This window comes from Periplaneta americana, chromosome 10 (assembly GCF_040183065.1).
Source record: "Periplaneta americana isolate PAMFEO1 chromosome 10, P.americana_PAMFEO1_priV1, whole genome shotgun sequence".
Lineage (NCBI taxonomy): Eukaryota > Metazoa > Arthropoda > Insecta > Blattodea > Blattidae > Periplaneta > Periplaneta americana.
Window position 1 is genome coordinate 181253284 of NC_091126.1, and position 239881 is coordinate 181493164.

The 239881-nt window shown below is 36.0% G+C and overlaps 1 protein-coding gene and 2 long non-coding RNA genes across 7 annotated transcripts; 2 read left to right on the forward strand and 1 right to left on the reverse strand.

The window, feature by feature from the left end:
• The first annotated feature begins 14578 nt into the window (after window positions 1–14578).
• On the forward strand, window positions 14579–54752 carry LOC138708220 (uncharacterized). Its single transcript, XR_011334641.1, has 4 exons — window positions 14579–14678; window positions 37456–37526; window positions 51542–51620; window positions 54218–54752. It is a non-coding gene; the product is annotated as an uncharacterized lncRNA (long non-coding RNA).
• A 16432-nt stretch (window positions 54753–71184) lies between these two features.
• LOC138708219 (PP2C-like domain-containing protein CG9801) lies at window positions 71185–202888 on the reverse strand. 5 transcript variants are annotated; one of them, XM_069838548.1, is made up of 10 exons: window positions 202772–202888; window positions 202490–202623; window positions 170402–170634; window positions 148162–148644; window positions 116444–116754; window positions 103076–103277; window positions 98583–98755; window positions 86727–86977; window positions 86289–86469; window positions 71185–75230 (listed from the first exon to the last, which is right to left on the reverse strand). In XM_069838548.1, exons 1-10 carry the CDS (start codon window positions 202790–202792, stop codon window positions 75159–75161), a joined length of 2061 nt encoding a protein of 686 aa, XP_069694649.1. In that variant the 5' UTR covers window positions 202793–202888; the 3' UTR covers window positions 71185–75158. The 5 variants fall into 5 exon arrangements, with proteins under 5 accessions (XP_069694649.1, XP_069694650.1, XP_069694653.1 ...); XM_069838549.1 differs by having other exon boundaries at window positions 202741–202824; XM_069838552.1 differs by lacking the exon at window positions 148162–148644 and having other exon boundaries at window positions 202772–202883.
• A 33957-nt stretch (window positions 202889–236845) lies between these two features.
• LOC138708221 (uncharacterized) lies at window positions 236846–237341 on the forward strand. Its single transcript, XR_011334642.1, has 2 exons — window positions 236846–236937; window positions 237029–237341. It is a non-coding gene; the product is annotated as an uncharacterized lncRNA (long non-coding RNA).
• The last annotated feature ends 2540 nt before the right edge of the window (window positions 237342–239881 follow it).

The window sequence follows — 239881 nt, forward strand, 5'->3', positions numbered from 1 at the left end:
ACGCGGCTTCGATCCCCACTTGGGCTGATTACCTGGTTGAGTTTTTTCCGAGGTTTTCCCCAACCTTAAAGTGAATGAGGTAATCTATGGTGAATCCTCTGTCTCATCTCGCCAAGTACCATCTCGCTATTACCAATCTCATCAACGCTAAATAACCTCGTAGTTGATTCAGCGTCGTTAAATAACCAACTAAAAAAGAAAATATGGTACATTGGACCATTTTTATCTAATCTTAACAAACGCACAGTGTATTAGAACGCAAGTCACTAGCTGGACAAAATTAATATTTTCTCTGCATTTTAACGGATTGTTATGAAACTTTGTACATACCTTACAGGTGGTACATATGTTTTGTGTACAAACTCTGATTACGTTTGCACAAGAAAAATTACATCTTTATAGCGGGTGCATTTAGACAGAATTAATAACTTCTTTCCTATTTAACAATTTTTTATAAAGCATTGTACAGAAGTTACAGACTGCATATATTTTTTGTGCACAAATTATATGAACGGTTTAATAAGAGGAACTGCTCCTTTATACAAAGTCTGATTATGTTTCTATAAGAGGAACTGCTCCTTTAGAGTGGTATATTTAGACAGAATTAATAACTTCTCTCTTATATCATATATTTTTATGAAAATTTGTACAACAATTAGGCCTGTAGCATACAGCTCTAATCAGAGTTTAAACACAAAATATATGCTACCTGTAATTCCTGCACAAAGTTTCATATAAATCTGTTATGTGGAGAGAAGTTAATTTCGTTCAAATGCACCCCCAGTAAAGGGTACTTCCTCTTATGGAACCATAAATACAGTTTGTACACAAAAAATATATTGTACCTATAACTTCCGTACAATGTTTCATAAAAATCTGTTAGATAGGAGAGAAGTTATTATTTTTGTCCTAAACCACCCCTATAAAGGGGTAGTTCCTCTTACACAAACGTAGTCAGAGTTTTTAAACAAAAATTATGTGCTACCTATAAGGTCTGTACCAAGTTTCATAACAGTTCGTTAGAATGTAGAGAAGTTATTAATTTTGTCAAGATAGATTTGCGTTATTGCACACTGTGACAGGAGTGTTGACGCACCGGCCCTGTATAAACGGACTAGCTCAAATGTGAGAATGGCTGCCATTTTTTTTAAACAAGCTCTGTTTCTGGAGTAGAGTGACCGTCTTATGTGACAATCTATTCACTACAACCATTGAATAATTATTAGCTTATTTTGCAACATACTGCAAATGTTACGTTACAATATTTCAACTAGGATGAAGCAAATCGTTAAAGTGCTGCTGTATTAGGCTTTACAATACATTCCACAAAATAACTTAATCATCATTCTATAGAATTCTCCGATCGTCGGCTGGCTACCTAGGAACGAGTTTGCCAGAGGTTGCCAGCTCGACACCCGGGTACGCAGCGACTCTTAATATAGTCTGCCGGTGTGGGATTGTGAATGCACTTAGCTTCAGGATTAGCGCAATGGATCGTAACAGGTTACAGTGCTGGGTCATAGTGCCCCCCTCCGGTAAATTACATGCAATTTCATCCACGAATTAAGGTAACTAATAATCTGACAACAATTATTATTGAAGTCAAGTACTTATTAATGAGTAACCCATACTTCATACTAAGAAAGCTCTTTATTTTATAAACTAGGCTATATTACCTAGAAGACCACATTATGTTAAATAGTAGTACAAATTTCTACAACTACTTTCAGTTTTCCTCAGGATACTTACGAAAAGAACAATCTGATCGTGGCTATAAATAAAATTAAAATGTCTATATTGTGCAGAGTGCAGGACCTACTGCGTGGCAGTGGGGTGTCCACCCAGAGTACAGACGAGAGAGTTTTAACTCTAAAGTAGCCTAATTTATATCTCGTTACGAACTGTCCATGAAAAATTAAATTCAAATTATTATTGTTTTGTATTATATTCCACGTAGTTAGAAATGCTCACGCTCCTATAGAAGAGAAAGACGACCATATAAAGGATAGCTTCATTGAGGAATTGGAACAGACTTTTGATCAGTTGCCTAGATATCACATGAAAATTTATTGGGGGATTTCAATGCTAAAGTAGGACGGGAGGATATTTTTAAACCGACTATTGGAAAAAAAAAAAAAAAAGCCTACACGTAACTAGTAATGATAATGGAGTTAGGTTAGTCAACTTTGCCACATCAAAAAATTTAATTGTCAAAAGTACAACATTCCCCCATAAAGATATGCATAAATATACTTGGACTTCTCCAGATGGATTGACACATAATCAGATAGATCACATCTTGATAGATAAAAGAAGACATATTAGTATAGAAGACATTCGAACCTTCAGGGGGGCAGACTGTAAATCTGACCATAATTTGGTACTTGGAGAACTAAGAGGAAGAATACCAGTAGCCAAGCGAGTAGAGCAAAAAGTTAATATTAGAAAATTCAATATTCCGAAATTAAAGAACGAGGAAACTAAGCAACATTATCAGGTCGAAATTTCAAATATGTTTGCCGTATTACAAGTTCCGACGAAGTTGAGGAAGAGTTAGATGTTAATAGCGTGTGGGAAAATATCCGAGATAATATCAAAATTGCAGCTGAACAGAGCATAGGTTATTATGAAAGAAAGAAAAAGAAACCGTGGGGTTTCATGAAGATTGTCGCATGGCAGTAGAAAGAAGGAAACAGGCAAAATTGAAATTCTTATAGGATCCAGTTGAGCCGAATAGAGATAATTATTTCAATAAAAGACGGGAAGCAAATCGTACACTTAGGAATAAAAGGAGAGATTACTTGAAGGGAAAACTGAATGAGGTAGAAATAAGTAGTAAAAATAAAAAAACATTAGAGATTTATATAAGGGCACAAGAAAGTTCAAGAATGGATATCAGGCAAGGGTAAACGTGATCAAGGATGAGAATGGTGATTTGCTTTCAGACTCTCATTCAATCCTGAACAGATGGAAAAACTATTTTGGACAACTACTAAATACACATAGGCCAAACAGAAATGATCGGGACGAAATTCAAATACAAACTGCTGAGCCATTTATACCCGAACCCACACTTTCTGAAGTCGAAATTGCGATAGAAAATCTAAAAAATTATAAGTCTCCAGGTATCGATCAAATTCCAGCAGAATTAATACAAGAGGGTGGAAGCGCATTATCTAACGAAATTTATAAGCTTGTACTTGCTATTTGGAAAAAGGAAATTGTACCAGAACACTGGAAGGAGTCCATAATCGTACCTATCTTTAAGAAGGGGGACAAGACTAACTGTAGTAACATTCGAGGAATATCACTTTTGTTGACGTCGTACATAATTTTGTCCAATATTCTTTTGAGAAGATTAACTACATATGTAAATGAAATTATTGGTGATCATCAGTGTGGTTTTTAGCGTAATAGATCAACTATTGTTCAAATATTTTGTATTCGACAGATAATGGAGAAAAAATGGGAGTATAAGGGTACAGTGCATCAGTTATTCATAGATTTCAAAAAGGCATATGACTCGGTTAAGAGAGAAGTTTCGTATGATATTCTTATTGAATTTTGTTTTCCCAAGAAACTAGTTCGATTAATTAAAATGTGTCTCATTGAAACGTACAGCAGAGTCCGTATAGGTCAATTTCTGTCAGATGCGTCTCCAATTCACTGTGGGCTAAAGCAAGGAGATGCACTATCACCTTTACTTTTTAACTTTTGTTTAGAGTATGCCATTAGGAAAGTCTAGAATAACAGAGAGGGTTTGGATTTGAACGGGTTACATCATCTGCTTGTCTATGCGTAAGACGTGAATATATTAGGAGAAAATTCACAAACGATTAGGGAAAACACGGGGATTTTTCTTGCAGCAAGTAAAGAGATAGGTTTGGAAGTAAATCCCGAAAATACAAAGTATATGATTATGTCTCGTGACCAGAATATTGTACGAAATGGAAATATAAAAATTGGAGATTTATCTTTTGAAGAGGTGGAGAAGTTCAAATATCTGGGAGCAACAGTAACAAATATAAATGATACTCGGAAGGATAATTAAACAGAGAATAAATATGGGAAATACCTATTATTATTCGGTTGAGAAGCTTTTATCATCCAGTCTGCTGTAAAAGAATCTGAAAGTTACAATTTATAAAACAGTTATATTACCGGTTGTTCTTTATGGTTGTGAAACTTGGACTCTCACTCTGAGAGAGGAACATAGATTAAGGGTGTTTGAGAATAAGGTTCTTAGGAAAATATTTGGGGCTAAGAGGAATGAAGTTACAGGAGAATGGAGAAAGTTACACAACACGGAACTGTGCGCATTGTATTCTTCACCTGACATAATTAGGAACATTAAATCCAGACGTTTGAGATGGGCAGAGCATGTAGCAGGTATGGGCGAATCCAGAAATGCATATAGAATGTCAGTTGGGAGGTCGGAGGGGAAAAGACCTTTGGGGAGGCCGAGACGTAGATGGGAAGATAATATTAAAATGAATTTGAGGGAGGTGGGATATGATGATAGAGACTGGATTAATCTTGCTGAGGATAGGGACCAATGGCGGTCTTATGTGAAAGCGGCAATGAACCTCCGGGTTTCTTAAAATCCAGTCAGTAAGTAAGTATTATATTCCAACTTTCATTAATAAGGAGCGGATTTCTATGTAATTAAATATTATTTTTGCGTGTGATAAAACACAATTAACAAAGTTAAAAATTCCGCACATGATGTTTCAAGTTTAAAACCCGAATTTTATTTCACATAAAAACACATATTTTCACAAAAAAAATTATGTAAATACATATTTTCAGGAAATCTATTATAAACACATAAATCTTGGATTTTTTAATTAAATAATTTTTTAAAAGAACTTTTAAACATTTTAAAACTAAATCAATTATTTCACTCAGAAGTACGTTATCTTTTTAAGAATTCTTGGTTGCTTCGTGTTTCTAAGCGCTGTGTGGTGTATCCGTCATCCATTTTTGTAATAGTATCGCCTCAAGTTCTGAGAACTGCTAGGCAGCATATCAATGTTATTATTAGAGAATAAATTAACATGGACAAGAAGGAAAGATCTTGCAACACATAATTAGGTATGTTTATTGTTGCTGAAGATGATTTCATTCCACGCTTTGTTTGTGAAACACAAGAGATAAGAGCTCGAGTATGAATATTATTTAATTTAAACAAATCTCTCGCCTCTCGCTCATGTCCATCAAGTAAGGCAATAGGTCTTGTTGTGATTCCCTGTTATCGGACTTCGTCAATCGATATCCTTCAAGATATACTGAAAGATGGTTGTTTAGAAAATGATTTGGCCTTCCTATTAGCAAATCTAACCTTTTTGTGTGACACCATAAAAAAAACTCGAAACATCCGAAAACCTGTTGTCTGAAACAGGAAGGTGCGTGCCGTGGAAATTAAACTAGACTCGCTACCAGGTTTAGAAGTACAAGTACTAAGGGACAAATTCCAGAGTGTGTTTGGGAAAAACAGTGGATACTGTATAAAAAAATGTGTAAAGTTGCTCAAGTATTGGAGGGTGTGCCTGTACGTGAAAGTGACGGTGTTTGTGTTTTTGACATTCCTCTTTTTAAATATGCACGTCTGACGTCCTGTGTTGTGGAAAGATCGTTTTCACAGTATAAGTCGTTGTTCAGAAATAATCGGCAAGCATTTGTGATGGAGAATTTGGAGATAACCTTTGTTGTTCACTGCAATTCTCGGCCAACTGCTATCACTCAAGTGTGTTTGGTGAGTACCTAGTAACATTTTTTTTTTCCAAGCTTAGTGTTTTTTTTTTGTCATATTAAAAAATATAGATATTTTTTTATATTTAGCAAATATTTTTGTACTTTTTAGCACACAAAAATAAATATATTTAAATTTTTAGCACATAAAAATCCGCTCCCTATTCATTAACACTAGTAGGATGGCATAGGTCTCCTACCTAAAAGGACGGCAATGAATCCAAACGACTCAAGTGTTTAATTTGAATGTTGAAGGCTTCTTAACCCAAAAATGTGTTTGTCTTTTATGTCACAATAAATTATAAGTTACTGATTTCGACGGTGATATTTATGATCATGATGATGATGACAATAATAATAATAATAATAATAATAATAATAATAATAATAATAATAATATACAGCAGAACCTCGATTATCCGTCATCCTATTAACCGACTGGCTGATTGTCCTACTGTCTTTCTCTCACTCCCCCCCCCTCTTTTTGCTACAGAAACATATGAAGTATAGGGGAGACCTGTCTATAGTGGTCCCCCGGGGTAAAGTGGTACCCTCTACTTATCTCTCCAGTTGGTGCTGCCATCTCCGTTTAGAATTTCGTAGTACATCCTTCTCTATCCAGTCATTACGTACGTGTCTGCTGAAGTGTTTGGACGTGTTAAATGATAAGATACAGAGAAAATTCCATTTTTTGAAGATCTGATGTAAGGTAAGCTTCCTGTTTCATAGCACTGTACGTTCTGTCATTAGGAGAGTTACTATATAAAGTTATTGCTCAAGTAAGACCCAGTTCTATACTACATATTTCAATGTTTATCGAAACTATACAAGATGGTATCCATCCCTAGCCATGACTTTGTTTAAAATAGAGCGGTCGGGGTAACGTGGTCCCCATTTTTTCTAGAGGACCATTTTGCCCCAGAAATTGTTAAATTCGTGACTATTTCTTTGTTGTTGCAGAATACAGATAAAATGTCTAGAAATCGACCCCGCAAAACTTCCCAATAGAGCTGGAGTCCAACAAAAATACGCGAGGCTATCAGGTGTGTTAGGAAGGGTGAAATAGGCTGCAAAAAAAGCCAGCAAATTATTCGGAATTCCAAGAATGACTCTCAAGAGAAGAGTAATGAACTCGAACCAAGACACAGTTTTAGGTCAGTAAACTTTTGGAGAGGCTTATCTACGAGAAGCAACACCTACAAATGCAGTAAATGGCTTCAAAAATGTGGATTATATCCTCTTGAGCAAGATGTTTTTGATGATACGGATTTCGCTCCATCGTTGCCTACTGAAGGCCTCTCAATCATGTAGAATCTTCTAACGATTCAGAAACCTTGCCTGTTGACCCAGTTCCATCCACATCCTCAGATACGCCTAATGATGGTTCCATTATCATTCTTCCTGCAGAAATTTCTCCCCAGCCTAGTTCATCCTTCACAGTAAATCTGGAAGTTATCAGTTCTCCACCCAAATCCACTATTGCCCGTTCCCGAAAGAGAAAAACAGGTTCAGCTGAAATCCTGACCAGTAGTCTGTATAAAAATCAATTGGCTCAAGAGAGAGAGGACAAAGGAACCAAAGATAAAACTAAGAACAACAAACAGTCCACAATAAAGGGAGTGCGGAGAAATATTATGAAAAATAATCACATAGAAACTAAGAAACAGCAAAAGAAAACGACGAAGGTCGCTCTTCGTTAAGAAACAAGCAGCGAGGAAGGAAGTGATAATGATGATGCGGAGTGCATTTTCTGTAAGGACACATAGGCTATCTCAGGTCAACCGGAGGTGAAGGATGGATACGTTGTTCATCATGCTTAGAATGGGCTCACGAGGAATGTGCTGTGTTTGAAGATGATGGCAGCGACGATTTCAAATGTGATTTCTGTGTAAATAAACTTAAAAAATAAAAAATAAATATTATCTCGCACAAAGATTAGCTTGTGTTTAGAAATGTTTACAATAACTTCTTTATTATCCTAATTCTACTTTCAATGCTATGTTATTTTTTTTTAACTAACACAGGTTTTGTGTATGAATGTTGACAGCGTTCCTTTTTCCATTGTGCTATGTTCTACTTTCACTACTATATTTTGTTTTTGTCTTTTTTCAATATGAATTAATGGTGCACTATTCGATAAAAACGCTTAATATACATTTTTTTGTCGAAAAAATTCATAATATAACTGTTATCATTCATTTAGAAGTATCTTTATTTTTGGGGGGCCACATTACCCAGGACCTGGGGTAAAGTGGTCAATGTGCAGACGAACAAAAAATTCTTGATTGCATAAAAAATTGAATTAGTAAACAATTCGTAATGATTGCATTAAAAAGGGGAAGGAACCGTCTTTTTAGTAGCAAAGATTGTGAGAGGAAAACAAAGCTAATTTACGTTCTGTAGCTTATTTTCTCTTAAGGTGACCACTTTGCCCCAGTCTCCCCTATACTATTGTACGTTGTATTAGTATACGCATTTTTTCTAGAGAGTGTTATTACAAGCATTTAAATTTACACAGTTTTGGTGTACTGTTGGAGTTGTCGTACTCTGCAACTTCTATATAAAATATTCCTAGGCCTACTATTACCACTACTACTAGGCCTACTGTTACTATTACTACCTACTAAGCCTACTGTTACCACTATTCCTAGGCCTACTGTTACTACTACTACCTACTAAGCCTACTGTTACCACTATTCCTAGGCCTACTGTTACCACTATTCCTAGGTCTACTGTTACTACTACTACCTCCTAAGCCTACTGTTACCACTATTCCTAGGCCTACTGTTACTACTACCTACTAAGCCTACTGTTACCACTATTCCTAGGCCTACTGTTACTACTACCTACTAAGCCTACTGTTACCACTATTCCTAGGCCTACTGTTACTACTACTACCTACTAAGCCTACTATTACCACTATTCCTAGGCCTACTGTTACTACTACTAGGCCTATTACTACAATTCATTAATTTCTCTATGTGCTTTTTAATAAAAAATGATAACACTGATAACATTTCAGTTTCTGAAAATAAAACAAACGGCAACCTTAACATATTTCATTCCAGTAAACTCTATTTATTATTGATAATTCCTTCCAATCCCTCTCTCTTTACCTTCTACTAAAGTCCCGACAATATACGTACAGTAATATATTTTCTCCAAACTGAATACGAAATTAAATGCACTTATTATTACAGTTTCATTTCAACAGTTAAATACATACAGCTATTGGCATTCATTTGCCATAAATGTTATAGAAAGCATTCTCTTGGCGGTATAGCCAGTGTTACGTTAATACATTCTTTCTTAAGGTATTTTTAGAGTATGATGCAATTCATCGAAGCTGGGAAATGTCATTTTGAAGTTAATTGAAATAAATTGATTCCTCCTTGCGCAACTAGTTAAGCAATACCTAAAAATAATAAATGCAATAAAGGACTGCTGACTATTGGATGTACTCAGTGTCTTCAGCCGCACCACATTGACGCCACACGAGCGGATGAAAGACGGACGGAAGGATTTGAGGTGAACAGTCGCCATAGATGCTATCACGTGCAGTGCTAGTGTACTTCGAAATGCAATTATTGATAATTATTGAGGATGGTGTCAAGTAGCACCGAAACAGCTGTAAGCCACACATGCTTACATAATTAACACGAGTAAGATCGCCATTTAATCAATTATTTACTTTCTACCGGGACATCACTTTATTTTTACTTGCATTTTTATTGTATCTGTGTTTCTGAATGTACTTGACTACCACCCATTTCACTAATGTTGTTGATCCGTCAGCCACACAAACTTACGGCTGCTGTTGCATTCGAAGTCTGCTAGCAGTGAAGTAAACAGTACAGAGTATAGTGTGTTTCAGAAATATGGTTGCGTTTCCCATAGAAGGAAGAGCCTATATTATTGAAGCTTATTTTCAGGGCAGGTATTTTTGGAGATTAATTTTATCATTTGTGTTTTTTAACATTGGTGTCGGCGGAGATTGTTGGAATTGATTTGTACTCTTGTTGGATATTAATGGAAATTTTGGAAAATACAATTATTTTGAAATTGGAGTATTAAGTCAGTATGAATATTACTTTCCAAATAATTAACATTAAAGGTTCATTGGATTCTGGTAAAGGTGCGGTATGGCCAATAGACAATATTTGTTGGATTGAGACTGTATTAACACACATTTATTAAAAACGAAAAAACTTGCAGCCCTCAAATTAACACTTTCAAATTATTAGTGAAATGTTGAATTCTCCGTCTTTTGAATTCACTAATGTAATCAGAACACCTGGAATACCATGTAATGTAGCCCACTTGAATGTGCAACAAATTCAATTGAAAAAAATGTCCGAAAAAAGAACTCAGAATATGAAATTCGCTATAAAACGACACAATAATAATAATAATAATAATAATAATAATAATAATAATAATAATAATAATTCGCGAATGTGTTCACATTTCGCTATTAGAACTCTATTTCGCGATTTGTCGTGATTGTTTTGTCCGCATATTATTAATCACAATCGCTTAATTCGTAAAGATTAGTAAAAATCTATTGTTTATCTATTATGTAGTGATTTTCGCGATCTCCGTAAATACCCTCACCTGCTTATTTCGCACAGGTACGGTGTATAGCATGACTGAAAACTTTATTTGTGTGGACTGAGCAGAAGTGAAGATTAGAGTTACCCAAAGTACGGTAACATGCTGAATAAAGTAGCCAATATATAATGAATAAAACCGCCTGAAGAGTTGAGTTTGTAAAAAAAAATGTTACTACTCTACCGTATTTTGATAAAATATCGTAAAAGCAATGATCAAACTAAAAATCCTAATATAGTATTTCCCTGTAACATAAATGGATACACTACTTTTCTCTCCTCCTATAGCTAGTAAGATGATTTGTTTACATATTGCACTAGCAACACCAAACTCCTGTAATGGAAGGGGGTAACAGTGTTTCCGAATACAGCCAGGTTAATGTTAAAAATGTTGGTAAAAATAAAGTGATGTCCCTGTATAACATTTATGGCATCAATGCCAATAGTTGTATGCACTTAACTGTTGAAATGAAACTGTAATAAGTACAATTAATTTTGTATTCACTTTGGAGAAAATATATTACTGTACGTATATTACCGGTACACATTTCCTTTCTGCGTCGGAATGTTCCATGAAACTGAGAAACAGTACACAATAAATTTCATACTACGCTGAACATTTTTTGTTTCTGTCCTTGTACTCTTCATTTTGAATGTCCTAAATATACCGTATGGCCTTTTCTCATTCTCGCTCACAAACACCTCAACGTCAACTGCCTCTACATCCATATCACCCATTGAATATAATCACAATGCGAAATGCACCACTACAAGTTAAAAAAATTGCAACAGCCAGTACTACAATACACGTGTGATATGTTGACTGTGACTCAAACAGACTTTTTTTTTACTTGGTTATTTAACGACGCTGCATCAACTACGAGGTTATTTAGCGTCGATGAAATTGGTGATAGCGAAATGATATTTGGCGAGATGAGGCCGAGGATTCGCGATGTATTACCTGACATTTGCCTTACGCTTTGGGGAAAACCTCGGAAAATACCCAACCAGGTAATCAGCCCAAGCGGGAATAGAACCCTCGCCCGAGCGCAACTCCGGATAGGCAAGCAAGCGCCTTAGCCGATCGAGCTAAGCCGGTGGCTTTCAAGCAGACGTTACAGAGTGTTTTTCTCGGGGTACTACCGTTTCCCTCTATCTTTCCACCAACACTCTCCACCTTCCTCTCATCTATCATCTGCAATTGTCAAATATAGATAGGGTGAAGTTCTGGGGGTAGTAGGGCCAAAGGAAGGTTATGGGGCTCGTCATCCCGTATGCCTGGCTCTATCAGCAGCCTATCTGTCAGCCGACGATGACAGGAAGGGCTTGGTGCTCCAGCTCCTGAGACTTCTCAGGCTACTCGTCCGTGAAACGGGACCTAGTTCTATTAGGGGCTGATGCAGGATGGGCCACCTGTCAGCGTGAGATTCACGAATGTCACTCAGGTCACCTGTCAGATTTGGACAATCGTCCCAAATAGGCCTATAGACACACAAAGGGCCAAAACATGCCTAAAGTATCGAGTCCAGCTCTCGTAAAAGCCAAGATGTGTCGTCTGGACACTCGCTCGTGTGGCTGATGCAATATAATTCAATAGTCCACAGCGAACTTGCGGCCACCGTGCGGCGCGGCGTCCGTTCCGCTATGGGCGATGCGGCTTGCATGCGGAAACGTTCCGGTGTGAACTGCTACATTTTGCGGGCGCCGCACGGACTATTGAATTATATTGCATCAATCACACGAGCGAGTGTCCAGACGACACATCTTGGCTCGATAACTTAGGCATGCTTCGGTCCTCTGTGTATCTATAGGAATAAATGCGATGATTGTCCAAATTCGACAGGTGAATCCGATGCTGCCTCAGCCCCTAATAGAGCCTGATAAGCAACAGGGCCGCAGCCCCAAGCCCTTCCTGTCATCGTCGGCTGACAGATAGGCCAGCATACGAGTAGCCTGATGAGCCCTACTATCCCCACAACCTCACCCTAACCTATTTTTACTATTGCAGATGATAGATGAGGGGAAGGTGGAATGACAGAGGGAAACGACAGTACCTCGAGACAAACTCTCTGTAACGTCTGCTTGAGTCACAGATGCGGCTCAGTCGACATATCACGTGTATTGTAGTACTGGCTGTTGCATTTTTTTAACGTGTAGTGGTGCGTTGCGCATCGTGATTGAATTCAGTGGGTGATATGGATGTAGAGAAATTTGACGTTGAGGTGTTTGTGATCGAGAATGAGAAAAGGCCATATATTTATGACAATCAAAATGAAGAGTACAAGGACAGTAACAAAAAATATTCGGCACGGTATGAAATTTGTTGTGTACTGTTTCCCAGTTTCATGGAACATTCCGACGCAGAAAGGAAATATGTTAATAAGCAGTCCTTGTCAAACATTTCTCGCATAACCCTATACAATAACACATAAATTATTTTAATTTATAACATTTACTTTTTTACTTCATTAATTTCTCTATGTGCTTTTTCATAAAAATGATAACACTCATAACATTTCAATTTCTGCAAATAAAACACACACTAACATTAATATATATCATTTTAGTAAACTCTGTTTATTATTGATAATTCCTTCCAATCCCTCTCTCTGTACCTTCTACTAAAGTACCAGTAATATATTTTCTCCAAAGTGAATACGAAATTAAATTAAATGGACTTATTACTTATTACAGTTTCATTTCAACAGTTAAATGCATATAACTATTGTCATTAATTTGCTCTATGTGTTATAGGAAGCAATCTATTGGAGGTACAGGCAGTCTTACGTTAATACATTCTTTCTGAAGGCATTTTTCAGAGTATGATACACTTCAACGAAGCTGGGAAATGTCATATTGAAGTTAATTGAAATAAATTGATTCCTCCTTGAGTTAATCAACGCATAAAAAGTTCCATGTAATAAAGGACTGCTGACTACTGGATGTACTCAGTGTCTTCACCTTTACTAGCACTGCACGGCGATGAGCATCTATGGCGACTGTCCACCTCAAAGCCTTCCGTCCGTCTTTCATCCGCTCGTGTTGCCTCAGAATGGTGCGGCTGCCGCGCAGACATTATGCTCGTGTGAACCGGGCCTAAAACAAGTGATGCTCTATTAAATTGTAAAATAATTGTTGTAACCGGACATGACCTGACCGGCTATACTAAAGTTTACATTATATTGGAGAACTTAAAAAAAGTTCATTAGTAAGAATGTACCTATCTGAACAGATTCCATGTCTTATAACAAAATAAATCACTAATAATTGTCTCTTTTTCACGCATATAGTAAGCTTCTCTGTCTACGACTGAACCGGAGCTAGAAGTGTTAGGAAGAACTCATGTTTATGCATTCCTAAATATAGCTTGCCGCTGATAAAACAGTGAAAGCTATTACTCACAACATTCTTCAAATGTTAAGGAACATGTATTCATATTCACCTATGCCCAACTAAAAACAAGTCGAAATTTGATTTTTGTCCACCTAGATCGGGAAAATTGCACATTGTGAGGCGGTTCGAGTTCGAGTCCCGGTCAGACCTGGGAATTTTCATTGGAAAACCCATAGTGACATTTGTAGCGGACAAGTGCGCAATTGGGGTTTTCTCGGGGTTCTTCCGATTCCCATATCAGGCATCTACATCATTTCCGTCAACATTTTTCCATTTCGTCACCACTCCATAGCATTGCCCGATCACCGGCTGGCGACGCACGGAGGGGGCTGGCCTAGGTTAACTGCTCGAAACTTGGGTACGCAGCGAACATTAGTGTAGTGAGTCGGTTAGCGGAATAAATGGTGACAGGTCGCAGTACTGGGTCATAGTAGCCTACCCCTCCAGAAAGTCCATTCCAAATACTCCCGTCCTTCTGTAAACAACGCATTACGCAGACCCTTTCCTACCTACCTACGCATTCATATGCCAGGATACGGTAAAAGCAACGAAATATGTTTAGATTTCTCTTAGGACACAATCAAATTGACAGTCCCCGATCCGTTTCACTTGTCATTTTATTGTGTGAGAAACAAATCGTCTGAGTGGGTCGCCATTATGTGTTCTTAATTTAAAATAAAGATACATTAATTGTTTACTAACAATTATTATATTTCGTGTGAATCAATCCCGAACAAGCAGGCACATGAAGGCGGACGGCGCTGCGCGCGCAGGTGTGTCGCTGACAGTTATAGCGCGCCCGGGGCTCGCACCTTGTATTGACACGATCTCAGTGTTGCCCGGACGCAGCGCCGAGCGTCACGTTGTCAGCTGGTAGCGGCCCGCGGACTAGAGCTCGCTAATCAAAGATGGCAAAAGGAAAAGGTAAGGATCGCCGTGTTGCTTTATAATAGAAACGGTCCAACTCGTGTTACACCAAAATTACAGTTGTAAGAAGCTGTTTACGCTTTATCAGCAATTTATTCCCAGGCTGATAAAGAAGTCCTATCGGGCTGTCTGACACATAAGTAGGCCTATACAGCATTATACATTACTGTACACAGAAATATAATTAAAATTAAATTAAGTATCACATACATTGTGACTGCTTGAGATCATTCCAACACTGCCGTGGCAATTATGAAGAGCTCAGGGTGTTATATTTCAGTTCGCTCTGACGCCGCGCCGTAGCTATTTCAAGACAAATTTAAGTATTAGTGGTCAATGCATTAAAATAGATGGATTTGCAGCAACTACAGGCCCTACGTGTGCCGAGTAGAATTAGTAAAAATTGCGAGATGGCCCACGCCGAACAATTGCGCGGTACTTTTATGGAACAGTCAATGAACAAAAAGATAATGGACCCATGAAAACAATCAATATAACTAACACTTATATCAGGATAGATTATCTCCAGTATATAAGTCAGCGGTTCTTAAACTTCGTGAGTTCGATGATGTGCGTTTTGCCCGACCCATTAACACATTAACTTTGTTCTTTTGTTTAGTGCGAGGTAAGAAATTATTTTCATTACATATGCCATTTATATTTCACTTTCCAAATTGTTACAAACTCAAGTTTAGTTTACAAACTTTGCAAAAATTAGCTCTGTTAATAATAGAGAGGTTATACTGTAAATTACATGTTTATGAAAATTTGGATACATTTATTGCTCGAATTGCATGGTAACGTATTACTTTTTCATAATGAAAGTTTATTTTGAAAGCCCATCGCGGAACTCAATATATAACCGCGAATCTGATCTAAGGCACGCGTTACAGAATGAGCGCGCGCTGGTTCGAGTCCTCATGGGGGAGGAATTTCGGCCAGTGCATAAAACCGGCGATCACCCAACATCGTGGTCAATTTGGAAACCTAAGATAGCGAAATCCGGTTTCGAAAACCGGGGGGTAATCATGCTGGTCACTGGTCACACGTGAGTTCGCGTAGAGGTGTTTGACTTCTCGAGCGACGAAGTGGCCAAAAAAAAAAAAAAGCGAGTTTTTTATGATTCTGAGAAAAAAATTAATTTTCAAAGAAAACTGCAAATCACACAAAATAATTTTTTCTACAATTGTTTCTGTAGACTATAATTTTCTAAGAAACGAGAATAGGAAAGATTTTGGGTTTGTTACAATGAAGTTTACACACTTTTGCCAATAGAGCATAGTAGCCTAGATAAAGAAAGAATGTACTTACTATATTATGCTTTTCCAAATTGCGCTAATTTTGGAAGCTGTTAAATACCCACTGACTGGCTCCAGTTGAATCCGACTAATAATGCAGCGGTCGTTTTCGCTTTGAAAGAGCTTGGATTTGATCATTTAACTTAACAGAGTGTAACGGCACAACTGGCAGAGACGGAGTACGCTATGCATCATGTACTTTGATTTTACTTCTTAAATTACAAAATAGTTTTTGCTAAGGTTTATAAGCAACTTGTACAAAAATTAATTAATATTGTATAAATGAACAGGAGTGAGCTGTCCGCATCTGAAAAATCAACCATCAGTCGGTTTGAACCTGTCCCTAAAACTAAGTGCAGAACATGTGTCTTGAGGTACAAAAAAAGAAGTGATCCCATAGAACATTCATGTGCTCGAAGACATATAAACAATACTAAAATCATAAGCAATGTAAGACGTATTCTAAAGATGTTTCAAACTCAAACTGAAGAAAATGGACACATTGTCTACTGTCCGATACTGTTAAACAGGAATTAATTTCATAATTAAAGGGGACAAAATTCTCTGCCCTTTTAGATGAAATTACTGACATAAGTAATAAGATGTTATTGTGCATTTTAGTTAGACGTATAGGCCTATATTACCCAATATTCAAAACACAACTTCTGGACCTGATAGCTATAACAAAGGACTTCATGGTTTCTTCGAAAAATTCATGGCTGATTTTGATTCAGATTTTGCTAATAAAATTAGTTATTGTTCAGACAATGCTAGTTTAATGTATGGAAAGTGTCATTTAAAACATACCTACTAAACACTGGCGCAGTGAAGGGGTGTTTTGGGGGTTAAATCCTCCCAAAACCCCATATGAAAAACGAAACGCCGTTGAAGCTCTACAACATTATAACTGTGACTTATTTCCAGCAATACACAACCTGTTCACATTAATAGCAACTGCACGCACTCCTGAGAGCTCATTTCCATTACTAAGAAAACAGCATAAGGGAGGAGCTCTCATGAACAAGTTACTAAGAATGAAAATGATGTGCTCTAAGAACTGGCTAGCAAACGCAGACGGATGGAATATACTGTGTTTGGCTTGAAAGTATAATAAGATAAAACTATCTGTCGGTCATTTCGTCGCAGTTTTCTTTATTTCAGCGCATAAATACTTTTCATTTCATCGCATGGCATCAGTGTAATGAAAATTTAAATCTGTGATGACTATTCTCGACATCCCATACAGGATATCTCGTTCCAAGTGTATTGTTCATGCCGATTCAGGATGAATAGTTCCCTGAGTGTTTGCCCATTCCGTTTTTTTTTACTGTCATTCCCATTTAAATTTCTCAATTAAGTAGGCCTTTCCTCACATGTAGGGTTGCCAACTTTTTTTTAAGAAAATACTGAAGACTAAGAAATCGACAAAATTTCACATAGAAAATAGACAAATTATTCAGTTCAGTTACTAAAAGCAAACTTTATTCTACACTTCGGGACTCTTACAATTAAGATAATAATAACTGAAATCGACTGCAGTTTTCAACGCTGATTTGATTAGACGAGTCGTGCTCCTGTTTCGAACATCTGTCCAATTGTTCAGGAGTTGAAACATCCTTTTTATATGAGCATTACTACTTGGTATGCTTAGAACAAAACTAATCAGTTTTTCTACATTTATAACATTAGCATGGTTTGATTTTAAACGTGTGAGCACTAAAACCCATTTCTGGCAAGCATTACTTACTTACTAACAAATGGCTTTTAAGGAATCCGCAGGTTCATTGCCGCCCTCAAATAAGACCGCCATTGGTCCCTATCCTGTGCAAGATTAATCCAGTCTCTATCATAATATCCCATCTCCCTTAAATCCATTTTAATATTATCCTCCCATCTACGTCTCGGACCCTCCAAAGGTATTTTTCCCTCCGGTTTCCCAACGAACACTCTATATGCATTTCTGGATTCATTCATATGTGCCACATGAACTGCCCATCTCGAACGTCTGGAATTAATGTTCTAGTTACGTCAGGTGAAGAATACAATGCGTGCTGTTCTGCGTTGTGTAACTTTCTCCATTCTCCTGTAACTTCATTCCTCTTAGCCCCAAATATTTTCCTGAGAACCATATTCTCAAACACCCTTAATCTCTGTTCCTCTCTCAAAGTGAGAGTCCAGGTTTCACAACCATACAGAACAACCGGTAATGTACAGTGATCGTTTTATAAATTCTAACTTTCAGATTTTTTGACAGCACACTACATGACAAAAGCTTCTCAATGGAATAATAACAGGCATTTCCCATATTTATTCTGCGTTTAATTTCCTCCCGAGTGTCATTTATATTTGTTACTGTTGCTCCAAGATATCTGAATGTTTCTACCTCTCCGAAGGATAAATCTCCAATTTGTATGTTTCCATGTCGTACAATATTCTGGGCACGAGACATAATCATATACTTTGTATTTTCGGGATTTACTTCCAAACCTAACGCTTTGCTTGCTTCAAGTAAGATTCCCGTGTTTTCCCTAATCGTTTGTGGATCTTCTCCTAACATATTCTCGTCATCTGCATAGAAAAGAAGCTGATGTAACCCAGTAACGGCTCGAGCCTGAAAAAGTAGATGAAACACAAAATTGTTGCAAGGTTTCCAAAGCCCATGTAGGCTAGTTGCATTGATAATCGGAACTCTATGTAACTAAAGTAATTCCCTACCATAAATTCCCATGATATTCAATCGTCGAAAGTGAGTTCATTGTATTTATTTTTGCCAGCTATCAATGCACTTATCGGTACATGTAAATTAAGATATGCTTATTGCTTACCTATCTTTTGTACACTGAGTTGATCCTCCTTCCTTCAGGGCTCTGAACCTGCCAATAACGTTCTCATGGGAGGGCTGTGATTCCATCATCTTGTCCAACACATCTTTTTGGAGCGAAATATTCCCTAACGCTGACAATTTCTTCTGTGACATTGAGTTTCTCTGTTTTGTTTTTATTCGTTTTAAACACGAGAAGCTCCTCTCGACCGATACGCTAGTAGCCTATATGGTAGTATTAAAATGAGGGAATATAACTTATACACTTCTCCAAATACATCTTTGTTGACATAGTTGTCACGAAGAAGTTCTAGCACTTTCTTAACTGGTATATTCCTATATTTATTGTTCTGGTACAAAAGCTCAAGTTCAGGTTTTAGAAGCTGCGTCTTTTTCAATGTGCTGAAATAGCTAGTTTGCAGTGAAGAAAGCGGATCATGTGGGAAGTTTCTACTATAAGTGTCAAATTTGAAAGTATCAGCCAGGCCGACGAAAAGAAGTTTATCTAAATCAAGGGCGGTTATTTAGGTGAATTAGGTGAAGTGCGACTTCACCTATTTACGCGTAAAACACAATTTTATCTCGTATTAATAATTAATTCTAATTATTACCGGTACCACATTCTAAAATAAAAAAAAAGTTTTATTTTCAGTCGTTATCAATAATGTTTAGTTGTATTAATAGTACCTGTAACCGTCCACTGAATAGAATAATGCCAACTGTTACGAGCGCCGAGCGGTGTCTATTGGAACTTACAATACTGTAGAGGTGAAATTATTTGGGCTCCCATTCTCATACAGCACTTGGTTGCCATGGTAACGTGACGTCACGCACTAAAGAAAGATTGCATGAGTGAAGTGCGTTTCTGAGTTTTTCAGTTACGGAGAATTGTCAAGACTTGTAACCAGTTTGCAGATCTAACGTTACAGAAGGGTTGAAGCTAGTCTCCAAGGCCGGGGGCTATTGTTTAAGGGCTGTGAAATTTGAGAGTATATACTACCTGACTCGAGAATACTATCCTGACAGCACCTGCAGAACATTTTTGCGTTCGTTTTCAATAGAAGTATGTCTGAGAAAGACAAGTCACTCCTCTGCGATTCTTGGGCTGAACACAAGGATGAACGCATACTTCAGGAGGCTTCCGGGGGGGGGGGGAAACAAGTTTATTTAAAACTCATTCCACCGCAGACTACGCAGTAGATATGAATTTTTCACAGTATAAAATGTACGCCAAAAGGATCACGGACTGCACAAAACTACGTTTCAACATGCCACAGCCCAAATGCATTCGACAATATACAATCATTTGTCTGCGGAGATCTATCGACCGATGCTGCATTACGCATCGCAGTCGGCTGGATCCCATAGTGGCATCCCTGTGTAGACATTCAAAGGTGTCAAAAGAATTTTAAATTATAGTTTATTTAACGACGCTCGCAACTGCCGAAGTTATATCAGCGTCGCCGGTGTGCCGGAATTTTGTCCCACAAGAGTTCTTTTACATGCCAGTAAATCTACCGACGTGAACCTGTCGAATTTAAGCACACTTAAATGCTATCGACCTGGACCGGGATCGAACCGCAACCTCGAGCAGAGAAGGCCAGCGTTATACCGACTACGCTACCCAGGCCGATTTCAAAAGTGTCATCGATGTGGCTTTCAACACTGATGTTCTTCTTGAGTGCGCATTCGATAGGTGTACCGCTGTTGCATTTTGCGGTAATGCTAATTGCATTCATCATTTTATGGAATGCACTCACATGCATTAATATTTGCATACATGCACGACCTGACTGTTAGTAATGCAGTTATAGACGTCCTGTGCGAAGTGGCATCACGCGCAACACGACTAGGGGTGGACACACAATACTTTTCGTCGTTGAATTTTTCTAACTCGCAGCACTTTTATTTTAGTTTAGGTAATGATTGAGAACATTTAAAGTAATAAACAGTAATGATACGATGCCCCGGAGTAAAGAAACAAACATTTATAATAGGCAGATCGGCTCTTAATGTTTCGACTGCTGAGAGGGTTCGATATTCAGTCCTTTTCGTATTTTTCAATTTCGAACTTCGATTCCAGGTGATTCTAAAATATTCTAATTAGTAATACTTTAAATTGGAGATATGCAATTCATCGCAACATCATAGGTCTATCAACAAGAATGTTCCGCAACAGTAGCTATAAAAGATCGAATTTTACCGTCGGTAACCATTCACGATTTGAGTATCAGAAGCACATAAGAGCAAAAGTCAAAGATAGCGAGAGATTTAAATAGAATATATCCAACTCCATGCGGGTTATTATCGATCTTGCTTGGTTTACATCACAGTCTGAATCCAAATTTTTTCTTGGTCTACCTAGGTTTCGATGTTCTCATGTTAGTGTCACTAGATGTGATATATTCAGAATATATTGAGATAAATTAATACATTTTGTTAAAATTTTGCGCTATTTGTTCTATAAAGATACGTTGCTTATTCCGAATGAAACAAAACAAGTAAATTATTTTGAAAGATAGGATATAACTTGTGTATTAAGAAAATGATGATATAGGAACTATAATAAGAGCAAATGACTCGATAAAACATCATCCAAGACTGGAATAAACGTTGGAAAGTAGAAATAAAATAAATAATTACCATAACAGGTTGACAATACGTGTTTAACATATAATTATCATACGAAGACTAAAAGTCGTAACATTCACGTGATGATGTCAGTGAACGTCATACCCACCCTTGATTCTGCCTACGAAACCATTAAATACCTGTCACATGTCTCGACTGTTATTTTGGCGGCCTCAGCGAAAATAAGCGAAGTAAGTCAGAATCCTATGTGCTGGTCCACTGTCAGGACCGGCGCTGCGCGTGTTGGAACCCGAGGTTCGAGGTCTTCCTCGTAGGAACATGAGAAAGAGTAATCTCCCAGTCTGTGTCACTGTAGAGGCGAGACAAATACAAAGTTTAAGTAAATAAATAACTTACGATACCGACGGATGGGTCTCGGGTGGACATCTAATCTGCATACATTACACTATTCGTATAATTTATTTAATCAGTGTATAAAGTTTGAAAAAGAAAAATATTTGTGCATCTTTAAGGCAACATGCAGAGCTCTATTGCTGAGTAGTGGCGCCAAAATACGATTAGCTGATGTTGGGCAGAGAAACGTATGGAGCACTATACGTACCGGTATAGTAGAATATAAATTCGTGGTTTGATTTTGAGTACAATAACGAGAATTCGCGAGTCCGAATAAAATGATGGCTTCGTATTTTTAATTGGTTATTTTATGACGCTTTATCAACTGCTATGGCTATGTAGCGTCTGAGTGAGATGGTGATAATGCCAGAGTCCAGCGCCAGAAGTTACCCAGCATTTGCTCTTATTGGATTGAAGGAAAACTCAAAAAAAAAAAAAAAAAAAAAAAAAAAAAAAAAAAAAAAAAAAAAAAAAAACATGAATCAGGTAACTAACTTGTCCCAACCAGGATTTGAACCGGGTCCGCTCGTTTCACGGTCAAATATGCTAACCATTACTCCACAGCGGTGGACGGCTCCGTGTTATGTTAATCTCTACTCTGTAATTAATTGTATTGAGTGGATAAAATAAATAAATAATGAATGAATGAATGAATAAATAAATAAGTAAATGAATTATAAATAAATTTCCCTAAACTATAGATAATAAATTAGGAGAGTGTAGTAGAAACACAGTCTAGTATATAGTCACGAAGCTCAATACGTAGTAAATATGCATCCGTAGATAGCTCCTAACCACTAGGATCGCTACTATCGCCTCATTACAGACAATGCGAAATAGTATCTGCACAGTCTATTGTACCCAGTACCCTCATAAACTCAAGCTTCGTGACTGTCTATACTAGACTGTGCTAGAAAGTTGAGTGAGATGACACAGATAATGAAAATAGGCGAGGAATATGGCGGAGGAGACTAGCCAGGATAGCGAAGCATAGCATGGAGAAAATAAGTGAGATAAGAAAATGTAATGCACGTAAGAAGCAGACATAATAACGATCCGATTGGATAATGGCGTAGTAAGGATTAGCAACAAGTATTCTTAGAAACAGAGTGTGTTCGATATAAGTGAACTGGAAATCAAGAAAGGAGTTGTAAAAGTGTCAATTTTGAATGAACTAAGTTAAGTCATTAGCGTTTAAAGGTGGAATGCTGATCAATTTAAATGGGGACAGAAGTAAGAGATTATAGTAAATAGTGAATGAGTGTAAGGGAAAGAGGAGGATACAATAATGAGGGAATATAAGTAAGAGATATGAATCTAAATTATAAGAGCGTCTACAAAAGGTATATCTGTAATGAATGTAATTGTGGAGTCATTCCAGGTCAAATCGCACAGCAATAAAACACGACCTTCTCGTAAATGGTCGAATTGTTTTCATGAATTCCAGACATCAAATAAGGAGACCCGTATTGTTTTATTTTCACAATTATTAATTACCTACATGTATTTGTGTAGTTATGACTATTTGAAATTACGCAAATTATGCGCGCACTGTTACAAAAACTCACTTGGAACTCTGTGTCTACATATAATTGAGATTTGCGGTTTGGCGCATTTGAAAGACTAAATACAACACTTTTTATTACTTTAGACTTATCACAAATAAATTTAAAATTTGGCCTAATTTTTTAATCACTTCTTTTTCAAAGCAAAATTACTATATTAAATAGCCAAGTTAAAAATCTGAAGAAAAAAAAAATATAGACTTGTTCCCTGATGTATCATCTGTAAACTACTGCATTTAGAAATGTGGGGATCTGCACACATACATTTATAACAATTTATTTTCCGGAGGCATGCACGCGCTCGCGATTCCCAGCTAATGAACTGCTTGCGGCCATAGGCTAGAAGGCTGCCCGCGGAAAGTTTTACGAAATCCCCCGTTGCATATAATAACTGATGTCGCCACACTACACAACAAATGCATTCATTCATCAAATGATTAACACCTTAAGGAACAGTAAATATCTTATCTAAATTTATGTTAGTATTGTCAGCTCAGCTAAGAGAGGGAACCCTTCACAATGCTTTATGTTTATACTGTAATATAGTCAAGTGTTTAACGATAGCAAGGCTGGGTAAGGCAGTAAACTTTATGGCAGGAGACAAAATGTAGAAGAGAAAAATAATCAGTCAGGGTTTGAATTTCATGGAGTGACGTGACTTCTATAGCCTACAACATGAGTGACTGTAAAGATCGCGTAATATATAACAAGTGTTTAAATCCATTTGATCTTTCTAATCACACTTTTAAAAAGAAAAATACACTAAAACGGGTGAGTCGCGGTTTACTGATAAATCTTAATTTAAAGGAGTCTTTGAATGTTCGAATATGTGACTCGTTCCGTAAAAAATCTATCAACTTCCGGTTAGGTCAGGTGAAATTATATGTGAAGCCGGTAGTCCTTGTGATATTAATAAACATGAATCAAATGAAAGTGCGGACAGAGAAAGTGATTATTCCAGTTGTTCTTCTAGCAGTTCTATGGATACAGCCAAGAAATCAGTAATATTGAGGAATTAAACAAGAGTATGATGTCAATAGAATCCTCTATCAAGAAAATAAAACAACAAAAACGATACCCCGGTGAAAAGTTTAAAAAATGTAAAAGGCTCCCTAGCAAGTAAAGTTTTTCATGTAGAAGATGCATCGTCATCTCTTCAAAAGTCAGCCATGTTTTATTTTTGACGGACTGCAAAGGAAATGTAAAACCTGAAAATTACATAGTTATTGCAGACTTTTCCGAAAATTATTCATTTGTAATACAAGATTCAGTACAAGGTGTGCATTCGAACAAATGTCAAGCCACAATACATCCTTTCGTAGTATATTTCAAAGAAGATAGAGAAATTCGTCACAAAAGTATCGTTGCCATCTCAGAAAGCATGAAACATGACACCGATTCCTTTCACTTTCTTCAATCCGAAGCAATCAATTTCTTAAAGCAAGAATTCAGCGATATGAAAAAAATCATCTACTTTCCCAATGGATCAAGTTCACAAGAATTTTAAAAATAATTGCTTACATGAAGACGATAATGGAATTAGCGCTGAATGACACTTCTTTGCAACGTCGCATGGTAAAGATCCATCTGATGGCATTGGAGGAACTGTTAAAAAACTTGCCACGAGAGCCAGCCTATACAAGATCCTATAACAACACCAAAAAATAAATTATTCGATTGGTCACAATAAACATTTCTAACGTGTCATTTATATTTTGTCCATTGAATAAGCACAAAAACCACACTGAAAATTTGCAGGCCAGATACCACAATCTAAAACCAATAACTGGTACATTAAAATTACATTCTTTCATTCCGTTGTCAAAGACTGAAGATTTAGTAAAATAATTTTCTTTCGAGAAAGAAGGTAGGCGAATGAAAATTTAAAGTGTAGTGTGAATGAAAACAAACGTACAAATATTTAAAGATATCATAATAAGTAAATTAGCAGTGTTTCCTCGAGTGACTTGATCCATACTGGGTGTAATGTTGCAACGTTCACTCGATCATCCAGCACCAATAAACCTCCCAGCGCGCTTCAACGCTTCCCGTCCACTGCTGCTGCACTACTGCTACACATTGTTTCGTAAGTAATTAAATTTCCTTTAAACTATTGGAGATCCCATTGTGATTTTTTCTGAAATTATTAAGAATACTTCAGTGCACCTAGTAGGCATTTTTTTTTTTTTTTTTTTTTAGATTTTTAATACGGCTATTTCACGTTGATATCTAACTTTTAAAAACTGAATCATAAAAAAAAATTTTAATAATAATATTAAAATTAATTAGTAAATATTTAACAAAGGACAGTACTTTAAGCTTTTAAATGCATTTTTTTTTTAAATACTAACATCAATATCCTCAGAAATATGACGCTTTACATGTTGCATTGTGCGACATTTTTAATGAATTTTAACATGTAATATTTTAAAAGCATGTGGACTTAGGAGGAAATAAAAATACACTTGTTGGTTTATTAGACCCATAGAGTTGTCAAAAAAATATATAAACGCAATCAGAAATATGAAGGTCAAAATTTGTATAATTTTGTGCGATTTGACATGGAATGACTCTGTGGCACCGCATACAAATTACACGTTGACATCAAATATATATCGTATCATATTACTTAAAATAACACATTTATTTAGGATACAAATTAAAAAAAATAACTTAGGAGTACACTAGTCAGGGCTATTTTTTGACTTTAGGTGGTTTCCAGCTATATAAATTAAGGTTTTTAGCTCTAGATTGACATTTTAAGTTTATCTTGCTTCAGTAGGGCGCTGTTTGCAACAGTGATGTCATAATTGTTGAATGTGAAAAGTAGGCAGAGGCGCAGATGGCTACACGTCAATATGCGCGGCGTTATATAAAAAAATATACAAGTATTTAGCAAGTCTCATTTTGGACGTGATATGATTGTCTGTCGAACGGGATATCTCTTTAGCTTTATTGAGATTCGTTCTGCAAAAAAAAAAAAAAAAAAACCTGTTCACATGTGTGTTTCCAAATATATAAATGACCTTTTCAAAAGGGTACGCAACTGAGGGAAGCGGGAACGATTAAGTGGTTGGTAAAAGATACAGTTGAATTGTTTATTTCTAAAACCCCACAAGTGACAAAAACAAAGCTTTTGGGAAATCAATAAAAACTGTTTATTTTCATTACTTTTATTTTTATTGTCAAAATGTATTTTATGCTCGACCATGCCGAAATGTAGTAATTATACACCTGGTAGTAGCCCTTTAATGCACCTCATTAAAGTACACCTATTCATTAAAGTTCAGGTGTTCAGCCAATGACAAATCACCTTTGTGCCATTATAAAACCGCAAGTATCGATTATTCTCGGATATGCAATCGAAAAACAATTAGCGAAAAGTCACGGAGGCTGGAAATCCAATACTGTCGCAGAAGGTTATGTTCTGTTGCTATAATAATTAGCGTTAATTGTAAATAATATTCAAATAAATTCAATTTGTCATCTCGTTTTTCAATTCTAAATCAATTTCCAGGTTATATCAAGACTAATGTTCATCTTATTCTCTACGTTATATCAAGGTCAATAACATTCGGCCTCGGAAAAGATCAATACTTTCGCGTCTGCGCACATCTCACAATTCAGGTCAGTTCGCTACTCACTTACATAACCATAATATGAATACTTTTGAATAATTTCAAGTTAGAAATATGGTCGAGCATAAAAAGTCGTATGAAACTTGCCTATAATGGTAATTAAGACGCTCGTATAAAAATTATGAAACTCGCTTGCGCTCGTTTCATAAACAAACATACTTGTGTCTTAATTACTACCATTATAGGCTCGTTGCATAATGTACTATAACGAGTGATATTAGTTGCTAAATATGAGGTTTATTCACAATTAATTGTGTTTTATAATATATGTATAAAGTCCCCCCAAAAAATTAATTAATTAGGATGTTATGGGGCATTTCCAACAAACAAACTGAAACTAAGCAAAGAATTGCCTTTTTCGAAGTATCAGAGTGAATAAAAGTAAGTATGAACAAACTTTATAATCTATGTAAAAACTACAGTATAAAATCACAAAAAAGTAAAGTTTTTTCTGTTGCAACAGACATTTTTCTTATCAGGACTTATTATTTTTCTAGTCTTCGCTTCCACTTTTATTATTACCTTTGTTGGTGGTAGGCCATGTGTACAGTTCTGTGTAGAATCCTTTCACTTCATCCGGTATGTACTACAAAATCCTCTTAAGGACCACCATTTGTTTAACATTGATTGGTAGCGTCGAGCTGTTATAAGCTAGGTCTGTTGGCAGTTCAACGGTACATTTTCAGCACAAACACTTTTCTCAGGAATTCGAATGGTGAATACTTCTGCTGATACAATGCTGTCAATTAACTCTTTACAAAGAACTTTACCTTTTTGTTCATTGCAGTGAAAAAACTCATCCACCTTCAAAATTTTAAAATATACTTTCTTATCCTTTGGTACACCACGGCCATAAGATGACTCAGACAAGCTAGATAGCACAGTCTAATATATACAGTCGCGCAACTTCAACACTTTTTTTGCCAACATTCACGACACTAGCGCTCAAGCGGCAGGCAAGGCACTGGTCATAGGGTTGATATAGCCAGCACGTGTTTTAAAGGTATGCGAGATGTTATAATAACGTTTTAATCATGCGTCGGAATAAAGGCAATGTGTGCAATGACGAAAATTGCAGTAACAACAAGTTTAAATCTCCGAATTTGTCGTTTTTCAGATTCTCTAAAGACCAAGAGAAAATCATAACTCAGTCATAACCTATAATCCACGCTGTAGGTAGCCTACGTATTGTGTTCTATAAAACATTTATTAGTTATCAGTTACCTATTTGTTTGTCAGGAAGGAGAGTTTAAATAAAAACAAAGTAAATACCTAATTAATTAATTTTTACAGTATATTATTTTTTTTTGCAGAGATCATATGTATAAATGTGTAACCATTCCGATTTTGGATAACGTATCTACAGTTTTTAATGCAAGTAATTCCATAATTTTTGTATTCGTGTTTTTTCTTTATATTTTTCAAAAGTTGAATTTTATATTGCATTCAAATAGGGATAATGGTGTTAATTTTTTCAAGAATTCATGGCGTATTATAATCCTTTTGCAAAATATTCACTTCTTGAATAAATCCAGACTGTGTCGATAAAATTTCTGATGTGTTGGTGTAGATTCATGTGGCAGACGTATTAAGTTCTCAAGAAATAAAAGAGCCTCTTTAAATTTAATATAAGAAGCAATCTTGTCTGTAATAATTTGCATGACTGTTATTGGTGTTGATTTTACATTACCAGTGATTATTTGAGCCGTTCAGAGCAGATGTGGTGTAAGTCAAAATTAGGTAATGAGGTTTAAAGTAAAAATTCTGTAAAATACAGCACAAAGTAGCAATTAATATATCCTTCGTGCTATTCACTGACTACTAATAGTTTAAATAAATTAAATATTAACTGCTACTTTGCGCTGTATTTTACAGAATGTTTACTTTAACCCTCATTACCCATTTTTGACTTACACCACTTCTGCTCTGAAAATAAAATTAGGCCTACATTTTCTGAGTTAATTGAAGTTACAATTTTTTCAACAAAGTTGTGTATTCATTTGTTCTAACCTACGTCATAATAACAGTAAGTGCATGTAAATTACGTATTATATAGGTAGGGTAAGTTAAAATTAAGCTTATGTGTGAAAACTGGAAATGTAATGTAAAATGCGGTAAACTTTCCATAAAAATTTAAACCATAATATCAGCACTATTAGCGACTCAAAATAATAATAAAAAAATTGAAAAATAATGAACTTCATAAATCAATGTCTGTCAAATTAAGGTTTAAATCTTCCTCTTTTTATTTTTAAGTTTACCTCAGCGGCCGAGTTTACCCCAATTTGCGGTATGGAAATAGGGAAAGGAGTTCACCGCACGATGTACCCTACGAGATATGCCCTACAATTTTGACTCTTCTCACAGGAAATATAGAGTTCCAATGGTTTATAAATATATTTAGGAATGAATTAATTAACCGTCCACGTACAAACAATTATATTATTTCAAACCATGATACGTGATCAGGGCCATAATTCAGTTGTAAGGAGCAGAAAGAATTACGTTTATTCCCAGCTTCTGAAACTTGTAGATTAACTGCGTGTGAAATTCTTCCAGGATTCTAAAGTGGAATTAGTAAGAACGGTAAGAACCGTATACACTTATTGTATAGCATAAAAATATAAAATAAATTCCGCAAAACCCGTTTTCTGATGTGTTATCATATGTTGTGTGCACACTTTTAACTTGCCTGCCGCTAGAGGGCTACTGTCGCGCCAGCTGTCAAATGTTGGCATATTTTATACGTATGAGTTGCGTGACTGTATCTATTAGACTGTGCTAGATAGCTTATAAAATTTTCGCTATGAAGCTTTGAAGTTAACCACATCATTAGCTGTGACTTGTTTTACCTTGAATTTAAACGAGTTCTCAATAATCCTCATTAGCAACATTTTCATCACTTGAAGTAACGATCTTGTAAGAAAATATTCAAAATAGATAATAATAGTAAGGACAACACTTAATCGGCAATAGACAGAACAGTATACTAATCCGGCTGTGACTGAAATCAGCTGTTGGGTGCAACAGTGCTGCTGTCAGCTAGTGTTGCAGACTACTGTTGAAAACTCCAATCTTGGAACTTGCGATGTGAGAAAGTGGGGTTAAGCGAGGAATAAAAAACAACAGATAACGTACTGCACGTGTTCAATAATACAAGACGTTCTGAAAATAATTTCATCCATCGTAGACTGGAGATCGAGATATCTCGTGCAAATAAATGAATTTCGGAGCAAGAGACAATCGATTTTTTATATAGACGAGACCTGGGTGAACAGCAATATAACATTTCGAAAATGTTGGCAAAATGAGAGTGTAAGTGTCCACACGAACTGAAAAGGATTCTGTACACACATTGAAAATATAGAAAAACAATACTGGGAAAAAGATGGACTCCAATCATAAGCAATTAATAAAATTATCATTAGGCTTGTAATGTTGGGGACCGATTATACAAGTTGACTGCAGCATGGTACATAGGCCGGGGACGTAAGCTAGTACGAATACATTGACTTGGTTCTGCCATCGATTACGCGAATAATAAGGTGCACATAAACCAAGCCCCTACAGTCTCGGCTGCGCGAAACGAGGAAACCGGGGCAAATTGAACGCTGCGCTTGCCGCCATATTGTTGGAGAGCAGACAAATAATAGCAGTGCGTAAATCACGCAATTTAACGCTATGAAGATCTAAAATTGACATATTATGGCCATTTTCGACGTTTAACGTAAAATTAGGACGAAATAAACATATTCAAAGTTTCATTGATATGTGTTAGAACATTAAAGAAAAGAAAATACGTATGCAGCAATTTATAGAAAACATACTGATACATCCATAAATAGGCCTACACAATACAAATTATAGATTGTATAATTTTACGATAATCAGTAAATTGTTAGGTTTCAGAGAATCTAAAATTATATTAACATATTAACTCTTAGATCACAAGACATAAATATATGCACCTTGATTACACAAGTTCTTGTTATAATCAAATTCCTAAGTGAAATAAATATGCGATAATCAGTATAGACTTCTTGTTAAGTTTTAGAGAATCAAAAATAAATTATATTACCGGTAAAATATAATATGCGAAGGTAGCCAAATTACATTGAATTCATTCTTCAATTAATAAATGGAATGCTATCAATTATAAAAAGTATCGGTTCCTAATACATTGCAAACAATAGGTAACGTGAAGACCTAAAAAGTAAACAATCACTTTATGCAAGATAAAAAAAAACCACATACTTTTTATGTGTGGATTTTTTACATATTGTATTTTTATTTTAAATAAATAAAACATATATATTATCATTGCTTGCGGAGTGATGGTACATAATTTTTATGCACATATGCAATATCAATAAGATGCCATTCCTTGCTTTTGTTAATAAAATATATCCGGCAAAATGTAAAAGAGTTATTTATAGGTGAACTCTGAATCATAAATTCACAAAGCGAGGCTTAGCTATTATAGCTATTTATTTATTTATTTATTATCTGTATATTTATTTATCCATATATGGATCTTGAATGAAAGTTTATTATCTTGCAGATAAATTCATTTACATAATAAAAACAAAAAGTTATCTTTCCACTAATGTTTTAACATCTGATGTGTAAGTCTAAATAATTCACTCAGTGGGATTTCTCTACAGTCTGATATACCTGTACTAACAATTAAGTATTCTTTATTGTCGTAAACTACTGATTGATTTTTAATGATATTGATATTGTAACAACAGAAATAATATTATATCGTACCTTTTGCAAATAGCTTGGAAAATTAAACAGGGATGGTATTATCGCCGCGCTCTCATGGTTAACATTCGGCAGGTCTTTGAGCGGCCTCATGCGTTCGGCAGGTCTTTGAAATTTAATTGTATTATTGTTTTCAATTTCTTGTGTCGCCGCTCCAATCACTCGCCTCAATTTCAATAATGTAACCAATAAGCTGCTTCAATTATTATTAAATGACACTTCCTTGTCTAATCCACGTAGACTAAACCCGAGGTTGCAATGTCTTGTGCTGAGGACGAATATTAAGGTATGTGATTAAAAATTATTATTAAAGAGTTATTATTAAGAGTTAAGAAAGCCAACGTACTCGTATATGAAATAATAATAATAATAATAATAATAATAATAATAATAATAATAATAGCCATTTAACACTATAACAAACTAGTGCGTATTCTTATCGAGAAAGTAGACGAGACAACGTGACGCTTAGAGTGAAACCTACAGAGCAACAATCGGTCGGCAAAATTATTTTTTTAAACCACACCGCACGTTATTGTATGATGCCGACATGTTAAGCATGAGTCCGCGGCGATAATATATCATCTTTCAAAATTATATTGCCATTACTTTCACACTATTCACTAAAAATACCCGAGACAAAACAAAGGACAAGTATGACAATCTTGTTTACCGCTCTATTTCTACCAGTAGCATGGCGGCGTAAACATGCGCAGACTGGTTTCAATTTTGGACAGCACACCAGCGCTCTGTGTGAGTCTAGTATACTATTATAACGTCTTTGACATAAACAAATCTGGACAACTCTAAAAGTGAATATACTCTATATAACATTACAAAGATATTTTTGCGCACCTTTCGTTATGTGTTCAAGAATTATCATAGAATTATTCATGGGTTTGAGTTTCCTCCTTTCTTTTCTTGTGCTACAATGTCTCGGTATATAATATCGCTTGTAACCTCGTATATTTGTATTACATAATTTACATATAATATTCCCGCCATTCACTTAAAAACACTCACCAAATTCCGTTGCAAAAATATGCGCCTGAGAAGCTTCAACCTTCGGTATTGTTATTCAGCAGGTACACTGTTTACGCATGCTACGGTAGTGACCATAGACAAATAGTGACTGGCGAACGGAGTATTCAGCAGGCACACTCTTTATGCATGCTAGAGTACGGATGGTGAACGGATAGTCAACTTGAAGTCACTGTAACGCAGCCTATCGGTCCCCAACATTACAAGCCTAATTATTATAAATTTAAGGGAGCTTACGACAGTGGTAGTGATAGTGATAACATTAATAATACTGATGACGGTGATGGCAGTAGGGGTAGTGAGAACAGTGACACCGCACCTGAATGTGACGCTGACATGAGACTTGCTCAACAGCTTTCGCTATGAGGTAGGAACAGAACACAATTTTTACACAGCTGGTAGCAGGCTAGTATTACTAATAGGGGTCACTATCGCGAACTGTAGGGTCGCGTCACATTCCTGTCAGGTTCCAAGATTAGAGTCTTCAACAGTAGTTTATTTGAAAAACACCATAGGTATATGATGTTAGTTGTGGGGTTTTTACAATAAATGCATATTTCTTGTTCATTTTTTTACACGTTACAGTCATGCTAGATATAAGTTTTTTATATCAAAAGATGCGCATTCATGCTGGTAATCAAAATCCACAAAAAACGTATTTTGTAAAAAAAAAAATGTCGGCTGTGATGTTTTTACAATAAACGATTCAGTTATTTGTCACACACGAGACAAATGAGTTCCAATTTCAAGTTTGGCGGGACATTTGGTTTGAAACTGAAAGACGTGTGTACTCAGCCCTGCTATACAAGACCCTTGCTGCCCCTCTTACAGCAACCCGTGCACCTGGCTAGAGTGAGCGAGCGTGAGTACTCATTGACATGGCTGTTATAGATAATACAAAAACCAAGAGAAAATCATCTGCCGATTCTTGGGCTGCTGTGTGTTTCTGATGTCAAATAAAATTTTCATTCACTATATTTCAAGTGCATAATAACCGATTAAATTGACTCGTAGATACTGTACACATGAACAAAATTCGACCAACAGTTTAGGCAAAATCACTCTCCACAGACAGACGGACTGAATGTATGTGCAATGTGGAAAAAGTGAATTTCGGAAATCGATTTCATAACATCACAATGCTTTCACATGATCTTGTGTAGTGTGACGCTATACAGTATGTGTTGCGGGTGTACAGTTGAAGTAATTGTTGTAACTTCTGTTCCTATAAACAAACATGAAAAAATCTCGGTAGTACGGTAGGCCTACCTTCTTCGTTGTATGTGTATTAATTTGAGCTTAACATACATGTTGCTATCCTGACGCAAGTGACCTTCGCAATTCCGTGCCAAGATTCAGATCCAAAAATACGTATTATCGCCATGATGAAAACCCACGATCGACGAACTTCCCCTACCCCCGCAGCTGTATGCTCGAGCGAGTTCAAACATATCCCTCATATAAATCATCTCATATCACTTCAAATGTAGCCCTACAGCATGCAAAACTACTTTGCTATAGAGCGTTCGGAGTTGAGAAAATACCATTTGGTGTTCTTAGGGGACATCATCCCACTTTGTATTAGGCCCATAACTAAAATAAGTATTTACATATTTTCTAACATATATAAAATAACAGCAGTAAATAAATCTATTCAATTTATTCGGTTATTGAAACTAGAGTACAACAAACTAATATATAACAATATAAAGCTCTTATATTTGAAGCAATGCTTAGTTACAATATTGACATTTATGTTAGAAAATACGTACGGTAGATAATTTATTTCAGTTACATTACAAAGAGGGGTGATGTCCGCTAAGAAGACGTCTGTATACCAGTGGCGTATACTGGTTAAAGGGTTTGGGCTACCGCTGACCCTATTATTACACAAAATATATCTAACAATTACTTTAATTTTAATTACTATGGTAAAACTAATAATACAAAATTATTACATTATGTTATATTATAAACTTTTTCTTTTGTAATTTCCTTGGGCTACCGCCGGTAGCCCGCAAAATACGCCCCTGCTGTATACTGGCTTTTAAGGAACCCGGAGGTTCAATGGCCGCCCTCACATAATACGCCGTTATTCGAAATTCCGACGCTCTATAGGAATAATAAGATTTCTTGGCAGAGGAGCGTGACTTGCTTACAATTTATTATTATTACTACTACTACTACTACTACTACTACTACTACTACTATTATTTTGTCATTGTTATATTTCGTGCTCTACGAAATATAACAAAAGGTAGACTCCTAGTAATAAAACCAACAAATCCTTGGAAGGGCACACCCATACTTCTTCATACATCACTGTTACTGAATAACCACCATGCTTTCAACTGAGGTGTATCAGAAACGGGTTATAAATGTGTCAAATTATTGTTGTTTTCAACTACACTTTTTATACAGAGTGGGACATGGGAACCAAGTGTTTTTGGAATGGCCTGTACTCAGTCATTATGAAAGGGAGAGACGTGCGGCATGTAACATTCCATTCCGTGGCTCATAGCATTTCACCTGCAGTCGGCATCATGGAGCAGTGGACGCATGTTTGCGTATGATTGTTTTGTTAGAAGTGGCGAGTCGGTGAGCTCGATACGGCGTGAGTTTTGCTACAGATTCAATATTAATCGCAATGATTCTGTTCCCGTGCGTGACACAATCTTATGTTGGGTTAAAAAATCTTAAAAAATCATAAAAAATAGGCGCAATACTAAATAATAAATCGCCCGGCCCCCAACACAGAGTCCGTACTCCAGAAAATTTTCAGTCAGACAAACGATAATGCGCAGCCCAGGCCGCTCTGCTCGAAAACATTCAGCTGCTCTTGGAATCAGCAATCATACGGTAAGACGGATTTTGCATGGCGATTTACATTTACACCCAAACAAGATGGGTGGTTTCAGCAAGATGGGGCCACAGCGCATATCTTCAGAGCGTAAATGGCAGTTCTTTGCCCCCTGTTTTCCAATCGTCTCATTTCGAGATTTGGTGATGTTCCATAGCTCCCTCAGTCCCCTGACTTGTCCACGTGATTTTTTTCTATGTGGGTACATAAAGGCACGTGTTTACGAGGATAAGCCTCGAATATTAGATGAATATAAATTATTAAAGGACACAGTACGTCAACACATCACTCAAATCAACAGAGATCTCCTGGAATGAATAGAGGTGCATTTTCATCAGCACCTTAAACAATGCGTCAACACAGACGGACATCACATGCCAGATGTAATTTTCCGCTCATAATTGAAATGGTATGTTCTCACAAACGTTATTCTACCAATAAAATGTGTTGAAAACAAAAACTGTTTTATGATTATTTTAAAAACACTTGGTTCCTATGCCCCACCCTGTATATAGCCTAGAGTGGAAGTGAAATAACCTTGCAGATTAAAAGGTACGATAGAGCAGACCTACACTTAAATGAATAGAAAACCTATAATTACATTTTGTGATTAAATTTACGGTTAATTAGAAAATTAAGTTTGAAGTTTCAGCAGTCTGGCAACATCGCCGCTAACACACTCTTCTTGTGATAAGATGTAAAAGGTAAACGAACTCTGTATGTCTCGGTAGGTGAGCTACTCTCTGCCTCGACGTTGACACTTGCTCACATCGTGCAGTGGCCTGAAATTAGGGACTTTTAAAATTAAATTTACACGAAAACCGTCCACACTATTGAAGTTCGCCAGAGGGATAAATAATTCTTTATTAGATTTTCTATCGATATAGACAAAAATCATGATCCTACTCGCAATAATTACTGATTATGAGGGTGCTGAACATTTGGGGGGGGGGGAAATTATCTGAAAAAAACTATGAACTTTCCACGAATGTTATATTATAGTTTTTTGTTACATATAACATGAGCTATTCACTCTGAAATTCTACAAGACTATTTCACTTCCACTCTGTACATACGAATTGAACTGTACGTAATGTCATTAATTTCAGGAGATTGTTTTTTGAGATATTTTAAGCAATAACATGTAATAAAATTTTGCTCGTTTTTGCTTTCTTTTCGAAATAAAAATTGCTTTATATGGAACATTTCATAGAGTGTTTTGGGAAAACCATTGATTTAATTTCCAATATGCTCTGTCAGTTTAAGAGCGCAATGTATTATGATAATAAAAAATTCGAATTTTTGTCCTTTAAATGTACAGAAATTTGATCAGAGAAAATGTAACATTTTCAAATTCATTTTCAGAACGAAAAGTTACATGTTGAGGCGGATGATTGGAAAATTAGTATAAAATTCTGGTCTGTGGATAGAGTAACACGGGGTCCCCGGGAAACTGCCCACTGCGCCCATGCGTTAGGATGGCAGGCCCGTTAAAGGAAGATAAATCTTCACTGTCTATGCCGAGAATCGAACCATGGACCTCTCGGATGGCTGTGGCTTTCATGAACTTCAATACAAGTATAAGTTGGCAAATATTGTATTTCAGTAGGCCTACATTTTTCTTATTAACAGTACGATTTTACACAAGAATGGATGGTAACCAAATTTAATGACAGAAAAAAGTTCGTTCACACTCTGAAGCAGGGTTAGGTAAACAACAGTCTGGACTGCTCTGTGTGGTTATGTCGGACCTCTATTGCATGACGTAAGCTGCAACTAATTTATTATAATTTTTTCAGGAGGCGGCGGTGGTGGCGGCGGCGGTGGTGGTGGTGGTGGTGGCGGCGGCGGTGGAGGCAAGGGAGAGGACGTAAGTAATGAGTGGCATTGTATTTCACATTTTCGTAGTAATTAACTTGATAAGAAATAGAAATCACATATAAAAACCGCCAATTTTATAAGTCGTGGTTCGTGTCACTGTTAAATGTACAGCAACTCTATTTTGGCTGCACACTAGGGTTAACATGATAGTAGCAACCGGCCGGCATAGCACAGTCGGCAGAGACGCTTGCCCACTCATCCGGAGTTGCGCTCGGGCGCATTACCTTGTTGGTTTTACAAATCCCAAAGCGAATGTCAGGTAAACCATGGCGAATCTTCGACCTCATCTTGCCAAGTTCCATTTCACTTTCAACAATTCCATCGACGCTAAATAACTAAGAAGTACATATAACGTCGTTATAATATATAACCAACTAAAAAAACGACAGTAAGTGCAAGTTTACAGTACTGTAGCAACAGTGACTTCATAACATTCAGTGCAGGCCTGCTTAGCTGCACACAGATGGTTGATCCTTGACGGAATCGTTGACAGTGCAAGCCTAATTTCTTTATCGATGGAATTGAGTCTCTCCCTCTTTGATGTTTTAATTTCAGTTAAGGTCAAGAAGCCCACTTCACACATACATGTAGTTAAAATTGGCAATAACATATTATCTGCCATCGTCGGAGATAACTGGATATTCACTCCTTATTGATAATCAAAATGTTTTCAAAGGCACTTCGAGAAGTTTTAACCCATTACTGCATAAAGTTATTAATGACTTGAAAAATGCGTTTCTGAGTTTAAGTTTGCTAGTTTGTGACTTAAGAATGCATTCTTACCATTTTTATCTTTATTTACTTTCTGGGATAAAAATTAAGGACCGTCCCATAAATAGGACGCTATGCATAGTGGTCAGTGATGCAGTAGCTGAATAGAATAGCCCCTCTTTTAGTTCAAATAGTATTTATGTATTTATTATGTAGCAAATACATATACACATATTAGAATCAGTGGTTCAACTGGCCTCCTCACACAAGCCTATGTATTACACAACACTATTTTGTGTGGTAAGGGTAGAAACATTTAGGGTGGAGTCCAATTTGACACTTGCTGCAGATGGACTTTGCTTTCCCTGTACAATTAGCACACCTTAGCAGAGTTTCATTTTCAACTGGCCAGTGGTGTTGACCATCAAATCTTATGTCTCCTGATGGAATGGGAACAATTTTTCCTTAGTGGGAATTCACCCCATGCCTTTTCAGTACTGTAAAAGCCAGGAGACGGCAAAGGTTGAGGAGCGGTTCTGAAGAGTTTTGAGGCTTCATTTTTCTGTACAGAAACCAAGCATTTACTATGGCAACATCAAGAAAATAAGCGAAGATGGACCACCACTCTGTTGTTGCCGCTGTTACTAACATCAGTACTGCCAACGCTGGTGCTGCTGTTTCTGTGCTAGCACTGGTACTGCTGTTGCTGCTAGTGATGGTGCTGCTATTGCTGCTGCTAGCGCTGGTGCTGATCGTGGTGATTGTAAAAAAAAATTCGTAGCTCTACAGCCCATGAAGGGCCAAGACCGAGCAGCCTGCTGCTAGTCTCACGTCCACATGCCGAAACAGAGGTGGACAATCATCCAACCAGAATGGCGGTATCGTGTGGTTAGCACGATGATTCCCCCCCTAGCCATTACAGCTGATTTCCGAAACCGGATTTTCGCTACCTATCGTAGCTCCACAAATGCATGATGATGCTGGGTGGGCACCGGTCCCATACACTGGCCGAAATTTCATGAGAAAATTTCTTCCCCCATGAGGACTCGAACCAGCGTGCATTCCGTAACGCGAGTCCAAGGCAGGATGCCTTAGACCACGATGCCACAGTGCGGTACGTTGGTGGTTATAGTAGTAATAATAGTACTTGTAGTTGTAGTAGTACGAGGCCTTCTACCTGGAATTGCCTTCCCTGTCTTGGAAATGTTCATATATTAGCTTCCTTCTTTTCGGACGGCAATAACTTGTGCGAGAAACCTCAGCTCCATTTTTGTCTAATGTACTTTCAAAATCATTTGTTGCAGCTTTTATGTTAGAAGACTCTGGCATACTTTCATCAACAATGTCATCTTCATTATCATCATTACATTTTTTTTTTTTTTTTTTTTTTTGTAATTCCGCTTTACTAAGTAGCATTTTACCGCCAAGGTTATTCAAATAAGCCTCATGCTCGTCGTCCGATTTATCACTGTATTTATTTGTATCATGGAAATCTTCTGGAGGGGTCACATATATTAGACTCTCATTATTATTATTTTGATTTTCAATTAACCCCAGAATTTCACTCACGGTTAGATTAGAAATAAAACAATGCAATCGAAACCATATACATATTATAGAATACTACAGGAGTACACACTGCATGGCGTCCTATTTTTAGGACGGCACTTTATTTCACCTTATACCTAGCAACATATAAGAAAATTTTATTGTTGTTATATACCACATGAAAACTGAAGTATTCAACTCATTATGTGAAAATAAAAATCAGATTTCTGTGTCACCATTACAGAGTAACTAAGAATGAACTGACACGTGGTGCGTCACAAAATACTGTTATCCTGCCATGTTGTCAAAAATTAGCTGGTATGAACAAATGTTCGCGCGGAATTCAAACACTGCAACACCATAATACAATGTAATAATTTACCTTCTAAACAATGCCTCCAACTGTACTAAACAAGAAAAAGTTCCATAGTAATCAGCATTTTACCTACGTCCCATTTTTAGGACGCTATGCAGTAATGGGTTAATGTCAGTGTCCTGTCTGCTTTTAAATCTGCCAGTTCCTCTTGCACGAGTATATTATTCGGAGGATTGTTTGAATCCACAACGAATGGATCACGAACCCAGTCGAAATCTTGAACACTCTCTCCAAAATAATTCTTTAACTTCTGGTGCAAGATTACTAAATGTTCTTTAATTAAGTCCATCAACACTTTATTACCGTCAGCAAGGGGCCATACAGTTGGGAACATCTCAAACCACCGATAATCTGTATCCACAAATTCACTTTAGGCCTATTCACAAAACCTTGAATCTCACCCATACTAGTCAGAATATTTTCGTTCCTACCTTGGATTTCTCTGTTAAGCTCATTCAAATGTACGAAAATATCGAAAAGATATGCCAACTTAGATACCCATTCATCATCTGCAAATAAATCCGCGTACTTATGCCCTCAATAGTAAAAAATTCAAGTACGGCACCTCCTCTTAAGTTCAAACATTCGCGCTAACACTTTACCTCGTGACAACCATCGCACTTCTGTATATAGCAGGAGTGTAATGTGCTCTGATCCATTTCCTGACACAAAAAGGGAAAAAAGCCTCGTATTTAGGGACCGCGATTTGACGAAGTTCACGACTTTTATTACTTCGTCCATCACAATTTTCAGAGGAGATGGCAAAGACTTAGCAACAATGACTTCGCGGTGAATGAGACAGTGGTTGCTCTGTATGTTAGGCTTTACTTCACGTACTTTTGCCACTCGGCTCTGTGTGTACAACCACTAATGCAATCCTCCCATGTTAATTCATTATGGACCACATATTCATTAGTTGTACGAAATATTTCTTCACCGGTAGCTCACTCGGACAGTTCTTTGCAAAAAAGTAAATTACTTGCAGTTACATCCCCATCAATTTAACGAATGTGGGAAAGAAGGTGTGCGTGACCGCCAATATCAGTGGACTCATCGATCTGAAGTGACAACTTCTGACTGCCCTTTATTTTCTCCTTCATAATGTCTTCGATGTCACTGGACGTCACTAACTCGGCAGGTATGTAGGTTCACGCACTTGTGGGTTTTACGAGATACCGAATGGCCTACATGCAAAAATATATTTATGAAAACAATTTAATTTTAATTTAATTTAAATTAATTTTATCAATATCTTACAGTAACAGGTAAAAGTTCGCGTCACACTTTTCACCTTGGGAAGGCACACCGGTTGCGGAACACTGGTCTAGGTCGCACCAATGCCTGAGCGTTACGAAGTGCTTTCCTTCGGATCACTGGGAAGCATATAAGGACCCAAACCATCAGAAATAGTCTTCACGGGATGAAGATGCATGCAAGGTGCCTGTGGCGTATACCGGCACTCAACTACCATCATCGCACAGCTCGTTTTTGGTGGGCAAGAGAGCATCAGAGATGGGAGCAAGAGAGATGGGGTTCTGTGCTATTCATAGATGAGACAAGGATTTATCTAAGACCTTATTCAGGAAGATTCAAATCTGGAAAGTACCTAGTTATGCAGCCCGCACCCGCCACCCCGTAGAATACTATAGGCAGGGAGGTGGAAGTATCATGTTTTGGACATGGCTTACGAACACCCCTAGTGCCCATGATAGGCAATATGACTGCAGTGAAATATTGGAGAGAGATTGTCCGAAGTCTTGTCATCCCCTATAGGGAACATTTTGGTGTAGATTTTATCTTTCAAGGCCACATCGAGGAAAGTACATAACTGAACGAATTCAGGCTGCTGGGATTGACCTGCTTACTCACCGAATATGGATCCCATAGAACATGCCTGGAATCAGCAAACAATGTCATTCGTCAACCACCTGTTCAAACCCTCCACGAGCTCAGAGAGACTGCAATCCTGGAATGGGATCGTCTAGATCAGCAGTACCTCGAAACCTGATCGAGAGCATGCCAAGGCGCATCAAGGCACTTGTCAGAACCAGAGGCGGCATGACACGTCACTAAAACAGTTTCTCTTAAATGTCCATATTGTCAATTGCGTGTAATTGAACTAACAGCTAATTCTCCTTACAGTACTATATCTTTTGTTTATTTATACCTCAATAAAAAGTTAAAAGTATTTTTTTTTTATTTTATTATATATGGTTGAAGGAGTCACAGGATTTCATTATTCAAACTCAATTAAAATTGGAATATGAAAAGGCTCTTACAGTCTGTTTGGTTCCAAACTTTTCTTGATGTGTAGGATAAGATCACTAGTTCCGGATCAAAGTGCCTGTACTGTCAGTTTCTCAAGTTAGTGGTAAGTGTCTCTTGTTGTACATTTGGTAGCCATGGCAGCACGGTTCCTTGGAAGTTTGGAATGAGAGAAGCCATAAATTATGACGCAGTAGTGTTTTTTACAATTACTAGCAGAAATTTGAAGAGAAAAATAAGATAAACAGATTTGCAAAACTGTAATTATTTATGTATATAATTCAGAGCCTCCAAATTTTCTCAAAAGATGGTCATAGATATATATTTTGCAGAGAAAAATAAGGACTTCACTTGAAGCTTTCAGTCTTACCTTGCAACGAGGTAATTAGCAGGCTGGGGTGCACTTCTATTTCATATTCGTTTCGAAGTAAAATGTTGGGGTTTTAAGTGTACATAAATGTCTTAATACGTTTTGAATAACATGCATCTCATTTTTCTGGAGAAAATTTCGTTTTGGCGAGAGAAAGTTATCGTCTATTTTCTAATGTTTCTTCATGACACAACGCACATATTCCAGCACTTGAATGTTGGTGTTTTCGAGTCACTCAAATAGTCTTTCTCTGAAGAAAGAATGCACGAAACTGATGCGAGAAAATAAGAAAAAAAAAACCTAAATAGATACGATTTCTGCAATGTACTAACTTAAGGATGACAAAAAGCAATTAGTCAACTCTAGACAATGTTTTGAGTGAGTTTCGAGGAAATAGTGTCTGGCCTTTGGATCCTTCTGCAGTCAATGCTCTCATTCGAAAAGCAGTAATGACTCCACTCTTGTTCATGCTAGGCAAAATGATGAAACACAACCCAGATGCTCATCTAATGTAAGAGAAAGAGGAAACTCTCCTGCCTCTCCAGTGGTTCAGGTGATAAAAGAATGTTTTGCACTGGAAGAAGACAATGCCAAATACTCAAGAAAAATTACAATCACAAAATGTGTAACTTCACTTGAGTTCTTGAGAGAAATAGAAGCAGAAAAGCAAGTTGGATGCAATGTGAAAGGTGCAATTTGTGGTACCATCAAACATGCCAAAATTTGTCAAATAAAGCTTGACCAAAAAAATTTCTATATGTCAAATGAAAACAGTAGTGAACAATGAACCGCACAGTTTAATTACATCACTCTAATTTTTATGTAAATTGTTTCAAACATGTAGGCGTAATTTTGCTCTCTACAAAGCAAAATGTATTTTTTAATTTTATTAAAATGTATTTTCCTTCAGTTTCCGTTAATAATTTGAAGATGTACCATCATGGAAATAATATCCAGAATTTTGATTCTCAATTAGTTCTGGTCACTAGTTGTGTATCACGTTGCTTATCTCATTTGTGGAGTGTTATAATGTCATGCGCCTTACATTTATATGATCCTTGTGCTCTTCTGTATAAAAGGGAAATGTTTTTCATTAACTGATCCTCAACTAGTGCCGGGGGTTTAGTTGTGGATCAAATGCTACTTTTTACTTTTTCAAGAAAAATATGTACTGAATTGAAATTGTTGTAAATGTAAACGACTTTAAAGTATTGTAGAGAGGTCAATTAATAAACTGTAGGTAAAATCGTTACTCTCTGTCATTCCCATCTCCACAATCGGCCTGTATGCTTTGGTAGATCCAGAACTAGTGATCTTACCCTATATCTATACTAATAATAAATCTGTAACCAAAATTTTTCTGGTAATTTTTGCTTTTCCAAAAATTATTGGTGTTAACATGTATATTTAACCATCCTGAAACCGAAAATCGCTTTCTTTTTTGAAATTTTTCTTTGTATGTCTGTCTGGATGTTTGTTACATTTTCATGCAATAATGGCTGAACCAATTTATATAAAAATTAGAATATAAATTAAGTTCGTTGTAACTTAAGATTTTAGGCCATATAGCATTCAAAATAATTGATTTAAAAGGGACGTTATAAGGGGGCCTGAATTAAATAAATCGAAATATCTCCCTTCTTATTAATTTTCAGGAAAAATGTTATATAACAAAAGTTTCTTTAAAAATGATTTCCGATAAGTTTTATTCTGTGTAAAATTTTGATAGGACTGATATTTAACGACATATATAAGTTTTAAAAGAACAATGCTTTTTATGCCATTGCCACCTCACATTATACGAGTAATAAAGATAAAACAAATGACTCCATTTATTTAAAATGGCCTTCGACAACCATCAGATTAATATTCATACAAATGATATTCATATGTGTTTATTATATATTAAACATTATTATAAAGAGAGAATGTATGTTTGTATGTGGCAATCTTAGGAAACTATTTAATTGATTAGGATATTTTGTTATTGGGTTATTTTACGACGCTGTATCAACATCTCAGGTTATTTAGCGTCTGAATAATGTGAAGGTGATAATGCCGGTGAAATGAGTCTGGGGTCCAACACCGAAAGTTACCCAACATTTGCTCGTATTGGGTTGAGGGAAAATCCCGGAAAAAACCTCAACCAGGTAACTTGCCCCGACCAGGATTCGAACCCGGGCCACCTGGTTTCGCGGCCAGACGCGCTGACCATTACTCCACAGGTGTGGACTGATTTGGATAATTCTTTCATCATTGGAAAGTGTAGTGTTAGTTGGGAGGCCGGAGGGAAAAAGATCTTTGGGGAGGCCGAGACATAGATGGGAGGATAATATTAAAATGGATTTGAGGGAGGTGGGATATGATGATAGAGACTGGATTAATCTTGCTCAGGATAGGGATCAATGTCGGGCTTATGTGAGGGCGGCAATGAACTTGCGGGTTCCTTAAAAGCCATTTGTAAGTAATAAGTAAAGTACAATTATTTTCCATTACTACAAAGGAGAGTATCAGATCTGAATTTATTTTCAAATCACAAGATCAATATTCACATTCAGATTTACCATCTGAAATAGCTGATGTCGTGACAATATTTCAGTGCTTCTTTGCTTGGTGAGAGGGTTTCATATGGATACGATAGCCAGTGGCGAAGCTATGGTAAATACTGGTAGGCTGAAAAAATCTGCTTACCTTGTATCTTTTTATTGAGCAGATGTGTATCGGCCTTTCTATCAAATTTTTTGTGACACAGACACCACAAAATGATGACCACTCATTTTCACCCCCAAACAGAACACAGGTAAAACAACTTAACTGTCTTAGCCAAGGATATTTCTTATACCATGAAAACTGAAAATTTATATTTTTTTCTTCCTCTGTTCGCTATTTTAATATGTAAATGTGGTGTTGATTTCCTATCTTTGTAAGCACATTTCGTTTCGTACGCCCAACTTGAAAACGGTTTCTCTTTTAATTCTGCAAATAATGATCTCAATGTTCTCAGTATGAGCCACTTTACACAAAATTAATATGTAAAAAACAATATATATATTGTAACTTTATTTCAACTCAACAATAGGATTTTCACTCAACACAGTAACACAGTATTCGTTAGTGCACTCCACTGACGACAGTGACAATTTACTTGGACTATTACGAACAACAATGAACTGTTAATCTTAACTAATATTTACAAAGCACTATTTACAAATCAGAACTGTCAGTTCTCAGTTCACAGTTCTTCTAGCTCAGTCACTCGAGTTCACAGTATCTCGAACCACAGACCTTCAGAGACAGTCCACTGTACTCGAACTCAGGTCCCTCCAACTGCGGTCCACTGCACTCGAACTCAGGCCTTCGGATGCTGACACAGTTGCGGACGCACACTCAAGTCGAACTCCGGTACACAAGACTGGCTAGCTTGCTCTGTTCACTGGCTTACTCACTGAACTAATCATGAATCACACACACAAATGTCCGAGTTCCCTCGCGCTTCTTCTTTTATAACCACAGCGACGTAGCCTGGAAAGTTCGAATTCCCGATTTTTCCACTTCAACGGACTTCTCGAAGAGTCGGGAGGGTCCGTCCCCCCTTCACTCCACATGCAGCAGTCGCGCGCGCACATTCCCTCGCTGCGTAGGCCCTTTCCCCTCTCTTCTCTCTGCCGTGCGCCGTCCCTCAGTGCTCCGTGGAGCCCGCGCGATCTTCTCTCTTGCGGGACGCTGGTCGTGAGTTCGAATCTCACGTCGCTGTCACAATATATATATATATATATATATATATATCCCTCTCCCTCTCTCTCTCTCTCTCTATATATATATATATATATATATATACCTGTCCCTCTCTCTCTCTCTCTATATATATATATATATATATATATATATATATATATATACCTGTCCCTCTCTCTCTCTCTCTCTCTATATATATATATATATATTTTATATTAAATTAAACTCAACAATGCAGCACTTTCAGAGAAAAGCAATATAGCGCAACATAATATTGCGACAAAAGGCTAGCCTCATCCTGTACGGAGATGTAGCAAATCGATATCCCTTCCCAGATCCCCCCTGAAGCTTGCGAGTCAAGGTCATAGCCATGCCTTTAGAGACTTTTTACCTTAAGCCTTGCTGCTCACACTGCTCTCTCCATACTGGAATGACTACCAACTGTGAACTTAATATATGAAAGGATCTGAGTGCAACCAAGTGTTACAATATATTTTTATTACTAACTTACAGGCCCACTGTTACCAGGAATAACAACTCAAATTTTTTGGCCAGGCTAAGCTCAAAAGCCTCTTAAGAGCTTTGCCACTGACTATAGCACATCAGATGATCCCCAGCAGGTAGTTTCAATTTTCTTTCTTACAGGGTACAAGGCGAGTCTGTTCAGTGTTGCGTGTGAGTCGTACTATATGTGATACCCAAAAAGGTGATTCCTGTTGTATCACTTACTTAAAAACTTTCACTGGGTGAAGATAATAGTGCAGATAACTGCATGGATCAAAATAAAAAGAACATTTAATGAGATACGTGATGATAAACAAGAATAAGAGCTACAGAATTTCCTTCCTTCCTATAAGAGATACAAAGTTGTAACCTGATCTTCATTTTGGCCACTTTATGCATTACGCAAGAATATATGTTCAACCATTGATGATGTTATGGATATGGCAAGAAAAAGCTGTCCATCTACCAATTTCATTGTCTCTATAGAAGTTGGAACACAAACTTACAGCTGGCAGAATAAAATACACACAGGAGTGAGAAATATATGCCTAATTTGACACAAATGATGAACCATTTTGAATTCAGAGGATTGTACTGGTACAGTGTATGCTAAAAAATCCATTAATTCGAAAGAGGTAACGTACAGCATTATTAATGGTGACTTGCCCTCTGACTTCAGAGAACCTGAAATTATTAAACCTAAAGGACTATATTAGCTTCGATCGACAAAAAATGTACTTCCAAAAATTTAGGCCTAGATCTTTTGTATCATAGAAACAAGATATGTTGTCTCTTATTTCATCTCTTCATCTGTTCCAAGACCAGCAACTACACAACCAACCACATCAGGCGTGAAAACGACTCCCATGAAGACAATGAAAGGGAAGAAACGAAAATCACCAACACCACGAATATTTTGTCATTCAACCTGTGGCTACTGCAAGGAGTGAGAGCACAGAGATTCACAAGTGTAGATGCACTATAGGCCTACTAGTACTGGTACATTGACAGAGGTCTCCAAATGGAAAAATTTACACTGTGTATTCGGTATTTCAAATATTTACTACATATTTAGTTATTTGTGAAGCAAAAATGTTAGTAAATATGAAAAAACTGTGAACACCGTAACTTCCCATTAGATTAGTAGTAATTTGCGTTAAAACAAAAGAAATCTTTTACAGGCTGTACTGTAAAATTGACTTTTTTTACTTAATAAAAGTTCTTGCTACTTTTAGATTTTTAAAATGCTTTGGAACCGGATTCTTCCATTCTTAGTACTTGAAATACATATCAAGGAATATTAAAACATTAATTCATAACCCGCCAAGTGGTCCCTTTTCATGAGCACATACTCAAATTTCGTATTGTTCTCGCTAGAAATCTGAAGATGATGACACATCACAGCCATGGGTGCCGGCAGGGGGGATGCAAGGGGGTGCAAATTGCACCCCCTAGGAAATTAGTAGGCTATGCATGAAACTGTGGTAGTAGGAAATCATGAAATTTTTAAAATATGAAATTTCAAAATTATTTTATTTTCAAATATTAAATTTTCAAAAATTACATACCACCGTACATTTTAATACACAAAAATACACAATAGTATTTTGGAAAATCCACTATAAGAAAAGAAAGTTAATTTTGCAGTCCAATTTATTTGTTACATTGTCGATAAATTCAGTGTTCTCATGCACAACCCACTTAGCCTCTAGATCGATTCCAAGTTTTGACGAGACGTAACGTACTAAATGAGTGTTCGATGGCACATGTTGTCACCAGAAGAGTTAGACCAATTTTTACAGTCTCTGCTACAGACGGGTAAAATGGTGTTGCTTCCCAAATCAATCTACATACTCAATCAGGGTTGTTGGCTCATTTTTTCACAGTTCATACCATGTGGTAGCTTCAACGATAAAATTTGGTACAGTACGTAAACACTATTTATGTTTTTCGCAACAGCTAGAAATGACACTTTATCTATTTTTTCATTTCATCTGGATGGAGCTGCATAAGTGAAAATGCTTTCTCGTGCACATGAGAGAAACGATCTCTCAGAGGACAAATAATAGAGTCCAAAGTAAGGGATAAAGATTGCTTTTCTGAAGAAATCTTCTACATTTTCAGAAGGATGGTTCGACCTCTGTGTTTTCCAACCACTCGAGGAAATTTTAATTCAACATCTAGTTCTTCGCAAACTTGTTGTGCTTGCTCATAGATAGTTTTGAACTCTGTTGGGGCATTATCGCGATGAGACTGAAACGCATTCATTAGTTTTGCTGCGTGATCGTTCACATCCATTATGTTCATGTTCACTTGTTGAAGCTGGTTCCATACAGGTTCAAGATTGGAGAAAAAAGCAGCAATCATTAGATCGGATTTGTTGCAGTCTATACAATTAATAAGCTTTGTTCTGTGTCTTCGAGTTCATTGCGTTCTCTGAAAGTTCTTTCAAAGCTTTTACAATAGTGAGAAAGTTCTCAGAAAAAAATCTGATACTTTTGTATTTTTCTGACCAGCGTGTTTCATAAAAAGAGGAATATTGGGAATCATATTCCGCTGTAAAGTACTGTCTCTAAAAATTTATGATTTCTTGTGTCATCCCAGAGGTATTTCTCACTTCACTGTCATCATTAAGATCACTGATGACCAGATTAAGTATCTGGCTGGCACAATGAAAAAACAGCGCCATAGGATATTTATCATTAGTTTCATTGCAGCACAACCGTCATACTCAACTAGCTTGTTTAAATCCAAATTACAATTTTCAAAAAACAGGATAATGATTTCAGAAATAGATTTTGAATCTCGATTTTACAGTGGCACATAACCTAATAATTCCTCACAAATTACCAGTTTCTTCTTTTCTTGATCACATTCACAGCGCAAATAGTGAACACTGATGGACAATTGCTCTCTACTGCTGATATCAGCGGTCTTATCAGCCAATACCGAGAAAAAAGATGAATGTTCTACCTCTTCAATTATTTTCAGTACATCAGCACAAGTTTCAATTAATTCATTTTGGATCTGATGTGATATGTATAAACAGTTTTTTCTCCCTATTCCAAATGTTTCTTTAAAACCTTGTCTCCGAATTACATTCTAAAATGCAACAGATCAGTAAAAACAGAGCTCTCATCCCTTTCCTCACGAAGAGGAAGATCATGCTTCCCGCAAAACAAAACTGTTGATATGATAGAACAAAGTTTCACCCTGTTGTGATATGCAGAATGCAAAGCTTCGTGAGCACTTGCTTGTTTTCTGTACATAACATTCTGAAAGACACGATCGCACCGCGATGCCACTGACTTGCAGCATGAGCTTGTGAAACTTCGTGAAACATGATATTAAATATTAAGGCAAGGGGAGACAATAAATTGTCCCTGAAGTCCTTGTTGAGCAGCAGGTCGAAACAATACACATAATCGATAAAGAGGCCCTTTAGCTATAGCTAAGTAAGCTAACAATGGATATGCTCTCAGCCATTCGGATTGTCCCGTATGTTTAACTTGGAGCCCAAGGCTTATTTAATAATTTTAGACGAATTTCATCTCTAGCAGGAGAATTCGAATTCAAATATAACCCTGTCCAATTCGTCCGATTGTCGATAGGATCGATTAACACTCGAATCTGAATGGAGAGCGAGTTATATAATTATAGTATTTGTAGTCGTGGAGGTGAAACAGTTAGTTGAGGTTTCTTGTTGATTATCCCCATCCCTACTGATTGGTACTTAGAGTTGGAATTCGAATGTGTGTTGTAGAGGTATTATCAGTCTTTTCTTTTTTACACAAAAATCCCTTATGTCGCTCATCTTACTCGATTCAATTTCATTAATTTTATTCCTCCTTAACACTAAAATGGTATACTGTACACACATAAATATTCACACACTACTCATGTATCTCTGGTACAAAAGTGAACTGAACTATTGTTTACATTAAACAGAGATAACAGTCTTCTATTAGTAGGTAACCACGCACGCACACTGTACGTAACAACGTGTCTGAGTACTAAGTGACGGTGACGACATGCAACACTGTTGTCAAACAAAAAATTAAGATTTCCACTACGAATGAATTGAAAAAAATATACAGGGGTGTGATGAGGATCAAGGTGACCGTGCTATAATGGGCTAATATATAGTGTGGCAAATTCAAATGCTCTAACCTTAAATTACTGATCTTGGATATAGTGTACTTTTTTGTGTGCTGTCTGCAACCCCTTCTTGGAATTAATTCTGCCGGGGCCTGTGATCACAGCATAACCAGTCATTAAGGTAAAACAAAAACACAGTGAAGTTAAAATAATTTTTTTAACAAATATAGGCCTACATATCATTAACAAAATAATTTGTAAATTACGTTAATACATAATTACTAAATGCAGTATGAATACTGGGTAATCAAAGCTACAATCCAGATTAAATCCTTGAATAATTTCATTCTATATTAGAAATACTACATGCAATTTGTATTTCATTACTTTATTACAGAAAAAAGCCTCGGGTGGTGGCAAAGGAGGTGACAAAGGTGGCGGTGGCAAGGGAGGTGGTGAAAAAGGAGGCAAGAAAGGTATGTCTTCAAATTTATCAAATGAAATTATTCTTTTCATCCTAGAATTTCAAAAGAGAGTACAAGTGATTACTTCTCCTGCAGCAGAGTAACAGTTCCTTACACTTCCATTAATAATTTCATCAATTCAATCATTGTTTCAGTCATGCATTCATGCTGGTAGTTTGTTCCATTCTCATAGTAAATTTCTTAGATGATATACCGGTACACATTGTAAATATAATGAGACTTTCTTTGTCTACTAACTTCATTATGTTATAGTATGATACTTTTCTTTCTTTCGTTTAAAATATTAATTTGCACTTGATTCTTTTCTTGTATCATAATTTATTGTACTCATTCTAATACAATCCTCAGAGTTGCTTCTGAATTTCTTATTTCTGCATACATTAAGGGTAGGATGGAACAACCAGATACCAGTAAGTCAATTCTCTTCAAAATGGGGGAAAAACGAAATTATAGATTCAATACCTTACTGGACAAGTAAATTAAAAGTGAAAAAGAAAAAAATGCATTGAGTAAACGAAGTTTCAAATATACTTAATGAAATAAAGCTTGATGTGAAGTCCAACATATCATTAACATCGAAGGAAAGACAACCAACTGTATAAGAAAGAGTTATGGCAACTAACAGAACTCTGTATCAGTTCATATTTATGCTAAAATAGTTATAATTCATTGTTGTTTTAATTATTTTTATGATAACCTCTTAATATATAGGGTGTTATAGGGGTAAAGGTATATATAAATAACAGTTTATAATGCGAAAATTTTACATTATAATTTTGTAATGTAAAGCACAATTGATAGAAAACCTCTGCCACACTTGCTGTCACCTGCTGCGCAAGCACGTGAACGGAATGAGGACACCTTATGCATCAATCATTTCCTTGTCAGTCGAGATGTGGATGCTTCCAGTCAAGTAGAAGCTTCAAAAGTTATCATCACATCGACATGCTTCAAAGTACCTATAGCAAGCTCGCAATAAATGCAGGAACCACAATAATAGATGCGAAGTTAACAAGACATCAATATAATGTAGTAGTAACCAAAGACAAAAAGATTCCCAAATACAGGAAAAAAAAATGTTGCTATCTGGACAAGGAATCTATTTCCAGTACGTCAATGTCTGTTAACATGAAATTGAAAGCTCTTCTGGACCATACCATTACCCAACTGATTAAGTCTCAAAAAGTAACAGATTTTTTCGATGAAAGGTCTTTCAACAATATGTCACTAATAACAATGTAAGGAACTGATGGTACAGGCACCACCGAGTACAGAAGCAGAATTTGGATAAAGATGACTATACTGTTGCCTCCATATTTATGACTTCTTTAGTACCATTACAATTTTATTACGAGGTGGAAATTTCAGAGAAGCGAATTTCAAATAATTTTGCACAATTCTCGTCCTTCATCAACTCGGTACTGCAGGGTTTTGCGATTTTTCTTCGAGATAATACTGTAGATGAAAAGAAGCGAGTTGAGGAAAGTATAAAAACTCTAACACCAACAGATATTGAATTCAAAGGCCGTAAGTGTGATGTTTATCACCACTTAATATTTGCCGTGATACCATAGATGGAAAAGTATGCAATGTGGTAACCAAAACTACATGCAAACAACCACCAAAGATATGAATGATTTAGAGAAGTATGTATCTGGACCAGTTAAGGAAGAAAATCTTTCCATTTACAAGGGTGGAGTGCCTGCTTCACTTAGCATACATGCTGCCAGAGTTAGAAGAAAAAAAAAACATATTGTAGCAACAAGAAAAGAAAAAAGAGATTTGCAAAAGAAAGCTAAGGATGAACTGGGCTTTGTGATATATAAACCAAAACAAGGAATCGAAAACACCAATTATGGCACTATGGCAAGGTGCTTCTTTGAGAATTCAAATATTTCCACCTGAATAACTGAAATCGATGAAGTAATTATAGAGTGCTACATGTCACATCATGCAGTCTAGCGACAGCAGTAAATTGGTTCTCTCACTGTTTCACATGACTCCCCTTGTTTTTCCCCAGTACTACACCAAAACTTTGGGAGCAAAAAACTCTTGAACAAACTGTTTCTTTCCCCATTTCATACCTCTAATAGAAGCCTCTTTTCATCCTGGATCGAATGATACCACTAATTCGATTTCGAAAAAAGAAAATTGACTTACCTGGTTTTTTTCCCCCTTATCCTTCAAATATTCTTTGTCTTTCTATCCTTCAACAATGTTATTTTCCTTTTTTTTGGCCTGACTCCAAGTTGGGCATATACGTTGATGTTTATAACACTGTAGGAGGAGGGTTCGATCCGGTGCTGTGGATTGAATTCGGCATAGCTCAGTGGTCAGAGCGCTTGGTACGTAGAACCAAGGACCCGGGTTCGATCCCCGATGCCAGAGCGAAGTTTTCTCCTCAAATATTAATTGCTACACAATAGCTTATGTACCTAGAACAATAATAAATCTTACTTGAAGTGTTTCAAAGACAACTGAAGCATGCTAGTTCTCCAGTGTATCTAGACATTAAAACTTTTTAAGTGTTATGACGTAATTAGATTCTCCTTCAAATTAAAGAATCTATTTTTCATATTTATTTCCAGGTGGGAAGAAATGATAGTTGTCAACATCCGATGACATCATCTTGGCAAGACTAGCAGTCATCGGTGTCAACATTGGGTGTTGTGTGTCCTGTGTTCAGAAACAAACTGTTTTTATTTCGTGTGCAAGCAGAAGTTGCAATGGGACTTGACGTGCTCTACTCTGAAATTACAAACAAACCTTGTTCGATTGTTCTGAGTCTGAACATGGTAATGCTTCTTCTTAAAATTCAAGCTCTCATTTTTAAATTGATTGCGGATAACGTCAAGCAACCATTGCAGTACAAACTGAAGACTTTTGCAAACCAAACAAATGTAGTGTTAACTGTTAAAGCAAAATTTTTAACTTTGTTGAATTAACAATTTAGCAGAAATCAAGAGAAGAAGAAACAAATTATTTTCCTATTTAAAATAAAAACTGAGGACTGGCGTTATGTTGGAATATCTGGTATGATGTCATCCACACCCTATTTTTGTTATGAAATCCATATTAAGTTTTGTAATTTTATTGAAGATTAAAATATCTTTTTTTCTTTTCTGCTCTTTGTTTCAAACAATTTCCTACTATTAATTCCTCTCAAATAAAGAACAAAAGCGTAAATATATTCAGTCAATACCAATATAGGCTAGACTATTCAAAACTGAGATTTCTTCCTTACATAATTCGATTCAGAACTTAAATAAATACTAAATCACTGTTATTAACATTTCAATCATGCATTCCCGAAGTTCATGAACATACAGTAGGCTGTATAAAGAGATTATAAGAAGGAAATTAATCAAAGTTCTACATTCGTATGGTGCTCTGTCTTTGAAAGATAATTGAAATTTTGAATTCTGTGAAGTCATAAACTGTATTTCTTCATCATACTCCAAATATGGATCTATTTCATGTTTAATTGTTTACAAAAACTTTATAAACTAATTACATGGAAACAATGAACAAAAAATACTAAGTTTTGCAACATTCATATTTCCGTATCATATTTTAGTCAGGAGTTACAAGTGGTTTCCATTATAGAGATGTTTAGATTAATATTTTAATGAAATAGTTATTTTAAAATTCCTTAATTATTGCTGAATAAATTGCTCATTTAATAAAGCAAACTAATGAATTTAATGAACTCAATTTCACATTAATTTTAAAGTTTTATTTATTTTACATATTGTTACCTTAACTCCAAAACCTCGGAACTCTCTCGAAGGTCGATTATCACTTTTTGATCATTTTGAAAGTATTCACAGAGAAAGAAATTAAATGTTTTCGTAATAGCCCAATATTAGCACTAGGATTTTAAATTAAGCTTCACTGCTTTGTCAGTAGATGGATCTGCGGATATACAATTAAAAAACGCGCAAAATGTGAAAATCGACATCCAAGCAAATTATGAAGTTTTGGAATTAAGATAAAGCTATGCTATTTTTAACATAGTTTATTTCTTCTGTTTAAAAAATATAACAAATGAAATAAAGTTTAAACGTGATATTTTTAGCATGCATATTATATCCAGTATATGCACAACACAATCAACATTTTTGGATAGTTCTATACAACCAACAATGCTGTCTGCATTCAAAATATGGTATATCTGACAGTGTCGACTGTTTTCAACAGTTTTCAGTACCAAATGATTAGTCGCTGATGCTAGCAGTGTTCTTATATTAGTTGCGTTTTGTCTAAACAATGTAATATTTGGAGTCTTTCCCCCATGATGAACCCAGTGAACCGAAATGTCTTAAACTCTCCCCCAAACTTTGTGACTTAAATGCAAGTTCAAATGTTTCTAATGTAGACAAACCATTTGGTATAAATGCATCATTATCTCCTCAGTTCCGTGACATAAAGAAATCACGTATTTTATTGCCAAGCTATTATTCTAAAGAATAATAGGTTTATATAATTAAAAATCTTCTGCAGTTAAGATTTACAGAGAGGGTTGAGTTGAAAATGTATCATGATGCACCTAGGGACATAAGCCTGTATGGTAGAATCTAAGACAGAGTTTGTGTGCACTCAAAGTTGGATTTCTGGCATCTTGTCAGCCCACTTGAGGTGTGTGGATATAAAGGGAAAAGTTAAGACGATAAACAGTTTTTCGTACTTGCAATATAATTGCAGACATATGTGACGTCATAGAAGGCCTATTACATCTTCCAACTTCTTGATCGGGAAAACAGCGACTCTGTCTGTAATAAATCAAAGATTATAGCAATTGTCCCTAGGTACAACCTGTCCTTTGGTAGAGCACCTTCCCCTACTTGTTTCAGGCAACAAAAATGCAAGCAATAAAGAAACAGTAAGTAAACATTGTTGAGACTTACATGTAGGTCTAATATTGTGTTCTTAGAAATTTCAACGGCTATCCCTATTTTTTTTGTACCTTCCAATACAGGTACATGAAGAAAAGAAAATCGCGATGCAGTGTGTCGTTCATGTATATAGTAAAAGCAAATGGAATTGAAACAAATGTATGTAATATATTATATGTTGTATATATTCTTCATCAAACGTAAATAAGCTTACCTTCATGGATTACATTCCAGCTCTACCAGAATAAAGATTATCCAGAAGCAGATTAAAGATGGCTGCACAGCTCCGAACAGTGACCAATGAGGCAAGCACAACAAGAGACCCAACAAATATGGGACAGAATCTGTCGAAATTTTCATAGATGAACATCCTCAATATCAAAGCCACTATAGTAGTCAACAAAATCCAAATAAAGTCCATTTAGATTGTGAACTTACCATTAAATCTCTCTTCACGGGGCATTATCGCAAGTAGTGTGATGAAAAGGGGAACCACAGTGAGTTTCAACAAATTCCGACGAATTTTTTGTGAAAATTTTAATATTGGATTTAAGTTACCGAAGTCAGATACAAGTGCCACTTATGATAGATTCAATGTTCAAACACCAGGATAACTCCAAGAGATGAATTTTTTCTATCTGCACTTCAGACACAAAAAAAGTGAATCTACAAGAGACAGCTGCAGCCCAAAACAAAATTAAGAAACTATCCCAAGAAGTTTTGCATAACCCTGACAAATACCATGTAATGAAAGTGATATAATTCTATTTGTAACAATGTATTATCTTGTTTAAAATTATAAACTTCTGAAAAACATCTTCATCCAAATATCAATTATTATTTCTTTGAAAACTTCGTTATAAAATCTTTGCAGCAACACTGCCTATCCCACAGGTTTGCACATGTAATAATCAGTGGCGAAGCGTGAGGTCAAGACCAAGGCGTGCACTAATCAATTGAAGGGAAAGGACATGGGTAGATACTTGATTTTAACATCTGCTTTTCAATGGAGATGACGGCAAGTCCACTTAAATGGTATTCACTCATCGTACTGCGGGCATAGGTTTTGATACGTTTCAATGTGGAAAACGATCGTTCTACCCCAGCTGTTGTTACAGGAATGGTAAGAATGAGATTGCACAATTTATACAATTCGGGCAACACTTCTTGGAGTCCATTTCAAGTTATATAGTCTAGAATTTCGCGGATACTTTTCATGTTCTGAAATGTAGGTTTCTTAAAGATGACATTACACTCACTTCGAAGAGAAACTGTCAAAACAACTCCCGTACGTTTCTTGAAGGCTGGTTAAAGCAGACGTAGGAAACTCATTTTCGTACTGCAAGAATTTCGAAGAATCAAGACGTTCAATGAATTTTAACGATGCAATATTTTCAAACCGAGTGTTCATTTGCATGGTAATGTCAAGAATTTCGACATAGAGTCTACGGAAGGAAAATGTTGGATCTGCTGGGGTGTCAAGAACAACTGCCCTTTTTCTTCTTGGTGGCTGCAGTGGACCAGCCATCACAACACTGCGATCATAGCAATCGTCGAAATTATTTCTCATCTCCGACACAGTTTACTCATTCCCATCACTTTCTTAGAGCAAAACTCAATGTCCATGTGTTTAGTTTGGAATATCTTATAAAGGTGCTCAGTAAGATCAAAAACTGTGAGAAGAAAACAGTTTGTGAAATCCTCTAAAAAAAGCAAGGAAACATTGGATGCAGCAACATAATCACCATCCCAACAAGTTGGATTTTCTAGAATTGAATTAAAAACTGCAATGAAACTCTCATGGTCGCTTTTGATTACCTTGATCAATCTTTCATTATAGTTCCAATGAGTCGGTGCTACTTTGGGTACATGACGGCCGGCAACTGGGTTCAGTAGAATGTAAAAAGAAAGACGTTAGACCGCTAAGGGTACTGAAAAATGTTTCACACTCTTTTATATAGTTATTATCACCGCGGTCTCATGCTTAACATTCGGCAGGTCTTTGAAATTTACTTGTATTATTGTTTTCAATTTCTTATGTCGTCGCTCCAATCACTTGCCTCAATTTCAATGTCAAACCAACTGCTTCCATTATAACATGACATCTACTTGTCTAATCCACGTGGACTAAAACCGAGGTTGCAATGCCTTGTGCTGAGGACGAACATTAAGGTATGTGATTGAAAATTATTATTAAAGAAATAATAGCCATTTAACAATATAACAAACGTGTTTAGTCTTATCGAGAAAGTAGACGTGACAACGTGACACTTAGAGTGAAATCTTCACAGCAACAATCGGTCAGAAAAATTATGTTTTAAAAGCACACCGCACTTATTGTATGATGCCGGCATGTTAAGCATGAGGCCACGGCGATTATAACAGATTGAGTGAGAACTAGGTTAAGCCTATGGGCTAGGCAATGGACAAAGAGGGCATTTGGAAAAGACTGTCTAACCAACGCTTGTGTACCATCCAGCATTCCAGAAAATACTGCAGCCCGGTGATATGCCTGAGCTACAATTTTCTTGGAACAATTCAGATCATTAACTACTGCCATGACATGGGTAGCTAAATGAACTGCAGAACGATCTTTACTTACGCCTGTATAACCCAGAAACCTCTCCTGAATGTCTCCAGATGGAGACACGTATCTGATAAATTAGAAAGCTGTGACTTGGACACATCAGAGGCTTCGTCTAACAGTATGGCTATAAAAGGAGCAGCTTGAATTTCCTTCCTGATGGTCCCTAATAAAACATTACAAACACATTGTACGATATCGTTTTGAATGTCGTTGGACATGCCAGAAAAAATTGTTGAGCTGCTAAGATGCTCAGCTAACAAATTGTCATACTCTGCTATCAAGTTAATGAGCTCAATACAATTTCCACGTTTAAGTAAATCGAGGTTTTCTTGATGCCCTCGAAATGGAAGTTCCTGAGACGTGAGGAAACACACGACACTTATTAAACGCTTCAGTACTTTGCGGTTCCTCTTCACTTTTGCATTGTGGTTTTCAACCGTCAATTGTCTGTGTTCATTTAATGCAATATCTACACGTACTTTACCAAATTCTTTATTTGTAAGATATGCATTAATATGACTGACAGATTTTTCAAGTCTCCTGATGGCAGTGTGTAGGTTGTTGAGGTCACAGTAGCCGGTACTGGTCCATGGTGATTTAACGTCCGAAATTTCGAACAGTAAACACGGCCAGGAAAATAGCTTTTTTAATTCTTCGCACCCTGTCAACCACGTGTGTTGTTCATAGAGTTTTGTGTTAAAATGACAGTTTATTCCTCTCTTATTACAGCTTATTAAGTTCGTTAATTTAGGTACTGGTCTGTCCCAAGAAAAAATAATTTGTTTTTCTTCGAAGTTCAATAATCGAAAGGGTTTTGACTTCATTTTGCAAATGTCACATTCACATATCTCGTTACACTCACCCATCTTTACAAAAAATAACAGTACACACTTCACTATAAGAAAAACACTTTAACACTGCACTGTGCAAGACTAACTGAATTCAAATTGTGGATAGACACAACTCAAGGCTTCTAGAATGGTGAACAATAATTCCGTTTTGGTCATTGTACTGAAAGTGTCAGTGTCGGGATAACCATGAAATTGTATGGTCCAACTAGCAGAAAAGTGTGCGTTATTCCACAGCATGCAGGGTGGAATCTGCTTTTCTGACAACAAGAATGATGGGTTCTCACATCCTTACAAATTCCTTTCTTTTGTATTGGCGAAGGTCAAGCCTTCAAGGCTATAAGGCAGTTTTGCCAGAGATGCATGCCTTGCATATAACGTAGTGCAATCTAACCTGGGCGGACTTCAGCGTCATTCATACATAAGTTTGCAGTCTAACATGGACAACTTTTAAACTTGATATCAATATCTGTATGAAAAAAAATAAACAGAGCACACATTGTCAAACAATATGGGGCATGCACTGCTCTGAATATTCGCCAATGGTAATAATATAATTTTTATTTTAGCACGTTTATACAGGTGCTACTGTAAAAGAAATCATACATACAGGGTGTCCCATTTATCTTGTGCACCTATTATAACTTTTTTTTGTTTTGATAGGTATTGGAATTTTTGTTTTTGAGTGTTATCTTAGAACAAGAGGCTAACATGAGTGTGGAGATTTGGTGCATGTAGCTACATTATGGTACAAGATACACGTGACATCATCAATTTTTCAAATAGCACTACATACTTTAATCATGTTACATTGATTACACACATTAAGACGAGTTCAAAAATGTATCACAATGTCACCTTCCTAATCAATAACAACAAAACGAAACAAAAACGTACTTCCAATGTGATAATGTTATGCTTTGAAAGTCACAGTAATGTTCCAAATGGTGACCATTCACATTAATGCACATTCAAAGGCATTCCCCAAAAGATCTTATGACTGCCCAGCATGTTGCTGGCTCAATGGACACACAAGCCTGCTGAATGCATTGCTACATGTCGTCTGGTGTTGTCAGAATGTTCTAGTACACACTGTCCTTTACAGTTCCCCACAGGAAGAAGTCGAGTGGCGACAGGTCCGGAGAACGTGCAGGCCACCGTACGTGGATTGTGGCGTCGACAGTTGCTATGGCTTGTTACATGTTAAGACAGCAAACACACAACACACGATGTGTACGGATGTCAGTCGTCTTTCGTTTTGTGTAAGTTAATGCACAAGATGAATGGGGCATCAAAACAAACGCCACATTCTTTTGGCATTCATTTTGTATTTTGTTGTTATTGATTGGGACTGTGACATTGTGATACATTTTTGAACTCGTCTTAATGTATGTAATCAATGTAACATGATTAAAGTATGTAGTGCTATTTGAAAAATTGATGACGTCACGTTTATCTTGTACTATAATGTAGTTACATGCACCAAATTCTACACTCATGTTAGTACCTCGTTCTAACATAACTCTCAAAAACAAAAATTTCAACACCTATCCAAACAAAAAGGTTATAATAGGTGCATAAGATAAATGGGACACCCTGTATAGCATCCAATAGAGTGGATGTGAACATTTAATTAAAAGAATCCACATTGGTCTAAAAAAGAATTACAGGCATTTTAAAGTTTCAAATGCTGTTTTCTACATAATATAGAATGACGGGTTAGGGCAGTGCCCCGAGGTTCAGCACATGATGTGGTTTGGAAAGAATCATTTCATTTATTTAATTCAATGGGGTAAGAGCATTAGCTGTTTCCCACAGCTGTTTTGAGAGCAGTTATCAAACAGGAATAACCCGTGTGATGAGCAACATAAGCTCTTTACAGACACACGTACTTCCGCTGAGTGTTAATGTGCGTGCACGAAATTAAAGACATTAAGATAAGTCATAATCACATAATTGAGTCTTGTTTGTAACTTTTAAGACAGTTATCCTTTCAAAGTGTCCATTTGTACACTATTGTCGGAAAGGTTCTTGAGACCTTTTATTAGAGCAAAACTGACTTAACGTCATCTTTGCCACTTTCGTAGTATTATCAAATCTTCAATTTGCGTGTTCATTCTCACCACAAAACAGCTTTATCCTCCCGCGAAGAAGAAATTTAGACTTCGCGTCCGATAGTACCATGGGATCAGGAGAGGAAGATCCATTACCAATGAACAGAGACAGTAGACCAACAATACATCGTAAATAGACAAATATTGTATCTCTATGTATCCTTTAAAGTTCTTCAAACTTGCAGACTTAATACGAATTAGACTTCAGTTACTAGAAGTGCAAACTTCTAATAATTTACGAATAGGAATCCTTGTAGTCCTATTGTTCTATGATAGCGATGTCAGAATCCTGACAGTGTAACATAGTAGAATAATGAGGTAAAGAATGTAAGTGAACCTCAGCTCGAACCCATCCATCGTCCTTGTGGAATAATAGATGAGGAGGGCACGAGAAAACCTTTGTCCCTTTCTTAGTGGTGCTTTCAAGGGAAAATTGTCACCATTGGATTTCTCACACATCCATGCCTTACTTTTTGTATGATTAATGTTGAATCATGTTTCGTCTAAATGCACAATACTTCGACCACTTGCCCCTTTTCTAGCTTACTTAAAATTCATTTGCTTCACTGTCACATAATATCATTAATTAAATTTAGCTGTGACAAACCCTTGTGCTTATGTATAAGTGGTGGACTGTAATGACTCTTAATGGCACCTGCAGTGAAGGAATCGATAGTAGTCTTCTTTGGTGGCCTATTATGTCGCTTCTTATTGAGGTTCGCACTTTCGTTTCTGATTTACGAATTAAGCATTCTGCATACAAAACAACGAGACACATCGGAAGCAGCAGTAGTTCTCTCCATGATCTCCGCAACAGATATTGTAGGTGTTCCATTTGTGGAGTGTCGTTTCAAAACGTATTAAATACATCCTCGGTCGAAATTTAGTTTGAAGCGATTTCGCATAGCTGAGACGGTATTCTTTAAGACCCTGATCTCATATTGGAGCAATTCGTATTCTTTCCCGCCTTTTTTCTATGATGAAAATTGTGTGTTGGATCAAATCGTATTATGTACAACTTCCATGATGTGTCGGATCAAATCGTATTATGTGCAACTTCCATTAGTTAAAATCTGAAATGGACAGCGTTGGCCAGGGTGTTGTATCTTCCCACCATTATTGAGTTTCCCGCTGTTTTACAACTTTGTGATTATCAAGGTATGTACAATAGCAAAATCTATTAAGAGCAGTAAGGGAACCAGAGAGACGAGAGGTGGTGCCTGAAAGAGAGCACTATATGTGGCTAAGAAGAGGGAAGTAGTGTAATGTATCTCTAAATTAAGAGCAAGTGGTCCACACCTGTGGAGTAACGGTGAGCACGTCTGGCCGAGAAACCAGGTGGCCCAGGTTTGATTCCCGTTCGGGACAAGTTACCTAGTTGAGGTTTTTCCGGGGTTTTCCCTCAACCCTATATGAGCAAATGCTGGATAACTATCGGTGCTGGACCCCGGACTCATTTCACCGGTATTATCACCTTTACTTCATTCAGACGCTAAATAACCTCAGATGTTGATAGAGCATCGTAAAATAACCTACTATAAGAAAGAGCAAGGGAATCATATTACAATAGAAGTAAAAGTCAGAGACTTTATTTGGCTTCCGACTTAAATATTACAAAGCTCTTCAAAATGTACAATAAAAGTGTTAATACCCGACTTAAGAGTAAAAAATTTATTTATTTTTTTTTTTTTTCTCCCCCCAAATATTTCTCGGACAGAATTCAATAGGCTATAGGATTTTGTACACTGGCCAATGATGAATGCAGTTATTGCGCACACATGCTGTTCCCAATAAGAAACTGCGATGATACACTGAAAAAGACTAGGCTCTTAGTCGATTTAGGCGCACATAAGCTTCGTGCCAATACGTTCCATAAAATTATGAGAACAGAACCTAATGAGACACAGTCATTTTTCTTCGACTTACAGCAACTGCAACCGCTCTCGAAACTCAGCATAGGTGAAGTATATTATTCAAGACAATTAGCTTTCTATACTCTCAGTGTAACTGATAAAGCTTCACAGAAGCCAAATTTCTTTACATGAAATGAAGCACAGGCTGGGCGGGCGCTACTGAAGTGGCATCTTGTGTCACTACATTTATCAGTGAATTTAATTTCGACAGTTCATCAAATGTATTAGGCTGTTCACCGATGAATGATATATAAATGATTGAAGAATAAAATATACAGGGTGGGAAAAAAAGTCCCATTAGTCCATATTATTTTGTGTCATGAGAATAATGGGGAACATACTGACTCTTTAGATACTTAGGTATACACAGTTAGTGTACAGTGGTTATTTTGTTTGTATGTTTGAATTATGACCAGAATTACATCAATAGTGTGCATATTCGAGGTATTTCAGATATTTAAGGGGATAACGGAACTTTGTGCTCACCCTGTAGATGCCATAATTATTTAAAATTTATATTCAATGTGAGTTAGAGATCGACCCGGGTGGCCGCACGATCCAAAGTATGTCTCTTTAGGCAGCTCCGTTCGAAGGGTTGCAGGTAAGAAACTCGCCGTTCTTTATCACTATTTTCCAGCAGAAAGCAATAAGAACTATTGATATATCGTCCTACGTAGTATGCTGCTGTAAGAACCACAGAAAAACTGACAAATGACAGGGCACAATTCAGCGTGGTTTATAGATGCAAATCGTATTATGTGACAAAATCGCTTCAAAATGTATTAAATACACTGTGTCGGTGCAAAACGTATTAAGTGCAAACTTCAATTGACAATATCATGCAATAGATTAAACAATCAGTGTCAGTGTTTATTACATTTGGTGTCATTTCACAATGCCTAAAAAGTGACATTAAGATATTTAAAATTTTTCCATTATCTTAGCCGTGAAACGTTTTTTACGTTTCGTGTAAAATTTGTTTTTCTGCATTTAATACAATTTGAAACGACACTCCACATTTTTAATGCCAGAAATTCATCCGTAAAATATAAATATTAATGGACATTAAGCACAACCTGCCGTCCAGAAGGTTGCAATGCTTTTCTCAAATTGCAAGCACGAAAGCAAACACTATCCCCTAATATATCCACAATAATATTACTCACTTGCATTATAGCACATTCCTAACCAGTTTACCAGTGAGTGACAACTGTCCGAGGATTACCGTAAGCTGTTTAAGGAACAAAACACTAAGATGACATACCGGTACCCTATTGTGGCATTCCCTCTCTTTTCAGTGAAACAGGTGGTGTGAGTACAAGTGTTCCTTTATCTTTCTAGAACACTGTGCCAACTAAAACCTTACGCACTTCAGTAATGAATAAAATTAAAACTGCAGTAAGCATAAAACTTATAAAATTCTCAACGACTTCAAGTAATTCTACATAGCATTTCATTTAGTATCAGTTTACTTTTCTTTAAAACCTAAAACTACCAATTAATTCCAAAAAATAAAAACATGTTCAATCAAGCTTCTGCGGCCTTATTGTTACCAAAGAATCTCCTTTATATTCCCTACAAGTATCAAAAGATCTCAGAATGGAGAAGCTGCAGAATTTTAAGTAAATATTTTATCTTGTCCCCTTGAAGGACAAAGACAGATTGGTATTTGATAAACTGTTTCTACCAATAATTTAGTGTGAGATTTGTGCGTGAATAGAGCTCGTTTGTACGTGGTGATTCTGTTCTGTTTCTAAAGAACATCGAACATTTAATCTTCAATCCAGCAGTGTCTCGTGAACAACTTTTGAATAAGAAACTGCATGTAAGAGTCTAACCACTGTCCTGATGTTGCACTTAATTAAATGTAACTCCACTGCTTCATTCCATACAAGCTGACTATGCATATAAAAAATAACGCAAAATCCTTCCATGCTCCAACCGCTTATTGGTTTCTATGTTCCCACCACCTGTGTTGGGTTATGTTCAGGGTTCGAAATGGACATTTTCACGAATCGCAACGCTGTGTTGCTTTCGTGGACTTGGTGTTGTTGATGACGACGGAATTAATGACTCCGAGCATCAGTATATGCACACATCAATAATTAATATAAACTTTTCGGACACATGACTTGGGAATGTTCATTCCTTTATACAGACGGGAACCACGAATGTTAGTCACTTCATTCATATACCGGTATTGAATAAAATGCACATAGGCCTATGTTTAATAATTATTTACTTCGACGCGTACATTATTCAGACGAAAGAAAATGATTTATGACTGGAAACTCTGTTTCGTCAAGTCTTTGAAATGGATACTCAGGTCGCATTTTAAACAATAAGAAATTAGATCCTGCCTAGCAGTTGAAAAGTTGAACAGACCGGATAGACATATTCAACTGACCATGCATCTGAAAATATGTGATTCTTGTCGCGTACGAATTAAAAAAATATCTAGTGCAAATTCAATACCAGACACACAACCATACCACGCATTTTTACCAGTCCAAAACAAATTATATCAGCAAAAGTGTATTCTAATTCAGATACTCAAAAATTTTTTAAGATTACTCATGTGTAAAAGTATTTGTACCTATGAACTATGACGTAATTCTAGTGTATTATGAACAATTATTAATGACCTCTGTTACGTAATAACTTGTCATATTAAGGGTGCACAACTTCGGCGAGTATTAAATGTAATAATAGTTAATTCATATACAGTATATTCCATTGCTTCTCCATCTTCAAAATTTTCGCATAAACGAAGTTACATATGAGGGTTGATTGGTATCTTTAAAAAAACTTGGTGTAATCATAACGAAAAGTACGCTTAAACTTTTTTTATAACAAACGGTAGTATTACAAAAGCAAATTTCGCTATGAAAATATGGTAGCGACAGAAAGAATATGCCAATGACATTATTCACGTGTGTTCTGTTTTAACAAACTTGCAGCCTTCAATAATACAATGAAATATGTTGTAAAGCATTAGTAATAATATCACATCAACTATCATAATATGCTTCGCATGTAAACATTCTTCCCTGTTCTGTGCAAATTAACAATGGAAATAACTTTCCTGTGAAGATGTCAATATTTATGTCCAACAACGTTTTGGCAAGTAATAATAAAAATAGAAGTTCCGTGCAGTGAGTGTATAGTCTTAATTGCTGGTCCCTCCAATCCATGCAGGAACTGACATATTATATTTAAAAATATTTCGACCCCGATCAAAATAAACGAAATAAAGATGTCATGTGAAATTCGAAATATTTCGAGATTTTGAAATTGCGGTCGTAATTGTTTACTTCAATAAGAGTACTACGTAAATGAAGTTACTGCAATGATAAATGGTGAAAATAATAATATAATAGTGATGAAGATGATAATATTCTTACTGCCTATAATTATTTTATGCTTACAGCTAATTTTACTTTGTAAGGTAAGAGGATTGCCATAATGAAACTACGTTCACATGTCACTAACGCAAAGATTATTCCCCCCTTCAAGTGAACTTTTTTTAATAAGCTGCCTATAGGCCCTATTTATTGACTGAAAACTGCACTCAATAATATCGCACATTTCTTCAGTTTAACTATCAAAACATATATAAACACCAACTGAAACGAGTCATACTCTCTCCTATGAAAACTTAAAAACACTGTCATGGCAAGGTGCCACTGTACTCGGACCAAGGTAACGTAGAAACCAAGCACGAGTCACTGAACTGAAACACTGGTAATCCTGGCTGTCCCAGCTGACTTTAGTTGAGTTGGGATACGCACACGTGGCAAATGTAGTTCATTGTATAGTAGTACATGCATGGTTCCTATACATAGAACGGTTTTACAATGGTCAGGATATTCATCCCAATCTATGAAAAAAGTTTGTAAATCGATCTCTGTATACACTGGTAGGTATTTAAATACAGCTCCTGTACTTGTCTACCTTTCTTGTAGGGAAGAAAAATTTTCTGTCCATTTTATTTAAAGTATTGTCCCAATGTAAGAAATCTAAAAAAAAAAAATAATAATAAAAAAAAAAGTACGTGACTGCTCTAATAACTGAAAACGCATGCTTATCATAGTAGATTATGTCAGGTTCATTTAGATGATGTCATTGTATGTAATTGAATAGGAAAAGTGTATTTACATACATACTTCTATGACTCAAGTAGGGAAAGTCCAAAATACAAAGTCAGATTTTGTTGACTATCTATGCACTACTTTCTCAATATATTTTTTTTAAGTGTTTACATAAAATATTAGCTTTTTTTATCGAAATTGATAATTCAGCATACCGAAAAAATTTCTATTTAAACAATAGTACAGTAGAATTCTTCGTATTCGGCAACTGTGGAACAAAGATAGTGCTGGATAATTGGAAAATACGTTTATAGGTTATGTAAAGACATACTGTACTGCACAAACATTTTTTTCCATATTGAAATTTAGTAATTTTCATATAGGTATTTAAAAATAAAATTTTGAAATACATACAATGTTTATTTTTAGTACTGAGTACGGTAATGTACATTCAGTTCATAATTATTGTAATACAGAATAGCGTAAAAAAATACTAAATGTTTTCGTAACCTTATGACAATTTTAAATGGCAGTCAGGTGAGTCATGTGACGTGGAGAGTAGTGTAGCCAACATCGCAAATCTGAAGACGATGAAGTAATGCTCGATGATTGGAGCATAAGAATGTGCCGCTTGTGTTTCACGAAATCCACTGTGCAACAGCAGCGCTTAGTGGTAATAGCCATGATACTGTCTATCACTCGAATGAAATTTTTGCGTCCTGTAGAAAGAGAATTTCATTTCCTATTTAGACTCATCCAATACCCCTTCAAAACGGGCGAGTTCAAGTGGTAAATTTAAAGACATCATCTCTGCACATTGCTTGCAAGGTTCAAATGACAGCTTACCGATGTTACCCAATCTACTCCAGGGACATAATTTTTTGTCTATGTTTTCACACGTGAACAATATAAAGAGTAAATAGGATATGCAGCATGTGCAATCCATGAAAACCACTCACATCTTCATCCGACTCTTCCCTTTTGCATGAATATTTTTTTTTTGGCCTAGCCAAAAGTGCTGTTGTTTTGGTACTGCCGGTTATTTGGGTGCCAGATACAAGGGATTTTACAGCACAATTATTATTGTGGCTCCTTTTGGAAATTTGTCAACTTTTTTATGAACTGAAGTATGACAGCATTAGGAATATGATAGAAAATTCCCTAGGGTGTCTCCGAAAACAATATCAGAGAATGTCTAAATTGGCTTAGGAAACAGGATCAGTCCTTTTGTTTCATGTTGTGTACAAGGCAAATAAATCTTTCGTATTTCTATTATAAGCCATAAGCTGTACATAGAAGTGTCTTCTCAAAGTTAACACTTCGAAAAACTAAACTCTAATGTATGTCAGAACAATGTATACATTTCCTCATGCTTTTGAGTAAGAACTGGCTTCTGCTGTTAATTATAATGCTGTAATAGAATAATTCCATCTGATATTTCAACCTGATAAGCATAGTATACAGAGTGTCCCATTTATCAGGAGTGGATCAGGACAGCACGTATGCACATCTCCTTTTTATGTTAAGTTAGGTTAGGTTAGGTTAGAGTAATTTTAATTGTATGCTTCACTCGTCATTTCAGTTTGAAAAGAACTTAACCTAACATAAAAAGGAGATGTGCAAACGTGCTGTCCTGATCCACTCATTTATCTTACTCATTCAAAATAAATTTTTTCTTAGGCGCCAAATGAAAAACTGTTTCAAACGAAAGTTGTTTAAGTACAATGGGGAATTAATACTATGGACATATCTTTCCTATAACCCTGTTCATAAAGAAGATGCGAGTAAAGACTTCATTTCTTTAAATGGCAACATGTGTTTTTACTCGAGGAATCATTTAACCTCTTGAAGACCTGCCCAAAAATGTATCACAGTGTAGCCTACCATTCTTATACACAAAACATTGAGGGACGCAAAAGAATATAGAATTCATAGTGTATGTACCTACTGCAAGTTCGAAGTAAAATATCACTTTGTAGTACTTCGGTACACCCAATAGTAAAATAGAACATTTACATGTTGTGCTCCTCCGGAAGTGGCGAACACTGGAATTAATGCATAATTAAAATCGTTGAATGCATGACTCCATAGATTGTTCTATGTTGCCTACTGAATGGATGTACAAGCATGAGTAACATTGACGTTGCTGAAACATTTCAATAGACAACTCCCCTCCCCAAAAAAATTCTAGTAGCATAAGGTCAGAACAACAAGCATGCCAACTAATTGGTCTACCACATCCAATGCACCTACCAGGATATTTTCGGTACAGAAAATGACGGGTTAAGGTGTCATGTGCTGGGCATCCATCATGCCAGTGTCACATAGTCATTCTGTTCCTCGAATGTATGGCCTCCAAAAACTCAGCAAAAGGTGATTCTTATGAACCTGGCATATCATCTGCCATTTAGGTACCATTAATAAAATTAAGCCCAATAACGGTATTGCAATGCTACAAAGTGTGATTTTACTTCGGACTTGCAGTAAGCACGTACACTATGAGTGCCATATTCTTTTGCACCCCTCAGTGTTTTATTAGAATGGTATATTGTGACGTATTTTTGAACAGACCTTGAAGAGGTTAAGTAATTTATCGAATAAAATGTACATGGTGCCATTTAAAGAAATGAAGTCATTACTCATATTTCCTTAATGAACAAGGCTATAGGAAAGATATGCCCACAGTATTAATTCCCCCATTTTATTTAAACAACTTTTGTTTGAAACAATTTTTCATTTGGCACCTAAGACAAATGGGACACCTGTATAATAATTACCCCCACCCCTACAATCGACAAATGCACATCGCAGAATTCAAGATCACCAGTAGTTCAGGAGACACTGATGAAGACGTGACATCACGTCGAAATGAGCCGTCTGTCGAAGGTATATACCTTTTTTAAAATTTTAACACTTTTTAACGTGTGACTAAGTAATTTTATGTTTTTAACAAACAAAGTGTTAACGTGAACTTTAATCAATAATAATTATGTTTTAATGTTGCTGCTGTTGTTGTTGTTGTTATGTTAGGAATCTAAAAGAGTTTTACTCTGTTTCACCTCTAAAATATTCAGAAAATTAATCAAAATACAGAATGACAAAATAACTCGTCTTTCAATTAACATTTATTACTGTTTTTGCCCCACTCCTACTGTCACTGCCACCAATGTTGTTGTCAGTACTTCAACAGATATCAAAGCTTTGCAGCTCAAGGTAAACATAATGGTCGTTAAGTTAATTTTAACTGCACATGCTTAACAACATACACAATGGATTCATTTGTTAAGCATAATAAAATAAGAGAATTCAAACTGGTCAAATTCCAACTTCAACAAATTAACTCATTTTCAATAACAAAATAATAAGAAAGCAGAACTGACATTTTTATACAGATTTCCTTTTTCCTCCTTCTCCCCTCTTCCAAAGATCCATTATAATACAAAATGTATTTTCAGTGTGCCCCAAGAGAAAGAGAGTCTAAAAAAAATAGGTTTTGTTTAATTTTTTTCCCCACTCATTTTTGCTATTCTATCATTAGAGTTAAGATGAGCATTTGTGAAGTCTGCTACAGGATGAGAACCATTGCTATCAATAAATAATCTTTAAAATATTTACATTCATGTAGCTATTTCATTTAACAGAAATACTATTTTTTAATACATAATATATTACAATAAAATTATATCTCATATATATATATAAACATTTTTCTTAAATAAAAAGAAATACTTGGTATCTATCTAGAAGCGTCTAAAATATCTTTATGTTTTGATTTACATAAATTGTAATGGAATGCACATTACATTGCATTGTTGGAAGATCCAAGGCTTGCCACCATACTTTGAGGAGGAACACAATGCTGCCAAATGGAACGTCACATCTTAAAAAATGTCAAGATAATTTAGAACTTCTATTTTCTGAACCTGCACACACTGTACAATGCAACGAATCATACGGATATTTGAGCTGCTGGGCAAATAAAGCAAGGAACTCAGCAAATACACTTAAATATGTATTTTCTATTTTTTACTGCTATCATCTACCTCTGAAAATATGTTTGGTGTTGTCTTTGTGTCAATTTCTCTAGAGATCCTTGCTTATATAAATACATCTCCCTCGCTCTTTACACACACACACACACGCACGCACGCACGCACGCGCACACACACACACACACACACACACACGCGCGCATGCACACAGTCGAATCACTCTTTTACACCTTTTAGGGGAAGGACATCAACTGTGTAAGTAAATGGAAAACACAAATTTTTGGAATGTAAAAATGGAATTCGACTGTATGAATATACAAAATTATTTCTGCAGTCTTCAATACAAACACACCCAAACAGATAAAAAAAATAACTGCATGGTAGCAAGGATAAGCAGAGTGAAAGCAAGATAGCTGGATAGCAGAGTACTTAATGTAGTAAAATCATTCAAATGCTCTTACACATCACAATTAATAATTACAACCAACAATGTCATAACTATTCAAATTGAAGATTCTTTTCCTCATAAAGAAAACAACAAACACGCACAGGGTGGAAGTGGAATAGCCTTGCAGATTTTCAGAGAGAAAAACTCATGTTTTAACAAAAAACTATATCACATGGGTGGAAAATTCATAGTTTTTTCAGAAAAAAATATTTTTTCCCAAACGTTTAAAACCTCTTATTTGGCAACTATTGCGAGTAGGATCGTGATTTTTGTCCATATCGATAGAAAATCTAATAAAGACTAATTTATCCTCTAGTGTATTTCAATAGCGTGGACGGTTTTCGTGCAAATTTAATTTTAAAAACCTCATTCCAAGCCAACAAGTGACAACGCTGAGATACAGAACAGCTCACCTCTTACATGTGTACCACGAGTAGTGATGCTGCCGGACTGCTCAAACTTCCAACTTAATTTTCTAATTAACCACAAAATGTAATATAGGTTTCCTATTCATTTACCTGTACCCTATGTCCCTTTCAATCTGCAAGGTTATTTCACTTCCACCCTGCACGCGCACACACACGCACGCACGCAGTGAAACCTCGATGTAACGCGCCGGCATATAACACTTTCATGAATACAACGCTCCCTTGGTTCGTGAGGCAAACTTCAGTCTTACCTGTTTCCTCCCCTCCAGACCGGGAGAAGCAACGAAGCCTGCTCAGAGCACTGTGTAGTGTGTCCTTGCATTTAGCTGTGTTGTTCGTGTGTTTGAAATGTCAGGTAAGAAAAGAAAGTCATTTTTCGTTCCGGAAAAATGCGAAATTTTTAGAAAATAGAGCGAGAATGAAACTCTGTATCAAAAAGATTTTGCTGCATCATTGGAGATCCCAGCTTCAATAGTAAAAAACGGAAGAAAAATAGAGGAAAATGCAAATCTAGGGGTTGCTAAAAGGAGAAAGTTGAAGTCAGAAAAGTATGCAGATCTGGAGCACTGTCTTCTCACTTGGTTCCATCAAGCAAGAAATGCCAAAATTCCAGTAAACTCCCCTGTCCTACAAGAAAAAGCAATGGAGATAGCTAAAGAAAAGGGTATCCAAGGTAACTCCCAATTTTAATACCTTTGATACCTATTTCTTTAGCTATCTCCATTGCTAAATGTTCATAAAGGGGTCATTATAATGTTTACTCATACTGAAAATTACTTTACAGATTTCAGTGCATCTAATGGTTGGCTTCGAAAGTTTCGACTACGTCATGGCATCAGTGGGGAAGCAGAGTCAGTTGATGAAACTGTCGTCAATTCTTGGACTTCCCTTCCTGTAAGAAATCTTATACAGAGTTATTTACTAAGTGACATTTATAATGTTGATGAGTTAGGTCTTTTCTATAAACGTATGCCAGGTAAGTCTCTAGTCTTCAAAAATTAAAGCTGTCATGGTGGTAAACTAAGTAAAGAGAGAGTGACTTACTGTTTTGTTGAGTACTAACAGTAATGGAACTGACAAGTTGCGCCTTCTAATGAGAGGGAAGTTTGCAAAGCCAAGGTGCATTAATTCATTGCCGTGTGATTATTCTTCACAATGTCGAGCTCGGATGACTGGAGAGAGGTTCGCATCATGGCTCCAAGACTGGGATAAACAGCCGGACATTCAGAAGCGTAAAGTTCTTCTTTTTGTAGACAACTGTCCAGCTCATCCAAAAGACATTCCTTATCCAATATAAGATTGGAATTTCTTCCGCCAAATGCTATAAGCAAACTCCAATCTCTCCATCAAGGGGTGGTCAAAGACATGAAACAGAAATATCGGAAGCGTTTGATTCAATGTTATCTGTCATTCATGGACAGTGAAGATTCTCAATCGTCTATCACTGTTCTCGATGCAATGAAATGCATTGCCTCAGAATGGCAGGACCTGTAGTCAAAGATAATAGAGAATTATTTCCATAAGGCAGGGCTCAGAGACCACTGCATCGCAAACAAATTTCTGATGTTCGTTTTGATGAGTTTGTTGCTATAAATGACAATCTTGCCATTGTGGAACAGCTGTCAGTGACAAAAATAGTCGCTAACCACACTGATAATCTTGGTGTAACTAACAGAGAAGATGAAAATAATGACGAGGCTGTTTCCATTACTTCGTCTTTGAAATCAGCACTGTCCACTATAAAAGACTATTCGTCATCAGAGTGCATTGTATAAGAAGAGTTGACTTCATGTCTTACCACAATTGAAAATGCCATTAACAAGGAATAAAATGCTCTATTATTAAATCTGCAGTAAATAAAAATATATCCAACTTGCAACATTCATAATTAATTTCCCCCGTATAACACTTTACTGTAATTTCTCCCTATATAACGCTCTACTGGATATAACACGGTCTCTTGAGGGAGCGTTACATCAAAGTTTCACATACATACATACATACATACATACATACATACATACATACATACATACATACTCCCTATTTCTTCCATGTTTCTAGGTTAATCCTGTTTTTCACTTCATGCAAATATTATTATTTTATATACAGGCTCTTAGCTCCCAATTTATGACTCATAGCTGCCTTTCTTTCTCTTGCTATAATAAAGCTTTCAATGCACATCTTCACGTTCAGTTTGACAGCACTGTGTTCTACAGAACTGTCTCCACCAACAGGTCGTCATCACTGGCATTTGGGTCTTCGTCGGTTTTATACACTCCAACCTGAAAACAAAACAAAATCTCTTTATTAATGGTAAATTTCCTTCCTGTCATATTCCAGAAGAGACTTTTGAGTTCCTTCAGGCCTCTCCTAACATTCACTTTGCGAGGTTGCTGTGCTCTAACATGATAAATACACACACACCACAATAAAAATTAACAATAGCTTTATTAACAGGATGGGTAGAACTTCTGTGAGAGCAGATATTACAAGAATCAATAAATGTCCAAGAGAAGAAATAGCAAGTTTGAAGTGAAAAAAGAACTTAGAGTAAACTAGAATAAGAGTCAACTTGAAACTGCAGAAAAAATAAATATATGAAGCAAGCAAACAAGCCAGTTCGAAATGGAAAGGTGTAAACACAATCAACAATGAATGCATGCACAAGTTGGTATTTGAGTGTGACTGTTACATACAGTAAATAGATTTTCGTACTCTATAAAACAAAACTAGTCCCAACAATGACAAGAGAAACCCTGCCGTCCAATAGTCAGAGAAATTAAGTATTTCATAGGTTGAAAGTCTTTCCTGACATATTTACATTTCAATCAGTTTTGTCAGGTATATTTTAAAGACATATCTCCTGAATTTTCAGGGCTTTGGTCATGCACCAAAATTACGTCTAGTCACATTGACCCTACTTCCTTCCAGTGAATGAACGCAAGACTAACATTCCAGCTGTTTAGTGCGAGTATGGCAAAGTCCATACAATTTTTTTGGGTCATAAACTGTGATGGGTTTGAGGGAAGTGAAAGTACAGAAGAATTCACAAGGCAAATGAACGACCTTGCAGATGCACTCAACTCAAAGACTCTCTCCTCTGCCCTGTAAAAAGGATCCTTTCGTCATAAAATTTTAGGAAATATATTACACATAATTGACAGTAAAAGAACACGTTCGCCTCAGAAAGAACCCTTGAATCACTCAGAGTAACAATTCAGAGCACTCTCGAAATATCCGCTTCTTATGGAATAGCGGATTAAATATATTCTGACAGCAAAATTTAACCAAGATCCTCTAGAGCGACATTTCAGAATTATAAGATCATTATCTTGTGAGACCATCCCTCTATAGCTGCACATGCTTCAATCTATGTTATAGTTAAGAATGTGCTCTCTTCAAGTGTAAATTGTGAACCCTAATTGAACCTCCTCTTACTTCCTTTATGAATCAAATGCGCACCCTTTCGAGAGCTACAGAAGAAACAAATAAGGAGTGTAAAGTGGCCGCCTTGAACAAAATCAGTGGTAAGTTGGTGATTGATGATAATCCCATTGAAATGTACGATTGGGAAAGTAATCTGCCTTCTCTTACACAGAGTGACAAGTTAGCAAAAGAGTGCCTTGTGTATTATTTAGCTGGTTATATCGTCAATAAAGCAGCCAGATTTACTGACTGTGTGTTCTGCGTAAATAAGCTTCGCAGTGCATCACTAAGAGAACAGAATGTCTCCGCTTTCATTAAAATTAAAGATTATGGAAGCTCGAACTCTTTTCTAACGCACTGTCGTACGCCTGACTCCTGGTCGTTCCTTTCCGAAGAGGAGTGAGGAGAAACGGGAGAGACGGGACAAGAGGGCTGAAGCTTGGTTTTGGGAAGGTGTGATACCATGATGCTGAAGAAAGTACTCTGTTACAGATATAGGTGTTTATTTAACAATTTGCGTACTTCTATAGTTCGTGAGCAGGGGAAACGGGAGTATTGAAGGTACATGTTTAATTAGTATTTTATTTTTTAATAACACTTTGGTTGTAATTAACATAGAACTTATTTTAGTAACCCAACAAGTATAATTCTGCTTTATGTGTACAGCTGAATCTGGTTTATAATTATATTAAGTTTGTTTATTACACTTCCACAACACAAGAGGTTTCTAATCGAGCATATGAGGCTGTAATAACGCAAACATTGTTAATTTAATATTCTCCGATAAGTGGCATACAACTAGTTAACGTAGTGCTATTAAATTATTTTTATTTACAAAAAAAATAATAACTTAGATACGGTATCTCAAAAGTTCAAAACTTGCACTGGCATAGATATAATATCGAAGCTTGATTTGTAAATCTGAGTTTCACGTAATATTTATTGCTCCCCTTGGATTACGAATGAACCAGATACAACTGAAACTAATAGGTAAACAGTAGTAAAAAAGTATTGGTGAAAATATAGCGTCCCATTTGATATATCATATTGTGCTTTCTTGTACATTGAAAACTATAATTTTGTGTCAAAATGTACTTACAACGTCACAAAAATGTTCAGTTTTGCAAAGCTGCACTTTTTTTTTGCGTACTTCTCTCTTAAGCTTGCAGAATGTTTCAGTTTACTGTTGATTATTATACTAGTATTTACGATTCAGGAGTGTATGATATAGTTAATGTAGTAGTAATACATTTTTAAAATAACTAAAATGTTGTGATAAACTGTAACATTGGCTTAGAGTGTAAACCTGCTAAGTAACAAAAAGGTAATTTTACAGGGGAAACAAAAAACTGATTAAAAATTAACTCTGAAACTTAGGACCGAATCCAATATGTGACACATATTTTGATTCTGTTCGTTAATAGATGAAAAAGAAATGTTACAATATAATGTATTTTTATTTATATTAATTTTTGTAATTTAGCAGGTTTTTGTAGCTAGGAATTTTTTTTAAGTATGAAGTTAGCAGGTTTTTCAAGAAAATTAAGCAAATGAATTAAAACTGTTGTTTTATTTACCACAGTATTTCTATTATTTCAAACGAATGATTTAACATATAATCAGCCATGAAAATAAATAATTTACATACGTCTATCTTATCTTTGACATTCTTTCAGTCTTTCTTTAAAAAAAAAAACTTCTATTCCAGACAAACTTAACAAAATTGAAAGGAAAATACAACGGTAAATAAACATTCTCTTTTATTGTTATAAAACATTCTTAAAAATTAACTGAAAATTTTCTTCTTTCCTATTCTAATTCTCAAAATATTCACAATGAAAAGTATGAATTACGTAAAAGTAAGAAAGTCACACTACAAGAAACATTTTCTACTGAATAACAGGTAAGTTATCTAATTCCTTAACTATAAATTGTTTTCAGTCTCCATTTAGTTCAATCATGAGGTAATTGGTCATAATACTGGCGGTAATCTTCTGTTAAAATAGTCTTTAAATATATATGTGTGTGTGTGTGTGTGTGTGTGTGTGTGTGTGTGTGTGTGTGTGTGTGTGTGTGTGTGTGTGTGTATCTAATGCTCTTGATTTAACAATGAAGTCATCATCCTTCTTGCTTCCCAATATTTTGATGGAAGGTCCACAAATGTCCTACGAGTTTCACAATTAGCCAGGTGCTCCATCTCCATGTCCTCTTCTCTGGTGCACAGTAAGCATTTAGGTGAATTCAGTACTCCAATACGATGGAGGTGTTTACTGAGTCTTTAAATATTGCAAGTCTTCAAACTTTCTTACACAGGTCTTTTTTGGTGAAGATTTTGTAAGTTTGTCTGATGTCAATTTTCTTTGCGGTATTATTTTCCAATCATCTGGGAAACTCAATTTGAATAATATGTCGCCATTTGGGGTATAGCGAAGAGCTCTTATGTCAGTAACCTTAGGATCGCCTCTAGCATGACCAGGGCGAATGCTCTTACAAAATTTAACCTCATCGAATTTTTTTAAGAATTCATTACTTAAGTATGTCACATCATATGGACTGAGCTTTTTTTGGCTGATCTGCAGAATTCTATGCAATCTGCTGGTACACTTATATTTTTGTTGAGCCCGTTCAACTGTGGAATAGATGCAGTCTGCTTCCATTTGGGTGCGTTCAACCTTCAAGAACTCTTGCTCTATAAAAAAGTTGCCTTGCCGAAGATGGTTACAATCGTTTGAATACATCTAGAACAACAGAAACCCCATTTTCGAGTCGCAGAAAACGTAAATCAAATAAACTAATAAAATTAATAATGAAACATGTAGCGGCAAACATCATGCAAAATACTTGCTAAGTACCGAAATGTAACGAAAAAACTACTAATCTCAGCACCTAGAGAATTAAAAAATTGAAATCGAATACTAACTGAATTTCTAATTGCTTTGACACTAAAGAGTAATTGAAGAATCATAATTATACACACCTCTGCAATATTTCAGTCATTAAAAGCTTGAATAACAGCAATAAACACCAAAAACTTGTTTGACTACATGAGAATACGCGCAAAGATTGAACACACTATCTACAAAGATAGTCGCTATGGAGTTAGCAGCAAGCATTGAACGAAGTGGATTTGGCTGTTTTACTCATCACGAGTTTATATATGCTTACGAGTTGAATTGTGCCTAGCTATTATTCCTACACAATTCGTCATCTCGTTCCCTTTCGAATGATACTAAAATCTAATTTGAGACAAAAATGGATTTAGCAGATATACACTCTAAGCCGACGATAATATACTTTTATATAGTGGGTATTTTTAAAACATTTGCATTGACTCTAATAGCGCTCCTGAAACTGCGGTCAGAAAACAGAGCTAGCGCCACTCTGTGACAAACCGCTGGACTAGTGGAAGTATTGTCACTTTCTATTCTACCCGTTCTTCACCTACAATAAAACTATAGCCAAATGATGTTGCCTCTCTCCTTTACCAATACTGTTTTAGTAGGCCTATCTTAAATGAAAACATGAGACACCCAGAACTGTTTTGAAACTCGTGCGCAAGACAAAATAGAAACTGTACAATATTGAGATTGATTCATGCTATGGTGAATAAATTTCGTCGACTTGATTCAATAAATAGGTCACTGCTACATGAAGTGTGGTAATGACATGATGGAAGCTCAGCCTCACGTTCTCATACAGACTGAAGTGTCCTTTGCAATACATCCTTCAACTGAAATTCTGATTGTTAAAAGACATGCAAGATATACTCGTAATGGAGCGTGGGAAGCCCACATCATTGCTGTCGAGATATTTAACACGTTTGTCAAACAAGAAATCGGATTAGAGCAAGCCTACATTAGCCCACTACAAATACGACCTGCAGGTTCAAAGCCAGGCGTCAAAATCTATTATGAATCCCTTACCACATAAACAGTGAAAGGAATTGTTGTTTCTGGAAAAGCAAAACTAGAACAATCTAGTTTTGCCATTCTCATTTTGCAAATTGACCACAAGTCCTCAATCGGATTGATATCGGATTATTTGCCTGGCCAGGGGAGTATCTGTTTATCATTTTGGTTAAACTGAGTAATACAGTATGATATTCAGTGAATGACACGTTGCCAGATCTTGTTGAAACACACCTTTGCCATCCGGAAATGATTTCTGCTGTGGTAAGACTCTAGTTTCCAATATGCGAATATACTTGTCATTATTCATCATTATCTTGATAGGAATTAATGATCCAGCCCCTTTGTGTATAAAATAATCCCAGAACATTAGTCTTGGAGTGTGTTTCAGTGGTTGTTGCAGATGAGCTGATCCTTTACAAATGTAACAGAGTGGCCATGAACCTCGAAATGAGATACATCGAAAAAAAAAAAAAACCTTCTTCTCCAGTTATTCGTTGTTCAGTTTTTATATAATTTTTCCCATATTAAGCGTTTTTTGCACATGTCAGTAGTTAGCAGTTGCTTTTTAATGGCTTACTAGTCTTTGCCCAACTTTCAAAAGTCTATGATGCACTCTTGTAACATAAATGCCTACCCTGGTTGCAGCTATTAACTCGCAGGTTAAGTTGACAGCAGATAGGAAAAGTAAAATAAGTTCCAGACTAACAATTAAAAGGTCGTCTTGCAGTGAAAAGTCTTCCTTTTCCGGTCACATTTTTCTTCTATCTGGGGCATGACGGATCCCAATCTCTCGGTATCGTTTCAGGATGGAATTAACAGTAGCTAAGCTGACAACAATGTGCCTTTGTGTCATGGAAGTGTGCTCTGCTAATGTTACAATGTTAGAGCATTTTGGTGAAGCTGTATCCACTTCTGAAGACGTGAGAACGAACACAGCAATTAATTAATAATAAGTTTTCAACACAATTAAAATGCTTTTGGGGACGAAAATGGGAGGAAATAATTAACATAAGTTAATGAAAAAATATAAAACCCAGACCTCCAAAAATGAATGTCTGCTATATTACAGAACTCAATTAAGCAGGACTGTGCAGCTGAAAGAAAACGCTGAAAATTGTCGTATTCAGATTAATTTGCATGCTACTGTACAACAGAACTTTCAGAATTATCAAGCAAATTTTCAGAACAATGATGGTTCAAAAACACACAAGACTGAAGGCTTATAAAATTTTGGCAAGACCCACATTCTGTACAGCCTGTTTGCAAACGAAATGAAGAAACTGTTAAAGAACTCAAAATAATTCCTATAGCTGAATATCTCCGTGACTACAGACAAAACTTGGTTACAACACGTTAATAGAATGCAACATTCCGGGGTACCAAAACAGATGCTCTGGTACATTCCCAGAGGAAGAAGATCTGTGTGTCAGTTGGTTAAAGAGTTGACTGAGGAGATGATCTCTGTCCTGAGGTCTTTCAAATCCACGAGGAAGCCCATCCTGAAAAGGACTGTTTGACTGGGTGTCATGTTGGATTACCATTCAATATTGGGTCCAATACCTCTCATTCGCTAAACCATTCTCGGTCTCAAGGCAGGGGTAACAGCTGCGTAGCATTCGACCTGGGCTTATACTAGAAATTTTAGTATGGATCTGTATAACACGGCTGAGTGGTTATGTGGGTGCGAAAATAAAAATGCCTTTTTTTTTGTTTCACATGTTCGATTATGCAAACCAGTGACAATGCATGGACAATTACAGGTGTTAGAGACTTATAGATTTTTCATGCCAAAGTGAAAAGCACAAATCAAGCCAAACTCACGTAAACAGCAGAACTGAATTTGCAATATTAGCCAAAGTATATATCAGATCCCAGTGAGACACTTGCTACCAATTGAAATAAAGGAATTTGACGAAGAGGTATCACAAAATCGTTATATACTTGGTAAGCTGATAGACTGTGTAAAGTTCTGTGGAATGTTCGAGCTCTCATGAAAGTGCGAATTCCAAAAATCCTGGGATTTTTCGAGATCTAATTAATTTGATGTCCGAACTTGACGTTCTCTTAAAACAGCACATAGAAAAAACAGAAAATATTTTCCTTAGGCCTATCAAAAACCATTCAAAATGAGTGCTGGACTCGGTATACGAGATATGTCTTCACTTGATTCGGAATGAATTATCACAGACTAATTACATTGCTATTGAAGTGATGAAAGTACTGACTGTGCCATATTATCTCAACTACTTTTTGTAATGCGGTATGAACTAAAGGGGAACATAAATGCAAGGTTTATCAGTTTCCTCGAACCGAAAAATCATAGTGCAGAAGGAATAAGCAACATCATTTTCTCTGAATAAAAGAAAATGAAACCTAACCTAACCTAACCTAACCTAACCTAACCTAACCCCTGAAAAAGTAATTGCGAAAGGTTACGATGCTGCGCCTGTTATGAGTGGGGTTCAAGTTAGGGTAAGAGCTAACTGAGAATGCCCATTCTGTTCACTGCAATGCTCGTCAGCTAAATTATTACATATAAAGATGTATTATGGGTAATATGCAAGTAAGAATTTTTTTCAGTATTTTGGAAGGATTTTCCACACCAAAACGCACTGCTGCTCTTGGCGAGAATGTGAAAAAAGCGCGTTCCTAGTTGTCCGCAAACCATAACATGGAATTTCAAATCAGTGTATGACAACTGTTTATGCTTACAGAAATCAAAATTATAGCTGATGAGAGTAATGAATATAAAACTGTGCATAAGGCTGTGGGTCTGAAGAGGCTATTACATGATGATGGAAATACGTTCAGTCTTTTCATAAAATCAATAATTATCCCACTGAATTATTATTAAATGGGGTTCACATCACGAATCAAAATGAAATTGTTAATGCATTTGCTAGTCAATTTAAATCTGTTCAACAAAATTATAACTTCGGAAAATGTATTATGTGTCCTTTCTCGTGTTAAATTTTACATTACCTCGTTAACATGTTAACAAGGTAATGTAAAATTTAACACGAGAAAGGACACATAATACGTTTTCCGAAGTGATATAGTGTTAAAAGTTGTGTAATCGAGATGTAAAATTATAACTCTAATATCATTACTAATGATTCTAATATTGCTGACTGTTTGCCCCTACCTAAAATTATAATCGATGACAACTAAAGCCATTAAAAAGCTGAAGCCTAATAAATCTAAAGGTACTGATAGCATTCCTAATTTTATAATAAGGGATGCTCTAATATTCTCATACCTGTTTTAACTTTTTTATTCAATCTTAGATTAAAAACAGGAATTTATCCTTCACTTTGGAAGGAAGCATCTATTATTCCTGTTTTTAAAAATGGTAATAAAAACAGTGTCACTAATTATAGACCTATTTCTCTCCTAAATAATTTTTCTAAAATTTTTTAAAAAGTTATTCACAAACACATTTCATTTTATGTCAAACATGCCCAACATGGTTTTACTACTACTAATTTAGTTTCCTATCTCAATCTCATTATGCCTGCAGTTGAAACTCAAGGTCAAATTGACTCAATTTATTTTGATTTTAGCAAAGCATTTGATGTTGTTCCTCACAAAATTTTATTAAACAAGTTAAGTAATTTTTGTCTCTCCACTAACTACGTGAATTGGTTTGAAAACTATTTAACAGATTAGACAATCTTTTGTTCGACTAGGTAATTCTCTCTCAGATCCATTTAATAGTTTATGTAGAGTTCCTCAAGGTTCTACTAGTGTGGCTCAATCGGTTAAGGCACTTGCCTGCCGGTCTGAAGTTGCGCTCGGGCACAGGTTCGATCCCCACTTGGGCTGATTACCTGGTTGGGTTTTTTCCGAGGTTTTCCCCAACTGTAAGGTGAATGCCAGGTAATCTATGGCGAATCCACGGTCTCATCTCTCCAAATACCATCTCCCTATCACCAATCTCATAGACGCTAAATAACCTCGTAGTTGATACAGCATTGTTAAATAACCAACTAAAAAAGAACTCTACTTTGGAGCCTCTCTTATTTTTATTATTTATAAATGACATAAATAAAAGAAAAAGCTCTAGCTACCTTTTATTTTCAGATGACCTCGAAATCTTCTGTAAAATTAATAGTTTGGCTGTTTGTCAAATTCTTCAAAATGATATTAATTCAATTGCACTAGGGTCTGTTGAAAATGAAATGAAAATTAATGAATCCAAAACTTTTGTAATTTCCTTCTCACGGAAAAATACTTCCTTACAATTTAATTATTCTCTTAATGATGTCATAATTACTAGGAAAGATTGTATTAGAGATCTTGCTCTCTTACTTGATTCTAAATTATATTTCCATGATCATGTGCAATATGCAGTGTTTATACCCCTTAGTCTAATTAGATCTTCCACTTCGATGTGTCTATTAATTTTATACTATACGTTGGTTAGATCCAAACTTAATATGCATCTGTTGTATGGAACTCCATTAGTGCCACTGACTCAGCTAATTGGAGAATATTCAAAGAAAATTTATTTCCTTGTATGCTTATAGAATTTTACCTAATTCCGATGATTATAAATATGAGATTAACTGCAAACATTTTAATTGCTGAAGTTTATTTGCCAGACGTCAAGATCTTGATTATTTATTTTTTTGCAAAATCATGTAGGGTGATATTGATTATGAATCTTTTTTAAGCAATATCAGTCTTCGTATTCCTGCTAAGGGTTTAAGATTTCATAAATTTTTTTACATTAGAAATTCTAAATCTCTCTCTCTCTCTCTGACCAGCAAATGTATAAAATATGATAATTTGCATGGATTGAACTTTGATCCATTTAATGTGTAATATATAATTTTTGGAGTTTTTTGTCAGTTGTTATTAATTTTTGTCTTTTGTTTAGATATGTATTATAATATTATTCTCTTTATCTTTTATATTATTTGTATTATATTCAATTACTGTATATGATTCCACCCTTTCATTTTCATTTTAATAATTAATCCTATGTACTTTTATTGTAATTTCTATCATTATTAATGTTTTTGTTATGAAATTGTTATGTGCTGAACTGTTATTGGCACATTAAATATTAGTAAACAAATAAATAATAATAATAATAATAATAATAATAATAATAATATTATTATTATTATTATTAATATTATTATTATTCTAAGTGTGACAGAGCTTTCTCTGCTTTAACATTAATTGAATTATAACAAAGCTAGACAGTTTCATTCTAGAAACATGCACGTAACTTTCAATAATCCAGTTAAAAGACGACTTCGAAAAAATGTCAATCATCTTATGTATAGGCTAGTCTTCGTAATTGGCTTAATATTATTATCTTGAACAGAATTGTTAATAATAATAATAATAATAATAATAATAATAATAATAATAATATTAGTCTAATAATAATTTGGCAAGATTCGAATAATTAATATGTGAGTAAAATATTATACATATTAACAATGTTTAAGTTTAGTAGGAAAAATTATAATCACTACATTATTATCTGGCAGTATGCATTAACTTCTTAAATTTATTTAATGGATCACTGTTTCCAATACTTATGCTACCATGATTGAAATTGAATTCAAAAAATTTGGATCACACTGCAAGAATGATTTATTTTCACTTTGTAAGTTTAAAAAGAAGAGTAGTTTATTTCAAAAATAATATATATACTGCACACAAAGAATGTGTCTGGAAATGAATAAATGTAATCACTGAAGAAGTAATAACTGTTACTATTGTGATAAAGTACCTGACACATTAGTTTTGACGTGATGTGCACCATTCTCCAGCGCTATCTTCTGGTGGGGTGTGTTCATGATTGTGTCGAAATTAGTCAGCCAGGTAATTTACCATATTAACACAGTAAAGCAGTGATTGTACAAGATATAAAAGAATGTATCCAAGAATGAAGAACTGTAATTAACTAGTATAAATTATATAATAAAGTGTCCTGTTTCTCCACATTCTAATCCATGTTCCATGGTTGTTAACCTCACTAACCTGATATGCCACCACTGTGGCATGATCCAATTTGCCAGGAACCATAGCAATTTTCTCGCACACTTTCCTGCGTCGTGACCGCTGCTCAGCTCGACTCAGCTCAGTCAACTCAGTGCTGCCCTCTACAGTGGTGTAGTATAGATCTGGATCTTCGAGAATATGACGCTTGGCAGCTGTCAATCTGCCATCAAACGTTAAAAACAATATGAATTAATATACTGTCACATCATACAGACAAGTGATGCCCACATTTCTTAGACAGGACAAGACAAGTTCTGTTTAGTATGGATTCTCCATTTTCTTTACAATAATTATAGTTAGAACTGTGAAATATGGCAGAAAGACCTGAGGTTAAGATACGAGGTAACTCTAATTCCAGCCAGAATCTAAATCAGTGTGTTCAAATTGTTAAGCAAAGCCTTGACTAAAGTCTCACACCTTGTAGCAAAGTCTAGAAGCATTTCACACAATGTCTTTGCATCTTCACATGGCGGTCCATTTCCAGAGACTCCATTCTTCAGTAGGTCATCCATCCTCAACAACGATAATTCATGACGCTGATAAGCCTGAACCGTGGGGAGGGAACTGGAAGAAGGGAAATCTCCAGAAGTCCCAGACACCTTCACCGTGCTGGAAGAAGCCTTCAGATTCAAATTATCTGATGGTGGAAGCACGGCAAACTTGCCGACCTAGAAACCATAAACCCCTTTGCTCATTATAGTGGTTGATGAAAACAAAAATAAAATATTATTTTCAAATTTACATTAGTTATTACATTAAAAATGAATTACGTGTGCTGGCACAGTGGCATTAGGTTGCCATGGCCGGTATCGTGATTATCTTGACTACCTGGGTTCCACTCAATGGATATTCTAATCGTCTGTTATAGTTTCAGCTCATGCTGGCTGTCTTGTTAAAAGTTAAGGTTTCTTTGCAAACAGTCTGTACTGTTCTGCCTCCACATTCGTTTTGTCCTAAACTGGGTCAAATAGACTGATTGCTAAGAATGGAAAGAGGTGTTATATGAATAAATATAATTTCTAAATTCCTGTCACCAGTCAAGTCGATTTCTGTAATTATTCGACTCTGCTATGCTTGATTCTACACCAATCGGTGATCGCAAAAGCATGACTTCAAGCAATGAGTAGGTCATCTCCCTATCACACCCGTGATAAAAGGAAGTTAAAATTCATAAAGTTCATTTGTTTCTGTGTTCTTTCCTCGCCAAGACTGACAAGGAAAGTTCACCAAGTGATAATGGAATTTCACAACGATTTTTCCCCCATATTGTTCCATCTGAAAGAAGAAATCTCCCTATAAATTTCCACATCCGGAGAAGGCCTAGCTTTCGAGGTATGAATTTTCAAAATAATCGCTTGACACTCATATAAGTCTCATATCTCCATTGCCATCATGAAGAAGAAAATGTTCAAGGCCCCAAATGTTTATGCATTGCTCTCAAAATCAGGGAAGCTTATGAAAACTCACCTCTTCAAGTGGTTTCAAGAAGTATACTTTCCACCTTTCAGTGATCACAGCATTCTTTTGGTAGACAGGCTATAGAAAGAATAACTCCAGAAGATAAAACGGTGAAAGTATTAACAATAAAATTCCAAAGCACCCAACTCCGATTGTTCAGCTTCTTGATGTTTATGGCTTTAGGTCTTGGAAAAATTTCATTTGGAAGTTCTTTGATAGTGTTTTGTTACCGGTACTTGGCACGAATATTATATTGCATCAGAGAGATAATGTGATTAAATTGCAGTCCTTAATGCATAATCAGCTTTCATCTCCTAGATAACAGTATCTAATTTGTTTAAATATGGCTGGCATAAGGTCGGGTACTTTGACAACAAACCTGATAAATTCATCACTTTTGCAGAATTTAGTTTTCACGTCGATGTACAGTACTGCTGTACAGCAGACTGTGAGAAACTTATTTTTCTGAAATGTTCGTGGTGCAAAGATCCACTCCACGTTTTGAGCATTTTTATAACGATTTCTACTATTGTGATCAGTACAGTGAGTAATTTCAGGTATGCTTACATTTCCTTATCATTCCTTCATAGACTATTCTATTGTCAATTTCATGAATATTATGCATCTGGTATGTCATTTTCATAACATATTATTTAAGGATATTTTGACAGTACAGTATGCCTGATCTGTCAGCACATAGCAGTGTTTGCATTAGCTGTTATAGTTCTGAATTTAAGAATTTGAAAAAATCATATCTCGAAAACTAGGCTTTCTCCAGATGTAGAAATTTATAAGGAGGTTTCTTATTTCAAATGGAACATATGGGGGAACAATCGTGAAATTCCATTATCATTTGGTGAGCCTTAGTTGTGAGTCAAAATATTGAGTCAGTGTGGTTTGGAACAAGTTAACCACATTCTTCAGTGAAAACAATCGGCACCAATTCGAAATTAGGTAAAAAAGTTACACAGTGTCAATCCAATAACTTTTTCAGTCGCCTAGCTCTGTAACTGATGAAATGAACATAGCAACAGTTCTTCATCACTGACACATATCTTTTCTAATATTCCAGATTATTTTAAGTATAATTTAATACTTTCGTGATATTCGTCATACGAAATTTATTTTAGTTTTTGCAATATGTCTTAGATGCAGAAGCAGCTACCTCATCAAGGAAGACAAAGACTAGTTCATAGCAATGAATTCAACACATGGTTTCCTCTTCCCTCGTCTTCCCTAAAAATACATCCATTAAGCAGTGCAAAAATTAATACATTATTAAAAATAAAATAAAACCCGTATTTCCCCTTGAAGTGTGTTCCAAATGCATATATATTTGGAAAATTTCTACTAACCAACAGAACCTAACCATAATTCAGTCGTGTCTATTGACCCTCTGAAATTCAGCCCCACAATGCAGCAAAATCCAGAGCTAAAATAATCAAATGTACTTCACACATTTTGATTATAATTTAAAATAAAGATTTACTTCCAACCACTCTGAATATACACACAATAGGAATAAACATACATTGATTGTGGTTAAAGTTACAGAAACCATTCAAATTATCACAAATACAGATAAGAATACCAAATACTCTTCTTTCAGATTTAATTTACTGACCTGCTCCTGTTCTGCAGAAGAACAGATATTTCATAACATTGCATGCAGTGTGTAAATAAGCATCCTTGCAAAACTGGTGATGTAGCATAAATGCTTTAGCTATGATAATGCACCGATAAGAACTGTGAAAAAGAACAATATTTCCAGCCTGTAGCATTACTGCTTCAGCTTGGGTTCTGAAACAACTCAACTGTGGAAACTTGAACACTTGCCTGCAACATTTATTCATTTAAATTTGAAAGGCTGTGGACAAAATAGAATTTGCAATAGCATTAATGCTCTACTGAAAACAGGCAAAAAAATCTAAGAGGTCAGACATTCCATGCCAAAGTGGACACATACTTTAAAACAAAAATCTTCAAGATATACTTCTTTTGTGTGTTAGTCTTATTAAAAATATATGAAAGTGTTGGGTAGTACTTGAAGAAATTTGAAAAATTTATATTTTTATATTTTTGTGCTTATTAGAATTTGGTATATTAATCTGTCAACACTTGACGTGCAGAAAGGTTAAATTGGTGGACCTGTAGCAATAACAATAGTGCTTTTTTTAACAACTTACTAATTGAAACACATTATTAATTTGTTACTCAACAGTGTAATTTTCGTGGTTTGCAAAGCAATAATTTTCATATGAATCACAAATGAATTATATCTACAACATATTCCCCCTCCATAACAAAAAGGTAAGAAAGTTTCCTTTATATATACTATAAACATTAACAAATTATTTCGAATGTGCATTTAGATCAAACAATTTAATCTTAACATAACCACAAATGTTAATTATGCTTGATCTTAACTATGAAATTTATATTGAATTTTAAAATACTGTAACATATTAGGTTCGACCAAGAAGGTGCCATGGCAAATAAAGCAGAAGATTCAGAGAATAGTGACCACGAGAGCGGGAGCGAGCAATCAACTAATGAAGATGTATTGCAACAGCGTGGAAATGTCATGCTCCTCCAAGAAACCACAGGAGGTATTTTCGACTGGTAATGAGGTACAATCGTTTCTATTTATTACTTCACGCTCTTTGATTTGTGTTCTCAATTACATCATCGTACATACTAGACACAAGGAGGACATCTTTGTACCATCGTGGAACATACTTATTCCAGTAATCCATTACACTCTTTAGTTCCTTGGCCACACCTGTTACTCTGGGTGTATGCAGAACAATATTTTTTGCTCTCTGGCACATGCTCTACACTTCAAACTTGGAGAGTTACGCAGGTAGGCAACCAGAGGGCCCATATGTTTTAAACAATGAGTCCAGCAGTGTTGTAAAAAAGACTAGCTGAACCATTTGTGAACTCTGGCAGGAATGTGACCATGGAACTGGTTTACATCTGTTGGTCTGGTGAATGAACTAGTGAGTGAAAAAATCTCACAGCTGTTGTAACAACTCGAAAAAACGAGAGAGAGATAAACACAAGGCCAGGACCAGTCAAGAGCAGCCTGTCTGCTTTCGCGGAAGAGTCAATGCTAGTATCGTTATTTTTCACAATGGTACAGAAACGTCCTTCTTGTATCTAGTATTTACAATGATGATGTAATTGACAACGCTGGTGAGAAGACGACAAATTAACGAAAGGTGGGGTTGATGTGTTCGATTAACTTTAAGCTTGAGGTAGTCACTTCGTGTGTTTTACACTATGATGGACATTGCTGGAATAAATTCTCAAATAATTTTTCCAGCAAACACAGCTGATAACTTGAAACGCGGCAATTACATGAAGACTTCAACCTCAGATAACAAAGCCTCATCCTGAGACAAGTGCCACAGTATTGGGGATTAACAGAGACCATAGAATGAGACTGAAGAGAAAGGTAGATCTTCATGAGGAAATGTCCTTAGTTGCAGATGAAGCAGGTACGGCAAGAGACATAGTCAAATGTGGGAAGAAAAACAGAAAGACAAAGGTATGATGTGCAGAGTGTAGTCAACCTATTTGTGGTGAACACACAGTAACTCTATACAGTGGATGCCAGTGGCAGTGAATAAGGGACTATTACTATACCTTTTCTTCAAGAGTTAGATTCTTTATTGTAATTTGTTAAAACCAACATTATGTTTCATGTTTATCTTGTTTCACTTAATCCTATAGAAAAAATAGGAAAACAATAATCAAAACAGTTTAAAATATTTAATGAAAATGTTAAAAATAAGAAAATATTGTTTAATTTTGTTGTAAGTTAGTAACAAAATTGTTTATGCACTTTGTAAATAATTGTAAAATTATAATAATGGCTAAGCAGTGGATAAAACAAGCATAAAAAGATCATATTACATATAAATTACCCAGCAGAGAGACAAAAAAAAATAGTGAGTGCTGTATTCACCCACAACCAACCATGTTGCAAAATGGAGCGCAACCAATGAAGGGTTAAGAAAGGATATCAGGCAAGGGTAAACACAACCAAGGATGAGAATAGTGACTTGTTTGCAGACTTTCATTCCATCTGAACAAATGGAAAAACTATTCTGGGCAACTACTAAATATACAGATCATCATCATCATCATCATCATCATCATCATCATCATCATCATCAAGTGGGGGTCCTACGGCTCCAGCAGCATCCCACTCTTTGTCGCCAGAGAGCTCCATCTTGAACATCGCTAAGCCTTAAATTCCTCTCCTCCATCACCCTTTCCACTCCTTTCTTCCACTGTGGCCGTGGCCTCCTCTTCTCCTTGTTCTATCCAGCAGTTGATAATTGAACATCATATATGGTATTCTATAATGATCCATCCTAAGCACGTGGCTATAACATAACAAATGCCTCCTCTCAATGTTATGAATATTAGTGTCCTCTTTCTTCATTCTGTGTCCCACCAACTAGTTGCTAGCAAGGAGGTGGTAAGTCCAGTAACAGGGTTGCCATCTTTAAGCATCTGGACCTGCTTCAATACTGCATTTCCTCAGTATTAGGTGGAATGGTTATACCGCCATGACTTGGTCCCCAGAGCCTTGTTCGTACACTAAATGGGATCAAAAGAAAAATGAAGATATCCTTCAAGAACTTAATGTGTCATCAAAACTGGACTATATCTCCAGATATCAGTTAAACTGGAAGGAACACATCTCAAGAATGGTTTCATCCAGGATCCCTAAGGCAATAATGAAGTATCATCCAAATGGGAAATGGTCACTTGGTCGACCTACGAAAAGATGGCAAGAAAATCGAGTTCTCAGGCCGTAACAGTTCTTTTGGGACTAGTACTTGACAGGATGATTATGATGATGATGATGATGGTGTTAGGAGAATCAATGAGGGGATACTTTTATGCATCTTATAATACATATTGCACGAGAATAAAAGTTAAACTGTGCTAAAATTTTATGTATTTCACTGAAATATATTTTCTAAACTCAAAGTAGAGATCAGTTTCCCACATTGGCAGTGTCCCAACTTGTGAGGCGAAACCAATCAACAAGCAGTACGTAGCTCATATCGGCGCAGCAGCATCCTTCCAGGTAGACCACGCATGACTTCTGGCCTGGCGATAGTGAGCGACGCCCCAGTGTCCACCAGTACTCTGCATGGACAGCCTCTTATCCATCCATCAGCAATCAGCCCATCGTCGCATCTTCTGTTAACCGTCTTCAAGATCAGCTGAGGGGACGGTGATGACGGCGCCGACATGCCCCTCCTCGCATCAGCCCCTTCTAGTTTTCCTGTCTGTGGCCAGATTGGTCGCAGTCCCTCCCTAAGTGCCCAGGTTCGCCGCAGGACCAGCAGGTGGGCACTCCTCGTCTCCGTCGTTCGAGTGACTTCGGTTTGCATTCCTCGACGTCGGCCGCCACGACGCTCCTAATCCGGTGCGGTGCTGAGACGTTCACTGTCAACTTGGCCGCCTCCATCCTGAGGGCCGTCGGTTGAGCGTCGTTGATGGTGTGCTGCTCGGCCAAGAATAGTTGTTGTCTGATCTTGGGGTTGCGGACTCCGCAGCAGAAGGTGTAGGCTGCCTCTCCAGCGACGAAGCTAGGAGATAGGCCCCTGAGAGCCTTATGGGCCAGTTGTGTCATCGCCATCGCAAATTCTTGTAGGGAGTCACCTGACTGTTGGACCCTCGTTTCCAGTTGGGTCCTAAATGCTGCCGTAAGTTGATGGTCACCATAACGTCCCTCCAAGGCCTCCATTATCTCTACAGCTGTTCCCTTTTCTGGGACACTGTGGAGGATCTCCAACGCCTGTCCCTGAAGCGTGGCCAGCAGTGTGTAGTTTTCTCCGCTGGCATCCAGCCATTTTGCTCCGCGATAGCCTCGAATTTGCGTCGGAAAATCGGCCAGGACGTCGTACCGTCGTACTTCGGCGTCTTGATGTTCGAATGTCTGGCTGGAGGCATTGATTCCACAGGGCCACTATATGGGGTCCTTAGTTCTGTTGCCAATTTTTCCACAGCCCGTCGAACCTCTTTGGCAACTATCTGTTTATGTTCTCTAGCCTGGCGATCCACCAACGCGAGTATGTGCTTGTTTTCCTCAGCATGTTGAGCCATTAACGCGGGTATGTGCTTGTTTTCCTCAGCATGTTTACTGAGCAACTCACTCGTCTGCTCTTGAGGGTGCTCGAGAGTGTGAATTTTGACGTCGAAATGATATACGTCCTGTCTTAGTTCGGTCACTGTTTTATTTACAGTTGGAGATTTTCGTTTAGTTTGTCGAAATCGATCTTAAGTTCATCTTTCACGATGGTAACAATTCCATCCACTTGCGTCGAAACGCTACCAATTTGCGTAGTGACGTCATTAATGTGCTCGTTCATGTTGTCTTTCACTTCACTGATGTGTTTGTTCATGTTGTTCATGTCACTTTTCACTTCTGTGATGGCTTGCAGGATCTGCTGTAGCGTAAGGTTATCCATTATGTCCACAATATTCCACTTTTGACACCAATGTGTAACTTTTAGTCTACTTTTACCACCACACACCCGACAACAATGTGGTTTTTATTTCTAATAATTCACCCTACAACAGTGGGTATTCCACTCAACAGCTCAGCTCTGAAGATGACCACAACACAGCAGTCGAAACGTCAGCCACCAACACCAAGACAATGTGGTATAAGCCCCGAAGTTATCCAGACCATGTACACCAGCCGCGGAAGCCTACGCGAACACTTATTAAATATATATTTTGCTTATGCTCAGTCCGTCTTATCTTATAATTCTCTGGGGCAATGCAACCTGTATTGAGAGAGTTTAATTATTCAGAAACGAATATTACAATTTACAGTACATTTAATTAAAATCAAAGGGAATGAGACATTTTTAGAAATTCATTACTTACTTACAAATGGCTTTTAAGGAACCCAAAGGTTCATTGCCGCCCTCACATAAGCCCGTCATCGGTCCCTATCCTGTGCAAGATTAATCCAGTCTCTATCATCATATCCCACCTCCCTCAAATCAATTTTAATATTATCCTCCCATCTACGTTCGGTCTCCCTAAAGGTCTTTTTCCCTCCGGTCTCCCAACTAACACTCTATATGCATTTCTGGATTCGCCCATACGTGCTACATGTCCTGCCCATCTCAAACGTCTGAATTTAATGTTCCTAATTATGTCAGATGAAGAATACAATGCGTGCAGTTCTGCGTTGAGAAATTCATTACTTCTCTATTTATTTATAAATCAGCTTTTTACAAAGCAATAGCGGAATATTTAAATTACATATTGATGTATCCGAAAAATATAATAATAATAATAATAATAATAATAATAATAATAATAATAATAATGGATATGATGTGAAATATCATTATTGAAACTGTATCATACACGAATATGAAATAAAGTATTCATTGAAAACTATGGGACGCCTGATTATTCAAAGTCTCCCATAGTATTACAACTCGTTGCCTGTGGTATACCTTGTGGAGGCTGGCCGTATTATGGGTCCCCATGTTTTGTTTGGTACGATCCCAGCCTCCGCAGGGAGCACTTATCAAAAGCATACAGCCTCTCTATAGTATGTAACTCGTTGCAACATTTCAACTCTGATGCCCTATCATGACTATGCCCGGATGGCTGCAGACACTGGCTGAAAGTAGAAGAGCGAGATGGCGCCCACACAGTCCAAGCCATTGCTGCCCAGCCAAGCCCGGAATGGGATAGCGCCACCATAAGTAGGGAGCAGGTGGAGGACCCAAACATTAGACAGCTACTGCGTGATGTGGAGTCCGGTGGGCCGATATCGCCAACGGTAGCACCACTTACAAGAGCTACTGGGCCCAGTGGGAATCCTTCACGGTCAAGGATGGGATACTGAAAAGAATTTGGGAGTCGGCCGAAGCAAGGTTAAGGAAGTGCTGGAGGAGACTCATGCTGTGACTGGAGGCCACCTGGGAGCCAAGAAGATGCTGGACAAGTTAAGGCAGAGATTCTACTGGCTTCATCAGAGAACCAACACAGAACAGTGATGCTGAAGGTGTGACATATGTGCACCAGGGGAGCCATGCAGCAGTACAACGTGGGAGATCCTTTTGAGAGAATCGCCATCGACGTTGCTGGACCGTTCCTGGCCACAGATCGAAGGAACCGCTACCTGCTAGTAGTCATAGATTATTTCACAAAATGGCCTGAGGTGTACGCGATTCCAAACCAAGAGTCTTTAATGGTGGCAGATGCACTGCTTGACAACTTCATCTGCTGATTCGGTGTATCCCAGGAATTGCATAGTGATCAGGGGTGCAATTTCGAGTTCAACCTGATGAGAGAATTGTTAAGAGTGTCTGGGGGTGCATAAAACAGGACCACTCCCCTTCACCCACAGTCCGATGGCATGGTGGAATGCTACATCAAAACCGTAGAAGAGCACTTGCGGAAGGGTTGTGTCCAACCATCAGTGAGACTGGGATGCCAGAGTGCCACTATTCCTCTTGGCCTACCAAGCTTCGCTCCACGATACAACAGGGATGACACTGGCCAACATGGTCTTCGGAAGGGAGCTGCGCCTGCCCTGTGATCTGCTGTCTGGCACGCCACCCAGCGCCGACCAGCCAGCAACTGACTATGTGGCAGAACTGACCGAGAAGTTGGAGTCCATCAACTGGCTAGAGAGCATCTCAAGATGGCCAGCGACAGGATGAAAGTGTGCTACGACAGATTAGCCAACTCTGTGGGATTCCAGGAGGGCAATCTAGTTGGCTGTATCGATCAACCAGGACCAAAGTGAAATCGCCGAAGCTGCAATGTGCCTGGGATGGACCCTACCACGTGGTAACCTGGATCAACGACGTGGGCGACAGCCCACAGGGAAGATGATGGTGGTGCACCTGGACTGACTAGCAGCTTACCAAGGGACTGTTGTCCGGGATGGACAGTCCTAAGAAGGGAGCAATGTGGCGCCATTCCAGAATGTTCTGGTTGCCTCAGGAAGTTGTGCGCGCATCTAGCAAGAAGAAGGTGCGGGGAAACTCGAACCTGTGGTATGGAGCGAGGGGGGAGAAAAGCTACTGTGACTGGGCAGAAGTAAGGAAGCATCTAGAAGCGGATTTCTATCGAAGATTCTGAAAGCCACGCGAATCGAAGATTCCAGAACATGTGGGGTAGTAATAAAAGCGCGAGTAGCTGACAGAGGGATCTCTGTTGTTCTTCCTGTATTGTTGCTGCAGTTCAGGATACCTCTGTTCTTCCTGTATTGTTGCTGCAGTTCAGGATATCTCTGTTGTTCTTCCTGTATTGTTGCTGCAGTTCAGGATATCTCTGTTGTTCTTCCTGTATTGTTGCTGCAGTTCAGGATATCTCTGTTGTTCTTCCTGTATTGTTGCTGCAGTTCTTCAGGATATCTCTGTTGTTCTTCCTGTATTGTTGCTGCAGTTCAGGATATCTCTGTTGTTCTTCCTGTATTGTTGCTGCAGTTCAGGATATCTCTGTTGTTCTTTCTGTATTGTTGCTGCAGTTCAGGATATCTCTGTTGTTCTTCCTGTATTGTTGCTGCAGTTCAGGATATCTCTGTTGTTCTTCCTGTATTGTTGCTGCAGTTCAGGATACCTCTGTTGTTCTTCCTGTATTGTTGCTGCAGTTCAGGATATCTGTTGTTGTTCTTCCTGTATTGTTGCTGCAGTTCAGGATATCTCTGTTGTTCTTCCTGTATTGTTGCTGCAGTTCAGGATATCTCTGTTGTTCTTCCTGTATTGTTGCTGCAGTTCAGGATATCTCTGTTGTTCTTCCTGTATTGTTGCTGCAGTTCAGGATATCTCTGTTGTTCTTCCTGTATCGTTGCTGCAGTTCAGGATACCTCTGTTCTTCCTGTATTGTTGCTGCAGTTCAGGATACCTCTGTTGTTCTTCCTGTATTGTTGCTGCAGTTCAGGATATCTCTGTTGTTCTTCCTGTATTGTTGCTGCAGTTCAGGATATCTCTGTTGTTCTTCCTGTATTGTTGCTGCAGTTCAGGATATCTCTGTTGTTCTTCCTGTATTGTTGCTGCAGTTCAGGATATCTCTGTTGTTCTTTCTGTATTGTTGCTGCAGTTCAGGATATCTCTGTTGTTCTTTCTGTATTGTTGCTGCAGTTCAGGATATCTCTGTTGTTCTTCCTGTATTGTTGCTGCAGTTCAGGATATCTCTGTTGTTCTTCCTGTATTGTTGCTGCAGTTCAGGATACCTCTGTTGTTCTTCCTGTATTGTTGCTGCAGTTCAGGATATCTCTGTTGTTCTTTCTGTATTGTTGCTGCAGTTCAGGATATCTCTGTTGTTCTTCCTGTATTGTTGCTGCAGTTCAGGATATCTCTGTTGTTCTTCCTGTATTGTTGCTGCAGTTCAGGATATCTCTGTTGTTCTTCCTGTATTGTTGCTGCAGTTCAGGATATCTCTGTTGTTCTTCCTGTATTGTTGCTGCAGTTCAGGATATCTCTGTTGTTCTTCCTGTATTGTTGCTGCAGTTCAGGATACCTCTGTTGTTCTTCCTGTATTGTTGCTGCAGTTCAGGATATCTCTGTTGTTCTTTCTGTATTGTTGCTGCAGTTCAGGATATCTCTGTTGTTTTTCCTGTATTGTTGCTGCAGTTCAGGATACCTCTTTGTTGGCAACTGATGATAAACTATACGAAATGATTGGGCATTTTCCACATGTTTACATTCTGTCACAAAGAAACATATACCATTCAACTCACCCCTGCAGTTATTTCTTTTATTTTAATACAGGGCAGAAGAAAAAAGTAAAGATTAAACAACTCACCACCGGATCAAAATTATCAGACACTCCATCAGAGGTAATGAAGACAATATCACCAGGCTCCACTTCTGTCATGGAGCATGTTAGATTGTTGAGCTCTGGATTCTGGCCATCCACTGGTCCCAAAGCTCCCAGGGCATCTCGCATGTCCCGCATGCAGTGGATATCATGGGAGCCTGCCAAAATAACAAATCTGCAATGCCTGTCCATTTTTACTACATACATACAGTAATCCGTGGTATGACAACCCATGAAGGGTTAAGGTCAACCAGTCCACTGCTACCCTAACATCCAATTGCCTCAGCAGAGAGGAACGATCATCCTACCAGTATGGAGGTACCATATGATCAGCATGATTGCTACCTAGTGTAACCCACCAAATTTATCACAATGCTGGGTGGGCACTGCACAGTGGTCAAAATCACGAATCTAGAAAAAAAATAAGTTTGGTCACTCTTGAGGATGTAAGTAAAAATGGTTCAATATTATTCGAAACATGTAGCCCTATCATTATCAAGTCTTTAAACAAGAGTAATCTAAAATATTACTGTGTGGCAGAGTCTAAAAGTTAAATGTTTAGATGCTGACTTCAAGCCTGGTGTCAAGACTGTTATTGTCATTGTCAGATAAATTAGTGGCTGCAAGGAAGTGTGAACAAGAGGAAGCTCCCATTCCTCCTGAATTTTAAAGGCATGTATGCCATTTCGATATAATAATTATACATTTACTGAGAGCTGTGTCTTTCAATGTTAACTAGTATTCGTTAGGGGAAAAATTAAATTATTATTTTTATTCTAGAGCCTCAAACCAATTATTATTTTTATTCTAGAGCTTTAAACAGAATTTAAAAACATATATAGCCGAACATATCGATAAAACTTTAGTATATAGTACAAAAACTTAAGGGCTATAAGAGGCCTTAAACCGCAAAGTGCGTGACTTGCGCCTTGCCTTTTAAAGATATTTGTCATTCCTTCTAGGTGATTAACAAGAACAATTCCTGCACAGGACTTGCCTTAATCGAAAAGAAAACATCCGTCAGTATTGTACCAAATCGACACATATGGACCAAAACCCTAATAAAGTGTAAATAGGATGTTAATTTAAAGATATTGAATAAATTACACCACTGAACTTAGTTTATAATTTTATGCGTTGCTCTTACACAATTAGACTTGAAATAAAAGTTAAATATCTTACATTAAATTCGTTTGCTTAACAACAGGGATTTTGATGTTTTCATAATAAATACTAAAGTTATCATTTACTATTATATAAAAATTCAGAACGGTCCTTCACTTTCTATTTCTAGAGGAAACCACGATGTCTCAAACAGGAGTCAAATTACGGATGGAGACTCATATGGAACTCTTCCAGAAGGAAAGGTTTATAGTGAATGACTTATGTAATTAAGTAAAGGACAAATCAGAATATTACAGAACTGCAGTGATAATATTGCCTAAAACTAATTTTTTCAATTCTGAAGTAAAATCCTTGCCTGCTGATCCGGAGTCACTTGGGCATGGATTCGATTCCAACTTGGGTTGATTACCTGTCTAGGATTTTTCCGAGGTTTTCCCCAACCATAATGCGAATGTCAGGTAATCTATGGCGAATCCTCGGTCTCATCTCGCCAAATACAATCTCACTATCACCAATTCCAATGATGCTAAGTTACCTAATGGTTGATACAGCGTCGTTAAATAACAAAGTAAAAGAAGTACGAAAACGGTTAGGATTTTTAAGATCTGACTTCCAGACATTTTGAAACCAATGTGGTAGAAAATGTGGTAGGTTTGTACTAAAATGCCGAAAATGTTTCAATTCAGAAATACATTTCCCGGAGTCTGTTAGGAGATTATTACGTTCACACAGTACCACAGACCCTACACCTGCTGCATCATCTGTTCGAAGACCAAGAAAACAATTTTCGGAAGACAGTTTAAAAATAAGATGTAGATTAGTACAGTCATTGGTGAAGGAGAAATCAAAAGAAGTGTGTCTTGCAAGTCAGGTCTCATTGAGGAGTGCAGGGATGCAGCATCTGTAGTAAGAGACAGAAGAGAAACCACTTCGAAAAGGGACACAAGATATAAAAAAAGCCTACTTTCACCATGTTCACCGCCAATACAAAATATCCACGAAGTACTGTCAAACTCACTAAACAGCAATACATTAATATCTCAAAAATCTGTTACATAGAAGACAAGAAATTATGATGGTGTCGTGTATAGTTCCTGGGGTAGCTCAGTCGATAGAGCATTCGTGCACTAAGTGAAGGGTCCCGGGATCGATGCCTGGCCCCAGAACAATTTTTCCCTTGAAATTATTCAAGCCTGCTTCACAGGGAGCTTCTACCTGAAAGCCAGATTTGCAAAATGTAATTACAGTTTGTATACAAAACAATTACCTGTAACTAATGTACCTGTACAAAGTTTCATGAAAATCTGTTACATATGAGAAAAGTTATTTTGTCCCACTAGATTTACGTTTTGGACCACTGTGCACGGGACCAAAATTATACAGGATGGAAGTGAACCTATTACATTAATTCATAGAGCTAATAGATGAAGTCAATGCAAACATGTTTTGTGAAATAAGATTTTTGATATGTCTAATAGTTCGGAGAGTACTAAGTGTAATGTGTTGCAACACTGTAATGCACCTTGAGGTCACTGCTCTGCAGTGCTCGTGAGTAATTGTTCACTCTGCAAGATTTGCGAGAGGAGGATGTGAACAAAAACGTCTAGTCACCACTGGCACTTATCCCACTTTTATTTGTAGGATTGTATGTGTTTCTTTTCTCACTGGTGCTTAACCCATTCTTATTTGTAGGATTGTATGTGTTTCTTTTCTCACTGGTGCTTAACCCATTCTTATTTGTAGGATTGTATGTGTTTCTTTTCCCACTGGTGCTTAACCCACTCTTATTTGTAGGATTGTATATGTTTCTTTTCCCACTGGTGCTTAACCCACCCTTATTTGCAGAATTGTATATGTTTCTTTTCCCACTGGTGCTTAACCCTCTCTTATTTGTAGGATTGTATGTGTTTCTTTTCCCACTGGTGCTTAACCCACCCTTATTTGCAGAATTGTCTGTGTTTCTTTTCCCACTGGTGCTTAACCCACTCTTATTTGCAGAATTGTATATGTTTCTTTTCTCACTGGTGCTTAACCCACTCTTATTTGTAGGATTGTATGTGTTTCTTTTCCCACTGGTGCTTAACCCACTCTTATTGGTAGGATTGTATATGTTTGTTTTCCCACTGGTGCTTAACCCACCCTTATTTGCAGAATCGTATATGTTTCTTTTCCCACTGGTGCTTAACCTACTCTTATTTGTAGGATTGTATGTGTTTCTTTTCCCACGGGTGCTTAACCCACCCTTATTTGCAGAATCGTATATGTTTCTTTTCCCACTGGTGCTTAACCCACTCTTATTTGCAGAATTGTATACGTTTCTTTTCCCACTGGTGCTGAATAGTTTCTTATTTGTAGATTTGTACGTGTTTATTGTCCCATTGGTGCTGAACCCACACTTTTTTGTAGGATCAATCCCTTTCATGCGAGGAGGAATCTACGGTTTCAATAAAATCCACTAACCTATCAATGATAGCTTTTATTCATAATTCATAATTAGCATTGGCCTGGTTGGCTCAGTTGGTATAGTGCTGGCCTTCTATGCCCGAGGTTACGGGTTCGAGCCCAAACAAGGCCGATGGCATTTAAGTGTGTGCTTAAATGCGAGAGGCTCATGTCTATAGATTTACTGGCATGTAAAAGAACTCTTGCAGGACAAAATTCCGGCACACCAACAACACTGATATAACTTCGGGAGTTGCAAGCATTGTTAAATAAAACATAACATTTCTAACATTTCATCATTAGCCTTCAGTCCTTGTTGTCCATAATGTCTTTTCTCCAATTGAGAAGAGAAATGCAGTACTGGTGCCATGACCACTAAATTTCAATACAGTGGATACATTCTAGTTTATCTCTGGAAAAATTCTCAAGTTTTTGAAACATAATAAAAAGACTCACAGATAGACATTATGCATAGATATTATGTACTCCATTATACTTCAAATCTTTGTAAATTGCAAATTTCTGTAGATAAATTTTGATAACCATTAAACTTACAAACGTCCATTTTATCCAATTTCACTATCATGAATTAGCAACAATCAGAATCCATTTGACAATGAAAAGTGTCAATGCATAGTTTTGTTTTTGTAACTTAATGATTAATGTGTAAGTCACTAAGTTCCTCTTATCAACATGAGATTTATATTAAAAAATGTAAAAAATGTTATGGGGTTTTATACATTCTGTAGGAATTGTATCAAACACGAGTTCAATTCATTCTTTTGGTGACATGATTAAGCTGAAGTTTTTTTAATAGGCATCTCCACTTTTCAGCAGTTCTTTCTAATGCTCTATTCTGTCGATAAATGAGTGCACACAAATTATTTATTATTTTAAGTTTACTTACTCACCTTTTGTAATTTCCCTTACACCATGTTGTGCACTGTACACATATGAGAGGCTATCACCAACATTGCAGATGCAGGCAACAAATCTATCTGAATCTGCTAATGGCAATACTAGGGCTGTAGTAAGCGTAGTCAACATTCCAGATTCTTGAAGAATTAGACTATGTGCAGCATGGAATGAGCGTAGCAATGAGACAAACACCTCCTGTTAAAGAAGATGGAGTTAATAAATACCACATTCACATCCTGGGCAGACAATAATGCATACTCGATTTACGGTGCAATGAAAACTTAAATGTAAACATAACAGTCTCATGCAAACAGAAATATAAGAAATACAATTTAAGTGTTCAGAATGGAAAATACATTCTACTGGTTCTCGATAACTACTGCTGATTCATGGAATGAACTGTGTGCAGTTCTGTTTACTCAGATGCTGTGCTGCCCTGTCCTTGCAGGTACGACGAGAGGTTTATCTTATATCTTCCTTTACCATATCACTCCTATCATTTGATTGGCTAAATTATTCACTCCAACTTAAATTTAATTGGAAAGCTTGAGGATAATGATATTGTTATAGTTTCGTCTACATGAACGTACTGCCAACAATTACAATAATACAATTTTTCTTAACTTTCATATCAATGCAATGTTTATGTTAAAGTCTGCATTGTCAATGAGGTTATGTTTTTTTAATCATATTTCCTTGTTTTCCGGTGAAAGTAATAGTGACAATGCAAAATCTGTTAGCAATACCACAATTAGCGCCAAGAATTACATAATGAAGAATGTAAACTACATTTATTGCTTTGGCAGCAGGACAAAATTTAACATTTCCTCGCAACCAATTTCATCAATTGACAATATCATTTAGTTTGTGTTTACATCACATCATTGAGATTGTATTGTGAAAGTAACCTCACAGCCTCAGAAGAAATAAATAATATTATATCGGTATAAATATCAATGGCCTAGATCTAGTACCATGTATGTCATTTTTCCTAAATTTTCAAGAGAGACATGAAACTGTTTATTATTTATACATTCTATTTGAACCATTGAAAAGCACAATAATCAGTCAGAATACTACATTATATAACAACTGCCAATATTCATTGTGATTAGGCAGTGTCGAAACAATGCGTAAAAAAATTCAATATATTTTTGTGTGTGTGTGTGTGTGTGTGTGTATGTGTGTGCGTGTGTGTGCGCGCGCGAGCGCACGCGTTTTTTTTTTTCAAAACTAGAGGGCAAAATTTGAAAAATGGGTTCGTAATATTTAGAGAAGAAAAATAGTATATCATCTTTGTTCCTGCGAAAACTCCTATGTGCAAAATATGAAATTTTTCAGTAGGAAGGAAAAACACATTTATTCATTCTATGGAGTGGTACATAGGAGGTTGTGAATTCTTACATTTTCGAAAGAAAGAAATATAATTACATATAGGAGATTTTATTATTTGCTGTATCACTATTCAAGTTATTTAATAGAGCAAAAATCTGAAAATCGATAAATATGTCACATAGGAGTTATTGCAGGAATGACGACGATATATAGACATGGGTCTGGAAACTTTAGCTTCTGACTAAGTTTTATATGACAAATCTATTGACATCACCTTAGAGATAATGTTCCAAATATCCAACTCCTCCCTCACAAATCATCTCACTGATCTTCAAACATTCCTGGTGTGGCATTCATGACTAGTACAAAAGCTGGAAAATTAGGATTAGTACTACACTGTTGTAAGAATGTGACAAGGTCCGGGTCTGTGCACACTGTTGTTCGTGCAAATCTCTCCACAGAGTCACACAAGCAACATTCTTCTACATTCGTACCCTTTCCAGGATTCTGATCCACAATATCCAGAACCTCTTTGCTCCCTTGTCAGACTAGGGTGACAGTTCCTTTAAAATATTTTTCTATCTAGACATATGCGTCTTGGGTGTTATTCCTGTTAGAAATGACGTAACGTCGTTACAGTACAGGTGGGAGCTACACTCTGGGCCTCCATGGCCTCTTAAGGGGATACCTTTGCTTTGCTTTACTTTACAAAGCATTACCACCACCTCAATACACACAATCTTCAACAACGGAAAAGCTTCAAAGAATGATTTGAATACTCAAAATTATGCTTGTGAAGCTGGGAAATCATTTGTAGGAGGTAAGAAATTATGTTCAAAATCATTCAACCTAGACAATTCCTACAAATTTTAACACAGGTTTGCATGAATCTCAGATTTAACTACACCAAATAATGTAATGGGTTATATTAAAATCTTACCAGATGGCCTGTTAATTAAGAAACTAAGAATTTCCAGACCTGTTTTTCTTCTTCAGGTATTACGGATCCATGACTCTTACCACTGTCAGTTGAGATGATTCTTCAGATTATTTAGGGTGGTCATTTCCAAACTTTGAAAATTGAGGACATGTATACATAGGCTAAAACATTTATGGTGAGAACCTGATTTACGAAGAAACTGTGACTCACTCTCTGTTGAATGGCCAACTTTATATTTTATATTTCTGCCTTTTACTAGCAGCCTCCAGATGTCGTCTAATGTCCAGGAATTTTTTGTATATGGCTGAGAAATGTTTGCAGATTTGGAGTTCTGCTTTAACCAAATCCACATGTAGACAGTTTCTGTTGTTTGTCTATGCTAAGGTCATCATAGAAAAAAATCTTTCAATATGAGCATTGCTGATCGAATGGAAAATATATAGGCACTCACCTTTTTCATATTTATGAGAAGGACTTCTCATTTACTAAACAATTTCAAATAACGATCTTCACTACAGTAAAATCCCTCGGAACCGGAACCAAATAACCAGCAATACAGTAGCGTGCAAATTAATCCAAACAATGTAATTACTTATGCAAAAACACTCAAACGGGATAAAAAAAAAGGATCTAAGACATACCTCAGTAATCTATGTGGCCTCCCTTGTTCCTAATAACAGCTCTGAGACGATTTGGCATGGATTCCACTAATTTCCCACAAATATTCATTTCTTCATCACGAAACCATACACCAATGAGGGCAGAAATCATCTTCTCCTTTGTAGAACAATCCATTTTTTGCATTCTTCTTTTGCAAATTGACCACAAGTTCTCAATGGGGTTGATGTCGGGTGAGTTGCCTGGCCAGGGGAGTAGGCCTACCTGAATATTCTTCTTGTTGAAGAATTCTGTAGTTTTTCGAGACGTATGGCATGGTGCCAGGTCTTGTTGGAACACACCTCTGCCATCCGGAAATGATTTTTGCAGCTGGGGTACGATTCTGGTTTCCAATGAATATATTTATCAGAATTCATAATTCCCTTGATAGGTATTAATGCTCCAGGCCCTTCATGTGTAAAACAACCCCAAAACATTACTTTAGAGGGGTATTTGGGTGCTTGTTGGAGATGAGCTGCTGTTACTTTTTCGGATCCTTTCCGTGCGTAAGAAACACGGTGGCCGTGGACCTCAAAATAAGACTCATTGGAAAGAAGTATATTCTTCCAGTCATTCACTATCCAGTGTTGATGTAATTTTGCCCACATTAAGCGTTTTTTGCACATAACAGGGGTTAGCAGTTGCTTCTTAATAGGCTTACTAGCCCTTTGTCCAGCTTCGAAAAGCCTACGCCGCACTGTTGTGACGTGAATATTCGCCCCAGTGGTAGCCATTAACTCGCGGGTTAAGTCGACAGCAGTTAGTCTAGGATTTAATTTACTTTTCCTGACAATTAAACGATCATCTGCAGGTGAAGTCTTCCTTTTCTGGCCACAGTTTCCTTTTTTCTGGGGTGTGATGGATCCAGTCTTCCTGTATCGTTTTATGATCGAATTAACAGTAGCCAAACCGATGTGACATTCTGCAGCAATTTGCCTCTGTGTCATAGAAGAATGCTCTGCTAATGTTATAATTTTAGACCATTTTCGTGGAGTTGTAACCATTTGTGAAGACGACAGAATGTACACAGGATTGCAGATTGAAATGCTTATAAGTACAAAACGACAGGCAAAATGTCACATATTATAAAAAAAATAATAACAACAGACCTTCAACAATGGAATTACACGTACTACAGATGACAATTAAAGCGGTATGAGCAGCTGTGAGGCCAACAATGACAGAAAATGTAAAAATATGTCGTGTTTGGATTAATTTGCACGCTACTGTACCAAAAGCAAAAAAAAAGTTTAAATCTGTCATATGAGGAAGTTTGCACGAACTTTCATTTTCAGTGATATTCGAACCTAAAATTAGTGTATTATTTGCATTGTGTGATGTGTTTTAATAAAGAAAATCCATACAGTTTTTATGTTTATTTAATTATGTTCCGACCATCAGTGTTGTCACATTAGAAAGTTTGCACGAACTTTCATTTTCAGTGAATATTCAAACCTAAAATTAGTGTATTATATGTGTTGTATGATGTGTTTTAACCCTTTGCAGTTGGATGTAAATACCGCAGTCAGTCTGCGCGAAAAATGTGTCGGATGTTTCCCGCCATGAAACTGCAACGTGGATATTGCAGTGGCGGATGTCACCCGAGATGGGGCACGGATTTAAATATCGCAGTCACTTTGCGCGAGAAATGTGTCGGATGCTACCCGCCATGGGATGCAACGCAGATATTGCAGTGGCGGATGTCACCCGACATGGGACTCAAAAGGGTTAATAAAGAAAATCCACTTTTTTTATGTTTATTCAGTTATGAGCAAGTGATAGAGAAATAAGCTTCACATGGATGCAGTTTCAACATTTGGCAGCATGAAATACGAACTTTTCTTTTGTATTTATTCAATTATCCGGAACTAGCCTGGTCCCTTTCATGTCGGATAAGAGGGATTCTACTGCATTACTGTCTCCAAGGCCTCAACCACATCAGAGAATTCTCCACACATATATCCGAATTTGTTAAACTGATTTTTAATACTATCATGAAAGTTGTTTTCAGTGACGTCATTAGCTTACATACTGAAGTTATGCAGAATGACTCGGCATCTAATGATTAATGGTGTCTGTGAACAATTTAGCACTACGACTGAGAAAGAGGATGTATATCTTTGATATTTCACAGGCATTTCTTTCATATTTGAAACATTCCCACAGAACCTTGGGACACTCATTCTTGCATACAGTCTGGAAATAACTTTTTAAAGCCATTCCGCACTCAATTATTCTTTCAATGGATGGCAGAAGAGAGAGCCATCTACTCACATGTCTCAAGAGATTACAGTTATAAATTTCCACAAATTCGTAAGTGCTTGTAATTGTGAAATTCTGTTAGCCGAAGTGCTGAATTAACTGCACACTTTAAGCACAATATTTTCAACATCGATTTTTAGCTGTCCTGTGGCAAATCTTGTTGCAAAATATGAGCTACAAATTTAGCAGCAGTAATCCTTTTTTGAGTTGCCTTTAGTTTTTGATAATACTGTTGTGTTTTCCATAGTTTGCACAGGCAATGTCAGTAGAATATGCTGACATCTTAGTCACATCTAGGCCTGGTAACTCTAGATAGCAATTGATTCGTTATGACCTCTGCTGTTTCATTATCATCATTTTAGAAGTCCAGTAGCACATGTTGAATTCCATCTTCGAAATGCAAATATCTCAAGTATTGGAAAACACAATACATTTCCGCAGATAAGATGATAGTTGAATCATGAAAAAATACCCACAAAACTGGGGGGTTGTCTTATATGGCAGGTACAAATAAGAGACCTTAAAATTCAACACTGAAACCATTACAAAATACAACAAATCACATTTGTCGTCCAAAGCAAAGAGCTCGTCAAGCACTGTTGAGAGCGTGGTCATCTGAGTCCATTCTGAATGTGTCGAGTCGGTTTCTACTTCGTCATCAGTATTTCATAACAAATCTTCCTCTGTGCTATCCATAGTGTTAGAAATTCTGTATTTTTTTTAGGATTTTATCACTGTTTCCACTTTCATTTTTTTCCATAAGGGTTGATAGATTGGGGGTCGCCTCAAAGAACAGATACAAGCTAAAACCGTAATATTGTGCTCGAAATTTATACCTCGTCTAATCTGAAGGTCGTCTCATATGTGGATATATATGGTAATTCCATGAAAAAGTGAATAGAATCTTAAAAAAAATAATATACCATTATATAATTTCCCTATTAATTGATTCTGTAATAAAAAAGACTATATTACAAGAATTGGAAAAAAAAAAGATTTATTTATATTTTTATTGACTTTATACATAGTTGAAGTTGATAGCCTGTGTATAATGTTCTTGTATTAGGAAAAGTCAAATTGGCATATCTATCTAACTTTCTGTACAACATCAATATTGTCTACTTTATCTACACGTGCTGTTGTACATAGTTTGAACTCATCAGTCAAGCAATAAAAAATTGTTGAGGTAAGTTTCTTAGCTATTATAGCACTTAATAAGACAGTATGTATTGGTGCCACATCCATAACAAAAAAAGTGATCAAGTTAAATATATTACTACATAAACTAAAATTAATGAGTTTGTTAAAATTGGCAGAAGTAAGGCTAGAAATGAGTTCATCATCCCAAAAATAACGCAATGTCAATTAAATTTTAAATGTTTTTTTACCATGTATTTGCTGTCAGACCCGTAACAAATAAGCCCAGGAGGAATTGCAGTGTTGCTTGCTTGTGGTGCTATCCTCATGTGAGTAGGCCTAGGTTAGCCTAGTTACCTAGGCCTTTGAAATAATAATATAATAATAATAACATATACATAAAAACGTTACATTAAAATACCCCGAAAGAGAAAAGCTCGAGTTCGGGGACAGTTCCGTTACATAGATACACATACTTTGTAGACAAAATACTTAAGAAAAAAGCTCACATAAAGATTGTAATAAAATTAGTAAATAATAATACTAATAATAACTGAGTGAAAAAAGAGACGATGTTTAGATTGATGGATTAATATTAAATTATTATTAGTAGTATAATTAGTGCAGGTCATGTTGATATAGTAACCAAGATAAAATAGAAAAATACACTTAGGATAGAAATAAACTTGTTTTACAATACATGGTACATAATATATATATACAGGGAAGTCTGTCATATAAATTTTTTAATTCTGGATCTGAAAATTTCATTGCTTAAAGTAGTCAATTCTGGATGAAATTTTATTATCGAATTATATAGCCGTGGACCATAATTTGTACTGTGTAGTAAAGCAGAAGGAATGTCCAGAAAGAGAAAATCTTGCTTCCACGCAGGAAGCACCTTAGCCAGAAATGTCGCCATTGGGTTCGTATCAGTCCATTCAGTCACTCAGAAATGAATTCATATTCTTTCCAGACATGTAGAAAAGGGTCAATTTAGGGAGAGACTGAATTCTTTTTTCTTTAAATTATAAATCAGTTTGACCAATGTTACTTTTTAAATGGAGTTCTCTGATATCCTAGGAATTTAGTCTATGGCTCTAAGCATAAGTCTAAAAATGTTGGTTCTTTCTTAATGGTAATAGCATTGCAGAGTAGGTAAAATAGATTTATTCAATAAAATCCCAACAATAATGCAACTTATTGTGAATATCTTTGTGTGTAGATGCATCCTGTAAAAGAGTTGCTGCTTGGAGAAAAAAAAAATAATGGCTGATTCTGACTTGAAGGAAGTTTATTTATTGAAAGAAAGTAGAAAGGATGAAGAAACAAGAACATTTGAATTGTTATCAGATTATAAAAAGTTAAAAGATAAATGAGCAAAAGACAATGCTCGTCAGAAGGAATATCCAGAAAGAGAAAATCTTGCTTCCACGCAGGAAGCACCTTAGCCAGAAATGTCGCCATTGGGTTCGTATCAGTCCATTCAGTCACTCAGAAAAGCTGTCAGCAGAGTGAAGAATTCAATGGCCAAAAGTCCATCAAAGCAGCAAGCTGTTCTCATGAAATTAACATCGGAAATTCCACCTGCGTTTAAGAACACTGAAGGCAGCAGCAAACATGGGTCCCAAAGAGCTACTAGAAAAGGAAAAATTGCACTCATGTAAAACTTTCATTGCCGAAATACTCCTGGGAAATGAGATACAAAATCTGTCAAAGATCCAAAAACAGGCAAATGACACATTCTCCAGAAGAATTACGTGGTTGTTATTGTAAGGGAAGCCTTTCAATTGTTTATGGAAGAAAACGCGAATGACAGTGAAAGAGTTGGGCTAAGCAAGTTCTACGCATTACGACTTCATGCGCTCCCATCCTCCAGTTTACAAAGTCTGTCAAAGATCCAAAAACAGGCAAGTGACACATTCTCCAGAAGAATTACGTGGTTGTTATTGTAAGGGAAGCTTTTCAATTGTTTATGGAAGAAAACGCGAATGACGGTGAAAGAGTTGGGCTAAGCAAGTTCTACGCATTATGACTTCATGCGCTCCCATCCTCCAGTTTACTTCACAATGTCTGCATCTGCCACTATCATGCAAATTTCGGTTTTAGAAAGTTGAACCACATTGATGATCCCCAATAATTTCATCTACATAAGGAGTTAACCTCAAAAGAATATTAAACAAAATTTTGTATGATGTCAATAAAGGTGATATTTCTCGAAAGTTACTACAGTTAGTCTTGTCCCCCTTCTTAAAGATAGGTACAATTCTGTAGTGTTCGGGAAAAGTGGCACAAGTCAAAAATGTTAATTTTACAGGAGAAGGAATAAAACTGTCTTGTCACTGGTTTATGTCGATTTGATTTTCTTCTGTATGAATTATTGTACTGGAAGAAATACTTATGTCTCTTTTCTCAAGCGAGCAGATGTTCCGTAAGTTGTCAATAAATTAATAAAAAATGTTTGTGGAAACTGACTTATGCCACTTTTCCCATGCATTGCAGAATTAGAAAATCAATTCAGTAAACTAGACTGGAAAAATCTATAAATTCCATTCCATCCAACAGGTTCTAATATCAGCAGGAAGATGATTCCAGAGTCGAGAGGTGTAGATTGTGAACAATTGAGAATAATGACATGTCGTGTATTAAGGATCTGAACCTGTTAATCTCGGATCTAATGGCTAGGATAGTATCTTATGCAGTGAGGCAGCTCAGAATACGAGGAGAAAAGAGACGCAAATTTAATTACTGCTGTTTTACATTGTACAGCAAATATAACCCAAAATATTACACATACTTTATTATTCCCGATCAAATTTTACTAATCTGTTAAAGCAAGAGTGCATTTACAATAAAATAAAAACATGATGCATCAATGCAAATTTACTAATTTAGGCGGCACTTTGAAATATTTAACTTGAATGAACAAAATAATTTTGGGTGCTACAGGGTATGCAGCACTTCTTCACACTAGCTTTCCAAATAATTCAATAATTTTCCACTTGTATGCCATTAATATTTTGTTGGAATTTTGACTACAAATAAAATTGTTTCAACCAACCATCATTCTTAATATAGATTTCAAATTCTTAGCATGTTACTTCAATCTGCATTTTACAATTATAAAAATGTAACAAAACTCACTATATGAAATATAAAAAGGAAGCATGACTGAGATATGTGAACACAATGTGTCAGATATAAGGGAAAGCTTCACAGCTCAACAACTGAGATTGTTGTTCTTATGCGGGAGACCCAGTTTCGTGTCTATCATGTGTATGTATCATTTTAAAGATTACGATATATCTACTGCAAATTTAATTCCATTTCTTTCTAATTTTATTTCGAACATGTAGCTTAGTTATATACAACACATCTATTTCAATTTGGTGTTACTGCTTTGGTTATAAATACAGATTCTGAGTAAGTACACGAACATTAACTGTGACATAACTGAAGGCAGTAATCAACTATTTTCTTAATTTTTAAAGGTAATGGGCCACCAAGTACATAGAAATAACGCTCCTAAATAAGTTGTTCTTCTTTAAAGACAGGTTGGCGACTTGGAATATCTGATTCCACTGCACAATTTTGAACGAATTCAAACATCTGTAGTTGCAGACTGAAACCCATTCAAATTGAAGTAAATGCCCAATATTCTGCATCATCTTGTTTATGAGATGCAGGGCACTTTCCTAGATCATCTCACTGATGACCAATGAATATTCTGCGTTACTTTTGTAGACAAAAATGTTTTTTATTTGGTTTATTTTACGACATTTTATCAACTGCTATGATTATCTAGTTCTGAGTCAGATGAAGGTGAACTGCCATCAAAATGAGTCCAGGGTCCAGCGCCGAAAGTTACCCAGCATTTGCTGTTAATGAGTTAAGGGAAAACCCCAGAAAAAACCTCAACCAGATAACTTGTTCCAACCCCACTCGTTCACAGTCAGACATGCTAACCACGGCAGTGACGACAGAAATGTTAATCAAGACTGGAGTAGGGTAACAGAACACGAGCAGCATATACAATCCTAAGTGCATGACAACCTAACACTATATTGGTGGCAATATATCTGACACACAGGATAACAATCATCCTGTCCACACTGGATATCAGTTCAATCGATAACCACAAAGTTTGCTCTGTACGAGAATGCGTAGCTTCATGTTGTCAATACAGGCTGTCACGGCATACCTCATATAAATTGCTTATTTGTAATTCTATGGTGTTTTGTTTTTTCTGAGAAAGGATTATATTTATTTATTTATTTTAGAAAAAACATATTTACATTGTATCCAGTCTATGCTTTAATTATTGCATTATTATTGTTACGAAAAATAGTTTCCTTAGAATAAACAGTTTATATTTAATGACAAGGGGAAGAACTATTCATTTGTATTGTGTATTTGTCCCTCACAAATAACAATAAATGTTAATTAGTTTTAAATAGATTAATGCAAATTATTTAAAACAGAGAAAAAGAAAAAAAGACAAAATAAATCTATGGATTTCAACACATATCACTATCATTAAAATGTGTTTATCTTCCTTCTAGACAAGGTATAGGCGTAAGTGAGGGGAAGTAAAAATGACCGAATTCACTCCTTCCACAATATTTCGGATGTGTAACTACTGTGCATGAACTTGGCTTGGATGTACAAAAGTAATGTGGCATGTCATTACATTCAACATTTCAAATCAAGTCAAATACGTAATATAGGCATTCATATGGTCACTACAGCATAGCACTCATAAATAATTACTTATAAGCTCTAGATCGCCTATAGTGTTTGGTCTGGTTGAGTCTGTCTATATTAGGATGAACACTATTATTACATGAATGTAAAGCAGTTACGAGATGATAGAAAAAAAACTCGCAGACATACGTGGATTCAAAGATTTCCAGCATCTTAGCTGTGAAATTACGTATGTTAGGATACTTATCATTACGTAATATTGTTCATACACAATTCCTTGCCAGTTTTACCTGAAATTTGAAAAGGGGTACCTACTGTTTTCTATGAATCGCCTATGTATTTGACATGCAATAAATTGATCAGACTGCATTTTCAATTAGTGGTGATTGTGGGTTGTTGGCTTTTCTATTAACAAGTTATTTTTTGTAAATTCTTGAAAACTTTCTCACTATTTCTACCTCTGCAACAAGTTAAAATAAAATAACACATTCTTTTATCACATGTAACAAATATTTTAATATAAACCATTTTTAATAATGCTATTTTAAACTCTTACATATAAGTTTGTTTACCAAAATCCTTTTTATGTTCAAGATCGAAGTGCTGTCTGGTATTATGTTTTGTATAAATCTCAACTGAACAGTTGAGGCATCGAGCTTTTCCTTTATTCGTAATAACAAAACAGTTTTGTTACAATGCTTCTTGGAAAATAAAACGAAACCTACAATTTATTCGCCATATTCTAACACTTCACACATTCCTGATTAGAATGCTATGGTACTGAGTTCAACCTCTGCTTACTGTATGTACACGCAAATGGGCAGAATATTTGTGGATGGAGAAATGAAGGGGCGGTGTATACAGTGTCTGCGCAGGAACACAGTGCCCATGCCTGTCCTACACTATCGATACAAGACAGTAACTTATGTATTAAGAGATATTTGAAAATACGGCAACAGTTTCTCAACTATGAAGTGGTGCAAGTGTGAATAGGGTCTTCACAAACTTGCACAAAGTAGACTTAGAATTTGAAATCTGGTCATTTTTTTGTCTAAGGCTATACACATGCACACACAGACATTGATTTAGACAACTATATCTAAAGTACTTTAAAATTCATTCTAAGTGTTGGTCAGGTATGTTATCGAATATGTATAGATTTTATTTTTATCTGGTATAATCAAATGACTTGTGTAACTGTTTATTGAAATTTGATAAGTCATTTGATTGATATCACGTAAAATAAAACATAAATACCTATATCTAAAGTGTTCAGAAGATGAACAATAAATACTGCAAAGTTTCCCACAGTTTAAGGAGATATTGTTAGTTTTAATATGTGTATGATAAACTTAATAATTTCCAACAAAATACTATAAAACTTGAAAAGCCTATTTAAGTGAAAGGGCATAAACTTTGACTGTGCAATAACTTAAAATTAATGGTCAGTGCATTAAAAATCACAGTGGAAATTAGCTCCTTATTTCAGAAGTTGAATTCGAGTCAATAATATGTAAGGGAAAATGTAAATGTTCAAAGGAAACCTGTTTGGCTATGGTATGAAAGACAACAAAATGGAAACAAAGAAAACATGAAAGCATTCACATCAACAGAAATCTCAAACCGGATATAGTGCTATTTGAGGAAAATATAGTTCACATTGCAGACTCAGAATTGTTTATGATCTCCACTCTTGGCCGAGAAATATAATTGTGAATATTTCAACACTGAAATCGAAAAATATGACAATAAAAAAATTAATTTTTCTAGTAAAATATGATTATACGATAAAAAAAAACAATTAACAATTATCCACATTAAACTATTTAGGATATTACGAGAATAAATTTGACATACTAGCAAAATTTCTAAAATACAAAAGGTCAACAGAATTAATAAGTGTCAAATCCTCTACAGTCCAGAAATATACAAGAAGTGAAGTCTACAACACTTTGGCAACACTAATACTCTCATAGATCACACTAAAGTACGACAGAAAAAAATATCTTGCACACTGAAATTAGGTTCTGAAGGATTGTGGATTATACAAATTGGATACTAGGGAAAAAAGTGTCGGTAAGAATTAAAAATAAAACATACTGTGTAACAATTGACAAAAACATCACCTCAAAATGCATAAAGTGTATCCAGAGCTCCTACATTACTTTGGTGATGAAGATAGCAGCGTAACAGATGTCACATTCTCATTAATTCAAAAAATATTTTCAGACTGAAGTTGGTCTAGGCAACAACAAAGTTGCCACTGATTTCCATTAATTAATAAGAAAACACAACTTTACTTTGAATCCTATACACTTTAACTTACAGTAGTGTTCGTAATGTTGCCAGAAGTGAATACTGCTTTGTTCAGGTAGTCTATGCAGCCATGAACTGCACTTCTTGCAGCGATACAGGCCTTTTCACCCCAATTCACTCCATCCGCAAGTGCCAAAATAGCAGAATTTTTTCTAGCCACAATGCCAAAACAGTCAGCTATCGGACTTCCTGCATGCTGCTTTGTGAGCGGATGTCTCTCATAAAGAGTGGTGGCAGCACCATATGCCCTAGAATGGGGTCGAGACCAGTCTAAAACTCCTGCCACATCAGAAGACGGAGAGATAATCTGTTGAACTCCATCTGCAGAGAAATATTAGTGAAATGTATTACATTATGAACAACCTTACAATTTTACACTAAGTCATTCCTCAAATTAGAGGTGACAAAACACTACATTAGTCACTATTCTGCAGTTAAGTGATCCAGTCTTCATTCTGCAATATATTTGGTGCAGTACTACAAAATATCTTGTTACAACTTTTATTTAGATTCTGTGGCCAAAGATATTTCAATATATAGAGTGCGCCATGACTAACGTGCAGAACTTCGTTACTGTGGCATGGCTATGTAAATACTTGCTTGCAGAGGATTGGAGTTTGAAAACTGTGCTTCATCATTCTAGAAGTAAACAAGCAATGGGCCAACCTCTATTAGTTGCATTTTAAGGGAATGAGTTTATTAAATTCCGTCAATGATGCTGTATACATTTTCAAATAGTGAGTATGCAGGTATAATTTTGTGTATGAATATTACAATGGAACTGGTGATTTCCATAGCTGTCAATGTAGTACATATATTTATTTTGTAAAATAATTACAGGGCTTAGTCTGTTAAAAACTGGTTATATTCAAACCTAATAAGGAAAAATATAATATTATACAAACGTTAGAACATTTCAGGAGGAGAACACAATGGATTCAGGAATGGGAGTTCATGCTGTGATATTTTACATTGAAACTTTGGCAGAGAACCATCGAAAAATGCAATATAGAAATGCATTGTGCATGTATTGATTTGAAGAAAGCTTTTGACAGAGTAAATCGCAAAAATTGTTAACTATATTAGCAAGTCATCGAATTCCACGGCACATTATTCAAAACATGTATAACTTATACAAAGTTGTTTCAATTCTAGTTAAAATTGGAGATAGGTTATTGGATAGGAGATAAATTTTTAATGGTAAGTTATCGAACAGGAGATATATTTTTATGATATCAGTCGAGGATGTGTACTTTCACCTCTCTTATTTAGCCTAATATACATTAATGCCATTATGACAACTGAGGCCTACAAGACTGACAATACAGAACAATTCACGAAGATGTTGCAATACTTTAGGATCTGATTTCTAACATCATGTGATGAAAAAAGTTCATATTAAGCAGATGACATATTTTTAAAATTGAGTGAGATACACTCCCCAAATATTAAACATAAATGTAAAAACTAGCATTAAGGTTATTATAAATTCATTACAGAATATTCACGTTATTACTCACCTGCAGCAGCACAGAGTGTGAACTGTGTGCACTGCAGTTTGCTACAAATCTCCTCTTCTCGTGTGTTCACTCCTACACTGCACACAACAGTCTAATGGGATTAAATTAGGAAATCTAGCTCTCCAAGGACAGGGACTGCCATGGCCTATTCGAAGTCCTGGGAATCTGTCATTTAAATAATCCACTACTTCCCGTGAAAAGTAAGGGGGCGCGCCGTCATGGTGGAAGTGCAATAGTCGTCGCATATGCAATGGCATTTTCTCCAGTAATGGATGTAATTCCTCAAGTATTAATTGCAAGGACACTTGTCCCATAAGCAGAGGTGTCGGTTTTTGTTGACATGCGATAAAAACAAAAGTCTCTTTTCATACATTTGTTTGCAATATCTTTGCGTATTTCGAGCATTAGAACCTTTTGGATGTAAATTCAATTCACGAAATAAAGCGAATTTTTTTAATAACACAAAATATCGGAGTTTTTGCGAAATATTGGCACATTTATAATTATACAACAGTTAATTCGCGAATTTTAATGCTCAATCATTTTTCACGTGAATTTTAGTGTCCATCTTTTTCAATTATATGGTGATGCGCGCTTACATGAAGTGGTGTGGTCAGGTGTTGTCACGTGCTCAAGTGTTGCCAAGCAACAGCTCGAGCTGTGATGTCACAGCTTCACACATGAGGATGCATGCTAACCGAAAAACGGGTCATTTGTATTTGTGTTCTGTGGAAGCAGCATCTATCTCTTGTGATCACACGTGGGTGAAAAATAAATTACGCCGAAACATAGTACTAGTTGTGTCGACAGAGCTAGGGAATTTAAGTCTGAAGGGTTAATTGTTTCTTCCTGGATATTACTAAGCAAATTTTTTAATTATCATTTAGATTATAAACGTAAAGATGCGTTAGATAAACACTGCCAGTCCCATAAACACGTGAAGTGTAAATCTCCAGCTGGTCAAGCAAGTGAATCTCGAATAGCAACTTTAGAAGAAACACTTAACCATGTAAAACAAGTGAAAGATTTAAAACAAGAATTTACTATGGACACAGTGGGGGCTTTTATGAAATCCAATATTCCAGTTGAAAAACTCGATCAGCCTGCTATTAAAAATTGGATGAACAAATACGTGTGTGGTACAGGCGAACTACCTTCAGCAAACAGACTCAGACAACAATACATCCCTTTAGTTGGAGGAAAGAAGAGAGAAGAAATCAAAAGTGACATTAAAGAGAAAGAGATTTACTCTTCTGTGATGAAACAACTGATAAGAATGGAAATTGTTTTATCAATATTCTGATTCGGTATCCACAGAAGCAAAGACATATTGCAGCTTCAGTCATTCTTGATGCAGCCAATGCTGAAAACTGTACCAATGCTATTCTTGATACCCTGCAGAAATACAGTGTTGAAAGAAAGCATGTTGTTGCTATTGTAACTGATTCGGCAAGGTACATGACAAAGTGTGTTCTTACCCTGCAAGGTCTTGTTGATAACTGAAGTCACGTTCAGTGTTGGGCACATAAAGTTATGAATGCTTTCTTAAACACCAGGAAAAGGAAAAATAAGTACTTGCAATTTCTGAAGGAAAAATATGAAGATTCAGATAATAACTGGAGTCCACTTTTTCATTAAAGCATTCACTATGGAAATTCAAACAATTAAATTGGAGGCAGTATTTGTTGCTGAAATTTGCCCACTTATAACAGATCTAATTAAATTCTTGGAAGGATCATCTTATCCAATGATCCATGTCCTTGCAAGAAAACTCAAAGACAATGAAGTGAGACAAACTGTTAAGTAATGGTGTCTACGGTAAAAATATTCTCAACAGCTCCCATCCCAACTGAAGACATTACAAACAAAATTTGCACATGCTTCACAATCAGTTTTGGCGAAACTGCAGAGGTTTAAAATCATGGATCCAGCCAAGAACATTGTGGAATCTGTAAGAGCATTGTTTGATCCCCGCACACTGCAAAAACAAAGTCTGCAGAGGAGCTATCTGCAATACAGAAGACTGTGCCATTTTTAAAGAAGGTACAGTCGCAACAGTTCCTAGAGGTCCACTAGGTGCAGTCAAGAAGCAGCTTAGAAAGAACTGTGTTGCAGTGGACGTAGCAGGAATCCTGAATGATCTGAAACTGTCTCACAAGAAATATGCAGCAGCTGCCATTAGATGTATTTGGTTTCCCTGTTCTAATGCAGACCCTGAGAGGTCTTTCTCAAAGTACAACTTAGTAGTCAGTGATAGGAGATTGACAGCAGCTAATGCAGAGATACTCACAATGGTTGCATTTGAGTAAGGCATGTTAATAAATTTATATTGCATTAACCTAATAAAAGTCATATTACATGAATTCTTTAAAAATATTTAAGATATTTATTTTTTTCTCTTTCCCAGAATTGGAACTAAATAACTAATTCTCTACAGGCATAGATTGTAGCCTGCATCTGCTTATATATGCATTATATTATTTTATTTTGTCAGTTACATATAATACTGTTTTTAAAATAAGATATAATTTGTGTGTTGTAAATATATTTAAGACTACATTACAATGTAATTAAATCTCATTTTGATGCTCCAGAATATTCAGCCACGAATAAAAACACAAAACATATTTTACATAAAATTTACTCTGTCACACGTTAAAAGCGTTAAAATTGTTAAAAAGGTATATACCTTTGACAGACGGCCCGTTTCGACGCTATTTGTCGTCGTCTTCAATGTCTCTTGAACCACTGCTGATTTTGGCTCTGCGATGTGCAATTGTCGATGGTAGGGGTGGGGGTGTGTTGCTTCTATGGTGGGGGTTGGTTGTCTGTATGCTATGACGTACTATGACGTCAAACAATGTGTGCGTATTGAACTGTAGTTGCGTATTAAGTATATATTGTGGGTGTGCTATTGTATTCTTATATATTTCGTATTGTTCTAGGATGTTTAACTGTGAACTTTTTGGTGTGATGTGTAAAATTTCCGTATCTGTTTCTATATTATTGTAGTCATGATTATTGTCGATAATGTGATCTGCATAATTTGATGTAATGTAAGGTTTGGTTATAGCTTTAATATGTTCGTTGTATCTTGTATGAAAGGATCTTCCTGTCTGTCCTATGTAAAAATGTGGGCAACTATTGCATTTTAATTTGTAAACTCCAGTTGAATTATATATATTTGAATGTTTAGTGTGGTTATTTAAGTATTTCTGTGTTGTGTTATTTGTTTTGTATGCAATTTTGTACTTTAGTTTTCTGAATGAAGTTGCAATTTTGTGGGTATTGGTATTGTGATATGTTAATGTTATGTATTTATTCTCGCGTGCTGTTTGTGTTGGTTTGGTCTGTTTTTATTTTGCCTTTTTTATTAGTGTGTCTATTATGTTAGGGTTGTATCCATTGTCTTGTGCTATATATTTTATTGTGTTTAATTCTTCAGTGTAGTTGTCATTGTTCATTGGTATATTAACGCTTTTAACGTGTGACAGAGTAAATTTTATGTTTTTAACAAAGTGTTAACGAGAACTTTAATCAATGGCATATTTTACATTTAAATTCAACAAATAAAAAATATATAAAAAAAACACCATTTTCAAATACCCCTATCCATAAGACAACCTTCGAAAATGTATGAACCAATAAGATTATTGTTCAACAAACCACGTCACATATTGCAACTGAAGTGGTGCTGGAAATTCTTTAGTGAACTGTCCGAAGACAGATCTGAATCTTGTGACACCAATAAGGCAACTAAGCCAGAAGATAATGTTATAAGGTGGCCAGTTCCTTTCCCCCCTCCAGTGCATACATCGCCAATTAGTAACACATTACACTAATCAGACTTCCTCTGACACATATCGTCAAGTGATGTACTGACTGAAAATAGATGTACACCTTAAAAAAAAAAATAGAAATGAGAAGGCTCGGGGAACTTAAGTGGCGATCGACAGACCTTGGTAGTACTTATATAAAGCTACATTCATAATAGAATGTTTCATGTTTTCCTTTGATCCTTTGCGGTAGGTGTCATGCACCAAAAGTATGCGTAATATACTCATAGAGAGACATTCGACCTAATGTCTCGCTGTGGCTGTGCGGCTTAAAGCATTAGTGCGCTACTTGTAAGATCACAGGATCGAAATCTGTCTTATTTTTGTTTAACAAAAAATGTTTAGCAAGCCGGTTATCATCTGTTTTTTTGCATTTAAATTGTTTGTGAATTGTGGCATTGATGTGCACATCATCTAAGATCAACGAAAATAAATAATGAAGGAACAAATCCCAACAAACATAAATACTCTATGAAAAACAACAAAATTACTTCTAATATCAGGAATGTGACCCCTCAGCCAGAATTACTTGCCTCAACCTTAGAGAAATGGATGAAATCAAATTTCTACAGTACCGACAATATGTCGATACTGTATCCCAGGCTTTTTAAATTGGAGCCCACAAGTTGTACTTTATCCTCTGTTGATTTGCGGAGCAATTCGATGCCACTCCTTTTTTTCACCTCTGCCCATACATTTACAATGGGACTGAAATCGGGTGAACAGGGAGGCCAGTCCATCACAGTGATGTTCTGCCTCTCAGCAAACCAATATCAAACTGCATTGGATATATGGACAGGATGAATATCCTGTACGAAATCAAAGACTCCATCTGGATAATGCATCGTCACAGAGGGAATCATGATGTGTTCAAGGATGACTATGTATTGTTCCCTGTTCTGTATTTCGTTGAGCATCCACAAAACACCCAGACCATCACGAGATATCCAGCCCCAACAAGATAGACACACGGCCTCAGAGCAAAATTACTTAACCATGCCATATATCTTTCATTGTATTCAGCTTCTCATGGACAGTAGATGATCACTTTTCCCCCACGTGTGGAAGAAAATGTCCCTTCATCTAAGAATATGACTATTCCAGTTTCGATTGGCATTTTCCTCTGTAAACGTGAGACAAAATAGCTTATGATAATTTTTAGGTGTTTTTTCTTTGCTGCTATGCAAACAAAGAGTCCTGAATCTTTAAAATGCCTCACATAGCATTATCACCGAGTTCACACCTTACATCGCAATTCAGGCTAACTACATGTCAAAGAATAGATTTCAGTCTACTGTGAACCGGGTACATGATCCGACTTCAAGAGTTTTTTTTTTCTTAGGATGTACATATCAGCCAGAATCTCAATCAGAGGTTGCTGGAAATTATGCACCACAATCAGGTGTGGATTTTCCTGCGACCAAACATGTGAATTACGAGTGAATTGAGATTTGCCACTAAGCAAAATGAGCCAATGCAACCAATTACCCACGCACAAAACTGTATTTGTCTAGCATAATCCTCTGCACTAATGATGGGGGACCTGTTCTCCACACCCAGTCATCTTGGTACTCGTGCATAGGCTTCATTGTACCATATGACAAATACATTATGTCATCAAAAGTATCCAGACACCCATCTCAAAATGAAGTAGAAGTTTGGGCAGCCCTTCATTAGGAACACTCGCAGTCAATACGGTGTTGCCCAACCTTAGCCTTCACGACAGCCTTCACTCTCAATCAGGTGGCGAAAGGTTTCCTGGGGAATGGCAGCCCATTCCTCTATGAGCACCAAAATGAGAAGAGTTATCGATGTGGGTTGGTGTGGTCTAGCACGATGTTGGCATTCCAAAACATCCCAGAGATGTTCTATCGGATACAAATCAGGTCAGTCCATTAGTGCGATGTTGTTGTCGTCAAACCAGTCCCTGACAAGCCCTGCAGTATGGATGGGTGCTCGGTTGAACTGAAAGACACAATGGTCATCCCCGAGCTGATCTTCGACAGTAGGCAACACGAAAGTGGTTAAAATGTCAACGTAAGCTTGTGCCGTGACATTACCATGTAAAACTACGAGAGGGCCAAGCCTCCTCAAGGATAAACATGACAACACTGTAACCCCACCAACCCCGAATTTCACAGTCGACACTATAAAGGCTGGTAGATGTCGTTCACCACGCATTCACCACACCCATATCCTACCATTGGATAGCCACATTGTATACCGTGATTTATTACTGCACACAATGGTTTTCCACTCTTCTAGGGTCCAGTTTCGACGCTCCTTACACCATCCGAGGTGGCATTCGACATTTGCCTGTGTGATGTGTGGATATGGGCAACTGCTCAGCCATGGGAACCGAGTTTACGCACCTCGTGCCGAACAGTCATGGTGCTTGAAGAAGATTCTGATGCAGTTCGAAATTTCTGTGTTATGGTGGCGTTGAATGATTGACGACTATGCTGTATGGCTCTCTTCAACACTCAACGGTCTCTGGAAGTCATGGGTGGTCGAAATGCTTGTTTTTGGGTTGTACACATCCCTTCATGTTTCCACTTCAGTATAACATCACTAGCAGTGGACCTAGGGATGCTTAGGGAGTGGAAATCTCGCGCACAGCCTTCTTACACAAGTACCACCTAACCACCTGACCACGTTAAAAGTCCGTGAGTTCCTCAGACTATCTCATTATGTTGTCTCGTGCTGTCTGATGTCTGCTGACTACTGTATCGCCTTCTGTGATAAAAACATATTTTGTGGAGTGTCCGGATACTTTTGATCACATAGTGTATTTTCCTGTTCTTCATTCTCGGCAACTGCATGCTTATATGCTATCGCAGCACTAGGGATGGAACCAATATCCCTCAGTGACAGAAACTTGCAAACGCAATCACTGTGTATGTATGTATGAATTTATTCACACTGCAGTGGTTATATACCCGGTGGCAGTGGTAACCAATTACACTCAATAATGACAATAATAAACTTATTAATTAAAAATACAATTAATAATAATACTAATAATTAATACTAACAATAATTAATAATAACAACAACAACAGGGAATATACTAAATTAAATGAAACGATAACTTAAAATAACATTTGAAATAAATCTAATTTGTATCTTAAAACTAAGATCGAACTAAAACCCACGAGTATGATATGTTCATATCTGCGCAAGTACCTTTCAAATTACACTCATTTCGCTGTCAACTCACTCACTGCAATGGAACTACGACACATTTCACTGATTCTATCCTGATTTCACTAACACTTTAAAAACATTTCACTGTTCAAATACTATGCACTGCCACTATAAACTATAAAGCTTCACTGACAGGAACACGTTTCACTTACACAGCACACTTCACTGACACGACATACTTCTTCACTGATACAACACACTTCACTGACACAACATAATTCTTCACTGATACAACACTTCAATAACAACATATCATTTACACCCTTTAAATACTGTGTATAATTACCGTCTATTAGTAAGGCCCTTAAGCCTATTTTTAAATACATTTTTGGTTGTTGATAAAGCCTTTAGTAAGTGTGCAGGTAAAGCATTCCAGTCCCTGATAGTACGATTGAGGAAAGAAAACTTTCCAGTGTTCGTCCTCTGCCTTCTTTCCCTCAATTTATATGAGTGGTCGTTCCTTGAAGAGTAATTTGGTGGCTGCAACCTATTTTTTATTTCTCTCCAGGCAGGCTCACCTCCGTATGTTTTGAACAGTGCGCATAATCGAATTCGCGTTCTCCTGTCCGTGAGTGTATCCCATTTTAATGGTGAATTTTTCCGACAGCACTTAAGAGCCCGTTTTTTAATCTTTTCCAGTGTCTTAATATGTTCTAATCTGTAAGGATCCCAACATGCAGCACCATATTCCATTACTGGACGTACTAGTGATTTATATGCAATCTCTTTGGATTTATCAGAACCTTTTCTTAGTACCCTCATCACATAGTGTAATGCTCTCCATGCTTTTCCCGCTGTGTCTGTAACGTGTTCCCCCCAGCCGAGATCGCTGCTAAATGTTATTCCGAGGTATTTACATTTGTTAACTTCCGGAATGGTTTCACCCCCTAACGTATACGATGCGACTATGTTATTTCTTTTCCTTGTAAAGCTGATGGCTTTGCTCTTTAGAGAATTTATTTTCATTTTGTTGGCTATTGCCCAATCGTTTATTCTATTGAGGTCATTCTGGAGAAGAGTAGTATCTTCATGGCTTTTTATTTCCCTGTATACCATACAATCATCCGCGAATAAGTGAACCCTAGACAAGATATTAACTGGCAGATCATTTACAAAAGCCAAGAATAGAAGAGGCCCCAAGACACTCCCCTGCGGGACCCCGGAAGTAATTTCAAATGGGTTCGATAATTCCTCCCCTACCCGTACTCTCTGAGTGCGACAAGTTAAAAATTCCTTGATCCACTGGAGCACTCTGAAGTCAATCCCCGTTGATTGTAGTTTAACCAACAATATATCGTGTGGGACTACATCGAATGTGCGTGAAAAGTCAATAATCACTGCATCTACTTAGCTATTGGAATCTATTCCATCTTCTAAATCCTGACATACTGTTACTAATTGACTCTCACATGAATAGCCCCCCCGAAATCCATGCTGACAGTTATGTAACCAATTTGAGTCATCCCAATGCTGCCTTAGATAAGCTGAAATCAAGTGTTCCATCTGTTTGCAAACCACAGAGGTAAGGCTGACCGGTCTGTAATTTTTTGTATCTGAGCGAGACCCTGACTTATAAATTGGCACCACTATTGCATCTTTCCAATCTCGTGGGACAGTACCATTGTTAATTGATATTTCAAATATACGCACTAGATAGGGAATCATGGCTTCCCCTCCCAATTTTAGTACGTCTCTGGCGATACCATCAGGTCCTACTGATTTATGAGTTTTCAATTTAGAGATCCTTCTCCTTATATCCCTAGGCTGACGATGTTCTATCTGTAAAATCTTCTTTTGTACTTGTTCACAGCATTCCCGTCACAGAAGCCACAGACATAATACTAGAAATTGGAAAACTGAAATGACACTTTTGCTAACACATGCAAACTGAAACAGAGACAATGATGAACTATGATCAATGGTGAGCTTGAGCTTGCCTGATGTCACGAGACTTTCTTTTGCTGTTGACATGAATGTGTTTAGCAGAAGAAAGAACAGTGATTTTATCCAAAACTATTAAAAATCGGACACATGAGGATATATATATTCACAATGAGGTTAGGAATCAGATCCTAGAGTACTATCCTATCTCCTTGAATCATCCTGTGTATCCATAAACCGAAATTAATAATTAGTCATTGACTTTTGCAGATAATTTGATCTTACTGGCCACCTCTGAAGATGACTTAAACTAAGGTCAATCCACAATTTAAAATTAGAAGCAAATAAATATTCTATGGAAATATCTACAGACAAAACAGAAATACTGGTTTCCTGTGAGAAGCACTCTGTTCCAAGCAAAATTTTTATAAACGACAAAATTTTAGAGAGTAAAATATGAATTAAGATATCTTGGTTTCACACTTTCATTCTTATAGGAATTAGACATTTCAGACAGGACTGCCATACGTCCTGGAAAACAAAGATTTTCTCTGATTTCAGTGTTAGAAAATATGTCCCCATTTGGCTGAGTAAAAATCCTGGATTTTGCAAAGCATCCCTTTTACGAAGTTATTAAATCATTTTCACAATGTAACAAAATTCAAATCCCAACATAGCCGCCATATTCTTTGGCTTAAAATTAACGATTAATTTCAGCAAGTTATCAAATCATTATTACTTCCATTTCCTGCTGTAATAAGCGAAGCCAAGTCAAGTGAAGCAACTGAATTTTGTTGTTCTTGTTCATTCTTTGTTAGTTACAAGATGCAATAAGTAGATTCAGTATAAAACAAATATGAAGAATCTGCTTGATATCCTGCTGCAATAGCGACTTTTAGTGTCAGTTTAGTGTTATTTTGGTACTGTGGCTATGGCAACAAAACGTAAAACCAAATTTAAGAACAATTATTCAACAGAGTTTCCTTCTACAGAAAGAGGTCACATTGAATATGAAGCAGAATGTAAATTATGCAATAAATTTAGTTGTATTTATATACAATATTAGAAAACGTAACAGGTTTTCCTTCTTTTAAAAATAACATGTAAAAATAAAATTTTAAAATTATTTTATTGGCAGTTACTACTTTTCCATTGCACACACAGGGATGGGGGGAGAAGAGATAACAAAGATCACATTGCCATGGCTAAACAAACACAATTGTGGCTTAAACTCATCATCCTCCAATAAGCAGCAGACTACAAATTACACCATTAAGAAAGTAGCTACCAGTAGTGCTTTTCATTCATAAGACACCACCATTCCTGCAACTCCACCAAATTAGCATTCCTGGAAATGTTTAGTGATTCAAAACTTGCAGAAACCTCTTCCAGTGCAAAGTCCAAAGAAGAAGATAGAGTAAATAATATGATTTCGCTTCTTATACAGCCAGAACCTTAAGAAAATCTCTCAAAAGTGAATTTGTTGATATCAGTATAGATTCAAGTAATCACAAATATTATATATATATATATATATATATATATATAAACTTAAATGTGGAAAGAGGATGTATGTGTTGTTGTTTTACTGATCTAGAAAAATCCTTTGATTCTATTAACAGAGAGAAGTTTTGTTCAAATTAGAAAAGATGGAGCTCAGCACAAAATTTATAGAGAATACGAAAGCATTGTATAGTGAAATTGGTTTCAGAATTAAATTAACAGATGAAAATGTCTCAAAACAGATAAATCAAGTTAGAGAGATAAGACAAGGTTGTAACCTGAACCCTTATCTATTTAAAATGTACATTAACGATATATTAGATAATATTAGTGCAGCAAACTGTCATTGCCCATCCATTCTAAATGTGTCACTTCCGCGATTACTTTTTGCTGATGATTGCGTGATAGGGTCATTTATCACAGTAGGTTTACAGAAGGCTATAGACAAAATTATAAAGTTTTTGTTCCAAATGAGACTTGAAAATTAACAAGAAAACGAAAATGCTAATATGCAAGAAAAGATGAATGCAGAGTAAAAAAGAAAAGTGGTACCTAAACAATATTCAAGTTGAAAGTGTGACTAAATTTAAATATTTAGGTGTAAGGGAGATTGGAAAGAACAAAATGAAAATACTGTAAATAAAGGAAACACGGCACCCACAGCAATAGCCATATGTTTAAATAAATGGCCCAACAGTTGGCAAAAGATTAAATGATATTTACAGAGAGATGAAGCAAGGCTATTATACCTATAATGTTGAGATATGGGGAAATTACTTATCAGAAGTAAATATAGGTACAATAAGATCTAAATTTTGTAAGAATTATTTGGGGATCCCATGGAATGTCTCAAATATAGCAGCCAGATTAGAAATAGGGATGGAGGGTAGTAGGGAATAATGTTTGGAAAATTAAATTTTTTTAGTTATATTGTAGAGAAAGGAGATGAAAAGATGTTTAAGATTCCTACAAACGACGAAAACTAAGTCCAATTCGATAAAAGAATTAGAAAATAATGTAAGAAGTTTACGACTAAATTGGTTACAGCAAGAATTTGGTGCAATTAATCTAAATTTGATAGGTAAAATTATAACGGAGAGGAGTAATGAGATAGTGAGACAGGAAACGTTTAGCAAATTAAATGGTTTAAAATCATTAATAGATCACAAAGAAATGAAAACCATATGGAGACAGGAAACAACAAGAGAGGATGGGACTAGCAAGGTGGAGATTGTGAATTTTAAGGTTAAAAAGTAGAAGAGGATACGTAGGAAAAGATAATTATAATATGTCCTTTATGTAATCAAAAAGAAGACACGTTACACATTCTACTATCTTGCCCAGAAAATGAAAGAACAAAAGTTTTTATTGAGGAGCCATTACTAAAACTAAATGCAGAAATAGCATATAGGGAATTGTATAGAACATTAAATGGAAGAAAATTGAGGGAACTCGGAAAATTTTTGTATACAGAAAAGGAAAAATGGGAAAGGAAAACTAAGGTATAAACATATGTATATCTATACATAGTCCTGCCATAAGCTCTGTCCCTAAGTTTGAGTTACTGCTCCATGTGCATGTAGTTCACAGCCAGTTAATTTGGAGTGGGGAGTGAAACATAATCGCATCCCAGTGCTTGCGCTACACAAGTGTAACAAGACTCCAGTAGAGATTTTCAACCTGTTGTGACTGCTGCAAATTGAAGCAGTCGGCCACACCAGCAGCCATGACAATTCGGAGAAATCTGCACCACAGGCAAAAAATAATGGCACAGGAAATGAACATTGCTTCGCAAACAATGTCACGCATAATAAAAGACCTTGGACTTTCAGCATACCGAAGAAGCATGGACAACAGCTTTATGGCAAATAAGGGCCAAGAGACTACTGGACAAGCACGCGAATGGCAGTCACTGAAAAATTCTCTTCATGGATGAGAAAATTTTCAACATGGAAGAAAAACTAAACTGCCAGAATGATCGAGTGTGCATTCACACCTCTCGGGAAGCTGCTGCGAAATGTCCGAGGTCACCGTCCAGTGTTCGTGATTGTTTGGTGGGGGTGGCATATGAGGGCATCACATCACTGCATTTCTGCTAACAGGGGGTGAAAACACGTGCCACCAACTACCAAACCGACATTCTGAAAAAAGTTGTGAACCCCTGAATACCATTTTGTTCTTGGGAAAGCACTGGATATTCCAGCAGGACTCTGCACCTGTCCACAAGGTAAAGTCCACACAATGTTGGTTGGGGAGCAACACTTATGACTTTATCGCTGCTAGTGAATGGCCCTCCGGAAGCCCCGACCTAAATCCACTGGACTATTGCTTGCGGAATATTTTAGAAGAGAAAGCCTGCTCTAAATCTCACCACAACATCAAGTCCCTAAAGGCAGCAGCCTCAATACTCCTAGATATTGTGTGTGCCACAATAGACGACTGGCTGGAGCATTTGAAACGATGTGTCAATGCAAAATGTGAACATTTTGAGTAATTTGTGTATTGTATACTCTCTGTAGTCTTTAATGAATAAATTACATATATACATTTGTTGTAGTTGTCATTCTGTATACAGTAGACACCTCTGTATGAGGGACAGAACTCATGGCAAACAGGTGTGTGTATGTGTATGTGTGTAAGAAATAACTAGAAAGATTGTGTGTAGTATGGAACACATAGTAATAGTTATTAATAGTAAAATGTAGTTAAGGGTGAGTTCCTGGAAAACAGAAATGTAACAGGATCCCATTAACAAATGATATAAAAATTGTACATAATTTTGATAACAATAAATATACATATATAAAAATTAGGGTATTCAGTAAAAAGTGATAGATCTAGTTGAATGTAAAAATGGGAATTCGGGTGCAGTCTCAGATTTTATTCATAGTGTTGTGAAGCAGAATGTAAAATAAAGTTCATTTGGAGGTGACAACACAATACTAGCTCTGGAGGTCAGGTCAGAAGAGGTGGAAATAATGTTCTTAATAAATTGAAATGTAAAATGGCTAGACCATCACAGGGGCTGAATGCTCAGCCCACATTTTACATAACTTGTTACAAGTTGGTGCTGGCAGTCTCTCTGTAGATGTTCGATCTTTAATTGTGAAAGTGTACAACTACTTTTCTATCTACACTGTTAGAGTTAGTTAAGTAACTGTCTCAACACAAATATTAATATTAGAAGGGATTTGAAAAGTACAAATAAAACAAATTATATTCTCATTAAAATTAAAACGAAATGAAACAGGCCTAGTTAAAACTGCCATACACCTCTATAAACCTCAGAGACTACACAGTACTAACTACATCGATCTCGAACACTCCATGTGTTTATTCATGGGGTGAGTATAACTCTGAACAGAGCAAGCGATCCACCGCACCGACTGGAAGGTCAAGCAAGGCCATGAACTATGTATACATCAGGATGAATATTCTGGAACATTGTGAATCATTTTTTTACATTAAGCTCCTCTCGAAGGTACTTTTTCTTACTGTCATGTAGGTTGTAGTGGCTGGCTCTATACTGTAAAGAATGAATATGTTTATGAACCATTTTAAGTTTTGCCGAATCAAGTTTATGATGATGATTTGTCATCGAAAGGTGCTTGACCTGTACATATGTTTTAAGAACCTCAAAAAGTAATCAATTTTACCTTTCTCAATATCATGTTTGGGAAAGACATACTGACACACACTGTATTCATCTACTTTTCCATCAAGTAAGCCGAACTCTATAATTATATGAAGCCTGTCGAAATGAAGACTCATCACCTTTTCGTGGACTTCTCTTTTGGATAGAGAAAATAATAACAAATCCACTGAAATAAAAATTGATTTCATCATGTGATTTTAATTCATTCAACCTCTTAATTACTGCTCTTCACCAACTAAATCAAAACACTTCCTTCTGCACTTATTGTCCGCGCAACTTATCTAGGCAGCTGGGTCCACTAGTGCTCTCCTGCTGCTCCGTAGCTACCTTCTGGCTCCCTGACGTGGCTGCAGCAGTTGTACGTACAGTTACAAAAACATCATTCGGTATTTAATTTCAGTGCATTCCATTGGATATGGTAGGTGAAAGTGTATGGTTTCACAAAATAACAAACAAATAAATTACATTTTTCTTTTTCTGTGTGCAATACAGTATGATCACAACTCCAATTATTACAATATTCGTATCTGGCCATGAGCTACTGATGGTAAGAGATACATAAAGTCTTTCAAGTAGAAGCACAGGTCTGTAGTTGTTGGGTTTCCAAAAAGTTCACTTTCACATACAGTCATTATCAATATTATTATTATTATTATTATTATTATTATTATTCCTCCTCCTCCTCTTCCCTTCATCATCATCATCATCATCATCACCACCACAGTCATCACTGCTGGTGTCGTCTAGACGTATTATAAAATCCATAAATTATTAGGGAAAACACTTGAAGCAAATAAAGAGATACTTTTCGAAATAAATCCCGAAAAGACAAAGTATATGATTATGTCTCGTGACTAGAACATAGTACGAAATGGAAATATAAACATTGGAAATTTATCCGTTGAAGAGGTGGAAAAATTCAAATACAGCAACAGTAACAAATGTAAACAACACTCGGAGGAAATTAAACGCAGAATAAATAGGGGAAATGCCTGCTATTATTAGGTTGAGAAGCTTTTGTCATCCAGTCAGCTCTCAAAAAAGCTGAAAGTCAGAATTTATAAAACAGTATCGGTTGTTCGGTGTGGTTGTGAACTTGGACTCTCACTTTGAGAGAGAAACAGAGGTTAAGGGTGTTTGAGAATAAGGTGCTTAGGAAAATATTTGGGGCTAACAGGGGTGAAGTTACAGGAGAGTAGAGAAAGTTACACAACGCAGAACTGGACGCATTTTATTCTTCACCTGACATAATTAGAAACATTAAATCCAGATGTTTGAGATGGGCAGAGCATGTAGCACGTATAGGCGAATCCAGAAATGTATATAGACTGTTAGTTGGGATGCTGGAGGGAAAAAGACCTTTGGGGAAGCCGAGACATAGATGGGAGAGTAATATTAAAATGGATTTGAAGGAGGTGGGAGATGATTACTGTAGAGACTGGATTAATCTTGCTCAGGATAGGGACCGATGGTGGGCTTATGTGAGGGTGGCAATGAACCTCCGGGTTTCTTAAAAGTCGTAAGTAAGTAAGACATTTCTCTTTTGCCTCTTGATTGCAACATACAACCACTGACCTTATTATCTCCCTCTCCTTACTGTGTACGCTAAATTAAAATTAAATCATGGTTTATTTAACGACGCTCACAACTGCAGAGGTTATATCAGCGTCACCGGTGTGCCGGAATTTTGTCCCGCAGGAGTTCTTTTACATGCCAGTAAATCTACTGACATGAGCTTGTCGCATTTACACACACTTAAATGCCATCGACCTCGGCCGGGATCGAACCGGCAACCTTGAGTATAGAAGAAGCGTATAACCTTGTTGCATCTCGTATTACTACCGGCCACTGCATAAATATGTCTTCACAGAAAGCAAAATTACTGTAAGTACAGATCACACTAAGCAAGCAAATGTATTTTACCCACCTCATAGACCATCCTTCCCTTTTCTGCCCCGCTACCTCTAGAAGCGACCCCTCTACACCCCGCGCCAATCTCTTTTAGCTGCCCAGAGAAGTTTCGCGGATAGTACAATCACTTCCTGTCTCATGGCTCTGCAGTCTTAGTTTTTTCTGAACTACACTCAATCGACCATAACTTATTTTCTTGGTGCTGGATGGTACAGTAATTTCATTAGTAGACTGAAATCCAGACAGATTTATAGAAATAACAGCATTTAAACACACACATACACCAATTTAAATTCACACAGAAATGGCCTCTTGTAATGACATCATCTTCTGCAATGTTGCCACTACATCAATAAAAAACTTAGCATGTTCTTTCCCACTTTCGCATAGACTTAGAATGTTCTTTCCTTGTACAGCAATTCTTTTTACATCTGTATTTAGTGACTTAGTAGGTTCTTTACCTTTCTTGTGTACTAGACAGATTAGTTTACACTCAAATCTAACAGATGGCAGCAAAAACAAAAAAAAAAAAAAAAAATTGGAAAATATTCACTTACCACGTTCTTTCTATGGTCCCTCCACATGTAAGGAAAATTAAACCTGTTAAACAATGCATTCTGGTTTTGAAAAATTATATTAAAAAAATATGCAGTATTTTTTTTTCAGAATGCTAGGAGCTTGGAACCCTTTTGCATTTGACGCAAAATATGTCACCAGTAAAATTGTAAAAATCATCAGACATGGAAAGGAAAATTATTTAAAAATGAAGGAATGTTATTCACGACCACAGTTTTGAGATCAATCGTCAGAGAATACCTGTATGCAAACACAGGATAAACACGAGAAATTTGTAAGACATGTCACTCAGAATAAAAGGCCAAGCACTACTGAAATATTCCTAAATGACAGACGTTGAAAACAAACATACCTTGAAAGGTATGCAGTTGTGCAATTTATTTACTGAAGACAGGTCAGCTAGATTAATACATTTAATACAAATAAATAAATTAATACAGAAAAATAAATAAATACAGAAAATACAAATACAAATAGAATAAATAATAATACATATAAGGAAAAAACTGATGTTTAATAAATCTGAGGACTGATGAGCAGTAGAATTCATAATTTGTCTTTCCTTTCTTATGAAATTCATTATACCAGAACTTCTGTTATTTAAGTACTGAAGATTTGCTGAATGTGGTGTATGATCACGAATTTGCTGAAAAAAAAAAAATTCTTCATTTCTCATGCCACACCCAATCGGTCGAGGGACTGGTGAAGATAGTCCACAAAGCTTGGGCTACAGTTTGTGGTAAAGAGGAGAAATACTTTTATCATGTCTACACTGGATACAACAAAGCTTTCCCAATCCTGTGAGATGAAGGCAGATTATTTTTCCGGAGAGTAAAAAGAAAATAAAAATAGAATAAACAAACAGTACCAGTAGCCCATGGACGAGTGCATGGAATTTGTTAACAGCCATCCCCCTGTGGCTGGTTTTGGGTTAATGCAGCCTGTAACATATTTGTACCTTTTATTTTGCATTCCTGCCATCTCTTGGAAAATAAAAATATTACTCCTTTTATTTTATCACTAATTAATAACAAATCGTAGCAGTCTGCATCAAAGTCCTGCAAACATGCTTATTTTATTAGAAGAAAAAATTAAGATAATTGAAAAGAAAACCTCTGTGGCTCAGATAAAAGTGCTTCTAGGAGGTGCAAATTTTTTGTGCGAAATGTTGGCACCATCATGCAACTTTTGCGAACCCTTAAATTGTTTATTTTGGAAAAAAAATTTTGGGCTTTTTTGATGCGTCCTATTACGCATGCTAAACAAGATGAGTTTTGAATAAATTCAAGGGAAAAATTGTTCTGGAGCCAGGTATCGATCCCGAGACCTTTGACTTAGCGCACCAACACTCTACCAACTGAGTTACCCAGGAACTTCACCCAACACCATCTCAATTTTTCCCTGCTTCACAGGGAGTTTTACCTGAAAGCTAGATTTGCAAGATGAGTTTTGTTTAGTGTAGCATTTGTGTATGTGATATGGAAAATGTTAAAGCAGATGGGTAAAAAGCGTAAATGTGTTTTATGTGGTATGTTGTTAAAAGAATATTTTTTTCGAGTGTCAAATTGATGACCATACCGTCTTCTGCTCACCGTGCCAAACTTCCTTCACCATTATGAATGGTGGAAGAACTTCTGTTATCAAACACATAACAAAATTATATAAAAGCACTGCCATTAGTCATAGTGGTTATTCTAAATTGTCCACTTTTTCAAAAGTGTTGTCTCACACAAGAATAACATGGCAGTTGCACTGCAAGAAGGTACTTTTGTGTTCCATGCTATTCAAACCATCGGGGTTTCAAGTCCATGGGTTGTACATCCGGTTTAGTGAAGAAGGTCTATGAAAAAAAAAAAAAAAAAAAAAAAAAAAAAATCGCTTGATCTTGGACTAAAGTGGAAAAAATTGGTTTTCTTAGCTGTGAGCATGATGTGGACATTACAACGTTCAAGATTATGTTTAAAAACAGTTGAATTCATGCTGTGATCACTAGAGTTCGGATTTTAGGTAAACACCTATTTTAATCCTTAAAAGACAACTATAAATACTTGCAAGTACACGTTTTATAGAACACTATGCCTAGAATTAATACCTTTATAGAACCTAGAAATGCCTATTTTGATGACAGAACCTAATTTTGCCTATTTGGTATGTTTCGTTCCTCAAAGGTCAGAACACACACTTTTTTTTTTTTTTCGAAAATTGTTATTGCAAATTTCAAAATTTATTTTTCAGCTTGTATTAACTTTTTTTAAACCTTAGCCGACATGTCTATTAGTTCTCCTGGTTATTTTGTAATAAACATACATTAATATTGCTAGAAATGACTTTAATACTAAAATAGGTATTAAAAAATTGCAGTGAAACATGTTTCAATACAAAATGTGACATTTCAAATTTTACAGAGGTATGGGAGTACCTGAATGGGGAGGCCATGTAGCACGTATGGGCGAATCCAGAAATGCATTACAGAGTGTTAGTTGGGAGACCGGAGGGAAATAGACCTTTGGGGAGGATAATACTAAAATGGACTTGAGGGAGGTGGGATATGATGAGACTGGATTAATCTTGCACAGGATAGGGACCAATGGTGGGCTTATGAGAGGGCGGCAATGAACCTTCGGGTTCCTTAAAAGCCATTTGTAAGTTGTAAGTAATGGAAGTACCTGAGTGTAAAAGTCACTTATTTCTGCAATAAATGTAAATCATTATTGCTAGAAATTACTCAAGACTGAAGACATATTATATATATATATATGTGTATATATATATATATATATATATATATGTGTATATATATATATATATGTATGTGTATATATATATATATATATATATATATATATATGGCAGCCGGGTAGCTCAGTTGGTAGAGCAGCTGGCTACGGACTGGAAGGTCCGGGGTTCGATCCCAGGTGGTGACAGGATTTTTTCTCGTTGCCAAACTTTCAGAATGGCCCCGAGGTTCACTCAGCCTCCTATAAAATTGAGTACCGGGTTTTTCCCGGGGGTAAAAGGCGGTCAGAGCGTGGTGCCGACCACACCACCTCATTCTAGTGCCGAGGTCATGGAAAGCATGGGCTCTACCACCATGCCCCCCCAAGTGCCTTCATGGCATGTTACGGGGATACCTTTACCTTTTATATATATATATATATATATAAATTATAATAAAACATATTTCAAGTCAAAATGTGACGAATCAAATTTTAAAGAAGTGTGGGAGTACCAGAATAAAAATCATTTATTTCTGTTTTCAATGCACTTTCATTGCAAGAAATATAAATCAGTATTGCTGGAATCATCTACAAGATTAAAATTATACATATATTAACAATATAATAGAACATAATCAAATAAGACATCGCAAATTTTACAAAAATATGGGACTGCCTGAGGAAAAAGTCACGTATTTCTCTTTTCGAAACAATTTTGCATATCTTTGAGAAATGTAGCATGTTCATAGATTTGGCATGGATACTTCGTTTTCCTCTTCAATTTCGGGAGGCAGGAAATGCAGGTTTTTCTTTTTCAAACGTGTCCTCTGGAGCTTCAAGTTGCACAAGTTCTTCTTCAGGCATCTGCAATACTCGTCGAATAGAAAAAGATACCGGTAGTTCCTTTATGAACTAAAGTCTGAAGACATTTCTCAAAATAATCGTCTGTCCTTAAAGTGCGAGAAAATGGCTAAACTCGAGTTTTGAGGCCATAAAAATGAGAAATATATTAAGAAACATAACATAAATTACCTACAATGGGATGAACCTGCTATGGAGTGGTCTAGGAGACCACTGCTCAAAACAAAGCTCAACAGTGAAGAATGTATCAGAGAGAAAAACGCACTAATTGCACTATACCAGAGATGCAATACTGTGACGCATACTTCCCCATCCATAATGCAAGACTTCGCAGTATGTACAGTATCTACACACTTTCAGTGATATGAGTTCTACAAACCGACGCGATGTCACACGACTATTTTTTTTGTCATTTGATAATGATAAAATGAGATGTTTGATTTTCTCAACGGAATTGAATTGTTTCTGACTTTAATATTAAAAATACATTTAACCAATCTCACTATACAAACTATGGGCAGCATGTACTTTCAGGTATTGATAATTATTGTTGTGCAGTGTTTCCTAATTTATTATTTGCATCTTTTTAGGGAATGGTGATAAAAGAAATGATGTCACCTGAATGGAACTGCGACCTTGCATTTTTCACAGATTTGTCAGAACAACTCGATATTTTAAATAAGTATTCGCAGGGGAAAGATCAAACAATAGTGTCAATGATAGACTCCATTAAGGCATTCATGACTAAATTACAGCTGTGGGACAGCCATCTGAGGAAAGTTGTGTGTCTCATTTTCCGTGTCTAGGCCAAATAGTTGATAAACATGCTCATTTCTTACAAAATTATAGAACCATACTTCAAGCTCTTATCACGGAATTTGAAAAGAAATTTGCAGGCATTACGTCTATTAACAAAGAGGTGCAACCGTTTACTTGCCCTCTCACATTTGCTCCTATTGAAGCTCCACCTGACCTGCAATTAGAATTAACGGACTTGCAGAATTATACAGCTATCCGATGTTCAGGATATCTGATCCTGAGATTTATAAAAGTCACCAGAAGAGAAGTTTCCAAACCTACGATTGTTTGCTAGACGATTAATGGCAATGTCGGCTCAATCCATCTATGTGAACAGTTATTTTCCAAGATGAATATCATTAAAAGCGGCATACTCAGCAAACTGACTGATTTCATTTAGTGTGCCAATTGATATTATGTTCAGATATTCAGCCCGATGTCGACAAACTGGTGAAACCTAAAAGGTACCAGCATTTCTCTTCAGAACATGTCCAACACAAATAATTGCTGACGACATAGCCAGCGGTTTGTTTTCATGCTAGATGTCAACAAAGTGACGTTCACTCTATTGTACAGAGTGGGGTGGGTAAAAGTATATCTTACCCCTACTTGCGAGTTTCGCATCCCTACACTATACTATCACCACAGTCCAACTGGAAGGTAAGTAGAAGAGGAAAGTTCTAGACAAATTTCGTAAAGTAAAGGGGATACAAGAATGATGGCAATCTGTAAGACAGATTTATGTCAGTTAAGGGTTAACTAGGACTGTACATATCATATATAGTGGACTGGATTCAGATAAATGGTTACATTTTAAAGTGTCTTTAGCTTTACATATTTAGGATCTTAAATCAATTGCCAGAATAACATTAGCAATGAGGTTCGTAAAAGTAATTTCTCTGTGAACAAATGTTATCATGGTTTAAAAAAGCATATGAAATCAAACCTCATCTCAAGGAAATTCAAGTTACTGCTACACAAAGTGTCTCGGTTCGATTCCCAATGCGGTCATGGATTTTGTCCATCGATTTAATCTTTTCAGCCACACTATGATCTGGGGTTTATTTGCTCTCTAACAGAAATATGTAAAATGATACTTCCTTAGGGGTAAATGCAGCAGGCATGTAGGACTGTCATTAATGTCAATTGTCTGGAAAGGTGGGAGCCTTAACCTCTGAGCTTCACCATGATATATGTTATTTAAATGCCTCCTGTTGATTCTGAAGTATATCCAAGAATAATTCGAAGATAAACATAAGAGGATGTATCAAGTGTTTTAAAATTCAAGCAACTGTATATAGACAAAAATGGATTTGCCAACTGAATAAAGAACATGCAGCATGGACTTTAGTTAGCTATTGCACACCAAGGAAGAATGTGCCCAATAACTGATTTTTGACGATTTTATATACAGCACCCACTGTGAAATCTGTGTTTTACTAAAAGAAAGAAGAAACACCTGAAATGCATGTATCAATAACTAAGGGTCATCACAAGATTCTAGCGAGATTTGCCCATTATACATTGTGATGAAACTTTCATTCACAGCTCTCACACTACTTTCAAAGAATAGTGTAAGAGTACTTCAATTATTTGTATCCCATCAGTAGTCTCCCATCACTGTACACAAGGACAGTCAAAAGGATTTTCCATCTGTAATGCGCTCTTCATATTCAAATCCAGTCAATCCACCAAAGATTACCATAAGGAAATAAATGTGCTGGATAAAAAATGCTGCTTTTGCATTTTCCACCTCACTCGGTTTTGTATATGGTGACATGCACAACTGATTGATGCAGAAATAACATCTCATTCACCAAGGATACGTATGACCTCGTTAAGACTAACCTGGTCACAGAAAGCATCTGCTAGCATATAGAGTACTGGTACTGAGAAATTATGGGGAAATGTCAAAGAGTGTTTGACACAGTGTTACAAACTGAATGATGTATGGGTTCTCTGCAAACAGAGATTTTCGGAGATGAAAGAGAGTGAATGGGGTGCTGTCCATCATGTTCTTCAAGGTTAAAAAAATATATATACATTCTATTAGAGGGTTTGTTAAAATCGGAAACAGCAGCAGCACATCCAAAGCAGAGGGATGCTATCATTAATATTCACTCAACAAGTAAGGTTTAAGAAAAAATCTTAAGTTGTCCTTCAAGTATTCATATAAAATTATCAAGTTAAGTCTCCTTTAGTTATAAATAGTTTAATCATATGTTGAAAAAGCATCGAAATTTGGAGCAAAAAAAGATAAACAGTGATGTGTAATGACTAAGTTGGGATTTATATGTACTAAAAGTTAAGAATAACATCGAGTATAGTTGAATGGATGTGGTAACGGTTAGGAAGATTTTAAGCCTGGTTCATAAGACTCCGAAATTTAACAACAGAGCATAGTCACAAAGACTAGATAACACATCTTGTAAACCACGTGTTGATTTGTAAATGACGGTTGGGAGGATTAAAGGCCATTAATGATATTGAACATAGGTACTGAACAACAAGAATGGCTTGTATGTTTAAAAATTACACCAACCAGAAATATTATATAAATCCTGGCTCTAGTGATGAAAAATTTAGTTTGTAGTGAAATTGGTTTCAGCTGCTCAGCTTTGTGTCTGCCTTACTTGTCAACTTCCTCGATAAGCAATGAAGTTGTCCATACGTAACAAGCACTTGAAATGTTACAAAACTGTTCTACCTCTAATTATAATTTATTCCCATTTAAAATTAATTCATTAAAGCTTATACATCTGTATGTGTATTTATGTCTGTACAGTAATATAAATGAAATTTAGTGGAGTAAAATAATTGTGGTGCAGGTTGTGATGCCATATACGTCACTTCAGAGGCAACAGTTGAATGTATATGTTAAGGAGTGGTGGCTTATGAATGATACAATCTTGAAATAAAAGTATAATGATTTAATATCATTTATATGAGAAGAAAAAATAAACGGTAAAATATAAGATATGATAGTCGGACTACAGGCTAGTTCCAGGCTTAATGATGGTAATGTGCAATGCCAGTCTGCATAGGAAAGCAGGTAGAGATTAAGTGGGACTGGAAGATGGCCTATCATCAGGTTTCACTCTTGGATTGGTTGGACAATACAATAATAAATAATTCAGTCTATCAATACTTCAGACCGACCGGATATAATCATTTTAATTTATTTTCCATTTTGTAAAATTTTGACTCAACAGCACTAAAAAATAAAGAAAAGACAACCCAGAAACAAAACAGTGCCGAAAGGCAAACAAATGAACCACAAAAAGGTGCGAAATGTCCGTTTTGATGTAGGATTGAGCAAGCACAGTCGTTTTAGGACGACTATCATCTTCGCTGAGGTATGGATGGTTTCCTTTTGTCACTTTGTAGAAACATTGCACCATCATAAACTGTTTCCTGGTTTAATGCGGTGTCAGCTAACCATAACTGATGATTTATAAATGACGCACTGGCATTGAATTTCAGCCATGTTTTCGTAACTCATGGTTGTTAGATTTTTTAACTGGATTATTTTACGATGCTTTATTTTTTTTTTATTTTATTGGGTTATTTTACGACGCTGTATCAACATCTAGGTTATTTAGCGTCTGAATGAAATGAAGGTGATAATGCCGGAGTAATGAGGCCAAGGTCCAGCACGAAAGTTACCCAGCATTTGCTCATATTGGGTTGAGGGAAAACCCCGGAAAAAACCTCAACCAGGTAACTTGTCCCAACCAGGATTTGAAGCTGATCCACTCGTTTCGGAGTCAGAAATACTAACTCTTACTTCAGATCATTCGAGTACTAGATTTTAAACAGCGATTGATGCACATTGCCATATGACAAAGTTTCCAGACATTAAATTTTATGACCAAAGATGCTCAGTAGGCAGGGCAGACAGTTCTCATCAATTTTGGGTTTTCTGATGCCCAAAAATATGTATTGTGCTTATTGACATGCCTAGTGTTTGAAAATTTAGCCTCATCAGAAAATAACGAGTTCTTAAAAAATTAATTACTTTCTGTGATAGCAGAGTTGATAATCTATCTCCACAATTCCTGCCACAAGCAGATATAAGTATGATATATGTGCTGATCTGAAGTGTGGCTGTTTTTCTTTTCTATTTTTTAATTGGTTATTTAAAGGCATTGTATCAACTACTCGGTTATTTAGCGTCAGTGAAATTAGTGATAGCAAGATGGTATTTGGCGAGAAGAAGCCGAGGATTTGTCATAAATTACTTGACAATCGTGTTATGTTTGGGGAAAACCTATGAAAAACCAACCAGGTAATCAGCCCAAGCGGGAATCGAGCACAACTCTAGATCACCAGGCAAGTGTCTTAGCTGTGGCTGTTCCTCCTATCTCTTGCCAATTCACTCCGACTTTTCTGCAGATACGGAGCTAAAGTGATAAGAATGTTAACGTCATTCTCATTGCAAACTTAATTTGATTACTATTTCTCACACTGTCTTGCTCAATGAACACTTCCAATGTAAGTCAATAATTGAAGGGAGAGAGAGGTAACTCCAAAATTCACAAAATTTCATTTCTTGTGTCTACATATACATACTTACTTCCAAATGGCTTTTAAGGAACCCGCAGGTTCATTGCCACCCTCACATAAGCCCGCCAGTGGTCCCTATCCTGTGCAAGATTAATCCAGTCTCTATCATCATATCCCACCTTCCTCAAATCCATTTTAATATTATCCTCTCATCTACGTCTCAGCCTCCCCAAAGGTCTTTTTCCCTTTGGCTTCCCCACTAACACTCTATATGCATTTCTGGATTCGCCCATATGTGCTACGTGGCCTGCCCATCTCAAACGACTGCATTTAATGTTCCTAATTACGTCAGGTGAAGAAATACAATGCATGCAGTTCTGCGTTGTGTAACTTTCTCCATTCTCCTGTAACTTCATCCCGCTTCACCCCAAATATTTTCCTAAGAACCTTATTCTCAAACACCCTTAATCTCTGTTCCTCTCTCAAAGTGAGAGTCTAAGTTTCACAACCATACAGAACAACCGGTAATATAACTGTTTTATAAATTCTAACTTTCAGATTTTTTGACAGCAAGACTGGATGATAAAAGCTTCTCAACCAAATAATAACACGCATTTTCCATATATATTCTGAGTTTAATTTCCTCCTGAGTGTCATTTATATTTGTTACTATTGCTCCAAGATATTTGAACTTTTCCACCTCTTCGAAAGATAAATCTCCAATTTTATATTTCCATTTCGTACAATATTCTGGTCATGTGACATAATCATATACTTTGTCTTTTCAGGGTCTACTTCCAAACCTATCGCTTTACTTGCTTCAAGTAAAATTTCCGTGCTTTCCCTAATCATTTCTAGATTTTCTCCTAACATATTCACGTCATCCGCATAGACAAGAAGCTGATGTAACCGGTTCAATTCTAAATCCTCTGTGTTATCCTGAACTTTCCTAATCTCATATTCTAGAGCGAAGTTAAAAAGTAACGGTGATAGTGCATATCCTGGCTTTAGCCCGCAGTGAATTGGAAAAGCATCAGACTGAAGCTGGCCTATACGGATTCTGCTGTATGTTTGACCGAGGCACATTTTAATTAATCGAACTAGTTTCTTGGGAATACCAAATTCAATAAGAATGTTATACAAAACTCTCTCTTAACCGAGTCATATGCCTTTTTGAAATTTATGAATAACTTGCGTACTGTACCCTTATACTCCCATTTTTCTCCAATATCTGTCGAATACAAAAAATCTCATCAATAGTCGATCTATTACGCCTAAAACCACACTGATGATCCTCAATAATTTCATCTACATACGGAGTTAATCTTCTCAAAAGAATATTGGACAAAATTTTGTACGATGTCAACAAAAGTGATATTCCTCGAAAGTTACTACAGTTAGTCTTGTCCCCCTTCATAAAAATATATATGTCTACATATAGGGAAAAATTAGTGGCATGTTTGGTACAAGAATGAGGTAGATCCGCTGGAAATTGAGCATGTTTCAGGAGATTGAAACTTACGTTGCTTAAGTGCTTGAAGCTAGGAGGCACTTCTGAGAAATGTGGTGAAATGGAGTTACCCAACTATTGCACCAGACCCTGCATTCATCTAGTATTAACTTCTACATCAAACCACGCCATGTTTCGAGTCCGTGACAAATGAAAAGTATATAAAACTTACAATAATAAATATGAGAAATATGAGCAACAGATTGTTACAAGAACGTTATTGAGAATCTGCAGGAGGAGCAGCTGATACATAAGGGCTCTAGTTTTTCTTTTTAGTCCGTTATTTATTGTTAGCAAGGTGAGGCCGAAGATTACCTAACATCTGCCTTATAGTTGGTGAAAACCTCGGAAAAGCTCAACCAGATAATTAGACAGGGCAGGAATCAAACCCATGATGATAAGATACTGGATTAATCTTGCTCAAGATAGGGACCAATGGCGGGCTTATGTGAGGGCAGTAATGAACCGAAACCCAGCCCGAGTGCAGCATATGCTATCTAGTTATCCTTTCTTAATGTTTAGGTGTTAATGTTACCTTTATAAAGTGATGTGAAGTAATAGCTTTACCTAGTATGTCTTTGAATTTTCAAATGTCGTTACTTCTTAAGATTTACCTAGTATGTCTTTGAATTTTCAAATGTCGTTACTTCTTAAGAATCTATTGTATTCTTTAGAAAGAAGTTATAAATAAAAGTTGCTTGATTTTTCGAGAGAAATCAGAATATGAATTACATATCAGCATTACATTTAAAATTCTGAAGTTGTCCCCAGTGCACCTTGAAAGTGTGAAAATTTGTCAATGTAAATTCATGGAAGACCCTTTCCTTTTATAAAGTTTGGAAAAATCAGCAGTTTTTTTATTACTGATCCATTTAAGAGACATTTGCTTCTAATTCTTTGTGTGAGCCACCACCCTCTCTATATCAGGCAAACCAAAATGCATTTTCTGAGATCTCATTGCGATTAGTGTAATCTATTGTCACAATTAAACAGCCTCCATGAAAATATATATTGAACTGAAACAAGTTACCACGTGGCATGTTTTATGGAGTATATAGTTGGAGTTGGGGGTTTCAGAAAATGTGCATGTTATTGTATACATGTTTCCTTTGAATCTTGTTTCCTAGAAAATTCCAATTAAGGAAAGAGGCAAGTGAATTGTCTCTGATATTTCCAGATTCAGAAAAATGAAAGATTTTTCAATGAACTCTTTTTATAAAATAGAATATCAGCACCACTATCAATACAGCTGGTTTGCCTTTTGATATTTCCAAATATTTCGATGAGCAAAAGAGAATCTCAGTTTAATTACCGAGGTTATATTAACACGAAGTGAAAAATTCAATTTACATAATAAGAGAAACAACTGACTTTACTCAAAACATGTGATCAGACATGGATAGCAAGGGGCAACACACATAGAGAACATACTGAAATTTGTTCTGCAATAACAAAAACTTCTTAGTTTGTTAAATATATATTGGGAAATAAAACGAAATTTCATGCTTCAACTGATCAATTCACTAACAAAACCTACTTTTCAGCCATTACCCAATAAACTGAGGTGCAAACTACCCAATATTATGCCACAACATGAAACAAAATTCAAGCACATGATTGCACAGACTTTCCAACAGAATTCATTTCTATACATTATACACACTCCAGCTACATCACATCACTCAAAGAAACTGTTTCATTATACCTAGTCACTAAATTTAGTATGGAACTGGGCTGCTCGGCAACTTACTTCTAAAGTTCTCCCTTGTTCTGCGTGTACACTTTTAATGACTATGCAACCAATGTAAAACACAACACAACGTAATAATTGCACTTATTGTTAGCTGAGTCACTGTGTACCTTTTCTCCCAGTTATCAAGGACAGACCACTATCAGGGGATGGGGATTCACCAACCATGCATCTTTCATTTGGTGACCCTCTCTTTGCATGTACACAAAAGAGTCGATGTCTGAAGGATAACATGAACAGCAGTCATAAGTAAGCATTAGGGGATTCACCAGCCACAAACTCGTGTGAATAGTCAAATCAACATCTGTAGTGGTTTGTCATAAAACAGAAATGTCCAATTTTTAAAATGTACATATGAAGAAAGAAACTGTGTGTGACAGAACAAGGGAAAAATTTTGACGTAAATTTTCAGGTCCCCCAGTTCCGTGTCGAAAAGCAATACTATATTTAGTGCACATGTTTAATGAAAGAAGTTTTGTGAATGACGTGATGTGAACTATATATATTACACAAGAGGGAGTGAGCAGTAGCAAAGAGGAGACTTGCTACTGGTTGGCTGATGGAAACACTGGGAATGTTCATTGGGACTCACAACTAAAAGGACAGAACTTCACTGGATCAATGGCCTCAGGCATCGAAAAATAGACCTTCCACATTTTAAACCAATATGCTATTATTGTTGACCAATTCCATGTAATTCCAAGAATGAATGGAATTTATTTCAATCCATGTTTCTGAAAGACTGTCTTTCTATACCTATAAATTTTACCTCAAGTTTTAATATGTTGCAGGAGAAACAGAGGTCTTGGGAACATAAGGCAAATCTAGTGCAAACACTCTGCATATCTGCAAAAATGGCTATTATTATAATGTTCACAAAATTGGACAGTTCATATTTTGTCCTGGAGTATAAAACCTTACAAAGCAGAGAAATATATAAAAAGTTTATCTATTTTGGAAAAAAAAAAGTTATTTATTCTCCTGTAATCTTGCAAGTTTACAGATACGAGGTATCCCTCCTTAGACATCAATATGGAGACAGCTTTCCAGATTTCTGAAAACTGCATTTTCAGTATAAATTTTTCTGGAAACACGTATTTTCGTCAAAATATAAAATTAAATTTTTCTGCATTATATTACTACCTCTGTACCTCACAAGATAGCGAAAGTAAAGAAGCAACATTCAACGGATTCTAAAAGAGACAATGGCAATAAATGTTTACTTTCAAAGATCCCTATCAGTAAACAACTAAATGTTGTATATATGGAGATTATCATGCATATAAGGATATTAAGTTAAGAACTAAAACCCACAATGACAAGCAAATGGATCTGGTTTCTACTATTAAATCTAATCCAAGCAGAACGATATCTTGATATTGCAAAGTTTGAGCATTCCACATACCAATATAGCATGCGAACATTTTTTCTGGTGATTGTACCAGGCATGGCAATAGCTACACTTCTAAACAGGCAACACTGCAATACCAAACTTACCACCATGTCTCTGGCTCTTACTGTTGGTCGTTGTGGTTGTACCACTGCCTCTAGATAGAGGTGCACTTTTAGATTTCCTGATGGGAGTGAAGCCACTAATGGCTGCACAGTTGGCACCAGTAGCATATTCTGCTGGAGGTGGTATAACGAAATCTAATGGAGAACTCTGCTTGAAAATGGACTCTGTTGCACCTTGGATATCAGAGTTCCCATTTAATTCCACCACACAAGGATCTGCCTTTAAAACATCTATAGCTTGGAACACTGTGTCTTCTCCAGGCCTCAAGTTCAAGTTAGAATCTTCCTCTGTTTCTGAAGTCGTCTGCAAGTCTGATACACTTGTATGAACAGATCTCTTACCAACGCTGAACACTGAACCAGCTGCTCGGATGTGCATCACTGAGTTGTCAATGGGATGTGCTGGTGGTCTTATGGTGAACCACCGTCCATATCCTGGACTGAATATACAGTCACTAGACGAAACTGAAGGAAGAAACCCATCACCATCGACAGCAGTAAAAAAAAAAAAAAACCAAATCAATGTCTAACTTACCCAAGCAGGTGCAATCTTACTAACTAAACATACTAAACGTTATTATTATTATTATTATTATTATTATTATTATTATTATTATTATTATTATTATTATTATTATTATTGAAGTCCCTGTGAAAATATTATTGCAATTTCAAAATATAATGTAAGCATATGTTAATGCAGTTATAGTAGCAAGCTACTAAGTTTCATGTAACTAGCTAGCAAAATTTAAATGACTAAGCATATATTTAAAAAAAATGTGAAATCTCAATGTAAGCCATTTCAGCAAAATCATTAAAATAGTTCAAATGAAAATAATAAGCTGCAGAGAATCCCAATAATACAAACTTATAGGTAAGTCTGAAAATGTAACTAAGGCATTGATCACATTTACCCAACAATGAACATCTCAGGAAAGCAGTTAACCCTGGGCTATTCCATTTTAACATTTTTACATTACAATTTCTTATTACCTTCTTAATATTACGTGAATGATATTCAATGTAACTGCATACTAACTCACTTCATGGTACTATTATGATGACAATCATCTTTGTAAATCACTCCATTCTTCAGTATGACAAAGTACAATCACATATACAGATAATGGCAACTCTTAATGTGTATAAACTTCCTTTAATATATATTCAAGTCTATACAGTAGAATTCCTCGTATCCGGCAACTGGGGACAAAGCCAGTGCCAGATAACTGATTTTGCTGGATAATTGGAAAATACATTTATAGGTTATGTAAAGACACACTGTACTGCACAAACATTTTTTCCCATGTTTAAATTTAGTAATTTTAATATAAATAATTAAAAATAAAGTTTTGAAATATGTACAATGTTTATTTTTAGTACTGAATACGGTAATGTACATTCATCAGTTCACAATTATTGTAATACAGTAATACATAATAGCGTAAAAAATACTAAAAGTTTACTATTACAATTTTAAATGGCAGTCATGTTAGTCATGTGACGTGAAGAGCAGTGTAGCCAACATTGCAACTGAAGTAGCGCTCGATGATTTGAGCGTAAGAATATTTCACTTGCATTTCGCAGAATCCATTGTGCAACAGCAGCACTTAGTAGTAATACTATCCATCACTCGAATGAAATTTTTACATGCTGTAGGAACAGAGAATTTCGCACTTTCATATTTAGACTCATCCAACATCCCTTCGAAACAGGCGAGTTCAAGTGTTAAATAGAAAGACATCGTCTCTGCGCATTGTTTGCAAGGTCCAAGTGACAGGTTACCAATGTTATCCTCTACTCCAGGGACATAACTGTTTTATTTTGTCTATGTTTTCATGCGTGAACAGTGGTAAGAGTAAACATAATACGAGGCATGTGCGATCTACAAAACCCACCCACATCTTTGTCAGACTCTTCTCTTGCGCACGAATGACCATTTTTTTTTGGCCTAGCCCAGGCCTGCAGAACTGTAGCTCTTGAGAGCGACTGCTTTCCTCCCCTTTCTTACCCTACCCACCTTTTCTACCTGTGCAGTCACGGCATTCTAGTTATGCTCGGCTGCATCAACATTCATTCTCGGGGCAGAAGTTGATCATCCCCAATAGAAGTGGAGTGAGGCTGACGTCATAGTTCCCCTACTTGCGAGTTCTGCAGGCCTGGCCTAGCCAAAAGTGCCATTTGTTTTTTGGTTATTTGGGTATCGGATACGAGGGATTTTACTGTACACGTTTCTCAATTCATAACAATTTATTCTGCTTAAGTTATGTGCAGTTCCAGTGTTAAATTGAAACTAAGCTGTTAAGTTTTTAGTTGACTAGCTTCGGTTTCCTGTTAGCCATCTTCGGAACTGGTAATGTCCTTGCTTGCTTCCGGTTTCTTCTGATGTTGCTTTAGTGCGTTTGTGTTTGGTAGTGTGGAGTCAAATATTATGTTCTGAAATTTAATTGTGTATTGAGGATATGTCGAGGTGTGTTTTTGTTTGTATATTTTGTATCGTACTGTATTTAATTCTTGCTTTTTCGGTTTAATATGTAGCATTGCCATGTATGTTTTTATATTGCTGTAGTTATTGTGGTTGATGTTTGTGATGTTTTCTGCATATATGGAGATATTGTGTGATTTGGTTATGGTTATGTATCGTGTTTGAAATGATCTCCCAATTTGTCCAATGTAGAAGTTACAAATTGTTAGTTTGTGTACTCCTGTCAGGGTTTTTTTTTGTTATCTTTTTTTTTTTTTTACTCGCTTTAACATCTCTGGTCATATCGCAAATTAATCTTTTGGGTGAAATCCGAAGACCTGTGTACTATTGTCGAGACTGTTTCTTTTGTTGTGAAATAGATGGTGTCTGTAGATGTATTACTGATTTGTTATGAATATGATTTTGATGATGAATGAAGCCGGATATTCAAGGATGCTGTGGCCTGAATTTCCTGGCATTTGCCTTGAGGCTGACGGAAAACCCTGAAAAACCTCAACCAGGAAATTCAAACTGATGGGAATCGAATCCGGTCCCTCTGCATAAGAGACCATCATGCTGACCCCTACACCACAGAGGTGATCAGGTTGTACTTGCTTAATTTCAAAGATATGTTTTCCGATAAGTAAAGTATATTATATTAATGGCTAAAGTTAATCAGTCATGAAATTATCTTCTACTAATGAGATATTACGATATATTATATTACATGACATTGCAATATCTCATTAATTAGTAAAAGTTCATGACTGATTGACGTTATTCATTAATATTGTATTTGTTTGTCTTGTTTGTGTGTTGAGATGTTTTTGTAGAGTGTTTCGTGTTCTGTATACAATGTTGTGATTTAATTTTCTGAATGAAGATACAGTCTTGTATATGTATGTCTTGTTTTCGTATGTTAGTGTGATGTATTTTTTGTGTTCTTGTGTTTGTGTTGTGTTTCTTTGTTTTTGTGTATATGTTTTGTCCTTTTTATGATGAACAACATGAATGAATTAATAATTTCAAGGGAAAAATTGTTCTGGGACCGGGTATTGATCCCAGGACCTTTGGCTGAGCATGCCAGTACTCTACCGACTGAGCTACCCAGGAACTGCATCCGACACCATCTCAATTTTTCCCTTTATAGCCACATACCTCAAGTGGGCTGACAAGACACTAGAAACCCGACTTTGAGTGCACACAAATTCTGTGTGATATGAATTGTGGTTTTTCTGTTAACGTACCTACAGTAACGTATATATTGTATTATGCAAATCTGGCTTTCAGGTAGGCCTATAGCTCCATGTAAGCAAGCTACTTCACAGGAAGCTATACCTGAAAGCCAGATTTCCATAACATGAATCAATGTTCCTATTAACAAACAAATATCCGCTGCCATGAATGTACAGTACCTTACAACTTGTGTTTGTTCATTGTGTAATTTGCAACCTTACCCACCCTCTTCCTAATCCTTCTGGAGAAAACCCGTGTCAATCTAACATGAGCCGCAATAAAGTAGCCAACTCTTGAAAAGAAGCTGGAATAAAGGAACAAACTGGAAAGATCTTAAAAGATTAAAATAAATAGCTTTTCAGGTTATTGCTTGATCTCTTTACTTTAAATTTGGTAGAACTATACGGAAATGGGATTTTCCAAGCAATTATAAAGTATAGTTGTCGTCTGGAATAATCCTACCCTTCTGAATGAGACAGGAATGTCACTTTTCAAACAACAGTATGTAAATGCCTATAGTTAGAGATATTACTAGGTACTTTGTTTCTTACAGGGAACAGCTAAAATGCATGTGTCCCACATCTCCTCTTATTTTCTCCTAATCCAGTAAAGCGAAACAGTGTTTGCAGTACTGTTGTGCCATTCATTTCACTCAGTTCTCTAGTTTTAGTACTTACAGTATAAAGTGCAAGTGAGTTTATCTACTGCTTTTGACTAACTAAAATGGCCCCTGTATATTCAACCCTAACGACAAAAAAAAAATCATGGATTGTGATGGACAAAGCTTTCACAACACATGGAAAAATAGTAATGTGTCAAGTGTGCGGTAAAGAAGTCGGGTGCTCTATGAAATCATAACTGGAGAGTCTTACCTATCTTATACCTGCCAGATATTGATATTAAATATTTTCATGATTTTACATATTCTGGTACATATTCAGCTTATTTTTCTTACATAAATATGTACATATTTCACACCTTGATATTACATAAAAATCCGGTCCCTACTTATGACGCTTGTCAACACTGAGCATTTTTGAAGTTGTTCACCAGTTTTCCCCACTAGAGGGCACTTTTTCCTTCCCTGTTATTCTGATTTTGCTAAATTAGGAAAAATTAAAAAAAAAAGAAGGAAAGAGCAGCTCTCCCTGCAGACTGGATTTCAGCATTCCAAGAAAAAAAAAACATTCTGTCACTCATGAAGTTCCCAGAAATATCGTTCTTTGACAATGTGGGCTACTTTTCACAGTTCTTTAGAAAAGTTTAACATCCAGAGGAGAGAAGTTTGCAGTAACTAAATATAAATGTTTTGTCTATACAAAAGGACCATCATGTATTCAAGTGTCAGGAGCAATTCAGTTTGTTAAAGGGTAACATCTCAATGAGAGACTTACGAATGTCTGTGAAAAGAATTAATGTTTTGGCCTTTACGGTACCAGTGGAGACTGAAAAAATGGAAAATATTAGGAAGCTATACAAGTATCTCAATCCAAATGAACAATAATATTACAACTGTGCAAGAACAGCTACTGCAACAGTAGAAGACAATGAAGATGGAAGAGAAGAAAGGGAACATTAGATCACACTGAGAAGAGGCATTTTCTTTGTTTCTTTTTCAGTCAAACCTCTTTGAAATTTGTCATTAACAAGTATTTTCTCTTATATTTTCGTGTTAGCGCAGCCTACTGTGTCTCTGTAGAAAAGTATTCCATGAAAAACATAATGGTTCAAAGTTAGACAGAACGTAATAGTATTAAGCAAAAGTAACCCAAATAAAAATAATTTAGATAAGCCTAATGCTTTGGATATTTTTGAAGATATAAAACTTTCTAAGATCACTTCATGGATTCAAAAGTTAATACACCTCAAGACAAGAAATGGTCAAGTGCTCTTCTCAAATCAAGAAATGACCAAGCTCAATAAATTCAATATTTTTTATGGCATGTATGGCTAAAAAAACAAAACCAACTAAATAATAGAATAGAGGATTTAATAGAAAACATCTATGATTTTTTTTTAATATTTTCAAATGTTAGTTTCAGATAAGTACAGTTCTTTTTCATCATCATCATCATCATCATCATCATCATCATCATCATCATCGGCATTACAGCCCTTGTAGTTTAGCCTTAGCCTCCCTCAGAACATCCGACTAATCACTCCTGTCTAATGCTCGTGTTCTCCATCTTCTAATTCCAACTTTTGTTAGGTCAGCCTGAACGTCATCCAGCCATCTCAATTTAGGTCGTCAGACTTTCCTTCTTCCTACTGGCAATGCATCTAGTAGAGCTTTGGGTGTGCGATTGTTCTCCACCCTGGCTACGTGTCCCAGCCACTCTAACCTTCTGAGTTTTATATCAACAACAATGCTAATATCTTTATATAATATAATTCATATAACTCGGCATTTGTTCTGATTTGCCAAAACCCTTGCTCATAAGTAGGCCCAAAGATTTTTCGTAATACTTTCCTTTCCCAGGCATTTAAGATTTATTGCCCTTTCCGGTAGAGTCCAGGTTTCACTTCCATATACTACTATTGGTTTAACAATAGTTTTATATATTCTTATTTTGGCTTTTCTTGAGATACACCTGGACTTCATAGTTTTATTCAATGCCCAAAGACCTCGATTCCCAGCTGCAATCTTCTCTTTTACATCAGTCATAACATCATTATTGTCTTTCACCGTGGAACCCAGATACTTAAAACAGGAAACTCTATGAAAATTAGTATCATTTAAATTAATCTTATTAGTATTGTCATTATTCATATTATACATGTATTTAGTTTTATCATTGTTAATTTCCAGACCGGCTTTGATCGCTTCAGCTTCTATTTGTTTGAGTATTTCATCCATTGTACTTACATTGCGTGATAAGATAACAATAACATCCGCATAGGCCATATATTGTGCCGTTCTATTGATGATTGTACCTCCTGGGTTTAGACAGTTCTTTTTAGTTTTCGAAAATTTGGACACATGCACTTAGGTAGGCAGTTCTTGACCAATTCAAATGAGAACATGACCCGAATAAGGGCGTTTACCGCTATATGCCATTTTTCTGATTATTGCTGAATTTGTAAGTAGGGTGTCTGCAGTACTTCGTAGTAAAATTTTGTACCTCTAAGTTCATTACATGTTTTGTCATAGTGGTGTGCATGTCATTTTATTTAGTGAGTCAGGTTATTCACGAGTGCTACACATAAACCATGTCTGAAAACAAAGGAGAAAGGGAAGCTGTGGACAAAACAAGTGGAAAGCTAACAGAAACAGTGGTAATCATACACGACTTGTAAAGGAACTCGAATAGCAGGAAAATCATTTGTTTTGGTAAGGAAGTGTTGTATTAAAACTTGTCAGCACAATATGTCTGAAGATGATCAACAATCCATTTTTCGATTATTGTGGGATATGGGTAATAAAATTCAACAAGATTCCTTTCTTGTTTCTCGTCTGTAAAGGAGTGACCTTCCTGATGCATAAATACCAACACAGCTTCTCTGTAGTCCAGCGTAGTTTCAGCAACAGCCTTGTACTCATCACCTTTCATTCACTTTAACGTCTGGAAGACTCAAATGAAATTGTTAGAGATGAAGAGTTTGAATCCACCACAAATGAAACCAGTACCTATTAATCCCTCCAAGGAAAAGGACGTAAGAAATCTCTATCCATTCTTGGATAAAGCAGGAAAAGTGTTTTAACAAATGACAACAGCATGAACAGCAACAGAAGACACGTCTGATGACGCATGATAACAAAGAAAAGTAAAAAATAAACATATTTGTATTTATACATGTTTAAGTTATGTATGGTCTATTTCCATTAGAGTGTGCAATTATTGGAGTACAAGTATGTCCTTCAATAAAGCAGTTTTGTAGAGGTTTACAAGTATGTTAAGCATATTAATTACAATTAACGTTGTCGGAAAAAGGGCGTATAAAAGTTTCACGAAACTTTTTATTACAGAAATATGATGCTGTTTCTCACCAGTTTCCTTTATTACATTTATTTCAAAAGGAATTTAAATAAGAATGTGTTCCTGAATATTTGTTTAACTTGAATTCAATCAGCGTAGCATCTCCTCAACATGTAAATCACATTTTTCATTATACACTGTTACTCGAGCCATGTCCTCTATTCAGACTTCATCAGAATACTGCAGGTATGGAGAAAAAAGTTGGCATTTCAAAGAAATGTTCATGAACAGAAACACCATATCCTCTGCAGTCTACAAAAATTATACTCTTCTTTTAAAGTGAGACACCCATTTGTAATAGTTGGTATTTTAATATTTTGACAATTAAGACCAAAACAGTGTGTGTCAGCAAGATCACCAGGAACACATTCAGTGTGTCTGCAAAATATACCAAAATGCTCAGCTCCTATTGGTCAGTATAGAACTAGAAAAGAGTTTAGAGATCTTATGAAAATGGTTGTTTGTGACACAAACAACAGAATGTGCAGACTACGATTGCATGACAAGTGTTCTAATACAACAGTGTTGAAGCAGTTTCTATTCAGTAAACTTCAAATATATATGTTTTGCTAATGGCTGGTACTTCACCCATATGAAGCCAGTGGTGTAGACCTATTTACCGACACGGAGTTACCCAGGGTGCACAATAGGAGGCTGCTGATCTACGCTACACCCATGGAGATTTGTTGGGATGCCATTGGGGAACCAGAGCTTCTGGAGAAAACCCCTATGTTACCTGAACCACAGGCTTGCCCAACACAAGTTATAAATCAGGAATCAAACCGGGGTCCACTGGATTATAAGTCCAGCACTCTAGCCACTAGACCTCCATGGTGGCTAATTTGAGAAACATCACCCTGATGATGTAGTTCAAATTAGTCAGTGAATATCATTCACTGGATAGATTTAGTAACCTAAAGAATTCATTGACTTTCTAATTAATAAAAATGAAATACTTATACCACATGTATATATTTCAAAATCACAACATAACATTTGCAGAAGAGAAAAGAAGAGTTACACAATGAAAGTGCGCTCATCCTTGTGGACTTCAGTGAAAATTATTAATTTGTGATTCAAAATGTAGCTCACAGTTACCACTGGAATAATGTTTACTATTCACACCATTCATTCATTCGTAGTGTTCTGCCCAAGGGCAGGTCTTTCACTGCAAACCCAGCATTCTCCAGTCTTTTCTATTTTCTGCCTTCCTCTTTGTCTCCTCATGTATATATCTTAATGTCGTCTATTATCTTATATCTTCTTTCTTCTTCTACCCCAAACTCTTTCCCTTCACCGTTCTTCCAGTGAATCTTTCTTCTCAACAGTGACCCAGCCATTTTCTTTTCCTCTTTCTGATCAGTTTCAGCATCATTCTTTCTTCATCCACTCTTTCCAACACAGCTTAGTTTCTCATTCTGTCTGTCCACTTCACATGCTCCATCCATCTCCATATCCACATTTCAAATGCTTCTACATGTGCATTCTGCCTCAGACATAGCATCACAAATCACGTCATACCTCTTTCCGTATGTTCTAAAACACAAATAATCTTGTCCCATTCAAATATCAACGACAACCACTTGACCTTTCTTTGTCAGGTGGTTGTGCAGAACGATACAGAAATAAAAAGAATTTCATAAACCTTAGCTATCATCAGAAAGATTTTTGGAGTGTATGCCGAATGACATTTTTATGCTACATTAATGGAAAATGCCCATGTAATGGTTCTGCTGGAACAACAAAACGTTTAGCAGCATGAGCTAGTCTAGAAGACATACTGTGACCAAATTATGACTCCCCTTCAGCTGTAGCCCTTTTTTTTAGTTGGTTATTTAATGATGCTGTATCAATTAGGTTATTTAGCATCGATGGAATTGGTGATAGCACAATTGTACTTGGCGAGATGAGGCCGAGGATTGGCAATAGATTACATGACATTCGCCTTATGGTTGGAGAAAACTTCGGAAAAAACACAGCCAGGTAATCAGCCTAAGCGGGAATCGAACCCGCACCCGAGTGCAACTCCAGATCACCAAGCATGCATCTTAGTCAACTGAGCTATGCTGGTGGTTCCAGCTGTAGCCTATTCCTGAGGTCTGGAAAATGTAAAATTACATGACTTGTTCTAAAACTTCCCAAAATAATGAACAGCAAATTCTGCGATAAAGATTCAGCATATCTCATACACTTAGCGCCAAAAGAATGGGCCGACTCTTGGTCGATAGAAATGCTAAGTTCTATCGCGCGGTTCACTCGTGTAAACGTAACCCACTGCAAGGCATTGCTGTGATGTCTCTTCATTGAAATTCATCCATTTATAATGTAGTAAACATTACGAGCAGTGTGTGGCCCAGTGGTAAGAAGTCTGACATCCGTACCATGGGTTGTGAGTTCGCCTCCCGGTACAGTAAAATTATTATTTTTTTTATTTTAACTTTTACTTAATTTATTAGTTTAAATGTGAAATGGCATTTGTTAACAAACTTCGTTATGCCTGCCTTGTAAAAATATTATTGCCCATCACCTGTGGGCTATTAATAGGTGAGACCTGGCCTGTATATACAAAAATACTTGTTTCACATCCTAAAAACCCAGATGCATATCAAACACAAATAAATAATTAAATTAACAAAAACAAACAATTTTTTAATATGTTAACAAAACAAGGCCTGTGGTGGGGACTAGTGTCTCGTCCACAAACCACCTGCGTCAACAACTGCCCTCATTCTGCGCGGCATGGAGTCCACAAGATTATGGAACAGGTCTGAATTCTTGGCAATCTCCTCCTCTGTCCCACAATTCCTCAGATATCCGAACAGGTGGCTGTTCTGCCCAATTAGAGCATAGGATCCTTTTGACTGCAGCCCACAAATTTTGAATCGGATTCATATCTGGTGAAGTTGGAGGCCAGTCGACTGGGTCGACATCACGCCTCCTTGTAAACCATCTTTGAATCCGGTTGGCGGTGTGTATCAGATGATTATCCTGCTGGAAGAAAAGTGTTACCTTCTGGATATCGTTTTCGAGCGGAAGGGATCATTACATTTGCCAAAATGTGTTCTTAGACTTCTGCCATAAACTGCCCGTGGATGTGCTGCAGAAGTCCTGCCCCATCGTATGACATCCACCCCCAACAGGTGACCCTCATGTAACCTGACTTGTTAATTCGTCTCACGAAGTGTTTATCGTATCGGTGGCCATTCACACAATAAACTAGGGCAGTACCATCGTTGCTATTGTAGACAATTACCTCGTCGGAGAAAATGACATTTCTCCAATTGAAGTCCTGTCGGAGAGTAGCATAGGCAGAATAACCTATGTGAACCAGGGCAATGAGTTATTGTTTCTGTGCCATCTTCAAGCGTAATGAGGAGACAGAATGTTGTATTAACAGATAGCAATATTGCTTGAAAGAGAGAGGGAGGTTTATTATTTATTAGAGTTTGGGCATATTCTAAGAGATATTGCCACATAATTATAGCTTTGCGAGACACATATGATGGAAAATTTGTAATTAAAAAAAGAAGATCGGGGGAGATTCGAACCTTGAGCTACTACTATCAAATTGTTCAATAGACCAATGCCGTAACGATTTACACTACTGTGACTGTTAATATCAGTTCGGCATAATACGTGATTTTCCTGTTCATATTCGCTCCGATTGATTTTGTATTTATCAATTTTATTATTATTTCACTCTTCAAGGGCCCTGATGTATCTAGAATCAACCCACCATTCGATTTTATTACATATTTTCGACTCTTACACAAAATACAGCAAAATTTAAATGGTTTAATTATGTGTTACCTGGTGAACTATGACTTTGATGAGACGAGCATGAGCAATGTTATGTCTCTGGAACTTAGAAATTGGCCGACCCATTCTTTTTGCCGCTAAGTGTACATCAGGAACCCAAAGGCTTCATGTTTTCATTTCTATGAACACAAACATATTGAGAACTAAAACTCATTCAAATGCTCAGTGAAGCTCAATTTAAACCACGTGATCAAAGTTCAATTGGTTTTATTTAAACCAAGATTAATCAGTTTTGGAAAAAGCAGACCTTAATGTTTTATGTGACATTGTTTTTGGAGGGTGAAACAGACCTTTTCTGAACTGACTCTCCATGATGGGCTGGAGCTGGACATCAGGCAAATCAGTAAATGCACTTCGATCTTAACTGACTCTTGCTTCATCTCTTGATTAGTACACACAGAAAATTACGATATATAACTATTAATTCTGAGGGGGGAAAGACTTTCCATGGCCACTGTCGCAAGTTGTCACCAGAAAACTTGGCAGCATAAGGTGTCATAGCACTTCTAAATATAGTATCATTTTTTTTTGTATTTCCGAGGGTACTAATTTCAAATAAGTGTCTGTATCCATTCATAAATAATTGCGCTGATATCCAGATTCATGACGTAATTATCGAAACTTATTCACATGAGAGAAAATGTCCCTCTTCAGCAACCATAGTGCTGCAGAACAGCGCTTACAACTGGTTTATATTCGACTGGTTGCAGATCAACCGGTGAGGTTGTACATTCGTTCGAATATCCGGTCTTGAAGTGGTTGCACCTGGCTAGACAGAACCACAGATATAGAGGACAGAATACCAAGTGCAAGAACTCTGATAATATTCTGTAACTACACAAATGGAGTAACTGAAGGAAATTTACTTTTCCTAATTAAAAAAAAAGGGTTAGCTTGAAATTCTTAGAAAAATATTTGGGGCTAAGAGGGATGAAGTTACAAGAGAATGGAGAAAGTTACACAACGCAGATGCACACATTGTTTTCTTCACCTGACATAATTAGGAACATTAAATTTAGACGTTTGAGATGGGCAGGGCATGTAGCACGTATGTGCGAATCCAGAAATGCATATAGAGTGATAGTTGGGAAGCCGGAGGGAAAAAGAACTTTGAGATGGCCGAGACGTATATGGGAGGATAATATTAAAATGGATTTGAGGAAAGTGGGATATGATGATAGAGACTGGATTAATCTTGCACAGAATAGGGACCAATGGCGGGTTTATGTGAGAGCAGCAATGAACCCGTGGGTTCCTTAAAAGCCATAAGTAAGTTAGATTGAAATAGGGTTATAATTTATTGAACACTTTGGTCCATTTATCTAACTAATGGACACCGGTAACAACAAAGGAAATAAGCATAATGCATAGATGAAATCTGACATGTAAACAAATACAAGAATAAAATAAATTACAATTACTTATGGAAGAAAAGAGCAAATATGTACACACTTACTATTGTAACGTTCATACTTTAAACTCAAAATACATAGGCTACCTCTGAAAGAGTAGTTGTTAATATAGCCTATGTCTTTTAATTATTCTAAGTGGATATATTATTATTTCTTTAATAAATAGTTTTTTAGGAAAATAAGTTATTATCAAAAATAAAAGCACTCTCAATTCTAATGATTGTAGTTTCATGATGCATGCTTCAATCAATGAGAAGAGAGGAGGAAATATCATTTGAAAGGTACACGATGATAATCTCGTTCTTGCAACGATTCTTGGAACTCCTGGATGGCTCAATATTATCTGTCTTTCATGATCCAGAGCCATCCAACCGAGTGAGACTCGGACATTCATTAAACTGAACATTGGACTACTCCGCGAGATGGAAGAGCTTCGCATACTGTCTATAGCACCAGGCATTCAGTAGCAATCTGTCTGTTCTATCTTTTGTAACCAGTTATGCAGGACTCTATCAGCAACCATCCTCTACACTACTATGAACAATGAACATTTGTTTTCTTTATTTTGTGAGAGACAATGAAAGACATTAGTGTAGACTAGACCACGATCCTACATAAGGGACCATATTAACAGAGAAGATTGCTTATACTGTGCAGTGACTGTACTTTGCAATGTGCTGCAAATGAAATTATAAACAAACACCAGTCATTGGACATTGCTCCAAAAAGCTTGTTGAAACTCGCTTCCAAGCTTTCCATATAATAAGCCCACACACTATAATTTGGTGGAACTAGCTATAGCTAATGAATTCACTGCATTCCATTACTAAATTGTTCTTTTGCTCCACCCTTTATACAATTTACTTAATTTCAAACTCAGACAATTTCCAAGTTTTGATTTCAATGGTTCAAAACGTCATAAAAGATGTGTTTGAAAAGTTCGTGGTCTGACACATAGATGGCATTCAAAATGTACCAACAATGCTGCCATTGTTAGCAGCGATTTTGCATTACTTCAAGCACAAAACATAATTTTCTCATTGACTACATTTTGTGTAATTTAATTTTGAAGTTATTGTGCTGAATAGATTGGCAAAAATGGAAAATATCGAGTTTCGTGCTGTCATTAAATATTTCGTGAAAAAGAAAAGAGTCAAACATAAATTAAAACAGACATGGACGCTACACTGGGGAATCTGTTCCAGCATTTTCAGCTGTGAAAAAATGGACGGCACTATTTAAACATGGTCCAGAGCATGTGGAAGATGACCCCTGGAGTGGATGTCCAGTAACAGCAACAAGTGAAAAAATCATAGAGAAAATCCACGATATGGTGTTGAATGACAGTTGACTGAAAGTGTGAGAAATTAGAGAGGTTATGCAAATCTCAACTTAATGGGTGCGTCACATCTTAGTCAATATCTTGGTCATGTACAAGGTCTCCACAAGGTGGGTTCACCATTTGTTAAAACCAGAACAAAAGCACATCTGATGTCAAAGTTCGAGGGATAGTATGGCTCGATTCGAGAAAAATACACCCGATGTTTTGACGTGGTTTGTGAGCACTGATGAAACCTGCATCCACTACTACACACCAGAAACAAAACAGCAGTCGAAACAATGAAAGCACAGTGATTCCCTGCCTACGAAGAAAGTAAAATCTGTTCAATCATCTGGGAAAGTCGTGGCATCTGTGGTCTGGGATTCTAAGGGTATAATCATGATCGACTATCTAGCAAAGTGGAGAACAATAACCGTAGAATACTATTCAAATCTTCTGCAACAAATGAAAGAGAAAAGTCGCGAGAAGAGGCCGGGTATGGACAAGAAGAGAGTTGTTCCATCACGACAATATATCTGCTTACATGTCTGCAATCGCAGTTGCTAAACCACACGAACTACGGTTCCAATTTTTGCCGCACCCTCCCCCCACTCACCAGATCTCACACCCTCAGACTTCCTTCTTTTCTCACAGCTCAAAATTCACTTGGTTGGGAAGAACTTTTCGTGAAATGAAGAGGTAATCACAGCAGCAGAATGCTTTTTGCAGATCTCGAGGACTCTGTGTATATGGAGGGTATACCAGCTTTGCAGCACTGGTGGCCAAGTGTGTGAGTCTCGGGGGTGGGGGATTGTTTAATTTCTATGTCAAGCTATGAACTTTTCAACCAACCCTCGTACTAATAATCTATGAAGCACTCTTTACAAATTTGCAGCTATTATGAAGTATAGAGAGTACAGAAAGTGATCTCAGATCACTGTGGAGTACTATTCACCTTTCTTGCGTGCACTGCTCAGTTTGGATACAGATACATAATTTTGTTTCACGAAATTCTTTCCCTTCTCAATCTCATGACAGCATATTATCTGACATACTGAAAGGTGCAAGTAATGGGATTATTTTCTTGCCTAAAGATATTAATGCTTGTTGAATATTAGTAACTGATGATCTTGTCTAGGGTTCGCTTATTCGCGGATGATTGTATTTTATACAGGGAAATAAAAAGTCATGAAGATACTACTCTTCTCCAGAATGACCTCAATAGAATAAATGATTGGGCAATAGCCAACAAAATGAAAATAAATTCTCTAAAGAGCAAAGCCATCAGCTTTACAAGGAAAAGAAATAAAATAGTCGCATCGTATACGTTAGGGGATGAAACCATTCCGGAAGTTAACAAATGTAAATACCTCAGAATAACATTTAGCAGCGATCTCGGCTGGGGGGAACACGTTACAGACACAGCGGGAAAAGCATGGAGAGCGTTACACTTTGTGATGAGGGTACTAAGAAAAGGTTCTGATAAATCCAAAGAGATTGCATATAAATCACTAGTACGTCCAGTAATGGAATATGGTGCTGCATGTTGGGATCCTTACAGATTAGAACATATTAAGACACTGGAAAAGATTCAAAAACGGGCTCTTACGTGTTGTCGGAAAAATTCACCATTAAAATGGGACACACTCACAGACAGGAGAACGCGAATTCGATTATGCGCACTGTTCAAAACATACAGAGGTGAGCCTGCCTGGAAAGAAATAAAAAATAGGTTGCAGCCGCCAAATTACTCTTCAAGGAACAACCACTCATATAAATTGAGGGAAAGAAGGCAGAGGACGGACACTGGAAAGTTTTCTTTTCTCAATCGTACTATCAGGGACTGGACTGGAATGCTTTACCTGCAGACTTACTAAAGGCTTTACCAACAACCAAAAATGTATTTAAAAATAGGCTTAAGGACCTTACTAATAGACGGTAATTATACACAGTACTTAAATGGTTTAAATGAAATGTTGTTATTGGAGTGTTGTATCAGTGAAGAATTATGTTGTGTCAGTGAAGTGTGTTGTGTCAGTGAAGTGTGCTGTGTAAGTGAAACGTGTTCCTGTCAGTGAAGCTTTATAGTTTATAGTGGCAGTGCATAGTATTTGAACAGTGAAATGTTTTTGAAGTGTTAGTGAAATCAGGATAGAATCAGTGAAATGTGTCGTAGTTCCATTGCAGTGAGTGAGTTGACAGCGAAATGAGTGTAATTTGAAAGGTACTTGCGCAGATATGAACATATCATACTCGTGGGTTTTAGTTCGATCTTAGTTTTAAGATACAAATTAGAATATTTCAAATGTTATTTTAAGTGATCGTTTCATTTAATTTAGTATATTCCCTGTTGTTATTATTATTATTATTATTATTATTATTATTAGTATTAATTATTAGTATTATCATTAATTGTATTTTTAATTAATAAGTTTATTATTGTCATTATTGAGTGTAATTAGTTACCACTGCCACCGGGATATACCCATTGCAGTGTGAATAAATACATACATACATACATACATACATAACTGAATCTTCACCACTAAAAGCCAAGTTTTAACATTTAACCATGAACTGTACTAATTGAAATTACCTAATATATTAATCATGTTAATTAGTACGCACGCACCTCCCCCCCCCCCACGCGCGCGCGAATAGGTTTCTTAAAATATTACAGACAATAAATAAAAATATAGTACTGTATCTTGAAAATTTGGTAATACACATTCAACTGATAAATTCATTAATTTTTCTATGCAATTTTTAGCCCTCTTCAATTTCAATGTCCGAAAACCTCAAATTTCTATTTGTTCTCATAATCCCTTGAATATACAATACACTGTGTATCATGTAAGAACAAACGTTATCGAAGATTTACTTTGACTAATCTACTAAGAAACCATTATGTGGCAACCCAGTTCTTGGCTAAATTGCTCAGAGTCTGGTTATGCAGATAGCTTGGTACTGGTTATTTGACACAAACCACTACTGTAAAATACTGTGTTACCAAATATAAGCAGTTAAAACATTAGTTACTCACCCAAATTAACACTTTTCACCCCGTGAGTGTATGTATACATGTATGATCTTGTCTGGGAACTGTAATACACGAGCAATCTCAAAATTAGAAAACAGCAAAAATTATTTCTTCACTATTGGACAGTAATTATTGTATGTGAGTAATTTAAAATTTACATACATAATTTAATTGTAACATTCTACAATTTGAAATTTCTCGTTAGAGATCTTTCCTTCTCCACTCTGTCCTAGAGTAGTGATCGACAGAATTTTTGTCATCATACTTCTCTAGCTGAAGAGGTGAATTGAAGCCGAAACAGAGAAAACGCAAAATTACAAATAGAATTTGATGCATCTCCACAAATGCTATTGCTTTTTCTTTTGACTTTGCTTTTGCAATATTTCTGACAAGATTACCGTTCCATGACTTCTTCGTCATGCTGATGAGAACCGAATAGTTCGAAACCTGAGATTTGCAAACCGGGTAAAAGAATATCATCCCATTTTGTATACCACAGGCCAAAAGCCTTTGGAAAATCCAAAGACTGCAAAGAATAATACCAAAGCAGTCAAAGGATTAAACCTTTGGCAATGATCTGCGAAAATACAAACTCTAAGACAGAGTGGAAAAGAAAAGATCTCCAACGAGAAATTCCAAATTGTAGAATTTGATACACCTCCACAAATACTATTGCTTTACCTTTTGACTTACGTCTTTTGACTTTGCTTTGCAAATGTAACATTCTTTCTTTTTGTTAAAATATTTCCAAAATTGCCCAAAGACAGTCAACTTAAAGCCTGTTTGTATAATTCTAAAGTTTGTAAATATTCAATAGTTTGCCTGTTGAGCAGGGAACATACTTAACCTCTTATGACTTTTATTTCTGAGGAATTCCAAAAGACGAAGTGCACAAAATAATCTACGTATATACCATGAACAAATTTGGGGAAACTTAGCCCACACTTCTCAACAGGAACTGCATCAAGTGATGCATGACTTCTTAAACAGATGCCAAGGCGAACAATTTCAGCATCTCGTTTCTTAATATTGGTAAGTAAAATATGTTATTTTAACTGCTTATTTTAATAACATTTTGTTTTGTCAAATTAATAATACTGCACTGCATAGCTCGAGTCTTGAAGCATCTCATCCGAGAGATGGGTTGCTGTAATGCAGTTTTTCTACAATCTATTCACCCAGTATATTGAATATAAGAATAGGTTTTATCTTACACCAATCAGTAACAATTCAAATTTTTCTTTTTTACACACAGGAGTTAAGAAAAACATAAAATTCCACAGACACAGAGAAAGCAGACACACGAAACTCAGCCTGCAACAAGTATTCGGCAATGTATGGGAAGCCACTAGCCAGCACTAACAAGGATATCAATTTACCACTAGCAAAAATCAGTCACTGAAAACGGATGTGCGAGAAGAATATCTAACCTTGAAGTGTTTCAACATATTTCACAGAAATCAGGGAGGGCAAACAGAGAAATGAGTAATGTCTTACATTTCACACTGTGGAGCATTCAATGCTACAGACTGTTACATAAGTTCAGTCTAGTGACAAGCAGCTGTGTCTCAAATTTTGTGTTGTTATGCTGAACCAATTTGAGGAGGAACATTCCTTGTGGAATATAATCATGTTTAGAGACGAAGGTACATTTCATGTATGAACTTCTGAAACCACTTAGAGTTATCGAACATAAATATGGCGTGTTTTGTGCTGTTAGCACAAAGCACAGGTTTATGGACCATTTTTCTTTGTGGAATGAACTATCATTCATGTTGTATAGCTGAACATGTTGAACTTCCTTAATCCCCAGCTAGATATGACCAAAGTGATTATTTTCCAGCAAGATGGAAATCCACCCCACTGCAACAAGGACGACATGAATTTTCTAGATGAAACTTTGCCACAACAATTGATTAGACACAATGGACATACTTCATGACCATCCTGAACTTAGATCTGATGTGAATGAACTTCTGTATTCGAGACTTTGTTGTCTCCCCTCCCCAATGGCTGGGTATGTTAAAAAATTTTCATTGACCTATTTGTCTTCTGGCTTCCCAATATCGGTCCCATTCAGAAATGCTGGATAACAATGGACAGTGACTAAGGTGACTTCTATCCATTTCCGCCTGTTGATCACACAGATGCCGATCTAATGGAGGTACTTCACCGAACAGTCACAACTAACAGTTAGACAAATCATTCTTCCTGGATTAGTCAGGTACTCTGATTTGGGGGTTTATAAAAGACAAAGTCTAGAATATCGAATAGCTATAAGACAAAGAATAACAAGTCCTTACTTTGGTGGATGAAGGAGGAGTTCTTGGGAAAAGTGAGCAAAACTTAGAACTACTATTGAGATGTTACTGTTTTTTATACAACAATCTTTATTCCTCTATTCTGTTTACCAGTACTTCTAGCATAACATGAGCATCCGACATATTATTAAAACATGTAAATCAATGTCCCTTAAAGTAATTACTGAGAAAGCCAAAATGATTTGAATGCAAGAAATAGAAAGCATGATGCCAGGGGATGGATTATAAGAAAGGTATTGCCAAGTCTGAGAAAGATGGGTGTATGAAGATGCTCAAGGCTGAATAAAATAAAAAATTACAGCGAAAATTAAAGCACTGATATATTTCTATGGCATAATAAAGTTTGTCCCAACAAGAACATCAGATTTGATAGTGTGAATAAATGCATCATAAACAGATAACAGAACAGACAATAGTGTCGTCAACCCAATGACAACAAAACATTGTTGGAACCAGTGATCTCAACATTATAAACTGGATACACAACTCCTGTAGAGAAATGCTGAAAAAACGTGATGTGTAACTTCCGTACTATTGGCACATCTGAGGCATATCTTTCTCTCTTTCTAACGCACATGGGAAATGGTTGATTCGTTGAAAGAAGTATGTATATTAATTATATTTCTTTAATTTTGCCGTTATGATGGTGAAATATTGTGCAGCATACAGCTGTACCGTACGTAAGACTGAGTAACAAAGAAGTGACATATAGGCCTACATTATTTTTCCAAACAAGCCTGGACATAGAGACATAGAGACCTTAGGCAATTTACAGAGCAGAATTTATTTAACGTAATTTGAATTTAGAAAATAGACAAGCAGACTTAGAAACGAAGTAGATAAGTACCAATTATACTTTTTTATATTCATAATTACAAGATTACTTCTGATTGAGGTTCTGACTGATAAGTATATATATATCAATTGAAGAGTCCACTGCAAGAATGATGGATGTCACTTTCGTGTCGAAAATGAACCAAGACTGTCAATGCATAGCTCAAGACATATAGAATGTATATAGAGAGTTATATGGCATTAACACTGATGGTCATTGTCCAGTAATGATCGGAAAATCACAGTTAAGCTCTGAGTGCTAAGCATTTCAAACTTTCAATTGCTTCTCCTGAAAAATGTATTCCAAATGACATCCATCATTCTTGCAGTGGACTCTTCAATTAATAAACAGTATGTAGTACATCACTTATATGTCAGAGGAAGAACAATTGTTTGTATACATCTGATTAGTGAAATATGTTACTAGTCATCGATAAATGCAATGGAGAATGAAATCAGATGACAACCCTATCCAATTACCTCCTGACTTAGTTGCTTCATGAGTCATGCCTCATTGGTGTCACTTATGTATGAGGTTCAAACCTCTCTTCGGACAGTTGACTAAACAACAATTTATAACAAGATTTATTGCCATGGAAAAGTTTGTCACAGCAAATAGCAATATTATTATTATTATTATTATTATTATTATTATTATTATTATTATTATTATTATTATTCCAGGCTGGGACCCCCTCAAATTTAGAGCCCTAGGGAGCTGCCTAGTTTGCTTAGGCAGAAGTTTGCCTCTTCCTATATAATCTTCATATATTTCATATTTAACTATTGATCTTTTCGTGCAGTACCGTATGATGTAATATTTCGTGTGTATTGTTATTTTGATAAACTGATGTAATGAATTTTTCTTCTAGTGTTTATGTACCATTATTTAGTATTTATTATGCTTATACTTGACTTTTTTACTTTAGTGTATTTCTGTTAACAAGAGAATAAATTTTAAAGGAAACGCAGCTCTTATATCATACACAATTAAGTCTAACAGGTTTTTATATTCTGAGGTCAAAGTATAGATACCGGTACCAAAAAAGAAAATCGGTAAATTTAGTTACATTATTTTATATTGGGTGTAAGGTAATTAAACTTGTGACAAAACCAAAAATTATACAATTTTAATGGCGAATAAATCTTTCTAGTTCAAAATATATGTTTCAATTTATTACCAGTACTACAGTACAGTATATGTTTAAAACTCTACGAATATAATTGTGCACTTTTCTTATATCGTATTTAACTTCTATTTTAATTTAATCTTTACTATTCCTAACCCATATTTATCCTGATCGAGAGTAGTGCATGTAAATATGTGGTCTAGATAAGGCAAGAGATTTCTTTTATATACTGCATTTGTCTTTGGTTTTCATATTTTTATATTGGTATGTATGTATTTTTTTTTTAGTTAGAAGTAATGTAGAGCACATTATATACTTAATTTCATTTATGATGTTTACATACAAGTTTAGAGAATTCATAGTTCATATTAAATTGAAAGAAACAGTTCAAGATAACCCACAATATAAGTAATTTCAATATGCATACACGGACTTGGAAGCAGTTTCATTGTAGCAACTGTGTTAGAAAGAGAGAGAGATTCCCTCACCAACATGGCGATGTGTGGACCTAGTGGTGTTTCCTCCATTTTAGTATAGAGCTCAATGGTTGGAACATTGCGTAATTGTCTTTTTGTTGAATTTATTAACATTTATAAATGTGGCGTTCTTGTTGGGGCACTCTATATTAAATAACATACTTATAGGTACTTGGTATCCTACTTAATTACCTGTGTCATTTCGCTCTTGGTCAGTGCCATGCTGCTGAATATCTATGTAATCAACATCAGGATCACTTGTTGAGAGGTGTCGCTGACGACGATTTACTGTTGTCAACCCACCATCTGGGCCAGTAACAGCAGCAAACTCATTATCTAAAATGATGGTTCCAATGTTCTTGCGTGGTAACTCATGTGGGTTCCGACCATGAAGAATAACAGGTTCCGTCTGCCTCACATCATGCCTAAGGCATCAAACAGAGTTGTGTAAGCAACAGCCAGGCTGCCATCTTCCCATTATGTGAAGAGGCTCACAATATGTCAACCATAAGAAATCATTGAAAATGTAATTAAAATAATTTTATGTATTTGGCAATGCTAAGACCCAGAAACATAATTTGGGCCTTCTGAATTTTGTTTCTGGGTCTGTACATATATATATATATATATATATATATATATATATATATATATATATATATATATATACATACACTTGATAAACACATTAAAAATTGTACTGCTACAGTGTCTATGCCACAGAGGGCAACCTGCACTCGGTGCATATACATGGAGCTAGGACAGAGCTGTGATGACGTAACAGCATGCTAGCTCGAGCTGCAGTAAGTGGTGAGTCCAGGTTTAGTACCATACAACAAATAGTACAACATGGATACAAACACTGCCGAGTGATACAGGATGCCGAAGTCCGGAGGCAGACTGGGAAGAGAAATACTTTCAGCAAACAGGTGAACGATCGAGATGCTTGACATATGGTGTTCTCGTTGTTAAAAAGAAATATAATGTGGAGCGCAACTATAGAAATAAACATTCTCATAGTCATGATTTGATTGCAGGAGTTGATCGTGCACAAATGGTTGCGGATCTGAAAAACATCGTCAAAAGGGGTACATTCTATTATTAAACAGGAACAGTTTCTTTTTATTTTGTAAATTCATAATAATAAATAACAGAAATAACCATGTGAGGTGCAGTTATGTGTTGATGATTTAATTTTTATTTGTAGAGCAATAGTGAAGAAACAAGTGATGGTGCTTTCAGGGCGAGTTACAAAATTTCGAATTTGACAGCACGAGAGCTGAAGCTGTTCAACATTGGCCCCTTCATCAAGGAGTGTTAACAATTAGCAGCAGCGTGCATTCTCCTACTGAAACAGATAAGCTAAATAAAATACTCCTTTCTCGGCACACGGTGACACGCCATACTAAGGAGCTAAGTACAGACATTGGAAGGCAATTGTTTATTAAAGGAAGGAATTTATTGTGTACTCTATTTGTCTGGACGAGTCTACTGATATTGTGGACACAGCTCATCTAGCCATTTTTGAATTAATATTAGAGGAGAAAAATTCCGTAGGGCCAAAAAATAATAATCTTTACGTAGATTTACGTAGCCATTTTTGTTCAATGGGTGGACAAACAACTCAATATTACGAAGGAACTTCTAGATATTGTTTCCATGAAAGGGACGACAAGAAGTGAAGATATTTTCTGTGCCACTAAGGAAAGCATAGAAAAATCGCAACTGTCATGGGATTTACCGACTTCAGTTGCCACTGACGTCGCCACAGTCATGGCGGGTCATAATATCGGGTTCGTGGGACTTATAAAAACTAAATTGCCTACAGGTAGCACATCCATTGTATACATTGTGTCCTTCATCAAGAAGCATAATGTGTAAAAACAATTAAATTTGAAAGCATCACGAGTGTTGTGGCACAAATTATTGATTTCTTAAGGGCTTCAGGGCTTGGCCAGAGGCAGTTCAGGGATATTTTTATATCTCTTGAGTCAGAGTATATTGATGTACTTTACTTCTGTCAGGTCTGGTGGTTAAGTCGTGGCAAAATAATGCAACATTTCTTTCTTTTGATTGAAGACATCTGTTTGTTCCTTGATATGAAAGGAAAACCTTTTCCCCAGCTGACTGACCTTCTTGGCTTTCCTGACAGATGTGCCAAATCATTTAAATGACCTAAATATTCCCTTGCAAGGTAAAGATCTCTCGATTATCGATTTGTTCAATAAAATTAAAGCATTTCGAATGAAACTTAATTTGTGGACACAACAAATGCAAGAACGCAATTTGCCTCATTTTCCAAACCTAAGCAAACTTGTGTCTAATGTTACGGATTCACAATATGCTGCATCTGTGGATGATTAACTCAGATAAGGCATTTGAGGAACGAGTCAGTGAAATAGAATCCCTCCAGTTGGATTTTCAAATATTCATGTTCCCATTTTCTGTTGATACAGCCACAGTTCCCTCCACGCTTCAAATGGGATTAATAAATCTTAAATGTGACAGCTTTCTTGAGGTGAAGTTCAAAATATCTGAAGATATAACTACATTCTATCACTGTATCTCATCTGATCATTTTCCACGTCTGCACAGGCATGCAGCAAAAACAATGAATGTTTGGTATGACGTCCTTATGTGATCAGGTCCTCTCTGTTCTAAAACTGTGTAAAACCACAGCTAAGCAATAAGCATTTAACATCTATGATTCGGCTGCATTTGAGTTGATCGATTGTTGCAGATATTACTTGTCTGGTGGCACAAACACACATGTAATGCCAGCATTTTAAGTTTACGTCTGTTCCTAAAACACTGTTTCTGTTTAGAATTTCTTTTGTGAATATAAATGCAATAAATTGATTTATATTCTTTATATCTTGTTTGAAAGACGATCCTACATCCTCATCTTCTTGCCCTGCTGGCTCTGCCGAGTTCCATAACAGCGAGTTCTACTCATTGCCTAGACCACTTATACCTGCTCAGTCTGCACCTACTTGAACCAGGCGAGACTTCAGGGCACTTCCATGAGCAACCCTGGTCTATGGTATAATATCTTGCATCAAACATATTTTCTTAAAAAATGTAATGTAATATAATTTGACCAATGAGGTAACTTCAACACTAATTACTGGATTAACTTTAAGTCAAACGAACGAAAATGAAAAGAATTAATACTGAAGACATAATATGTATTTTCCACTTACAGCCATTTGTTGTAAATTTCTACTCAGTTTACATTTCCTTTAGTTCGAAAATCCCTTGCTCTCCTTCTTCCACTTCCTCAAATTAACAATGTAAGTGATTGTGTGTTGTAAAGTCGAATAATGTGAGAAAATCGCAGTCATATCCAAAGATCGTGAAGAGTATCTGACAACAAAATACTGAATCGATTAATTTCCCCATTTCCCAGAAACTGCTATACCTGTCACAGATAATTATTAGGTGCCCTCTTAACATACAACCAGTTCTAGAATATAGTGTAATTATGTTGGACAATGCATGTTCCTTCTTGAGACATATATGTGGTTAACTCGTTAAGACCTAACAAATCTGATTGTGGAAGTCAATACTTTATGAATTCTTTAAAGGAAACATGCTTGAATTTAGGTAGTTGTTGTTTAGTAAACTGTCCGAAGACAGGTCTGAACCTCACAAGTGATACCAAGAAGGCACAACTTATGATGCAACTAGTTCAGGAGATAATGGAGTAGGGTGGCCAGTTCCTTTCCCCCTCCGTATTTAGATAATAACAAGCATAAAGCTTTGAATCTTGCAATTAACCATTCTAAGCCAGTTATGAATTTCAAACGGAAACATGTATCCTGTGATGATGTGTTGAAGATAGTTAATGCATTAAAACAAGATAAAACTAATGATATAAATGAAGAGTCCACTGCAAGAATGATGGATGTCACTTTCCTGTCGAAAATGAACCAAGACTGTCAATGCGTAACTTAAGACATATAGAATGTACGTAGAGAGTTATATGGCATTAACACTGATAGTCATTGTCCAGTAATGATCGGAAAATCACAGTTAAGCCTTGAGCGCTAAGCATTTCAAACTTTCAATTGCTTCTCCTGCAAAATGTATTCCAAATGACATCCATCATTCTTGCAGTCGACTCTTCAAACGATATTAATGGCATGTTGATTCAACATTCTACCCTTAACACATTGTATAAACAAATGTCTCATGGATGGAGAAATCTCTCAAATTGTTGAAATTATTCCTCTTTTCAAGAAAGGTGACCATTCCAAGTTAGAGAATTATCCACCGATCAGTATTATTCCAATATTTTAAAACATTATTGAAACTATTATGTACGAACAGTTGGCTCAGTATTTTGAACCAGTTTTTTGTATACTAAATGCCAGTATGAGTTCAGGAAAGGTTTATTCATGTCTAGTGCTCTTGAAGATTGTGTAGTATCAATTATTTCAGGCTTTGAAGATCAGAGCAATACTTTGACCATGTTGTGTGACCTTACCAAAGTGTTGACTCTATATTTCATATTTTCATTTCTAAATTACGGGGTGATGAGAAGTCACTCCCTATTTCTCAAAAGGTTTACACAGTATAAACCCCCTTTTTGCTTACACATTGCCATAGAATGTTGAAAGTCACAACTCAATATCTGCTCCAGAATTTTCAAAACATTTCCTCAAATGGACAGGATCTGTCTCAAAGAACGAAGAACTATTCACTCTCTCACTTTACTCTTCAATATTCTTCAGAACTCTAACCCTAGCTACTTAGCTTCTCGTTTTCAACATTTGTCCTCATATCACGAAATAGATACTCGCTCAACACCGTATCACACTCTCCATTCCTAAACACAGAACATCCTTCTACTCTTCATCTTTCACCGTCTCAGCAGCTCATCTCTGGAACTGTCTACCACAACATGTCAGAGACTGTCGGACATTGTCCAGTTTCAAAAATAAACTAAAATTGCACTTTTTCAATTTAGATTCCCTTCAATTATAAGCCATTTTCTCTGTGATAGTTTTGTAAATATATATATATATATATATATATATATATATATATATATATATAAATCTTGTCCTTCCTTTCCCCTTTTTTGTTCTCTTGATCACCAGATGAATTTATTATCATACCCTTTTTATTGTGGATTTTATTTAATTTTCGAATTTCTTTTCTTCTTTTTTTATTATTTTATTATATTCCATTTTGTTATATTCTTCCTTATGTTTTCCATGTTAACTATTTGTACTAAATTAAGTTACTTTTATGATATTCCAATATATTTTACTTTCTTTTTTCTATTGTGGTATTATTTTCATGTTGTTTAGTGTCGATTTTGTTAAGCTATTGTTGTTATTATTATTATTATTATTATTATTATTATTATTATTATTATTATTATTATTTTGTGTAATATGTTAGTATTCTGTTCTTTAACTTTTTGTTAAATTTTCAGTGATTGTATACTTTGTGACCTGGTAGAGTGTAAGAGAAGGCCCTATGGCCTTAACTCTGCCAGTATAAATAAATTATTATTATTATTATTATTATTATTATTATTATTATTATTATTATTATTATTTGTGTAGTCTATCAACTGCCAAACATAAATGAATCGCTTCTATTGAAGCAGCTTTAGTCAATGTTCTTCCTAATTATGAACACGTAATGATGAGCGACCTCAACTCATTGCAACTGAAGACTACTCTACTAGACAACTACTGACAGTTTTCCAATCACACACATCCGACACATCACACTCAGCATAGTGAATCACTACTTGACCTTATAACTACAAATAATCCTGACTGTGTATTAAATCACGGTCAGTGTGCAGCTTCAGGCATAGCAGGTCACGATATAATCTATCTCACATATTCTCTCAAGTGTCCCAAGCCAGCGCACAGAACTGTAACATTCCGTGACTTAAAACGTGGCATACTATCTGGACATTATGGACAGTAGACTATCAAATTGGCCGACTTAATGAATATATATTATCGTTATTAGACAATCACGCGCCCACCCAAACGAAACGTTTTAAGAGAGCTCCTGCCCCCTGGATGACTACTGAAATCAAGACTCTAATGACTTCCAGAGACGCAGCACATCTTAAGTACAGACATGATAAAACTGACTCAAATCATCAACATTATAGACAGTTACGAAACAAGACGACTCAGGCAATAAGAAATGCAAAACTGAGGGTTTTCCATGAACTAATAACACCGCACTCAGATTCAGCCGACTTGTGGAGGAACTTACGAATAATAGGCTTAGGACGCAGCAAGACTCAGGCAGACGGAACACCATTCACAGTAGACACACTGAACGATCACTTTGTATTTACACAATCAACGGGCGTGAACGAAACAACAAAACAACGTACAATAGGGATATCTTATGCGAAGTTTTACCGTTAGATGGCAGGAGCGTTCCATGCGGCACAGAGCTTTATTACGTCATATGCAACAGTTCATTACGTTCTCCTGCTTGTTGGTTTTCAGTGCGTGTCAAAATTATATTTAGGCCTATAATTATTTTGTATAACCCAGTATAATTTAATATAATTCAGTATTTTCTTACCTCATAATCTAATTTAATTTACAATAAATAATAGCGTAAACTTGTATAATACTGAGCGATTCCTCTTAAGAGATAATTTATTTATTTATTTATTTATTTATTTATTGGGTTATTTTACGACGCTGTATCAACATCTCAGGTTATTTAGCGTCTGAATGAAATGAAGGTGATAATGCCGGTGAAATGAGTTCAGGGTCCAGCACCGAAAGTTACCCAGCATTGCTCGTATTGGGTTGAGGGAAAATCCCGGAAATAACCTCAACCAGGTAACTTGCCCCCACTGGGATTCGAACCCGGGATACCTGGTTTCACGGCCGACGCACTGACCATTACTCCACAGGTGTGGATCCTTAAGAGATGGGTGGGGAAATCTGCAGTATGCAGAATATAGATACGAGTAAATTGAATTTTCATGAACCTAAACGAGAACTTTGAGAACGAGGTCCACGAATAAAAAAAAAAGAAGGATCTTTGTCGAAGGTGAATATTGCCTCTTTACCCATAAGCATTGTAAGTAGGTACCATACACGATAAACAGGATATGCAGCTACCAATGTTTTTTTTTTTTATAGGGAAATGACTATGGGGCTTGAATTCCTCGTAATTTTTTTTTCTTCTCTAATTGCAGAAAGAACAAAAGCAATTTTTAATAGGATGATACAATATGATCGCAGTAGTAACACGATTATTCGTGCGGTTTTGTATGTTAAGGACATGCAGCTTTGAATACTGTGTATGATGATTTTGAAAATTTGAAGTTAAAACATGGTTTGAATAAGTTACACAGACTATGTTATTTATAGGCCTATATATATATTTTTTTTTTCACTACGGATTGTCCGACCTAGATAATAAACATCCCAGTTCATCGAGAGTTTACTGTAGGCCAGTATCGTTCCATTGTAAAATGCAGTCGTAAACTTCGAAGACTCCTACAAGTACTGAATACAGTCTAAGCTAACATAGCTTGCTGTCGATTTTTTAATTATTTATTTATTTTAGTAGGTTATTTTACGACGCTTTATCAACATCTCAGGTTATTTAGCATCTGAATGAGATGAAGGTGATAATGCCAGTGAAATGAGTCTGGGGTCCAGCACCTAAAGTTACCCAGCATTCACTCGTATTGGGTTGAGGGAAAACTCCAGAAAAAACCTCAATCAGGTAACTTGCCCCGACCGGGAATCGAACCCAGGCCACCTGGTTTCGCGGCCAGACGCGCTATCCGTTACTCCACAGGTGTGGACACTTGCTGTCGAGGTTGCATATGTTTTTATTATTACAATTTTTTTTTCTTTGCCCTCTTCCAAATGAAACTGTATCCAGCAATTCCTTATTTGAAGTAGTTCTTTTTATTTAATAGGCGCAATTTAATTAGTTATATTTTTTTAAGGTTGGAAGCATATATTCAGAATTTTTCGAGACCTGACTGAAGGCAAAAAGCTTTCCCTGGTTTTTACATATAGGAACACACATTTTGAGTTGTTTTTAAGAGTATTTAACATACTAATGCACTACGTAAATCCTCAATGTATATAAATTGGAAAACAAATACGCATAGTGCATCCATCAAAGTGCACGCGTGCTATCTGTTGGTGCTAGTTCAGGATATCCCTATTGAAGAACTAAGCAATATTCCCCTACCAGAGAGAGAAAAGTTTCACTTTCTGTACCTCTCACATAATGAGGTAAGGAAAGCAATAAAGTGTATATCGACCAAAGCTGAAGGATCAAATCGAACTGAAATAAAAGTGCTCCAGAAAATTATCGACGTAATATTACCTACCTTGATCCATATTTTTAATACCTCACTCATAACCTCTACATATCCTAGACTTTGGAAACAAGCCCTCATTAGACTTATCCCGAAAAATAAAATTCCTGAATCCCCAAACGACTATAGACCAATCAGTATCCTGCCAGCTCTGCCAAAAGCACTGAAGCGTGTAGTACATAAGCAACTGACTACCTCAATAAGCATTGCTTACGTGATGATTACCAGTCTGGTTTCCGATCAGGACATAATACTACTACTTCCCTTTTAAAAGTGATTGAAGACACTCGAGAAGCCAGCGACAGAGGAGAACTAACGCTACTGACATTACTAGACTTCAGCAAAGCTTTCAACACAGTTGACACGGATCTCCTTTTATGCAAACTTAAAAATACAATCTTTCTAACAATGCTGTAGCTTGGTTGGATTCCCACCTTCGCGAACACCAACAATGTGTAACAGCCAGTGGTCATTCTTCCAATTGGCGCACCATAAAGACCGGAATACCTCAAGACTCGATTCTTGGGCAATTACTTTTTATGCTTTACATAAATGACGTAACAAAGGTCTTAAAATATTCTAAATACCAACTATATGCTGATGACTTATAACTTTACATTCACTCCTGAACTCGTATAATCAATGAATCTGCGACCAAAATTAATGAAGATCTAACATATGTAGCTCAATGGACTCAAAATTTGGACTCATGTCAGACTAAATCCAGACAAATAGCAAGCTATAATAATGGGCCACCAACGAACATTAAACAAAATAGATTTAGCCACTGTATGAAATACGAAAATAAATAATACCACAATTACATATCGCAAAACAGTAAAAAATTTAGAAGTATATTTAAATTCAAATTTAAATTTTCAAAGTCATGTGACCTACATATGTAAGAAAACTTTTTCTATAATTCATTCCCTCAAACACTTGATCAACATTCTACCTCTGTCTGGCAGATCATTTCGAACACGTTACAAAGAACACATCACAGCCATAACAAAATTACAAAACACCTCCAAATATGCAGAACACATCACAAATGCCAACCACACTTACAGAGACATCAGTACAGACATGGAAATACTGCACATCCGACCAAAAAGCCAGAAACTCAACACACTAGAACAATATGAAATATACAGACACACGAAAACACACCCCAACGATATTCTCAACACACAACTCAATTTCAAAACACACACACTCTTTGACTCTACACTACGAACGCACCCACACAGGAAACAAGAGGCGCCAAGACCAACAATGACCAATTCCGGAGATGACCGAAAATAGGTCGAAACATGTTAACATGGTACGTTAATAATATTTAACACAAGAAAGTTCTTATCATACATATTCCGAAGTGATACAGTGTTAAAAGTTGTGTAATCAAGATGTATGAACAATGCTGCTCGATTACCTCTATATGTAAATAAGTGGAGCTGGTTTCTTCACAACATTCTGTGTGGGCTGCAGCAATGTGCACTGGCATTCTTCATTCTAGTTTGACTTGCCTTAATATTGACAGTGTTGATCCTCGGTCATTTAGAAAATGAACAAATGACTATATCACAAATATGGCTGCAAAACATCGTGTATTTCGCAATTTGTCATAACTAAATTATGAAACTTTAATTAACCATCCTTCCCTGTACAATATGAGTTCAAAAAATACAGAGACATCCATAAAAAGGAAATGTTGTGGAAGGAAGTTGCAAGATTGGTAAAGTAATATTTTTAATGCATGATAATTCAATGTAATTCCAACACTTTAGAGAAAGTATAATTAAATTAGTGTCTATTTTTGAAGACAGTGTTTTTAAATTAACTGAATTTTGTGTTGTTAGAGCAGAAACGTGTACATATACACACACACACATATATTGTGTCAAAGTAATATCTTCCCTGAAATTCCAACCTTCAATAACAACAATTAGTGTAACCAATTACTTGATCATTTTAGAATCCTAATGAAGTGTGTTTTAGAATTAGTTCTAAGTTCAATAGTTTGGACAAAAGCTTGAATATTGCAACCACTATCATTTAGAACGAACTATATAATTAATTCTGGCACAGATAGCTTGCTCGGAAAATAATTAAAATATACGAATGATTGATATACTGGCAAATTACTAGTGTTAATTATATAAGCACGTGTGGCTTACAGTTGTTTCGGTGTATACTGTACATCATCAGAGCCTACTAGATCATAGCATCATCTTGATATCGCTGCCTGTTGTAAGGATGTGTTTGTGTGTTGTAATGTGGAATCAAATAGTGAGTGTGTTCTGAAATTGATCTGTGTCTTGAGAATTTGATTAGGGTGTGTTTTAGTGTGTATATTTCATATTGTTCTAGTGTGTTGAGTTTTTGGTTTTTGGGTTGTATGTGTAGGATTTCTATGTCTGTATTTATGTTATTGTATGTGTGGTTAGCATTAGTTGAGGGGTTCACAACCAGGGTGGACCAAGTCCATCTGGAATAGTTCTGAGATATTGAGTCTTAAAGTTCCTGGTTCCTTCCAAAGGAAATGTTGTCCTCTGTGGAGTAACAAATGAGTTATGGACTTTGTTTGTTATGGCAATGAATAAATCTAAGTTTTCTTCATCCGAGATTGTATTAATCCACAAACTGATAACTGGTGGACTTGGTCCACTCCGGTTGTGAGCCCCTCAGTTATGTGTTCGGCGTATGTAGATGTATTGTGTCCTCTGGTTATTGCTTTAATGTGTTCTTTGTAGCGTGTTTGCAATGATCTGCCTGTTTGTCCAATGTAGAACTTGTCGCAACTATTACATGTGAGATTGTATACGCCTGTGTGGTTGTATTTATTTGTTTGTGTGTTGAGATGTCTTTGCAGTGTGTTTTCTGTTCTGTATGTTATGTTGTATTTCTACTTTCTGAATGAAGATGTGATCTTATGTGTGCTTTTGTTTTCGTATGTTAGTGTGATGTATTTCTTGTGTTCTTGTGTTTGTGTTATATTTTATGTGTTTTTGTGTTTGTTAATTTTTCGTTTTGTCTTCCTTATGATGTTGTCTATTATGTTTGGATTGTAACCATTTTCTTGTGCTATATATTTGATTGTGTTCACTTCTTCATTGTAGTGTTGTTGGTTCATGGGTATGTTAAGTAATCTGTGTACCATTGTCCTGAATGCAGCGTGTTTGTGTTGTGTGGGGTGATTAAATGTGTTGTGTATGTGTGTGGTTGTGGTGGTTGGTTTTCTGTATATTTTGAAAGTGTGTTTGTTGTCAACTTTTGTTATGGTGATATCTAGGAAGTTTATGGAGTTGTTTTCAAGTTCCAGTGTGTACTGAAGTTTTGGGTTTATTTTGTTTATATATTGGTGTAGTTTGTCTATTTGTCGTTTTTTCCCTTTGTATAGTATGAGTATGTTGTCTACGTATCTGTGCCAGTATATTATGTTGTCTGCATATTTGTTGTGGTCGTTGTTGAGTATGTATGTTTGTTTTACGTCGTGTAAAAATATCTCTGCTAGTATGCTAGAAATGGGTGATCCCATGGGCAATCCTTCGATTTGGGTGTAGTATTTGTTGTTGTAAGTGAAATAGTTTTGCTTTGTGATGATGTCTGTGATTTGGATGATTTCTTCGATGTGTTCTTGTGGTGTGTTGTTGTCTATAAGCATTTGTTTTAGGATCTGTAATGTGTTTTGTATTGGTATGTTAGTGTATAAGTTAGTGATATCGAAAGATGCTAGTGTTGCACTGTGTGGGTTGTGTTGTTGTTTTGTTACACTTACAACAACAAATCCAGCTAAAGAAAGGGATATTACAGATTTATTTCCCTTCTTGAACGAAGAAGCAAGAAGTTGGTACGAAGATGTACTGGAAGAAGCAAAAGAAGCAAGCCTTGCTGTTGTATCCGAAGATGAAACATCTGATTCATGCTAGAGAGCGAAAGTGAGTTTGCTGGGTAATTCCATTTTTTTTTTGTAATAATTTCATATCATTAGCAGAATTAACAGTGACTATCTCATTTTTAACTTTACAAGTGAAGATGTATGTTAAGCTTATAAATTTCCTAAATACTTTAAAATCTGTATAAATTAAATTTGAGTCCCGCGCCATGGCATCGTGGTCTAAGGCATCCTGCCTAGGATTCGCATTATGGAATGCGCACTGGCTCGAGTCCTCATGGGGGAAGAAATTTTCTCACGAAATTTCGGCCAGTGTATGGGACCAGTGCCCACCCAGCAGAGTTGCACTTGGTAGCGAAATTCAGTTGTGAAAGCCAGCTATAACGGCTGGGGGGATCATTGTGCTAACCTCACGATACCCCCATTCTGGTTGGATGATCGTCCACCTCTGCTTCGGCATGTGGGCGTGAGGCCAGCTGGTCGGTCTGGGCTCTTCACGGACTGTAGCGCCAGGGATTATTATATTATTATAAATTAAATTTGTTGGGTAATCCATATTTTTGGTTAGACTTTTTTTTTAATCGTCTGTGTAATAAAATTAATGGATTAAATACAGATGATGCCTCTAGCCTTGGTATTATACAAGGCTACTAACCCGATCCATGATAGACAGGGCAGGCTTGTTAGTCATAACTGTTTATACATGGATAATTGTCGGCAGATGCGTCCATGTCACGGGGGTGGCTAAGTTCTGTCGAGGACCCAGTGCCTCAGGGTATATTGAGGCCCCCTGCACGGGGATACGTGTGAAGACTGTAACGGTCAACCAGGCGACGTGTAACCATGTGATAGTCACAACGGCTGGAAGAGCGGAAGCAGCAGCCCTCTCTGAAGGGAGAAACACGGACATATGCTTGAAGATGGCAGCCCCATCATTGTCCTTACCCTGCGCGGCCAGGAGACATTTTACTTACTGCATTGCCTCATCAAAGAATAATCCAGACTGATACTCGTAAGACGAAAACAGCAAGGAATAAAGGTAGACGATCAGGATTTGAGGAAAATCTTAAAATAGGAGCTTGGAATGTGAGGGGCTTGTGTAATAAAGAATCCGAATTAGAAGTTGAATTAAAATCAAGAGACATAGACATAGCAGCTATATCAGGAACTAAGAAGAAACTAAAAGGCTCAAAGGAATTAACAGATTATATACTAATTTATAGTGGAGTAACTCAGGAGAAAAGAGCAAGCGCTGGAGTAGCCCTTATGGTGAAGAAATCATTGAAGAATAGAATTCAAAGTTACAACTGGGTAAGTGAAAGAATTGTAAGTTTGAGGCTTCACATACATCGAGGATACTTCACAATAATTTCCATTTATGCACCTGAAGAAGGTAGACGTAAAGAGACAGAGGAATTCTACTCTGAACTACAAGAATACATATCAAAACTAAATAAAAACGACTACTTAATTATAGCCGGGGACTATAATGCTCGGATTGGAAATAATCCAATACAGGGTATAATGGGGCCACATGGAGAAAGAGTTGAAAATCAAAATGGGAAAGCACTAAAAGATTTCTGTGCTCATAATGAAATGAGAATAACGAACTCCTATTTCAATCATCCAGACATACATAAATTTACCTGGTCTCAACGAGGATTTCGAAGCATAATAGATTATGTGCTTGTCAATAGAAAACTAGTATCTTCAATACAAGACACACGAGTATTTCGAGGAAGCGATGTTGGTTCAGATCATTTTCTCCTTGTTTCAAAATTAGTTCTCTTTAAAAGATGCTGGAGAACAAGAACAAAAGAAAAAGGAAAACCCACAGAAACATATAAAGTCAATTTATTTAGATAAGAGAGCATTCGGGAATTATATAGTAAAGGAATGAAACAATATATGGAAGATATAGAATTCAAAAACAACATAAATCAGAACTGGAACAAATTGTAAAATATCTTACATAAAACAGCAACAGAGGTTTTAGAAAAAAGAAAAAAAAGAAGACAGAAAAGAGGACTTAAAGTATGGAACGAAGATATAGAAGTAAAATACATCAAAAGAAACAAGCATACCTAAAATACTTACAAACTAAATCGACAGGAGATAAAACTAATTACAAACTAAAATGTGCGATAGTTAAAAGAGAGGTAAGGAAAATAAACAGACAGCACTGGGAGAAATACACAGCAGATATAGAACATGATGTACATGGACAACAACGAAAGGCATATAAAATTATGAAATTATTAAACAAAAATGAAAAAGACACACTCCAAACGAACCCAATAACATTGAATGATTGGGAGCAATACTATATTGAATTATGGACAGATAAAAACGATCCTCCTTGGAGTTTAGAAGAGAATGATCCAGATATAGATCCCATTACTTTAGAGTAATTAAAAGAAGTCCTAAAAACAATTAGAAACAGAAAAACCCCAGGCACAGACGAAATAAACGATGAATTACTAAAATATGCAAATGAAACATTTTTAGACAAGTTTTTAGAATTGATAAATATGTGTTGGAAACATGGATTTATACCGGATAAATGGAAAGAAGCCTTAATAATACCACTCCATAAAAAAGGAGATAGGAATAACTGCTCGAACTATAGAGGAATAAGCCTCCTGAATTCCTCGTACAAAGCATATGCGAAGATTTTAACGAAAAGGTTCAGCACAATATCAGAAAATATATTACTAGAACAACAGCATGGCTTCAGGAAAGGCCATTCGAGTATAGATTGTGTATTTACAATTTCCCAGATGGTAGAAAAGAGAAGAGAATATAATCTTCCAATGTATATTGGCTTTATAGATTACGTAAAAGCCTTTGATAATGTACAAAGGAACCTATTATGGGATATACTAAAGGGCAAAGGTTTTCCACTACATCTCATAAGAGCTATTCAGAGCCTTTACACAGAAACAAAAATACAAATAACAAGTGGCACAAGAAGAAGTAAAGAAAACATTTTAACAAACTTAGGAGTAAGACAAGGGTGTCCACTGTCGTCCGCATTGTTTAATTTATATATTGACCAAGTCACACAAGACTGGATAGAATCAACAAAGAAATTGCACAAAACAGTTTTAACAACTCTCTTATTTGCAGATGATCAATTAGTAATAGCTGCTTCAGAGGATGGTCTTCAGAAACTAATATATGAATTACAAATCACAGCCTCAAACTATAATTTAACAATATCTCCGACAAAAACAAAAATTTTAGCTTTCCAAGGGAAAACACAGGTACAATGTAAAATTTTAATTAACGACAATATAGTAGAGCAAGTAAGAGATTTTAAATACCTGGGTTGTGAAATTGGAAACGTAAGAGAATTAGATCAACAAAGAAAATTACAAAATTTTAATCAAATATGTGGAACGATTAAAAGAACCCTATTAAACAAAACAAGGAAAGAAACCATTTTGAAGTTTTACAAAGTCTTGGCAGTCCCATCTCTCTTGTATGACTCAGAATGCTGGACCCTAACAGAAAACCAAAAACACAAAATAGAAGTATCAGAAATGAGATTTTTGAGATCGGTAGCTGGATACAGAAGAACAGACAGACAATATAATGAAACGATAAGAGATGAACTGAACATATTCAACTTAAATAATAAAACAAAAGAATACCAAGAAAAATATTATGAACACGTACAAAGAATGCCAGAATACCATATTCCCAAAAAGATTCTAGAGTACAAACCCAAAGGCAAGAGAGACAGAGGAAGGCCTACAAAGAGATGGAGAGATCAATTTCTTTGAGAGGACGGAAAGGCCTAATCCCTGTGGATGATGATGATGATGATGATGAAATACAGATGATACTACTCCACCTCAATTTATTATACCATACCGTATTAATGATTGTACTAAAGCTAAAAATATTATTCTCAATGTCTCCTTAGTGATAAAATTGCGAAGTATTACAAATTTATAAATTGCCTTTCTTATTCTTGTACATATGAAATCAATTTGTTTATCCCAACGTAAATGCTGATCTATAATTCCTAAATATTTAACTTGTGTGGAAGGTGTTAGATGTGGGCAATTACAATAATTATTTTTTAATACATTACATAAAGTATTATGTATTATTAAGTGATAATTATCCATAGGTGGAGGTAAACCTTTCATTATTGAAGAAAATGGAATATAGGTCATTTTATTAGTATTTAAGGACAGAAGATTAGAGTCAAGTCAATTTTTCACTATGTTAATTCCATTGTTGGCATTTAAATAAGTTTTATCACAATTTTCCCCGTTAAATGTTAGTAGAGTAATATCTGCAAAAGCAAATATATTACCACCATATTTATTTAGATCAATTTTCAACAAATTATTAATATATATAATAAATAAGATTAGTCCTAATACTGAACCTTCTGGTATTCCAATATCGATCAATTTATATTTGCTTATATAATTGTCAACTTTGACTTTTTGATATCTATTTTCTAAATATGAACGAAAAAGTTTGAGTACAACTCCTCTAATATCAATGTTTTCTAATTTTTAAAGAAGGATATCACGATTAACTACATCAAATGCTTTCTTTAAATCAAGGAATATTCTTAAACATTTCCCATATCTAATTTTCTCATAATATTCCATGTAACAGCTAGAATAGCATCATTTGTCCCTTTAGATATACAGAATCCAAATTGAAATTCGCTCAAAATGTTGTTTTTTTCTAGATAGTTTACTAACCTTCTTTAAATACATCTTTCTCCTAGTTTAGCAAGAGATGGCAACAGAGAAATAGATCTATAATTGTTTAAATTAGTCTGATCTCCTGACTTATATAAGGAAATTAGAATAGCAGTTTTCAGTTTTGCAGGAAAAACACCCTGTATGAAACACAAATTAATTATATATGTGTGATAAAATATTTTCGGCCTTTCCCGCTAGTCAATTTGAATGAATGACGTCACTGATAGTCAGCCATGCCTTGAAGGGTGGCAGTGTGGGGGAGAGAATGAACATCTTCGAGAGTACTTTGCGACCAAGTGGGTAGTTCAAGAACTAACATGACCAATATCGCCAATCACTTTGTCCATTGCCAATGTAAACAAGGTTAGAGACAACTCTCGCAGTTCAGTACGCCTACCATTCATAAGACTAACTCCAAGTTACTCATCAATGAGACGTCGAAACCTCAGTGCATAGAAACTCACTCTGCATTAGTGACGACATTCATTCAAACTGACTGCTGGGAAAGGCCGAAAACATTTGATCACATGGTATAAAAGTGGTTTTAATATATAATTTTTATTTTTCTGTAAGACAGAACTGGTTATACCATCATTACCGGGAGGAACATTAGGATCATTCCAGTGTTACAGGGTGGACTTTAGGCATAACTTTTAGTACTGTAGCTTCATTCCCATATGAACTTCAAAACATCTGAATATTGCAAATAATACTGTTCAAGTAGGTAATAATTCCTTTAAATATTCAGCCCTCTATCTTAATGGCATCAGGGTAAAAAAATATTTTATATGACTGTTACAGGTGAGACTTGCAAAAATAGGTATACAAACATTTGCTAAACTACATTTAAAAACTCTGTGAATCTAGTTTCCTTGACATTATATGTATTTTTTTTTGCTGTTACAAGAAAGTATGGGAAAGCTATAACTGCTTTCAGAATGATTCTAAATTACTTTGCCCTTTTTTATATGATTTTTTAAACATATGTTATGGGTTGGACAGATTTGTTATGGGTTAGACATTGTACAAAATAATTCCATTAAACTTAATTTAGAGCAGAAATATTTTATGTAAAGACCAATTTTCCATGGAATTAACAAATTGTAATTGACAAACATTATGAACAAAACAGTAGCCTAAGTTACGTAAGCTATTGTACACAAAACAAATACAGCACAACTCAAGATTTTCAGTACTTATATCTATTTGATAGAACTAGAAGAAGAAAACATTACATAACTCAAGTAACATTGAAATTCTGAGTTCAGACATTACTTTTTAAAAGAAAAGAGTCCTCTATTATTAAAAATTGTTGGGAGCAGAATCACCTTCAAAATGCTAGAAACTGTCTCAAAAGATTCATAATTTTCTTCTGGCCAAATCCAATAATTTGACCCGCTAGGATGCATATAATGTAAGTGAACAAGATTCTCCTGTATCTAATACAGTAGCATAATAATTTTCCACTTTACTACCTTTTACACTACCTCTTAAATGAATAAACACAAAATCTCTATTTTTCACATTGGTTGGTTTTGTTTCTAAAACTGAATACTGCTCATTGCTTGATGGAAGAATGACAGCAACAGCTTCTGTCGTTGCCATAGAGGTTTGATCCACAACTAAAGTGACACTTTTCTCTGCAGTGGCGAAGTACTGCAGGCTTTGCAAATGCAGGCTGATTCCCATCTAACTTCAATTTCAGCAGCATTAATATATTTCATTTTAATGACAGGATTAATTTCTTTTGCACAGTTGTAGAACTCCTCTGAAGTAGCAATACTGATTTTTCTACTTTTCTCTGCAAGCCATACACTATGTTTCACTCTTCCACCAACGCCATCTACTGCACCCTTTCCGTGGTCGGAAGCAAAAAAAGGTTCATTCTGCCTTTACAGTGAAGTCCTTCTCAAAAATAGCAGATTAGACAATGTGAACTTGTTTTTAAACTGCACCACACACCCACTGGTAAATATTTTAAGTTTTGATAAATGAGGCACTTCAGATTTTAGTTCCCTGATAATAGCACCAATAAATACCCAGACTGACACTTTTCCATGATTAAGTTCATCACTTACAGCAGCATAACATCTTGTAGAGTTTCCTGGAAGTCAGACAACAGCAGTAAAATTAGTACATTGTTTATGTTTCCAATGGACACTTTGTACCTCGTGTAGTTGTATGATTGCAGCATTTTCAGCAAAGTCCCACTGAACAACAGCTTCATCACCAGACAAACCAACAGAATTTTTACTTTTTTCAAAGTAAGCACTCTGGCAATGCTTGAAAAATACATGCTTTTTGTAATGCTCAATATGTTTTGTTGTTTCCACAATCAACTGCTCTACTGTTGTCTTTGTTTCTGCAACAGACAAGAAACCATCAGTTTTCTGCCACCGTTTCAAAACTGCTGGTTCATTATATTCACTTTTATCAAACAGATTTGGATACGTTAATCCAGCTTTATTTTCACAATTATCAATTGCTCCATTCATACATGCAGAATTCTCAGAATAACATGTCAATGATGTGACAAGTTCTGTGCCATTTTTGGGAATGTTGCTCTTATAAGAAACAGCTTTACATGTCTCAGACAGTAAAAAAATCCATATTTGCATGATGTAAACACATACACACACATTATGTGGCATATTTGACATGTGCTAGTGTTAGAGAAAAAAATTTCGACTTTTTCACACTAACTGTAGGATGTTCTTCTAAGAAGGGAGTCCAAGCTTCTTTAATGGCAATTACCATTATTCCTTTAGGTTTGTGCACATTTACACCACTAACCAGATCCATAAAAGAAATCACATCTTTCTTTCCAGGCAGTTGATGGCTGATATCTCTGAACAAAAAGTCAGAAATTTTCTTTTCAGTTTGCTCGCTACATTTCTTGGGAGTAGATTTTCTTGTGAAAAACAAATTCTTTGCTTCGGGAATCTCACATGAAATCAATTTTCTTACCACAGCCAATTTTTTGTGAGGATTATTCGGTAGTGCTTTTTTTACTTTGTTCAAAGCCTTTCCCATTGTTTGTGGACATCTATAAGCAATTTTTTCTGATGTCTCACGCACTGTGTTTTTCCTATTTTATAGTCTTTGCTTCTGCTTTTGTTCGGCCCACTTTTTTCTAAATTTCTGTTTAAGATTTTTATTTGTGGCACTCAAATTTCTCACATTTTCTCGTTTTTTAGCATCTCTTTGGAATTCCTTTGACAAATGTTCTAGATATTTTGATTGGTTATCCTTCAACTTCCTTCAAAACTCAGCTACTCTCTTGTTTGAACTCATATGATATAAAAAATAATAATAATGTTACTTTATCTCATAGCAAATTAAAGATCCAATGATACATAGTATTATAGGCATATCATATATGTCTGACCCGTAACATGTTTTCACTATGTAATGAAACTTATTTAAATAACTATTATATATGGCCTAGGTTAGGGTTGGTGTGAAGTATTAAAGTATGTAATTTGAACTTTCTTAGTCTGAACATTTGTTTGTAAAAAAAACTTTTCCACTTTTTCTGTTACAGGTTGAACATTATATTTTCTTCAGATTTCAGTAATTTTTACACACTTAACTTACCTCTGAAATGTTGTTTCATGGACTACACTTCTTCATAAGAATATATGCAACAAATATGGAGGGTAACATCTGATCTGACAGTGAAAAATTAGAGGGAAAATTAGATCTATTACCAACACAAAAAACTTCCCCAATTGCTGCAGTAGGAACTAAGAATTTTGATGGCCTTCCAGGCAGAGTCAATAACAATTAAAGGTAAGTTATTAATTTCATCATTAACTATGGACTTTCAGCTTTAATTTGATATATCAGAAGTAATACTTTTGAATGTATTGAAAATTCCCCCATGTGGCTCACTTTTACTGGAATGACCCATTAGTTTTTAATTTATCAATAAGTTAGAACTTGATTAATTTTCCATAATTGGAAACATTAACATTGAGGTAGGGGATAGTGATCGGTTAAAGTTTGTAGTTTTAGTATCTGGAACATAGTTTTGTAAATGATTTACAATTTCAGGATCTATTTTCGTAAAATGACCATTAAAATTATTAGCAATCTCGTTTTTATTGAAAACTGATACACCGAGTTAATTATTTCTATTGGTGTAGAATGTTTAATGGAAATAGTGTTTGAAGCTTCATTTATTCTGAGCCTTTTCAAAATGTAAATATTGTGACAGCCACGTGAGATTTGATCTCACGACCACCAGAAGGAAGTGCAAGGTGGCCGTGACAGGCAGGTTGTGCGCGCATCTGCTTCCTGTGGCATGTGCTGTGGTGTAGAAAGGAGGGGGGAGAGGAGAGAGAGCGACAGCGGCAGAGAGGGGAGATATCCAGATTATTCGAGAATGCCATCCTGACATCCGTGGAAATCTTCTAGGCACCTGTCGATTATTCGAGATTGCGAACTCTCCAGAAACTATGGTTTGGTTATAAAAGAGAAGACGCAAGTGAACTTTAGTCAGTCAGTAAGTCAGTGTTGTTACAGTCAGTGGACAGCAGCCAGTCTTGTGTAGCAGTGAAGCCAGCTTCGAGATCGAAGTTCGACTTGAGTTGTGTCCGTAACTGTGGAGCCGGAAGTCCTGAGTTTGAGTGCAGTGGACCGCAGTTGGAGGGACCTGAGTTCGAAGTTCAGTGGACTGTCTCCAAGGTCTGTGGTTCGAGATACTGTGAACTCAAGTGACTGAGCTAGAAGAACTGTGAACTGAGAACTGACAGTTCTGATTTGTAAATAGTGCTTTGTGAACATTAGTTAAAATTAACAGTTCATTGTTGTTCTCAATAATCCAAGTAAATTGTCATTGTCGTCTGTGGAGTGTAATAACGAATACTGTGTTGCTGTGTGGAGAGCAAATCCCATTGTTGACGGGAGTGGAATTAAATTGTAGAAAGTGAAGAGTTATTGTTAAGAATAAAACTACATTATTGTTGTTCAGTATAAAATTTACAATATAAACTCTCAAAATTTTCCCACACAGCCTGCAGAGCTCTTTTAGTTGATGAAAATTTTACCAATATGCAAAATTCATTGCCCCAAACTTTTTGCACAGGTGTTGTTCTCTTTGGTTCTTAGGAGACTGATTGTAATATCTAAAAGTAATTTATTTCCAGGGACTTCTCTGATGGAATCATTAACAGCTAACTCTAGTCTATGGTTACTGCAATGCCAGATCATGATAGAGGGAAATAGTTTTGTAAGTTCTACCCCTATACCACTCTTTCTGCCTATCACTGTTGAAGCACTGTCACATGAAACACATATGAAATATTCTTTCAAATATTCTTCATTCATTCCGAACAAACTGAGTTTTTCAAGAAGAGCAGTGGTAATACTGGAAGCTTTTCCTCTCTAGAGTTCAATCAGATCTAAAACATAAATTTAAAAATCACAACTAGTGTCTGCTTTTTGCTTAGTGTCGTACATTCATCTATTATTGTTTGTTCAGTCAACTGTCTGAAGACCGTCTGAATGTCACAAGTGATACCAACAAGACACCACTTATAAGGCAGCAAGGCCATGAGAAAATGGGTTAGAGTGGTCAGTTCCTTTCCCCAATTTATTTCTTAATAAACTTATTTTCCGTTTGTGTTTCACGATCCTTTTAGTAATATGAGATGCTGCGCTAATGCAAGACAAATCTTCCCATATTGAGCACGTTAAGAGATTAGAGATCTAGCCTATGTCAAGTGGCATATCAGTGTAAGTTCTCTGGTATTTGGCAATTTTGTGAGCTGTTCTAAAAACACGAGCTGTTATAACTCCATGTTCTAAATGTTGCGTTTTGCTTAATTCCACTATTTCTGATGCAGCTATGTGTGACTTACTAGTTTATGTTCACGGATTTTTTTCCCTCAAACTTTGTTGTAGAGCATTCTTATAATTTTCATATCAGTTTATTTTTACCTCGGCATGTTCCTGCAAAATATGAAGACCCTGCATCTTCTTAGGAATAAAATTTGCTTCTGAATATATAGGGTGTCCCAACAAGAATGTCATATTTAATAATGTGAATAAATGCAACAAAACAGATAACAGAACAGATAACAGTGTCGCCAAACCAACAATAAGACTGTCTTTGGACAATTCTATAACCACCAGTACTGAACACTGAGTACCAGCCCAACTAAAGGCCTGACAATAAAATAAACAGACAGCCTACTACATATCACACCAAAACGTTCACAATTTAACATACGAAATCTAAAAACACACAACATATACTTAATACACAATTACAAGTCAACATACATACATTATTTGATCTAATAATACACAACACACAAAACACCCCCAACACAAGAGGAGCACATCCCCACCACTGACGAAAATCAAGATGAGCTAGGGCCGCAGTAGTTGATGATAACACTACACCGATGTCGAAAGTGTACAGTCTGTTAATAAGGTATACACCTTTTTTAATATTTTCAACACTTTAAAGATTTAATTTTTAAGAAAATCTAACCTAACTTCTCATACAATGCTACACACCTAATCTAACCTAACCTTTCATATAATGCTACACACATAAATCTAACCTAACCTAAACCCATATAATACTACACATCTAATCTAACCTATCCTTCCATATAATGCTACACACCTAATGTAACCTAACCTTTCATATAATGCTACACACCTAATGTAACCTAACCTAAACTTTCATATAATGCTACACACCTAACCTAACCTAACCTAACATTTCATATAATACTATACACCTAATCTAATCTAACCTCTCACATAATGCTACACACCTAAATCTAACCTAACATAATCTCATATATAAAATATTTTGGGTGGTTTACAGCAGCTTTCGCAGTGATGACATAGTGTCCCTAGAATGGCGTACTACAATTCTGATAGTATATTTATGAAGTAATGAAATAATTAAACTACGATCATTTGGTCCAGAGAACTTCCTTTTTGGTTCAAGGCTAATTCATTTAACATGCAACCGTATTTAAATAATTTTATTAAAATACGATCAGTTTTGTCCAGGTAGCATAGGCTACATTTTAGTGCAAGGATAATTCCTTTAATATGCTTCTTAAATTGATATTGTATCCATTATATCAGCACAGCGCACCCTCGGGCTAGCGTCTCTTACCCGAGGATAAGAGATGCACTAGCGTATATCTGTGGCTGCTGGCGGGTATGTTTTCTCCCTCTCCCTTCTACACGACTGTGCATATTCCAATAGATTTCTTACCCGTTACCTATTTCAGCGAGTGTTGACGACCACTGCAATATACCATAATTCTGTCCAGGGAAGCATTCTCTTTTGGTACAAGGATGATTTATGTGACATGTTTCTAAATTAATCTTTTAAATACCGGTACATTCTCTAATAAATCACTGGAAAACAAATATGAATATAGGATGTGAATTGAGTACGAAATTATTATTTCTTATTTTTGGCGCATCATAGTTTACGTAAATAACGACCAAAAAACGAACATGCCACGTAACATTATTTTAAGAAATACAGGAAACAAGCATGAACAATATTCACCATTCTTAATGATCTTGGGATAGAAAAAAAAACGTATAGGCTAAAATAGAAATTGCATACAAATGTGCGTGTAATAAACAATAAGCAAAGCATCTTCGATTAACCATTTCAAAACAACGTGAATATAGCATGGATTGTGTTAGAAAATAATTTCTTATGTTGCAATTCATTAAAACAAATGGAAATTAACATGGCACATAAACACTATATGAAGAAAGATAGGAGACATGAGTAATATTCATCCTTCTTAATAATCTTTAGATGGAAAATAACAATGAAATATGTATAAAATAGAAATCACATATAGATGAACCTATAAAAAAAAAGGTAGAATCATATTTGATTAATAAGCTTAAATTACTCCAGGTTTAGTGTAAGAGTGGCCTATATTTAAGTCTTCTAGTTAATTACTCATCGATGTAGCTCAGTCGGCAGATTCGCTGACCTGCTGATCCAGAGCTGTGCTCGGGCTTGGGTTGCATCCCCCATTTGGTCTCATTGATTGGTTTGCCCCAGCTGTGAGATTGATACCAGACGGTCTATGGCAAGTCCTCGGCCTCACTTCATTTCACTCCCTTTGGTCTGATTACCTGGTTGGGATTTTTCCGAGGTTTTCCCCAACCATAAGGCAAATGCCAGGTAAACTTTTGGCGAATCCTCGGGCCTCACCTCATCTCACCACATCTCGCCAAAATATTTAAAAAAATTGTAGAAAATTGTAAAAAATTGTAAGAATGTTAAAATATTGTAAAAAAATTGTAAAAGTTTTAATTGTAATTGTAATCTTGTAAAATTTTGTCTTGTTCTACGTCTTAAAGTTTCATTACTAATGTAAGATCTATGGAATATAATAAATGAAATTAAAAAAAAAAGTGGATGTATAATTTTATACATAGGCGTATTAATATATCTGTAAACATAAATTAAGTGAGCTTACGTGAGATCGAGGATCATTATTCAGGTTTTTCGTATAGCCTACTTTGCATAAACGTTTTTTGGTAGATAGGTACACAAATAGATTTACCCCGGCCCAAAAAAAGAAGTGCTTCTTCGCATAGTGCAACAAAATGGTTACAGTTCTGGGTTACATTATAATATCGTGTAAAAATGTGAAAATCATCAGTGGCGCAAATAAGAAACCAAGATATTTGCGTGGTTTCATAGATTTCACAATGATCACATCGTGTCTTTAGAGTGATGTGCTACAATTTTGGGTCATTTTCAATTATTTAAGTTGTTCTTTTCTTCCTGTGCGTGGGGCATAGAAGGACATATATATATATATATATATATATATATATATATATATGCTTAAGCTAACACCTAAATGAAATATAAGATTGATCAAATGGATGATTTTGATGATACTTGAGAATATACATATATACCCATACTAATACTGTAACATGTAGCTAATAGGTGATGTATGCATAGGAGGGCAAGGAAACTAGCCACCCTACCCCATTATTTCCTGGCCTACTTGCCACATAAGTGGTGCCATGTTATTATCACTTGTGAGGTTCAGACCTGTCTTCGAACAGTTGACTACCCAACAAGGTAATTATCTGTAAGTACTGATTTTATTTTTTATGAAATTAATGTTTTAAATTTTTTTATTATTCCTAATGTGGAAACACTTAGAAAAGTGAGCGGAAAACAATTATAGTTTTGATTTTATTATGTTTACATACTTACGGATATCGGCCGATTGGAAGTGTGGACAGCGATTTTGTGTTTGATGTTTATAACAGGATAGGAACCATTTCACTGTGGTGCATGGGCTGGCATGGCATGATTTTAACGTGAATTTATTTTCGTGTGTACATTCCAGATCAAATCAAGCAGTTTCCTTCATGTTCTGCACATACGAAGATTAGGTTTGGTTCGTTTAGGTTTTTATTAACAATTCCGCCCTAGATCCTGTCTCAAGCTGGACGTGTATAAGTCGATATTTGATGACGTCACATTATTTCGATATTCGATTGTTTTCATTTTCTCTCTGTCACTTTGGCATTAATTCTGATGATGGAAGGTGCGTGTAATTCTACGTGAAGGTTAAATTATTATTTTTTTTAATTTAACGACGCTCCCAACTGCCAAGGTTATATCAGCATCATTGATGTGCTGGAATTTTGTATTGCAGGACTTCTTTTACATGTCAGTAAATCTACTTACATGTCAATAAATCTACTGACATGAGCCTGTCGCATTTAAGCACACTTACACGCCAGGATCGAACCCACAACCTCGGGCACAGAAGGCCAGACTCTACCAACTGCACCATCGAGGTCGACCTCGTGATGGTAATTTGTGTGAAAGTTGTGGTATACATGCTATGGAATTTATATGGTTATGTAAGGATGAAGAAGAGTTGCGTGGATTTTTGTTTTGTCCGTGTTTTGTGTGACAAGTACGAATGTGAAAATTGTGGCTCAAGTTTGAAGGCAGACCGGAAATCTGAATTATTTTATCACAGAAGTGGGAGAAATGTATCTACATCTTTATTAGTGATCGTAGTTACTTACCGAACTGTTTCGTCATTGATTTAGGTTAGGTTAGATTATATTAGCTTAAGAATGTTAAGTTGATCGTTATTATAAACAGAAATGTGGTTTTGATGTTGTGTATAGCCTAAAGTTTTTTTTTGTGTGAATTTTTTGTATTTTGAATTTATCTACTTGCGAAAATTGGGATTTTTCAGATTTCTTTCTTTCTTTCTTTTTTTTAACTTTCTCGAAATTTTAACGCTTTCCACTCATTTTTCTAAGTATTTTAATTTTGGGGACAAAAATGGGGGGGTTTTGGATTTTTTTTTTCGAAAGGTCAGAGCCAGTACTTATAGAGGTTTACCATTTTTCCATCTATTATGTCAGATCCTTGAAGAATATTTAAGGCTCTATGTGGTTAAATATTACTGCCCGTGTCTCTCTTCCTGAGCTGTTTCTTTGCGGGGCGAGACGCAAAGAGGGAGAGTGGGAGGTTCTACAAGTACTATCATGCATTCAACACATCTGTCTTTTCAGTATTTCTTTCATTAGCTATGGAGCAGGATCAACCATCGACAAGCAAATGTATAGGATATTCCCTCACAAAATAAATTATGTCCTTATCAATTCTAAACACTAATACCAGTGGTAGACTACAGTCTCTACTAGAGATTATCGACCTAATCGCGATCACAGTTGTTGTGTGTACACACCCATAAACTCTTTCCTCTATAGCAGCATTTCTCTAACTTTTTCCACCGCAAAATCACTTTTAACCTGTGTAACCGCGAAATCCTTGTAATACTTCATTAGTATTTAATAATTAATAGATAAGTCAAAGCTAGTATCTCAATAATTCTGTTCAGTAGGATGAATGTGTTTGCTTTTTAAGCCTGCAATCTGGTTTTATCACAGTCTACTATATACAGTCGCGAAGCTCAATATGTAGTAAAAATGCAAACATGGGTTGTTGCCCACCACTAGGATCGCTACTATCGCCTCATCATCACAGATCTCTCCTAGCAGATGGCAAAATATGTTACACTCTCGTCGTGTTCTTTTGGAAAAATTAACACCTTCCTTCCATTATTGAAATATTAAATGGATAAAGTTCATTTATTATTTTAATGAAGTATATTAAATTCCACCATAAACTCGAAGATACCTGCAAGAAATAGGTTAATATTATTTTTGTTTGTGCAAAACGAATTGAAATTTACTATAATCGCTTCACTCATTCAAGATTATAGCGATAATGAACTATGAAACCAATAAATATTAATTTGCATTTCCCTTTACAGCAATAACATAATAACAATAATAATGGAAATATGAATTAATGGGAGTAACTTATGTGTACCGGTACTTGTAGTGTAGGCTTACGTAGTTAACAAAGTGGGATGAGGTTAAGCAATAATAATCACACCAGAATTGGAAATAAAACGTGATCAATAAATTTTATTGTAACAGACTTACTTTTTCTACGTCTCTAGTAAAGTAACAAATAAAAAAAAACAACAAAATTAACAGCTATAATTACAAACATATCCTTTGAAAAAAAAAGTAGGCCAAAGTTGTCTGAAAATATACAATTTTTCAAGGAATCAGCTGATACAGACATAGAATTAGCGCAAAGCTTTTGTTTCTCAGCTGCAGGTAATAACAGAACAGGTTTATTTGAAACATCAAATAAAGTTGGAACTGCATTCCAGATTAATTAATTTTTGTTTTCATTCATAAATTGTGTGTTTTCGAAATGAAGAGAGCAAAACTTTATATTATTATACAGATATGCTTCATTCTTTGTCATTAGATCTTCCCTCCTGCTGTTTATTAACCACTTTTTGCATCTAGAAGTAAAATAAGAAATAGACGTTAGGATTTTTTTTCATGAGCATCAATGCGAAATACGCAACGACATACCTAGCACTCGATGGAAATACGACTCAGTCCACTCTAAATCCAAAGTCGACCGTGGACAGTCTATTGTTTTTAGTTGCTAACCGCTTGGAGCGCTTTATCATGAGATTTGCAAAAAGTCACCTCAAGCTACGCGACTGTATATAGTAGACTGTGGTTTTATGGTGGAAAGTTGTAGTCTCATTTCTACTTCTGCATTTTGTCTGTTCCAGGATATTGTTTTAATGGACACATACGCAGAGAATCCAGTGAAGAAAGTGATAGGTATTATTTTCCGTTTTATTTATCATCATCATCATCATCGGTGATGTTTCATATTATTATTGATTCATATTTTCGTAACTTTTATATATTTTTATAGTCACCACTAAGTATAAAGTAACATTTAAAACCGTGTAGGGTTCACGAAACCCTGGCAATATACTTTGAGAAACGCTCTTCTATGGTAATTCAGCAGTTGTCCATATTGAATAAAGAGTGACCTAGTGTGTACACACATTTTTGGAAATCACCATCAGAGATAATAGCGATAGTGGTAATCGTGATTAGCATCTCTAGTATTATAAACAGTTCAGACCCCTGGAATGGCATAGGCGACCTAGGATGCTTTCAGCACATGTACTATGCTACCGTGCCACAAGCTGCAATTACCGTGACGGTCTGAGCATGGTTGTAAGCACTACGGAGATCTCGGCTCAGGAAATGAGACATGGGCAGTACATTCTGTTTATAGTAGCTGGTCCATGAACGATTTTCAACTTATATTGCGAGTATAGGCTATAATTTTATCTTAGCATTACAATTACTGCAAATGTTAATACTTATCCTCTCTTCTTGAAAATACAATAATAACCTCGTGACATATATAATCCTATGTCTTATATATTATAAAAATAGTCCGACAGTGTTGTTTTGGTTCGATTTCAGGGTTACTTTGTGCCACTACAAGCTTGCTTGACAACACTGATTCTATTATAAGCATTTATATCTGATTACAAATAAGCATAATTAATTTATTGAATAACATGAAACAATTATCACATAAAATTAATACAAAATATAACTACTAGGGGATTCTTTTATTATAGAATATAGCCTAGATGGCAAGAGGTCAAATGGTTTCTTCAGAGAGAAGACAGTAAGCAATAAAGGCAAGGTATTCCAGTGAAATGCTACAACAGGCACTGAATGATATAAACATTAAAAAACTTGGTCAACGAGAAACTGCACGTTTGTATTCCATCCTAGTGAATAAATTGAAAAATAAGCACAGAAATAATTTTGAGAGGCCAAATATGATTTCACCGAGAATGTTGATGCTCTGTGCTATGACGACTTTGTAATAGTCTTATGTAAAGGATCACTGTTCCCTGGTAGGCTTACAGTCAATGATACTGAATTGCATGGTCCCATCTGCAGATACAAAGTCCATTGTAAAGCTAAGAATGGAATATATTGTATGTGGCCTGACCACTTTGAAGTAATAAAGAAAGTTAATAAGTTGGTAAATAAAAGAGGCACGTATGAACTTATTATGTTAAGATTGTGCAGAATTTGATTAGCAAGTTAAAAGTAACTTATATCAAACATATATATAGGCAATAAACACATAAAAATTGTTTATATTTTCTTTTGTAGCGCTAGTATATTTTATTGTAAGCCTATGGTTAAATTAAATTACGATTTATTTAATGAAGCTCGCAACTGCCGAGGTTATATCAGCATCGCCGGTGTACTAGAATTTTCTCCCACAGGAGTACTTTTACATGCCAGTAAATGTAGTGACATGAGCCTGTCACACACTTAAATGCCATCGACCTGGGCCAGAGCACAGAAGGCCAGCGCTATAACAACTGCACTACCCAGACCAACTCCTATAGTAAATATTATACGTTTTCAATAAACATTCATATGAAATAAAATTTAATGTAGTATTTTCTTATTGTAAGGTCAAAAGTTACCTTGAATTTGAAGGGGAATATAGAGAATTTAATTTAATAGGAAAACACATAGTTTCTCCAAATAGCTGTGTACTGTGGGGAGCTCACGATATCAGTCCTGGTAGGAATGTGGGGTAATGCGTGTGTAACACTACTCTTGCTCGCAGAAAACGACATAATGGACATACCGGTACTACAGTACTGTAACTAACCAATGTGAAAACATTCGATCAACTTTTAAAATATAAACTAACAGTGTCAACTTAGATTATACAACACACCCATTCAGAGCTCGTCTCAAACTAGCTGATATTTTAAGCCACAGTATAATTAAACATTATGTGCTGACAGTGATGTCATCTGTTTAATATCGTAAGACTAATAACAACTTATCTCTGGTCAGTTCTAGGAAGAGTGGTGCTCCATTCATCAATACCTCTCCACACCGCACAGCTCCAAACAGCAACTTTGTACCATAATTAAATGTCTAATTTCACCTATTAAAAACGACTTTTTATGGTTATTATGTCAAAAACTATAAAAATAAGCAGTTTTCTTAAATAATTTACTTTTAAACATCAATTTCAATAGACACTACTTTAGGTAAGTACTGTAAAAATATGATAGAAGTGGTACACAGTTACTCCAAACGACTGATGACAAGAACAGGGATGTAAAGAAATCGATACAACAGCAAATTATAGGAGAAAATTAACTTTTTCGTGTTTCTTGAAGTCTATTCGTCGAGTGATCGCCGTGGTTTTCGACAAAAATGAGGGTAATAATTCCGGGAAAATTGTATTAAAAGAAGTGGTGGTAGAAGCAGCCTACTGTAGTAGTTAGAAATTAAGTTGTGAACCAAAGAGTTTTTTTTTTATTCTGTCAACACTACTCTTAAAAGTGGCTCATTAATACACGCACAACACGTTAAACTTTTTCTAAAGTACGGTAGGCCTACCGATAAAAAATGAACGCAAACGTGGTAAATGAAATAATTTTTCACAGTGAAATGAAATCACCACGGTAACCATAGGGTAATTTGCTAGAAGACGTCGTTGCATATATACCACTTTTACACTAAACCTAACCTTAGTGTATACAACGTATACTAAAACACTAACCTAACCTGTCACAGATTAAGAAAAAGGTTAGGTTAGTTTAGGGTTTTAGTATACGTTGTATACACTAAGGTTAGGTTTAGTGTAAACGTGGTCTATATACAACGTCTCCTAGCAAATTACATAATAATAATAATAATAATAATAATAATAATAATAATAATTAAAAATCAACTCTAGGTTCACGGTCAATTCACAGCTTCATGCTTAGCGTTAAGTTATATGTTTATAAAAGTGACAAGCAAACCGTAAATACGTCTTAACTACAGTGCATTTCACTTACCCGCTGAGGTATCTTTGTATGAAACAGCCTGTTGACGGGCCTGAAGAGTCTATTTGATCGACATTTTCATTTTGATTGTTCACTGAAAGCTGACGAATAAATCCCGCAACCTTCTTGCGTAAAGAAGGCATCATCTATAATAAACATATATCATCAATACAACATTTTCATTACTTTGACAGTAATCGCAAGACTAGTCGAGTAATTAATCGATAATGAACTGAAGGAATGTCTTTGACAATACAACATACAACCCCATTTTTTCTCTCCTCGCTTTTCTACCTGAGTTCGCGTAGGTTGCATTCGCAAACTAACGTCTGTTCATCTTGTTTAACTAGATTACAAATTTTAAAACTATATATGTACTCATCGGTAATACCACTTATTGCTAGCCACCTAGTAGGAGTACATGGTACTATTAAGGCACAGTCTAGTTTGTACAGTCACGGAGCTCGATACGTAGTAAGGCCGGTTACACACTATACCCCGAAATGTGTAATGAGAAATGTGCGACGAGAAATGCGTGAAAACGAAAGCATTGTTTTAAAAGGAACGTCACACACTACAATGAGTTTCTCGCTCACCTTGCGCGAGGTAAATACATTTCTCGCTCTGATCGTATATAGTTGACCATGTCTGATCAGCTGATATGTGGATGACAATATGATAACGTTATAATATAAGTTTTGCCTTGAAAAACAAGTACGCATCTTTAAAGTAGTTAATGTCATCTTTAGAAATAGATATACAGAGGGGTCTTTTAATTCACTGATATTAAGACATCTTGAAAATGAACTCACCAATTTTAAGGAATATTTCAGACTTTCACCCCAACAATTTCATTTTGTTTTAAGTTCAATTGAAAATTATATTTTAAATTTACCCACAACATATATTCACAAACCAATAAGCCCAGCTGAAAGATAAGCATAACTTTAAGGTAAAAACCAATGATATAAACACTTTATTTTTACTTTTTACAATGTTATTTTTTCATTTAGGAGCATTTATTTAGGAAATAATGTTACAAATAAAAAAAATAATGTGAGGAGGTTGTTGCACTTCTCTCCTTTGCTCGGAATTCCACTTCACTTACTATTTCATACTGAAACTTTTGCTTCAGTAGCTAAATCTGCCGCATCGTGTGTGTGTCCTTCAATTATGAATCACTTTACTCAATTGTATTAACAGTTCTGGTTGTTACAAAATATAAATTTGTTATTGTTTACGTTGGTTCTTCTTTTTGGCTCATGTCGAACAGGAATTTGTGTTTAATTAATTAATATCTCGTCTTCATTAGCGGAGAAATTGCAGAAAGATTTCTGTTTTACCGCCATTATGGAATGTATGATGTATAAATCACATGTTATTAAATGATTTAATTCATGACCTATTGTAATTTTACAATTGGTTTCTCGGCGATCATCGCCAGGTTTTTGCCTCCAAGGCAAACGCCGACGAAGTTCGTCGAGCCCAACGACGTTCGTTGACGTTCATCGCCGTAAAGAAACCAGGCACATTCATATCAACGGAACAGAATCCCAGCGAAGAACGCCAGCGATGATCGTCGGCGAAGATCGCCGTAGCCAAACCGTAGCTTAAGTACACGTTGGAGCGACGATCAACCAGTTAGAAAGAGAAAGATATAGAGTGGTCATTGCGGCGCCATGTTTGAAGAAAATTGAGCGACCGTCGGTAATGAACTTATACGCCCAAAACAAAGTGGCGTGGTGATAACTGACATTAGAATAGTCAGCTGTCTTAATTTCGTTTGCATAAATCAGTTAAACTGAAGTGGAAAAACCTAGTATTTCGTCAAATACGTGCTAGGAACTTAATCTAAACTTATGTACGCTAAATTTAAAACACTTGAGCTATTCCTAGAAGGAATGCTTAAAAGAATAACCTAAGCAAAATTGTCATGTAGTATGACAAGAAGTCCTAGCAAATATACTGAAGAAAATGTTAATATTCCTAGGTTCTTTTAAATGCGACCTGCAAGATTGCCTATAAAATGAACGAGTATGATTCGGATGATTTTATTAAATTGTTTTCCCAGTCTCTACACGTTGCAAAACTATTTACTATACCATAAGATATAGAATGAAAGTAGGCCCTATCTGTAGTAAACAACCTTTACCTCCAAGCTTGTAACGTGGGTGAAACATGACAAAACACGCTTTCAGTCTTTTTTTTTGTTACAGTAAAGTATAATTATTATCGAAATGTGAACGTGAGGCCAACAGCCGGCTGGTCTGTCTGAGCCTTTCAAGGGCTGTGGCATCACAGATAATTATTAGTGTATAATTGAGCACCCACGTACAATAATGGGGTAAGTATTTACGAAATATATTCATACTTGCCCCATTATTGCACGTGGGTGCTCAATTATGTTCTGTCATGTCCTTCCAGTCAAAATACTAACAACAATACGACCTACCCCAGAGTTTTGCGTTATTTTGGATGCGAGTGTCGAAATACAATTTTAATATTTGATTGCTATTACTAGGTTTGAAACGGAATTGTAGCGGTTTTATCCGTATTTAGTTTAACTTTACTGCTAGTGAACCATTTATTTTATTAATCGTTTGTCTTCGAAATAAGCCTACTTCTTATAAGCTACAGCTTATCGTCTTCTTGTATAAGCAGTAAGGACAGAAGGAGCAGAAATAAAGGATGCCGGTGTCGAAATACACTTTTAATATTGTATTGCTATTTGTTTTTCACTGGGTCTGAAACGGAATTGTATTGGTGTTATCCGTATTTAGTTTAAGTACATTACCAGTGAACCATTTATTTTGTTTATGCCGGGCGTTGTTACACATTTATACTTGAAAAAAATGCTGCTAATTAACAAAACTATGGACTTAACTTCATAAAATTTACATGAAATATGATATATCAGTTGTCTTTTTCCTTTTGACATTGCAGTTATATGCAGCACACACAACAGGCATGTTTTTTCTTCGTTTTTTTTTTTGTACTTCTTACCTCCGTTATACAACATTGTAAGCTGAAGAATTTTTACAAAGGTGCGCGCTTAGTTCAGACACAGTCTAATACTAAGTATTAGACTGTGGTCGGAATGTTCAACTTGGCAACACTGTGTCGTCTGCTGTTGTCAGTTATACTGCTGTCATACTCACTATTATAACTGAACAATTAAAATATAAAATGTTACGAATTAGCTTATACATACATTTTCAATTACAGTTTTCTTTTTATTTATTTTTTTTTCAATTTAGAATAATGTCAACTCATAATAAATATACTGTATATTAATAAGTGTTCATAACTGTTATGCCGTGTCATTTTTTCTTCTTATTTCGCACGTTATAGTTTTGCATTCTTTATAAACAAAATGTCATTACATTATTTACTAAACTCATACACAGGTCATAAGCGTGTAAATTAAATACATTTTACTTGTTTGAGAAGGTTATTCAACATCGCATTTGTAAATTTACGTTCCAAAACAAGATAATACCAGATTTTCAGTTTGGCTTTCGTCCAAAACATTCCACAACACACCAACTGCAAAGAGTCACTGAATCCATTATAAAAGGCTTTGAAGAAAAACAGTATACTGCCACTGTGTTTCTGGATATTGCCCAAGCATTTGATCCTGTTTGGCATGATGGTCTAATGCTAAAATTATATAGAATTGGTTTTCCTGACTATCTCACACGCATCGTGAAAAGTTTTTTATCTGAGCGTCAGTTCTTAGTACGTATAGATGGCATTAAATCAACGCTTCGTCCAGTTTTAGCCGGAGTACCACAAGGATCTATACTGTCACCACTTCTCTTCAATATCTTCACATAGGACATTACATGTTTACAACCGTCACACATAGCTATGTATGCTGACGATACAGTTCTCTTCTATTCTCATAGTAACCTAAATACTGCAATCAGCACTCTTCAGACATCCTTACAGGAGCTGTCTAAATGGTTCTCTGACTGGAGATTACTACTCAACATTACCAAGACAGAAGCTAAAATCTTCTCTTTAAGGCATATTCATAATCCACCTCCTTTGGTTCTTCTAAATGAACAAGTTACATGGGTCTCCAGTCAAGAAGCTGTCAAATATTTGGGAATATTATTAGACACGAAACTTGCATGGAATGCCCATATAACTCGCATTGTCACACTAACCTCTTCTAGAATTCGAAAATTATACCCTTTGATTAATAGACGTTCACAAATTGGATTGGACTGTTCAATGCTACTCTACACCTCGCTTGTACGACCTCTTTTAACTTATGCAGCGCCAGTGTGGGGGACTGCAAATAAGACACACATGCATCGCCTACAAGTTCTCCAGAACAAGTTCCTGCGTACTGCAACAAATGCCCCCTGGTTTGTAAGAAATCAACAACTACATCAAGAATTGGGAATTCTTCCACTAGAACAGTACATCCATTCAATGTCAAAATCTTTCTTCAACAAACTTCCTGGCGTTCCTGGAGCTGTGACATATAACATTGGAGCAAGATCTTGTCAGCCATCTCGACTTAAAAGGAAACTCCTTCAAGACACCCTTCTTAGTGATACTGACGACTCTTCATAAATTTAACACAGAAAATCATCATATTTTTGTTCACATAATTCACAAAAATGTTTAATTAATTAATTTAAATTAATTAGGGGAGCCTTTAGAGTCAACCTCAACATGATATTCTGCATGTAATATTCCATCATTTAACAGTGGTCTGTATAGCAAGTTTGCTGGTCGACCAATATTAAACATAAAAAAAATACATTTTACCTTATGTAGATCCTAGACCTACGTTGTTTTCCAGCCAGATTTAATGGGTTTATCCACTTATCCTAAGACTAGGCCACCTTCTTCAGACTTCAGTAGGCTAATGTCAATTTATGAAAAGTCGCAAAAAATAACTTACAAGGAGTCATGTCTTTATTATTAGCATTTTTTAAATCTTATGTGTAATTTCTATATCCATTACAACAAATTTTGATGATGAACTTGAAGCTATCTATGCCTCTCTCCAATTTTTTTTTTCCTTGGTTACTGAAATGCAAAAATATATTTCTCTTATCTGATTCCAAAGCTGCAATCCAGGCAGCTAGTACAACTACTTTTGCTATATCAAGAAATATTAAGGAAATTCACTGTATGTTAAAGTACATTCAAAATTTAAATAGAATCTTAGTTCTCAAATGAATCCCATCCCATCGTGGAATATAATGGTAATGAGAAAGCTGATATGTTGGCCAAGAAAGGAACTAGAAAAAAACGTAAAGAAGAACTTCAGTTTTTCATATGAGTGCATAAAACGAGTTATCAAAAGGAAAATTACCAGCAATTACCACACTAATTCTCCAAGTGAACATCAAAATTCAAGATGGAATAATTTACTACAAGATTTAAAATCCATTCCTGATTAACCACGAAAATCTATTGTGGTCATGTTCAGAGTGATTACTGGTCTACTATAGTCGACCGTGTGTGAGTGTAATGAACGCGCGCCAAAGCCTTCTCTTATTGTTGGATCAGTCGGCCGTGTTCGACCGTAGACGGACGAATTGTTAGTCGGTTCCAATGGACGACCAGCCTAAGTATAAATTATTCTCATAATTGACATTTTCAGCTGTTTCCCGCTAAATCTATGCATTTTCACAATCATTGGGGTGGGGGCAGTTAACAGAGTAGGACTTATTTAACCCTAGACCATAGAAGTATCAGATGGCTCAAGTCTGTACTAATATCGGCAGCATGTGGAAAATAACGGACGCTATGCGCCGACACCGTCGAGAAATGAACTTGCGATAACCAATTCTAGATGGCAGAGTACCTGGAAACTTCATAGAGAAATAGTTTAAGTCATGCCAGATCTGCGAATTCCTTTCTCATTGTAATGTGAGGTTATGTTACAATACAATCACAGTCTAATATATATATTTGCTTTCTTTCAATTATTGTTTCTTCCTAAGTACCAGGCCGAATTTGACCCTTTCCTTTTAAAAGAACTGTATAAGATCATATGGAAAGTTAGAACTTGAAATATCCAAGGCAACGTAACTCTACCAATAGTAGAGTGAGCAAATTGATAATGTCATGTAAGAGGAACCGGTATATCTTTACTTATTAGTGGATTTGGATGGTTGTGGAGGGATGCTAGAAATTTTGTACGAAGAGTTTTGATATAAGCTGAGAAATATAGTATGTTAAGATCGTCATACAGTTGACTATTTCGGATGAGATAGTCCGCTCCAGTGATGGTTCTACAGATGGCTCGTTGAAGTCCGTCTAGTCGTTGAAGATGTCGTGTATTTGCTTGAGCCCATATTTCACAACAGAATGTCATGGAAGATCGAATTAAAACTTTGTACGGCATTGTTTTGACATTTATAGATGTATAACTCTTGAAAAATGGGTAAAGAATTATATATCGTTGGAAGGCCTTCTCACGAATATGTGTGACGTGATTTTTAAAAGTAAGTCTCTTATCAAGAAGAACTCCAAGATGCTTGACGGTAGTTGCGAAAGGTATATATTCATTTTGGATGGTGAAACGATGAAATTGCAGCGGAAATCTTCTTGTGAAAACAACTGCTTGCGACTTGGAGCCATTTATCTCAAGACGCCATTTTGTGGACCATTCGGTTATGATATTTAAGGCTTCTGCATTTGTAGACAAGCAAAATGAATGTTTATATGGTAAGTATAAATAACAGTATCGTCAGCGTACAGCGTAAGTTTACATTTGGGATGTATATCACGGACATAAGCACAATACAGTGTTGGATTTAAAACCGATCCTTGAGGAACTCCTGCAGTTATGATGTGAGCGTTTGAGAGATAGCGGCCGGCTTGAACACGAAATGTTCTATCTGTAAGATAACTGGCGATAAGTTGAATATAATTTACAGTAATGTTAAGATTGTGACGCTTATATAATAAACCGGTGTGCCAGACAATATCAAAAGCTTGCTGAATGTCAATAAATGTAGCTACTGTATGTTGTCCAAGTTGAAATCCTCTTGGGATGGATGTTGTTAATCTATGAAGAGTTTTTCTGGGACTATGGTGAGGTTTAAATCCAAACTGTTCATGGTAGATGATGTATGGTGCAGTTATATATGGCTTTAGTCGTGTCAGAATAATATGTTCGAAAATTTTTCCAAGGAAGTTGGTTAGGCTGATTGGTCTATAACTTTGGGGTAATGTTGGATCTTTTCCCGGTTTAACTATTCGTGTAATACAGTATGTGCTGTTTTCCATGCTGTTGGAAAATAATTATGATTTAGACATGAGTTGAATATCTTCGTTAAATGTGTTATGGCTCTTTTTGGTAATTTCTTCAATATGGCTGGTGTGATTTTATCCGGACCAGGGGCCTGTTTGACAACGTTTACAAGCTTTGTAATTTGTAAACTTTGCTTGTAGATTGTAAACTTCTGTTTCACAATCTTTGTTTGTAATGTTGAACTTTACAAAGGAAATAAAATCTTTACAAATTAAATTTTGCTCACTTTACAAGCATTCTGTTTCACAATGAAGGGAAATTTTACAAACGTGTAAACTTTACTTGTAAAGTTAGCACATTTTCCTACAATAGCTCTGAGATGTGTAAAGTTTGATATTGCAACAAATTCTGATTAAATACAATAAAGATATATTTATTAAATTAATTTTTGAGTAACTGGGAAATATTAAGAATTAAACTATAGCAGTTTTGATGTTATTAAGTAGTTCTAATGTCTCAGACGAAGATATTGAATTTAGGCCTAATCAAACAAAGACGTATACGTAAAATTTTCCGGTCAAGAATTAATAATACGTTCGTATCATTGTATGAATTTAATGAAAAGTTTCGAATGAGTCCCGCGCTATACTTCAGAATACCGCATGAGTATTTACAGTATTTACGAAGACTGTATTTAATAAATAATCGCACTTAAAAAAGAAGTTCCCTGCACCAAAAATAAATTAATTCAATAATACAATAACGCCACTGAAGTCGTTTCGAGTCCCGTTTCGCTGGAATCTCTCTTCCAAGATATGGGACATCTTATCCAGCATGGAAAAGTGGTGCCGTAACCTCAAAGCGAGAACTGTATTGTTTTGCATTGGTTTAATGTACTAGCTGCCAGTCCTGTCAGTTCCGTGCGTTAGTAGATAAGCACGGAATTTGTAAGTTATGTGTGAAAAAGTGCCCATAGGGTAATTGATGTTGTTAAAGGAGTTAAATTCGAGACAGGTTTTTGATAATAAATACAATAAATAAATACTTATTATATTGATTTTTGAGTAAGTGGATAATATTAAGAATTAAACTAAAGCAGTTTTGATGTTATTAATCCTTTCTTACCTATAGATACCATATGGCAATAATTAACTTTATAGCATTTATATACAGCCCGGTTCAGACGGTGCGTGTTTCTGTGATGGATTCCAAGGTGGCTGCGCGGATGGGTCGCCTGCGTGGTCACTCACCGTTAATGCGCTCTGGTGGCTCCGTAGATGGCTAGCTTGCTGGATTTCGAGGGTAGGTTCCTTGCAAAGAGTTTTTAATACTTAATACTAAGATATGCATGCTTTCCTGGACATCCTACAATAGTAGCTATGTTCGAACAATTATTTGCGGCGTAGGATTTCACCATTCTTATTATTTCCCTCCAAGTGTACTTATATTTATTCGTACTCCTCAATAAGCATGAACTGCTTGCACTCCTGGAGAAGCTATCAACTCCCTTTAATGGCGGCCGAACAGCGGTTCAATTTTGTACCCGAAACTAGCGCCATTGGTGTCTATAGTTATATCACAGTCTAAGACATACAGTCACGAAACTTCAACACTTTTTCTGCCAACATTCGCGACACTAGCGCCCAAGCGGCAGGCAAGGCACTGGCCATAGTCTCGTTCAGCCAGCACGTGCTTTAAAGGGATGCGAGATGTTATAATAACGTTTTAATCATACATCGGAATAAAGGCAATGTGTGGAATGACGAAAATTGCAGTAACAACAAGTTTAAATCTCCGAATTTGTCGTTCTTCAGATTCCCTAAAGACCATGAGAAAATCATAACTCAGGAATAACCAATAATCCACGTTGTAGGTAGCCTACGTATTGTGTTCTATAAAACATTATTATTACTTATCAGTTACCTATTTGTATGTCAGGAAGGAGAGTTTAAATAAAAACAAAGTAAATACCTGTTACAGTATATTATTTTTTTTTGTAGAAATCATATGTGTAAATGTGTAACCATTCCGATTTTGGATAATGTATCTACAGTTTTTAATGCAAGTAATTCCATACTTTTTGTATTCGTGTTTCTTTTCTATATATTTTTCAAAAGTTGAACGTTATATTGCATTCAAGTAGGGATCATGGTGTTAATTTTTCAAGAATTCATGGAGTATTGTAATCCTTTTGCAAAATATTCACTTCTTGAATAAATCCAGACTGTGTCGATAGATTTCTGATGTGTTGGTGTAGATTCATGTGGCAGACGTATTAAGTTCTCAAGAGCCTTTTTAAATTTAATATAAAAAGCAATCTTTTCTGTAATAATTTGCATGACTGCTATTGGTGTTGATTTTACATTCCCAGTGATTATTTGAGCTGTTCAGAGCAGAAGTGGTGTAAGTCAAAATTAGGTAATGAGATTTAAAGTAAATATTCTGTAAAATACAGCGCAAAGTAGCAATTAATATATCCTTCGTGCTATTCACTGACTACTAATAGTTTAAATAAATTCAATATTAACTGCTACTTTGCGCTGTATTTTAAAGAATGTTTACTTTAACCCTCATTACCCATTTTGACTTACATCACTTCTGCTCTGAAAATAAAATTAGGCCTACATTTTCTGAGTTAATTGAAGTCACAATTTTTTCAACAAAATTGTGTGTTCATTTATTTGTTTTCACCTACGTCATATTAACAGTAAGGGCATGTAAATTACGTATTATATAGATAGGATAAGTTAAAATTAGGCATTATGTGTGAAAACTGGAAATGTAATGTAAAATGCGGTAAACTTGCCATAAACATTTAAACCATAATATCAGCACTATTTGTCACTCAAAATAATAAAGGAAATACCGGTTCTTAAGAAATGAAAAATAATAAACTTCATAAATCAATGTCTGTCATATTAAGGTTTAAATCTTCCCCTTTTTTATTTTCAAGTTTACCTCAGCGGGCCGAGTTTACCCCAATTTGCGGTATGGAAAATAGTTAATTTCTCAGGAAATAGGGAGAGGAGTTCACCACGCAATGTATACTACAATTTTGAAGCTACTAATTTTGACTCTTCTCACAGGAAATATAGAGTTCTAATGATTCATAAATATATTCAGGAATGAATTTAATTAACCATCCACGTACGAACAATTATATTATTTCAAACCATGATACGTGAACAGTTCCATGATTCAGTTGTAAGGAGCAGAAAGAATTACGTTTATTCTCAGCTTCTGAAACTTGTACATTAACTGCGTGTGAAATTCTTCTAGGATTCTAAATTAAAATTAATAAGAATCATATACACTTACTGTATAGCATAAAAATATAAAACAAATTACGCAAAACCCGTTTTCTGATATGTTATCATATGTCGTGTGCACACTTTTAACTTGCCTGCCGCTAGAGGGCTACTGTCGCGCCAGCTGTCAAATGTTGGCATATTTTATACGTATGAGTTGCGTGACTGTATGTCTTAGACTGTGGTTATATATTACAAACTCTTTGGTTCCTCGCTATTTTTCCTGCGTGCTTCTGTGCTGGTTCAGTGTTACCAAAATAGTTGTTCTCCAACTAAATCTCTTTTTTTATGTATTTCTTAGTTTCTAGGGATAGAGTAGAGCAATTCCACATGTAACTGACTGACATTAACAGTACACTTTGACAGCAAAATGTCTGCCTAAATTCTGTAATGGGTTGAAATTCGACTGTGTCACCGCAGGATTTTATAGAGGAAAGTGTACACTTAAGATACATACAAAAATAAACGTCTTTAATATAAAAATTATACTATTTATTTACGTCCAAAGTGTGTGTAACAGACTGACATAAATGTCAACTCTCTCTACGGGTGAACATGGTTCTCCATAGATTTCTCTGAAATGTCATTCCTGATACAATTTTCCAAAATATAGTTCGGAAAGGAAATTGTAATCTTCAGTTTAAGTTAAAAACGACCTCCAAACCACGATTAGTACTGGAGTTATGGCCGAAAAAGTGATGTGTTACAGACTGACCTCATTCTGTAACTGACTGACATCTCTGAATTTTAAAATACAGTTGCACTTACGGAACCGTAAATAGTACGAAATAATATGAAACTTGATAAGTAATTTAAACGAATAATACGTTTTCCAGAATACAAAAATTAGTTTGCTTAACCGTGCATCTTAAATAACACAAAATAATGCAGATACAACTATTAATAACATATAGGCTATAGTACTTTCTCTGTGATTAAATACTGTATATATAAGCCATACGCATTGGTGTTTAATTTTAGGACTATAGGCACCGTGCAAGCTCCTCTGGCGGCGATTGTTGTTACTAACTGCAGGACAGCAGCGATAGAGTTATGCTTGAAACGTATGAATGTACTTTAACGTCTCAGGTTAAATGATTAGAAATATGGATAATCCTAAAAAGCGGAAAGGAAACACAAATTGCTGTGTTCTTTCGTGCAGTAATGCTTATAGGAATATTCATTCCCAAAACAGAAAATTGAAGCGGAACAATGTTAATTGTGGATCCAAGCAGTAGTCTACGCAGACGAAAGTAAGTAGGCTACACTGCTTGTAAATAATCATAGTATTATTATATACTAATGTAAAAAATAGAATCTATATATTATATTATGTTTATAAATGACGGGAATTTATAATTTAAATTTCATTGCTGTATGTGCTATTATATTAAAAAAACATAGTACATAATTACAGAGTTCTTTACATATATATTATGTATAATATTAGAAACAATAATATATATTTATTTTTAAATGTATTCATATCGATATTTAATTCTTGACTTCAAGTGCTGATGGTTCACCATGGGAACCAACACCCACAACAAGAATTTGCAGTATTCATTTTATTGGGAACGAGATCAGGACACTTCCAAAACCAGCATATCGTTCCCAGTATTTTTCCACAAGATTACAAGAAAAAGTTGCTTCATCTCAACTAGCTTAGAAAAGATATGAAAGAGACGCAAAAAGAAGAAGAAAAGATGAACATTTAAGTATTACGGAAGGTGAATGCTCAACAAGTGTTATTTCGAAAAATGAAGTAGTCAGCCGTAGGAAGTAAATGAAACCATTCTTAGTGATTTTGGTTTTTCTTTCACAATTGAATTGTGAGAATTCTCTACTCAAGTTTCTATTCCATTACATCCCGAACTGAAGGCACATAAGAAAAATGTTATGACAAGAGTTCAGGAACAGATGATATGTTTAATGAAATGCAAGGTTTCCAAGATTATTCTTCAAAAAGAGATGAGACAGATCTACCAGACTTAATGGTAGTGACATTTGTGGTTTTGAATACATTGTTAAAATTGCTGCCAATTGAAACACAATCATATAGTAAGATTAGTGAAGAAAACAGTCTACTCATATTTTCACATTAAATTGAAAACTGGATTGCCGTATTCTGCTATGTCGGTGATGTTCGGAGGTCATCGTACAACTATAATTATGATGTATTTTTACCACCACTTTAATGCTGTTTGTTACTGTAGTTTTGTGTTTTGGCCTAGCAGAAAAAGTATTCAGGAAACAATGCCCGCAATGTTGCAAAGAAAGTAGACTACCCAAGATGCAGAGTGACAACTGATTGTACTGAAGTTAAAGTGGAACAGCCACGTAACTTGGAACAAATGGTGGCCTTCAGATCTAAATGCTACGGTGGCAGATCGAGTGACACATTCATAATAGCTGATTGCGGATTATTTACTCTATTAGAAGGTGGTGATGAAGTGAGATTTTCCCGGAATAAAAACAAACCTCTCCGATAAAGTGATCATTGTTGTTACTTCACCGTATCTGCATGATAACAGATTAACAGCTGAAGAAGTCGAAACTACTCGGCAGTTTCGAGCGTCGTTAAATAAAACATAACATAAAAATGACTACTTTTAGAAAACACATTATAATACGTAATTTATAGAGATATTATACACATATAAATATTACACACGTCATGACATCATACATATATCATTGTTTTCGTAATACGATTATTCCTCCCTCATTCAATGGTCTGAAATCTAATTTAAATGCCGAACGACTACACTGATATTTCAGGAACTCTGTAGTTACATTTTTACACTCCTCTAGTAGTAGGGCCTACTGAACTTTCGACTGCGTCTATTAAATAATTAAAGACTGTAGAATTCTGGGTTTGCAGTGAAAGACCTGCCCTTGGTCAGAACGCTATGAATGAACGAACCTATTCTTACTAATATTACAGCTTTTTATCGGCAGAAAGCCGCATGTAATTTCTATATCACACATGACTAGTGAATGAATGCTAGCCTGTAGTTAATTACGAATTGAGACAGTGCGCGGCGCCACCAGTACGATTTCCAGACAAATGCACGGTGCCTATAAGAGTGTCACAGCAACCTTGACAGCGCTTATCACTCTATATGGCATCAACTCCGCAGCGTAAGACAGTATGTTACGGTATCCAAGCGCGTTCCTAACAGTCTGGCACTGACATCCTTATCGATTACGATAAGGTGACGCAGATCACAGTTTATATTTCCCATGCCTATGGCTGTTATATGTTATGTTCATAATAATAGATTAGAATGTTGAGTTCTACTTTTAGATTGAATTTGAACCATTGGAATTAAACACGTAGAAGCACTCCACGGCACTCGTTGACTCACTCATTTAGTTTAACAAGTACGTACTGCAGGAACACTGTTAATATGTCACTTATCTGAACAAACTTCAGTTTCTTTTCACACACGGTACCTATGTATCTTTCGCACTGATTGTTCACAAGACAGTTATGCATATTCTATAACATAGGGATCTAACACTTTCACGTAATGAACTCCATGAATTGCCAGAATAGGTGCAAGATGTTCAAATTGTTTTTCGGAATACTTCTTTCCTTCGTCTATCTCAATCTGTGCTACTCTCTGAACAATAATTTGGATGTTTTTATTGCTCACAATGTTACAAAATTCTGTAGCGCTTTGTATCTTCTTCCTCGATTTCGCAGCCATCCATGTCATCCTTTTTACTTGGCCTCCAATCCCATCACGGCCACTTTGCCATGATATGACTGAAAGAAGTTCCATTCTATGTTAAATCCAAATATGCGAGCAAGTAATGTCACATTTCTCAATGTATAGGCATACTTCTGCTTAAAATGACTCGCTGCTCCATCTGAAAATATTTTTACCACCTCAATGTTCGGAAGAATCGCCAAAATTTCCGAAAACACTTTTCGTAGACAAACATCCACTGCATATTTGTCATGTGCTACATAATCTGACACTAATGCAAAGGATTTCTTCTGAACTTCCCTGTCACCTTCCTGTCTAAACCACAAAAGCAGTAAATATTGAGACCAGCTTATTGCTCCAATGAGCTGCCTGAATCTCATTTTGTTCTTTTCAGGTGTAATTACTGCACACTTAACACCAGTTCACATGTAACTTCACCAAGGCTTTCCAAGCAACTAGGTACGCTGTGAGAATGAACAGCGTAACAGCTGAGAGCGCGACATGTCAGTCACTCACAATGCCGCTGCGGAAAACGAAATCACTTTAGAAGAAAATGTTCTAATACTTTTTTATTGGTCATGTAGTAATAACGCAGAATACCAAAGGAAATTTTAATCTGTCAATTATTGTGCTGTGTGGAAGAGTTTTTGTATGCTTATTGTGACGGACTGACCGTAACTTACAGTACAAATAATTATAATGATTTTAAGTTATTTAGGATCTTAGGATACTTCAACTAATTTCATATTTACTTCAAGGAAAGACCAAAATATAGTATACAAAAAAGACGGCTCGAAATAAAACAAATTTACATGTCCAAATTGTGACACGAAACATATGTATCTTTACGTCTTTTTTAAGTGTTTGGAATATGACAAGATCTGCAGCAAGTTATAGACTAAAAGAGAGAGTTTTTGAAACATTATCTTACGAAATAAGGCAATTTAAAGTATAAAGAAACATATTTCATCAACAAAAATAGTCCTACATCAATTTCAAAAACTTCACCTCAGTATGACATTTTATGGAATTGCTCAATAATGAAATATAGAACTTTAGTTGTTTTAAACTTCTTGTTTAATTGCTTTGTTGCAACATTTACTAGTGTTAATGTAGAATTTTAGTTGTTTTCCACTTATGGTTAGTTTCTTATTTATCATGAGTGTTATCTAGACTGTTCTGGGACCTTGGCAGCGAGAAAACAAAAGTGTGGATCAACCTCGGGAAGGTTGCAGAAGCTACTATTTTAAGGAGAGAGGATGGTATTTTTGATGAAAAATTACTAAATTTAAATATATATATATATATATATATATATATATATATATATGTATTCTTTAAAATACTCTGTGATATGTGTGGATCGCCATTTTTAAACTTCCTGCATTATGGATTTTTAAATCACTCGCCCACTTTTATTGTTGTTTCCGGTAAATTAAATTTTCAAAAAATTGTTTTTTTTCTTTAAAATACCCTTTGATATGTGTGGAATTCATTGCATAACATTTTGTGGATATTTGTGCCCTTATCGGATGTTGAGACGTCATTTTTAAACTTCCTGCGCTATGGATTTTTAAATCACACGCCCGCTTTTATTGGTTTCCAGTAACTTTTTTTTTTTTTTTTGCTACATTGCCAGACAAAATGAATATAATTTCTGAATTATTAAATATACATGCATGATATTTAGAACACACATTGTTTAGACTATTAGGAAACTTTTCTGTGTAATAGAATTTTGTTAATTGATTTCATTTTAAAACTACGTGCGTTTGTTTGCAAGAAAGGAAATTAGAAAATTGTTATTAAATTGTAATTGTTTATTTTACCAACGTAGGGACTAATATAAAAATTCTGTTACAGACAGTTTGTAGAACATACTTTTGAAAATACATTGCAAAAACTGTTTGAATCTATCTTTAAAAACGGTTTAGATATATCGGTTTTAGTACAATCCTGCATTGGATATATATTTTTTTTTTTCAAATTTGGGCCCCCAAATAATTTTTTTTTTTCAAAATATTTTTATTTGGTTGAGTTGCCACAGCTATGAGCTGTCTACATACAAAAAATTAATGATTTACATCAAATAGGAAAAAAGTTTTTAAAAATACCATCCTCTCCCCTTAAGAGAGCAAGTCGAAAATTTTGATAATGAATTCCTGCGGTTGGACCAAAAATCAAGCCAGAACTTTAATTGAGGCGTACAGAGAAGAAACATGTTTATATGCTATACAAACAGCATTGTTAAGACATCTTGGCCCGTATTTCTACGCAGTAACCATTTTCGGCTCCACATTCTACTATTTTTAATTTGATCCGTCTCCTCAGCGTTCAAAGCTAGCAAAACAGCGAAGGCTGCTAAACGTCTTCTCTGTACAGCTTCACATACAGCTTCCATATTTGATGTTTACAAATCGTACCGCGCCAGCATCTCCAACTTCCAAACTGGGATCCAGCCAAAGAGTTTGTAATACTTCAAACTCTTTGGATCCAGCATGCAAGGCCAAGTCCCCACACTGCCGGCTGCGCAGAAGAAAGGGCTGGACCCAAATTGAAGCGATCGCTCGCCGCCATCTTGGGGCCGTGACGATAGCGGAAGGAAAGCAACCGCAAAAGACACTAAGATTTATTACTACACTATAAAAAACAACCAAATATAAGATAAAAGAGTAACAAGGATAAAAACAAATATAAACAGTGAAACGTAATCACCTGCATTCCTGTAGTAGTCTACAACAGCAAATAATTGAAGAAACTGGAACTGTCATTCAGTAATCGTCATCTTTGTGAACAACAAATATTAAGCTGTTATGCTAAAATTGTCAATTAAAAATTCTTGTCTTCGTGATTAGGCCTATTCATATTTACACAATTCATCAAATCTGTACCGATGGAGTTCCTGAAATATTTAATTAATCGAATTAGGACATTGACTTAATCTTGCACACTGTGTGCATTTTGCTTAGGCCTAATAATAAATATTTCAATAAAGAAGGAAATGCATCAACTGTTATTATTAAATCGAATATGTGCAAGAATATCAAAATATTGTAACTAAGCCATATCTAGATAGTATGAAAATACTTAACCAGATTTATTTTGCACTCACCTATTGATTCATAAATAAAATTGATTTAGAGAGATGTTGTCTAACTATCTTCTTGTGCAAAGCAATACTGTATGATTTTGCAGTGTGTGTGATGACATTTGATTTTCACATACAGATTTATTGTCAGATGCATTATTCTTAAAATGTGGTTTTCGGGATATTCGTTGTCTAAAACATGGTCATGTAACTGGGGGAAAAGGATTGAAGAATTGAGCTGGTCCAGAACTAATTTTTTCACTTGACTTGCCAAAGATCCTTTTGGAGGCAGACCATTGTTTTCTTTTAACAATAACCTAACTGCCTTTTCACACCAGCGACATACTGTTATCACATCCTCAGATTGAATATGAAGGCCTCCATTATTTTTCTTCAACAAAAATGACATTCCCTTGCTGTAGTTTTCATTTTCATAAAGCGCTTCTTCACAAGTGTCACAATCTATCGTTTTACTAATTTGCTTTACTACATAACCAGCTATGTATGTTACTACATTTTCTGAATATTCACTCAGTGCAAATGAAGTGAGGAAAAGGGTGCTATAGAGATCTTCTGCAGGTACCAGTAGATTATTATCGTTGTCATAGCGTCTCATATTTCCGAAACACAGGGGATCTTCAGTAACGGGCTCAACATGTGCCTTGCTTGCTCCACACCAAGGTAATAATTGGACATTACTCCTCTCGGTGACGTTCCCAGTATTTTTACTCTTCACTTCATTTACAACTAATAAATGTTTGTATGCTGCTTTGAACTGCAGAGCTGTAGGGTTGTTTTTGTGTCCAAGTCTGCTTCGGATTTTATTAAAAAAGAGTTCTAAATGATCTTGACTGAACTTGTAGGTGGCTAAATAGCTCATCTGATCTGTCTCAATCTAGTCATTGTAAATGTTTCTAACTCCTCGACACAATGACAAAAAACCTATGATTGCAGTTTTTCTTGCTGTCTTATATAAAGGGATGTCATACTGATCTTTCAGCCCTTGCAAGTAAGATTCAGCATAATCCAAAAACTGAAAAGAAATCACTTTATTTCTTTTACACAGAACAGACTTGTATCCCTTGGCAAATTTATTCTTTGAATTAAAAAAATAAAACTGTTTATCAAAGAATAAACAGAACTCTGCTGTTGCCTCTGAACCCTGGAATTCATTAAGACCTAGGTCATTGCAAAGAAATAATAGGGCATTACCAACAGAGGCACTAAGCACTTGGACAGCAAGCTTAACCTTCATTTTCTGTTGGACATAATTAATGTGACGCATTGATACTTTGTTTGCCAAAGTCAATCCTTCAATATCCTGAATACTCTGTAATAGTTCAATAAATTTCCAGCTTATTATTTTGCCATTTTGATTTTTAATAGTTTTTAGTTCACCAAATAAATTTCTAACTAATTTTATCATGTAGCAAGCATCCAACATGACCTGACTTTTATGTTCACCTATTTCGAAAGACGGATCTAGTGATTTTGCCAAAAAACTGCAGCCTAACTTAGTTCCGACAGAAATATTTCAAGTTAAACCATCACACGTGATGGAAATAACATTCAAATTTATGTTTTGCAATCTTTTCACAGCTTCTTCGAGTATATTCTTCTTTACTTCAGCTGATAATCCATTTATCAGGTAGTAACCAATTGGCATTTTCCAGGAAGCGTTCAGAGCTACCACCATACCACCATTAGTACAAGAACTTCCTTTGCTTCCTCTGTTTCGGTTAAACATACACCATCTCCCAAATCAACATACCCAACAAATTCCTTACCATTCCACTCAATGCACTTTTTAATTGACATCTCATCAAACATGAGAACAAACCATATTTGATGAGAAGAAAGCTTAGCACGTTCCTCTAATGCAAGGAAAGCTTCCTGAGTAAAATCAGGATCCCCTCTTACTGTATTGTACCATGTGCGTAAGGTATTGACATGTGGTAAAGAATTATTTAGATTCTGCCTGAGATATTCATATGCAGCTGGTGAATAAAAGTGCATTGTTATGGCAAACTTCTTAAGTATATCAGAATATTCACCCTTCTGTTCACCAGCTGCTCTAGAAATGATATCTAACATCACATCCGAAAAATTATCCTGCATGACTGATAGAGTGTGCTCAGTGGCAAGATTTTTTTCTTTCAATTCTTTTACTGCTACTTTCAATTTGTTGATTAAACCCTCTTGTTTGTGAGTTTTCTTTCTGTATGTGGAATTTAGACATCTTAAATTTTCAATTTGTTCATTCTTTCTTTCCTGCTTTTTTTCCATTAATTTACATTTTTTTCTGGGACTAAGAGCATAGTTGTGCTCTGTTACGACCCGATCAGTATTTATTAGAATAGTACCACTGTTACTTGCTTCATTTGTTTCATGTTTGTCTGATTCTAATGATCTCTTTAATACTCCACGGGGTGGTTGTTCAATCTGAAATAAATTTTAGAAGTGGTAAGAATTCTGAATGTGGACATACGGGTTCCAACACATAAAAAACATTAACTTATGAGCATTTTAATTATGATTTGCAAAATATAGACATGGATCTATGTTATAAGTAACTTTCAGTACCGTTACTTCAATATAAGTTACAAATAAATGAACATAAAAAAACATTATTTTAAAGGTCAAAAATCTAACTAGGCTATGGCCTTTTAAACTTATTTTGTGATTACCTTTGTGAGATGGGCTGGAAAATTAAAAACTGATGGAACTGCGTCAGGTTTCAGTAATTTATTACCATTAGTCTTCCAGAAACAAGATTCTATGAAATGAACTGAACAAAGCCTGTGGTGAATTGATGGTATAAATTTATCGCGTTTAACAGCAGATAACCATTTACTGAGAAGCTCAGGCTTTTGCAATGGAAACCTAAAAAGAAAGGTTGCGCTTACTCCTATAAAACATTCTCTTCTATTAACACAGTAAATATGTACTAATGTTCTCAGTCATTTTACAATATCCTAATACAATATATGTAACTAACTTACTTGTGAAAAGAAATTTCCGAAACCTTCTTACGTTGATTCGTACAGTTGTATGCAGCACAGCTGTACACCATGATTCCACTTGCGGAATTTATATAGGAGTACGATGAAAATAAATGATAAAAGAACACTCTTTGTACAGTTGTATGCAGCACAAGATCACACGATGGTTTCACTCATAACATGATTAAAATACTATATAAACACTATATGTATAGGCCTCATATGTAGGCCTACACTGTGGTTTCACGTATATCACAGGAGAACGATTCATTTAAACTATATAAACACTATATATACACACACACTATTGATTAAATTAATACGCACTTACTCCTAACACATTCAATTATACTGAATAACCTTCTATGTTATTTCAAATTAAGCGGAATTGTGATGTAAACATATTGTAATCACATGGCTCTCTGCCCCAAGATGGCTATGCGCGAAAGTGTTCAATTTTTGATCGAGGAACAGCGCTCGTAGTGAGTCTAGGTTAAACTATAAAACGTCTTTGTGCAAGGCAGCTCGCTCCGTGTGAACGAAAACCATCACCGCAGCCACCACGGAACCCAGCACCGTAGCCACCACGGCACCCAGCCTGCTAGCCACCTTGGAATCCATCACAGAAACACGCATCGTCTGAACCAGGCTTTAGAAAGAGAGAGAGATTCCCTCACCCTAGACCTACATATATTATAACAGACCTGCCCAAATAATGGTTTAATTAGTTTTCAAATTAACATTATTATTCATTGGTGCGAGTGCGTGAAAAATTTCTTCAAGCATGGACACAGTTCAAATTACTGGTTCTTCTGGAAATTAATCCCGTTCTTCTGGTTTAGATCCTAGCACATTTGAACATGATTTTCATACCATGGTTGATCAAATGGAAACTGTGAGTTGCGATATAAATATTGATAATTGTGGAAATGACACAGGTTCTGTAAACATTTCCTTGGTGCCTAGTTACAAACAAAAGAAGATAAAAAAAAAACAATATTTATACAGCTACCTAAAAAATCACTGAAAACTCTTTCTGCTAAGCATGTGAAGTTGATTCCTCTTGGAAGTAAAAATGTTACTATCTTAAATACTGCGAACAAGAATGCCTCTTCAGTACCTAATCCGAATGCAACCCCTTCTAATATGCAAATTAATAAGCGGCCATGCACAAGCTCAAATACAGAAATAGCACAGAATATGACATGTTACACCAACATTCCAACTCAAAATAGATGTCAGCCTTTAGCTACGGAAGACAGTATGGAGGAACCTTCTGCTGCTTCTACACTTCAAAAGGAAAAAATTCCACCTATCTGCTTAAAGAACATTGAGAACTATCAGCTCTTATTACAAAGCATACAGAATTATGTACAATCAGAATTTCATACAGAGTTGAAAGGTTCAATCATAAAAGTATACGCATCAACATCCCATGATTTTCGATCACTTACTACTTACTTTGACTCAATTCGTCAGCAATACTATACTTATAAAAATCCCTCTGAAAAGAAATTTTCTGCTGTTATTCGAAATGTACCCTACTCTCTCAGTGATCAAGAGATAAAAGTAGCCCTTGAAGAACTTAACTATCCAGTTCATAAAGTAACGAGACTCCTAGGAAAGAAAAAAACAGCCCACTCCACTTTGTGCAATAGAACTAGACAACAATGACCAAGGTAAATCAATACTAAATCTCAGTCGCCTATTTTACAGTGTAGTTAAAGTCGAAATCAGACGCTAATCCAAAGAGATTCCTCAGTGTACAAGGTGCCAAAATTTTGGTCATACTAAGAACTACTGCCAACTCGAACCACGCTGCGTACGATGTCTAGAGGCTCATCATTTCTCTCAATGCCCAAATCCCAAAATAATAACGCCTAAGTGCGTTAACTCTTAACAACAACATCCAGCTAACTACAGAGGCTGTGAACACTATTTACAATTGAAGGAAAAACTCTCACGTGGTGTTCAGTTAAGACAAGAAAAACGGACTCATGTTCCAGAATCTTCGCAACCATTACTTCAACGCACAGAAGATTCTCAACATCAAGTAAATCCTTCAATGTCTCAACCATCTACGTCAAAATTTCAAGCAAATTCTGGATTTAAGACGTATGCAAATGCAGTGAAAGGATTCTTTGATCAGAGTCACCGTCGCCCTATAAGTCAACCTCCTCCAAAATCTTCCACTTCATCTCTCTTAACCGATCTACTCTCTAACGTTATTCCGCACATTATCACTTTATTGACTCCATTCTTGTCAGAAATTAAAGATTACTTTATCTCTTCTCTGTGATCTTACTTCCAGAATGGCAGCAAATAATAAAATTTCTATTCATCATCTCACTATAATCAATTGGAATGCTGATGGTATTAGAATGAAACGATCTTCTCTGATTGCCTTTTTGTCAACACATAATATTATGATAGCCTGCATCACAGAAACTCACCTTCTTCCAAACGAAGTCTTCACTGTTCCAGGATATAAAATATATAGATATGATAGGAATGCTTCAACTGCATCTGGTGGTGTTGTCATTTTAATTAAGCGAAATATTACACATCATCAAGTCCTTCTTCCTTATACGTCTGATATAGAAACAGTCGGAATCAAAATTAAGTGTCAAAATAACCATGATTTTGTTTTATTTTGTGCTTATAAGCCCCCAAAATATCTGCTAAATACTGCATACCTTGCTCTTTTATTTCCCTCAGTCGGTTGAACACTTCTTGTGGGCGATCTAAACTGTAAACACACATCATGGGGATGCAGAGTAACGAACCCAAATGGACATCGTCTTTACAACTGCATTAACAACCTTGGTCTCCATATTCTCGCACCAACTGAACCAACACACTATCCATATAATCCCGCCAATCTTCCCGATATTCTTGACATCGGAATTCAAAAGAATATGCATTTACCAACTTATATTGCATCATTAACAGCACTTGATTCAGATCATTGTCCAGTGTTGATTACTTTCCAATTGTCTCCTAATGTAACACCTAAAGTCCAACGCCTTATTAATGGTTTTGTTGATTGGGATAAATTTCAGTTGACTCTAGACTCAATGTTAGTCACAGAATATCATCCACTAACAGTAACAGATATTGACAATGATGTTCAACATTTTACGGACACAATATGCTCATGTGTAAATTATTCTACATTGTGCTCCAAGCGGCCATTAACGCGCTACTACTTACCATCTTCCATACTCCAATTAATTAAGGAAAAACATCGTATTCGTAGACAATGGCAACGAGAGAGGAACCATGGCAGCGAAAGAAGCTGAATTATCTCATACGATTAGTCAAGACAAATCTTGAAAAACATCGCCTGCAGTCATATCAGTCTTACTTATCATCTCTATCTGAAGCTGATAATACTCTTTGGTACGCTACAAAACGTATTCTACGCGAGCCAACAGTCATCCCGACACTTCAGTTAGACTCTCAAATAGCCACAGACACAGAGTCGAAATGTAACTTGCTTGCATCTCATTATCAAGATGTATTCACCCCAAACGAGAATAAAAATGAACAGACTACCTCTGAATTAGAAAAAGAACTTACAGAAAATATTAATAAACTGACTGTGCCAGAGAAAATTTCTTATACTACTCCACAAGGATTGTCTCACTTCATTCAAAGGCTTCCAAATAAAAAATCTCCAGGCCATGATCTTATACCCAACATTGTACTAAAGAAGCTCACCAACAAAGCTCTCACTTACTTGACGATAATTTTCAATGCTGCCCTTTTAATTGGGTACTTTCCTCGAACCTGGAAGCTTGCTGAAATCATTGTTTTTCATAAGCCTAACTAACCTAAGAACTTGCCATCAAGTTATCGACCTATTAGCTTACTGCCCACGCTATCGAAATTGTTTGAGAAGGTTATTCAATATCGCATTTGTAAATTTACGTTCCAAAACAAGATAATACCAGATTTTCAGTTTGGCTTTCGTCCAAAACATTCCACAACACACCAACTGCAAAGAGTCACTGAATCCATTATAAAAGGCTTTGAAGAAAAACAGTATACCGCCACTGTGTTTCTGGATATTGCCCAAGCATTTGATCCTGTTTGGCATGATGGTCTAATGCTAAAATTATATAGAATTGGTTTTCCTGACTATCTCACACGCATCTTGAAAAGTTTTTTTTATCTGAGCGTCAGTTCTCAGTACGTATAGATGGCATTAAATCAACGCTTCGTCCAGTTTTAGCCGGAGTACCACAAGGATCTATACTGTCACCACTTCTCTTCAATATCTTCACATATGACATTCCATGTTTACAACCGTCACACATAGCTATGTATGCTGACGATACAGTTCTCTTCTATTCTCATAGTAACCTAAATACTGCAATCAGCACTCTTCAGACATCCTTACAGGAGCTGTCTAAATGGTTCTCTGACTGGAGATTACTACTCAACATTACCAAGACAGAAGCTAAAATCTTCTCTTTAAGGCATATTCATAATCCACCTCCTTTGGTTCTTCTAAATGAACAAGTTACATGGCTCCCCAGTCAAGAAGCTGTCAAATATTTGGGAATATTATTAGACACGAAACTTACATGGAATGCCCATATAACTCGCATTGTCACACTAACCTCTTCTAGAATTCGAAAATTATACCCTTTGATTAATAGACGTTCACAAATTGGATTGGACTGTTCAATGCTACTCTACACCTCGCTTGTACGACCTCTTTTAACTTATGCAGCGCCAGTGTGGGGGACTGCAAATAAGACACACATGCATCGCCTACAAGTTCTCCAGAACAAGTTCCTGCGTACTGCAACAAATGCCCCCTGGTTTGTAAGAAATCAACAACTACATCAAGAATTGGGAATTCTTCCACTAGAACAGTACATCCATTCAATGTCAAAATCTTTCTTCAACAAACTTCCTGGTGTTCCTGGAGCTGTGACATATAACATTGGAGCAAGATCTTGTCAGCCATCTCGACTTAAAAGGAAACTCCCTTAAGACATCCTTCTTAGTGATACTGACGACTCTTCATAAATTTAACACAGAAAATCATCATATTTTTGTTCACATAATTCACAAAAATGTTTAATTAATTAATTTAAATTAATTAGGGGAGCCTTTAGAGTCAACCTCAACATGATATTCTGCATGTAATATTCCATCATTTAACAGTGGTCTGTATAGGAAGTTTGCTGGTCGACCAATATTAAACATAAAAAAAGACCTGTCCACATCAGTCGGAGTACTGTCCGCCCTGTAACTTCTCAAACGGCCGCTTGAGCTCTAGTCACCCACCATACAAAGGAAACACTAGTAGACGACAGCTCGTTCGTAAGCACGTGGATGTGTCGATGATAGTTTTCTGTTTCATATTATGTAGTGTATTTTAAGTGTAAAATGGTGTATTGCTGTGTCCCTTTTTGTACCAGTAAAAGGATTAAAGGTACCGCAGTATCTTTTCATGAATTTCCGAGTGATGGTGAGAATAGTACGAAGTGGATGCAAGTCATATCCCGACGAGGTTAGTTAAACCTAAAATTCGTTAAATTTGTTATATATGAATTGACGTCTATTAGCTGCCGATTTATAACTATAACTAGGACTAGAGCGTAGCGAAAGGCAAGTTTTATTAATAGGCCAACACGATATATTATTGCGTATTCAACAATGGCTTTATAGCCAAAAATTATAAAATGGTCCGCAGTAGTGGCTATGCGGATAGCATGTGCGCTTCCCAATCAGTGGTCCGTGGTTTGATTTCCGACTGGGAATGGAGGAACTGATCTGTTCGTGGGACTGAGTGTTCTGTGATACCCTTCATTCATATATAGCGGAAGACAACCACCGCAGTATCAACCTACCTAGGAAAACGAGGGAGGGTCTAGTTCGCATACCCACTGTTTCGTCTAAAGGATATACATGCCTTCGGGCAGATCACCCGCCATCGTCATACAATGTAGCAACCTAAACGTCTATGCCTTTTAGTTCATTAGCTAATTTACAATCTGTCCAACAATGTATACAATAAGTGATAATATGAAAACATTTTTAAGAAATTGTTGCCGATTAGCAAGAATTTGGTTCATAAAATTAATTAACTCGAAAATATTATTTCTGTTTCCTCGTCTCATGAGCACAATTTCTCTATTGTTTGTTTACATCTGAAGTCAGATTAGTGTAAAATATTACTAGTCAGCGATGTATGCAATGGAGAGGGACAGGAACTAGACACCCTACCCCACTATCTCCTGGCCTAGTTGCCTCATAAATTATGTCTTATTGGTGCCACTTGTGAAGTTTCAACCTGTCTTCTGACAGTTCACTAAACAACAATAGCAACAACTATGCATTTTAATGGTTATTTAAGCTTTTAATAGGCCTAAGCAAGACACTATTTTCAATTGTCTTCTTTTGTTGTGATGCTAAATCATGTGAAGTGTAGGCCTATCTCACATTCACGTACCAACATTTGGAAAACAGAGATTTTATTGAGAAATGAAATAATGCATGCCAAATTATTTTATTACAATATTTGTAGGTGATGATGACGGGTTATGGCAGCCCTCTGATCGCAGTGTAGTGTGCAGTTTACATTTCACTGAAAACGATTTCAAGGAGTGCAGTTCAAAGAGGATCCTAAAATTAGGTGTAACTCCTTCCGTATTTCCTTGTTACCCTTCCAAAAACAAGTAAAGAATGTGTCCTGTAGAACAAAACGAGTGAGAGAAGGAGCGCCTGAAAACCATCGAAAGAAAAAGAAAGACATACCGGCACAATTAAACTTGGAAAATAATGTCGATACGAGTGACATTACCCCTGAAGCTGCAGATTCGTCAAAGAAATCTGTTCATATTCAGACCGATCCTAGTTCGTATTGTGTCTTGAAAAGAAGACAAATTCAATCGCTCAAGCGGATCAATCGTAGAGTGAAATGCAAAATAAAAGAACTAGCAAAAAAAAAGCAAAGTCTTTAGAAAAGCGCTGCATTGAATCAGAAAATAAAATTAAATCCTTAAACATTAGAGAATTGGAAGATGCTGCAAATGAGGGTGAAGTTAAGGCATCGTTCTTTATTGAACAATTACACGCGTTCGGACAAAAAGGTCATCGCTGGAGTGAATCTACTATTAGATATTGTGTCTTATGGCGAAGCAAATCTCAGTCGGCTTATGATTTCGGAAGAAACACATTACTTACACTTCCTAGCAGATCCACACTGAAGAGATATATTGGCACATGCACGAAAAACAACATAAAGGGATTAATATCTCAACGGCTAGCTGAACAGCGCAGTTTGCTGGGGGAAGAAGAAACACTCGGTTCGTTTATCATTGATGATACAGTAGCGTGCAAATTAATCCAAACAATGTAATTACTTATGCAAAAACACTCAAACGGGATAATAAAAAAGGATCTAAGACATACCTCAGTAATCTATGTGGCCTCCCTTGTTCCTAATAACAGCTCTGAGACGATTTGGCATGGATTCCACTAATTTCCCACAAATATTCATTTCTTCATCACGAAACCATACACCAATGAGGGCAGAAATCATCTTCTCCTTTGTAGAACAATCCATTTTTTGCATTTTTCTTTTGTAAATTGGCCACAAGTTCTCAATGGGGTTGATGTCGGGTGAGTTGCCTGGCCAGGGGAGTAGGCCTACCTGAATATTCTTCTTGTTGAAGAATTCTGTAGTTTTTCGAGACGTATGGCATGGTGCCAGTTCTTGTTGGAACACACCTCTGCCATCCGGAAATGATTTTTGCAGCTGGGGTACGATTCTGGTTTCCAATAAGTGAATATATTTGTCAGAATTCATAATTCCCTGGATAGGTATTAATGCTCCAGGCCCTTCATGTGTAAAACAAACACAAAACATTACTTTAGAGGGGTATTTGGGTGCTTGTTGGAGATGAGCTGCTGTTACTTTTTCGGATCCTTTCCGTACGTAAGAAACTCGGTGGCCGTGGACCTCGAAATGAGACTCATCAGAAAAAAGTAAATTCTTCCAGTCATTCACTGTCCAGTGTTGATGTAATTTTGCCCACATTAAGAGTTTTTTGCACATAACTGGGGTTAGCAGTTGCTTCTTAATAGGCTTACGAGCCCTTCGTCCAGCTTCCAAAAGCCTACGCCGCACTGTTGTGACGTGAATATTCGCCCCAGTGGTAGCCATTAACTCGCAGGTTAAGTCGACAGCAGTTAGTCTAGGATTTAATTTACTTTTCCTGACAATTAAACTATCATCTGCAGGTGAAGTCTTCCTTTTCCGGCCACAGTTTTCTTTTTTCTGGGGTGTGATGGATCCAGTCTCCCTGTATCGTTTTATGATCGAATTAACAGTAGCCAAACCGATGTGACATTCTGCAGCAATTTGCCTCTGTGTCATAGAAGAATGCTCTGCTAATGTTATAATTTTAGACCGTTTTCGTGGAGTTGTATCCATTTGTGAAGACGACAGAATGTACACAGGATTGCAGTATTAAGTCTTCAACACAACTGAAATGCTTATAAGTACAAAATGACAGGTAAAATATCACATATCATAAAAAATAATGACAAACCTTCAACAATGGAATTACACGTACTACAGATGTCAATTAAAGCGGTATGAGCAGCTGTGAGGCCAACAATGACAGAAAATGTAAAAATATGTCGTGTTCGGATTAATTTTCACGCTACTGTATGTCAATTAAACCAGATGTTCAATACGTGAGATGTAGTGATACTGTAGTTGGTACAGTGGATATTTTTAAATGAAATCAATTAACAAAATTCTGTTACACAGAAAAGTTTCCTAATAGTCTAAAGAATGTGTGTTTTAAATATCATGCATGTATCTTTAATAGTTCAGAAAATATATTCATTTTGTCTGGCAATGTAGCAAAAAAAAATTAAGTTACTGGAAACCAATAAAAGCGGGCGTGTGATTTAAAAATCCATAGCGCAGGAAGTTTAAAAATGACGTCTCAACATCCGATAAGGGCACAAATATCCACAAAATGTTATGCAATGTATTCCACACATATCAAAGGGTATTTTAAAGATAAAAAAAAAACAATTTTTTGAAAATTTAATTTACCGGAAACAACAATAAAAGTGGGCGAGTGATTTAAAAATCCATAATGCAGGAAGTTTAAAAATGGCGATCCACATATATCACATAGTATTTTTATTTTTTTTTTTTTTGAAAATTTAGTAATTTTTCATCAAAAATACCATCCTCTCCCCTTAAAATAGTAGCTTCTGCAACCTTCCAGAGGTTGATCCACACTTTTGTTTTCTCGCTGCGAAGGTCCCAGAACAGTCTAGATAGCACTCATGATAAATAAGAAACTAACCATAAGTGGAAAACAACTAACATTCTACATTAACACTAGTAAATGTTGCAACAAAGCAATTAAACAAGAAGTTTAAAACAACTTAAATTCTATATTTGATTATTCTATCCTTAGAAACTAAGAAATACATTAAAAAAAAGATTTAGTTGGAGAACAACTATTTTGGTAACACTGAACCAGCACAGAAGCACGCAGGAAAAATAGCAAGGAACCACAGTCTACTATATACAGTCGCGAAGTTCAATATTTAGTAAAAATGCAAACAGGGGTTGTTGCCCACCACTAGGATCGCTACTATCGCCTCATCATCGCAGATCTCTCTCCTAGCAGCCGACAAAATATGTTACACTTTCCTTGTCGTGCTCTTTTGGAAAAATTAACACCTTCCTTCCATTATTGAAATATTAAATGCATAAAGTTAATTTATTATTTTAATGAAGTATATTAAATTCCATCATAAACTCGAAGATAGCTGCAAGAAATAATTTAATATAATATTTGTTTGTGCAAAACGAACTGAAATTTACTATAATAGCTTCACTCATTCAAGATTATAGCGATAATTAACTATGAATTGAAACCAATAAATATTGATTTGCATTTCTCTTTACAACAATAATAATGGAAATATGAATTAATGGAGTAACTTACGTGTACCGGTACTTGTAGTGTAGGCTTACGTAGTTAACAAAATGGGATGAGGTTAAGCAATAATAATCACACCAGAATTGGAAATAAAACGTGATCAATACATTTTATTGTAACAGACTTTTTCTACGTCTCTAGTTAGAGCAACAAATAAAAATAACAACAAAATTAACAGCTATAATTAAAAACATATCCTTTTAAGAAACAATTAGGCCTAAGCAATAATAATCCCACCAGAATTGAAAATAAAACGTGATCAGTAAAGTTCATTAAAACAAACTTAATTTTTCTACGTCTTTAGTAAAATAACACATGAAAATAATAACAAAATTAATAGCTAGAATTAAAAATATATCCTCTGAAAAAAAAGTAGACCTAAACTTTATTTCTCTGGAAATTTAGCAGCTTAAGTGACAGAACTTTGACCGGTACCGGTTATCTAATATCCCTTCGGTTAGACTGAAACATTTCATTGTGAAATTTAAGGATATAATGTATTCTAACAGTCACAAAGAACTTCAAATTAAGTTTTGTTTCTGCACAGCATTCTTGTGGAAACCCAGGAACCTTTCTGAATCTTTCGGAAATCGGAAAAAGGATAACTCTGGCCTCTTTCTCTTACTGTTGCTACAATTTATAGCACTACAAACGTCTCCTCCTTGTCCCATATTATTATTCCAAATATTATATTTTAGCCATAAGTAATGTTCAAAGGGTCAGGAAACCACAATGACCCAGGTAAATACAGAGGAATAGCGCTAGAAAACACCCCCTTCAAAATATTTACAAGAATAATAACAAACAACATAACTGAAATAATAGAAGAACAGCTACCCGAAAACCAACTAGGCTTCAGAAAAGGGAAATCAACATTAACAGCAATAGAAGCACTACTAAAGAACATACGGGATGCCTTGGACGAAAGGGAGAAGTTCTATGTGGTGTTCATAGATTTCACAAAAGCGTTTGACTACATTGACAGGGAACTCGTAAAGAAGAAACTGGACGAAACCCTAGGAAAAGACAACGTCTGGACAAAGTCCATAAAATCAATATTAAGATGGAATGAAATAAAAATTTCAGACAATCGCTCGACGTCAGAACCGATATTGCAAACGAACGGGATTCTGCAAGGGGACCCACTAAGCCCTCTACTGTTCATCCTGGCAGCAGAAGAACTAATAAGAATAACGCAGAGAGAGAGAGGAAATAAGCTCATACGCATATGCGGACGACATAGTAGTGGGGTCAAAAGATCTTACGAAATTACAGGAAACTATGAACGCCATGATGGAATGGTGCACTAAGCACAAATTTGAGATAAATGTGGAAAAAACTGAAATGATGATATTCAGAAATGGCGGAACAACACCGGAAGCAGCAGAAATATCCATTCAAAACAGGAAACTAAAGATAGTGTCAGACTACAGATATCTAGGCATGACATTACAAACCAGTGTGAAATGCTACACAAAGCACATAACAGAAAGAGCCACACAAGCAATAAGAGCGATGCATGACGTAAAAAATATCAAATCTCTGAGCCTAGAAACAGCAATGGCACTGTTTAAAACCAAAATATTGCCAATACTAACATACGGCATTGAAATAATTGGAGAGCATCTAACAATGGCTAACTAGAAACACTAGGGCCCGATTGTATAAACCATTTAATCTTAGATCAGAGGTTAAAGTGATCCTTGTTTCAGCTGAACTTGGAATTTTGTGTTGTATAAAGCCTAATCTGAGATTAATTTGTCTCAAACTAAAGTCAACTTTGACTGAAGAAATTTCTCCGATTAAGTTAGATGATCCAAGTTCAGTTATTTCTTTTCTGTTTGAAATATACGGAGTGACAGATTGTGCAAATAAAATATCCATTATTATTAATATTAATAGATATGATAGGAACATTTATATATATATGTCTTTCAATTTCTTGCCTTAATACACAAACAGTCTTATATTTTATAAGGCTCTATCGCAGTGGCGGCTCATGCCTTTCTTGGATGGGTGTTCACAAAATATATATATATATATATATATATATATATATATATATATATATATTGGTAATGAACACACTGATATAGGCTATTCTCGTATAGGTGAGTCACACGTCAGAGATAAACGAGTTCTAAAATGCATGTACCAAATCTACGCATATACACCAAAATTAAAACCATTAAACAAGAGTAGAGTAAAATTAATTCATAGGACTCACCTTCACTGCTGTTCTTGAAGATCTAGATTTATTTGTAGAGAAACTCCATGCGCCTAGTTTTGAGAGATGCAAATTTATCAATAACTCTAATGTTGTTAACAAGTTTTTTTTCCACGGCCAACATAGCCAATGTACTTAATCGCTCTTATGGCATTGTGCTACGGAGGAATATTTTAATCCTCTCTTAATTTAACACCCTCACAACTTTACACACGTGTGTTACTTACTTTGCTGAACAAAAGACAACAGAATCAGCACCCGCGCATAATGGTATTTTGAAAAGAAACAGTAAAGAGAGAAAACGAGAAAAGAGGGAGAAAGGAACAGGATGCCAGACCCAAGTGAGATGGAGCATCTCTCTCTCTCTCTCTCTCTCTCTCTCTGTCACTAGCACGTTAAGACTTGTGCGAGCCAGAGCTATTGTAACCATTGTACCAAACCAGAAAATATTCTCGCCTGAGGCTATTCCACCCTGCTACGGAAAAATTGTGCGAACTGCTGTCAATCTGTCCAATGGAGATTTAAAGACACATGACACACGAACGGGACATTCTCTCGAGACGAAATATGTAGGAACGTCATTACACATTGGAAAGTAATAGATGTAATAATATTAATACAGTAATATGTACGATTATTGTTGGTTTCTAAGGTGTTCACGTGCTCCTGTGCTCATATAGAGGAACCGCCACTGCTCTATCGTGTTCAGCAGTATCAAATAACATAACATATAATTATATTATGTTTATAACAACCATTAATTACTAATGGATATGATAGGTACATTCATAAATTTTCAATTAACTGCATTACTAAACGAAAATTGTCGTTTTATAAAGCTTCATTATGTTTAGCACTATCAAACACCATAACATGATAACAACTCGGAGAACAGTCAACCTTCTTCTTATTGTCCGCCATTATTTACATTGCACAAAAAACCAGTGTCTCCAACAGAGTGTACGGAAAGTCGCCAAAAAGTAGTTGTAAAGTCGCTAGATTTCTCATTATCAACAAAGAAAGATTAAATTTTGTCACTATGGGGTGCTAAAAAGGTCACTAAATCCCTATTTAAGCAATATAAAAGTTAAAAGAAATTGTTGTTGAAAAAGAGTTAAAGTCGCTAGATTGGCAACACTGAACAAACCTGTCCGCGCATCACGTATTTCACCTGTTTATGCGATGTTGCCAAATCCTTTTCACGTGAATTTAGATTGCATTTGAACCAAGGTAATTTGATCGCAGAAAAGTTTTATACAATAGAAGAAGTGTCTGAACTCGGTTCACTTTTCGATCTTCGATCAAAGTTGATCTTTAGTCAGGGAGTTTTATACAATTGGGCCTAGAAGGAGTAAAGGCAACCTACTTAAAAAAGGCGATGGGAGTCTCCAAGTACACACGCTCGAGATTTGTATATTTACTCGCAAGGGAGACCTTCCTTACTGAAGACCTAAGGACAAACATGATGCTGCCCAAGACGAACGCTTCGGAACGACTATTGTCAACACTAAGAGAGAAAAGAGAATAATAATAATAAGAGAGAAATGCGCACGAGTGTGCATTGTTAGAGATACTAGTAAATGTCACTTTTTCCTATCTCGGTTATTGATTTGTCTGTCCTCTGACACGTCAGTATGTGATATTGCCGACATAGTTCACCACATAATTTGCACACGCAATCTCCGTCAGCAGTATGGAAGCCTGATCTGATGCACAGTCTGTGGTGGTAGCCATGGATTGATAATCTCGTCACCACATGTCGCAACGGTTGGTTTGGTCACATCCAGTTCCTGTCTATCACGGCTCCGGTGCTGTAGAACCCGTCCGGAATCTGGCGTCTTTTCTCTTCTCTTTCCGATAGAAGCTGCTCGTAGCCGCTGGTAGATGGCAGTAAGTAGTCCGTTCTGAGGTCTTCTATCAGGAAGGTTTCCCTTGAAAGTATATATATCAGCCTCGACGGTGCATATTTTGATGTTCCCAGAAGCCACCCCAATAGAATTCTACGCCACAGGAGCCATGATAGACCGAGAATGGACGAAGGAAAACTTTGAACTCAGGCATGTAATAACAAGACTGGCAGTCCACGGATTCCATCACCTTATCTGCAAGACAAGAACATACCACGACCCGAGTGACTCATGCGTGTGTACATTGCGCAGCAAGAAATGTGAACGCTATCATATTGAACTATGCGCCAAAAGAACAAAATCAATAAGCGAGTACGCAAAACAAAAGTAAATTAAATGCAATCTAAATGGCCATTTGGCTGCAATAAATACATTAATTATATTTTAGCCATTAACATTTTCATTATAACCAATAACGAACATTTCACAAGCATCAATGTGAAATACGCAACGAGCTAGCACTCGATAGAAATACGACACAATCCAAAGTCGACCATGGACAGTCTATAGTTTCTAGTTGCTAACCGCTTGGAGCGCTTTATCACGAGATTTGCAAAAAAAAACCTCAAGCTTCGCGACTGTATATAGTAGACTGTGAAGGAACCTACCCTCGAAATCCAGCAAGCTAGCCATCCACGGAGCCACCAGAGGGCATTAGTTCCTGTGAGTGACCACGCAGGCGACCCATCCGCGTAGCCACCTTGGAATCCATCACAGAAACACACACCGTCTGAACCGGGCTTTACACCACAATCTAGTATAAACAGTCGCGAAGCTCAATACGTAGTAAATATGCAAACATTAGATAGTTGCTCACCACTAGGGTAGCTAATATCGCCTCATTACAGGCAATGCAAAATAGTACCATCAGTCTATTGTTTCTAGCACCTCAAAACTCAAGCTTCGTGACTGTATATAGTAGACTGTGCTTACACCACAGTCTAGTATATACAATTTCGAAGCTTAATACTTACTAAATATGCAAACATAAACAGTTGAAATAAGCATCCATAGATAGTTGCTCACCACCAGGATCGCTACTATCGCGTCAACACAGACTCTTTCCCTAGCAGACCATAAAATGTTTTGTAGTTTCGATATCGTGTTCTTTTGAAAAAATTAACACCTTCCTTCCACTATTGAAATATGAAATACAGTCCACACCTGTGGAATAACGGTTAGAGCGTCTAGCCGCGAAACCAGGTGGCCCGGGTTCGATTCCCGGTCGGGGCAAGTTACCTGGTTGAGGTTTTTTCCGGGGTTTTCCCTCAACCCAATATGAGCAAATGCTGGGTAACTTTCGGTGTTGGACCCCGGACTCATTTCACCGGCATTATCACCTTCATCTCATTCAGACGCTAATAACCTCAGCTGTTGATAAAGCGTCGCAAAATAACCTACTTAAAAAATATGAAATACATAAGGTTTATATATTATTTTCATAAAATATATATTATATTCTATAAACTCACCTTCCTGGATCTTTCGGAAGAAGATAACTCTGACATCTTTTTCTTAGAATTTATAGTGCTACAAACGTCTCCTTGTCCCATATCATTATTCAAATTATTGTATTTTAGCCATTTACATTTATTACAACCGATAACGAACATTTCACAGTTTACATAGCTTTTCACAAAAATGCGAAATATGGCACAGTCGATCTAGACCAGGCCGTAATGTTTGTTCGGGTTTTCTATTTCAGTGTATGGAGCTCAGTGAAATAATATATTATAACTTTATTGCTTATCATTGCTAAGCTTTATTTAGTGTAATGTTTTATAACTTCCGTTTACTTCTTGTTGCATAATATATAATATGTATGCATTTATTCACACTGTAATGGGTATATACCCGGTGGCAGTGGTAACTAATTACACTCAATGATGACAATAATAAGCTTATTAATTAAAAATACAATTAATAATAATAATAATAATAATAATAATAACAGGGAATATCCTAAATTAATTGAAGCACGATCACTTAAAATAACATTTAAAATAAATCTAGTTTGTATCTTAAACCTAAGTTCGAACTAAAACCCACGAGTATGATATGTTCATATCTGCACAGGTACCTTTCAATATTACACTCATTTCGCTGTCAACTCACTCACTGCACTGGAACTACGACACATTTCACTGATTCTATCCTGATTTCACTAACACTTCAAAAACATTTCACTGTTCAAATACTTTGCACTGTCACTATAAACTATAAAGCTTCACTGACAGGAACACGTTTCACTTACACAACACAGTTCACTGACACAACATAATTCTTCACTGATACAACACTTCAATAACAAAATAACATTTACACTCTTTAAATACTGTGTATAATTACCGTCTATTAGTAAAGTCCTTATACCTATTTTTAAATACATTTTTAGTTGTTGGTAAAGCCTTTAGTAAGTCTGCAAGTAAAGCATTCCAGTCCCTGATAGAACGGTTGAGAAAAGAAAACTTTCCAATGTCCGTCCTCTGTCTTCTTTCCCTCAATGTATATGAGTGGTCGTTCCTTGAAGAGTAATTTGGTGGCTGCAATCTATTTTTTATTTCTCTCCAGGCAGGCTCACCTCTGTATGTTTTGAACAGTGCGCATAATTGAATTCGCGTTCTCCTGTCCGTGAGTGTGTTCCATGTTGCAGAAATAATTACAAAACTGTGTTATTTTAATGTGAAGAGAATTTTACATGTTAACATAATCTGTTTGCGTCAACATTTCAAGTTTAGAATGGAAGCTATTTTGAGGTTTAATAAAAAAGAATTTTTATTGTGATTTCAATTTAGCACATCTACCATCCTTAATTTTAGACAAAACATTTACTATACCACTCATATGAAATTAGTCTACGTACAATTGTGTTACTTGATCTCTTAAGTAGTAGATAAATACAACAATTCAGTACTCAATTTTAGTAT

Excerpts from the sequence above, each read along its gene's own strand:
- LOC138708219 (XM_069838548.1), bottom strand. The coding sequence starts at position 202,792 with ATGCAACCTACGCGAACTCAG. Across the intron at positions 148,645-170,401 it reads CCAAGAGCGAAATGACACAG|TTTCGTCTAGTGACTGTATA; the intron begins GTAATTAAGTAG and ends TTCTTCCTTCAG. Across the intron at positions 75,231-86,288 it reads CCACAGTGGTGGCATATCAG|GTTGGAGTGTATAAAACCGA; the intron begins GTTAGTGAGGTT and ends TTTTGTTTTCAG.